Source organism: Colletes latitarsis, chromosome 10 (assembly GCF_051014445.1).
Source record: "Colletes latitarsis isolate SP2378_abdomen chromosome 10, iyColLati1, whole genome shotgun sequence".
Classification (NCBI taxonomy): Eukaryota; Metazoa; Arthropoda; class Insecta; order Hymenoptera; family Colletidae; genus Colletes; species Colletes latitarsis.
In genome coordinates, this window is record NC_135143.1 from 14,935,721 (window position 1) to 15,224,078 (window position 288,358).

At 44.7% G+C, this 288,358-nt stretch overlaps 6 protein-coding genes, 1 long non-coding RNA gene and 3 other non-coding genes across 13 annotated transcripts; 4 read left to right on the top strand and 6 right to left on the bottom strand.

Moving 5' to 3' along the window:
• Window positions 1-15,842: 15,842 nt before the first annotated feature.
• Window positions 15,843-17,376, bottom strand: LOC143346449 (uncharacterized). Its single transcript, XR_013080424.1, has 3 exons — window positions 17,186-17,376; window positions 16,765-16,860; window positions 15,843-16,684 (listed from the first exon to the last, which is right to left on the bottom strand). It is a non-coding gene; the product is annotated as an uncharacterized LOC143346449 (long non-coding RNA).
• A 1,096-nt stretch (window positions 17,377-18,472) lies between these two features.
• On the top strand, window positions 18,473-195,384 carry Heca (hdc homolog, cell cycle regulator). Of its 2 annotated transcripts, XM_076775786.1 has the most exons (6): window positions 18,473-20,198; window positions 46,203-46,299; window positions 145,116-145,238; window positions 187,165-187,353; window positions 187,666-187,851; window positions 188,376-195,384. In XM_076775786.1, the coding sequence occupies exons 1-6, from the start codon at window positions 19,438-19,440 to the stop codon at window positions 188,547-188,549; spliced, it is 1,530 nt and encodes a 509-aa protein (XP_076631901.1). In that variant the 5' UTR covers window positions 18,473-19,437; the 3' UTR covers window positions 188,550-195,384. The 2 variants fall into 2 exon arrangements, with proteins under 2 accessions (XP_076631901.1, XP_076631902.1); XM_076775787.1 differs by lacking the exon at window positions 145,116-145,238 and having other exon boundaries at window positions 18,477-20,198.
• Window positions 89,424-90,951, bottom strand: LOC143346375 (chymotrypsin inhibitor-like). Of its 2 annotated transcripts, none has more exons than XM_076774422.1 (4): window positions 90,935-90,951; window positions 90,055-90,198; window positions 89,855-89,958; window positions 89,424-89,729 (listed from the first exon to the last, which is right to left on the bottom strand). In XM_076774422.1, exons 2-4 carry the CDS (start codon window positions 90,107-90,109, stop codon window positions 89,637-89,639), a joined length of 252 nt encoding a protein of 83 aa, XP_076630537.1. In that variant the 5' UTR covers window positions 90,110-90,198; window positions 90,935-90,951; the 3' UTR covers window positions 89,424-89,636. The 2 variants fall into 2 exon arrangements, with proteins under 2 accessions (XP_076630537.1, XP_076630536.1); XM_076774421.1 differs by lacking the exon at window positions 90,935-90,951 and adding an exon at window positions 90,294-90,717.
• On the bottom strand, window positions 91,288-92,129 carry LOC143346359 (chymotrypsin inhibitor-like). Its single transcript, XM_076774394.1, has 3 exons — window positions 91,953-92,129; window positions 91,768-91,874; window positions 91,288-91,504 (listed from the first exon to the last, which is right to left on the bottom strand). Exons 1-3 carry the CDS (start codon window positions 92,002-92,004, stop codon window positions 91,403-91,405), a joined length of 261 nt encoding a protein of 86 aa, XP_076630509.1. The 5' UTR covers window positions 92,005-92,129; the 3' UTR covers window positions 91,288-91,402.
• Window positions 92,319-93,597, top strand: LOC143346358 (chymotrypsin inhibitor-like). The gene is made up of 3 exons (XM_076774393.1): window positions 92,319-92,927; window positions 93,142-93,254; window positions 93,464-93,597. Exons 1-3 carry the CDS (start codon window positions 92,720-92,722, stop codon window positions 93,551-93,553), a joined length of 411 nt encoding a protein of 136 aa, XP_076630508.1. The 5' UTR covers window positions 92,319-92,719; the 3' UTR covers window positions 93,554-93,597.
• LOC143346453 (chymotrypsin inhibitor-like) lies at window positions 93,909-94,767 on the bottom strand. The gene is made up of 3 exons (XM_076774552.1): window positions 94,637-94,767; window positions 94,140-94,249; window positions 93,909-94,077 (listed from the first exon to the last, which is right to left on the bottom strand). Exons 1-3 carry the CDS (start codon window positions 94,686-94,688, stop codon window positions 93,988-93,990), a joined length of 252 nt encoding a protein of 83 aa, XP_076630667.1. The 5' UTR covers window positions 94,689-94,767; the 3' UTR covers window positions 93,909-93,987.
• A 57,625-nt stretch (window positions 195,385-253,009) lies between the features above and the next one.
• LOC143347285 (5S ribosomal RNA) lies at window positions 253,010-253,129 on the bottom strand. Its single transcript, XR_013080578.1, has one exon. It is a non-coding gene; the product is annotated as a 5S ribosomal RNA (ribosomal RNA).
• Window positions 253,130-253,415: 286 nt separating this feature from the next.
• On the top strand, window positions 253,416-253,535 carry LOC143347284 (5S ribosomal RNA). Its single transcript, XR_013080577.1, has one exon. It is a non-coding gene; the product is annotated as a 5S ribosomal RNA (ribosomal RNA).
• A 4,826-nt stretch (window positions 253,536-258,361) lies between these two features.
• Window positions 258,362-261,598, top strand: LOC143346464 (trypsin-2). Of its 2 annotated transcripts, none has more exons than XM_076774581.1 (8): window positions 258,362-258,524; window positions 259,165-259,277; window positions 259,440-259,534; window positions 259,809-259,968; window positions 260,038-260,148; window positions 260,405-260,554; window positions 260,979-261,181; window positions 261,248-261,598. In XM_076774581.1, the coding sequence occupies exons 1-8, from the start codon at window positions 258,467-258,469 to the stop codon at window positions 261,285-261,287; spliced, it is 930 nt and encodes a 309-aa protein (XP_076630696.1). In that variant the 5' UTR covers window positions 258,362-258,466; the 3' UTR covers window positions 261,288-261,598. The 2 variants fall into 2 exon arrangements, with proteins under 2 accessions (XP_076630696.1, XP_076630694.1); XM_076774579.1 differs by having other exon boundaries at window positions 260,979-261,174.
• Window positions 261,599-285,780: 24,182 nt separating this feature from the next.
• Window positions 285,781-285,900, bottom strand: LOC143347279 (5S ribosomal RNA). Its single transcript, XR_013080572.1, has one exon. It is a non-coding gene; the product is annotated as a 5S ribosomal RNA (ribosomal RNA).
• Window positions 285,901-288,358: the final 2,458 nt, after the last annotated feature.

The window sequence follows — 288,358 nt, forward strand, 5'->3', positions numbered from 1 at the left end:
CAGATTAAGCAAACTCGTTGCGATGTCATAAAGTACGCACAAGTCCGTCGCCTCGGTACAAGTGTACTCAGACATTTTGCCACTTTATCACTGACAAGTAAAAGTTACACCCCAACGATAATGAACGGCAGAATGTCTGCTTCTCGCTCGGTAGACCGTGGAAAAGTACAGCACTGTATGTTGTAGCATTGTTTGCCTCTCAGGTTGTCGCACTTTTCTCAAACTGTTCGCATCGGAGTTACACCAGACGTTATCTACATCCTACGATCAACGATGACTCAGTATTTTCAAGACGAAAACAATTACAATTTTCATTACTTCCGAATCTGTTAAACATCACTACTAATCATACGTCTAAATTATTGAAGGAACTGTATAAATAGAATTGCACGTGATAGAGATATAATTAAAGGTTGAAGAATAGAAAATTGTGGACAATATGGAACGGAGTCTTTAGTGGCTTTCAGCTCGGAGAACAAAGCTGATCCACTCCGCGTTCCTATAACATTGTTCCCCCTTAGGTGCTCGAGATTTCCCCCTCGAAGCATAGGTATGCAATCGAGGGGTATCGAAAGAGAAATACGCAACGGCGCCCCGCTGTTCCGCGACTATCGACGCCCCTGCAAAAGCAAACGCGCGTGCTTCTATGCTAACATGTGTCACGCACACGTAAATCCGTAGTAGGCGGCATAGGTTCGCAGTAACCTAACCTAAGAAAAGAGAGAGCATAGCAGAAGAAGACGGAGGATTTGTCGGAGGGCAACGACCCATCGGCCTAGTTTTAAAATCCAAAACAAACCTGGTGGCCGACACGTCAATGGTTCAGCGAGCTCAGTTTCCGCGCGAACCGCACGGCGCATGCGTCACGGCGAACGACGACAAAGTTCCCCTGCGGAGGTCCCCGGAACGGGGCTCCCCCCCAGCCCCCGTACGTGGCACGATTTTTACGAGCTCGTAAAACCTCGCGTTTTCTTTATCCGCGCGAGACCGAGGCCTCGCTGAAACGTTACGCGGCGCGATTGAAAAATCGCCGCGCGATTTAACGAGCGCAGCTGGAACAGCACACGCACGCGTACCGTGCTTCTTTTTCGCCGGGTAGCCCCGCGATTCCCTTGTCGTTGCCTTGTGTGTTCGGGAAAATTTATAACGGGTCTTTACGACGCGTAAAAAAATCTTGGGTCGAGTCTTCTCGTCGAATTTTTCTACGCTCGAACGTTCGCGGATTTGACGAGTACAAGACGCGGTCGGATAACGCGTACAAGTGGAGGAGTCTGAGGGAAAAGGGGAAGAAAATTGTTTCGTTTTCGGGATAATCAAGTTTGAAAATTCACGCTTGGAAAGGAAGAAGAGCGTAACGGGAGACCAACGAGGAGAACGGATCTCCTCGTTATGGTAATCGAAAAAGTTTCAGTGGTAAAATAAAAACTATGTTCGAGCAACCTGCCAGTAATCAAATTAAACTTTTCGTATAAACACTCGTGAGAATATAATATTGTTGGCCCGAGGAGGATGAATGAACACACAAGATCGAAACCGTGATTGCTTATCCCCGTTTTGAGGGATCCATATTTGATCGAACTGATAATTTCCTCGATCTCGAATAAAATTTTAAAGATCAGTGTAATTTTTAAGGAAGTTTCCCGAATTTTCCTGCACACTTCGGGGACAGTTAGAGCTGCGAGGACACTCTCGCGACTACGCCCGGAACGTCCCTCGATCATGCGCTTTTATAGCGGTATTTATGGTTGAATATGATGCCCGAAACCGGGTAGTTAGCTTATCTATATTTCTCCTTTTGTTTTCAATTCTGCCCGTGATTCCCGCAGCGGCCGTAATAACTCCGGATATCGTCGAAGCAGCCGGTAGCCATAAACTGAGAATAGCGCCATAACTTCGTAAGTTATGACGTCACTGTTTTCATCCGACGTGCGAAGAAGCAAAACGTAAAGCAAGGCGACGGGGGCCGTTCGCGCGTCGCGGAATATTAAGAGGCGAGTAAAGAAGTCGTATCGAACTACTTTGGGGCGTGTTGTGCCGTTGCACGAGAGATAGACCACGTTTTCGCGACACCTCCCACACACGCCAACAGAGGGATACGATCAACCTCTATCTGTCTCGCAAGTACTCGACCGTCCACCTATTCCTATATAATATACAGAGTGTTCGGTCACCCCTGGGAAAAATTTTAATGGGGGATTCTAGAGGCCAAAATAAGACGAAAATCAAGAATACCAATTTGTTGATGAAGGCTTCGTTAAACAGTTATTAACGTTTAAAGTTTCGACCGTACTGAATTTTTTTCTCGAAAATGCGCAAGATTTCGAGGGTATGTCTATTCACCAAAAATGATTGTAATTGACCCCCGCAACCGAAAATAATTTTTTCAGAACGATTCGAAATTTTTTTTTTTCGTCGAAAAATTTAGGCACCTACCCCCTTGTCGATTTTTCTTAAAAATTCCTTTTTCATTTTTAGTAATTTTGTTTGATGCCCTACAGAAAAGTTGTCGAATAGTTTTTTGTAGGTACCGATGAGCTCTACATCAGAAAAAAGTTTCATTGAAATATATTCACAATTGTAGGAGTTATGGCTGTTTAAAAATTAGACCATTTTTATGGGGTTTTTCTCATTTTGCGGGGTCAAGGACCAACTTTTCGAATATTTTTGCAATTTGTACATATTCTCCACCAAAATACGCGTAGTTTGCTTTTTTAAACATTAAAATCGTCCAATCCGTTCAGAAGTTATGACGTTTTAAAGATATGCATGAAATTTCAAGGAAGCATTTCTGGCCTCACATTAGATTTTTGGTAAACAATTTTTTTCTCGAAAATGCATAGAATTTCGGGGGCATGTATAATGACCAAAAATGATTGTAATTGACACCTGTAACTAAATATAATTTTTTTAGTATGATTTGAAATTTTTTAATTTCGTCTAAAAATTTAAATACCTACTCGAATTTTTTTCTCGAAAGTGGGTAGAATTTCAGGGGTATGTGTATTCACCAAAAATGATTGTAATTGACCCCCGCAACCGAAAATAATTTTTTCAGAACGATTTGAAATTTTGTTTTTTCGTCGAAAAATTTCAACATCTACCCGATTTTTTTTCTCGAAAGTGGGTAGGATTTCGGGGGCATGTCTATTCACCAAAAATGATTGTAATTGACCCCCGCAACCGAAAATAATTTTTCCAGAACGATTTGATATTTTTGAATTTAATTGTTAATAACTTTTTAACGAAGCCTCCATCAACAAATTGGTATTCTTGATTTTCGTCTTATTTTGGCCTCTAGAATCCCCTATTAAAATTTTTCCCAGGGATGGCCGAACACCCTGTATAGTGTTTACGTGAAAGAAGACTCGAAAGGGGATTCCTCCAGTTGCAGGGGATATAGATGCTCAACTTACGAATCACTGAGGTTCATTTTACGAATCGTTATTATGTTAGCCGGAGATGAGCATCATGCATAACATATTGGACTATATATCCCAAAATATAGCCGGTTTCGTCGAAAGCCATATTGCCCGATTCCCACGACGCCACAGAACGTATTCATATTCTTCGAATAATGGCACGAAACTCCATCGAGCAACCTGGAATTGTCTCCGGGTACCTAAGAATTTCCTTTTCACTAATTCATAGACGGAAGAAAGCCATAGCGTGACGTCCTCGAATTTCAGCCAGGCCTGAATATAAGGTTTCGTTCAATCGATGCCTTCCAAATGGGGAATTATGCTTTTCTATACCGTCATTGCCTATCCCTTCGAGTATTAGGGTTATTGCTTCAACAGTTCTGTGCCTAGTTTCGCTCAAACTCTCTACCAAATTCTACCCAATTATCCGTACTGCGGTTTACGGGAACCACGGTGGGATCGACCGTTTCCCAGATGTAATATGTTATCACGGACACTCTAAATATGTATTGCAGCACACTGGGTGGACGATGTGTCCGGTGCGCATGTATGCAATAAATTATTCCTCGAAGATAGAGAAACCGTCATCGATGGAAAATGTGTTCATTCCACGTCAATCACCATCGTCGAGATTTATTATTTCGGTAAAAGTCGATTACACGTGACAGGGGGAAAAAATTTTATGTATCTTAAAGTGTTAAAGAATATATATGAAGAGCGACGAAAAGTTTTGTGAGGGGTTTACGTAATAAAAAATTTGCCAAAGATCGGTCTTATTTTATTTACGCGTGGCTCCCGCTCTTTTAAGACCGTCGTACAGGAAGCTGATGGAAAGTGTTAGAGGCGCATGAATATTTTCCAGGCGATAACGTTTCCCTCCCCGTCGGACGAAAAGAATCGATTCTACGGCGGGCAGCATCGATTAGTTTCAGCCCGTCCCCGGATCTCGTTCGCTGGCGTAATGCTCATTATTGGCCGAAAGCTCGGTTACATACTTCGCCGCCGCGACTGGCCATTAACGTAACGACCGTTATGTACGCGTACGCGCCGACATACGGGCCTACCTGTCTGCCTCACCTTTCAATCTGGTCGATACGAGTGTCTGCTGTTCGCGAACTCTCGCTCTATAGGCTCGGAAGCTCGTTTGCGAGCGGAATTTCTTCCCTCGCGAGACGTTAACTTCGAAATGAGCACGGGTCTGCCTTTTCACGTTGCAATATCCCAAGTTTCTCCGGGCAACGCATGACCCGGGGAGTACAATCGCGATAAGTTGCTAAACTCCGCCCCGAAAATATCTAGCAACGATTTGTCGGGGAAGCTTTCGAATTAACGTGCAAACGAGACGCGATACGATATAACCGAAAAATACTATTTAAGTCACGATCGAGTGGCGCTATCCAAAATCGAAATATAGTAATCATTCTGGATCCTCCTAGTTGGGAGGGACAGAAGTGTTCAACTTACGAATCATACAATTTTTCGAAACCAGGAAAGAAAAAATTCCAAAAGAAACAATGGTTAGCGAGAAGTGATATAAAATGTGGTATTTCTGTAAGATGGTGGCAATGCTAGTTTTTAAGCGGTTGGACGACGTAGCCAACGGTGCTGCGAAAGAGTTAAGTCCTAATTAACGCGAGACAGCGAAGACCCAGGCGAAGAGAAACCGCGTCGCCAAAACGGGAATCGCCGTAATCGCTTTCTCTCCCACGTATCGCGCGAGCTTTCGCGATTAGATATCGGGAATCGCTCGACGACCGTTTCTAGCTACTAGCGCCGATTAGATAGGACCATAATTGCGGAACAATGACCGACCGTCGGCCGTTAGCACCGGAACATTGTATTGCTGCGTGAGCTCGTTCGAGAATCGATACGTCGAGTAACCCAGACCGCCTACGCATCGATAATTTCGATACCGAGGGAATCGCAATTATCCGTACGCGTATACCTGTCCACTCGCTGGTAAACGCTTCAATTTACAACGTTTGCTTCAACATCGTTCCGACTTTTTCAACCCCTCTTTTGAATAGTTTCCAACGCTTTACAGCTATTCACGCATCTTTATTATCGTAAGCGATTGTTTAGAGTCTGGCGAAATTTTCTGTTTGAGCCGCGAGATAAATGTCCCCGATTTCTACTCGTTCCTAGAAGTTAACATACCCCAGATGCAATAATTTTGTATACACAAGATGGGTCGATGCTTGGCACACGGAACAATCATGTTATACATAACGATAGTTTCACAAATGTGAATCCCCAAATCTCTTGAATCAATACAAGCAACGTTTGTGCTTAGGAATATAGATAAATGTTAGATCCTTTCATTCAAGAAGCATAGTATGGGACAATACTTTTCACCGTATCTACTATAGGAGAAGTCGATAGTCCGATGGATCACTAATGGTATCTTCTAGTTTGCACGGGAAATGGCTAACGCGAACGATGCCTATCACTCACAAGTGACGCGTGGGTTACGTAACGGCTGGAAACCGTTCGAGAAAACGTTTCGAGTAATGTTGATTTGCTGTAAGAGCGTTCCTAGAACATCGACCTAGTCATCGGGGACAGGTAGTGCAAAGAGTTATAAAGAATGCGCCTGAGCGATGCTCGCGACGAGAAGTCCGTCTATTCGCTCATAAAATGCGTTTTCACGAGAGGAATGCCGGTAGACATTAGCTTACGTGATTCGAAATCCTCGCCTGAGGTAACCTTTCCTGAAATCTCCGATCATTATATCTCAATTCATCTGGTTCCATTTATCTTCGTTCAATTCGCTTCGTTGTGCCTACAAAATTGATAATAACCATCCGTGTGTTTATCCGTTATTCCGTGATAGAAACAGCACGGTAAGGATTACGTTTCTGTTTTATAACTTTCGAAACTAATAAATAAATTCAACCGTTAGATCGTATCTACGTAGTACGTTGATTTCATTAGTTATCTATCGTTCAAATAAAATTTTTCCCGACTCCGTGACTAATATAAGTCAAACCTCCATTCCATTTGGAAATAGAATTCAATAATTGCAATTTTCGAGCAAAGGTACGATGTTCCATCGTAATTGAGGCCTTCCCTCGAACTCGTGTCCCTCGATACTACCGTTGTCGAAGAATCGTAAACGAATCGCGAGCATCGTTCGCCTCCTCGAACGGCTCTATCAATAATAAACGTTGTAAACCGTCGGTGGCCCCGGCTGTGACCTCACGGTGAGATCTTAGAAAGCACTTTGATGGGCGGTGTTATCGGTGATCGGCCGACACTTGGCTCTCTCGTGCCACGGAGCTCGTGCACGGGCTTAGTCGGTTATCGGTCGAATTGTGTATACGGTCGTATCATAAATCATTGTCCTGGCAGATAAGATCCCAGATCACGTTTTCGGATTTTGCGAAGATCGGAGTCAGCTGGTCGCTCGTTCGGCCGGATCGATGGCTTCGAGCCACGCTATCGGCCGTAATTGCAACCCTTCGATTAAGTTTTATCAAAACGACGCCGCGACGCGTCGTACTGCCACGCGAGGCGGCGTTACCTTTATGCGTTCAAGGGCGAAATTAGAGCGCACAATCTTGGACCGATCGTGTAATCACGAACTAGATCTGGCAAATTGCAGAACGCTGGAAACTAATTTTTTACGAGTCGACGATCTCTTGCTTCCAACGCGTAAAATGATTAGATACAAGGAGTTTCGTTAAAGCGTATCCAAAGAGGGCGATATGCGATAAATTGACAAGATCTAATAAAATACGAGGGATAACGCGGTCTCCGTTATTAACACGCGGAGAAGTTTAGTCGAGAGAAAGTCAATAGTATACACTTAGCGCGAAGAAGAAGACGCGACCGCGCGTTATGGCATCGAATATTTTAATTACCCTCGCGCACGGTGTCTGGATACGAGAGTAATTAAATTTACGCCGCGCCAAGGTGCACGGACGTTAGCATAAATCCGTTCGCTCGGTAATTAAGGCGACCGTTTTCTTCGGACCGACAAAACAAATGTGTGCGCCGTGAATCACCGTTGCGCAATTAGCGCGTACGCGTTGCAGTCACAGTTGCCCGCGCACGTGCACGGGGACAGATTCGATAAACGACGAAATGATGCGCGATTCCGCTCCGGAAGTCTGGCGCGGGCAAACGACATCCTCGAACGAAACAGGAGGACGCTGGCTCTACGCGGGAATTCCTACATACATCATTTATTTATATTATTTCGACTATTACCTACTTCTAGTATTGGAACGTAATATATTTTAATCGAAACACGAGATACCTACTTCTTTTTATAAGTTAGACAGTGAGGAATTGGCAAGGATGGAGCAATTATCTTTAAACAGATACGATAGGGACCGTACAGAGAGATCCGCGAGCGAAGACTTATCAGTAAATCGTGCGCGTAACCTACTTTGCAGTATCGATTTTCTCGAAAGCGATTTCTCGCACAAAAGAATGTTATTCCACGTTTTTCCCATTTACTTTTTACACGTATGCTTGGTTCTCGGTTGTGCTCGTTGCGAGACACTCTGTGTAAACTATGATTCGGAATTAGGTGGCGCCCGAAATACAGCGGCGTAAAGTTATCTTGAGACTGTCGCTGTAGATCGGTTGAAAATCGTGTGCCTCTGATGCTACCAACTCGCAGGGACTGACGTCATTAAGTCAATCAAAGCAACCGGGAGTATATTTATTTTGAGAGTACAGATCGTACCGAACTGCAACCGGGTTCTGGGAACACGACGTACTTAATCTGTTTCATAGATTTCGAACTACGAATCGATCGCACCGAAGACGCGCGAACAGCTTCTATACTAGAGCAACGTGGGTCCGTTACCTTTGCAAGGCAACTGCCATTTTTAAGAATAACCCACAGGCGACTGAAACACTGATCGTTTCATCCCTCGAAAGAGGATATCAAATCTGATATTAATAAGACGCCTTTTCAAGAAGTCTTGATTGGCGTTAAACGTGAGGATTTTTCTCGAAGCGACTAGTGCTTTAGTCGTCATTCAGGTGGCGCACGTAGCCTGTTCCCAAAAATGGCGGCTTTCGTATCCTCGCAGAGTCTTCTTTAGACTGTTATACAATTAATCCAATCAAAAATGATGTTTGTAAAGGGATAAATCTAAAAAGAATTGTTAGAAGTCGAATACTAGTTTTTGATCTGGACGTACCCCTATACTTCCAAGTTCCGTATCGAATCTAGTATACCAATAGTTATCGGATGGGTTAGTAAACCACTGTCGAAAAAGTTTGAAGAGCAGTGGCAGAGGAGAGCACGCGAACCGGTCAAAGTGAATCGTCCCGTTCGAATTGGATTCATTCGAAGAGATTTAATCCTTGAAAGGCGAGTACGTGGTCAGATATCCCGAGCTCGTCGACTGAATAGCGGGGACACGTGAGCTCGCAGATGGGCACAAAAGGATCCAGATTGGACCTGAGACCAGTTTCCGAATAACGTGCGTGTTACGCGAGGGTTACAGAAGCAACGACCGTGGCTTTGTCGAGCGGTCGCGCACGGATCTCCGCTTGCTTATTTCGAAGCGGCGCGTAACCCAGTTTCGATCTTGACGAATGTTCCGCAACCATCGAACCGCACGCGGCTTTGTTGGAAACTCACGTCTGTGTATTTCCACAACCCGTTCGAGGTAAACTTTCCGATCTAGCTGTTAAATTTGTGCTTCCGAATCGTCGACGCCAGACGCCGATGAATTTGCACTCGTCGATTAAAAATGAACGACCGCGAAGCCAACAATTTCTGATTTCTATTAAGATTACGCGTACGATGATCTCCCGTGGTTTATATTTAGAGAATGATGGTGCCGCGCAAAAGGTATCTCGAAGATAACGAGGACATCGGATGCTCTAGACGATAAGTAATCCTTTCGTTGGCATGGTCATCGGATCCTTATCGAACGCGACTTTAACGCCGCCCGGGCCCATCCGGCGCGCCGTTGCGATTCTCTTTTATCCGCGATGGTTTTCGTTTATCGAGGAGGAATCGTTGTTATTGGAAGCATCGTCGGTATCGTTTACAGTAACGTTCCCACGTACATAAGTACGCGGAGAGATAAACGGTAACCGATGGGACGCGCAGTCTCTCCGACGGCGGTAACGAGCATACAAACGGGATGCTTGTTTCGAAAGTCGATGGACGTTACCCGAAAGATAAGGCACGAAGAGATTGCGAATAATACAACGATCTAGGCGCAAATGCTCTCATAGATATACAACGTCGGACCAACTATCGAGCTGCCGTGTTATCGTTCCGCTGATAGCTGGCGCTAGACGCGAGTTACATAACGCTTAGGGTCAACGTATCCACTGGCTTTATGCAATTGCATGTCGGTACGCTATGAATAGCTTTGCCTAGCGACGGAAATAAGCCGAGTCTACCGTGAACAAATTGCAACGCCTCCGAAACCATCGCGATTCGTCTCGTTTTCTACGCCCACACCGCGTCGCGTTTAAGATCGATGGCACGGCAATGCTCCGCGGGTTGTTACTCGATCGGGGATGACTTGTAACAGTTAGAGGAACAAGTACGAGAAATTTGATCGCTCTTATCTCCCCTCGCGAGGAGAGGCTCGCTTGGCTATGTTTACATCGACGAACAGATCACGAAACAATAAGAACAAGCGAGCTGAAAACGTTAAGATACAGTTAGCCTTTGATCGTCGGGCGTGTTTCATGCATAATAACTATCTAACGACTATCGCGACCAATTGCAATGTATTTTCGGTTCGGAGAAACTAGTTTCTACCGTGATTCTGTACGTAACTAATAACAAAAAATATGCAATAAGTATTTTGCGACTCGTAGACTTAAATTTGTTACTTTCAGCCTCGGTCCTCTCCCGCCTCGAATCGCCTTCCGAACAATCGCTAAGTAATCTTTTCTAAAACGCGTTCCAGAATAATTATTCGTTGCGTTAATCTGCATTTGCTGGTATTTCGTCGGTCGTTAACGAGAACGGCTCGTACACCGAAGGCCGTTAATTAAAGTTCTTTCCGCTACACGCTCGACAGATACGTCAATTTCCGTTCATTGCACCGAACTTGTTTAAGGTTTCACGATTAGCGGAACTCGAGTTTGCGAAACGTTCGTGTTCCTCGTTAAGATCGAAAGTTTAATCCTTCTACCCTGGACGACGTATATTTACGTAGCCTGACAGTAACCCCTAGTCTATATTGCGCTTTTAAAGCATTTATGGCCGACACTTGGTGTTGTGTGAATCTTTATAGACGCGGCTTAATTAGAAGCGGATTTGGTACGAAACTAATGAAGCTCCAGCTCGGACCTCCGCGTAAAAGGAACTCCTTTTTAGGTCATTATTAAAGAAATAGGTTGGATCATATAAGCAACTCCCTAGCTTTATTTTTCAAAATGAAATTAATAAAAAATTAAAAACCATACGCGTTCCTGTACAGAAAAATATTTGGCGTTTACAAGTATGGAGTGCAATAATTTCAAAGTGGTATTAAAATACCAAATATACTGGACGTTTCTTTTCCTCGCGCGTGGTCTCACTTTTCCGTTAACGAGTGCAGCAACCAAGGGCGGCAAGACAAGTTCCATGCACCTTCGTTATCGTTCTTTGCTCGAACGCGTCGCGAAAACTGAGAGCCAAAGAAACCGTCGCCGGACGACGAGATTGAATAATACCACCGTTTGCCAAACAATTGTGAACGTCGTTTAACAAAAGTCGAACGCGTCGTTAAAGGGGCGTGTACCTGTGCAAAGTCGTTGCACGGCCAAACAATTATTCGTTAAACGTGCTTGGGTGGTCAACGAGATTGCCAGTCCTCCGGTCTGAAAGGCTGCCGCGCGGATCTCCGCGAAAATTGCGTCCTTGAAGACGAAACGAAACGTTCCCGGGTAATCTCCCGCGGTAAACTCGAAGAACATCCGTACGTGACTTCCGCCCGGGAAACTAAATAATTGCTTATACACGGGGCAACGGGAATTACAGAGACGAAATTAATTACCGCGTTACCCTTGATATCTGGTGGCTCGAGTCTGTCTCTATTCTCTGCGCGCTCATTCGCGTAGGGCGTGGTTCAACACGAGTGGAAGATAAACGACGTGCAATTATATTTTCAAACTTTCCAGAAACTATCGTGTAAATCTCCGTGGGGGGCAAGTAAATGTCGGAGTAAGTTAACTGCTTAGTACGACGGGGATACTGAAATCAGAGCGGGCACTGTGTCTTTAGAGGCTGCATAATTCAAACAATTATCAAATTAATATAACACTATTTTTATAACAGAATGTAACACCCTTGAATAGACAGAGAAATTTTAACCTTCTCGAATCTACAAATCTGAAGCAATATAGATATTCTGGAAAAATATAAATCATCTCGTACGAAAGATAAGAATACATCTTTAAACAAGTTCGGGGATAATGGAGTAAAAACAGACCGATTCCTCGCGGAGGTTGGTTGTGTAAGAATCGCAAGCCAGGGCGATTTCACGGATCCTAAAGGGGCGCATTCGGTTCGATCGGACGGTGACGCGAGGGTGTGTAACAAGTCCGAGAAACGTGGGGGAAACGTCAGTAAGGGTGCGCGGTCGATCCGAACCTGCTCGTCCACACGATCGACGCCCTGTAATTTTCGATCCTGACGAAATAGCGACGCAGCGGAAACGACGCGTACCAACAACGCTCTCGTCGCTCCTACGAACAACGACTGCGCGTTGGTGGTAGATTTTACGTGGCTAGAAACTTTATGAGCGCATAGAATCCTCGGTTGCGGAGGGAGAGAACGAGAGTGCAGCGGGCATGCGCATCCTGAAACCGAAAGTGCACGCCCATCCGGGCACCGCCGCCCCTGAACCTAGACCTACACCCCCGCTTTCCAGCACCTCACGGTCAACCCGGTGCCCCCAACCTTCAAAACCCCCGGCCGCCGAACCAACACCCTCCACCCGCTCCACCCTACCACCGTCGACGCCGCTCGCGCACCAAAATGCACCCCGGGACTTTGAATCTCTGCTCGCGCCACCCTTTCGAACGCGTCGACCTTCCACCAGAGAATCAATTCGAATCTTGGATTACATTCTATTCTCCTTTTCGGCTACGGGGAAAACAGACGAGGGTGTAGAGTGACTTTAAACTGTGTACTTACGAGGGAACCATCGCCAATCATCGGACCACACCTTACACGATACCCACCCCTTTTGTTTGTGCCTATACTGGACGCGTAACAATTTCTGAGACATTATACGCAGGTTGTAATAAACAGAAGAATTAGATTACTGAACTATACGGCTAATACTTTGAGCGCTTAGAGTTAATGAAAGGCAGGTACTGCACTATTCCGTTCCCCGTTTCTACCTTCATTTTAAAACCAATAAGGACGAACATCTTTCAGAGAAGAAGGAGGAAGCGACCATAATTTATTTAATTTTTATATGACTTCTTTGTTGCACAACCAGACTGCACTCTGCGTATAAAGTAAATACGAGAAACTAAAGTGTACAAAGCGACGAGGTGCAGCCGAGATGCTGTTTCTAGGCCTAACCTCAACTTGTAACATAGAAATGCGACAGAGAAAGGCAAATAATGGCTTCATTGTCAGCGAAATGATTGATGACGGTTGTACCACATTGCTTTAAGTTGGTCGTGTGACCGAGAAAAGCTGAGGCCAGAAGCGATACCGTGAGAGAGATAGTAAAATGTGGCGTCGTTTATCAGCGGATAAGCGATCGACCAAAATATTTAGCGTGGAGTTTAGTATTCCAGATTGTAATCTATGGGAAATAAAAGAAATAATGTGTAATGTATTGATGGTAACGTAGACATGGTAGTTACCGGCAATAGCATAGGATAAGGTGTCGAGACGGTTGACGGAATGTATGTATATATATATATATATATATTTTACATCGATGCGATCGCGATGTGTCAAGCTTGACTGCCTACTTGTAATTGTTTAGTCATTCGTGTTACCTTTTCCGAAGACATTGCATAATGGATGTTTTAAGAATGCAGGTTTTTACAAGGTGACTTTGTCACGGATCTTTGAATTCCTCGAGAGCAACATGTTATTCAAAAGACGTGAAATACAGCGAGATAATGCCGTTCGATAAAACTCGTCGAATACAACATCTATCACACCAATTTATTCGTATTGTACTGAATAGCAAAAAATTGTACTGTTTCTGGAGATCCATAAACTAGTAGGGAAAATATTTCATACTTCAGAAACATTGCAACATTTGTTTGCAACTGTGAACAAACTATATAACTCAAGTACAGGGTGTGGTTTCTCCTCCGAAGTAAAAAACTCCACCGAAATACAACACAGATCTAAGGTTGCATAAAACGAACATTTGTGCAAGGTTTCCCATATCAGTCACGGAAGAAAAGGTCTCTAAAAGATTATTAATTCGCGTTGCTCGTTGCCCCGACGATGAAGGGTCGGCAGATATAATATGTTACGTGTTCCGGTCTATTTTTCGAACGGAAGAAATTTTTCTTCCGTCCAATTGTCTCTACCGTGACGGGATCGCCGTTTTGCCTGCTACAGCACCCTCGAATTTTTTAATCGCGCGTCCCAGCACGTTTCTTAACGCGCGAACCAAACTGGATGGGCCGTGTCCCTTTCAGTGACATCTGGTTCTCCCCCGTGTGCACGGAACCCCAAGCCCGGCCGAGCCATATACCAGCTAAAGCTTCATTCACGGTCACCGTTCTAGAAACCCGAAACGATCAAAACAACTTTTTCATGCGGGGCCCTCTCGAGGACGCCGGATTATCCTTTTTCGAATGCCTCGATGTCCTGTTACCCCGGGGTGACGATTCTTCCCCCTCGGTTTCGCGCAAGCCTTGGCAAAATGCAGCCACCGACTGACCTGGATTCCCCGTTGCGCCCGTAGCTCTTAGCGCCGATACAATATTTACACGATTCCATAGAAACAGACCGGGGAATCATTGTTACCGTGAATCGAATTCGTCACCGATCGTCGACGAACGCTCGAGTACGCGCCGCGAGTCTACCGTACGATCTCCCGACCTTTTATTTATCACCGTGTCCGGATGTTCGTCACGTGAGAATCGTAAAATGGCGACTCAGGTTTTCTTCGCGACGTCGTGGAATGTTTAAACAAAAACGAAAGAGAGAAGCGCCGAGAATCTTACCGTGACTTGAGCTACCACGTTCGTACTTAGAGAACATACAAAACGTACTTTCACGCTTTAACGACTGTACAATCTTTTCCTAATTAAAGCATGTAATGGATTCTATGGCGAACCTATAGAAATAATAATGTTCAGTAGTTTACTGTTAGACATATTGATAGTATAACTACTTTTAAAAATGCTGCTACTGCGATATACATCTGTACTCTTGCCCTACTATACTCCATCTCCAACTCAATCTTTATAGTACCTAACTTTAATTTTAGTTACACTATACACAGTCGAATCCCTTTACACTACAAATAGTATCGTCGTTGCTTTCACTATCTGTTCTTTTCTCTTTTATTTATACTCTATTGTGATTACGCATGACTATTGTATTATGACCTTTTATACGTCGCATGTATCTATTATATGTATACAAGTGGATACGGTCTCAGCAGTTTTAAACATTTTATTATTGTCATGATTATTATTGCAGCATAAATACGCAACTGGGCAAAAATATGAGATACGTTTTTCTGATTTGGAACGACAGAATATTTCACGGACAGTTTTTGTCCCATCGAGGGAGAGAGAGGAGCTTGGTATAAAACAACCCGTATCGCATAAACGGTGGCGTAAAGTTGGAATTAAGGATGGCTTGGCGTTATTTTGATCAACATGGGTTATTTATAGCTTGCAACGTTAGAGAATTGGGAGTCTCACGTTTCGCAACAGCTTTACGATCGCCGATAAAATTATGCAACGTAATCTAATACGTATCTCGTTTCGTCGGTGTCCCAGGAGCCGGCTTCGCCGCGTGGTTTTCGCTCGCACGAGCACACGCGAGCCGACAGCAGGGCAAAATCGACTCTTTGTTATGCGTTCCCGATAGCGGTGGCTCCGCTGTGTTCGTCGAAGCCCGTGGGAATCCTTCGAAAATTGCGCCAAATTAATCCTAGAATGATTTCATCGACGTCGATCGTGATCGAGAGCACGACGCCGTGGCACGTTCATTAATATTTAATACAGCAATACTGGGAACCTTTACTCGCGCGTGGATCTTTTGCAAGCACATCTGCGTGGGCGTCGACAATCGCAAACTACATTGTAAACACGTGCGTCGAGCGATAAAAATTCACGGACGTTTTTCTTCCCAAGACCAGCACGCTTTATGCAGGACAAAGCAACGATAAGAGAATGAACGGAAATTTCGGTGACCGCAAAATAACCAGTGTGATGATTTTAAGTATTCGAATTTTGCAATCCATAAGATAAATCATGAGTACTAAACTCAATGGCATTGGATATTAGTCGAAACAAATCATTTATTATTAAAATCGTACTATTAAACTCAGTAATATACGAATTAGGAGATCAAAATAGTCTTTGATACGACCTGCATCACTTTCATAATCATTGGCACGAATGACTTACTACGAGTGTATCATGAACGAAATTTGGCTAGTATAGCCTTGAATGCTGCTTCTCACAAGTACAAAAACATCATGAAATCATCGACCACAACTTCCGTACCTAATTGCTCTTAATTCTCAACTGCAAGCGTTCAAGAGAGACCGTATGTATTTCGTGTAGTTTGTTTTCGTGCCGGTGATTTTTTTTTTTTTATTTCGCATACCACCAGACGAAATCACTGCCATTAATGACCTTCGCCAAAGATAAGCCGGACCGTTCGATAAGAGACAACGCAACGGTTACCCGTTAATATATATCTGCACGTTGTTTGTGCAATTCGCTTGTCAAGAATTTCGATAAACCGGCCTACGTGGGGGGGGGGGGGCAGCAAAACGAGAGCATAGAGTCGATACGCATACGCACACCACTGATTTATTTATTAATAAACGCGTCCGCGATATTTTCAAATTGCGTGATGCGAGGTAAACATAATCCTGTTTTCGCGCGTGTCGAGGAGTTCGTGCCACGAGCTCGTTCGTTACGAGACCCGAGGCGATTTCTGTACGATACGCGGAAAAATCGCGCGAGCTTCTGAAAATATTTACGAGAAAAATAATACACTTACGTATTCGCGTCACTGGAGCTCGTCGTGGTTCAAAATAGCGCCTTCGATTCCAAATACATCTCGACAAGTGGCTCGACGTTTCTTAAGCGCTCGGGATGACCGAGGAACGAAGCTGGAAATAAAAACAAAAATAAAACGTTGCAAAATCTTGTGACCGCAACCTTGGTTAAATTTAAAGATCGCCGATCTAACCTCTATACGACTATCAGCAACGATGCTCGGTTTACCATGAATCTTTCGCATCGACTCGATACACTTGCATTCCATTCTTCGTATTTTTCATCGAATCTGGGAAATACATAACCTCTCAATAATTTCGTTGCGACAATCGCAGCGATTAAACATACGGAACGTGTTTTTAATTTCGTCTTCATTGACATTAAATGGAGACAATGTTTACTCGACGTAATCGACGCGTCCCTGAAAGTTGTCTCGAGCAAGGAATTAAGGCGTGAACGCGGTGAAAAAATTTGCACGATGAAAATACACTGTACGGTGTCGAGCTTGCGACGCAAAAAGAACGCAACCGTCCACTCTAGCATTTCAACGTAATATACCCAAGGGCCAAAGGCGTAAATATTTACACCTCGCGAGACACGTAGCTGTTTCGTACCAACGTTCCCTTGAAGCAAAAGCACACACACGACCGAAGTTACCATCGAGAAAGAGAGACTGTTGCGAATACGATACACACTGGCACTGAGGCAGGTTATTTACTGACCACCAGACCGCGCGATACATACGACACTTCAAAGCTGACTGATGTTCAATTTTTCGAATGAGGTGTTTCGTGCTTTTACTCGAGAAACGATGAAAAATAAGACTCGACGTTCCCAGTAGTGCAAACATACGTTGCAAAATAGTATGTTGGTATGCATGAAACGCCTTCTTGAAGTCTAAATATCGCGGTATGAAGACATAACCTCAATAATGCGTCATTGTCGCGTGTTACAAAACGCATTAAAGGAAGTTTCTTACCTATCAATTGCAATCTTCGAAGATTTCATCCAGGCTTTAGACCTAGGAACAACTGAACGAAATTGAACTCGAATCGGGTACAATTCCTAATTAGAAATACATACGTGGCTTTAGGCATGTACACCGTATCTGCTCTCGGGAGACAAACGATCAAAACAAACGACAAAAACTTCGTGAGAAAGTTCAAAACTTGCGATATCTTTCTCGCCTCGACGTTCGAAAGTTTTTCATACAAGACGACAAAACCAAACGACAGTCGTGTATACCAGTAGTTCTTAACCTCACTTTTTCGACGGAAACATTTTCAGAACGGCGTTTTAAAACATTATTCAAATTAGTGCCCTGCTAAATTTCTACTAAATAATGTCTAATAGATCGGGTCACAGGTTACAAATCACTCGTGTATACGTTCGAAGATATGAAATATTGATTCACAAAAGAACTGTAAATTCAACCGAGTTAATTCGTTTCTAGTGTTTTCTATCGACTAAGTAGTCGGCCCGCTTACCTTCGTCGCAATATCTAACATCGTCGGAGCAAAATTTTCAATTCGGCATACATTATCTCGTTACGATGACTACGTCAGTAGAGAGATGATTTGAACCGTCGTGGTTGTGGCTATAGTACCTCGTACGTGCGTATACGTGCTCGAACACGCGTCTCGAGAATTATTTGCAAGCCTCCTCGCCGGCTTCGAAAAGTAAAACGCGCGCTCGTGTATGCAGCGCCGGCGGCAGCGAGAGGAAGAAGAACGGTCGCGTTATTGGAAACGGGATAGAAACATAGAGAGGTAGCGTGCGCCCGTCGGAGGGACGACAACGGCGCGCATCGATTGGCGCGCTAGCCGTGACCCCCACCACGGTGCTTTCGCTTTCACCCAATGGGGCCTCACTTTCGCGCTCGCCCGCGCGCCGAGCCACGGCAACCGGCACGCTGTCGTCGCCGGCGCTCAGTGACTGGTGCACCCTACGTGCGAGCAAGTGTTTTTCGTCGTGGACTCTGTGCACAAGAGGTAAAAGAAAAGGGGGAAGGAAACCGAACCGGAGCCTCGGTGTGTTGTTTGTTGCGCGCGTATCGCTTGAATTATCGTCTTTCTGTCTCGTTGAGCTGTGCACGAGCGAACCGAGAACGACTTTCGACGATCAGGAAATTGCGTTCTACGGTGCGCGCGCTTCGCGCCCGGTGACCCTGACATTCGTGAGAAGCAACCCGACGACGACACACGTTCGTCGACAGATTCGTTCTTCTGTCTCGACGTTGCCCGGCACCGTACGAGTATTCGTAATTGAAAACCGTTTCTGTGCATCGATACTTCGCCGGAACCACTCGTGGCACGACGCATTGGAGCCACGCTGACCTTGACTTTGCTGCACGAAACATCAACACCACGTTAACAGATTTTTCTCGAAACGGTTTTTCGATGCGCGTGGATCCTAAGGTTGTGTCGTGCGCGGAGTGACCTTGCTTTATGTACGATTTTCATTGGAACGGGACAGAAGCTAAAACGTTGGATTTGGACATCTCGTCGCTGGACCTTTGCTGTACCGCGCTTTTTTCTCGAAATACCCGATACAGCCGCGGCGTGTCACTATATTCGCGCGATTGTTTGCAAACGGAATCGGTCAGTGAATGGGTGTGCATGAGACGGGACAAGCGAGACGCGGGAATTGCGTGAAGATGAAGAAATAGAGTGTCTCACGGAACCGTTGTGCAACGAAGAATTTATTTCTATCGGTCGATCGGCCAGACTGCGTTACTTACATCCCGGTTTCCCAGCCTGCCTTAGTCTGTCGTTTGAGGATTTCTCGCGAACGCGTCGGAAGAAGAGAAATCAGAGAAAAAGAGGATCAAGCGTGAGGCGTCGTTCCACATTAAATCAGTCGTGTAATGGCACCACGGCGCCACGGGAACGGCCACGGTGGTGCATTGATGGAAAACGGAGGAGCCGGCGCCGGCATCAACGACATGATGGACAACAACCTGCTGATACAGACCCAAGCGACGTCGACCCGTTGCTGCACGCCTACCGGCGAGTGTCTTAGAGGCGACGCGTTGATTCGTCTGAACGCGTTGCACGATACGGTCAAGGTAACCTGCAACAACGACAATTGTCCGGTCGGACAGTTCATGCATCGCGAGTGCTTCGACGCCTGGGAGCAAACGGTACTCACGTATCTGAAGAGCTGCGGACGCGCCCGTAGCTGGTCCGAGCGACAGCGCCATCAGAACCTCTGGACGAAAAAGGGTTATGATCTGGCCTTCAAAGCGTGCGGTTGTCGCTGCGGACGCGGTCACCTGAAGAAAGATCTCGACTGGATGCCGTCTGGAACCGGTGGGAATACTTCCGGCAACCGACAGGACGAGAACGAAGCTAAGAAAAAGAAACGACGCAATCGTCAAAACAGCAGACCTTCGCTGGCCGTGTCGGCCGGGCCACCGAATCACGGTAATCACGTTTCGACCAACGGTCGCGGCACCACCGAGTTGCAATTGATCGAATCCGGTCGCGGAAGGGCTGGTTCGCTATCCTCCAGCACCGGGTCCAGCTCGCCACCGGCTACCAGCGAGCCCAGCGTCAGCCCGCTTCATCAGCCCCAGGCCATCATGAAGAAGAAGAGCAAGGTCGATTTCTTCAGCGATCGAGCACGGTGAGTTTTGTTATTCTTTGTTTTTTTCGCGTTTTAACACCGGATCGTTACCTTCTTCTGTACAGTCTGGTCATACCGAATATCGTTAACCATTCATTTTTCAAAATATTTTTGTATATACGTATAAAATAGATATAATTCATAGGTTATGTTTTATATTTATTACTTCATTAAACAACGCAAAGAAAGATACATGCATGGATGAATCATAAGAAACTGTTGGGTGATTTTCTTATAAATTAACCCTTCACGACGTTACGTGTATGTGTAATTAATCTGAATCTCTGAATCTCGATCTTGAATTCTTAATTGTAACGCAATGTAATTCCCTGGCACACCTGAGTGCTTGCCAGAACGGGTGCAAGCCACTACTATCTTCTCGAAGAACGATCAACACCTGCATCAGGTCAACGCGATTACCACCTTTACCCGTATTACAAATTAATTATCCAACTTTCGTTCTTTTTGCTAACGATTTTTAAACATTAAATCTTGGTAACGATCGTGACTGTTAAAGCGAAATTTTGGTAACAGATGTAACAAATTTTTACTTTATATTGGGATTAAATTTCGATTCAACGTTGCTTCACCTTTAAAGGTACGTTTCTTTAAAACTCTTACAACGAATAAAACTTAATATTTGTCAACATTTAATTAACAGTATTGTCATCAGAAGTGTTTAAAAAATTTATTCCACCTTTTCAATTTGGTTTCCTAGAAAGAATGAATCATTTACTATCTATATGTACTATCTTTAATGAACTATTTTGTATACTATTCAAGTAAACTGTGAATTTGCTCTTCTACCATATTATTTATTAACATCATAATTACACTTCTGTTCATCGAAAAAGTACAAAAACTCCCCCTAAGAACTAGCGGCGCGATTCAGGATCATGGTATATAATTTTCCAATACGTTAAACGCTATAAGAAATGGTTATTAATTCCACGGGACGATAGGTGTCGGGAGAAACGTTGGACGTTTCGCGAGGCGGCCGCCCCCGCAATTACGCGTATTACGTGCGAGCGAGACTTTCTGGATTCGTGGTATCGGATCGGGAAGGATAAGGGGAAAAAACGGCTGGCTCGTTACAAACAATAATTGGCCTGACGGTCACGATACCGATGGCTCTCTCCCTGTGAGGTCTACGTGTAAGAATACAATTATCGCGATCCTTTATCAAATTGGTCACGTTTCTCTCCCACGCGAACTCCTCTGGCCTCGGTCGTCGCTTTCAATAACGTCGATAAGAGGCAGCGTTTCTTTCGAATCGCACTTACCCCGAAGATAAAGTTACCAGCCCCTCCAGGATATTAGTATCTCGCTGCACGGCGCGGCGTTCTCGTCTTAAATTCCGTTCTCAGGACAGAATCTGCCGTGTCGGACACACGGAGGTTGCGATCTCTTCATTTATCACGAAAGATGACGACGAGCCGTAGCGAATTCGTTTCTATACTGGATTCTGCGAACAGAAAACTTTTCCGGAAGAAAAATAACAAGGAAAGGCGGTCGATAAGAACTATAACCGAATATAAATATTATTCTATTCTTATCTACTTAATTTTAGAGTCCTTCGTGCGAATTTTCATTTCTGTACCGGTGTTACGTCACACAGGAAGAGAAATAAAGTACATCGGTAGAGGCGTGCGAGGATATGAGAGATCGGGGGGATGGTCGAGGATTTTCGATATAGAGCTTTTGTCACACCCTCGAAAGTATTGCGTTAAAGTTTAGCGCGGGGGGTGTGTTTGGCCAGGCGCTCAGAGGGTGTCGAGGGAATCAACGCGCATATTCTGCATGGAAAGCTCACGCTTCCGTTCCTTGCTTTATAGCGCGATTTCGAAGCTCGTATAAAAAGCGGCCGGGGGAGGGGACAGAGTGGAGGAATATTTTCATTTCTTCGACGGCAGAGTTGTTTCGCGTTTCGCGGCGTTCGCGTATAGGTCGCTATAAATAATCGCGCGAAAAGAGAGAGGGGGTTCGCGAAATACTTTCGCCCGGATGGTGACCAAGCGATGGAAAAAGGCGAACTTCCATGCCCGAACGGAAGAAATTCTGCGCGGTATCTTTCCAAAAATAGAATTAACCCTGAAAACACCGGGCTTCGAAATCGTTGCGTCAAAGACCTAAGGTCGTCGGAGGGAAAAAAGGTAATACGCGTTGCGTGGATCGGCGGCGAACGTTTTTTGGCGCACGGGCGATCAAACGCGTCGTGATCTGCTTGAGAAAACACGCGACAGTCGGCTACGCAGAAGTTTACGGATGAATTGAACTCGGAAACTTGACACTGTGGCTCTCGATTCTTTCAAACGCCGCGCGCGCCCGGAACTCGAGATCTAAATCGCAGATACAGCCGGTGCCACACGGCTTCCAGGCTCTTTTTTCCAGGACACCCTGATGCTCTCGGGTTTAAAGGGAAGAGAAAAAAACCGAAACTTTCGAGCTGGCGCGGCTTTGTGGCGCCCGTTATCCGAGAGTAGCTTCTCCGAGGAAAGTATTACGGTGCCCCACAAAATATTACGCGCTCGGTCGCTCTTCCTGGTTATTTTTAGCTCTTCGTGGCCCGACCATCGCGCGTCGTACAGATCAATAAATCGATCACTCCTTAGAAAATGGAACATTTCTAGACCACGATCGAATTTTATTTTTTTTCGGATCGAAATACGAACGGCTATCGGTTTGATAAAAAATTATTCGAGAAATATATATCATTCGTCTAGCGTGGTGCACGCGCGAAAAGCTATTTCGAAGCTTGAGTATCGATCGAACGAAATTGAGCGGCGACCCAATATATTGTTTCGGAGGCGTAATGGTGGAATAAAGGGGTCGAGGAGGACGAGGAAAAGTCAATTGTCCCGGTCACATATCGCGGTAAAGGAACTCTCTAGACGCGCATTCCGCAGGACATGAATGAACACGGGGGGTCCGTTTTCTTGGACGGGCGTAGGTCGTGTCGTAGTATAGGGGACGGGTGTGTACGACGTATAAGTTGTCTCCAGAGCTTCGGGTAGAGAGCAAGGAGAAGACGAAGGGCGACGAACACAACGATTACGACGCCGCCCCGACCATAGTACGCACACTCCGTATAATCCTATATTTAGATCCAGTCTTGAAACCTGTCCTATTTCTGTTTACTTTCCACCGGTTCCATGGGCAGCCACTGCCCCGAAATCTTACTCCGCCAAACGCGTGCTGTACGCGTAGACCAACTTACGCGATCTTTTATTTTTGGCCACGATCTTGTTGCTGGAGAATTCCTATCTCGGCGCCTCTCTTTCTTTCTTTAACCTCCGCGGTTACGAAACGCGACCTTAATAGTTCTTTGCATTACTTATTCCGTGATGTCATCGTTACGGACCGCTTATGCGAGTTCTGTGCAGCGATGGGTCCTCTCGAACGCGAATCTCGACCGTTTTTGAGTGCCGAACTCGTTCACCGATCCTCGACGGACGTTATTTTCAGTGCTCGGCGAAGCGTGGGAGGCGCTCGCGTTAACACATTTTGATATAAAAATAAAAATAATGTTACAAATCGTCTTCTTGTACGCTTTCGGAGAAGCTACGAGAAGTAGTTGCCAACCGAGCCTGCTTGAGAGCTACAAAGAGAAATATATGAGTGGGTAGCGTGTTTCATTATGGTTCTTATATGGGTCGTGGACGGTGAACGGGTATGTCGGATCATCGACGACGTTAGATAAGATAACGCGGTGCTCTTTATAAATTAATTGGTAGCAGATCTTACGATTACCCATCGTTATGCATACTCTCGGCGAAGTTTCTGCGCCGGTTACGCGCGTTATCGATTTATCTTCCCACCTCGGCGTTCTCTCGGCAGTCTCACAAGAATGTAAATTATTTGTTTTCATTCGTCGGCGCACGATATCGTTCCGCTCGGTGTCCGAGTTGATGGAAAACGGAAAATTCGTTCTTCGACGGTTTCCCCCCTCGCCACCGTGTTATATCGCGATTGATGAGAGAAAACTGCACAGCAGAAATGGCTCGTTTTCGTACGCACGTGAGTTTTCTGTATATTTTTGAACGTTGCATCCTCTCGGTCCTGTTTAGGGACGCGTGGTTCACGTGCACCGAAATGCACAGCGGACGAGTTTTAGGCGATCCTCTCCCTCCCGTGGCGGAGACAAGCGGTTTCGAGAGTGTGTGGGTTTGCGTTCGTCGGTCAGATAAAGCGGTTGATGACGATAGTGTGTGCGCGGAGGAAGAGAGGCGAAGAAAGAAGGAGAAGAAAGAGAGAGGGTGCTCGTAGCCTTGACCGTGGCCAGCACTTCAGGGCCAACGGGCGAGGAGAGGAGCTTGACGCTCTAGCAGCCTCCAAGGCCAACTGCATGGAATCACGCCACCGCGATGCATTTAAACGGCCCGAACGCCGGGAATGTTGCTAAAAAGCCCACCGCGGTCTTTCGTTCTTACCGAAAAGAACGACCACGGCCACCTTATTCGAGCCTCGAAAGTATCTGTCTATCCGTGGTCGTCAAACTCGTCCCCGGGACTCGTAGTCTCGTTAGTATTTACAGTTTGCAAGAAACTGAGTCTCTATCGAACGAACTGACCAAACAACAATTGTCCAAGTCGGTGGTTCTCTTTCACAGAATTATTTCTCTAACCTTGCATAGATAGAGTTTGCTAAATTTTTTGTTTCAAAGTTAACGATTTCGTCGAAATAGCAATTATTCATCGACGATTTTCTGGAATACCGCGGAGGGTACATACGTACGCGCGCCTTTCCTGGTCCAAGGGTTAGAGATGGACGGATATCGTCGTTCCAGAGGTTCCGGCGAGAGGTTTTCGCAATTTATTTTCGTCGAAAGGTTCCTTCCTCAAACTCCAGGAGTGCTCTGTGCGAGATCTCTGCGAGTTACGATCGCTCTTCTCGCTATATTTCGCGGACTAACAACGCACCGACGGGAAGGGCGAACCAGAGCACACGAGCTCGTAAAATTTCCACGAGCGTTTCCATTGTCCCGGGTGGTCTCCACCCATCGCGTCGTGACGCATTCCCTGGCGGCCCTTTTGCGGCGTTCAATTAAAAGGAGGAGGTTTCGAACGATGCATTATCCCTCTAATCTTACGGTCGATCGACGATAATAAAAAGATCGTCCCGCGGAAAGAATTACTTTCGACGTCGAACAATATCGGATTAGAAATTTCGAATAGGTTGTCGCGTCGCAGGAGAAAAAACTCGAACGGGAAATGGGGCGTGTCGCGCGCTCGACTAGCCCTTCCTTCGTCAATATTTCAACCCGGTATTTTTCTAGGGAGACGATTCGAATTTATGCCGTTCGCGATTCTCTCTTTCGTCCCTCCTTCTCCCACCCGGATCACCCTCACGTTACGAGACACGCATAGAGACATTTTGGCGCCGCAACGCGACCTATAAATCCCACTTTCGCCGAAGTGCGACGAGCCAAGGGTTCCTTGCCCGTTACTCGCGTTTTAACCAAAAATAAATTACGCTCGAAGCAGCGGAGTGTGCCGCTCGTATCGAATTATATTCGCGGGGGTGGTTATCCTTATTTCTTGGCGTTTTAGGGGCTCGTTACGAATCTCTCGGTATATACTACATGTAGTGGATGGAAACGGTACCGAATCGATATCAACCCTTAACACATCGTGTAGTATCTTCGCTTGATAGTTCAATCTTGGTGATATTTGGAGATAACCTTCTATAGAATATTCGGTTCCAAAGGATCTAGTATTATACTAATAAACGCTTTGATATCGAATTACGCTAGTATCGTTAACTCCTTAACGTGCGATTTAATTACGAGCAATTTTTCAAACGTGTACTATTTAATTTCATTTAAATTTGAAATTTAGTTTACGAATAGCTTTTTAATATAAGAGACTTCACGACAAGTGTACTCTTGATATTGTAAAGAACTCATAACGAGTTAGACACGTTATTGTACGGCAAGGGGGTTAATACGTATGGTACATCTTCGTCGTCGCTAATTACAGACTATTCGTCGGGGCAAAGCTATAGGATGGCGCACAAATGTTTGAACTATTGCTTCGGGGGGATCCCAAGGAAAGGTTCAAAGGGTCTGGTACGAGCCAGGTCGTCGGGGAAGCGTGTAATGGTAAATAAGGGACGCGACTCGAGTTAATAGGAATCAATCTTCGGTTCTGAAATCGTGCTTCCGGCGCAAGTGCTGGTGGTAATTAAAAACCGACGAAAGACAAGGGACGCCAACGACGTCGCCGAAGACGCAGTAGAATTTCAGAGATGCTGGAGATACGAAGATTTAGATGTGTCCCGATTGGTCCTGGAACCTCCCCTCGAGGGATATATTGGGGAACCGGGGAGACTATGGCACTCGACGGAAGAATTATTGAATTTCCGGCGAGACGGTGAAATTCCGCGCGCGCTTTCGAGTTTAATTCGGAGTTCGAGTTCCTAGGAACGATATCGTCCACAGGGTGAAACGGTTTCGGTGGAAAATATCTCGAATTCTTTCGAATATTTCGTTGGTCTCGAGCGAGCGGGGGCGGAAAAACACGCTCAGGTTCGAATAACTTCGAGATTTGCTTTTTTCGCTTCGTCGAGATCTCGCGCGACTCCGCGTTGCACCTGCGAAACGAATTCCGCTCCGACGATCTAAAGTTGCAGAGTTCCTCGAGATCGACGCGTGTCTAAGCTTACCCGACGATAACGATAAGGCCTTGCCTATGTATATCTCGTCCTGGAGATCAAATTCGCGGCTGAGTCAGGTAAATCGAAATCGCGGGAGAGAAAGGGTTACGTTTCCACTGGAAACTGATACGTTTGTGCAGAGTAGGCTCTGGAAATTGAGCAGAATCGCCGTACCGTATTAAAATAAATCGGGAAACGACCATTGCACGATGATTATTTTTCGATGATAAATGATAGTTCATCGCGCGACGATTAAGCGAGAAATTACACGATCGCGGCAGTAATTCGGTCTTGGTTTCCCAAAATTACAGCGTTCGCGCGGATGAACGTTAGCACGCTCTCGTAATCGGTTCGGGGTCGGTTTCGTTTTCGCCAGACGGTATTATTCTTGAATACCAGCGCATTGCACTCGATGCAAACGCGTAACGAGGCAAATTGTAGCCGGCGTCTGGTTAAATTACACTCGCGCGATCGCGTTTAATCGCACGATAATTGGTAACGGAGAGCGAAGCTACGAATTACCGTCTCTCGGTTTCCCCTCTCGTTCACGTTCTGAAACTGAAAATCCATGTGGGTGAGCGCGAAGATAGCCGCGCGTATCTTTCGAGGCTCGAGAAAAACAAACGGAAACTGGGGCACAAACAACGCGAAGAATTATTTCCGATACGCGTGACAACAAAACAAAAAGAAGGAAAAGAATCTATTTTTGGTTATCGACTCGATTAACCTCGACTACGCTGGCACCGGTTGCAAGTCGCATACTTTCGAAATAAATAACTCGCAACCGTTGGATATACATATGACCCTCCGCGATTGCGAATGCATAATAATCGAGTCGAAATGTCAGGGATAGTGGGCGTGCTCGTTCCAGTACCGGAAACAACAACAACGCTCCAGCCGTGCGAGACTCCGGGCCAGACGGGACCAGTTTTCCACGCGCGAAATTTACGATTGCGATCAACGTTGAAGAAACCGGTCGATAAATATTCAAAAAGAGACGCCTCGCTAGCCGAACGTATCGATGTGTCTCGATCTTGACGAAATGCGTTAGGCGATCGCGTATTCGATACGCGATGGCTTTGGCAATTCCGTCTGCATCGCGCAACGTCTACAACCACAGGAACACGTTCGGATTAATATACAATGTAACCTCTAAAGTGTTAAAAACCTGCTAACTACATAGTGTCGTCATGTTCTATTCTACAACGACGGCTGAGCAATAAAGATACGCACTCTCGTGTGTCCTTTACGATTGAAAAAACTATCAAGTAGAGGAGACTGGGGCAAAACCGGGACGCTAAGGATAAAGATACATAACTTTTGTATTATTAGTGTAAAAATAAAATTGCGATCAAGACGCATTAGAATATAATTTTTGTTAAATGATAGTACACATTTAAGTTTTTTAATAGAAAGACAAATATTGAAAAATAACAGTTTAAGATATGATTCGTTTTTAAGGTTTTACCCCATGCCATACAAATCATATCATAAATTGTTATTTTTAAATGAAGGTTGGATTCAGTGTACAGCTTGTTCTAAATGGGCTCACGAAGGCTGCACTGGTTGTATAGCGCTTGACTTGAAAAATTAAATCTTTAATGTCAAAACAATTCTTCATTTGGAATATACGCTTACCATATTTGTTACGTTCAAGATAAATAAAATTCGTCCAATTTTTGTTACACGATCCAGCTCGTTTAACGTGCACTTTTTGGTATTCTACTAGGTGTATTTATTTTTCTTTTATCCCTGTGCTATATTGCTACACTGGTGGTGCAGCAAGGAACAGAATAAATAAAAGTCAGGTCCGTATGGGACGCAGAGATCTCTGCGGTAGGTGTGGAGAAGCGATTATTCATCGGGGATCCGGGGTCGCGTGCGCCTGCAGCCTGTCGAAAGCGGCGGCGGTCTCGTCTGCGGTGGAGAACAGTTGTTAGGAAAAATCGCGAAGTAATGGTGGAAATACAGCGGCAGAAAGGGGATCCAGGAGAGGAAGGTGGAGTTCGGGGATTGACCCTGAACCTCCAACCCTTGGAGCGGCCAGGCCGTCCCAAGGATACCTTAAAGACGACGGGGCGAGATATCCCAGCCTTCGATGCCGAGAACTAGAGCCGAGAACCCATAAATACACCAATATGACAAGATTCAGAAACCGTACAAGACAAATTTATTCGTGAAATATTTTATTCTATAATTGGAATTTTAATTTTCGAAATTCGAAGCATTCTAAAAGAGGGTTGCACCGGTTCCACTTATCAAAAAGAATGTCTCGCGTTTCTGTATTTTTTTCGTCGCGTGGGTGTAATTTCGACACGCTCGCCTAGTTAGTTAGTCGAGGCTTACGATTTTCCTTGAACGCCCCACACAGTGGAAAGTTTGCAAAGGGATTAAAGTTTCTTATATCTGGCTGCTCCGCAGGCTCCGGGCGAACTTGAAACTTCTTCCCCCGTCCTCGCGTCGCGGTATTTCGATTAATAATAACAGGACGATTTCATTATTAGCGCATTTTTAACGAAGCAATTCGGCCGAGGCGTCTTTTTTTTGTCGACGAGAGAAGCGCGCGTAGCCTGTTTTGGCGATAACAGGCTTACACGAAACGCTGCATGATTTATTAGTGGCTTACGCGAAACGGTTGCATGATTTATCAGTATTGGGGCGTGGCGCGCTGAACCGCTTAAAAATAAGTCGATCAACGTTCGGATATTGACTCTGGTAAAATTAGCCGCGAGGGAAACGCGATTGCGATTCACGACATTTTGCGAACCATCCGGCGCGTGGTAGCCAAAGGAATATCGTTTGGGTTTCAAGAAAAAGGAAACGTTCCTGATTCGCCCACCTAAATTAATTTGGTTCTGTGTGCTTAGGATCTTCGACTCGTTAAGATATGAATTTTTTCTGTAATGAGACTCCAGATTTTTCACGTATAATGTCTTCAATTTGGATCGAGAGACCAGCTCCCCAATGCGTAACGCGACCCCACGCGATGGATCCATCCCCAAACTTCGTTGTTTGTTTAGCTCCGGGTAGATGATTCGTTTCCACTGATCAGCTTGAATACCAAAATCTTCCGTCTAACTCGAACCAATTCATTTTGGTCTCATCGGATCAAGTAATTCGTTCCCAGTCGTCTTATAGTCTATTCTTTGTACGTATTTACGAATCGTTTTCTTAAGATAATATTTTCGTTCGAAGGGGTCTCTCGTTTCCGTTCCTTCCCCCATCGTTAGCCGTTATTTAAACCCCATTCGTTTGCAGAGAACGACGTCTTAAAAATTCTCAAGTATTCTGACTTGTATAATTCGTGTAATTGCACGTTATGAAATATGCAAGTATATACGATGCATGTACGCTGGTGGTTTTAAAGTTTCTGGTAGGGGAATCGACAGCCTTCGCACCGTTGACCCAACTCTCTCGCGTAACTCGTATGGATGCGCTCACGCATGCAGCCGGCACGGCGACGAATTCGTAACGAGGTGTTTGTCAAATTTATGCAAATGTGGTATCGTATAAGGTCGGCACGAAACAACACGCCTGCTCGAATGTTATTAACATTCATGAACACTGACGCGGCTCTCTTTCTTCAGCCGTGTCGCGTCCTCGTAAACGTTCTTGTACGATTTTTCGTGGGAATTTAAATAAAGGCGAGCAGAAGTTGTTGTTGCTCTGTGTTAATGTAGACTCCGCGCAATAAATAAAGTTTTGCATATTCAGACACATTAACGGACTCTTTCGCAAATTTCCGACCTTCAATTCGGGTTCTGACCAAGTTTCGAACATACAGTTTTTATATTTTTTTGTCTGAAAATTTATTAAATTTAGATTTTTCGTGCATTAATATATTTAACCCTCGAATTAAATTTCATTGTTTTATGTTTCAATGTAAGGTTGAAGAGTAATTTGTAGAATTTGGCACGAGAGATTATTTTCGAACTGCGTCGCCACTTAGTTGACGAGGGAAAGATTATTTAACACCGTTTCGAGGAGAAAAATTATGGCGGATTGCGTTCACCGGGAGCCATAAATACGGCCGCGGCTCCAGCCTGCTCGACGATACGTAATGAATGCTTTATTTTGCAAAAATGTTTATCTCGTTCGCACGAAATGTCCGAGAACCGGTCCGACCGGTTCCCTGGACGACCGCTTTCGGGAATCGGAAACAAACGTCGACCGATATAGGTGTAGAAGTTTCAGTGATATAAGTTTGCGAGGGAAGAGACGAGAGAGGCGAGGAGTTTCTTGGCTAATATGGTGATCACGCTGCTCGAAAAGAAATATAAATAACCCATACTCGAGGGGGGCTTTCACCTTTGGAGCCCGAATCGTTCGTGGTTCTCTGATTTATTTCTCGTAGAAAACTTCAACGTTGGTCCTCGTAAAAATCAAGGTAAAACTTACAGGATAACTAGTCGTTAGGCGATGAATGTGTGCTGAAAGCAAAGAAATTAACTCGATACGCAAAATTTTAATCTCCGTGCTTTTCAGTATCTAAAGTCCTCGATCCGTTCTCCAACGATAAGACGATGTATCGGCTGACTAATCGCGTCATGTGATTGCACACCGCTCCCCTTAATTATGTAACCTTGCGCGTGTGCGTTCGTGGCCCAACTTTGGTCTCTGTTTGATCTGAAACGCGCGAGGGGGAAAAAATAAATCGCGTATCGCGCGTTATCTGCCGCGAGAGAACGTTGTAAACATTGTTTGTCACGTGTAGAAAGTTTGATCGTCGACGACGACGTGTAGAGACATTGATCCACGTGGCACCGAAACCACCCTTTATCAATACCGGATCTTAAATGAGGGTTCAGCTCGATGGAAGCCGCATGATTAATTATGAACGATCGCGAAGCGCGAACAAAGACATCGGGGAGCACCTAATTAGCAGGAATAGATCATCGTAGCTCGAGGTTTTCGCGATTCGACGGAATCTCGTCGCTCGAAATTCCACCGTTTTCCGGGCGTATTCGCTGAGGGAAATCCTGCCATTGTATTAGCTCGCAGAGTCGCGAGACTCTAAGAGGAATATTCCAACAGTGTCATGCGAACAATGTCGAGCGTATAAATGAATAATGCAGCCGTCTAGCCCGGTTAACAGAGCTCCCCTTGGCCGTGACAGTGAGTCAGGCTTCATTTGGAAACCGCATGAAAGATTTCGCGAGAAATTCGCGAGAGCCGCGTCATGTTCGTTGAATTGGACGCGCACGCATCAACCTTTTGTTGCTCGTCGCGAACACTCCGACCGTCTCTCTGAAAATTATAATAATAATACGCGTCGTTGACGCGTCAAATTTCCGTACGTCGAAAAAAATGGAATCGAGCGTTAAAGAAACGCGTGAAATAAAAGATGAGGAATACGGTATTATTACTTATAGTATTTCAACTATTTCCGAACAGAGAAAGCAAGGAGTGTACATTCCAGGAAAATAGGAAATAATAAATGACGCCGAATATGAGAGAAATAAAAGCAGACAGCATTGAAGCTCGGAGAGACAAAAGTTGGAAAAAGGAGAAGAGAATGAACAAAATGTCTCTTCGAAAGAGAAGGTGTTTTCACTTTGAGAAATAAAGAATTTCATCACGAATCGACGGGTTCTCCCGTAGGAACTGCGTTTCAGGAGTATTCTCGATATATTGCCTTTCTCTCTTCGCCGGAGTCTCGTTCCTTCCGTTCGTGTAGTATTCTTTTCCCGACGAGTCACGAATTTCTTCTTTCAGACGCTCGGTGCATGAGATTGGAAGGGACCGTAAAGTAGAAAGAAGCTCAGCAGTCGAATCTGCTTCTCCCGCAGGAACAAAGAGACTGCTCCGTCGGTGCTATATTCGCGGACCTGGACGATGTGCACTCTCCGGATCCTTATTTACGCGATCCTGTTATCTTTGGGTTCTTTCTTGCCGCGTTTTTCTCCGGGCCCTTCGGCCGTGGCGCGAAAAGAAAACCGAAGGACGCAACTCGGAGAATTTTACCCCTTCTCCCGTGAGTAGTAGGTACGTTCTTTTCTTACTGCGAACGGTACCGTCGTACATCGCGTGCAGTCGAGTGTAAATTATCGCGGACCCGAGGGTGGTTTATTGCTAATTGGTTTGTTAACGTCGTGTTTACCTCTACCGAGACAACGCGTCAGTCTTTATTTCTTTCTTCGTCGTCCGTTGTTGCGTGTATAGTGAATGGAATGCCTCTTTAATTCCAGACGAAAACCAATGACCGGTGAAAATGGTTGATTTAGTGACAACCAGATCTCGTTTCATCTGGATATTTTTCTTGCCTCGTGATTCGGGTACCATCGTTACTTTCGATCTCTCGCGACTCCTTCGACCCCTTAGAACACACCCTTAAACTTCCGTTTTCTGACACGCGTATTTTTTGTCCAGCGTGAGACAAATTTGATAGATTTACGCGAAAGGAGGGGTAAAAACACCTACTTAGGGGTACAAGAGCTATCCTCTTACCGCGTGGTTAAGATCGTATAAATATGCATCGAGTAATTATTTACGTCCATTTTTGGAGATTCGCCGTGCACGGTTAATATTTAATATTTGGACTTTGGAAGACCAAGGACGAGGAGGAGCGTTCGATAGAGGATTTTAAAATATTTTATGCGCCAGGCAAGAGGTCGGTCCGATATATCCATAACTCGTGGCGATATTCGTGGGAACGAATCGCTCGATACGAGTGGCGCGTTTTTTACCGGCACATATCAGCGTGTACGGTGTACCTCGGCTTTAGTATGCAAAATTCGTTTCACGTTGCGTAACTCGATTATGTGACGGGGAGAGTTCGCGAAAGAGGCTATTACGAAACGGATCAGCCGTAGTCGACTCTGTGGCGCCGTGGATTTCGAATCGACCGCCGATCCTCCAGGTTCGTACGCTCCGACTGCCGGAGAGGAGGCAGAGAAGGAATTTTTTAATTAGAGGCGATGGACAAAGGTTACCTGCACCGTTGCGCGGCAGAGAGTCCACAATAACGGCGTCCTTCTGACAGCCTACAGTCGATACTGCCCGATACTACACTCCACGACACTCGACGTCGTCTTGCATCGAACTTCCGTTATCCTAATTAATAGGGAAATACCTATCGGTTCGAATAACGCTTTAGCCGCTCTGGCATTGATACAACCAATACAACGATCCTTCTTTCTTTCAACTCTTCGTGAACGGCGATTTTGGTGCATAAATTATATTTATTCGAGCAGTTTTTATTTATCGTAAAATATTTCAGTTTCAATTTCTATTCATCATTTGAGGTTAATAAGTTTAAATTCCGTTTCGATACTACATTACGCACGTACACGCGTTCACCGAGGTCGAAAATATTTGTGGTGCTTGATAATTTATCTATGAAATAATAACCATTTATCAGCGAATGACATAAGTTTGAGGAAGACGCAATATGTTTGTAAATTTTGCGGAACGATAAGATTGTAATCGCGCACATCTCGTTTCTTCGTTGCGCAATTAGTCGGTGGCTTAAGTTCAACGCGATAAAGAATTCCGGGCCACACGTAGCCCGGTAAACACCGTGTGTAATTATTTCGATTCCATTCCAGCTTATTGGGCGGGATTCGTCCTCGTATCCTGGCGGAGAGTATCATCACGGTCCCTCCGCCGCAGCTTCCCAGTCTTCCTTTCGGCCGAACGCGTTTTAGAAACCAGTTTCACAGCCTCGATGTAACACCCTCTCCTCCCTCTCGACGGACAACGCTCGGAAACCGCGCGTGCAGAAACTGCTTTTCGGGCCAGGTTCCCCGGAGCGTTTCTCCTAGAGGTGTCGATAACGTTTTAGATAAATATCGATAACCTCTTGTCGGCTGATCGAAGCGTTTTATCGCGAACGTGTAACATTTTCGACCGTGCCACTCGAGTCATCCTCGATACCTTCGATAAGATCCGAAGTGGAATTACATAATGTTCTCTTTAAAATACGAGCGACTATCTTTAATTAGCTCGCGAGGAATGTTATTTTTATTATCACATTATCAGCGTAGACGCTTGTGTAATTAATCGAGAATAAGTTTCTTTTTGTAAATAAGGCCGTACTACCCCATCGTGAGGACAGTTTCTCTTCGTTACGTCGTAATGATTTCTTTCCCTTTGCTCTGTTTCTATTTACTCTGCATTTATATCGAACGATAACACAGTATTCATAAGGATATAAATATTTTGAGAACGGATCTAAGGGAGTCTGTCGAAGGGTGGGTCGAGCAAGCAACAAGGGTCCGTCCGTCGGATAATTATTTGTAAACTCGCCATTATGTTTCCCCGGAAATTTCTCGTGTTTTCTCATCGAGCTCTTCCCTCCTCCGGGATATTTGTCCGTGGCTGGTATCGAAAAAACGCGGCACCGTCTCCGGAGGGAAATACAAACGTTGCGTTGTGATTATCGGGGTAGATTCTCTTGCCCGTGCTCTGGCGTTTACTTTGCACCCTCGATTCGACCGGTTCCGTGGCATCGGTGACGAGTCATTCGAGTTGCACAAAGCCGTGCGCGACGATTCACCAAAGGATTTCACCCTGGCGTTGTGTCCCCCGTCAGTGATGGTTTCGAGGGGCGATTCCTGAATTTGACACACGTAAAAATTGCATGCTTTTAAGGCGACCCATGGACTTCCGACGTCGGCGACAGTGTCAAAGCCAGGCTTTGACAAAGGGGCGTGGGCAGGACTTAACGAAATACTCGTGAAAAGATCGGTCTGTTTACAGACACGCGTTACACCAGCTGGCTGACATCCTTGATGACACGAACGACACCCTTCGACTCCGGCCACTCTTCCCTTTTTTTGAGTACCCCCCCCCCCCCCCCCCCCCCCCCCCCGAAATATACACATATTCTGGGGAGTACATATTATCGAAAGCGCTATTGAAATTAAATATTAGCGAACCACGTGGGATACAATGTTTGGGGAACTACTTTGAACCTTTTTTAAATATTTGGGATATTTCTGATGCGATAGATACTCTGAAAAAATAAAATTATCTTTGGTTCGATATCGGTTACGCAATAAATCTCCGAATCTGTTCGTCCCCCTTCTCGCCACACATTCGATACCTCGATACGATAATTCGACGGCGAGAAGGATCTGCGACGGGGCTTGTGTGTACACAAAACGAACGTGTTGCGCAGCTTAGGAGGAATCTTTCGGGGAGGGAACACAGGATTATGCTCGGAAGTTTTGCGGATCGCGGCGGGGCAGCTGCCCTTCCGTAGAGCAAACTCCAAGTTCGACGTCTGTCAAAAGTTTCCCTAGCTTCTTAGCATCCTTTGCACCTGATCGCTTCCGAGTAACTTGCCCCCGTGTAATCCTTCCGATTCATGGAACGGCAGGTTTTCATTCGGGGCGAAAACTGTCTTCTAGTGTGTTTTTCCCATTTCCATACTTTCGCAGGATTACTTTACTCGACGCTTCTCCCCCTTTCTGTTTTCATCTTTCTCTTTATAGATTTATTTTATCATCGTTACTTTCTTCATTTTTTGTCACCACTATTTTACTCGTATTTTAATTTATGTTTCAGTGGAGTTTCTATTTAATCATATAGTACTCTGTACTCTAACTTACGGGTATTTTTTATCGTTGAAAGTAGTACAAAATATTTTTAATTTACATTTATTTTAATATTTTAATATTTGAAAGATTATAGCCTTGAAAGTAAAACATATATTCTCATAACATCTATCCTTTCAGCTTGAAGTAAATGAAAATTTTAATCATTTCGTCAGGGAGCACTGTCCAAGAGGACGTAATTAATGATCTATCTTTGATCTCCAATCTTCTTTTACGATTAATAAACACATCGTATAATTTCTCGGCACGTTTGCTTAACGGTTAAAAGTTCCAAGCTCAATTTGTTCTGTATACTCTTTGAAACGCTTTCCGCTAAGTAGCCGGAGCCACAATACACACGAGTCGTGCAATTTAATCTGATTACATCTTCTATGGTTGACAGTAGGAGAAAATGATAGATGAAGGTGACATTACTTTGTCTACAAATACAATTGCATAATTTGGTACCGACTCCGAGTATAGTATACTTGAACGTTTCAATTCTGTATTTTTGCACCAGTTCGAAGCATTATTTTCTTGACTGTGCCTGATTGAAAAATCGTCGAAGCACCTCGTTGAAGTATTACTTCTTTGAAGGTCTTGCGATTCGACCGCGTTCTGTGTCGCTTTTTACTACGCGCTATCAATCGTGAAAGAAGAGACGTAACGATCCAGTTGCGTGACTCACACGGTATCAAAGGATCCGAATTAATTCGAATCAAGCGCTTGAAACTGACGAGCAACAACCGTGAAGTGTCCAACTCCGACTTCGATGAAGCTTCGCAGGTCTGTGGAGCAGCCAAAAATAAGGGACACGAGTTTCTTGTTAGCCGCGGTTACCGAAGTTTTCGAGGGGTTGCAACTACCCTTGGAAGTTTCACCAGTCCGACTGTATCTGGAAAACTATCCGATGGGGAAAAAAGTTTGGAAAGTTTCCGCGGAGAACGTTCGAATCGCTTTTTTATTAGACGAATTACGGGTGTAGAGTCGATTTACCTAATCCGACGACCGTGTACTACGATAAAATAACACGAGGTTAATATTATTTGCGATAAATCTTTGCAGGAGAGTCGTTTTCGCGTCTTCCCGTTGCTTTATGAAATCGTAGCACCTCCGCGTCGTTTTCGCTTAATTAGCGGGTTGGGATCCGAAGCTGGAGGAAATTAGCATACAATTAAAGCGGGATCGCGTATAAGGACCTGTCGTTGGTGTGACTCCAGAGGATTTCGGATTCACGAGTCGATGCACGTACCATGGGTGACCAGTGTGTCGTCTCTCGTGTCTCGTCATTCGCGAAAGTTGCTTTTTTCTGCTTCCTCGAGCCTCTTCGCCATTCCGCATACTTACACCGCCTATTAATAGGAAACCTCAAACCGACCGGAAGAACCGGTCGCCCCCCCCCTCGATGTCTTACGATCTTTGTTTACAACATTCCATGAATCGAAGATTCCTTTCCTCGGGGATATTCGAAAGCGGTTTTCAAACGCGCGCGCTCGGGACGGTAAAACGCATCGTTTTCTGCCAGCCTCGCATAATTGCAGAGTGTGTGTTTCCAAGCAAAATTCTGATCTTTCGCCTCTCTCGATCCGTTTTATCGTATCGTCGGACGAACAAGTTCTGGAACACAGTCGTGGAACGTGTTAGGTTCCGTGAACGATCAATGTTGCGAACGAGACACACGGAATACGCAGGTGTGTATAGCAATCTTCGCGCGCAACCTTGCAAACTCTGAATATAAAATTCTGATAACATCTTCGTGGACGGAAACGACCGAGTCGAGAATACGTAAGTCGGGCTGTGTTTTGTTTCGCGGTACGAAATCGCATTCTCCTGCGGGATACGGGTTACGGGTTGCGAAACATAGTTCGTGAAAATGTTCGCGACACCTCCGAACGAACCGGACGCTGCCATTGTGCCCGAGTTGGTTCGAGAGCCAGCTTTCCATTATCGTCGCTCGACTCATTAGCGCACACCTGCGAGAGCTGCTTTAGGAGAATTCGAGCCCACGGTGCGCACGCAAGCACTTATGTCTTCTCTTCCCACACGACTCGCACCTGTGTGCGCTCCGGACTCTCGTGGAAATTGCAGCCAGGCAGCTGGTCCCTGGCACAGAAGCTTCCTCTTTGGTAGAATCCTCACGTCCTTCGTAAGTAATTCGTGAAGCGAATCATCCAGCAGCCTCATCCTGAATGTTCGAGGACATCCGGACACCGAGCCAATCTTGAGATAATAACAATAGTTTTGTCTCTGAGTAATATGTGGTTGGATTAAAAGAATTTTAAAGCTTTCTAAGATTGAATAATTGTAAGTTTGAGCGGTAACGTTTGAATTTGGGCCCAACGCGTGAAACTTGCATCGTCCATTAATAGAAATAAACGTGTTCGAGTCGTCCATATTTTTATATATCACAAATTCTCTCCTCCTGTAAGAACATCGATCGAACGCACCGGATATCCGATCTGTAACGAAATTATTCCCACGACCGGGGATTATCCGGGACGCGGCAATAATTGGTCGCGTTATCTGCGGCGTGCAGCTCGTTTTTAATGCAACACGACCATTATCTCGCGACGCGCCAGCGTGATTTTTCTCTGTTTTGTGCATCGCGTTGCGTCACAGATACGCACCGACACGCCCAACGGGAACGAGCGTTTGTTTTTTTCGCGCTCTGGATATATAGGTGGCCGGGAGTGCAAATAGCGGGGGCCGTCATTGGGAACAGAAACGGAAGGGTATCTGAGTCACAGGAGAGGCTTATCGCCTAACTGCGCAAAAATGCCTCGGGCGAAAAACATCGTCGTTAATACGTCGATTGCAGCCGCGTGACGCGCAACTCTCTCCTCGCTCGGCGATGCAGATGGATCGGGACTTTATTCAATTTTTAATTCCTCTCTGGGAAACGTCTTGTTCTATGATCGATCCTTTCATTTTTATCCAACAAACGACGCGTGAACATCTTTCACTTCGTCATTTGAAATTTTTATTTAGCTTCTTGCTTTCTTAACTTCTCGCTTAAAGCTTGTTATTAATACAAAGCGCAGACATACACGACCACAAAGGGTGAAGGGTTAATTTATTTGGACTATAGGAAACGAATTTCTATTAAAACTCCTTTTCCGCGTCGACTCGATTGTGTTTTCTTTATCTCTTTCTCTTTCTTCAAATCTAGTCTGCCGCGATCAGAGGCGCCGAAGAAACGCGTGCCTGCGTAAACAAGCGGTTTATCGACTATAAATACACAACTCGAGTGTGTACACAGGTGTCACGCGTTGCTACTCAGGAGTTGTCCGGTCGCGTGTTCTCTCGGAGACGCTCTGCGTCGATCCCCGTCTTCGTAACCCGTATGTTTTTCATCTTCGCGTGATAATATACCTGAAACTTTTACCTTGTAATTATTCGGAAAAATAATGTTTACGATTCAAATTAAAAGTATCGTTTACAATGCCCAAGGTACACCTACTACCTAATTGTGAATTCAAAAAAAGAAACTTGTCTTCGATTCTCTGTTGTCTTCAGCTTTTGTTCGTCGCGTGGTGATCGTAAGTCCACGCCAACGAATTTGTTAAATTTCGACAACCATTACCGAATAACACCGAGAGAGTCCCGCGGACCGCTCAAAGCCGGGAGCGATAGACAAATGGGACTGATTATAATTCCAAGGATGGGCCCGCCTGGCCTTGAAAAACTTAACAAGCTGCAGCCCGGATGTGTGTAACGCACGCGTCCTTGCGGCGACGCACCGGGTTCGCAAATCACTTTGCGAGACGCGTGCACGGCCTTCGTTCGAATACGTTTCGTTTCCTTGGAACTGATTCTCTCGCGGATTGCATAAAATGCGTTTGTTGTTCGGATTTGTTGCACGATCGCTGCAACGCCTACGCCCAATTCGGTCAGCGGATCTTGTAACACTCTTCGTTGGCTCTTTACTCTTAAGTTCCAAATGTTTCCTTCTACTTGTCAGAGTTGATTTTTCCCTTTTGAAGATTGGCCCAAGACCCATCTGGTCACGTGAAGAACCGAATACTTTGTGACCAAAAATACACTTCTGTTGTTTGGACATTAATAAATTAAGGTCACTCTTCTAAATGTTGAATTTCCTAACCGTCTCATGATACAAAAATCATCTCCAGTGACGACAGTGTATGTCTAAAGTTCCTTTCCTGTTGTGGCCATGGGTTCTACGAACTCCTCACGTGTTTATTATACAAGGATAAGAGTTCGTCCTCATTCTCGCTTTTCTTCAGCGGGTGAACCGCACAGTTTAGAAACCGATTTCAGACCGAACGGATCTCTAAGATATATCTTCGCGTTACGAATAAACCTTAAATATTCTACAGTAAAATATTGTTTAATTCAATCATACAATCCATAGCCCTATAATTCCAGTACTAAACAAATAAAGTTAGCAGTATCGATTGTTCGTCGAATGAATGTCGTAAATAAATTAACGTACGGTTTCGTCGTCTTTGTAACCACATTGCAAGTACGATAAACACTTAACTGTTGATCGTGGCACGCACCGTCGGGACTTAAAATCACGGTACAAGGAGTTAATTACGAGAGTCTTTGCGGTCGCAGTAGCCGACGAAACACGAATAGCGGGAGGGGTAGCGAGTCCATTGCATGTATCCGTGGCTCGGATTGATGCACGAAGCGAGGCAGTAGTGTATTTCAAGGGATGAATGGCGGCGTTTCGCGGAACCGGAATCCGATTAACCGGCCGCAAGTCCACAGGCGGTAAATTACAAAAGAGTCGGTGCTCGATAGAGACAGATAAGGCATGAACTCTGACGATGCACGCAATGTCACGCAACGCGATACGGTACGAAGAGGGTGTTTGGCGCGTCCCGTAGCGTACAGGTCGGTCGTCGTCATTCATGTCGGCGAGGAACAAATCTACGATTACGAAAGACTTCCTAGAAATATAAACCGAGTACAAGCGGCGGACTGATACGCGGCAGGCGTATCGCGGCGGTGTCGGGTTGCAAGAACTGATTCGCTTGCGAATATCCGCGTAATATACGGCTCCGATTTCGAGATCATTGTAGAAGCATCGGGGGAGGGTTGTGCGCACAATTTTTCCAACAAAGTACACAATGGTCGTCGTTGTCCTCGCGAAGAGATTTCGTCGCGATGTTTGCTGCCCGGCTGGAATTATCGCGATATCTTTCGACAGACTGTTCGTTGATCTTCGATCGGTTCTTCGAGTACGACGCAGAGCCCGTTTCTATACAAATTTTCTACGGAACGATAAACTTCGAAAGAGACTCGTTAAATAATTATATCGTAACTCGTTAAAGTTAAAACCAGATATAAAGAACATCACAGTTTCTGTTTCGGAGGGAGCCTTGGTACTTCCGGTTACCATCGCGACCACCCAAAATCTGAGATTCGCCGATATCGTCGTCCAGAACGGGTAAACCGGAGATTGATCGTTCGGCGAAAATTATAATTTGGGAATTAATATTCATATCTGCTACCATCGGGTCCATCGGGATGGAAAAAACTCTGTTCGTATACATTGTGAATTACGTCATGGAAAAGTTCAAAACCGCTGCTTCGTTTGCAAAGGTTTCTGCGTGTATTTTCAGTACGATCGAGTTTGCTAATTGTCCGATTATAATTTCAAATTGACACAATCAATTCCACGGTGTAACGATACGATTAAATTGACTATAAATAGGTGTTGCTCGACCACGGGTGATTTCCTGTTCGACAAAAACTATTTTAAGAAACCGTCGATGAAACGAGTCACACGGTTTGTATTAGCCCGCGGCTACGGGAACAATGAGTATGTTCATTAGTAACTGGGAGTCTTAATAATTAAAAAAATTATTGGACGTATCTATCTCAAACTTTGTGTTTATATTTATGTTTCATCCAGCTGTAACAATTTTTCTAGTGTAAATAATTGAGGCGTACAAAGCTCTACTTATCATCGCGTACGAAACGATAAACTCTTAAACAAAAGAATAACAGTTTTTCAGATTTCACTGCAATCTTTTCAATGTTATGCTTTTTCCACGTATTTTGTAAACAGTTCTGTTGATTGCTAAATAAGTTAGGATTCGTACAACGAGGAAATTGATTTATGGCAGTGTATACACAGCTTGCCTCGCAACGCGATAATAAATTCATGCCTGCGTTACATCCACTCTTACATTCCGAAGAACATTTTGAAGCCACCAATTGAAGTTGAATTATAGTCTGTACGATATTCTTGGAATCCCGAATCTGTAGTTAGTTGAAAATTCAAATTTTTCGAGTGTCCAAAGTTAGTGAAAATCCTGTAACGATAGGACTGTTGAACGCTGATAAGGAGTGTCGGTTTCCTTTTCGGGTCGTTCGGAAGTGACGCGCAGCTTGCTCTCGCGTCAAGGTTAGATAATAATTTCGTTTCTGATTGAAACGCTTGTGTAGCTGCCATCCCAATCGCGTTTCCACGATAATGTGCACGGCTGGGTGGCCTGTAAACCGGTTCATGCGGAATATAAATTGAATCGCAAAACGGTCCTTTTTTCACCGTCGTCGTCGTATATCGTATCGAGCTTAATGGCCAGCGATCGGTTGTTTAGGATCTCAACCGCGGGTTCCTTTTTTTAACGATTTTACTCGACGAAGTCTTGGGAATTAAAAGAGAAAGTTAACAGATTGGGACCCCGTCCGTCGACGATAATGCTCTCACGATCATCGAAATGGCAAGCTATGCAAATTCAGTGTCTCTCGATAAGCGGTGAAGTCGAAAAGATGAATAATTCGGTGTTTAAAAATAAATCGAAAACACACAATATAATGTTTTCATTAAGTTAAAATTAAATGTGTTCTAGAGCCACTTCTTTTTTCGATATCGCAAATTTAGTTAAACGATTTCTTTCCAGGTTTAGTAAAATTGTCGTTTCTTCTGGAAAGTGTACTCGAGTTATGTCACTTTCTGTAGCTCGTGTACTATACAGGGTGTTCAGCTACCCTTAGGAAAAATTTTAATGGGAGATTCCAGAGGTCAAAATAAGACGAAGATCAAGAATATCAGTTTCTCGATTGAGGCTACGTTAAAAAGTTATTAAAAAATTAAATTAAAAAATTTCAAATCATTCACGGAAAAATTATTTTCGGTTGCGAGAGTCAATTACAATCATTTTTGATGAATAGACATATCCCCGAAATCCTACGTACTTTCGAGAAAAAAAATTCTTTACCGAAAATATACTGTGTGGCCGGAGAGGTTTCTATAATTTTTTAACGAAGCCTCAATCAACAGATTAGTATCCTTGATTTTCGTTTTATTTCGGCCTCCAGTATCTCCCATTAAAATTATTCCCAGGGGTGGTCGAACAACCCTGTATATATACGATGCAGCCGGAGGCCGGAGATAGCGTTGGTTCGTCGTGCTCGAGGGACCCCGATTATTGCACGTTCGCGATTGTTGCTAATTTGGCGCGTTTCGCGGAAAACGGACACGCGACGCCGTGATTCCCGACGACCGGCGAAATAATGACTCTATTGATTCCCTGTTTCGCGTCGGGGCTTGCGTAACCAGCATTAGTCATCGTGAGAGTCGGAACGCGACTGAGAGGCGACGTGTAAATGCCGGTGATTGAAAATAACTACGCGCGCGAGCGCGGCCCGGTCGTTGTAAATTAATTACGGAGACCGCGTCCGTATTTGTACTCTCTGCCTTTCGCAATCGAACGTAAACATCGAGTTTTCGAGCGCAATTATGCGACTCGGTTACACCAGATATGTAAATTGCCCGCAACCTTTTTCGGTGACATCGAATTCGATCTCGTTTCGAGTTACCTCGTTTTCTAGTTAATAGCTCTGAATTGCTCGATTTCGTGTGCGATTCGTTCGCGACGATCGCTGAAAATGACTGTGGTTTTGGAATCGACAATTTTGTGCAATTTTAGAGCTTTTTTAGCGCTTTGTATAATCGCTTGTTAGGATTACTGCCAAGTTTGAATCGTATTAAAAGAAGAAATAATACGATGAGCCAGGGAGCCTTTGATACGAAGATAGTGCTTATTGGTTTAAAAAAAATGAACTCAAACAATTTGAATTGACTACCACAAGTGCGAATTTAAGTCGAACGTCACGCGCAATCGTGTCGCTATGTAAGCGCACGACGGCCAGAGGAGAGCATATTCGTCGATATAATCAGTATTCCAAAACGAGCATTTCTCGTTTCCATCTCGCTGGAATTCGGTCAATGCACCAAGAACGCCGCGGATCGCGTTGCATAATGCAAATGCGCGCGATCGTTTTTCTCAGGCGATGGCGCGTATCAGTGTGTATGCGGCGTACGCGACGATGGCGCGCAATATTTTCGTGACCCCGGTTGACATTGCCAAAGACTACCGATTCGAGCGACAATAGAGCACGGTCCCGCACGAGTAAAGGTCAAGGTTAAGGTCGACCGTTCCCTCCCACCATTTCGTCCAACCATTCGTTCGCCAGGCTTGTGTCTTCCTGACGCTCTGACGCAACTTCCTTCCAACGATTCGACCTCTGTGGTCATCGTCACAAGTCACGATCCATTCTCGCGTTCGCTGGAACCGAAAATGCGCACCCGTGTTTTTCCACTGCAACCAGCCGACGCGGATAAGTCGAGATGGCAACGTTTTTCCTTTTTATTCTATTTCTTTTCATTTAATCCTTCGACAACTGTGCTTCGGCAACCCTTTTTATCATCTCGGTTTATAATTTTTATACAAATAAAACCATACTTGGATTTTAATAACTCTGCCTCTGAAATATTAAATCATGAAAATAATTATAATTGCATTTTCAACAATTCCATTAACGCAACGATAATATATGGGTCCGTACACCCAACTTTGAATTCTCTATTTGCTAAATAAAATTTAAATTATAAAATGAAATTATATTTCACTCGATTGGAGAGCTCTCGAATCAATAACTGCTCTCGCCGGAAGAAAGTTTCCCATGGTAAATTGCCATACGGAGCTTTCAATATTCCAATTAAACGTTGGCCTTCGAGCATACAATGTTAAACGGACCGATTTCCATTCCAAAGTGACCGAACTTCGTTCCGCCTCGAATTTCGGACCACTGAAGGTGTATCTGTTATCGAGTTGAACGTCGGTGCCAGACTCTACAGTAGAATCGGACGTCAGGCTCGGCCGTGTGTGAAACTCCGATAGAAACGTATTCGTGGCAGACGTTACAGAAATTATCGGACGGGAACGATTTCGAGCTTGCAAATTCCCCTGTCTCTCTGGATATATTCTGCTCTCCACGGTCAACCGTGTTTCGACGAAACTTCTGGCTCCCGGGAACTTCCTATGGCTCGTCGATCCCGGAGGGTAGCACGTTCTTCCAGGTATAAATTCTCCGTCCATTCGGGAGGGTTTATATTTCACGACACACGGGGACCTTCTTTTTCACAAGCGACGGAGCCAGGAGTTACGAGAACACGCGTGCATACTCGGTTTCGTCGGCTCGTAGGGATAAACGCGAGTCCTATAACAACGACCCTCGACTTACACGATGTACACGGAGGGTGATCAAGCGAGGGAGAACCTCGGGAATTATTATGTATCGCAAGACACATGCCTGGGAACCCCGATTTTTCCCGCAACGAGATTTTAAAGCCGTCATTTGAAAAGGCCATTACAAAAAGTCGATCGAATTTTTTTATAATGTTTCGTTCTTTTAATTATCGTATATTTGGGATTAACTGTTTTATAATCAAAGTCTAACGTGGGAGGATAAATATTTAAAGTACCGTCGCCTTCGGGAAATGCCAGTTGTGAATTTTAACCGACAATTTAAGTTGTTAATTTGTTCGCAGGCAAAGCTGCGGCGCAAACGGGATCTTCTCGCGTCGTCTGGACTTCAGCGCCTTCAACAGTCTGCCTCGCACTAAGCTGAACTCCTATCACATTAAGGTGAGTGATTAACCGGATACGTGCTTGATCCACGCCAACGTCGTCGTGCTCGCTATTCCGCGTTTGAGAAAAGTTAGACGAGGGAAACGCGTGTGCGCACGCAGATCGGCGAAAGTTTGAAACAGTAACCCCCGCTATAGAGCGCCAGGAAAGCGAAGCAGCGAACTATACGCGAGATTCCTTAAAGCGGAAGGCACGCGATAGAGCAAGGTCAAGGCGTAGAGCAAGATCCTCCCGCTTTAAACCTTCCTCGAGGAAATCGTGACGACGGTTTTTCTCCTTTTCGACGCCCAAAGGAAAACAATATTCTGATTATCGTTGATAGTAATTTGGAGTAACTATTTCAAAATATTATTTCTTTTTTTTATTTCTTAACTCTGGTACTAGAGATTAAAACGATAGATTCTTGAAGAAATTCTCTCACAGAAACCACGGTAAATATGCAAAAATTCAGTCGAGTCTTTCACAATTTTTATTAGAAATTACGAATGGGTCTTTTTCACCATGATGCAAATTCCTATTGTTCTATTCGAGGATGGTTTCGATAAATAAATACCGTCCGTGAAGATACTGCCGCTAAGATGTTTATCGGTGATTTTAAGGCAATAGTTTTCTGTCGAACGTACGTTGTGCCCACCGATAATAAAATGGCCCCGTGTAAAAGGATCCATTGGTCTATCTGTTCCGATCTTCGCGGTTCCTGGGATCGTAACGTTCTTAGTGATAATAAAACCCCGTAGGCTGTGTAAATGGGTTTCGCGTCTCACTGCGGCCATGATTTGTTTACTGCCGTCCGAGGTACGGTCTCGCACCCTTAAACCATCGTCCTTGATCCAGATACGGGCCCCCATGTGCGTCACGTATCTACGCCACGACCTTGTCGAAATAATGTCTCACGCAAGTGGGTGGTCCGTTTTTTTTCTTTGTTTCTTTTAGTACGTGTATAGGTCTCTCGGACTCCCACCGCGTGAATCCTTTCCCGACTGCGTCGTAACACTGTCGTCCTACCCCAAATACACGAGAGGGTGGAAATCAATACCCGGCCTCCGTCGTTGCTTGTGTGCATTCACACCCTTTCAGGGAATGTGCTCGCTCATGCGACGCAATACGGGCCTGTTATTAAACCGCGATTCTCTACCGACTCTATTCTACCTAGCAATAATATTTTCAAAGGAATCGCAGGCTCGTTTGATTCGAACTGCATCGGGACGCCTGCAAACGCTCGCGATACGAAGCTACGAAACTTCCTGTCGAATTGTTTGTTCGTCGATTCAAATATTCGTCGGTAAACAATAATAACGAGATAGCGATCGAAAGATAAATTTACACTATACATATTGGTAATAGGATCAAACCCGTCTTGAAAAATATTGATAACGGGTGTGGGACTTGGGAGTCACGTTGTTTTTTTTTAGTTAATATTCTCAACTGGACCAAAACAATGATAAACAAAGATATACGATGAAAATAGATGTTTTCGAACGATATCGAGCGGTGATTTAATTTGGCTAGTTTCCCGCGAAAGCGCACACAATGCGTTTGATCGCGGGAAATCGTGTGACGGATTATAAATTGATTCGACGACGCGGTTACGCGAACGGTGTCAATTTGTCCAATAACGCGTGCAATTATATTTCGCGCCGCAAGGTCACGTGGGCGGTGGACCGGTGAAATTAATATCCCGACGCCCGAGTGAAAATTAATTTAGTAACCGTAGAACCGCGGTAACGCGTGACTCGCGAGAATGGCTTCCGCGCGTACGCGATAACACAAATTAACGAGACGAAAGACGAATATTAATATAACAAGCTACCGATTACGTTTGAAATAGACTTCGTAACCTGTAGCATGCAAGATCTGCTTCAAAGATTGATTGATTAAAAAAAAAAAACCTTTATATACGTATGGCCCTGTTTGACTTTGTTTTCGCAATTTAATTTCTCTCTGTTGTTTGAAAAAGACCAAGAGTCGTATTTCGCCGCTTCAGGATAGGTTACATGTGTTCTCAAAAGAGTGCGGTTGGTAACCCTAATTTCGAGAGCCCGTGCGAGCGGAGGAAGAAAAGGATGACTAGCAAAATAGAGGCCCGCGTGGTTCCCCTCCGGAGCTCGGTAAGTGGCGGTGCTTCGAAACGAGCAACCATAACGTAGTCACCCCATTATACTTCGGTTACCAGTACCTGCCGGGTCCTTTTTGGGAGGGGAACAGCGGGGGAGGGGGATGGTGCCGAAAAAAACACCGCCAGCGAAGGGGTTAATTTGCGCCTGGCACGGTCCCGAACGGTTCCGTGTCGAAAACGAGAGGCTGCGTGGAATATCGCCGCGGTGCTCGTGACTGCGTTGCGTATTTTTTTAAATAGGGTGAGCAAAGAGAGGGATGAGGAAAGGGTGGTCTTTTTATGTCCGACTCTTTCGCGCTACCTTTCATCGCAGCGGGTGCGAGCTCGAGGAAGGTAGCCCATAAAAAGCCTCTTACTCTGTCTCAGTCGTCTCTCTCTCCTTTCCATCGTCCACGGCGAAGCTCACGTTATTTATTCCACTTGCAAACGCAGAAAAAGGCCACGCTTTATTAGAAGCAACAATGGACACGGAGCAGCGGCCACGACCCCGCAGGTTTACAGCCGTGCGGGATAAGCCCGCTGCGCGCGTTTGAATTCCTTTCATTCTTGGCCGCGAGACGAATCGCGCGCGACGGATTTTCCCAGCGCGTGAAAAGACGGTTCGCGTTTTACGACTCACCATCCGGGACCTCGAGATAAATAAAAAGCGAATTTTCCACGCGACTTTTTGCCTCGTAGTCTCTCGTCGTCGTCGCCTGATCGCGCGATAAGCTCATAAGCGGCCCATATGCGCTGCTAGGTTTACCCGCGAATTTGATCGACATGGTCTTCTCACGTATGTTAAAAAGCGACCAACTTTTATTCGAGGAGCGTTAAAAATCAGTATATTTAATTCTAATAAGATAAAATAATCCCTGTTAGCGAGGGTGAGCCTAATGCAAGTATCCCTACCGCAGATCGATGCAACTAGCGAGGCAGCGCCGTGTTTCGATGAGTCGTTTTATGGTTCTTCCATATCGTCGATCCCCGTCGGTTTTTGATTTAAATAATACCTGGGATTGGTCTAATAGAAACTCGAGGTAGTGGGAGACGATCAATACCTTTAGTCAGTATCCACGGCTGTTTGCGTGCATATACGCGGGAGAAACCGCACTCGACCCTCGAAATTCTGCTTGGGAACTCTGCCATGGCAACGTGTCGAGTAACAACCCTCTTACGGCTAAATGCGAGCGAGACGATTAGCTGTTTCGCGAATTTTCGGTCAATTCGATCCTTTGGAATATTCGAAGAGAGTTTTGAAACTGTCTGAAGCGTCTTTGGAAGCTTTCGGTTCGACGAGCCGAAACGTCTGAGTAGTGAAAGACCCGGGCTTCCAGTTCGACGAAGTCCCTTTCACACGCCGTGGATACAAAGTTCGCGTTATAGATAAGGATAAACAGCTATTCCGAGTGCTGATCGATCTCTGTCGATGCAAATATTCTGCGGGTACGACTTTCTATCTCGTTTAGTTTTTTCACGAACTTCTATTGAGTATCGATAGAGTCGTAATAATTTCTATACTTACACACTACGTATTTATTTATTTTTCGAAAGAAAAACAAATACAATTAAGGTAACACTAGCTTTGGAGAATTTATCGATTCGACAGATTTCAGATTTCACAAAAATCATAAATATTGTTAAGTTCAGTTACATTTCTGTTGTAGCAAGTTTCCCTTTAAAAATTAATTTTGTTTTCCCGCGCAGCGAAAATGCGTTTTGACAGCGAACGTGTGTACGGACTGTGTGGTCATCGTTGATCGACGTTCAAAGATCACCAAACCTGCAGGACTTTTTTGTGCATTCAAACTCTCGTTAAAAGTCCACCCAGCCTCAAGGTTCCCCTGCACACTGGCCCCCGGAAGGTCTTCCAGTTTCGAATAATCTCCACGGTCGTGACGTTCGATTCGAACCCCTTCGGCTCTATCATCCAACCCTCTCTCGCGTCGAGGGGCGGCCAAGCCCTTTCTGCACGCTACGAATCGTAGAATGCAAGGTTGCCTTTTGCGCGTCGAATGCTGATATGCAGCGGCTCTCTCTCCTCCCCGCGCTTACGTCGCTTTTAAAACCGGGGATTGCTGGCGTGAATTGGAAATCATGGCCGGGGCTCTCTGTTCCGTTTTCGAGTCGAGGGAGAACTCGCCCGCTTTCGCGTCGCTGAAATCGCCCCACAACCCTCTTTCTCTCTTTCTTTTCCATTCGTTGAAGCATGATCGCGGGTTATTATTGCTCTCCGTTCTGTAATTCTTGTTTATGCGAGATGTGCCTCGAACACGCTGCAACCGTGAACCCCGAAACACGTTTCGGGTATCTATTAATCCCTTAGGCGGTCTTCCGTGTTTTATTATACACTAACTTCGAAACAAAAATATTTTGTCCAGAAATGAAACACAAACATATTGATACGAATTCCATTATAGTTTTGTCCATAAATGCATTCGTTCCTAAATAAATAAGGATAGAGATGTTTAATTTACGAATCACGTTCATTTTAAGAATCATTACTGTAGTATTTTTCTCCAAATTCCAAGCCCCATCGTTAGTAAGAGATTCGTCGGATTCATTTCATCCCCATCCGAGTAGATTAAATCCTCGATCTCCCTTCTGCATCGTTCCGCGCCGACTGATTTATATTCGCGTTACGTGGGTGGTATACCGACACCTATGATGATTACGAGTGCAATTCCAAGACACTGGGGCAAAAGGGAGGGCGGCAGTCCTTTAAAAAAGGAGATATTGCGATTCCAACGGATTGCAATGTTCCGTGCGCGACACCGGTGATCTCTAAACGGTGTAGTTAAGACCGGACAATAAATCGGGACGAAAGGAGCGATGGAAATGGGAAAGTGGCGTGCCAGGGTGCAGTTACTCCTCGTGTTCGTTTCGGGGTGTGGCCCCGAGAGTCTGGTTCGTGTGTTTGGTCGAGGCTATCTGTCGTTCGATCCCTATCCTGCAAGTGCGTCGAACTCGTTAAACCTCGTCCGTGAGCTGAATTTGGACACTTTCGCTATCGCATGATTTTTTAAATTCTGTTCCAGGCAGTTAAAGTTATACTACACTGATGTACAAATATCTTTTATTCGAAGATAGACCATATTTTAAAACAATTTGGTCAGCTTTTCGTGCCAAACGCTCCACCGGGTGCGTCGGTCTTCTTTGATCGCGTCGCAGCCGCGGTTGGTTTGTAACTCGAGATACAAAGTAGTGTCGCGCCTTTGCGACGCCGAATGATTCCTCGAATATTCGTTCCTAGTGTTACTAAAGTCCATCGCGGTAGATCCTTTATAAACTTCAGTTCGAAGTATATACGCAGTTTTTTTGAACCGTTGTAGTCGACGCGTTCTCCGAAGTCCTTTCGCCGCTACAAATGACGATCTTTTGCAACTTTAAAATTAAAACAAAGTCTGGAAATAGAATTGACCCAACAAAAATATTTTGCGCGACGACGTTAGGCGTGGCCGGAGAGTTAGCGAAGAATCGTCGGGGGACGAGGCCGAGGAAATGTGGTTAAAAGGTAGCGAAGCTTGGCTACCTTTTGACGACGGCGCAGGAAAATATTTTGTTCCTGGCCACGAAAGCAGAAGCCTCCTCGACTTGCGAGAGTACCGTGTGCCGTCGGTAGAGTTCTGAATGGCACTCGTGGCCGAGGGAGCGGAGATTAATTAAAAGAACGACGTCGAAAACCTTTTGCACGCGGTTCAACCGTTTCTGCATCGCGGGTACCACACTTACCCCCTTTGGCCCGACTCCTTTTCCCATCCTGTCCGTCTTCTCTTCCTCCTTCGCCGTCTCGTTTCGTCGATTCGATGGACGTTGATTCCCAATGAACTGACGCTGATATACGGCATCGGGCTCAACCACTCGGAGCTAATAGGAAACGCCAGACAGAATTTATTGTGCATCGTGTACCGCTAGATATCGATGTCACCGGCCTTCTTCTTGTCTCCTCATCGTCGGAGAAACACCGGTGTACAAGAGTATAAGGAGAAATATCGAGAGTTTTACTTTTTCCCGCGACCAGGGAAATCGATTCCGACGATAGCCACTGGCCAGTTTGTTCAACAGTATCGTTAGTCAGTATAATTGATCCGTGTCTTCAAGAAAAATTTTGAAAGTCCGCGTTAACACAAAATAATGTAATTTTAGCAAATTAAATCTAGTTTTACGCAGTACTGCAGTCGAAGGAAAAATTGGATTTGCAAAATTGGTAACTGTCGTGCGTTTGGGGCTGGTCTCGGGATTAGGCGATATTGGCTGGTGGTGTATCGGTGCAGAACGACCCCTAAAGCCAGCGAATTTCTCGACGGGCGTAGCAAGAACCGTGTTATTCCTAAGATAGTTTCCAAGTAATATAATCCCGACGCGTTGCGCCCCTCGCCGGCGGCGGCGTTGATTAAATTCAGAGCTAGCGGGAAACGATGGACGCGGAAGTTCGGTCGGTCGAGTTTCTCGCCAGTTTCGGGGGCTGGCTTTCCTAATTTCGTTACGTCGTAATCGAGAACCACGCCGCGTAACCGTGTTTCGATCGGCCCCGGCCTCCTCTTCCTTTCAGTTTCCGGTCCAAGTTTGATTGAATTCCGGATATCTCGCTGCGAAGAGATCCGCGGGAGATTATACGCAAATACAAATTCATCGACGCGCCTCACAGTCGTCGAAAGACTGTTGATTACGCGATCCCTTGTCTCTCGAGACCACGTTCTGGTTCTTGGAACCAAAAGGATGCAAACCAAGAAATTTATAGCAAGGTTGAGGATGAACGATGTCATTAAAAAATCTCGCGAGCTATAGATAATGAAAACTGTACGATTATCATTCTTTACGTAATCCTACTTCCAGGGTAGATTTCTTTAGAGGTTACTTAAAATTTCACTGCTTCTATGGAGATCTTTGATAATGTAAGGTTTATTATACAGGGTGTTCGACCAACCCTGGGAAAAATTTTAATGGGGGATTCTAGAGGCCAAAGAAGACGAAAATCAAGAATACCAATTTGTTGATGAAGGCTTCGTTAAACAGTTATTAACGTTTAAAGTTCCGACCATAATGAAATTTTTTCTCGAAAATGCGCAAGATTTCGGGCATATGTCTATTCACCAAAAATGATTGTAATTGACCCCCGCAATCGAAAATAATTTTTTCAGAACGATTTGAAATTTTTTTTTTTCGTCGAAAAATTTAGGCACCTACCCCCTGTCGATTTTTCTTAAAAATTCCTTTTTCATTTGTAGTAATTTTGTTTGACGCCCTACAGAAAAGTTTTCTAATACTTTTTTGTAGATACCCATGAGCTCTACTTCCGAAAAAAGTTTCATTGAAATATATTCACAATTGTAGGAGTTATGGCTGTTTGAAAATTGGACCATTTTTATGAGGTTTTTCTCATTTTGCGGGATCAAGGACCAACTTTTCGAATATTTTTGCAATTTGTACATATTCTCCACCAAAATACGCATAGTTCGCTTTTTTAAACATCAAAATCGTCCAATCCGTTCTGAAGTTATGATGTTTTAAAGATTCACATGAAAATTCGGGCAGACATTTCTGGCCAGAAATTATATTTTCGGTAAGGAATTTTTTTCTCGAAATTGAGTAGGATTTCGGGGGTATATCTATTCACCAAAAATGATTGTAATTGACCCCCGCAACCGAAAATAATTTTTCCAGAACGATTTGAAATTTTTTAATTTGATTGTTAATAACCATTTAACGAAGCCTCAGTCAAGAAATTGGTATTCTTGATTTTCGTCTTATTTTGGCCTCTAGAATTCTCTATTAAAATTTTTCCCAGGAGTGGCCGAACACCCTGTATAATGTTTATATTATCTCCTTCAGTTTTGTAATTGGACATTAGTTACTATATTTAAAAATATCAGTAATACGTGTACCAAAGCCGAGAGTTTAAAATTAACGTAGCGCTTGGAACTATTTCGAATTATTACGTAACGTTCGACGAAGAGACATTGGTCGTAAGTGATTTCAGATACCGAAGGCGTCGCCGAGACCGTATAATTATAGTCGAGGGTCATTGCGCCGACTCCTGGAATGAAAATTTCTCGCCGCGGCGCTCGCTGGATTTTATCGATATAAATCACGCCCACGTTCCGGAGGGATGCTAATTTACGGGTAGCAATTATTAAGAGATTTCGCGTGGGCTTTTGAACGCACGTGCGTTGTTCCGAGTTGCATATTCGAGCCGCTGGCAGGCTAGAGCCGCGAGAAAACGAGTCGCTCGTTCGAGGGTGCGTTCTTTTTCTCCCTTTCCCTCTTCGTCGCTCTCTCTGCGTCCCTGCTTTTATTCTTTTTTCCCTTTTTGTTCCCCGATGGGTACATTTTGTGTGTTAACCCTCGTTCCAGGCCCGACTCGCGACGCGCACAATGGAGCTTTGCATTAAAGGTCATTAGCTTAAACGTTCGACTTCCTGTTACGCAACCAGGCGCAATTCACCGGCCCGTTGCTCGCGAGCGAGCGCATTTCAGACAGAAATAATTGTGTCGATTTTTACGTTCGGCTACCCCTTTTCCCTCTTGCCCGTTTTTCTCCGTTTCTTTTGGTGCCCCGTTCGTTCGAGGAAATCTCGGTGAAACGTTCATACGAAACACAGAGTCAACCCTTTCTGCCACCACGACGTTTACAGTATTTCTTTCTACACGTGCTTATCGTTTAAATCGTGACAAATTTATCTTTCCTGGAGGAACAAATTTTTTATCGTCTCGCAGGTTGTGGATGTAGAATTACAAATAATTTTTCGGTCGTTCAATCGAATTTATTTAGAATTAAAAAGAAGTACAATAGCCTCGACTATTATAAAAAATAATAATATTAATTGCAATAGGATCTTTGAAGCGGGAGTATCTTGTGTGGCTCGACTGGACCGTCCTTGAAATTTATCCCTGAATTCGGGATAAGTCTCGTGCCTCCCTCGAGATCCAGACCTGCCTCAATCGGATCGATGCAAGATAGCCCCACGCTTTTCTCGCCCCCACGTGACGCACAACTATTTTTGGCCCTGAACTTGACGTACGTAAACGGTCGCTCTGGCTCTTTTCGTGGTCGTGAGAGAGAAAGAGGGACAACTTAAAGCGTTCGGCCTAAACTTTCGCGATAAATTCCCGGTTCTAACTTCGTCCATGGTCAGAAAAGCGTGTTAGTATTCGATTGGGAACAATAACATTCGATTATACTACTTTGCCCTATAGCAAAATTCGCAATCAGGCGAATTCAAGTTTAAAATTATTGATTTAAAACGATGTAACTTGGATAGAACCAAACTGTTCAAACATTTGATCAGGATTATTTTTGGTTTGAATTTTAAGTACTTCGACCACACTGCAAACAACATTTAACGTATGTAATATTTATTATACGTAACGAAAGTGTAAGAGGAGCATATATTTTGATATAAAATTATTTTTAATTAATACTTTATATCCGAATAAGCCTAGTACTTGCAATGGAATATGTTGTACGGTAGCAGCAGTCGAGATTAACGACGTTCGAGTTGATTTATATTCGCAATGGGATTAGTTACTAATCCGACGCGGTTTCTAATACACCGAAACGAATTGAACACGATCGATTCTCTCGATCGTTTCTCGATGTATTCGTAGCGTCTTCGTTTCCGAGACATCGTTCATGCCGAGTGACACTGATTACTAATAACCGACGGGAAACAGCGCGAATGACAGACGCCGCGACTTTCTCCTCATTTTCGTCGTCGTGAAACGGCAAGTAACGAAGTAACCTTTCAACTTCGTACGGGAATTACAAGACGATAATACGGAACGATTTTATCCTTTCTTCGCGTGGTCATCATTTCGAGAACCGACAGCTCTCGTGCCTCAATGGATATTCCATTTCATCGTCATTTTTCATCGAGGAGAGCTTCGAAGGCTCGAACCGGACGGAGTTCAAGTGGAACAGGAGATTTCATCAATTCCCCAATACAGTTTTCCTTTATACTTGGATCAAAAAAAACAACATTACAAAATTACTACACATCGTCTGATATCTTCTTTACTCTGCAAAAAAATTTGTATTTATTTTATTTGGCTAATTGGCAATAATTGCAGCTTTGGAATCCCTCCAATCGCGGTCGTTAATCCACCGAAACGGGGAGATTAATGTTTCGGGGACGTTCTCGGTCGCATTTCTTGCGGTCTCAGACTTGGGCGCGTGTTCCGGGGTCCGTCGTTTCCGGAATTTCATTTCCACGCGCATTTTGACAAATCGCCGCGTCGACTCGGAAGGCGAGCCCCACGGGGTAAGAAAACAATAATCTGTTTGGGGGGACGGGAAGAGAGAAGCATCGAATAGCGAGTCTCGCGATAATCGCCGAGACAAATGTCGTTCTTCCTGTGACCATCGTGGCCCAACTCGTCCGCCACGAGCAAAAAGAAACCGCGAGACCGACGAAAAGGGGAACGTCCACCGACTCTGGATGAAAGTAATGACCCCGTTTCCGCTTGGCGTCTGTCTATTTGCGAATCAATACGTATTCACAGATCTTACAATCTACACGATTCAGCTTTTAACGATCCATCAAGCTACCTTTTATACGAAGAGAAATTACATAGTAAAAATTTTTATATCAAATATAGAATAAAAGATATTTATTTCTTCAGAGGAACAAGGTAGCGAATTTATAATAATAAATATTCATTCCAGTAAGTAAAAGTATGTAACGAAATAGAAGAAACAATTATTCGCAGAGTGTTTCGGAAAGTAAACAGTCGAGGAACTAAATTAATATTTTTGTTTCGCGTGTGACCCGGCGTTTTAGCAGCGAGCAGGGTCGATAGCTCGGTAAATGAACTGTTCGTGTTCCGAGTGCGAATTGCAAATATTGAATCCATGCCAGCAGTCGGTTTCGAAACATTGCGTTTAAGCAATTCGAACGTATAAACATCAAGTCAAAATAGTAATTTTCTCGCTGGCCGTCTGCAAACGAATCGATTTAACCTACCCTAATTCTGCATGAATGTGACTTCGGGTCGCGTATCAAGCTCCACCAGCTCCCAAACTCTGCAAGTAAATTAGTAAATTTACTAATAACGGTTCACGTATTATTAAAAGTCAGTATCTGCTACTGCATCCTAAATAAATTTATACAGTCATCGTGCAAATTTGTATAATTATTTCTCAACTCGGAGCAAATAGAATTTTCTTTATTAATACTGAAATGTGTGAAACAATGATGTTACAAATGTATCTCGTGGTCTGTGGCAAAGATCGCTTTTGCTTGTACGGTGCTATAAACTAATATTCACAGGCAGACAAATACCTGGCGAAACATTTTTTTTCAATTATTCACCGACTCGACGATCCTCTAGCAGACGACTGCAGATTATTCTCATGAAATGTAGTTTGCCATTCGATACCCTGTCCAATCGCGTAATCTCCGATTACACATCGGATATTGAAATTCATGGAACATTACCAGCATGATCTCCTGAGCGGATTATCCGTTTCCCGGAAAGAAAGGAAAGCACGCAATTTTCCGGGTAGTTATTCTCGCTAGATCGACATTTCCCTCTTTTGGTCTCGCGCGTGATTCTTCTAAATTCTCCAAGAACCCAAAATCTATTTTACTTTCGTAAATTTCTCTCGGTTTAATTCGAAGTAACCGCAGTCTTTTCTAGTAAATTGCAGGGGCGACTTTTCGCGGCGTTCAATCGCTCGTGGAAAGCAGAAGTCTGCGAATTTTTGTACTTGTAAATGTAATTTCGTCTAACACCAGGGCGGTCGGTTCTCTTCCTTCTGATTGCGATTAATTCGCGTGGACCGTCGTCGAGCAGAAATAAACGCGGCCGAGAGTGGTCGTTTCGAGTCGACGCTGACCATAAAAGTTTCCGCGCTAGTGGCCAGGAAAAATGTTAATTTCTGTCTTTACGCGCTGCTGCTGGAACTTGGATTTGCGGTTTAATTAAAATTTCTGAACGTCAGTCGCCCAGGCTTTCGCGCTGAATAATATTCGAAACGTGTACGGTCGTGTTCGTTCGAGGAGTCGATCGGAAAGAACGGATCGACCTTGAAGGGTGTGGCAGCCATTGCTCTTCTATTTTATTTCCGAAAGCACACGAAATATAATTTCTTTTTATTATCGTTTATTAAACTCAGAGTTTTCCAGAAACGATTTTGTTTCCAAAAAATTGGGGTAATCAATTGTATCGGCTGAAAGAATACTCGATGCATCGAACGCGATCGCTTTTGATTATGCGAATGCACGATGGAGCGGTCGACGTGTTGGGCAAATATCGCCCCCGGTATCTTTGAAATCTGAAAAAAAAATAAAATAAAAACGGGCCGTGCGAACGCGAACTCGGACTCGCGCGCGAAGCGTTACAAAATCACCGTTCCAATGGTTACCTGGAGGATATTTGATCGCTCTCGAACGTCGTGCGATCACCGATCGAGCCTGAAACTCTGCTGGCTGAGATCGAACACATCGACTGACGTGTACCGCTTTCAATTACAACTTTTCAATTTTCTCGCCGCGTCTCGGGCTTCTCTTGCCGCGGTTTCTTGCGTCATTCGCCGGGGAGAAAGCGTGTGCGTGGATATACTGGCTGTTTCATAACGCGCGCGATATTTGAACGGGTGGACGATCAATGACAAAACGATCGTGAGCGTCCTTTATCGAATCTGGTGTTTCGTGACTCCTCTAAGAATAAGAAAATTGTACCTTATCCGAACCTTCGGAGATTAAGAGAGGCCTAGAACTGCTTCGAGTTGACTCGAGTTTATTTTTTGAGTTATCGGGGCTTCACGGAGGGAAAAGAATAAAGCTTCGACTTACGGAGGTCGAGTTATGGAGGTCCAACTGTAATTCGAGCGAGCCGTAGGGAGATAACTGCTATCAAATATCAGCTACCCCCATGTATCACTGTATTACCAAATCAACTAATTATACGGGCATAATAATTTCTTTCAATCGTATTGTTGGTTTCGGAATATAAACAAGGTAAAATTACAGGTTTCCATGAACTGTTTACCACCGTTTTGACCACCGAAATGGATACCACGTGTTACAAAACACTTCGTGCGTGTATCTGGTTTGCACATAGCCGGTGTCTCGATTGCATTATGTCAGCTTTCCGGGGCGAACGTTATCCTGATCCGGTCGACGGCATCCCAGGGATCGACGACCAGAGACTCCTCTGTCCCTCGATTCTTGGCGACGCATAAATTCTCCATTTTTTTCGCCCACATCGCACCCCGTTTTTTCTCTGGTTCTCGATCCTCCGGGTCGCCGCGCCGGCGAGAAAATGGAAATAAAATCCCGTTATGGAAATGGCGGCGGGGGACATTGGCTTCCTCGATGCCCGTCACGATATACGCTTTCGCCGAATACGATTGCTCCTCCATGACCGGCGCGATTGTTTTTCCGGCGAATCCGTAGCTTTTTAGGGAAACGATTCGATTACGCCACCGACGTTTACTGTTCTCCGTGACCTCGATTCCGGTGCCATTTCTCCCCTCTATTAAGTATGCGTGCCATTTTACTTAAGAAATTTGGCACCCTTTCTTGGAAAATTTATTTTTAATTCTTGTTCTGGATACGTAAAAGTATGCTGATATTGATTGTATTAACCCCTTATCAGTTCTTCAATTTTGACAAAATCGGTTCAAAAATTGTTATTTCAACGTAAGGAGTTACAGAAATTTATTATTCTTAGATATATACGTGGTTGTCGAAATATTACAATGCGAGTAAGAAAAAAAGTGTAATACTTAACGGTTAACTGACCAATAATAGATTTAATAAAAATAACCTCGTAGACAAACGACGAGATGGAAAAAGAGTGGCAGAGTGAAATATCAATAATTCCCAAACGGGGTAATTGCTTAATTGATCGTCGAAGGATTTTTTGCGAAAAAATTCCGTGGTTTAATTACATTTTCCTCGACGACAGATGATCGTTTGTTGAAAAATGAAGGTACGGGAAGATCCGGGTAATTGGTCGAGTAGAGCCTTCGTGTCTGCGTGCATCGTTTCAGGTTTCCACCCCGTGTTGGTATTCCGCGTAATTATCGAGGAACGGAACGGAGAAACGTATTATCGCGAGACACGCGCTTCCCAGTCGGTCGTATTACTTTCCCTTTCTTCACTCTCTCTCTATACCTTTCCCTTTGTCCCAGTGTCTTTGTCCGAACCGACGTCTGTACCCGTCGGCTTTTTCCTTACCGTTGTCGTCTGTTCTCCCCCAGGAAAACCTGCAGAGGGACTCTGATAGAGAAATAGTTGGAATACGAGACGTTACGCGCGGTGATTTGCTTCTTCCCGGCGATGCATCGATTTGTCTACCGTTTTTCCCTCCATTCCTCGCCCCACGATCGTCGCCTGCCCGTCCACGGGGAACCATAGAATATTTCCTCGCAGACGCCTCCTCGATGCTTTCGCCGGGGAAAAGCTTATCCCAGAGTACGACGTTCTACCTGTATTGACGATAAATTAAATCGAAAATGGAATCATAGTGTCCCCTTTTCGTGCAATCAAATTGGGGTTACCAAATTTCACGCGCAGAGGTAACTGCTCGAAATACAGAGTTTTCACAGAGTCATTTTAAAAACGTTTTCAATTAACGATTAATATTTTATTTCACGCTTTAGACTTGTTCTCGGTTGAAAACTCCCCCTTTGCCGTCTACCGTGAAACACAGAGCCTCTGGAGAGTCGCTTTACAAATGTTTCGAACTCCTTTCTTGGGAGTTTCATTAACGGCTGGCTATGAATTATTAACTGTAAACGTAATCGCCTACGGCAGCAGAAATAGATTGATTGTTTGATAGCGGCAAGATAGGGTTCCCATTGGGGGATCCGGTGAACCGAAACGCCCCACGGCCGAGCGGTTCGGGGGGAGGACGGTGGCTCGCGAAAAGTTGGTAGATTTATTATGCCATTATTTCGGCCGATAGGCGGGTGGTAAGGAACGTTTATGGGTACGAACGGCGAAATTTGCCTGCGGGAGGTCAATATAAACGTCCCCCGGTCGACGGCACGGGAGAAGAGAACCCAGTTTTCACTCCCCTTTCCCGCGCACGCACTGTCTGCGAGAGAAAAGCGTGTTCCGATAAACGTTCCCACGACGCCGCCAGACCAGACGCGTCTCTGAACTCTCCTACGAGCGTACGCGCCGGAACGACGACCTTTCGATCCTTTTTCTCCGGTTAAAGGTTGATTCGCACCACGGTAAAACTCCGTTTACGAGGCTGTTGCCAGATTCCCCTTTTGTTTTGCCATCAAATTACAAAAATCGACACCTTCTCTATTTCGTTGGGCTCTGACGGCTCGTTCGATCCGTTATTGGCTCTTTTCTGACATTCTTACACGCTGATATTAACCCCTTGCCGTACAATGACGAATCTGACTCGTTAGAAGTTCTTGATGTCAAATTTCACGATCACGAGGCTACTCGTCATCAAGTCTTATATATTACAATTTTACATATTTTTACATTAACGAGGTATTCGTTATACAAATCTATTCTTGTTCGTGGTCATTCTTTCTACGAACAAAATTAAATAGTACGCCAAGGGGTTAATTTTGCTAGGTGCACGAATCGTAGAGATCTTATTCAACTCTCACCGTCAAATTTATTTTTATCGAATCCGAGTGGAAATAATTGGAGAAGCATTACAAACTTAATATTTCTTGAAATCGATTAAAAAATTTGTGTACTTTAAAGAGCTAGTCGAGATTGAGAGAGTCGCGACGTGGATCAAATGTTAAATCGACCGATCGGCCAGCGTCGGAGAAACGGTCATGAATCGACTTCTTTTTTCCGAAGATCGATCTCTCTTCTGGTTTCTTGGATTTGACATTCAAGCGTTACACACACGCGTGTAGAAACTGCGATGGAAATTGCGTCCGAGGAAAAGGGCAGATCTTTTGTTCGATAGCGCCTCGCTGGAAGAATGGAGAGAGGACCATGTTCCTAGTAATTGTGAAACTTCTTTTCCCTCGATTTAACGACTATATCGCGGTTCACCGTTTTCGAATCGTGTCCTTTTGACATATTTTACCTTCTTTGTCTATAAATTATAGCAGTATTTCTCAAATTGTAACCAGATAGATTCTGTAAAAAAATTGATACAAGCAAATACCGATTAGCGACAAAAGGTTCCTCACCTTCGGAACAGGGCGGTCGAAAAGTTTCTTTCGGCGGTTCGAAGTTTTGTTTAAGTTTACGATTAGTGTGTCCGTGGGTGTAAGTATCTTGGGAACTATGACACGTTGTTCGTTCCCGTATTAACACTTTGACTGTCACCCATATTTGGACGACGCGTTAGTTTGTATAGGGGCTCCATTATTCGTTCGTGGCCGACTGCTGTATTTACTCGATTAGGTCTTCCGGACGATTCTTTGGTTTTATTCCCAAGCAAATTTATTTTTATAATTACGTACACATACTTAAAATTACTCCACGTTCCGTCGACGGTTTCGAGATACTTGATATTTGGTTTTGGTGCCAAGAATACACGTTGTCTAGTTTAATATTTAATTATATAGAACCCTCGGATATCTGGACGAATAAATCTTTTCCCCAGAACTAAATAAATTAATTTCACAGTTTTACGGAGCATCGATGGGTTTCGTATCAAGGGTTTCGAATTCCCCGCGAAGTTTCGAGATCGTAACCTCGTCTGGACGCATCAAGGCAGAATTCAGCCCGCGAATTTTCATTATTTTCCGCGCGAGGGGCCGTTTGCGGACGGCGATGGCGAGCTTGGAAGTTTTGCCTGTATAGTGCGCATTGTCCGGGACCAGGGAATGGCATCCTATTAAAGTCCCCTACCAAGACGAAGGTGGCCCATTCCCTCCTCCCTCGATCCAAGTGCCAGAGATAGCCGAGGAGCCTGGACCCAAGCGTCTCTCAGGTACACTCGTTCCTCGTCGCGGCTTCGCTCCTACTTCACCAAGCCCGATGTTCGTTCCTTCCTCGCTGGAACTCAGTTTAAATTACCGACATTCACGAAATTAGATTCTAACCGAGTTACAGGCGGACAATTGCTTTCACGCGAACTCCTGAACAGCAGGAAACCGATTAATCGCGATTATCGAGACGTATCACGGAGTTTACCTAGGATAAACTTCGTTAAGCTTCGGTCGGTTCTATTACAATAAATTCTGAAACTGTAACGAGTTAAAATGGTATTGTTCAATTTCAATCTGTCTTTCGCACCCTTTCGGAACAAGCCGATTCTCGAGATCGTAAATTGAAAGGGTAACTGGGTCTTCTGGAATCCATCATCGTCGACGCGATTGTGAAACCTCGACGGATCCCAGGATTTTGTCCATCCACGAGACTAATCCCGCTCGGTCGAGCCAAGCAAACGATGCAATTTGAAGTTGAGCCCGAAAACGAGGCGGAATTATGAAGGAAAGCACGGACTGATAATCGCCCGCGGCGGCGAATGTCAAGGGCAAAGGGTGGCGTGCCGTCAGCAGGGGGTTGGAAACGCGCGTTTGACGATGGCTTGGGTGGGCGGCGATGTCGGTGGTCGATATTGGAAGCGGAGCCAGGATCAGCCAAATTTACGGTTTCCAGGCTGGAGCGGTTGGTACAGCGAATCGTTGCTGTTTACCCGGGAAACTTTTCACCGGAAAAGCTCTTGCGTCGGTAGAACCAGCGACGAGATTCGCGACTAAAGAAACTTCCACCGTGGTCCCTTTAAGGGAGGAGTTGCCACGAAACAGAAAGAAACGCGTCGAGACCGCAACGCGAACGATAAATCGTCTTTATTCGAACTTCCTCGAGTGTGAGTTTTCAAAGAATACAACTCCTTTGTTATTCTTCTCTTCGTTAAGTTTCCTCCGGCGTGGGAGTTTTTCGTTTGCAGGGGCGAGAGACGTCAGGGTGAAAAGTCGCGCCTAAATCTCTCGGTAAGTCTCTCGCCTCGTTTATCAACGAGATATCGCCCGGGACAAAGAAAGGGACGCTCCGGAGCACGCGACACGAGCTAAACCCAAGATGTCGTCGTAGTTTTTCGTCGCTAAGACAGCGTCCAGGATCGTCCGACCCGTCGTAAAGATCCCTGGAACGGCTGTACCGAGTAACCCTTTTGGTTATCCGGTGCGGTCCGCGGACAGGGGAGATCCTCCGGGCGTTATCCTTCGTTCCTCGATGGACCCAGACATCCGATGGGATCACACCGTTGCGAACCGGCAGAGCCCCGGTGACATTAACGCGGCCCCTGGCACTTTAAGTCTTGAATATCAACGACATTAGCCGCAACCCCTGGCAACTTGATGGCCAAGAACGGCATCTGAATGCCTAAACCCGTGGGTATTCCGCCTAGGGGATGATGAGTTGGATAGGATCTCTGCTGCGCAGTTGCTACCCTCGAAGATAGTTCGAATCGAACTGACCGCGACAATCGATCGGTTGCACACGAAATCCATCCATTTGGGCATCCGTGAGTGGTTGGAACTTTATTCTTCTCAAAATACTCGTTAACTTTTATTTGAAACATTTTTTTGTCGGGTTAGTGTAAATGCCTTAAAAATCGGTGCGACTGTACGAAGCGTTAAAGAAAATGACAAAATAAACGTAGAAGACTGCATAAGTAATAATAGCTGTTATGTTCATCGGATAGGGGATGAAATGTCCTTTAAAATGAGCGTTCGTACAAGCCGATAGCGTAATTAGTTCCGGAGATATAGCGATTTTAGTTTCAAGTCGATGCGGTGACTAGTTCCGGAGATATAAGGGTTCGAAGCGTTTGTTTACGTTTCGTCGTTTACGTCACGCGACCATTGACGGACGTGCTCGTAGTAAATAGTAAATTCTTGGAAATACTACGTTGTTGCTTACTCACGACTTTGGGATAGGTCAGCACGATGCACGCGCAAGAAAGAGGTCCGACGCGTTAGACGGAAACAGAGATAGCAGAATTCGGAAAAATACACTTCTCAATACACAACGATATCTCGAAAACGGAAAGTCGGATTGACAAAAACCAAAAGCCATTTCAAAGAGGAAGGTTTGCCGCTGCTAATAGTGGCTTAATTATGAATAAAAAGCGAGTAGGTTCGGAACTGCACCCATTTGAAATTTTAATAATTTCAATACGAGTTAATAGGCTTTTCTAACACGGAAAGAGACATGCTGGAGTTACAAAAAAATTACGCCTTTCTTTAAACGATGATATCTTCGAAACGGAAAGTCGTATCGACATAAACAAAAACCAATTCAGAGAGGAAGCTTTGCCGCTTCCAACAGTGGCTCAATTATGGATAAAGAGCGGGTAATTTCGAAACTGTACGCGTGCAAAGTTTTACTATTTTTAATACGCGTTGTTAGACTCTGCGACTGGAGAAAGCTTTTTTGCGCGTTATTACGCTGCGAAACGAAAATGTTCTTCTTCGGAAGTAACTGTTTTTAATCTACGGAACTCTGCGTTTCCGAATAGGGACACTCGTGGTGGCAACCCCTCGCAGGTTGCAAACTCGGCGACAGATTAGCGAGCCCTGACGAGGAACGCCATTGGCAGAAGTCGTTACGATTCTCCGCGGTACCGTTCAAGTTCCTCTTGCTCGGGATCAAGAGGTTGGCCTCTTGATGCCCGCGAGAAGGGGGATCCCGTTGGAGAACTTTTAGAGTTTCACGTGAAAGGAGGTGGTTGGTTCTTCGTTGCCGCGTTACTCAACGATGTAGTTCGGAGAAGCCAACCAAACCAACGACCAACGAAGTCGTTCGCGAGGGAAGCTAAAGCCGAGGGAATAGCCTCGTCAGATGCTTTAAACTTGCAGAGATGCTCCACGCCTATCGATTTTCGTTTCGTTTTACTTTTCGATTCGTATCCGATCTCATCGTTTGAGTTTACTGGTTAATTCGAACTCGAAGGTCTTAACTTCTTGCTTTCTCATTATCGAGTGTGGAACATCTTATTACTAGTTCAATGTGACTAACATTCATAGTATTTGTAATATTTTTTTTTTTTTTTTGGAAGTATTCATTTTTCAAAGTTTCTTGTAACGGTTCTGTTGGCTTTCAGCCAATTGGCAGAGTCTGGACGTTCTTTCCGACGCGCGAGAAACGCATCGCATGTCAATGGCGCACAGTTCCAAATTAAATCGTAAGACAACGAATTAACCGGCTTCGATTGTCATGGTGGTCGCTGAATGACCACTTCTCGAAACAACGTTTCTTTAAACGACTCTCATCGAATGAATTCCCGATACTTCTGTAAACACTTAAGTAACGCTTTGTTGGGAATGCTTGCAAAATAACAAGTACATCGTTGAATTATTGATTACGGTAAATCGTTTTGTCGTGTCGGTATCTCGGCATCGGACGGTGACGCAATGAAAATGTACCAGATGTTCGCGAATGCCGAAGAAAGAAATCGATAACCATCTATGGACGATCGCGAAATCTGTCGTGGCAATTCCATCCCTTCCCGATTTCGATTCGACGCGTGCCAGACCATCCGCGGAACTCTCTCTCTCCACCCCCGTTTCTGCAACCTGGCATCCTTGGTAGATTCGTTCGGTCTCTCCTGCGGGATCCAATCTCAATTTCCCTGGAGTACTCGGCCTGTGGAATACCCTGCTTTTCCTCCCGACCTTCTCTTTCCCTTTCCCTTTCCATTTCCATTTCTCGATGTCCGTCTTTTATCGCCTGTCCGTTCGAATTCGACGGCTTGGACGGCCTGTCATGGTCGTTTCTCGAGCTTCGTCAACCGCAATCGTGCTCCAACCTACGCTCAATGTCAAGTAACGAAACAAGTAGTTGGTACAGTAATGATTCGCGTCCGAGATTCGTTTCTTGATCACTTCGATAATAACGACAGAAATTAGCCGTGAAGGTATGAATCGACGATAGACCGGAAACGTACGGTGCGTCGTACGACTTCTGGCAGACGCGTCACGCGATCACGCGAGATCGCGACGAATCGATCGTTCCGTTGAAACGGGTGGGCGTGCAACGACGCGGCGTCGCGATGATTCGAGCGTCGAACGTCGTCGTCGTGAGTCATTACCGTTGTAGAAACAATCATCCCTCGGCAGTCGGGAGTTTCCCGCGGCCCTAAAAAGATCAGGACCTAGGATCACCCCTCGAGAACGGGACGAGACGCGGCAAAGGAGGTCACCCTCGTTGTGCTAAGATTCGGGGCCGCGGGGGTGTGGGCCTCCCTCGATCGAAGGGTCTCGTCTCGTCTCGGGGTACGATCGCGGCTCGTCTGGAAAATCTGGCAACGCGCTGACACATCCACGAGGTGTTCCCGAGGTGACGTTACACAAATTAGCGACCTTTATACCGCCCTCTCCGCTTTAAGTCTACGGAGTGGCGAGGGTGGCCGCGGGAATCAATGGCGCAGCTGACGAGCGTTTAGCTGCGCATGTGCGCAGACAATTCTATCGACCGTCGCTGCAGCACAGACACGGCCTACCCCTTCCAACCCCTCCGGGCCAGGCTGATCCCTAGCAGAACTCGGCGGCCGGGGGTGGCTTGTTTCTGGGAAGATACGACCGAGTCGCGCGCGTGTGCGCCACGTCGAAGGTAGGGGAAGGAAAGGGGTGAGGTTTGGAGCATCGGCTGCGATGGCGCTGCAACGCTCCGCGGCCTTGACTCCGCTGACGTCGCCAACTTTCCCCGATGATCCAGCGCAGACACCCCGGCGACGCCACCGGATCTCCACCCCCTCTGCGTTTCTCCGTTTTTCGCATCCCTGCACCACCCAAGCCGCCGAGATATGTGTCTCTCCGTGCTTCTGCCACCCCCCCTCGTGTCCCTTCTCTCTTGAATTCTTTTCTCGTTGGCGGAGGACGCGCCACAGCACCCTCCTGCCATGGGATCGCCTGGTCCTCATAACCCATTTCGGACTGGAAAGAGCTACGGGGAATCGCAGTGGAAGTCGGTCGATCGGAGGAGGGTTCTGGCCCACCCCCCTTCGACCCATCGACTGCGCGATCCTCGTACCACGGCCACGGGAAAGTAATTTCGAAGAACGATTACCCTCGATTTCTGCGCCATTTACTCTGGAACATGGTCGTCTTTAACGACGATCGTCGACCGAAAGCGACGCACGGGGTCGACCCACGCATCGGCTACGAGCAAAACGCATCGATTACCATATTCGTTCGAATTGAGTCATCGATCAGGCCACTGAGACGCCACTGCGCTACTATCGAACAAATTATCGGCTCCCAGTCCTTTACGGCTCCGAAACATTACGTGGCAAAGTTTCCCTCCTCCTTTATTCTCTATCGACGGTCGATGAAATTACAAAATTTTTGTACCTTCTGCAAAATTGCTATGGTGGTCATCTTTGCACGAGAACAATCGTGGATGTTCTGAAAACGTACAAGTATGAATTTGAAAATACCCTCCTTTGACAAAAATTTCCAAGGGACCATTGAAAAATTGCTCTCCAGAATACCCCTAATTTCAGGTAGTCAGACCGCTTGATTTTTTGGTCTCTGTCACAGCTTTACGCACCCCGTTGAGCCTATTCTGGCTTGCGTTGCATTATGCATGCATACCCCCTCGGGGTATTACTATTACATCGGTACTTAGAGCCTACTAGACCTCTCGTCCTCCCCCCAGTGTGGGAGTTTATCAATTGCCGTCTGCGCACACGTAATGAATCGATTCGTTCTACGTCGTGACGCTCGCGATCCTGCAGGTCCAGCTGCGCGGGAGGGTGGCGACCCGTAACCTTCGAGATTACATCGAAGTATCTGCGTAGAAAGACGTAGAAACTCCGTTTGAAGTCACCTTCTGTGGCCAGGGATAGAAACACACCCGGAGAAAGTTTTAAAGCTTGCCTCGATACGGCCGACTTTAAGACCTTTCTTTCCCCGCGCGTTTCAGCACGTTCTTCCGACGTTCTCCACCCACGCGACGACCGTAATCGAGGGGTGTGGCGCGAGAATAGCGAGCAAAGGTGTATTTTGCGCCGGATCGTTTGGTTTTTCTGCCCCGTATCTTAAGTAATGACTCCCGGTGAAGAAGCGCCCGTCGCGTTTTACAGCCTGTGTCGGAAGCAACAGGACACGGCGACTCGATTTTCCTCGCCTCTTTACCGGTTAACACGTCGACTACCGCGTCACCCATATCTAGACTCTCCAGTGAGGAACTGAACAAATTAATTCCCAAGCTTAGATATTAAGAAAAATACATTTGAACATGACTCGGAGAATTACGATCGCATAGAAACATTACAGCAAGCGTTGGTTTTAATAGTTCTCAATTTGCTTGGTAGTCAACGTGTTAAGTATATTCCTCGATTGTTTCGGTGGTGGCTACCTTATGGGACTCTGGAACTCTTGTTCGCGTTGAGGACTCGTCGAGACAAATTCCAGGACGACGATAACGAAGGATATCGATCGACCTAACACCGTGTTCACCGGGCTTCTAATTTCCAAAGGGGACTAGGTCTATCGAGAAACGGTGCAATTCGGAATTTTTCAGCTCTTTACTAGAATTTCTTACTAACAAAAATTCAAATCTTCGACTCTGAAAGCCTCGAAAGCTCATCCTCGAGGTACCTCGAAGCAAAGGAAGCCTAGAAGTCGAAGGTTTCCAGGGGGTGAAAAGTGACAGGATCCTGGTAGGACGAAGGACGCGAGCCTCGGGGGGAAGGGGTGGTCCTTGGCGTGGAAAAAGATGCGGCGCGAAAAGTTGCCGGGAGGTTTTACCCTCGTGATGGTCGAACCCCGTAAACGCGGGGAGTCGTCAGACAGACAGTGTCGCGGGCCTGGAGCTCATACATCAACTTAATACGCGGTTGACGTCCCGCAACACTCCCTTGGCGCGCGTCGACGACAAACCGAAAGACGGAGAGAGACGGAGAGCTCGTCGCGCACAATGGCTTCCGGTTCTCCGGAGAGAAAGCAGAGATCCAGGAGACGTTAGAGGGTAACGGCTGCTGGTGTACAGACGGCCCTATCCTTTTGTGACCGCGTGCACGCGCGTTTCTGCTGCAACAGAAAGCCAGCCTGGCGGTAATCGAGGGAACGGGAGGGTAGGAGGGAACATTGTACCCTAATCACGCTATTGTCTGGCCGGTGATAGTTGACAGTCCGCGTCGAGGATGACGGAAACGGCGAAAAGCATCGTTAACCGGCGACGATGCGAGAGGACGCGTCGAGGGTTGCCTGATTTTCGGATGGACGCGACCGTTTACCTACAAAAGGGCTAAAATTGCCTTGGAGGGTTGCGTCTCTGATTACGAGCCTCGTCGCGTGGAAATACGACCCTGACGCCTGCGACGGAACTCGAGAATACGGTCCCCGAGTGATTCTGCGTGAAGAAGTGGAATAAAATCGTGTAAGTAGAATAAGTATAGTAGTAGACGGACGCGCCAGGGAAATCGTATTCGATCCGACAGATTGTCTAGTTCGATTATCTTGGAAACGAAGCATTATACGATGAGATTTTATTTTGTTCGACCTAATTTTTTTAGTGAAGATGCACGAGTATTGTATTTTATAATAATCTGTAAAATATTTACACAAGGTGAACGTACGCTTACTTTTTGTATAGTATTCTAAATAAAGGAATAAGAGCAGTTGTGTCGATGAAATTGTGCGAGGGGAAAGTGAAAAATATAATAATTACACATCCAAATTTAAATATGGCTTGGCGACGCGCAGAAACTGCGAGAATCGTCATTTGCAGAAGATTCTCCCTCCGTTCGACGTTCAAGTGCCATCGGCTAATCAGCTCCCCAAACAGAGACCGAAGCTAATCTTCCCCGTCTCATCAGGGTCGGGCCACGCGAGAGAAACACGGAGAAGGCGGAGGAGCGAACATCCCCTTGATGCACGACGTTGTTTGATGGAAGTGGCTGGCCGGAGTTGGACGTAAATCGCGCGAAAGGCAACCTTACTATTTTTGTAAACCGTCTTACGTAATGTCGGGGCCTGCAAACTCGAGCTCGACGACATTTCATTCTAGTTAGCGGTTTTAACAAAGAAAACAGAATCTGCAGACACTTTGATAAGCATCTTCCCGATGATTCTTAAAATGAACATTGCATCGTTGGCAAGTTCATCTTTCGTACAGCGGAGGCGAAATTCGACATCAACAGAATGTTAAATAATTTCTCGTTTCACTGGCTCTGAAGATCCCAGTTGGGGAATGTTCAACTTACGAATCACGCGTGTTCATTTTAAGAATCATTACTCTATAATCGACCCGATTCCATAAATATTATAACTTTAACTCTGAAATACACAATCTTTTGTTCGAATCAAATGTTTTTCTGCATCTTCTTTGAAGATCCGAGAAGAAAAGAAAGCTGCGCGAACAGGAGGAATCCCGTCGATCCCGAGATGTACGATGCAACATAACTCGTGTCTTCTCAAGAGAGAAAATATTACTTTGGGCCAAGTGAGATCGTTGGCTTTTCTTGGAGCGAAGAGAAGGCTTGGCGGCTGCGTTAGGGTTTCGGGTCGGGGTTGCGCAACGCGAACGTCCGCTGCCAAGTTGGCACGGGCTACGAAAAATAAGACCGGGAAGAGAGAGTCGGAGAAAGCGGGAGAGCCAGCGAGAAGAGGCTAGCTGCGTTTTTGCGCGAAATCTCATCCTCCGGTTAGATTTCGGCTTCGAACTTGCGAGACGTCGCTCTCTTCTAGTCTCGACGCTTCGATCCGACGCCGTCGCGGGGGTATATCGGGCACTGTTAATTTTGCCCCCTGAGAAATTGTGAATTATGTAACCACTGTTTCCATTTCTTCCTCATATACGGGCGACTTCACAAAGGTGTTAGAAAAATTCATTTTCAAAATTGGATGTTAAAGAGAATAAATCCAGGGCTCAATTTTAACGAGGCTGCAAAAATAAGTTCCACGACGATAGTTTCCAATTGTCTAAAGACAATGGGGTCTGGCTTGGGAAGTTAACTTGTTAAACGTTCTGGAAACGGAGGCCACGATTCGACCCATGATATAATACGTCTTTTTCATGAGATGAAACGAGATAAAATTGTCCATGGGATGCCTCGATTGTTGAAACCCGAGGTAACCGTGCAGAGAGCAGCGTCTGGGAGCGGAGGTGGAGGACGCGTGCCGCGACAACCCCCGGACGTCTCGACCCCTTCCTTCGGGATGCCTTTGCTCGCGATCTATCATCGGGATCGCGGACTCCTCCGGTCTGACTTCATCCAATCTCGTCGGTTATATGGTGCGCTATCGCGAGTTGGTGGCATACTGTAATGAAGATTTATAGCTGGCTTACCGAAGGGGTGGGATCATCGGGATGGCTTATATTGCCGTCCTCGGAAAGTTTTCAAGGTTTAAGCACCCGCGTCTCTCCCACCCCCTTTTGCTCGACAGTCAATGTCCTCGGGGGACCGTGATCCTCGGTAGGGGGTGCAGGACAACACCGGTATATTAAACTTTTTATAGAGAGACAGGGGAGGGAGAGGAGCGGGTAAGAGGATTCTGTCATATTAAAATGCTCTCTCGGTCGCAGCAAAAGCTCCATCGCTCTCGACTCTCGAGAGGATACGGCTTTTGCTATCCTCTCACCTGCTCTGCTCTTTTCTCTCCCTTGATCCTCGATAACCTCCCAAGTTCTCCCAGAGTCCGCGTGAGTTTCGGCGACTTCGGCTATTATTGCCACGGGAAGAATGCAAGCTTCTGCCAGTAAATAAGATAGTTTATTGCCTCTGCGGCGCGGAACAGCTTTGAACTCCCCCTGGCCGTGCATATACATATACGTGATGATCGAAGCAAAAGTGGAGAACTGGTCGCCCGTGCTTGTATATGTATATGCAGTACGTGTCGCTCTGCGTTCCGGCAAGTAGGAAAAATCGCTTTTACCGGGACGACGGGGGCTTTGCGGATTTTTACTGCTCGTCTCGACGGTTATCGAGCCTCGAACGATCTTTTATCGACGACGCGACGCCGGCCCGTGTTACCGCTAAGCGATTTTCATCGGCAGGAAACGGGTTTCGAATAATTCTACGGATTAGAAACGTCGGAATTTCTTCAGAGGAAACTAATATCTGGAACCTGATGTTATACAAAATTGAAATGGCCAATTAAATGTTTCCTCTGGAAGTACATGTTTGCAAACCTCTCGTTTAGGAGATATTATCTTGTAAAGTTTCAAGATTTAGAAACGTAAAATTAATTTTTCTCGATTAACTTATGTAATGATTCATAAAGTGAACGAGACAGAGTGTTTGTATATCCAAGACTCGTTTTATTCGAAACTTTTTGAATCTTTGGAGGTTTCGATAGCATTCAAGCAAAGCTCGCGGGGGAACAACACACACAGATATCGCGACCTGAAGTTTTATCGTCGTCGTATCCTAACCCGCGCGACGAAACGCGAGTAGCGCGCGGCAATCGTGTTTTCGCTCGTATGATCAGATCTAATTCGCTATTGAATTTCACGTTCGCGACTCTGTATCTTGAGCCGCCTCTCCGCTCTCTTTTCTCGCGCACGACCGACATAAATTTTCATTATCGGTTCACTTTGTATCCGGCCCAGACGCGCTTATTGTCTGCCAACTTCAATATTCCGAGCGCGACGATGCGGTTCTCCCTTTTCCGATTTCCTCCGCGCCGATTCTTCGTCTTCCCAACATTTCACTCGATTCTATAGTTTATTACTCGCTAAGACGGCAAAAACCCATTATTACACACAAATTTTTGATAATCTTAAAATATAGAGGCAAAAGATGAAAAGTATTTACACGTTAGTATTTTAATCGAAGCAACAGAGTCTGAGATAGGAATTTTGCATCGCAAACCGCGATACAAATTATCATATAAATTACGTATTCGTTCGGTTCCATAAAAAGTCTGTGTAAATAATGGAAGTATCGCTCAAGGTTCTCCCAGAAATGGACCCAGAACCGTGGACATTTAACACCATCGATCAATTTTATGTATATTACTGTATACTGTTATTATGCAATCGCAAATTAGTCTATAGATAATAACAAAATACCGAAGAGTAAAAAATCTGATAACGTCGAAAGATCACGAGGGACCTCGTGTTTTCTGCACGATTGGCTGAAAACCGATCACGAGATGTCTCGTGCTCGTCGTGTTAATTGCAAACAATATTGATTACCCGGTGACAAGTGAGAGATAAATATTTTCAGTTTGCACGCCCGACGAGCCCACGCGGAGAATTTTGTTCCATCGACCGTAAAAACCAATCCGTTAACGAATAATAATTGTTGCGTTACGAGGCAACGAAAATTAAATCTTATGTCACTCGATAGGAGGATTTCTTGTTTTCTCGCAACAAGTTTAATAAACTGTATTCTTAAAAAATTAGAGAGGGCTACGATAGCGATTCAACTCGAACGTCGATCCAGTCACCAAGGATTTCCGGGGGCGAAGAGGCGGATAAAAAAGATCAGGAACGATGGGGGATTAGCGGGATAACAAGAGGCGTTGGTTGGAATCAAGTCGAAGACGTGTAACGAAAAGGAATTCGAATGGTCCAAGATGCTGGGTCCATAATTGAGCGTAACGCGCGATCGAGAGAACGGCATCGTTCGATGAAACTACCGCAGAATTATCCGGGAACCGATCGTTGCCGCGATTGCGCCAACCCGGGGATCGAGCATTTGATTAAAATTCACCGAGCCGCGTAATCTATAACGGACGACTATAGGAGATATCCCATCTTGGCGCCGCGCCGTGTACCGGCGGGAAGAAATCCGGCTTTAAAAGTGGTACCGCGCGTCTGCAAATAAAACACGATTGTCTGGAGCGAAATCCTCCCCGTGAGCGAGCTAGATCGCGAACGATATCGGGAAAGATCTTCTGCTACGTGCAACAGACGTCTCTGCGGCGTGGCTGGTGGTCGATCGCGATAATAATCGCCGGCTTTGTCCCGGGCATTTCTCGATATCTACGCCCAGATAATCCCCAAGGGCGCGAGATACTATGCGCGACGCGTAAACCATGCTTTTCAACCCTTTTGCATTCCAGAAAAATTTAGTGGACTTTTATTTCAGTCGAGTCAGAAGCACTGATTTTTGGTCGAAGTTTCATTTTGGTATCGAATTTCTTTTAAAAAAATAAAAATTATTGCACGCTTCCAGCACTGGACTATAGTTATATTTATACCGAACAAAATGGTTTCTGTGTTCCAATTGTTTTAGAATACACTGTGTGCTTCTTAAGTATAGGTCGAAAGTGTCATAGTTCCTTTTTTTTTTTAATATCAAAGGACGCGTGAAAAATTGACGTCTAGACCGGAATAACCCCTTAAGTCGATTTTAATCGAGTCCGGTAAGTCGAGAGGAGGAGCGTAGTGGGTGGCACGTAGTCGAGCAAGGTTGCGATCACCTAACGGGTAAAAGAGACGAGGGAGAGAGTGTATATACGTACGGTCTGCTTTGCATGCAAACTGCGGCCCGGAGACGCTGCTTCCCCGGGAGCCTTAAGGCGTTAAGTAATTGCGACGAGTAATCCCGGATATGGGTTATCGTTATCAGGGAAATCGACGGTGTGTAACCCGACTTTGATCCTTCCCCGCGGTAATCGTTGATATTTCCTTGGAGGGAGCGGATCTTCTCGACGGACGCGTTAGCTCTGATTTATCGTGCTGGTAGTCGACGAAGGGGTGTTTTCAACGGTCGCCATGATCGTCGATCTTCGGTCACTCGATCGCGTGAAATTTATTAAGGTTCGTGAAGATATTCCATTCGCTTTTGGGGGTTGAAAAAGTCTCGACGCTGGCGTTAATATTCGGACTTCTATTTTTCTTATTTACGTTCGGTATCGTGCAACAACCCCAGTGTTTCATGGTTATTAAAAATGGCGAAAGTCGTTCGGGAAGAAAAAGTTGCCGCGTGAAAAGGGAAACTCGCAGAGTTAGAGGGTGGTTGGGAAAAAGCGAAATGACCGGAGGAATGCGTCAAGGGGGACGGGTGGGTGGATGCTGTATGGGTTTAGTTGAGAAACGGTTCTCGAGCCGCTGGTTAATTCCAAAGCGGTCCCTGTTGCGTCATCAGCCATCCGGTTGGCCCCTCGCGGGACTGGCTGCCCGTAATCGCGGCGTTTTGTCACTTTTACGTTGAGAAAAGGGACACTCGAGGGTCGAGGTAGACGGGAAACGACCGCGCCGGCCCGGCTTCTGTCGTGCGTAATGATGGGGGCTCGAAATCCTTGGAATCACTTTATTTACTTATTTACGGGATATGTGTACCTTACGATACGCGCTGGACGGGCTGAAATTATCTCGTTGATTTAGACGAATGGTATCTCCGGGGATGTTTTATACATTTTGAATACTTATTAAACGTCGGTCCGCCCTTTTCAATCTTCCTATTATGCGTCTTTCAATTCTTAAATTAAGACAATAAGAATTCTCTGACTCGTTATAAATTCCTCGTACAAAATTTCGATGGTGGAAATTTCCAACTTTGTGGATAAACAGTTCATTTTGTTATTCGTTGATCCTTTCACTCTCAGTGTGTTATTTGAATGCAAGTTTAGCCCGTCTCTGGAATCTGCTCGACGCGTGAACGACGAAGAGTGTCGCGCGAAGGGTTGCTAAAGGGGAACCGCCAAAGGCAGCCCCGTGTTTCTCGTTTCTGCGATCCCGCGTGACAAAAGAACGCGCGCAGCAAAGGGAAACGTGTGTGCATCGCGATTGAACCGCGCCACGATCACCGCGGAAACGTCGCGTCGACGAAACGGGGCCCAAGCTTTGGGAAATATTTGCCAGTTCCGCGGCACGAGAACAAAGCCCGAAGACGTACAAAGAGCCGTGTCGAACGCCTCAGGGGTACCACGCGAAAGTTGTCGAGGAACGTGCTAATGGCGGTTATGTAAACACCACCACAATCGGGAGGAATTCCCTTTTATACAGGAATATCGGTGACGCTGTTACGGCCCGCGTCGAATTCGTTGCGAAAGTAAATATTCATGGTTCCGGTTAAAAGAAAACGAATAACTGGTAACCTTGATACGAGTTTTCCTGTACTAAATTTATTTTTATAATTCCCTTTCACGCTTTAGAGAGAGAAACTGGCAGTTGAAAAGTGTTGTCTAGTTCGAAATCGATGAGACTCTCGAAGATCGACTGTATTTTCGCCAATACAGGGGCCAAAGTCTGTGATCATAATGGAATAGCCTAGAGCGTCAGGACTCTCTCGCGCGTCATATATCACACAACTGTCCCGGACAATACGTCCGAAATTCACCGAGACACCCCAGGGACCAATTCCCGTAAATAAGAAACAGGGTGTACGCCGTATAACGCTTACGCGTCTAGTAAAAAAACTTTCAACCCTTTACGCTTGTCGTCCCTTGACAACATATTTTTGCCCCGGTGTATAGCGAAACGGAGGACTATCCGAGGATTAAGAGACTACAGCCTCCTGTTTCGTGACTGATATTTCCCCAAATTAACAATCCTATATCTCGCACGAAGAGCTCTCAAAAAAAGTTTCGTTCGAATCGTACGAGAATGACATGAGTTACAGAAGGGATCACAAACTCACAAAGCGTTGATTCTGTCGTCGATGAAGACCGATAAAAGCGAATTCGAGCGAAATTAGTTAGATTAGAGTGGCCACGTAACGAGTTAGCGCCGATCGGGACGATGATACGAAGAATTCCTTGGCAGCGAGCTCGACGGCATGATTCACGTCACGTTCGACTGACCTGCGACAATATTTCCGCATCGAGCACGCGATTCGAGAATACGCTCGGTCGTCCACAGGTGCGTGAGAACGTGTCATGTACCGGCGATCCGTAATATCCCGCTTCCTCGAATCCCGGTCGACGAAACCACCGAGTAGCAAACGTGTACGCCTAAAAATTAATAAGGATCGCGATTTCCTGCACGAGTTGCGGCTCCACGCAGAGACTACTTTCTACGCAGCCCGTGGCGGTACGATTCGTGGGAGAACTATAGGGTAACGCTCCTCGTGGAAAAGTTGCGATAATGCGGTGTATTCTCTGCAAGAAATTAGTCTCGAAGTTAGGCGAGGTTAGGCGCGCGCTTAATTAACCACCGGACTATTTCCATCATTGCAAACTATTCAACTTATTGCTAGGAAAGGTGCACCAAGCATTTTAAATGTTACCTTTTACCTTAATTTGGTCATCTTCTTCTGGCTACAAACCCCTCGAATTGTTCGCGAAAACGAAACTTTGTTTTTAGACAGCTGGGAACTAACATACACACAAGTTCACGTAGAACGTACATTTACAGTCTTCAATATTTAATCTTTGAGAATCAATTTGTTTTGTGTTAAGACACCAAGCCATTATATACTACAAGGAGCGTATACATACGAATGGATCGAGCACTTGCGAGAAAGGTGCAGGTTGAGCTTGTCCCTCTATCGGCGGGAAGTGTCGCTGCAGCTCCATTCGCGACGTTCCGTGGAACGCTGGGAGACTTTATTGGGTTCCCTCTCGAGTCGTTTCGAATTTTAAGGTGACCATTAAGACCTTCGGGGGCGACATTTGCATACCGCTGTAGGTTCCTGACGTCACACGCTCATTTTCTCGGAGACACGAGGCTCCCGTTAATGCGTCGCGTGATAAATTTCGCAGGATAAAGAGAGGGGCGACGGAGAGCCGCTGTCTTGGCGTAAATACCGCTGGCCCATTAAAACTTTTCGCGTACTTAGCTAGAATTTATTTCGGCACGACCGCGCGTGTCCGGCTGCGGGAGACACCGCCCGTAGCCGTTTTATGGCGCCAGTTCTCGTTTGGTCCACACATACTTGCATACTTACCCTCGAGACTCTAAACCCGGGGATCCTTGGGTCGCTTGCTGCCTATCGAGGGACCAGGAGTGCCATTTGCGCGTACTTTTTCAATTATCCATTTCCTTTGTCGCACTGGTCCGCGAGCTCTCGAAAGAAAAGAAGAATATTTAACGAAGCTACTTCCACACTTCGAAATACTGAATTGGACCATTTTGGCGGGATTAAGGAACAACTTTTCCAACATTCTTAGGATTTTTACATATTCTACGCCAAAATACGCGTTGTTTGCACTTTGAAACATTAAAATCCTCCAATCTGTTCAGGAGTTATGATTTTTTAAACATACGCATGAAATTTCAGGGGAATCAGACAGTGTCAGTCAGACATTGTATTTTCGGTAAAGAATTTTTTTCTCGAAAGTGCGTAAGATTTCGGGTAGATGTTTATTCACCAAAAATGATTGTTATTGATCCCTGCAACCGAAAATATTTTTTCCAGAACGATTTGAAATTTTTCAATTTCGCCGAAAAATGTGTCGACTTACTGAATTTTTTTCTCGAAAGAACGTAGGATTTCGGGGGTATGTGTAATGACCAAAAATGATTGTAATTGACTCCACTAACTAAAAGTAATTTTTTTACAACGATTTGAAATATATTTTTTTTTCGTCAAGAAATTTCTGCACCTACCTTCTGTCGATTTTCCTGGATCTTTATACGCGTGTTTGTATCGCTTTTATAGAGCACAACAAAATAGGAAAATAAATGTAATCGACTCGTGCATACAATTTGAATAAATTGCTGGCGTATGCCAAACAGTTTGTGCGTCTATTTTTGTGGAAAAGAAGCATTCTATTGGCGTTAGGCGAGTAAATTAGCGAAGAGGTCAGCGACGGCTGACTATATGGAGCATCGCGGACGTTCAACGCGGTTCTCGAATTAGATTTCCTCTTTCGGTGGTGGGCCAAAAGGATGGTCGTGGGCGGTGATACGCGCGTCACTCGTCTCGTGGAACTTGGAAATCGCGCGTTCTCGGACAATCGCGTTCGCGAGCCGCTTTGCCCAGATGTACTTGCAACGATGAGATAACGGCCGTGCTAAACATAACGTCGTTATGGCATGCCCGCGGCATTCCGTTACGCTGGCTGCCACGATCGATCCGGATACGGGAGGAATTAGAAAATTTTCCCTCCGTGGAAATGTGTCTCCGACGCGTCGCGTCAGTTCGCGGCCATTCGTGCAGCAGGTTGCTCACGCAATGTCCCCGTTCGATACGAAACTATTCGATCGTCTCCAATCGTGTCTGCACGTGAAAATCATTAAACAAAAGATATTTAACTCGTGCACGATACGGTTCGTAATTTATTTACGTCAAACTCGTCGAACGAAATAACTGTACAAAATTTAAGTGTTACTCGAACAATAAAATCTCGCGATTAAAATCTGGTAATCCCGAATAAAAATACTACGAGTACGTGGTTTTTAAACGCTGACCGCACGATGTGCACGGTACGAAAGTTGCGTAAATAGCTAACGGGTTGCACAATCATTTTTCTCTTATCTCGATACTATTTCCAGACGCTGAACCATCGGGAACAACAAGCAAACATCGTCGCTATTTCGATACGAGAGAACGTGTTCGTTATGCAATCGTGGCGCGGTATCGAAGGGTGAACGCTGAAGAAAATTTTCTTTCCCTATTAGAATCCTTTCGAAATTTCTTTTCCGCGAGCATTGCGTTTTCGTTTGGAAATTATCTGCGATCGTTGGAGGCGGATAGATGGTGCGTTTCGGTCACGGGACATTGTATAATTGCGAGATCCGTTCGGTGTTGCACGGAGAAACCCAGCTGCGTTATCGCGTCGCAGAGATACACGGTATCTGACGGGCAGCGTGTTTTTCACGCGCCATGGCCAATAATCCTCGGTGTGTATTTGCACTTGAAATCGTCCGCGCGAACGATCGCGATAAAAAGCGATTATCGTGACAGAGGTTGCGTGCACCTACGACACTATTATGCCGGTGGGCTCTCACGGCCACGGAAACTACATATGTATGCGTTCGTATGCGTTTGTCGAAGGAGGGAACCTTGAGAATTGCGTCGCTCGTTGAAGTCTACGTGACGGTAGATTTTCTTCTCATCCTGTTGACGTTAATCGCCGAGCCGTGCTCGACAACTCCGCGGAACGTCCCTGAATGGAATTCAAATTTTACCAGAATTTTTCGAAATAAATTATCGCGACGATCCTTCGGTTCATCGCGTTTGACGTAAATCGCTGACCGTACTCGAGAACTCGACGGGAACGTCCCTGAATGGAATTTACAATTTTGAAAAAAATTATCGCGTCATTGGGCAGCGTCGGAAAGACGTTTGTTAAAACGCAAATTTAGAATCCTCGTGTTGCGTCTTCGCGAATGAATTTTCAGTGCAAATTCGATCAGATTTCCGTCTCACCGCGCTTCCACGCTTATCTATGCGCATACCGAATCCTTGTGGTGTGGTCTTCTGATCTCATCTTCCCACGGGGTATATGCTTCTGCTAATTGTTACGGTTCGTTTTGAGCCTCTTCTTCCATCGAACAACCAATTAGTGCTGTTTATTAGCTTCATTGTTCGGTACGAGCCAAGGTCCTCTTGATAAAAACTGTGGAGGATGCAAATAGATTTATTGGGGGGGGGGGGGGAATATTAGCCAAATCGAAAGTAATTTTATTGATTTTGCAATTCGAGGCTCCGTTTTCGAGATACAATTAGTTTTTACTTATGAGAATGTTATGGATACCAGGTTCTTGTGCCGCATGTACGGTCGACGCTATTTATACGCCCCAGCTAGATTTCATTTAGAACGAGGAATTTGCCTGATAATTTCGGGACACCATACATACGAGTCGCGATAAACGATAATTCGGGTTACCGATGTATCGTCGAATAACTGTCTAATTCTCTCTCGCTGCAAATAGTATTCAGTCTCGTAAAATTTAATATTAATTCAGTTGGTAAGTTTTTGTGTATTTTTGTATTCGAAGGACATGCATACCAAGTAGGAGTTTATCGATGTTGTAATACCGTAGCAATTAAGAGAACTGCCTTCACCAGGGACTAATGATGGTCGCATGCTACAGTGAATCGTCGATAAGTGTCGCGAGTCGGTCTGAATTGCAATAGATTGAATTGTTCGTAAGTGTCGTGCAGTCTACACCAGGCCCCGACACTTACAGATGATTCACTGTAGTATGCGAGCGTCGTTAGACCCTGGCGGAGGCAATTCTAATTGCTATAGTATTGCAACATCGATAAAAACTTATGAGCTGAATTAATATTAAGTTTTACTATCCTGTGAATTGTCTCATTTTAATCATTTATATCTCAAAAAGTGTCCAGTATCTACGCTTAATATTCTACGTGCACCAAAAGGGATCACTCTATTATCGTTCTGTAAAAGTACATTAAAATCAAAGTCCAGTCAATTCGTGTCCCTCCCATGTCAAGTTACAATGACTCGTAAGATTGTCAAAATTTTCGATTTGACAAATGCTCGAAAAAATCATTCTAAGATTGTGTAGAAAGACTGGTAAAAGGAGGTTAAGAACCACTGGTCTGTAGCCTCTATTAACCCACTCCTCGATGAAGAAGGAAAAAAGCGAATAATTTCGAAGCGGAAAAAGAAATTCCGTAATCCCCATTGTTTTCCGCGTTGGGAAACAATGGGTCGGGCATTAGTAGTGTCGGTGGTTGATCGTAACGGGTTGAAAAGTGTGCCTTTATAAAGAGGCAAGCCGGCAGGTATGTCAGGTTTGCGTTGGCTCGTCGTGCAGCTGATACGCGACTCGTTCGCAAAGAGGACTGTGAACGACGCCGGTGGACACGGGGGCAGAGACGCGTCGGGAGGCACAGTGCACACTTGCATCGAGTGCATAAAATAATCAGTCAACGACCTAGCGCGTTAAGCGGTAAGCGCGCGCTAGCCTAAGCGTGCATAGCTACTTTTGCGTCAGGGTCGACCGGCAACGTGCCGCAGCGTTGGGCTAGGTTAGTAATATCGCCACTCCGCCGGAGCTATTTACTAGCTCTATTCTTACGCGGCAGCCAACCAGCGCGCGCGGACTCGCAGACACGCGCCAGTCGTCCTCGTTCGTGTCGCTCACTGAAAGACCAGACCGACCAACCTGATAAAACCGATACCGCCAAGCGTCAACTCGCGTCGTTATCGACGCAGATTTCCAATTCGTCGATTGATCTTTCTCTACTCCCCCCTCTCTGGCCCCTTGTTATCATTTATCGGGTGATTGCCTCGAACGTCCGTTTCTATTATCGTCCCCGACCTCGCGGAAACGCTTGCATTCCGTAACGCTCTCCGGGGACTCCAATGTCTATCGATGCGATAGTAGTACCTCGCTCGATGACGGAATTTTAGCACTGGGTTGGAGGAACGTTCCAGTAACGCGCTCAGAGGCTCCACGGTTTGGCGATGCAACATTAATACTGTTTATCTAAATTTACTTTGAAAATTCACGAGTTCGTAAGAGGCAAAACTGAACCTACGTATGGACAATTTTAACTCGAATAACGGTTTATTCAATATTGACGTAAGGAAGAAAAATAGAGTAGGTACAGGAATATGCATATATCCTGAGTGCATAAATTCCGTGTTTATATTAGCTGGTCTACGACTCTCTTGTTTTCCTTAATGGAAGCTAACCAAATCAATCTCGCGTCGACTTCTCGATTAGTCGGTTGTATGAATTATTGGAAGAAGTTTCGTTGCATGTACGTTTTACGTGATGTATGCATAACGGTTCAGCGTTCCATTTTAGCAGAGTAGCCAGACAGTTCTAGTACGAACGATTTTCTAACAGATGGATAAGTTTCGAAAGCCTTCATAGCCCCGACCAGCTCGTTTTAATTTTTTATTTTTGGCTTACGAACATGCCTTCGTTCGTATTCGGCGAGGAGTCCCAAGCTCTGATTTCAAATACTTCCTGCGAAGGTAAGCCATTGCTGGCTTCAATCGGTGAGTGTTAAGTGCTCTTAGTATTTTTTGCGTTCCCTGTTCACCGTTTAAGTAGATTCCACATTGTGGGAAACATTGGGAGAGAAAGAGAAATTAGTCCCGAATTAAAAATAATTAAATGCTAATGGAGGAATACGTTTAGTAGCCATTTGTCAAAATATGGTTTGACGTCTGCATTCGTTGTTGTATAAGGTCATTTCGAGCACATAACTTTCCGGGAGAGCTCGTTGAATGGGAGACGCGTTTGCATGGACTTTCTTTATTGTTTTTACGTGCTCGATTCGCGATTTAAACGTCGGACGAGGGACACTGCTGCGTCCTGTACGTCGACAGGCGCGCGTAGTCGGTTTAAAGTTCACGGTACGCCGTAACCCAGAATAGAAACGATCTGTAAAAACCGCTCGTATCTGTGTCATTACAATGCGCGCTCTGGCAAGGAACGCCGTTCGTGTACCGTTCTCGGTAAACATGTTTTGTTTGCGCGCGCCAACGACGGCGAACCTTCGTGTCAGCCAGTCCGGGACTTGTTTTTGCGCTAGGTTAGTTAAGTGTAATTCCGTCTGGCGAGGTTTCATTATATTCCACTGGTTTGCCGGCTCTCTCGCTGCCCACGCGTATATCGGTTCGATTCAGCCCACCGTCGCGTTATCTCCGTTACGTCACGTTCCTACGAACTTGCTCGTGCGCGTGCGCGCTCGCGATAAAGTCGCTACGTGCGAACGCTCTTTGCTACGTGATGGACCGTGGCTCCTTTTCCATTCCGGTTGAGCCATGCCTCGTGGATCACGAACTCACCCGAGGGACCTATTGCGTCGTAACATGCAATAACAACGCCTTATCTTCCTCGTCATCGAGGAATAATAATGAACCTCGAAAATAATCGATCCGCAACGCGCGAATTACGTTACGTCGCCGCGACATACAATCTGTTATCGAGACGCGCTCCTTCGCTTACGGTTCGTTCGTTTCCATCGAAACGAGCATTTAAAAAAGTCGAGATATTTATCTTGGCGAGATAGGCGCTCGGACAACGTGACGCGTTATCGCAAGTGTTATATTTAATTGTCGTTGCGTAAGAGCGATACTTTAAAATATATTATTGGATATGTAAATACGAGGAGATCGACAGATGTCGGTCGTTTACCGAACAACTAATGATATTGTGCGAGCGGTGTTTGCGATAGCAGAGAGAACAGACGCCGCGTTATCGTCACAATAAATTCATATTCTCGTTAATGCATTCGCTGTCAGCCTCGGAGCATAATTTAACGAAAGGATCGACTGCGTTCGGTCGCACTATCCCGGTGTGTACTCAATGCCTGGTAATCTAATCTTAATCTCTTGTAATGCAAACTATGGAGCCCGATGTCTCGCGTTGAAAAGCATCCACTACAAAGGCGACCGGAACGCGTAACGATAACGCGTTCGTTCTTTATTGGGGACCGTGTATACTCAGGCCAGCAAGCGTGAAAATAACTCGACGGCGTATAACATCGTTTTCCATAAGCCTCGTTTATTATTTTCATTCGATGTTCTTGATACGTTCGTTCCTAAACGAATAATAAATTAACAAACACTCTTAGCCTTCGTTATTACTATTCAATATTCTTTTACGTATAAATTTGCTTTGAAGAGTTGCTTAAAAATGAGTAACGCGTGTTTTAAATAAATAGTATTTATTATATTCGCAATTATCATCGGTCTTGCGGAAATGCGGGCTAATATCGTTCTCGTGACACGGTAAATACGAGCGTTACCCGTATTCCGAGTCCTCTGTGGATTTTGTCACCCATATCCGGATGACGCGTGTTAGTCGACGCGTTAACCTTCCACGCTCCGATCATTTGTTTCTAACAACGCGGAATAACAATGTCGAAGTACTGTTCCGACGGTGCTTTCCCTCATTAAAATTTATAAATACTTAGGCTCGTGCGATTTATTTGGCAAATATCGAATGTATACTTTCGTTCCCATACGAGAAAGTACGAAAATTCAAAAGCGAATGCGTGGAAAGGTTAAAGATACTGTGGCGCTGAGCGCGCGAGCCGACAGAAGCTCGTTAAAATCGGGGGCGGGGACGGGGTCAATCGTTTGCCTTGTTAACCAAATTGGATAACGAGTCATTCGCGTCGAATAATTGGTCGGTTCGTGCGGCGAGTCGCGTAGCTCCGACGCGCGTAAGACAAATCAATTCGTCGACGCGAACGTGGACCTTGCCTGCATAGCGACCCGCGTCCAAGAATCGAGCCACACGCAAAATTAAAATTCTAATCGAAACGAACACTTGAACACTTTAAAAATATTCATCGGAGAAAACTCTAATCTCTATTCCAATTTTATTGGGTTCAAAAAATCGGATCATACATGTTTAAAATAGGATTATTTTCCGTGTTTCAAGAGTTTCCAGAGCAACGTTGAAACCTTCGAATCCCATAGTGTGACGTGGTCGCGACGCGTGTATGTTTGCCCCGTCTTGTCGTCGGTTGTTTGATGGCGCGTGTGGTGCACAGCTCGGGAAACGTCCACGCGACCGAGTAAACACGTTCGTTCCGCGGCGATGCGTATCGACGCGCCTAGCCGCCTTAATCGAGTTTTTCTTGGGCTAGGTTAGGCGCTATCGTCTGGCATCGCACGATGTTTACCACTTCGTCTCTCTATTCTTGCACGCTCGCCGCTATCCGACGCGCCTTACGTGCTTCTACGCTCGTGCACGGCTACAAACACGCGGCGAGCTCGTGGGAGGCGATAACAGTACAAGTTCTCTCTGTGGTCGATAGGCAATTCGTTGTATTTTGGGAACAGTGGGTTCTTTCAACTCCGGAGGGAAACTCCCTTCTGATTTCGGGCCACGACGACGCGTGTTTAACTTTAAGCTTAGTCGATAAGAAGAAGCTATCGCGGAGGATCCGCTTGAAACAACATCACCGACAAGTTGATCTTCTCGAGAAGATTCTTCTTTTTTTTTTTAATGTTAACTCTTCTCTCCTATCTGGTCGATCTGTTTGGTCGCTGCATTATTACGTTTAGCGTTGGGTCTTCACGATTGCCTTGCAATGATATAAGTATTTACAGTAAATCACACGTAGAATTGAACACCTGTACACTGTCATGTTGCAAAAATTCGACGAAGAGGAGTCCAAGGACACCGTCCAGCGAGATTCCTCGGTACGATTTATATTTCGTTCGTCTAATCAGCGCGGTAATTCCTTTCCCGCGGAAGGTCAACTCGCGAGGATCCGTGGATGATCGCGGTTAGCAGCGAGATGTTATTCGCGGGATAATTAGATGGGATGCGTCGATAAGTAATCTCGTTCTGTGAGTCCGTAATAACTCCTGTCGTTGAAAAAACAGCTCTCGGAACGGCTGTTTCTTAATGAGACAGCAACGGTGCGACGGTGTCACGTGTTCCTGGTGCCCGTTGGTCCTGTAATGAACACGTACTCACGCGCCGGGTCGGATACATGCACACGCTTTTCTCTGGCGAACGCGCGTGCCGGAACCCAAGGCGCGAGAGAGAAAACGAACGGGAGAAACGGCGTTGCTAGTGCAGTAAACTCGTACCGTCGGATAAATATACGGTATTATGTAAGTTGTTTTGCGAGCCAGAGAACGCAGAGAGAGGAGAGCGACATCGACGTGAGAGAAGAAGCCGGTCTCTCTTCGGATCTAGCCGGTTTCTCGTCCACGCAAGCCTTACGTAACGATCGACGACCAGACTCGATGACGCGTCTGAATTTTTTTACTCGCCCGAGACCGCAACAGGACATTCGAAAACAACGCGCACTGGTAGCCTAATGCGTCGCGGTTTCGTGGAACCTCACGGTTCTACTCCTGTTTCGTCGTAGAACAGAGCTGCACACAGCCAGGTTCTCCGTGGCCGCGTAGTGTAATTTCGATGAACACACCACTGGTCCCGTTGTGTGTCGATAAAAACAAACAAAATATGTTAGTTCCACTATCACTTTGGACGAAAGTGGGGAGAACCTCCACGATGAGTTATTCTACGAAGGAAATAGAATAAACGTGATAGCCAAGCTACTAGGTCATAATGATTTACTGATTTCAAGAGATCCCCCTAGTCTACGCCTATGATTTCGGGGATTTTAGTTTATCGTCAGAGTATAGCTTGTACGTAGGAAAGGACAGTGGTCAATTATTACAGTAACGACTCACTGGCTCCATGGGGGATCTCCTCAATTGGAAAGGATAGAAATGTTCACTTTAAGAATTATTCCAGTTCTCAGAGGATGGAAACGAAACTGCATAATATCACAGGGAAACCGATAATCTGTTTTAGTTTAAACTCTCGGCAATAATGGAAAGCGGAAAGTATTCGAAAAATGACACTCCGATCCCCGTGAACAATGAGGATTAATTTTGAATCGATCCCGAGCGCGTAGGGTGTTTCCTTCTACAGCAGAAACTGTCACATCGCGACGCGTGACGTCTCTTTTTTCAGTACGATCCAGCTGGCTGCTAATCGTTGTTTCGTACAATTTCTCTTCCTTTGATCGGTCGGGTGAAAATGGGAACAGAACGAGCGTCCTGTCCCGGTTGGGGCCTGCCATTTCGTCTCATTGTCACGGGATAAAAGGCCAGGGAGGCGTGCCACGCGTCCTTTCCACCGATCGTCGTCGCGTTTCGAGGTTTCGTCGAGATATCCAGATCGACGGTAACGATTTTGATCGGCTTCGACAGCTGCTAATACGACGATCGATTCGATACGATCTTTCTATCTTCCGCTCGAGAAATTGGGGAAAGTTTTATTCTCGAACGAGCGATTAATCGAAACCTTGTTGCGATTTGCCACGTTTACTCTCGAAACACAGATACTGCCTATCTTTTATTTGCTACTTAAAAGTTTTGTCTCGATCAATGTTACATTAAGAAACTCAAACTCGAGCGAGAGGAAAACATTCAACTTGCTGTTAAATTATTTATCCGAAACTAAAACCTCGTTCGAATAACCGCGACTGGAACTTTCCATGCGATTTGTCACTGGTGCAGAACACGTCGATGGTGCAAGCGAATACGTCAGCACACTGATTTCGTCTCTGTGGGATCGAGGACTGCGGCTGGGCTATCTCATAAATATGATAGGAACCGGGCTTTTCCGAGGATACTCGACCGGACGGAGGTACGCGTGTTCCTTTTTTCGTTATTCCGTGAGGGACACGCGAAGGATTTCTCGTGGAGGGACCTAGGCTTGTATTCTTGCTGACCCTTGAAATCTCTACTCGGCTGAGCAAATTGTTTCTTCGATTGCGGGACGAGGATTGCTTCGATGTTTTTTTTTTTTCATGACGACGGAACGAACTCGTTTCACTTTTCCAACGACTAGAGATCGACAACAACTTCGTGCATTTATATATTTTCAGTAACTTTATTAAAACGCAAGAAAAACAAAGAAACAAACAGCTAAGAGTTCGAAAGAATTACCAAGACTTCCGTTGATATTGCATAACGAAAATTGTCAAAATAATTTCACTAAGTTTTAAATTTATTCCTACTACCATTAGCGCGAATCCTACATTGAATCCAAAACTTTTATTAAATCCACTGGTTTCCCAAAGTTTAGCAATCTTGCACTAGGACACACAAGTTGGTATTTTCGTTTCTAACATAATTATCGTTGCACGCGCAACCGGACGTGGCTTCGCTGCATGGCTAAAACAGAGATTCGTTCGCATCGTTAAAATCGTAAACTTCGACCGTTCGAGGCTTCAAGAAAATGAATTTTCTTTACTCCATTATCGGTAGTCGAAAACCCAATGCAAGTTTTTAACACTTACGTGGTCGCAAAGACGAAATCTCGGGTCGCTGCAAGTTCGTTGACATAATATTCCGCATAATGTCCAGGTCTGATTGTTTGGGCAATTATTTTCCAGTGCAGCATCTGTGCAAGGAAAAGCGTCGTTAATCGCACAAACTCGTAGATTCGAGAAGGAGAATCTTTTTAAAATTTTTCTAAAATATATTAATTAAAACTCACCGATAAGTATGGCAGCAGATAGAAGTACCATAATGGCGATGATGTATCGAGACATGATCGGTTCCTTGTTGATGCTTTCGTTCCACTCGTTTCGAACGCTCGTGCCTTTCTGACGATGAAACGTTCACCAGTCACGCTTTTTATCTACAAAGTTGGCAAATAAATTCGTGGAAGTTGTTTGTTCAGTATTTTTGCAAATTGAACGTTTTAATATTAATTTCGTCGAGCCATCAATGTACAGCTGTCATGTTTATGTACAAATAACGAAACAGCTACGTGTTTCGGGTGCCTCGTGTCGTTCCTCGAGGTCGTAAAGGACGATAATCATTTTTATCGTGTCAAGTTGAACATTCCCACCGAGCTTGTCAAAAAGATACGATCTCGTTAACCATTTTTTTATAACTAAAACACTTTGGAAATAATAATTAATCTTATGTCTATCGCGCAGTGACAAACTCGAATAATTTAATCGTCGTGTGTTCACCAGAAGTTGCCAATTACATGGATGTAATATTAGTCGAGATTGTTCAGTGTTACAATCTTGATTCATTATGTAAGTTAACTGTGTGAATAATAACCCAGAATAGAACTAGTATCGTAGACAATAAAACGATGAAAAGAACTGCGTAGAGTAAAATGCAGAGAACCTGAATAAGGTAAAGTTTAGATGCAGGAATTAAGACCAGTTAGATTTGCAAAAATGACATTAGCTACAAGTTACAGATTCGATACCTCAAAGTTCAAAGTCCACCCAATATCTTATAAATATTTGAAATTTCCATGAATAATAAATGGTTGGGATTTAGCCAAATCTATTATTAGAAGACAATTCCCACATGTCTAATGTCTGCGCCAACAAATAGTTGGAACGAAAACTTACCAGCATGGGATACCACAGCCAGAAGCAGAACGGCAACGATATATCGAGACATTTCTTGGCTTTCGACGTCCCATTCGAGTACTGTTTCCTTTTTGACATGGAAGTATTCTGCAGTTCCGCCTTTAACCTATCCGATGTAGCAGTAAATTAATCGGAGTTGTTTGGACGATGAGCATGCAAATAATTTATGGCAAATTACATTTATGTGCACACATAAATAACGGAACAGCTTCTGTGTCGTTCTTGGAAGGCATATAAACGTCGATAATTATTTCCTTCGTGCAATGTTGAACATTTTCACAGGTACAATTTTGTAAGCCACTTTCTATAACTGAAATTTTACAAGGGTGTCGCATAAATAATTCCATATATAAGCTTGCAAACGATATTTATTATAATAAGAAGTATTAGTACAGTATCAAATTTAAGTCAGAACCGTTGCGTAGGGGGCTTATTAAATTTTTGACATCAGCAATCTTCGGGAGGGATGCAAGGGGATGAAGAGGAGCTCTCGTCTTCCCTGACGTATCCCTCTTGACAACGGCAGGCGGCTGTGTACACGGTACATTCCTAAAACAAATTCATGGTTATTGTAAAATAACTCAAGCTTTTCGTTACTGTTGAGTTATTTCTCAGTCGATTTATTCCCATGTTCGTGAATCAGTGAGGTGATACACAGTGCACAGGTCCATGAGAGTTCATTATTTTTTAATTTGTTCAATCACGTCGTTCAGTAAAAGTTAAGCAGCAGTATAGTATCAGTTAAGATTGAAAGTCGAATCCATTGTCGTTCCATTGAAAGGGTTTTAATTACGCGAACTTTTGATACTTACGATTCGTGGGCAATGCATAGGGTTTGGATTGGCGCAACTCGGTTCGCAAAGTCTTCCACAACGCTGCCAAAGCTCGTTCACAGGGCACAGAGGATCCATTTTGGCAGCTATGTGATAAAAGAAAATGGCGTTGTGTGAATGTTCAGCCTTTCATTCGAGCCTTAATAATAGTTTCGACAACTTACTAGGAAGGGTCACTGCAACGAGGAGCATAATGGCGATGATGTATCGAGACATGCCGATTCTTTGATGTTGTTCCTTTCGTACAGCTCGTGTTCACTTTCGTTTCTGAGGTGGAATCGTTCAGCGTCCCGTTTTTAATCTGCCAAGGCAGCAATAAACCAGTCAGAATTGTTTGCCTAATACTTTCGTAATTAATTTATGATAAACTGTTGAACGTTTAATGTAAATTTGTTTACGTCAAACAATGCATCGTTTTCCTCGTCTCACGAGAAAAATAAATCTTACCAAATTAAGTTAATGGCGTTTGAAAATCGTAATTCGTAATCTTTCTAATCTCGGCAAGCTTTATCTTATTTTTTCCACGTGCCGGGAGATCGTTTCTGTGGAACAGGCCTAATGCAAATGTTTAACCTTTCACGTAAGAATTAATTATCGCTATCCACGTTCTCGGTGAACGACAAAGAGGTGTCCGGTAATCAAAAGGAAAAGAATACGACTCGTTATGCGTGTACACAAAATAGAAAAATTATCAGCGCTACACACGGAGGATTTCGATTGGCAGGAATCGTACGAGTGATTAACTGTTTACCAATCGCGAAAGCGCAATCATCGTTCGTGCCTTACGTGCCTCTTTGACTCACTTGTGTATATTGATACTTTCGCGTTGCACAACTTTTGACACAAGATAAAATTGGAACGTTTAATAATTTCTCGTGTATTATTTGCAAAAGTTTTACGAAAACAACTCGGTTTATTGTTTCCTTGATTGATGTTATCTCGCGGAGAAAAGACGAACAACGTTACGTACTCATTTTTGTTGAAAACACGAGGTATAAAAAGTGACAGCCGAACGTGTTTTCACGCCAGACAGGAAAGTGTATTCGAATCGAGCGGAACGAATAAAATGCCATCGAGGAACCAGAGAATGGTTCGATCCGTTGTCGCCATTTTGGTGCTGGCTGTTGCGGCCCTTGCAGGTGAGTTTCTGGCTTCGTCGAAGGCACTCTTAACACTGGAACAGCTGAGGCTGAATGTTCATGAATTTGAAAAAATTATTGTAGATTCTTTTCATATCGCTACTCCGTATATTATTGAAGATGACCCAAAAGTTTCGATGTAACTCTAGTTAACACTTTTGCTTTGTCGAATCTAAATTTCGGGACACAATTAAAGCCACTCTTTTTCGTACAGTTGCCCAATCGAAAGATAATTGTCCCGAGAACGAAGAATGGGCGCTTTGCGGAACACTTTGCGAACCAACTTGTAGCAACCCTGATCCGATTGTTCTACTTTGTCCAGGAATCGTAGGTGTTACTTGCACAAATTAATTAATTCTTTCGCTACTACCTTTATACTCCGTGTTTTGCAATAACGTGATTTGGAACATTTTTTAATCATGGAAATGGTGAAATATTATTGCTTCAGGAGCTTTTCAGCTTGCAGTAGCGGAAGGGTTAAGCTTCTTCGATATCAAAAGTGACGATTTCACGATAACCAGTCGAATCTGTTTTAGCAATGCTCCACGTATACAGCCAGTTGCCGATGTAAAGAGGGTTTTTTCAGAAAGAAGGACTCCACCTGTGTTCTAATTACAGATTGCTGACTTCTTGGAAATTAGTAAGCTTTCACACGTACTTTTTAATCGAATGTAGTGTACTGTACTAGCAGTAGTAGTAATAATATAGTTTGCAAGTCGATCTGATTCCTATCGACTCTTTATAATGATATTTATTTGTTTAAGTTCTTGTTTGCAACTATAATCCTACTAGAGTGTGATTTCGAGTCAGGTGTGAAGTACTAATGATATTTTGTACATTATATATCAAGTACAGAACATAGGCCTAGGAAATAAAAATTATTTCGGTTTAAAAAATAGTTTCCTCGATCATCTTCTTTACATTTGTTTTAAATGAAATTATTTGATTCTCTTAATTCGATAAAGAAGAAGAAAAGACAAGTGTTTGCAAACAATATTTATTATTAGGATATTACAAGCAGTCCCAAATTAAGGGGAATAATTGATGAGTTTCTGGAGTTTTAACATTGCTTCTCCAGGACACATTCGCCTTCATCGTTTCTAACGTAACCTTTCTCGCATCGGCAGGAGGACGTTTCACTGGTGCATTGCTAGAACAAAGTAAAATTCGTGAATTTCGTCCTAGAAGTAGACTTAAGTTTCTAACACTTACAAGATTTGGGCAGAATTCAGGGTTTGGATTTGGATTATCGCAAGTTGGTTCGCACATTCTTCCGCACATGTCCCATTTCTCATTCGACAGACATTTTTTCTCTTCAGCGGCTGTGCAGAAAAAAAAAAGAAAATTACGTTAGGTCGACAGATTCGATACGACAGAAACCAAATTGGAGTTTCATCTATTTTTTAGTTGGTTAGCAAAGATGGAAAAATTTTATTCACGGAATAAATAATGCAAATTTTAGATTCATTCGTTGATTATATAGTTTATCAGGTTAGTTATTTAGTCTGTTAGGTAATAGATTAGAATTCACCAAAAGAGCCTACCAAAAAAATCTACCAAAAAATTCAATATCTGAATCAGCAATTACTTATAACTCAACCCGATATTTTACACGCGAGTTAAATTTATCGAATCAATTTGTTACTTAATCTATTGCTACAAAAATACTTGCACCTAATATTTAGTCATCCGTGCTAACAGAAACTTACCAGCAAGGGCTACCACAGCGAGGAGCAGAATGGCGACGAAGTATCGAGACATTTTGCGTGGTTTTTCGATGTTCTCGTTTCGAGTGCACTAATTTTTTTGAAACGGTAGCGTTCGACACTTGTGCTTTTATACTATCAAGGTAGCAGTAAATCAGCCGGAGTTACTTGCGTAATGCCTGCATAAATAATTTATGGTAATATCGTTGAATTTTGTTGCGTTTTGTTCGTTGAAAATATTTTACAACTTCTAAGATAACGTCGATAGAAAATATACTATGCTAAGTATAAGATCGGAATTACATACGTAAAGTTTTCGAAATTAATTTACGAAAAATTATTGAATATTCTGACGATAAATTTCGTTGTTAAAGCAATTATCAGTTAACGAACGTCAGCTTGCACGCGCGTTTAGAAGGTGTCAACATTTTTCCCGTTTGGTTTTAGTGCCTCGTATCGTTTTCCGAAGTCATAAAAAATGATAATTATTTCAGTGTAAGATAACACATTTATGCTATCTTCCTTTAGTGGTTCTAATAAACTTGACAGGTGACAATCGATGCTTCCGGGTAGGGTGTACGTCCAATAAAAACACACTCGTTTCATTTGCAATGCAAAGGTAGTTTTATCATCGAGCCAATTCCAACGGTAGTTTCAAATTCCTCAATTTCTAATTAACATCGGAACAGTTGTCGTTAAGTGGTCCCCAAGGAAGCGAGTTTTCAAATTTTAGAAAAGTACGCTCAGTTATCTCAAACTAACGAGGTTCGTCCTCGTTTATGCAACCAGTTGTCGACTCCACGAGACGTTTGGAGCCATTACAAAGGCGTCGAACGCGTTGTATCTTTCCTTTCGCGAAGGAACCCGGGGATTTTTCGCTTCGACGCGCGTTACTTTGTTTTTCCAAGCCCAGCTGGTTCGTCAGTCCTCTTTCTGACGATCGGTACAATGGAGCACGTGCTGTTGCGAACAAAGCTATCCGCCTGAAACGGCCTTAAACCCACGGTACAACACTTTGTATACGTGTTCCCATGTAACCGCGCTTTCAAAAGCCCTTCTGCGGGGCATATCAATGCCTTTCGAGAACGGGATTTGTCGTTGAAACGGTGTCTTCGGGCATAGAACGCGCTTGTTCTGTTCCATAGAGGTGATAAATCGTGGGTTCGAACGTTGCGAATTGAGTTTGACTTCTGCATCTGGGCCGTTACGCTTCGAATCGATCACTTTTGCACTCTGGGTGTCAGGCGTTTTGACGGAATCGACGCCCCAACGCTTTCGATTATTACCACTTTTAGAAATTTAAGCTTAGTTGTTGGGGAAAAGTTTAGATTGCAACAAACAAGGCTGAAAATTTCTGCAACAAACGAGGTACGATTCGAGCTAATTCAACTCGAACGATTTAGTTTCTGAGATTTTAGTTTAGTTTGGGGGCTTTTCTGCATGAGGACGTATCGTCGATTCGGCCAGAGAGGCTCGTAAACATGGATTCGCTCTCGAAACTCATGCGATCTCGTGAAATAATAATCGGTCCTCAGGTAACGTCTGCGTTCCGGGTAATCTCCTTAACGAAGAATCGGTCGTCCCTTCTGTCGAGGAGGGAGAGATGCTCTTCTCGGTGGATCCAATAAGCGGCTATCGGATACGCTTGTCTATTCTCCGGAGAGATGAAATTCGTGACCGAAGCACCGGTTCGCGAGACAGAACGCCACGATAGAAAGAGACGGGGGGCAGAAAATAAGAGGGAACACCGGGGGAAAACAATCCCATTCTCCCGTAAGAGGTCCCGGATCGAGGACGAAACGAGTGGCAGGTGCGTCTGTTTCTAGGATGGAGCCTGTTTGGGGACCCTTAATACGGTATTTCATCGGTCATAATGCCGCCCTCCCCCCTTGCCCAACCATCGTCCCCTTCGTCCTGCAGAAACGAAACTGGCGCGCGATATCGATGGCTGTGTATCTATCTTAACGTCCTCTCTTCTTCCTTTCTGCGTCATTGTTACGCGGAAAAGCCAGGACACGTGGGGAAACTTTTATTTATTCGCACGTACACGAATGCAAAAAGCAACTCTCTCGAAGTTGGGTAGTTCACGATAAGCATTGAACTTGTTTTTAAAGTAAAGAAAAAGTTTGAAAAGTCTTGGAAGCTAGACTCTGTAATCTGTTAGCTAGACTATTTAATCTGTTACGAGGGAACTGAATCTTGATAAATATAATAAATAGCAGGAAAATTTTTGAGTTTTGACGACCGTCCCCTGGATCCCTATTGATTTTTTGAGGAAACTGGGAAACTTGGTCTTTTCGTGTCACAGCTTTATATCCTCGCGACGGGGTCCTTTGTTTCGGTTCCGTCGTTTCTCCGGGCCCCGGAATCCCGCGGGACAATGCGTTGCTGTTTCAGTAAAACGCGACTGATTATTCCAGATACGCGTACTCGAGGCCGAATAATGCGCGGGCGAACAAAGAGACGTGCCACCGATGCCGCCGGAATAGCTGGCTCATTATTAACGCTCGGCCAAGTATTGTCCTCGCCCGGTCCCTTTGACGCGTCTCGGCTTTGTCGCTTTTCGCGCGTACACGCCCGGGAAAACTGCTTTTCCCGTCGTGATAACGGCCGGCCAGCATTTTCCGATTACTCCTATTCGGTAATTGTAATCTTTTCCCTCGAATATTTCAGTATTCAGGATTACATACTTCTATTCTTTTTGTACGCGTTCACATTTTCAGAAATGTTTTTCTATCTTCACTTTTATATCATGAACATTTTTACAACTGTAATGCAAGAATTCTTCTATCCAGATAAAAAGTTCGATCAATATAGAATATTTAATGTCTTGTTTATTGAATAAAAGTTACACTTTGAATCGTGAAAAAGTTAAAGTAGTCTCCGAAGGTTAAACGAAGGAAAAGTTCGTTTGTAACAAAGTTACAGAAGTTTTGGACCATTTCCATGAGATTGGTCGTTTCATAAGCAACAAGCTAATACTGGGAACGGTCGTCTTCGGTACGGGTAAATCGCAAACAGAGTATTAGCGGCACTATCGATGAAAGGACTCTCGAGGGTCACCTTCGTCGTGGAAAAGTATACAAATTTCCTGGAAAGGGATATTTTCGATTCCAACTGTTGGCAGAGACCCTCGAGTTTTCGGAGTTTCTGCCTCCGTTGCTTCGAAGGTGCTTCGGATCGAGTTTTCTTCAAAGGGACTGGGAAAACTACTGTACTATTCGGACCTCTGCGAAATTGGAAAAACATGGAAAGGACCAAGGATCCGGTAATGTCCTTCGCGACGCGAAACCGAGTCGGAGCAACAATGCAATAACTTAGTTCTACTTCGTTGGAAACACTCAAAAGGAACCTAACCTTATTGGTCAACGCGTTTACAAAAAATATTCCAAATATAAAGATACTTTTAAATATTTTATCGATATACGAACACTAAAATAATTTCAATTCAAAAAATTATTCTGTGAGTGCCTAAAAAAAATACCCAATAAAATATAGCTTCGCAGACTATCGCAGGGTTTATCAGGTTTTGAAATTTCGTAGATAAAACTGTCGAAAAATTTGATACGCGTCCCTTCTGTTTTTCCCCGTTTCCTCCACAAAAGGAATAGCAATCGAATGGATCGACAGTCCCTGTAAAATTGTTTTCGACTCTCGAAACTGTACTCTTCGTTCGATTTCGTTTCGCTTTAAGCGCGACCGAACAAGACAAATTGATCGAAGGACCGTCGAAAAATTTCAGGTCGTGGAGTCTGTCGGACGAATTTAAAAATAAAAGGGAAAAACGTCCATAAAGGAGGGGGGGATGAGAAGAAGAATTCCCCGTCGTCGGTGGCGTTCGAAAACGCGCGCGAATTTAATGTACCGTGACAGAAATATGGCGGCAAGTGTGTGTGGCGGGCCACCGTGAACGAAAGTTCTTTCCAAGCGTGCTCCGCAGGCCCTTTTTGCTTCCCCCGACCCATTAACCGTAACTCGCAAAAGGGAACCCCGAATTCCCCCGCAAAAAAGCACGATTTAAATAACAATTTCATATCGATGGCGGGGGCTGACAGTTTCTGCTCTCGGGCAATGGTGAATTATCGTCGAACTCCGTGAAACCGGTCGCGCAAAAAACAGTCGAGGCGTTTCTTAATTTCTTGCGCGAAGACGTACGATCCTCGTCGATACTTTCGACGAACGGACGAACGATTACGGGGGAGGGGGGAGGGCAGTCCCCCTCGGAACCGCGAAATTACATTCTGTCTGGTCCACGACCGAGGATTATTTCGACGAGAGGTCGTCGAACGTCGATTTTCTCATAACGACCGCGACGGGAAACGCTGAGGAAGCATCCTCGAGAAAATCTACATTCTGCTGGCTGCATCCGAATCTCTTTCTTCCCGTCGAGCTGCGCGGACGAGGGTGAAAACGTCCCCCGGAGGCCTTGCTCCGATCAGAGACACCGAAATCGCGGGGAAAAAGTGCGAAGCGTCCTGGGTTCCAGATTTATCGCGTTTCCGAACGGCCATCGTTCGTTAAATAATCTATTTTACTTAAATTTCTGTATATTTTATCGAATCGAATTCCATTTCAAACAGGACGGAAAGTCGTTTTGGTTAAACTTTGAACAGCAATTAATTTTGCGCAGGGGTCAGACGTTTAGTCAATCGTGTCTGCGGAGCAGGCTGACTCGAGGGATAGTTTGTCCAGGTAAATTCTCTAACAAAGGGGGGGATTTGCATCCCTCGTTGAACGGTTGACTCTGGGATTCGCAGAGGCTTCTTTTAAAACTCAAGAAACGTCCTGCAGGAGGTCGAACGGACGTAAATTGGAAGTTCCCAGAACCAAGGTCGGTAGAGGAAACTGGAAGCGGGATTTTCATTGGCGGCGTGTGAACCCGAGCAGCGTGCTCTCCGCGTGCTCGTTTTTGCGCGTCGAAAAGGAAACTGAGAAGAGGAGGAAAGTCGCAGGGAAAAAGAACCGAAGGGAGAGGGCCCCTTAATGCCTCGCGGCAAAATTCGCAAAACGCTTCCAGCGGCAGCTGCTCCTGGCGTCCCCCTACTTCTCTCTCTTTCTCTTTCTTGCTTTCTCTTCGCGCTGTGCTACCCCATTTCCACGCCTCGAAAATCCGCACCCCGCACTTCCGTCGTCTTGCTAGCTTCCACGCCTTCGGGATTATTCGCTCACAAAGGAGACAAAGAGTCGAAAAATAAATATGCCCGCCCGACCGGAAACGAACCACCGGCCAGCTCGAGGTCTGGGAGCTCGCTTCCGAGTCCACCGGACCGTCTATCGATCTTCGTTGATCGTGCTTTTTGACGTAATTAATCAGGTTTCTAATTTTAAATATTTTCTTACAAGGCTCACGAACTCAATCGGTTATTTAGATCCTTGAAATTTCCTGGGTCGATGGAAACTGGTAGTATCTGCTTCTATGGTTTCGGGGATTTTAGTTTATTGTCAGAGTATAGTTTATATGCAAAAAAGTACAGTGGTCACCGATTACAGTAACGATTTACTTGCTCCAAAGGGGATCCCCCAAGTTGGAATAGAAATGTTCATTTTAAGAATCATCACTGTATTTGTGAACGGAGCTAACTTTCCAGACACGACTCCGTAAAAGGAGAAAACAGAAAAGTAACGAGGAGTAAGAAAATGCAATTAAGGAATTCCCGGTTCTCATAATCGGATCCCGATTTAATAATAAGTAACGTGTCCCGGAGATTCTTCTGTGTTTTTATCTGACAGAAAGGTTAATAACCGTGTTCTTCTGGCGGCTCGGTCGTAAACGCGTGCTATAGGGGGCCCCGTGAGAATCGTGCGTTCAGGTCAGAGACGCGTTCATAATCGGTTTCGTAATCGTCCCTCGGAAACGGGGGCGGAGTTTTCGAAACGGCCGATGATCACGAACGGTGTCAGTTTTTAAAGGCAGACGCATCCGTGCGTGGCCATCGCGGCGATTTCCGAACACGAGGGTCGACGTGTTTCAAGCTGTGGCACAAACCGTCTAATCAACCGTTACGCAATCTGTTGACCGACGATCATCCACGACCTATGATTAACACTTTCGTACCAAGAACTGTTTACGTACAAATTAAAACGCTGAATATATCTCCAGCATCGCTTTCAAAACATATATTTATAGAGATTTTCGATTATTCGAATCGGGGGCCTCAGCAGTGCTTCTCAAACTCCATCTTCTAGAAAATTATTTGGAATCGTTTTCTCCCTATCGTTCGAACGTGTCATAAATTTAGTTCCCTTTTTTATTAAGCGTTTGAAACCATACGTACAAGTCTATGTTTTGTAATGGTGATAAAAAACAGTAATTTATATTCTTTGCTACGAAATGTGAATTAAATCTTCAAAAATCAATGTCTCATTCGCGTTTAAGATTTTCAGCAATTTTAATACGAGCTAAAGAAGAAGCCAAGAGGTAATTAACCTCGACTCTGTTGAGAATAACGATGAAATCCCTTTTTAGACTTTTACGAGAACACCAGCCGGATGCACTATCTTTGGAAAGAGTGTATAAAATAAGTCTATATAGGCTGTTATTAAATTTAACCCTGAGAGCTTTACGAGGCTAGAAGTGAAAGTGAAGTGAAACTGAGCTAAAACTAGACGCAAGATAAGATAGGCTAAATTAAACTTAACTGAGTTAAAAAAGGTAACAAAAGTATACCTGGTCGAGAGGAAGGAAGTGGATAGAAACGAGGGAGGATATCGGAGATTAGAGTTTGTTCGAGTAAACGTTGGAAATAAATTGCTGTAAGTTGGTTTTATCGAGCGTTCGTTGCGCGAATAAAATTTTCGGGGTTCTAACGTATTCGTTCCGAGTGGTTCGTATTATATCGACCAACCAAAGGGTTAATCGGGTTGATTCGTCTTCGGAGAAAAGGGAATCCCGCCACGGTTCGGACAGGTGTATCTCGTAAAAGAGATCGAAAGGGATCGTCCGGAGCTCTGACCCCTCCGCAACCTTCACCCGTGCACAATAGAGGTCAGACAGAAAAGGGTCCCGTCGCCGCGCGATCAGCCTTTATCGTCGAGCTGTCGAACACCCTTCACGGTTCCGGGGGCAACTCGAGCGGGATTAATTCCTTTGTGCTCCGTGTTTTTAAATCCAGAATTCGAAACGTTGTGTTCCCGGCTTGTCGTTTGGTTTCGTCGGTTCCGATCGTTCGCGTCGATCTTTTGTTGTTGTTTTTTTTTTTTTAACGGAATCGACGCTTTGCAAAATAAATAGCCAGCGATCGAAATTGAGGGAAAATAATAGCTGAACGTTAAGCTGTGGGCTCGACGTTCCTCAAAATAATTTTAAAAATACACTTTTCGATGTTCCGTCGCTTGCTTGGAATTAATTTTGTTTTTTTCTGTTACATTCTAGAAATATTAAACGTTGTAGATAAAATTGAATTCCGCTCGAAGTTGTTGTCGTTCGCGATTCGAAACTTTCATCGGTCCCCGTTTTTCATGCTGTCGTTTTATGTAAACATGTGCCATAATTGCGTCTTTTTCTCGGTGATAACGCTATCGAAATATTGGCGAATGGAAAGTGTTGATTGCGGGGGGAGATTATTAATGCGCAGACTGTGCAGATAAATAGCTCCCGATCAATTAACATTCACGATGAAAATAAACCTGTCCGCACCGGTGCATTGTATTTTTAATTTCGATATTGACCCGTGCAACATGCTTTCTACGGGCACGCGTTATAGCGTGTCGTTCGAATTCCTTTTTTCTTGAGTGCCCGAGGTCGCAGATAACACTGCATGATTTATGCAAGGTTACGAAGGTGAAATATCTCCGTTCCGGTAATTAAAGTGGAAATATATTTGTATTTAATTAGCAGCAAAATCTAATTTCTAAGGTTGCACGATAATGTCGACAAAGTGTGTATTGTGATAAAAGTATATCAGGCTTAACCTCAAAATTATTTCGAATTAATTTCTTACAAGAATAAGTGCCACTCGAAACAGATCTGTGTTTAAGAATTTTCTGCTTGATATTTTAAGAAAAAAATATGTGTGCTAGTAAGGAACATTAATGTATTTCGAATGACTAAAAAGTTTTTGCGAAACGTTCGAACGCAAAAATAGAGGACGGTCGATTAAAATAAATTTATTGCGAGTCGAAAACGTTTGAAAATTGCTCCGACTATTCTCGACGGTGCCCCAAGACCCGAGAAGAACCAGCGAACCATCGATGACGACGCGACCATAAATCAATTTTATGGTGACGGACCGGGATCAGTGATCGAGGAATACCCGGAGATCCCAGACAAAATAAACGGTCGATCGCACGCCATCTTTGATGAACGAGCAGACTGAAATATCCGGAAGCGTCTTCGGACGTTGGTCAGAGGGCAAAGTCCTCATCCAAATAAAAATTTTACATAACTAATAAAAGGTGATCCCGTTACTTGCGTGTAAATAAATTCGTTCCACAATTCTTGGTATAGTAATGATTCTTAAAATGAACCTGACGTGATTCGTAAATCGAAGAAACTTTGCTTTTCGCCTCCGCTGTATGAAATATGAACATGCCAATCCCAGATCGACATTCATTTTAAGAATCATTAATCTACATTTCCAATTTATTTTGTTCTCGATCGTCGTGACTGCCTTTAGAGAAGCAAAGAGCTTTCGAAAGTGGAAAATTGGGGGAAACTCGAGCGTTTGTAAATCGGTAACGCGAAACCAAGGAAAAATGTAGGAACCTTTGGACGTTTTGGCACGCGTTTTCGTTCTTTTCGTCGCACAGGTCGCGATATTCTATTCGCCGCGGGAATTATTAGAGTCGTGTTGTCGAGGTCGTTAAACTGCTCTCTCGAAATACGCTTGAGAAGGCTATGTAAATTTCAAGTTGGTCGGTTTCGTGCGACCCGCGCGCGTTTCGTTTCCCTGCGGTTCGCCGTGGCCGTGATTGACGCGTTTACTTTGCGTGGACGAAACGATTTTCCCGATGTCTCTTATTTACAGAAGCGGAATCATGGTACCGTGTAATTTCTTCTGCGATGGAATCCGCCGACTCTCGTGGCGCGAAAGCTCTCCGAGGAAACTGGCGAATTCTTATTTTCACAATCGAGAATTCCCGTTAATTCCGCATTCGTTTGCACGCTTACACGACCGACTACACGGTATTAGCAGAAATTAATTTACGGGTAGAGGCGTGTAAAAGTTGAAATCGGCAGACGACACCAGTTTATGAATTCAACGCGGTACGCGATCGCGTGTGTGTCTAGTGACTCATGAATGGTAAATTAATGAATACGCATTGTGCCATAAAGATAACGCTCGAATGGAGAATGAAGACCCTGCGAAAAAAGTTAATTTATCACTGGGTAGTGTTAACGTTCTTTCACGTACGATTTATACTTTCAAATTTACCATCAGTTTTTCGACGCCTCTCTATGCATAACTTAACCCGTAGAAATTAATGAACTCTTGACGTCTGGGGTAGATCGTATTCAATCGTTTAATAATATTGTAACGAATCGATGCAATTTAATTATTTCGTTCGAAACACTGTATTAAGCATCACATTACTACTTGAAATTCTATTTCAAATAATTTTTTTCCATCTGTAGTTTTATACAATAAAAATCGTTAATTTAATGGATTTATTTTTGAAAAATGTACGATTATCGAGTAACCGAAATTGTAAGTTATTAAACCCCGACAATTACCGTGTAATGGTATTGTTTAATTGAAATACAAGGCGTTCGGCCACCCCTGGGAAAAATTTTAATAGAGGATTCTAGAGGCCAAAATAAGACGAAAATCAAGAATACCAATTTGTTGATGGAGGCTTCGTTAAAAAGTTATTAACAATTAAATTCAAAAATTTCAAATCGTTCTGGAAAAATTATTTTCGGTTGTGGGAGCCAATTACAATCATTTTTGGTGAATACACATACTTCCAAAATTCTACCCACTTTCAAGAAAAAAATTCGAGTAAGTGCTGAAAGTTTTGGGTGAAAAAAAAGACTTTCGAATCGTCTTGGAAAAATTATTTTTAGTTGCAGGGGTCAATTGCAAGCATTTTTGGTCAACAGACATACCCCCGAAATTCTACTCAGTTTCGAGAAAAAAAATCCTTACCAAAAATATAATTTCTGGCAAGAAATGTCTGCTCGAATTTACATGCGAATCTTTAAAACGTCATAACTTCTGAACGGATTGGACGATTTTGATGTTTAAAAAAGCAAACTACGCGTATTTTGGTGGAGAATATGTACAAATTGCAAAAATATTCGAAAAGTTGGTCCTTGACCCCGCAAAATGAGAAAAACCCCATAAAAATGGTCCAATTTTCAAACAGCCATAACTCCTACAATTGTGAATATATTTCAATGAAACTTTTTTCGGAAGTAGAGCTCATGGGTATCTACAAAACAGTATTAGAAAACTTTTCTGTAGGGCGTCAAACAAAATTACTACAAATGAAAAAGGAATTTTTAAGAAAAATCGACAGGGGGTAGGTGCCTAAATTTTTCGACGAAAAAAAAAAATTTCAAATCGTTCTGAAAAAATTATTTTCGATTGCGGGGGTCAATTACAATCATTTTTGGTGAATAGACATACCCCCGAAATCTTGCGCATTTTCGAGAAAAAAATTCAATACCGTCGAAACTTTAAACGTTAATAACTGTTTAGCGAAGCCTTCATCAACAAATTTGTATTCTTGATTTTCGTCTTATTTTGGCCTCTAGAATCCCCTATTAAAATTTTTCCCAGGGGTGGCCGAACACCCTGTATAATAACTCGCCAGCGAGTATATACAATATACGCGGTAATCGTAATCGTTAATCACGAATCGTATAACGGTTCGTTCGACGCTGTTACGGACCCGTATCGCGAAAACGATCGGGTAGTTTACGAGTCTCGTTCACATTGTAGTTCCATTAGCGGTACATAACTTAACTATTATACCCGTCGGTAGATACGTTTTTCAAGTCGGTAGAGGGTTTGTAGGTCAGAAACGCGAGCGTGCCGACGCCGGGAGACGCAAAAAGCGCCGCGAGCACGCGCGCCGGTTAGGAATTCGCAGCAATTTATGGGACACGTAGCTCGTTTGCAAGTAGCTCGAAGAGAGACACGCTCGAACGAGGCGAGAGCTGCCGTTTCGTTTGACAAATGGATCGAAATTGCCAATTACCTTCTTCGCGCGGGACAGACGCTGATAAAGGCGACGCGTTCCCTGAAATCAAGCGTGAACAACGAACGAAACGCGACCCGTTAATCTACGGGAACGCGCCTTTTTTACCCCGCGAGTCGTTCGCGTGTCTCGAGAGACTCGATTCTCGACGCGTTGCGAGATATTGTTCACGCGCCATCGACGCCACCCGTGCTACGAACGCCTTAAGATCCATTTTCGTCCCAGAAACCGCCACAATTGTCATTTACACCGAAACATAAGGGAAACGTTGTAATTGAAATAAAATTAAGCGTTTTGCTGAAATTAATTTATTCTGCATTTATCTTTTATTACTGGATGCAATGGGAACTGGATTGCAACTAGTAGAGTTATTAATTCCAATCGCAGAATTAAATATTTCGTGACAGAGAATTCAAAATCGAATTGTTCGATCGAATAAACGCAATATTTTGGTCATTCTTTTTAAATTTAGTCGAACGTTTGTATAATTTTGAGAGTATTGAGCTTTTTGAGGCGCAGTAATTCCATGTATGTGAACGCCATTTTTGCGTGGTGAGAATCGGGCTTTAGCGTGAGGCGCTCTCTCGGCGATATCACGGTCCGATCGAGCGTGAAAAGTAAATCAACGCTCTTCTGTACTTGGCCGTTGTACCCATTATTATTACCATTAGTTATATGCCTCGTATCCGTGTTCTGGTTTGCAACTTTTTCCTCCGGTCTCCTTCACGCACGATATACTCGATGCATTAGCCGCGACACGCTGCGATAGTTTCCTCGACGTTACGTCGCCGGAATTTAGCGTTTCCCATGTTATTACGAGCATCGATGCCACCGGTAGATAACATTCTTTACGTTTCTCTTTCGGCGGAGACCGAGTTCGAGAATTGGGTGAAACTTCTCTGCGAATAATTTGATCCTCCATCGATCGTACACAGGACGTTCCCTATTACTAGCCAGCGATTTTTTCGAAAACTATCCTAATTAGAAAAAAATTAAAGTGAACAAAGTTGTACGGTTCCTTATAACTAATAGAACAGTCTACATCAATTTTGCATATTTAGATTATCTATCTTTCGGGGAACAAAAGCTACCTTCAATTTCTAAAATCTGATCAACTTTTGGTTAACTAACTTTCTCTTTTCTCTGTTGCAGGTAAATTTTCTACTGGTCGAGACCCCGTAGATAATAGATTCGCAGGAATGCAAAAATCGGTACGTAATCAATTCGCAGAAACAACGCTCGGAAAGTTTCGTTGGAATTCTGGTCCCGTGTGTTTTTCGGGAACACCATTCCCGTCCGCCTTAACGCCCCGTGGGGAAGGAACCGTGATTTATACGAGCTTGATCGACCGTCCTAAGCCTCTCTCGTTAGAATCGATTGCGCGCGAGGGTGGACACCCGGCGTCGAGTCGATCTCTGGTCACGTCCCCGTGGAATTAGGTCGTCTCGACGGTTCGATCAGATTCCTGGAAACAATTCGGTCGACGCGTCGGTGTCGAACTTATCGCCAACTTGCGCGAACAAATTCGACGCGGTAAAGAACTCTCTGGAGAATCCACTCTCGAGCGTTGTTTTCGCCTCTCGGATGCCTCACAGAATTTTTTATCGGTCCCAAAAAACCGACGAAACTCTGGTGTCTCTTTGTCCCTACCCCTCCGCATAGGGGAATGTTTTTTCTCTAGGGTTTCTATAAATAACACTAGTAATATTAATTCTACGTGAACTTCAGCAATTCGTAGAATTCGATCGGAACCCTCGTACTAAAATGAGGATTAATCAAATTCAGATTCGAGCGAAACTTCAGAGTGATCTTGCAAAATTGTCGACCTATCCAAAAATGAACCGTACAAAGACCCTCGTGATTTTGAAAAATATTTGCGACTCGAAATCTTGTAAATTCCGATGGTTGTTGCGGACGGGTAAAAATGTCGGGCCCTCGACGGGAGGGAGTTCGAAGAAACAATCCCCGGTGGTCGTTAAAAGTTCCGCGGCGCGGAAATCGGCTCGTTAGAGGCGGAGGCTCGTAGAGGAATTCAGCGGAGGAGAGGAATAATGATAATACACAAAGCGTGTTCGACGACGCGACGTGCGCCGTCTTCCTAACGACGTCTCCGGCCGACGCACGGACGCGAATCAACAATTTATTATCCCCTCGTATGAGGATCGATACACACCGGACCCCGTAGACATATTCCCACGTTGATACTGAAATCTATCCGTCGGCGTTGTTGCGTTCTCCGTTCCTCGTCTGTGCGTCGCGAGGCTTGATTGCCAGTCGGCCGTAAAGAACGTTCGATGCATACGCCCGGCCGGCGTGCAGCGATTTGCAGGAGACAGCGGCAACGACCGACTTCAAGGTAGCAAAGCCAGTCAGTAGATGGCTTATGTAAGCCGTTTGGAGGTCTGCTTTACGCTCGGCAACGACAAGGAGACAGCTATGGCAGGCCTTTCAGCACGCAGTAGGGTGTCACCTTCGTTGACGTCTACCCTCAAGTTTACTTCGAAAACGGATGGGAACCATGCACCAGGCAAAACTCCCTCTTCCAACGCCGGTACTATCCACCATAACAGCAACCCATGCGTATTCAGGGGCTTCTTCTATGGGAAAACTTACTTTTTTCAACCCTTCAAAGGGGTATAAACCACTATTTTTTCGATTGATTTTGTGATTTTTTTTTTAACGGTAGAGGTAGGTTATTTTGCATCGAGATTTTCCAGGCATACTTGTTTACCTTATCTACAGTATTTTTTTCATATAAAAATATTAAAAATTGTGGGGGTTAGCTTCTTTTCTGATGGTTTCTCTGCTAATCTAACACAGAGAGGAAAAAATATCTTCTTTGAAAATTCTTTTTAAATTCTGAATTTAGATTTTTCTTACGTTCAGAATATTAAAAAAAATAGTAAAGTTCAATATTTTTGAGGATCTGCAAAATTTTCTCCAAATAAAAAGTCGGTCAACTAGATCTTGAGATATGGTGGAAGCCAGTTTAAAAGATTACGAGAATAACGCATTTAGAACAATACTCTTGCATTTTTTTTTTGCAAATTCGTTGAATCGTTTCGTTCCCCTAAAGTACCACTTTCGAGCCGGGGCTTCGATACGCGAGTAGGAGTTGCACACTGGACTTTTGCTTTCGAATTCAGCTCGTCACGGAAGTTGCCACAGCATGAACGAGACATTCCGGTTTTATTAGAATGTTCAGATGGATATCGAGCATGTAGAATTAGTAAACTTGTTTCCTAGCACAGCGAATTGGATACATTGTACGATTCCATTGATCGATAATCTCCTATCTGCAAATATTCCTTCCGTGCTCCAAATTGCAACGAACGCAATTTCTATTCTTCCACGTTGTTTATCGTCGTTGGACGTGCCAAAGTACTCGATCGTTTCGATAAAACGAAATCCAGCGGATTCCAGTCAGGTGACCCGACTTGTGCTAAATTCCCAGTAATCTTCGATATTAGTCATAATCTCGTGTTATCGTTCAAGCTTGAACCAACATACTTTCAAACCGATTCGATACGTTCAGAAGATCCACTTGCGATATCCAACGCCCGTAAACACGAAAGTAGATTTTTCGTCAAAAAAATCGATCATAGGATCTATCTTAAACACCTATTACCACTTTTGACGAGTACCATAAACCCCTAAAGTCTTCGATCTTCTTTTGTTAATACCTCATAAACGCATAATCACTCTCGACAGCAGCTTAAAAGAAAATTGCAATTGTCTCGAGATTGATACTTGCTTGGATTTAGACTAGAAATTTGATATATTTTTGCATGAAAAAATTCTATGTATACTTTGTTAAATATTTACGTTTGTACTAGAGTATCCTGTCGAAGTGAACGATATATTTTTGGTCGAAAAAATCTTCTGGCGTTAACGAGATATTGAGGAACTAATTCCGCGTGGTGAAATCCACTTAAACAACGCGGAAAGTGGAGAGAGAGATTCGAGTGTGTGAAATACGTAGCCCGAGTTGTTCGCGGAGGGTAGCGGGTAAATTATTGGCAGCTTAACGGCACTTCTAATTGAGCGATTTGATCGAGCAACCCCTCGATTCCTCGTTCAACCGAAGGTCTTCGTTCGCCTCTGGTCGGCGTCGTTAGGCGCCTTCGTCGCAAACTTTCGATCGAGTGTCGTCGAACTTCCCCAAGCGGGAGCCCGAGGAACATTTAAATGCAAATACACTTTTTACTTATATTTATATGCAAATACATGGGCTGTTCCCGCGGCGGGATGGCGGGAGAACCGCTACGCCGCGGGAATGAAAACGACGTATTTTAGAGGCGAGAAAAGGGAGCGCGCACGTGATACATCGCAATTACCGTGTCGCGTGTGCTTCGACAGTTTCGATTCGGCGAATTTGCAAACCCTGTCTATACGAGACCGCTAGAAGCAAACTTCGAACGATTCTCGTCGATATATATTCGTATTCTCCGAAACGAAACGTCTCAATTATATTTGGATACGCTTGTCTCCCTCTAAGAAAAATTAAAAAACCCGACGTCACTGGCTCCAAGAGGGAACTGTTCAATTTACGAATCATCACTGTAATCGTCTTCTTCGCCAAAAGCAGATAAATACGATTTTTCAAACGTTTTCGGGGAATTCGCGTAGATTCGAGCTATTACGGAAAGGAGGAATTTGTCTTGCACGATTCCCCGGAAAGGAGAGATAGGAAATCGGGGCAGTGATTTCTAAGATCGTCGCGAAACCCGTGGTGACATTTTAAATGTAGACGCACTCATTTAAATACCCCGAGCATTCGCGATTTAATCGTCCTCGTTTCTTCGGGGCCCTTCGCGTGTCGCCCCATCCCTTCGTTTTTTCTTTTGCTCTACTCTCTCTGCCATTATCCCGACAAGGGTTCTTCTTTCACCAAAGCAGAGAGAGAGCAGGGCCGATCTGTAATCCGAAAGTTGTCAGCCGCACATCGCGCTGCCCTAATGGAATTTGAATGTCGTTAGCCGAAGTAACCGGGCGTGAGGAGAAGGGACCTTATCCCTATTACCGCGTCGTCCTCGTCGTCGCGTCGGGGACACGGCCGCCGCAGGTATCGCCCTTGAGGACCGAGCTATCATCGACTCTGCAAGTTTATTGGAGCGCGAAAATGTGTCGGGTTCGTCGATCGTTTTCTTTCCTCGTTCGTTCAACGTTTGATCACCCGTCGCCCATTTTCTCCCGCGGTTCTCTCGTTTATCGAGGGATCCTCGAGGATCTTGCCAAACGATCGAGTCCCGAGAAAAATCTATTTTGGCTACTCCGGTTCCCAAGTTTACGAGATCTTTGGCTATCTCGTCCCTTTCAGCGAGCTCCTAGGTGCTCGTCAAATGTTTTGACCGCTTAAGGCCATCGGGAGCTAGCTATTCGTCACGCTATCAACTCCCACGATTTAACTGAAAGTTTATAATTCCTCCTGCACCGACTTTATCGCCGCGAAATGTGCTCTGGAAGAAGGCAGCAGAGATTCAAGGTTCGATTCGAAGCTTACGAGACACGTTGGAGGCAGGATCTTCCGACGACAAGGACTTCGAAAAGCTCTGCAGTAGACTTCCACGGTCTACCGCCGCGTCAGCAGGTTTTTCCTTCTTTCCCGTGAATTTTCTCGCAGTCAGCAGTCGCTGGTCGACGAAACGGCTCGCCCTAACATCAGAGACGACTGTCCTGTTCGCATGTGTCACGTTATTTCTGTTGGAAAAATAGCGTAATGGCGCTGAGCGATGGAAAACGGACAAAGAAGAAACATTCGTACACACACATGAGAGTATACCCGGGAAGGAAGTGAATCTGTTCGAAAAAATGAATCGAAAACGTAGAATAATATTTTTCCGCTCGATGCTTCATTTTTGAGATTATCGAGTTTGAAAACGTGTGGGACAGACGAGTGACTCGAGCGTGTCTGTCTAGTACTGGCCATTTCTACTTACTCTGGCGTCCTAGACACGCTCTATCGTACGCGGAGCCGATCGATTTTCAAAGTCGATTTCCTCTCAAATAAAGTCTCGTCCGAACAAATTTTATTCTACATTTTCGACTCAGTTTTTTAAGTAAAATCATTATCAGTTGTACAACGGTTATTAGGATGCAAGTTGGGTCCTCTTCGGATACATAATCTAAAAGATCAGACTAGACAAGAATTTTAATTTCCAAGAAACGATGAAAGCGATGCAAGGGACAATATTGCTGGTAGAAAAAAATTTGATAACCAATTTTGCACGCTTGAAAACTGACCCTGTATGTCACTTAAGGTTTAAGATGATTCAAAATAAGAGCGTGGACGTGATCGATTCTGTCTCATTGCTAATTCAGCTGTCACAGGCTACGGAACTCGGAGACAATGCTACATCCGTTCGATGAGTTTGATTTTTATCTGGTCGCCAATGTGCCAACGATTTCTTGGAAGACGAATTTCTATCGAGAAACAGAGAAGTGGCGAGAGAGGATGCACGCTAAACTTGGAACTCCCGGGATTATGTGGCTCGTTTATGCACCGACACGCACAATGCGTCTCCATTGCGCCTCTTGTCCTTGGAGCCGTCTCGAGTCAACAATGATCCGCCTGTGGCTGGGCTCCATCCATCTAAAATGAAAAATCACCGAGATTAGTGTGCGACGAGTTATTTATAACGAAGCCTCGTCGTACGAGGGGAAAAGCTTCGACGCGTTCTTTCATGGTCGCAGACCCCAGAAGGGTTAATTGCAGAACACCGACGACTGATCGATACGATCGATGGACGCCCACTTATCCGAACAAAAACCGATGAAACTGCTCCCTTGGACGATCCGTGCACCCAGGAAAACCTATTATTTCATCCAAAGTAGAAATGAGCAGGTAAAAAGCAGTCACGAGCATCTAATCCAGGATTCGTTCCAAAACTTGTAATAACCTCTATACGATCATCGAACGTTCACGTTTCGCTGTCTTTTGATTACCCTTCCAATGGACGAGGCACGAAACCTGACAAAATTACCCATCGTGTGTACCGGAATCTGGGATTCATCTTCGTTCATCGCGAACGTCGATCGACGACGATGATTCTCCCCGGGTCTGTGCATTTGTCATGCAGCTGCCATCGCTCTCGGTAGGCGTTCGCTTTCATCGATTATGCATTCGAATTTATATTTATGAAGCATGTAGTAGCTGCTCGTATCGGCGTTCTAATAATGGATGCTGCTATAAACCTCTGGCCAGGGTCGCTCGATGCGACTTCGCCTACTCGTCTCAACCCGAAGATTTTCCGTTTTACGCAGTCGCCTGTTTCCCGTGGATATTCCGACGAGCCTCGTCGTCCTTCGAGCGCGTCTTTGCACGCACGTTTCATCTTATAACGTCCCTTTAACCGATCGAGTAAACCTTCTATAGTAATGATTCGTAAATTAAACATTTGCCTCCTTGGAACCAGTGAAGACATTTAAAACTCTATTGCGAAGAGAAGAAAAAAGACGTGGTTCAAAACTCTATTGGTGTTGAATTTCACCTTCGAAGCGACATTCATTTTACGAATCATTGCTGTATTAGAACGAGTCGATGTCCTATCGCGAAGAGAAAAGAAGAGACTCGGTTCGGAGCAAGTTGGAACTATTTTCCCCGGTTCCATGGCGAAGAAATTGGCCCCCGGGTGTCCCGTTAATCCTTATTCGGTGCGATCGCACGAAGGGTGTCCAGTTTCTGGTCGCGTTCCCCGTTGAGTCGTTTCTTTGGACGCCGCGAGGGAGTGGCAGGAGACGACGCGTTCCCTTCGTCGCCGAATAAATTTCCTGGCGAAACCGAAAGCGTGCGTGAGAAAGCGAGCCGCGCAAGAAATTGCCCCCCGGCCGGGAAGGGCGGAGGACTCCAGACGGGTTTTTCACGCGTTCCGCAACAACCGTAGTTTTTTTAAGAGCCCGAGCGCTTTCTGCGCGACGGGAGAAAAATCGCGGACTATGGCTCGCGGAGGAAGCGACTAGGATTATGATTCGGTTGAATTCTTACGGAGATCGGGCATAAAATGTGGGCCACGACGAATCGAGTCAAATGGAGCCTGGAATAAACATTTCGGATTAATTCCGTAAAGAATCTATCAATAAATGTCTTAAACTAATATTCAGGCATTCGAAAATTGAATCGTGAATAAAATTTGCCAAATTCTGTCAACCACGAATATTTTCGTGACATAAATTTATCTAAAGATTCGAATGTTGAATAATCTAGATTACAGAGACTTCTTGCGAGCGAAGTTTTAAGCGAACCATCAATCCCTTAAGTCAGAAATTCCGATCGAGATTTTTAACAAGATGGAAGCCAATCGTATTGAAATCTCGAGCCTGTACATCAAGCTCGAGCAGGCTCCTTACCGCATTCCCTCGATATCTGAAAGTATTCAGCTTAATTACGAGGTGTTGGAAAATCGAGTTCCGATACAGAACGCTCGCGTCTCTCGAATACCACGGTCTGTGAAAAATCTCGTCGAAGAATCTCTGTGTTCCTTGTTTAACCATTCAGGGTGCGCGTCTGGAACCTACTCGACGCGTTTTTCCACGTTCCACCAGTTTCTGATGCGTTCCCTGGAAAGAAAGCCGCGTGCTTCGGTCGAACGATCCGCGCTCAGTATCGCGAAAAATTTCCTCGGATTCCTCCGTATCTTGGCGGTCGCGCTAAAATCAATAGCGAGTGTCGTTGAATAGAAGCGGAAATAAAACGAAAAGTAGAATGTAATAGAAGCTAGAAATAAAATGAAGAACGAAGAAACGATGCAGATGAGTTAGGGGTAGCCTGGACCTCCTCGGTGTCCTTTTGCAGCGTCTCTCGGTGCTGGGGACCAGTCGATTACTCGAGAGCCAGTTCGAAGTCGTTCGTTCGAGAGCTGTCTCCGTTGTATATTTCATGAACGGCGAGTTTCCATCTGCGTCGTTGCACCAGCAGGACGAGTTGACACGATGCCGTGCCACGCACACGATCTCATCGGTGAACCATTTTATTATACTCGACGTTCGCGTTTGCGAAACGTTGAATTTCTTCCTTGGTGCATGTGGACGTTTCTCGGAATTTAAATGGAAAGATTGTGGTGATTACGGGCGTGTATCTGTCAATGCTCGCGGAAGCTGAGGAACATGTCCGCTCGCCTCTGTAGACGTTTCCACACACCGTCTCTGTGAAAATAGAGACACGCTCTAATCTGATCTGTTCGAGTCTTCGAAGGTGTAGATTACAACTGCAGGCTGGTTGCATTCTAATGCAATCATGGCAGAATGTTTGGTATCGGAACGTCGATCAATCGAAACGAATCTCGGATACGTGCAGAAGTTTCGATGGGGTTTGCATTAAATCACGTTATACAAAATAATTCATTTTTCTTCTCATTCACACGGGGATTCAACCCGGAGATAAGCGTCGATTTTCCAGCAAACCCGAATAACTGAAATGTTGGACCTCCGGTTGTTTTCACTTATCCGGGAAACAGCGTAAAAAGTTATTCCCCGTCGCTGAAAAGAGGTCGATATCCAACGATACGAAGTTAGATCGATTTGAATCGACGTTTCGAGTAAAAGTCGGGTCTCGAGCGGCAGTTTTACTTTTTCGCGAACCCGTTCTCTATTCTCCCCCTGCGGTTGACTGTCGGGAATTTTGTTTACCTGTCTCCTCTGCACACACCCCCCTCTCGTTTCGACCCACACGCGATCCCCACGCTTCAAGGTTTCGCGCGCGGATCGCTTCGCAGACAGCGCGAACGCTCGCGCAGATGCGAGCAGCGTCGTGTTTCTGTGTGTGAGTGCGTGTCCCCTTTCCCCCTTGGCATCTCCCTCCCTCCTCGATTGCACACTGCACCATTGCACCGCGAGGCCAATGGCCTCTCCGTTCGGTATCGTCGACTCGCTCGCTAGCGGCGACAGCTTCGAGAGCCGAGCTGAGCCGAAAAGCATGCTGCTCGCGCGCTTTTTTACGCGTCTTTCTCTCTTTCTCTCTTACTCCGTACCCGGGTTTTCTCCTGTCCGCTCCTTCTGGTCGTTTGGCGCGCGTGTGAGACCACGCATGCAACGTGTGCAGCCCTCCCCTCTGATCGTGACTCCGTCGCGAAAGGAGGACAGGTCACCGTGTCGCGGGCACTGATCTTTCCATCGAGCACTTTTATAGATCGTGGAAAACCGACGAACCCGGACCGTTGTGTGTGGTTTAAACCTTTGCCAACCGTGTGTATCTGCACGTATACCAGAACAGGGTTGCTCAATCTTTAACTTCGAACGGTTTTAACGTGTCCCTAAGAGCGATATTTAAAAAAAAAATACATCTGTTCCAAAAATTTCTATTCGCATTAATTGAAAGCTTTATGTACGCGACATTTTTCTGGCCTTCAATTCAAAAGTTTTATAAACACTGCAGATTAAAAAGCCCTCTGGATAAAAATAAAGTATCGCAGGAAACATTTTTCTTATTCCACGATGCAATATGTTCTTTCTTTCGAAGAACTCGCGGATCCCCCAGGGGGTCGATGTGGTTTTACCGTTTCGGAGGAACATCAGGAAATTCTTCTGGAAACCCGTCGCCCATAAATCAACAAAAATTGAGTTCCTTAATATGGCGTACGTAGTCGTTACATGGGAATAAAATTTATATTTCACGAGTGCTATTTGCTAAATATTAAGGGGGTACGATGATAGAGTAGACTTTGTACTCGATGCATAACGAACAAAAAATTATCTTCTATGTTATTTTTAGAATTTTTCCCCCATATCCGTAATTAACCCCGACACTGCAATTTTGAAGGAAAATAAAAATTAATGCCTCGAACGGAATAGAAATCTCGACCGTTGGAGGCTCGCGACCTGATATAGCTCTTGGAAGTAGCATAAGTAAGGAAGTAGGGTGTCGTCCCGTGGGCGATTAATTAATTTCTATCTGCGGCGATCTCCGTGCATCCGGATCGCGGGATTCGCGTTTCCCCCGCGCTCGCTATCAGTCTCCATAAATAAAGCGACAGCAGAAATAAACGCATATCGTGTCCCCGGTGGCTTGGTGTGCTCGCAAACCAGCTCGCACGTATTCGAAGCACACTCGCGCGCGGTATCGGGCATCTACTATCTGTTCTTCGGTGCTCTGTTCTAGCTCTCCCTCGATGGAGAGAGCCAGCAAACTAGCCCGGAGGAGGTCGACGTCAATGGAGATCGCTGTTTCGACCGGTCTTTACGGAATCCTTTTATCACCGTCGCGGAGGTCGGGGTGAAAGAAACTACTGTGTGCGCGCGTGACATCAATGGACGCGTTTCAACCTCCGTCATTATCGTCAATGGTAACGTCGATCAGCTTCCTCCCTTTTCCTCGTCTTTCCCCTCCCGTGCAATCTTTGTTACGAAGGACTCGATAAATCACGAACAAAATGGACGATACAATTTCAAAACAATTTCAAACTAATTTCTTTTTTATGAAAATTTTACGCCTACTTTGGTCCACGTTCACTCGACAATACATACGATATTGATTTCCACGGCTGGTTGGCACTGAAAAATTTCAAATTTAAACGGTAAAGGTAATCCTCTTATAACGCGGTAGATAGGTTCCTAGAAAATGCCGTGTGTCGTTTAAAACCGTGTTATATGAGACCCATGGCCAGTACAAAAAGAGGAGTTACGTTCCGAAATCTTGTTAAAAATAAATATTTTTTAAAATTCTCGTAAGCAACTTAATTTTCATTATAAATGTATGTATAACACAAAACAAAAAAATATTATCTTAATTTAACGCAACCTTAGTTTAATGAAGCTGCTCAGTATAATCAATCGAAAACGCCTTCAATTTCAGAAATAAGTGTATTAAAGTTCTTGCATCTTCTGTCCTCTTGAAAAAAATCTGTAATCTTGTAGAAGTGCAGTGTTGTACAAAGGTTTTCGCAATTTTTTTATCGTGTCAGGGCGAAATCGTATCGCGTCCTGACCATCGGTTCGGCAAAATTTGAGATCCGTTTTATTTTGTTTTAACTATCCAGAGCCCAGGCTGTTTAATGGCGATCCGGTGACGCGCGTCGCGCGTATTTCCGAGCGACCCAGTTGCATACCGAATGCAGTTATCGTGTGGGCCGCGTGTAGGTACCGTTGTCGATGCGACTGCGATTTGCAAAGTCGACCAAGCTTTCTCCGTTTCTTCTGTTCGGTTGGTTCGCATTTCCGTCGGGTGGAACGCAGACCGGGGAAAGACCGGTCCTCCCATGCAATTTTCGATCGTACGCCGCTCCTCTTATCCGAGCTTTTAATACACTTATCGTGTCTCTGCGGATAAATGCGTGGTCAGCTTCGAAATTATGGTATTTTTCTCGTCCTGGTAACGAGAGGCGATCGTTAATAACGGTGCCCGCGACAGAAGCGTGTACGTCTATACAGACTCGTTCAAAAGTATTAGACACCATATATCCGTAACCACTCCTTGGTTTCTTAGTTTTCTTCCAAGTATGACAAGGACCATTGTCTCGAAAAATAATAGCCCTATTCCTGCACGGAGACAAGTTACGGTATTGTTGGCCTCGGAACTTCCTGCAGTATGTTTGTCCGCGTTTCCGTATTCATCGAATCATGCCACTTTCGTTATGTTTCACCGTAGGTGTAATTCAGTTAGAAAGATCTCCATCCTACGTATGTATCGTACGTTGTAAATGCCTACGGGGAGAAAGTATTTCGTCGGCGTCGGAATACGATTAAAAATATTTTAATGGTCGAGAGAATTCATTGCTCTACAATCTACTTTTGAACGCCGCTGTATCACACGCGACTGGTCTCATCGTTGGTTCCGAGCACGATTATTTTTATTTTTATGCGGGACACGAGACCGGTTTTCTAAGTTGATAGCAACGAGAAAGCGGCAAAAAGCGTCGATCGATGGTGGATCCCTGGTTATCGATGGCGTCCGATGCTCTCCGGGCTTTCGACGAGAACTTGGCGACGCGTTAACGTTCGAGGCAAAAACTTACCTCGAAACGGTTCATTTTTTCACCCGTCTGCTTTCAAAGAAATTCCCTCGTCAAAACCGCCAATATCGTAAACTCTGGACAAGTTTTTTTATCTATCTTATAAGTGGACGTAATAGTAACATAAATAGGCGCGTAGGCGTCTATCCTTAACCCTTTCAGACAATAAAAATCTACTCTTCAACTTCTCCTGTATTTCACATCGTTATATTTTGCTTCGAAAGGCACGATGTGAAATTTTCTACAAGGTTAATACTCGATGCAAATGCTATACGGAGTATTATAATGGGACTTTTTTCGCCGGTATAAGGGTTGAAAAGGGTTGCCACCCCGCGAAAGAATCCCGTCCGGTAAACCGAGAACGATTAGCCCTTGGAGGGAAACTCTCCTGTACCGCGCGAACTTTTCCCATCGAGACTCAGTCTCCGGGAGCAATCGAGCAGCGGAATGCAATCACTCTCAGCAATTATTTTTTCAAATACCTTCGACGACCGGGTGGTGGGAGGCTTCCAATAATCCCGTCGCGACAAAATGGCGGCCCGGGGGAAGGAAGGGAATCGGAATTCGTTCGGCGGTCTCGTGCACGTGACCGACTAAAATATTCGCGCGGCATTCGAGAGAACCCTGGCCCCCGGGAACTTTTAATTACGGGGCGATTCCGTTGCAAGGAGCCCCGGAAACGCGAGGCGGCGGCCGGGGGCTGAGAGCGGCTGTCGACGGAGAACGAGGACCGGGGAAAAATACACGGGATCGTAAAGCATTCGCGCAATAAAGCTGCCTGCAACAACGGGCAGGCTACATATTTTAAGAAATTAATTTGTCGAAGGACAAATTGCCTCGTTCGTCGCGATACCCGAGAACAAGGCGGTGGGGCGGACCAGGAGGGAGAGTTTAACCTTGCCACTCGATCTCCCTTTTCTTCGCGTTCTTTATTTTTCAGCGTTACTGGCCGACCGACTACGAAAGGGTAGAGATCCGCGAGTCCTCTCAGATCCCGGAGGGGCAGAGACCACCGCGGAAACTCCGTTTCGGCTAATTTACGCGCTCGTAAATCTCGCGGCGCCTCGGCCCCGCGTTTGTTGTTGCCGCGACGCCAAGAGCCCCCCTTTCTCCCGGAAAAATAATAACGAACCGCGATTTGCAAAAAGAGAAAGAGTTGATCGATGGCGGAGGGGACGAACTTCTCGTGCCCTGGGACACGGGGCTAGGCGCTCGAGAAGGAACGCTCGTTTCCGGTGGAGATGCTCAGGCTCCTGGAGCTAAATAAATATTGGATCGAACTATTTTTAACTTGGCGTGTAGGGTAATTAAAATTCTTGAGAAAATACACTGGTCGTAAGTGTCGAGACACTTGGCCAAGGCGTTGTCGATCTGTCGTAGAGAGGTAGAACGATCTTCCTGGGGGCCATTTTAACCTTTTGCACTCGAAGACTTTTTTCAAACACACTTTCTTACGAAATAGATAGTAGATATCCAAGTAAACATACCTTTTTTTTTACATGCTTTGCTTACGTATTTTGTTTTATATAATCATTTTAAAACAATAATATCGTTGTATTCCCTTAGAGGGTACAGACGAGTGCAGAGGGTTAAATGTTAAACTATTATTCGAATTCAAACGACCCCCAAAAGTTTGAAATATTTTTTGTGCAACTAAAGCTACGATAAATTTGAGGATTGAAGCCTCCCTTTTGCAACTGTAGTAATGATTCTTAAAATGGACGTGAGTCGTTGGTTGAACATTTGTATTTTTCTCAATTGGGGGGATCTCTCTTGAAGCCCAATATTTTAAAGAACTTTTGCACAAAAGACAATCCTTTTTGACGATTCTTGGAGATATTTTCCTACGATTTAAAATTGCAACTGTCGGATTTATTAACAAGTAGATCGAGGGGCGGCTCCTCCTCCTATGTATCGAATAATACCGAGCCGCGCGTTTTCGAAGAAAGCTACGCGGTAATAACTTCCCTCCATCGACGAGGGTTTGCACCCTCTCCGTAAGGGGCGCCGGAATAACGGGCGTTTCTTTTCCTCCCGGAGTCTACGGGTTCTTCCTCGCGCGTCCGTCGCAATTAAAATGTAAATTCCTCGCATTCGCGCGAACCCGACGATCCGAATAAAACAGCGTCGCGCGGGGTGGAGGTCGGGAAGTGGAGCAAATATTTGTTCCCGAAACCGTTGAAAGGATACCGGTGTAGGCGGAATAATTATTTGCATAATGCCATCGATACAGCAATATCCAGGGATACGAGACGCGTAATTTCTACCGAGTACGAATTTTTTGGTCGCCACGGAGAAGTTAATCTCGATAGTATACGGAACAAAGAGGGGACGAGGGCTCCGAGGCGGAAGAAAAGGGAGGGTTTCTCGCGAATATTTAACCATCTCGCGATTGATTTATCGTCCTCCTCGCAATTCGGCTCGAACGGCTCTTTTCCCCCTCTGCGATTATACAAATAAGAAAAACAGAATTCGTTCAGAAGGTAAAAAAAAAATATATAGGATCCATGAAAATTTGCAAGCGTCGTAACCCGAAACGGGCGACACTTACGGACGATTGCACGCTTTTCGATCGTATTTTCTTTCGTGGCGAAGTATAACTCGGAAAGCGTATTGCCATAATGTTTATATCTCTTGCTCGTGTTTCCACGGGCGGAGCTAGAAGACACGGCTACCCCGCGCGGAGTCGTCCCCCCCGTCAAGCTGCTTCCGCCACGTCGAAAGAAACGGAGGAACGCGTTATTTATGCCTTTCTGCCTTTATGGATATGGAAGACAGGGCTTCCGAAGTCTTTCCCTTCAACCCCTGGTTTTTGCCTTTCTTCGCAGTGTCTCTTTAGCGGGTCCCTCGTCGCCCTTCCCAAGAATTCGTAGCACATCGAGGGACACACCGCGTTTTCGCCGGGCGATGTCTAATCGGCGACTCCTACTCTTTTCGCTCGGCTGGTTTTCTTCAGGACTCACGGAGCCGTGGATACGTTGTAGCTATCGTTCCGCGGAGACATCCTTGCGGAAATACCGGATAAAAGTAGCGAGATATACTCCTCCCCTCGCCTTGAAATATATTCCCGTGTTCGCGGGAGACACGGAGGGCCTCTCTTCTCCCTGGGATTCTGTTTCGCCGGTCGGAGAAGCTCGTTCCGGAGGAAGCGGGAGATAATGTTTCATTATTCTGACTATCTACCAACTGACGCGGAGGGCCTGTCCTCCGGGCAGCTGAACATTCCGCGCCTCCGCGATCTTTCGAGGTGTAAATATTGCGGTTTCCAGAACTATCTATACGTCGATCGTTAAATAGAAATCAAAATGTCACTTGCCGTACGAAACGTTTCACAACGAACGGGCTAACATTTAACCACTCGAACGTCGCGAATAAATTGCTATACGTTGTTACGATCGAGGAGTCTTTGTTCTCGGTCCATAGTTTTCAGTATATTTCTGTTCGCAAATTACGCTTTATTCCATCGAGGGGACGTCTTAAATCTAGCAAAAAATTGAAACGTCTCTTATAAGAAGATACAAAGAGATTATTGCTTCAGGGTGATCATACGGGACAGAATCATGCAAGCACGAAATTCAAAAAAAGTATACATGTTTCTTCGGAGTTTTTTCGTATGTGATACAAGTCCGTACGAAGTATCAATACCAATATACATCGTTCATCTTTCGTACAGCGAAAATTTAACACCAGCAGATACTCATACACGGCGATAAAAATGTCCACCTTACGAATCACGTGCATGTCAACCCTTTGACTGCTAAAAGCAGGCACTGAATCAGTTGACTGTGTGCGTATGACGCCCATGAGCGTTCAACGTGTGTGTTGCTCGAGGCGTGAAAAAGTTTTCCGCGCGCAACTTGTACTTGCTTTAAAATTGACCGTAGTTACAGGATTAAGAATCATTACTTTAGTCGTATTGAACGATCCCACGCGACGTTCGTGTCGCAGTATCGAGAATAACGAATTCTAAACAAAAAGTGTGTCGATCTCGGGGCGGTAAGTATTGGCCCGCACGACGTCGGTGTGTAATGCGTTCCCATAAATCTGCTCCGAGCCACAGATGCTGCGTTCGCTCGCGAAGGACCGTGTGGCGTAAAGGGAGAACGAGAGAGGAGATAAAGTGGCCCGTGACGAGCGTGATCGGCGATCTCCCGCGCTTGTAAACACACCAGCGTGCGTAAGACCACGATCGTGTGGTCGGGGCCTCGATGTGGCACAAGGATGCAGCTCGTCTGGGTCATTACTGTATCACGCTCCTTTGGCCGTGGGGTTCTCTAGCGTGTGCGTGCACGCGCTGGATCGCTCTTTGGCCCGACTCTGCGATGCATAATAATCGCGACAGTTGCTGTTCAACGGTGTCGACGCGGACCGGACCGCTGCACGCTCGGTGTAATTTCTCTCTCGAAAGTACGTCGAGCCTGTCTCGACCTTAAATCGAGATTTATGCGTGCCCAAGAGCGCTGCGAGATCGCCTCTCGAACCGATCCACCACCGTGATTTTCATTCGTCTTTCATCGTTGTTACGTCTTATTAGCAGTTTTCATTTAGTGAGAATATTTTAAAAAAAAGCACAAATAATTGTCGCAATAGTAAATGTCAACAAATAGCGTACAATAACTATTTTGCTAACTCTCATGCTAGGGTGAATGTCTCGATATCTAAAGCAGAGCTCACTTTTTCCGTACAACAGCAACAGTCGCCAGAAACTTGTGTTCATCGAAATCCAAATATAATTCCGGACCTCTCAGGTAATACAGAAGTTAGCATTGTCTTAGGAAGACTTCTTCCAAAGAAGTCTGGCATTTCGATCTAAACTGTGCCACGAGCTTGAACAAGGTTAAAGAACCGTCGACTTAGAGAATAATAAAACCAATCGACGCCTCCTGAGTCACAGAATTACCTGTATTCCCAACTTGGAAAGTCGATTCGACGTTCACGAGCCAGAAAAGGTGCTCAATCTTTACGCGTCCCGAAGCGGATTGTCCGTTTTTGGCGGCCGACACGCGCGTTACCGAAACATTGAAAAGTTTTCGCGTCTCCAAGAGACACGGAGATCATTCGAGGCGAGGTTTTAGAATCGTCGAGTCTCCGATCAAAATCCATAAAACGGAGCGCCACCTCCTCCGAATCGTCTTCCATCGTCCTCTCACACGGAGGACTCCGGGAGAACCCCTTTACTCCGCTATAAAAACATTATCATTCCCTTCGCGATGGCGCCTCCTCATCCTTTGCACGTACGATCGAACAATTTCCCGAAGATAAACGATTTCCACGAAGACGAAGACGCCCACGCGGTACGCTAAGAAGGGCCCAGCACGTTCGAACGAGTTCGATCGTCGAAGCAACGCGATAACAGGCTTCACAAACCCGCTCAACGGAGGAGTTACGCAACGAGTTTCATTGTACCCGCGAAACGAGACGAGACAATACAACCTTGTCGCGGCTTCGAAGGTGTAACGCGTGCGTCATTGGATGGAAAACACGAACAAACGACGTGCTAACTCTTTGTCCAGCGTGCACTTCTTTTTATTCGACGTCCCTCGGAGGATCTACAATCGGCGATGGCGACCGAGAATTATTTACGAGACGTTGACAGATTTATCACGGTACTCTCATTCTTAAGCACCGAACAATTAACTTTTTTTCGGTGCAACTTGTGTAACAAAAATAAATATTTAACGATTCTCTGTATTAATTCGCGCACTATAAAATTAATTTCCCGTTTCAAATTTGAAAGAAACCCTGTGTTTTTATCCCAGCCACAAAGAAGGTCCTCGATCGTAGAATATTTGCAGAATATTTGCAGAAAGCAAATTTGCCTCTTGCGTCACGCTTTTGTGAGAAGAATTGCGTTGCAATTATTCGTTCGTTTGACGTCAAATTTTTACGTAACCCGCACAACAGAGAATAAGATAGGCCGAGGGAGAGTCGGTCTCTAGGTGAAATACGATTCTTTTCCTCGACGATATCTCGTTTACTGTTACAGGTATTGTCCCACTGAGTTCTTTACCTCGACCAAAGACGGATCTGTTTTTCTGTCCGTGCAGCTCGGTCATCGAGCGAGATCGTTCGTTGGGAATCGTTGACGAAGGAAGCTATAGATCGCTATAAATCGCGTTCCCAGGCTCCCTGACCGCCCTAATGAACACGATTTTCTCGTTAATTAACCTTTTCGGTGTTTAATACTTGTTATTGTTTACGACTAAGCGAGATTCTGGATATTTTTACACAACCCGAAGGGAGATGTTTACTTCGAAATTAAACGTTTTAAGCTCTCCAATATTCTCTAGTTAAATTTAACGGTGTATTTGTTATTTTGCCACATTCATTTATTCGAAACGCTTGAACTCTTAATATGGATAGGATGGGTGATAAACCACCCCTAAATTTTACCGTATTTAATTCTAATAATTCTATTTCCAGTATTACAACTTAAACAATAATATCATAATTATAGTATGTGGGTGAAAATTAGCCTATAGTACCGTTAGTGTAACGGTATCGTATGAGTTAAGGGTTGTTAAAATTTGAAGCGCGGGTCACCTATGTCCACCGTGGCAGTCGTTAATAAAATTAGGGATTAAGAGCAAATAAGTGAGTGATTACATGGATTATAAATTCAGAAATAAGGAGGTGCCGCTCTCTTCGTTAAAGTTTAAGAGCTTATTAAAAGTTGTAGACAGGTGTAATGAAAGTATTTCCGACAAGGTTTTCGACCCTTCAGGCCTCCCTTCGTACACAAAATTTACTTCAACTCAGCCTCTCGAAAATACATTACGCAACGTCGATTTATTATTAAATGCAAAATAATGCGGTAAAATCTCAACTTTTTTAAATATACGATGTAGCATGAAAGTACTCGACAACTTTATAATACCAATTTGGTACAATTTTTCGTGTCTTATTTTTCTACGGTTGTACATCGCCTGAAAAAGGCCCTTTCGATAAATGTAATAAATACTTTCGCGTGTACGTATTACGTCCGCCCACACGACAGTCTGAAAAAAAGAAACGTTGACCTTGTACAATGAATTATTTCCAGGATTTCTCCCATTATCGTGTAGCCTATAATCAGGGCAAGTAATTATCACGCGTCGTCCCTTTTGGGATCTTTTTCTGGAGGTTTTCTTTCCGCGCCGTTGATTCGCGCGAGGCGACCAAGCTTCGAAAATAACTCCCTTTCTTTCGGGAAAAGATGCTGTTGAATTATTGATCGAACACAGGACCGGCTTGTTTCGATCGCGATCGACTCCGGAGAATTGATCGCCGCGTCGTGCGCCGATCGTGTCCGTTAATGTGTTCCTCGTGTGTCCCTTTTATGGCTCGGGGAATGCTTCTCCTCGTTTTCACCGGTTACACGCGCTGGAACGTACTTTTTGCTCGAAATTTCAAGCAAAAATACGCCTGCTACTTTTCTCGTTGCAAACGATCTTCCTTCCAGCCCCGAAGACTTTTTTTTCAAAGATATCCGACATTTCGCAAACTCGTGGAAGCTTCCTTCGTCTTCTTGTGGTAAACAAATTGAGCGGAAGCATACATAAATGCATAGAAAGTAAACGAGTATAGAAAAGAGTAATCTATGCAAATACCCCACAGAGGATAAAAGAAAAAGGAAAAAATAATAATTACAAGAGAAACATAAGCGAACACATTTGCAAAACGTTTCGTAATTCGGTTCGACCGAGAGGTGGAAGAAAAAAAATGACTGCCTTGCAAGATAAAACACGTTTGTTGTTGATTTGCTGACTCGGAGCATCCCGAATCGTCGTAACGACGCGGAACCGCCCCGACGAGCGTTAACGATCGTCCCCGGTGGTCGAGAGCGGCTCGAACGTAGAAAACTTAGAGCGTTAACGCCGGAAAAATATGGAGCAACTCGCGTTTCAGGCTTTGCTCTCGCAGACCGTCGCGTTTCTCCCCGGTCCCCGTGCCCACGGCATCGCACGAAACGATGAGGAGCAATAAATCTTGCAATAATCGCGGCCGTTCCGCTCGCCTCGTGTTCCCTCCGCGCCTCTCCTCGACCTCGACGCTCTTCGTCCGCCCGCCAACTAGCCTGGCTCTCTCGTTGCAGCAATGAACCGAGTCAACTGCTCGATACACCCCCGCAATTGCGCTCGACGCGAGCGTTAATTCGTCGCGACGACCTTTCGGAGCACGGCGAAAAAAATACCCGGACGCTCGGACAATCCCAGTCGAACTCCGTAACATTTGCGCTCTTTCGCAACGGTTTCATAAATATCCATGCCTGTACTCTCGTCTGTGGAGACAGCAAACAATATCGAACACCGACGAAACGATCGATATTGCTTTATCGTCTTTTTGGACCAAAGTACGAGAATAATCCAGGTGCACTCCGGTCTAGAGATATATTATCAAAGATTCTACACTTTAAATACTAGATTTACGAAACTTCTTAGCAATTAATATAACTGGTTAACAATACACAATGGTTACAATAAAAATATGTGCATTGATGTAGCTGAAATAGAATTTCCACGCATTTCTGCAAACATCCACTGTCGGAGGAGACGAAAGAAAAATAAATTGCCAAGGCGAGGCGGTTGTGCAAGCCTGTCGAAGAGAGTCCTAGTCATGCTGGGATATTCTTGACCCTGCCACCTTCCGTGGCGAACGGTACGACGTTCGCCTGGTCCCTGGCTCGTGTAGTGCACTTCGCAGAAAGAAATTAATACACGACGAACGACAATGGACAATCTCTCATTGGTGGAACGAGCGAGAGGGGGGAGGGGGGTCGCGTACCCGTCATTGGAATTCAATAAAACGCGAAGCGTAACACTCGAGCCTCCAAGGCGTTTTAATTTATGCCTTCGAGAAGCTACCATTCAACCGGCGTAAAATCGCGATTCGTGGCGTTCGATAGCCACGAACAATCGACGGACGGGCGCGACGGGCATTTGCACGCGGCGATGTTTGCGCAGCTAGGCCAACATGCCGCGAACGTAGCTTTTGCAACGGCCCTCCGGGGCTGTCAGACGTGGAACCAACCACGGACGAAGATAACCGGCCAGACGGGGGGCGCAAGGGGCAAAACAGACGCAGAAGTGTGCTCGACGCGACGCGTGAAGTGCATATTCTGTCGTCCCGTCCGTCTGTCCGTTCGTCCGTCTCCTCTCGACTCTCGAAGCACGCATCGATCGTTAAACTCGATTCTCACCTGGCCCCGCTCGCGGTGGCTTCTCGTCGAGAAGGGCCCCGTCACGCGCGCGGTTCGTGGTTTCTTCAAAGGAGCGGACACGCTGGGGATGGATAATTAATGTATCTTTAACGATCGACGACAACGATCCCGTCCATTTACGCGCGGAACGTCGCGCAATCTTTACGACGAAATCGCGAGTTGAGGAGACGGGGCGAAATTCCTGCGTTCGAGCCGACTTTCTATCTTGTCCAAGCGAATAAAATCAATTTTATTCCTACGGGCTCCCGGAAATTTCAACGCGTTCGAGGCGATCGTAAACTCAACAATGTAAAGGAACTCGTGATTTATTTAGCTGCTCCGGAAGAAATTCCAGGTTTTAATTTTTGTTTTGGATCCTTAACTTTTTATCGCTCGTTACGGATACGATAACGCGACGTACGTTCGGATTTATTGATCATTGTTTCGTTTATATATCCAAATTGTATTTAAAACAGAGATATTATTTTAGTAATTCGTATACGGTTATGTGGCGACACTTCCCGCGGTCTCGAGGACCTTTCCCGACGACACTTTTTCGAGGAAATCCTGGGGTTCTTTTTCGGGGCGTCCTCGGACGAATCGAACGAGGAGGTTCGCGTTTAATCGCGAAATCCAATTTTTGCCGCTCGCGAAGCATTATCGTCGGAGCATCTCGTCCCCGGAGCGTGTAGGAGCCGGTTAATCTCGCGGTTAATTCCATTCGCGGAGGAGTCCCACGGTCGAGAGGCTCCTTTCTCGCGAAGCGTCCAAAATTCGCGCGGTCCTCTGGCTCGTGTCGTTGATCACGGCCATTCAGCGCGAAGGAGAGGAGAGAGAAAGAGAGAAAGAAAGAAAGAGGTTCTCGACCCACGTTGTCGTCGTCGGGAGTCGAACGGAGGCGACTGAGCCAAGCAGTATCCCCTCGTTGGCCGTTATTGCCTAGCGAATTTAGCACCGTGCCTTGGTACCAATGGCTATTTTTGCTCGCTTGGCACTTAGTCAGATCCGCTTCCACCCTTCGCCCTCCCGACCTTTCCCTCGTCTCCACCCTGATCTCGTTTCGTTTCGTGCGTACGATCCTCTTTGGATTCGTCGTCGCGCGAGGAAACGCTCGGATTCCGGCGGGAAAGCGTCGCGGCGCCTCCAGTGAATCTGAGCAAGGTCCACGGTGTGTGGTTCATCGATCCTCGGAACGCTGCACGGACAAGGAAAATTCTCTGGAAATGATCGTGACAGGTGTCCGACACACTACGCGACATCTTGTCACTTGGGGAATAAAGATGGCGGAAGTCTTTGTGCCCGTAAATAAGTTCGTACGGAATAACGCTATCTTCTTCGTTACGAGGAAACGTAGACGTTTGAAAAATATTGATTTTGAAAGTTTAAGGAACGATTTATATATGGTGGACGGATCGTTTCGAACGAGTGTTCACATTTTCTGTAAAAAAAACTCGTGAAAATATTGCACATATTGGGCCCATCAAGGTGGGCGTAACTCCTTATTAATCGTCAGTTTTAACACGAATGCTTATTTCGAAATAAAATAAAAATGATTTATTATTTTTAACTCGAGAAAGAAGTGAACGTTCGAAAGCCATCGATCAACTATTCCGTCGAGTGCGAGAACGGCTTAAACGTTGGTTGCTAGAACCAGAGTATAGGCGCGAAGAAGATAGAGTTCCCTTGCTCGAACGCGTCTCCAGGTCATTGCCGTTAGTTTTACGAGCGCCGTCGGTTTGTGAGCTTTATTGCCCCCTTATCGTCCGATTGACGTGACGACAAAATGTTTATTGTTCGACCGTTTCGCAAGGCGTCAGGGGGTTATCGCGCGGAGTGTCAAAGCGGTTGGCGATAGGTCGCACACCCTAGCTGAAAAAAAACCTCCACCCATTGTTATTCTCACCCGAGGTACAAATTACACAGTTCTCGTTCGATCGAGCCGCCAACGAGAGAAACGACCCTCTTCCCCGTCCAATTTTCTTCCGTTTTTTTTTCTTCTTTTTTCATCGATCCGTGAGTCAGCCACGAAGATAACAGGCCCAAGGAGGGGGGGACAACAATTTCTTTCATCGCGCAACCACGCCCAGGATTAACTTTCTGTCTACGGTCGGACTGACCACTGGAACCTAAACGATTCCAAGTTCTTCTCGCTGCGAGACTCCGTCGAAAGCGTCGAAAGACGCGCGATTTTTCCTTTTTTCCCGACTCTTTTAGCAGCTGATTCTCGACTTTCCTTCCACGTTTTCTCCAGAGAAGAATGCCCGAGCTTTTCGTCGTTCTTGCTTCTCGTAGAAAGCACACGCCACGGTCCGTTTTCCTCTAATTTCTAACAAAGCGGCACGCTTTCCTCGAGTTCTCCGGCTCTCGAGGTTCCCCGGGATTTAGCGGCATCATCCGTCCAATTAACGTGGCCTAGGGCCGCCATCGTCCACCGGCCCTCTACGGCGGGGGCGGCAGGGAATACAAGGGTAATTCAATCCGGTAAGGACCACGGGGGACTTTTCGAATCCTCTTCCTTTTTTCTTCCCATTTTCGCCCGGGCTTTACGCGGCCCTCGTCGCCAGATATCCGCCTAATCGCGCTAAAATCCCACGTTACGTTGAGAACGGTGTCCTACGTGGTCACCTGATTCGCCTCGAAAAGGTTCCCCCGGATTTATTTCCCCACGAACTTGCTACTCGAATTCTATTATTAATCATATATTTCCACGCGAATATGATCACTTTCGATGTTCGAAAATTAATACAGAATGAAAGGAGGAGGGGATTAAAACGAACTTCAGACGTGGGCATCGTCCACGCAGAAAATTAATGACTGCAAAACGGAAACGAGCGATTCGGTGTGCCTTCTGGCGTCGCGCGCACGCGCGAGCGTAAATATTTCGCGAGAAAGAGCCGCAAGACAAATACGAGAATAGAATGGTGGATGATGGCGAGTGGTTTGAGCCTCTACCCAGCGGCTTAGCGGATTTAATTAACAATCGCCATTTTTTACGCGTCTGGATCCTCTTTCGCCTCGTCTCGTCTCTCTTCCCTTCGTTTCGGTATAGACCGCGGCTTCTTTCTCCTTTTTTTCACCGTTTCGTTCCTTTTTCCTCACCATTCCAGCTACGAGCCCTCCGCGGAGGACGGATTTTATCGGAGTAATAAAACAACGCGTTGAACGCGCGACATTTCAACATGCTGGACATTTTTCATCCCTTCTCGGGGGCCCGACGTCTTCGCGGTTTAAGCGGACGTTCGAAATTTTTCACGTTTAACCTTCCAGCGACCGTGTGCGACGCTATCTGCGTCCGTAACGTCCAGCATCCGTCTCTCTTTGCGTTTATTAAAAACTTATTGGCGTCGGACTGTCCCCGAGAATGATTTAGCAAATCTTCCCTCCTTATCCTTTCGACTCCATTCGTACGGCGGGGAAAAATTCTGGAAAGCTCGTCAAAATTCAAATTTCTCATAATTCATAATAAAAAGAATTTTTCAGAGAACTAACAGCGTTATGGTAAACTTTTCTGTTCAACGGGAGTCGTCAAATATATTTTTAATAACACCTAAAACGTGAAATTAACTGTTCCACACAGTTCCAGGGGCACCAAGTTCGGTCTCGCGTCTAAATTCAAACTTTTACGAATCCGTTGTCCCAATCAGCTGAAACGCGTGCGTCGTGGCCCGGGATTTTCATCGAAATAAAATTTTCGCTTTGGAGAGGAAAACTGTTCCAGAGTATCTCCTGAAGAGATGTGCTCCAATTTTGCCAGCGGTTTATTTTAACGTCCGAAGTGGATCTCATTAAAACGATTGAACTTCAAAGAGTCGATCCTTGACACGAGTGGAAGCCCTTCGGGAACGGAACGGCAGGGAGAGGGGGGCGCTTGCTCGAAATCCGCTTTAATTAAGACACCCAAAAGCTTTTTGAAACCAACGGCGCGCCGTTCGAGAGCGTTTTCGCGGCCAGTGATTTTTTCTTTTCTATCTCGTATCGCTACAAATTTAACGAATCGCTCGCGCGAGACCGGTTTTAGGAATTCCCGCCCTCCTTCGACACGGTTGAAAACCCGGGGAGGGAACACGTTGCTTTCTAAATACGATTATGGTTATTTCTGGCCCTTGAGATATACTACTCTTTGATCTCGCGGTGAAATTTCCAAGGTTTCTTTTGTCTTCGCCGAAGTGCGTTAGAGAAACGCGAACGAAGAGCTTTCCCTTGGCGTGAGCTCGACGAAGATTGGCGAAAGTAATTCTTTGTGAAACGAGGTACGCTAACTTCGCCACGAGTCGTGATCGTAATTTGTTTAACGCGTTCGTCTGTCAGTTTACTCGAAATATTCGATAGTTGACTGGAATGCTATGTATTTTATATTTACAGGGATGATTCTTAAGATGAGCGTCGCTCCAGGGTTGGGCACGTTCATCTTTTGTGTAGCGGTAGTGAAATTTGACACTAGGAGATCCCCTTAGTTAGATAGAAACGTTTAACTTACGAATCACGTGTTCATTTTATGAGTCATTACTGTTACTGTATCTTTTTTCATGCTTCTACTTTGCGTATCAAAATGGAATAAATTCTTTGATTGTACCTGACGAAATTGTACCCTTACTCGAACGAAGGGCACAAAAGAAGTTTCGACCGAAAGTTGGAAACGAATATCCCCGGGTTCGAACGTAGCCCCGGAACATCTTCGCCATTGAGATCGGCTGCTTTGTCCGCGGCGTTTCCTGAAGGGGCCGCAGGAAACTCCCGGTGCCTCCAGACCCGTCATTAACGGAACGAAAGGAAAGGGGGCCCCACGAAATGCAACGCGTTTTGGGAGTCACGGGGTCTGCGTCCGAAACCGCATCGTGTTCTGTCGCACGAAACGCCCCGACGCCGCAGAATTCTCCTCGCTGTGGTTCCCCGTGCAGCGAAGATTTCGCCCGTAAGCTCGACAGGAAACACACGTCCGGCCGCATTTTTCCACTTCCGAGTGCATTGACCCCTCCCATCCTACTCTTTTCACTTCTGAAGTTTTACGATAATCGTAACGCCGTTCGGTTCGTTCGCCGAAGTTGAGAAGTCCCGCGATTCATCGCGAAGTTTTCAGCATCTTTAGGATTTCGTGTGGTCCTCTAGGGCGAATTTTACTCTAAGGGTTGATTTCTCGCTGGTCGATCTCATTCTAGCCACAGGTATTCCTTGCAATTTTATTCGGAGAACAAGAAAGTTAGGATAAAGAGTTTCTTTTCACGTTAAAATTCTTTATTTTTGTTTCGATAGAAGACAAAACATTGCTCGATTTTTACAATATAAAATAAATTACATGGTACAGTGTTGGGATTGCATATTTTTCATCGATCTTCGCTACAGACCAAACAGATTATAAATATCTTGGAAGAAACTTCGTGTATTTATGTAACGTTGTTTTCAACTGCAACTTTAATCTTGTTCGGTAGACAGTCAAGCATGAAATTATGAAGCATTCGTAAGAAGAATGGAAGACATAAAATGACAAGGTTAATCCTTTTGGCCAGCGATAACGGAACTTCCACGTCACCGTATGTCCGTATTTCCGGTCATACGGATGTCCCGTTATTGCTGGGCAAAAGAAATAAATTTAACTTCACCAATACGTACTGCACACGTGTTCAACATATGGGTTCCGTTCATCTTTATTCCTGTTATGAATGTTTTATCGCTCACGCAAGGTGTATCCTCGCTGTGGACTGATTGAACTTTGAAAATAGTTCGAAGATACAATTCTAAAAGGTGCATTTTCACCATTATTCGCTTCTACGTACAAGCTATACTCTGACAATCAACTAAAATCTCTAAAACCATAGGCGTAGACTTGTAGGTATCCCCCTCGAAGCCAGTCTCAATCGTCATTGCATTATTGCAATCGTCGACCACTGTCCTCTCCTCCGTACAAACTATACTCCGACAATAAACTAAAATCCCCTAACCATAGGCGTAGCCTGGAGGAATCTCTCTCGAAGTCCAGCGAATCATTACTGCAATCATCGACCACTTTCTATGTACAAACTCTGAAAATAAATTAAAATCCCCGAAACCATAGGCGTCAGACGCTTTCTATCGTCGAAGTTCCAAGGAACCGAATAACGATCGTGGTTTCCTCACGGACAGGTCGAGATCGACAGAGCGTTCATCGCGTTATCGCGGTCCGGACGTGTCGGGAGGAAGTTTCGCCGCGACGCTCGGCGTCGACGTACGCGAGAGAACGTTTACAATGCGGCTGGTAGGAGTTCGGTCGCGCCGAAGGGAACGAGGACCGGCGTCGGCGTCGGCGTCTGGAGATACTGTCACGTTCAGGCTGGCGAATGGCGGTGGCCGTCGCGGTTCTCGTTTCGATTCGACGCGGTTCCGTTTCGCGTCCTGGCCACGCTCCGGCCGGAATTGTTTCCGCGCGAAACACCGGGGGGACACCGCCGCGTACCGCCGCCAGGAAATTGAATATCAGCCGGCGACGGCTTTGTTTCGATAAAAACGTAACGAGACGTCGACGCTGTCACGGCCGCGACGGATAAACGCGTCCGTCAATCTTCTGCGTCCCCTCCTCACGTTCCCTTTCCGGGCGACGCGCTGATTCGTCGCCTCTTCACGGCTTGTGGCTCTCTTTCGGCTCGACTTTTTCCAAACGACTGATTGTCTCTGTTCGGTAGACAGGAAGGAATCTGATTGGGGAATTTCACCAATTGGTCAGTGCGACTCGTTCGCTGACTTTTCCGCTGCCATTGTGTTGCTCGACGATCGCGAGAACGGAAATACGTTTTGCTTTCATTTTCGTGGAAGGTGTTCGGATAAACTGGAGTCCAGCAGAAACTAAATTAGGCATCTGATAAAACCTCCGTTTCAAGATACGTCAAAGTGAAAAGTCGAAATACAGTATCGGTTCTCTTCTCGATTACATGTGGAGAGACTTTGTTCTCGGCGGATTGAAATGAGTTTTTAATTACACGACTGTCGGGCACCACTCGAGTCGTAGAAACTTCGCAATAGTATGGGGAGGGGGTGGCTCCGTCTTAAGTATCCCTAATGCAGATTGATGCAATATGCGAGGTGGTACTGTAATGTTGGAGCAGTCTTCCTTTCTGTCATTACGCGACATAGTAAATCAGAGTCCTGGGTGCTCCTCCTCTGTACTTGCTATTGTACTTTGATCCTCTTTCGTGGAGCCTTTTCCTCTTCGGGTATAAAGGATCGTACAAAGTTGCGGTTGTTGAACACGGTACCGGAGGATGTTGGCTCGCAAATTGGAAGATCCTCGAGGTGGTCAGGGAGTAAAAAATTGTTGCACGCCTTCTGTGGTCGAAGTGGAAGGGCGGCCTTAACGACTGGCGGAAAAAAGGGAGTAGAAAAAGCGAGGCAAGGCTGCTGGTGCTTTTCATCGTGGCACCACCCACCCGGACTCACGGACTCTCTCGATGTTCCGGACTCGCGCACGCATCATTGTGCGTTGCATTAATGCGTCGGCTCGGAACAGCTCATTGTGCATTATACGCGACATTGTGTCCTCGTTAACAATGGCGGGGTGTGGCGCGAGGCTGGCTGGCCTGGCTGAGCTCTCGATTTGGCGGGTAATTTTTGTTGAACTTCAGGCAGACGCGACCGACCGCCTCCTTTCTCGTTTCACCGTGCCACTTTGAATTTAACAACGCGACCGCGTTGCGGTTAGCAATTTCCTGCTTAACCCTCCGTGTGTGTAACCGGCTGACAACGAAGCTTCATACACAGGGTGGACCGGTTAAATGGGAACAAATGTCTCCGTTGCTTCTGGGCACACGATACCTCCGCTCTTGACGAGCCTCCAACGTCGCGACACGCACGAATTCTTCCTTTCGAGATTTCAGGATTTCAAGATAATTAGCACACGCGAAAATACTGAATCGAAAGCGTGTAAAATAAAATCATTCCCCACTTAGTTTCGTTCTTGAGACTTGTAATTTTACTTTACAGACAGTGAATCCAAACATGTAAAATGTAACTCCGATTCTGCAAGATTGCAGAGACTCTAAGAATTACGGTATTAGATCACCGTCTTTAAATATACAAAATTTTCTGTCAAGTTAGATCTCTACAAAGTTCACGATACATTATGTAGACTCAGTGCAATGTTCTTAGTTTAAATGGGAAAATATATGCGTGCCTAGAACATTGTTAGACCAAGTAAAACTTTAGCGATAAGGGGTTAAATGGTCCACCGAGTACATCGCGACGCCATTTCGCCCAGCGTTAATGTGCTACCATTAATGCGAAGCGGTCTGTGTTTCGTCTCTGGTCTGATAACATTTTTGCACCGGTTTGTCTGTACCGGGTGGGGATGCGAATCTGGAATAATTAACGAACAACAATTGTCAATTTTTTAAAAATTTAATTTCGACTTCTGGGATTCATTTTGTGAGCGTGACCGTGTGGCATTGTCATCAATCCCTATTCAAAGCATTATTAATATCCTTCGACAACGCGCAGCCGCCTCTGTAGCTCGGAATCATAATTAAAAAGTCCCGTGGGATTGAAAAATGGAATCCCGAAAATTATAATATATATTTCAGTGGAAATTACAGGCAGTTTGTTGGAAAAATAAACGAATACTTTCAGAATTTAAAGCAATTTAGTACTCCGGACATTCTCATTTGCATCGTGCTTTTTTTATCGAACGTCGAACCCTCTGCATTTCAGAAAACCGTTTAGACAAAGAACTTGTTTGCCTTTAGTGTGAGATTTTACGGTCCTGCGGAGCCTAATTTGCCACTAACTCTGACATTGGCCGCGCGTACTCGACTTTTATTCGGTCGTTCCGGGGGCTGAAACCATCCCCCATCGTCCCGCGATATATTTATATTCGCGACGGTGCGTCTGTTTTCTTGGCGCGAAATTTAAAATGCAGATAGAAGTCCCTCGTTTAAGGAGCGCCACCACCTTCTCTCCCAACATCCCACCAATTAATTTCATTACCCCTAAACCGGGCTTGCTTCACCCTTTTCCCTCCTCGTCCCGTTCCCCTCCCGGTAGGGGTTGGACGCACAAATACGGGGAAGGTTTGGATTCACAGCGAAACGCAGACAAGTCAATTTCGCGAGCTCTCGGCGACCCTCTCGGCGCTAGCGAAACTGAGCCACCCTCGAAATGGATTTTCATATTCGCTGGTACGCCGGTACCGATGTTTCGTAATTATTCCGGGTGTAAGTGCAAAAATTAATAAAAACATTCAACCCTTTTGAATTTAACGAGATATTTGCAATCGCTGGAGTGTAGGTGGTCGAAGGGGTCTCATTGTCGAGTCTTCTTTATTCGTTGTATTATTCATAATTGTGTAGGCTACTTTAGGTTTACTCGAGGGAGAGTTGTATGGAAATAAACACACGAGAGAACCCCGTGAGACCCTGAATTAACCGCATCCCCCTCGTTCCTGGACATCGAAATCACAGTAAGGAAAATATTGCTTTTACAAAATTTCCTTGATCGCTCCAACGATTCTTTAGTCTGTTTCGATTCGTTTGAGAACGGTTCGATCGACGCCAAGCGATGGAAAAATTTACCAATCCGTCGCCAATGGCCACGCGCGTCGAATTCGTAATCACCCGGGCGCGTCTTTGGCCATCGAGTTTCCGGTTTCTCGAAAAGAGCCGCGACGCAAGACGTTCCCCTCCCGTTTAACGAACAAAAGTTTCGTTGCTCGGCTATTCATACCATCCACCGACTGAATGGCCCTTCCCGGCGCGCCCTGCCACCCTTTCACCCTCTCGGTAGCGGTGGTTGGCTCGCATAAATTAAGCAAACTACGTGTTTAAATGCAAAGCGAGGCTCGCGAATAAAAAGGAAAAAAGAAACCTGGGTGGGGAGGGGCGACAAAGGTGAACAGCGCACGCCTCGTCCAGCGATTGTTTGTTCTAAATATGCGTGTCTCAAGAGTCGTGCGAGGGTGGAAATCAAGCCTCGCGATCCTCGCGCGAAATTGAGTCACGTATTCGGCCAGCCAATTCCCCGACCCGGGGCTTCTGATTCTCCAGTTTCTCTTGAAAATCGATATAGCGCGTGATCGTCGTACAACTAGATTGTCGAGAGTGCTTTGGATACGTTATTCGATGGCGACAGAGGTAGTCTCAAGTGCAAAGGGATACAGTACTTTGGGTAATTGTTTGGCCACAAGGCCAGGTATGTTTAACAGGCCGTGTCGTAAACCAGTCCTCATCGACAGTTACTGTTTACCTCAGAAATGTATCCTTCTCTTTTCCTTGATTATCTTGTTCCGTCCTTTGATAACCGAGACGTAGGAAAGAACCTTTCGTCAGTTACTGCTCGACTTCTGTTAGCGTTACATCTCACGAATATTCACGTCGTGGATCACCATGGGGTTCGAACCGACAATATTGTACTACTCGTTCCGAACAACGCTCGACAGTAATAGTAAGAACAATCTTTCTATATTTCATTATATTGTGTTAAGTATTTTGCACCCCCCCAGAGAGAAGTAACACTACTCGAGAGAATGTTAGATTTACAGGATTGTATATTTCATTATATTTCCGATGTTCCAACGCGCATTTTTGCAATGTTTTGCACCCCTAAGAGAGAAGTAACACTGCTTGAACGAAAGAAAATTAGATCGTAAAATTTCGCGTCAATTTATAACTACCTATCGAGGGAGGTTTCCACCATGTTCGTGACGTTTCCTGTTGACAGTACGCATGATATATCCAAACGATTACGAGCACACGCAGTTCGTGTTCCTATTTTCCCAAAGGGTGGGGAGATGATTTGTCGATACATCGGCAGGATTCGCTAAACAGTTCTGGCTCGTAAACTATTCCCCATCGAAGAGTAACGTTCAGCAGCTACGAGAATCTTTCACCCTCGGAACAAGCCCGAAATAGTCCTCGCCTACGCGTTACATCGAGGGGGAGGGATCCGGTACCAGGAAGACACCCTCTCCGATCCTGGAATTTCTAGAAATTTTGCCAGTAACCTCTATCTCTTTCTCTCTCTCGACTGTTCCACCCACGACATTTCCAGCAGGAAGGCAAACCGCGGCGAGGGTTTATGCCCGGGACCCCGAATGGATGTTGGCTCCGTGCAAGGGTTGAAAGATGGGGCAGGGGTTTGGGGAGCGTGTCTCATTGGGCCCGGGGTACGTTTGGCATTGTCTCGAGCGGGTTTTACGAGGTGACGGAAACTGACGACTGAGAACGAAGGGGGAGAGTCGGGGCAATGGGAAAGGGGGGTTGGAAAGGGGGCTGCAGAGGGCTGGCTCCCCAGTAGAAGGAAGTTTACACCTAGCTGCTAATTTTATGAGGTTAGTTAACTCCTATAAGAAGCTTACGGGACGGGCTTCTACACGGACTTGGTAATTTCATAATTTAAACGAGTTCTCTCCCGACGTTATTCGACTGTGGAAGCACCGACGACGAGAAAGCTTCCCTTTCTTCTTTGTCTCTTTTTCCTCGGTCCGCTACTCGAGTCTTGAGCGTCCCGGTTTTCCCTCTGTTCCGTCACTCTTTCGACGGTTAAAACCCTTCAAACGTATACGGGATCTCTTTTGTCTCCGTTATGGAGTGTTCACGATCGTTTACGTAAATGCCTCGACGATAATAATGTATTTTTGTTCGGTTCCGATGACGTCTCGCGCGGGAACATGACACGCCCAGTTCTTCGTTTTGCAACACGGCTGAGTACCCATTCACCGTTTCGGTAATTGAATTTCTGGTAATAACCGGTCGGAATCGACGTCAGAACGGAAGAGAAGCCCCCTCTCTTTCAGAGTCTTTCTTCGCCTCGTTCCGAAGTGAAACTTTCAGTTAATGGGGTTCATTAATTTTCATGCCCTCGCGGAGGCTATCTTTTGCGCAGAATAACGGAATCCGCGACATTTCGGTATTTATAGCAGCTCTTTGCGGAACATTTTTTTTCGCGTCCTTTGTATGCGTTTACGATCGCAGAATGCCAACGCTGGTACGCGATTTCGGTCGTTAACGGGTTGAAACGAGAATTTGCGAACGTTTCATTGCCCGTGAAATGCATTTTTGCGTATCGGCTCTCGTTGCTCGCGTTCGGATACTCGATTAATATTTTTAACATTTTCGCGAAATTATTTTCGTACGCCCCTTTCAAGGGGACCAGGTTTTTAATAGAGCTCGCAAAATTTACGAATACAACAACGAAAAGTAAGATTCTTCGGATTGCAGACTTCCGCGAGGTTTCAGCGATTCGGTAGATTCGATGCAGCGGGGAGAGTTCGTCTTTTCGAAGTCGCCGAAGTTTCTCCTTCAGCCGTCCTCGCCGCTCATTAGACGTAACTGAGTTAATTTACGTGACGTGTACGTCTCGGCTGCGAATTTCCATGCAAATTCATTGGGCGGGCGTTTGGCAGTGAAATTTCAGCGGACTACCTTCTCGAGCGAATGAAACTACTTTATAGACTCCGCGTATGTTCGTCACTTTTCGCTGTTGGGATATCAACCCCTTCTCGTACGATTTAATTACAAGTAATTTCACGAATGCTATTCGAATTTACAAAGTTTCGTATTTTATAACAATTCTATATCGTTAAAATCTCTCATCGAATCGCTCACGCTTTCGTTTTTCCAGAAGCGAAGGTGCCTGGCGATTCTGTCTCGAAATCTCGTTTCCAATTACGTTTCCAATCGATCCACGGCGAAATTTATTACCGGTTCGACTGCTTTCCCGGGTTTTCCAAAAGGAAAAAGCCCAGTCCCTGTGGAAAGAGCTCGGAGGAAAAGTTGGAAAGCTGCAAAGTACGGGTAATCGTCGAGATTCGTTTGTACCTCGTCGGGTCGTGCTTTCGGCGTCGTCGTTTCTCTGGTCGACGATACTTCGGGCATTATGGTCGTTCGATTCAACGAGCACGGGCGGGGGAAGCCGAGTAATTTGCAAGATGGTTTACAACTCTTAATCCTAGTTCTTTCACGGGGCTGTTAGAGGCTAACGAGGCATTGTCGGGGCGCCCTTCCTTCGGACGAAACCGGGGTCCGCGAAACTTTCGGGGACGTTAGGGACACGAACGAACGATAAACCCTGCGAATTATGTCGCGATTATGCAAAACCGACGAAACCGTTCCTAGGAACTCCTTCGATTTCGTTTCAAATTCACTTCGATTCGAAAAATCGTGAACGCCTCGAGGAAGCGGAGAAATTTATTCTATTCTGGTTGCTCCGAATCCTCGCAGAAAATAGTAGTTTTAAAACACGAGACGAAGTTTCGTAATACTTGTAATCGAAGATTTCTAAAATATTCGAGTCCCCTGAGCTATAGGTTGCTTAAACTTGCAGGTGATATAGATTTATATTTTTGGAGTGTCAGCAATTATTTATAAATAAAGAATTTCGAGGGCAGTATTTTACTAATCACGAGAAGGAACATCTATGTTTTTAGTAAATAAATTTGAAAGTAATGGAATAGTTCAGGTGACAATTGGGCCTGTTAGTCTAAGAGTCTCCAAAGGATCTCCTTCGATCGCACTTCATAATCGGCTCACGATCTTCTTCTCCCCCTTCTGGCGGTGGCAAGGTTCCTTAGTGTCCATAAACAGTTGTTATTTACGGGAACGTCAGTTTCGCGGGACTCGAAGTAGGCCCATTCGCATGTAAATCGCTTCTTCCTTCGCTCCCGTGGCTCTTGGGCCACTCTCGCATAGCGGAGATATGCAAATATCGCTAATTACTGGTACCGGCGGGATTACACGGTTTCTCTGTACCCTACTCGTCCCTCGGTCTTCCCCTCGACTTCCGCGCCAAAATCCTCGCGTTCGTCCGGCAGTCGCAGCTTTTGACTTCGTTGGCTTCTTCGTCCATGCTCCTGCTAGGACTAGAAAACCTAGTCTCTATTCTCTGAGCGAAATACGCCAGCGGAAACTAGCAACGAGCTATCCAGGGAATTCAGAAGTTATTTCATTCGTTGCCCCGAGGCCCTGAAAACGAACTTCGTGGATATACGTTTCGAGTATTAACGCTCTCTAATGCGCTATATTATACGTTTCGTTGCTTAAGTGCTCTGTAAGTACGTAGTTTTCTCTTCCTATCTCGGATTATGGCACTTAGCGTATCCTGTTCCCTATCTTTGTACCGTATCTCGATTACCGTGATTCTTCCGCAACCAACGCGTATCGGTTCCTCATTTTTTCGCCCATTTAGCGGATCTCGTTATCTTCGACGACGATCTCTACCGTTGAAAGTTTCCCACATATTCGAGAAAAGCAAATTGGTAGTCGAGATTTTCAAGTAGCACGCTCGACGCACCGTAGACCACGAGATCTGGGCCCTTTAAACAGGGATTAGGACTTCGGAGTACGCATCAAAACTCGAAACAAGGATCACCCCGGTAATCCTGATCGTCAAAGACGCCGGGGCATCGAGGGCATCCTGAATACACGAGGCCACACGTTCGTCGCGTACCTTTCACGCCAACTTCAGAGATGAAAATTAGCAACACGACGTTAGTGCCGGCAGGAATGGCGGCAAATGCAGAGGCACTAAGCTCCACCGGTGTCTGACGCGGAGAGTTTTCCCCCTTGGAGGTCGAAGGTGCCGACTGATAAGAGGGCGGAATTAAGCTTGGTCGTCTAACTGCCAGGCTAAAAGCACGACGCCTCTGCCAACGCTCGATGGAGCTCGGGCCCCGGTCTGATTCGCGCGGCGGGACAAGAGCAAGACGAGGTGGTTAACGGTCGTAGAGGAAAATTAGGGTGCAGGGCTAGGATTAGCGATAGGAGACAAAGCTCCCGTTCGACCGGGGAACATTCGGGGAATGGAGTCTATTCGTTTTGGGCGGGGGCGGCAATGAATCCGACGTGTAGACCACGCGCGTGGATCACTCGTTCGGTGATAAAGGACGAAGGATTTGCCGGGATCGTGCTCCGTTTCCCCCCGGAGCTTTATGGGACTTTGTTGTCGCGTATCCTGTTACATTTAGAGACTTGGGTTGTATATGGTCCCGATGCCGTGAACCAGTTGATTGGAATCGTCCACGATGGTTCTCGGGGGCTCTCAGGTGCTTAGGGAAAGGGACTCGTTCGATAGAGATTTGTGAGTCGTACAGGTTATATTCATTTGCTCACACTTGACTATCAACGTGATAGCGTTGTTGGTATTATATGACTTCGGACACTGACCATTGGAAACTTAACTCAACTTGGAACCTACAGAAAAGATTTTGTAGTTACAGTAAAATTTCAATTATTCGGCATACTCGGGACTGGGGCAATGCTGGAAAATCAAATATGCCGGATAATTGGATTATATCTACATATGAAGTCATGAAAATGAGGAATTGGACTATTTTTATGGGGTTAAGGAACAATTTTTTGAACATTCTTAGAATCTCTACATATTCTACACCAAAATACGCATCGTTTGCCTTTTGGAACATTAAAATCCTTTAATTCGTTCAGGAGTTATGATTTGTTAAACATACGCATGGCATTTCAGGGGAATCAGACAGTGTCAGTCAGACATTGCATTTTCGGTAAAGAATTTTTTTCTCGAAAGTGCGTAGGATTTCGGGGTTATGCCTATTCACAAAATAATTTTTTTAGAACGATTTGAAATTTCTCGATTTTGTCGAAAAATTTCTGTATTAGGATTCCACCGAAGGGATGGGGGTGTCCGCGACGATTCAATTTTCGGAAAACTATATCGTCCCCGCGACGTGGTCGGACTCGACAAAGTCGCGGACGCTCGGGCAGATTCGCAGACGTCCTGGACTTCGCGCGTGGACTCTTAATTCCTGGACGATAGTATCGGTAGTGGGGTCCGTATAGGGCCGGGGGCGTGTATCCAGCCATTGTTTCAGTGGTCCTGGGACGAGATTCGTGATAAACGACACTGGGAACGACGAACGTATGCTGCCGCCGTTGCTGCTAGCTCCCTCCTCGGTCGCCCTTTTTCTTCCCTCGCGCACGATCCGCCGAAGGAACAGAGCTATCCTATCTGCTAACAGGATCTGCTGGACACGTACATCCGTGGCGCGTTGCTGCTTGGAGCATAGATGGCACGTCGGTTATTACGAGGCAATAATGAAAGGTTCGCCCCGACGCCCTGGAGGTTATTCTTAGACAGTGTATCTTGCGTTGCATTAGGTTAGGAAGGCCTCTTTGCCATGTGGTCGTTGCTTTCAAGCTTTCTAGGTGTCCCATCCATCCGGAGGATCCTCTGACGTAGCAACTTCTTCTCTCTCCTTTGGATTATAGACTCTTAAAGCAAGATGCGAATGGAAGGAAATTTTGGGGGTGACAACCAGCTTTCATTCGAATTTGGAGGTAGTAGTTGCTTCTCAGGAACCGCATCAGTGTAATTGATCTAATGTTAAGTCACCTATTTTCCACGATTACGATTAAATAGAAGAGTCACTATATTTAAATAAGAATTCTGCCTCTTCTGTTCTGTTGTCGCCAGGCATCGAAATACGTCAGCGTTTGCTTCGTTCCTTTCAGAGTCCATTTTAAGATTCCCCACGATCCGTCTCGAAGATATTCGCCTCGTTAGCGTCGAGATATAAACTGTTTCCATAATTTCTTTTATTAGAAGTCCCCGGAGGCAGCGAGGCCGGACAGATCGTTGGAATCGTGATCGACGGATTCGCTACCGAGAGAGTTTCACAATAAACGGTCCAATAATTCCACACCGAGTAATAAACGTGCCGGTATCACGAGAGAGGACAAAGGGGGTGGTCCATCTGATAAGGCACACATGACACTCGGAGGATGTATCGGATAGGAGTGGCAGGAGGTACGACGGTTATTACTGGACCATAATGAGAAGGTGGCGGGGGTGGGTCGGCATCGAGGCCATTTTTAGATAAGACCGGACCTTGCGATCTGGAGTGGAATTACGAGAGTGAGAGGGACCATTTTCATTACGTACTTTAGCCCCCTCGGAACGGCCAAACAACCAGGCCGAAAGAAAAGAAGCTTCGGACTTTCGACCACCCGCACAAACCTTGGAAGACATTTTCCCTCGAACGACCCCAAACGTCTCTGCACTTATCCTGTCGTTTCGATTCCAGCGGAGAGGAGTCGATAGGTCCACGAAACAAACCAGACCACTCGTATTCATAATTTTAATCATTCTTTGTTTAACGATTTCCCTTTGCACGTGTTTAAAAAAGAAGACAACTTAAAGACGCGTATCAAATTGTGTTCGCGGAAACTGATTTTCTACATTCGAACGATCCTGTTACGAGCATCGTTGACCTTCGTGTTCCTTTCTGTTCCAGGTAAATTACGTTCTCTCATCGCGCCAGCCGGGACTAATTAAGAGAAGAGAGCCCATCTCGCGGTATCGAGGCCAGATAGAGAGAGAGAGAGAGCAAACAAGCAAACACACACGGTCCACTTGGGTAAGAACAAGAGTCGTCGGTGTACTTTTTCCATCGACGAGCCGGTGTGTACGGTTCTTGCCTTTACTCTCTCGCAAATCCGGCCATACATGGTCCACACGCCAGACGCGGCGCAAACGGGTAAAGAATATATCCCTTCCCCCTGCCCCCCTCCCTCTGTTGCTCGGTTTCCCTCTGACGAGCTTTTCGTATCGGCGTGTCCGTCTCGTTGTCTCCGATTTATCGACCGGAAGTGGCCCGTCGACCAACTCGTCTTCCCCCTCCGGGCCGCGTCGGTTCGCGCGAGAAACAAAAACGGACACGCCGGGCCTTTATGGATTAGCTATAATCGTAATTTCGCCGCCCCCGTCGGGGATTTATACCCCGGCAGTAAAGTCAGAAAATACGACCGTGTCGTTTCCAGACGACGACGCACGCGCGAATGCACAATTTGATGCGCTCGTGTACGCCTTGTCCCGGGAGGCAAGCGCTCCGTCGTGTTCTTTCTCGCGTTATACCGTCCGGTATCTTGTTCCTCGACAACGACGCGAAACCTATATACTCCTTTAACCGGAGAGGGACAAATTTTTTATTCGCTTAGAAATGTCTAGGAACGAGTCGAAGGAACTTCTTGTCCATGACAAAAATTCCAATTTCAATTTTAATGCGAATTTCACTGAAGATCGAGTCGAAAATTTAACTGGCGAGTTTGTGCAAACTTGTAGGAATAAGTTGGGATGCGTTTGTCGTTGTTTGATGTCTAAATCTTGATGGTGTTTGTTTCAAGAGATTTTCATTCGTGAAACGCTTCCTTTCGCGTTTTGCCTTCTACTCGTTGTTCCGAAGATAAAAGTTTCGCGTATTCTTGTCGCTACCTCCCGCGGTATCGCGTCGGGGAGGATCGTCGCGATGTTGGCGGCTTTTATTGGCGCTGTTGGTTCACGAGTATCGGCGTTGCGACGAGAGTAAATCATCCACGGACACGGTACGTGGTCCCCTTTGTGCGTGGCGCGGGTTCCAGAGAGAGCAGCTTTTGTGGCTGTTTATCCGATTAGCCTGGGATGCGCCTAGTAGATTGGATACAGAGCTCCGGGTACTTTGTAGGAAACAGCGTTTTTTTAGATGCCTCTTTCCTTTTTAATGGACTTTTTAGCTGTTCCAGCATCGGGGCACGATACGATCTTTTCTCCGAGGAACTGCTAACGTTGCAAGATTATCTGTTTCGTATCGAATCTTTTTCTCGCCTTAAACAATTTTATTCTTGCTATTTCAAATGGCTCACTATACTATTACTTTATATTGTGTTTAATATTGAGATAGATTTTAGATTCCAACGCGTACAGTTGTCCGAAATCAAAGTTTTGGTGGAAAATGAACGACCTAAAATTGTCGTGTTTTCTGCAGAGAGTATCTCAGAATATCGTTTGTCTCGAGAGGTCGCGACGGGATTAAAGAAGGTTGAAAATAGTTTCGGTGGCGGGTAAAAATCGATAGCCGATATTTCGGGTGTATTGTCACGGATTCTGCGACGCGTCCGCCGCGAAATCACCGTCAAAGACCGGTTATTGGTTGTGCAATATGTACGTCAGAGAGGTGGAGGAAGAAGAGAAAAAGAACGGAGGTTCGATAAACGTGGCCCAGCCACGTCCCAGGGGGTGGTTGTCGTCCTTGTACCATATTACGGGCTCTCCAAACGTTCGCGTGGGCTACGGCTGTAATTTGCCGTTTCGCGTCTTTCCATCGCGGCACGTTTACGTCTTCGCAAATAAGGACGATATAATGCGGGATTTCAAAACGTAATTCGTCGAGGAACGCGGGGGTTGGCTGTAATTTTCTTCTCTCGCGTTCGATTATTGATGACGGCGCGGCACCGCCGGGCAATTTGCGTTTATCTCAAATTGAAAACTCCCAGCGTTTTCCTTCTTAAGCTCATTTTTCGATACATAATTTAAACAAATACATTTCTCATCAATTCATTGCTGTTTTACTGTCTCTACTTTGAGGGTGGATGTCATATATATTTCGCCGCTCTGTCATGGTCCCAAATTTAATCAAAATTAACGATCGACACTTCTGATACGTTCCGTTCGAAATTATGAGTTTTATCCATCATCGAACCGAGAAAGCCGATAAGAACGTAAAACGATGGAAGATAGATGCACGAATGGTGCTTTGCAGGAATTAAGCTGAACTTAAAGGCGACATCGATAAAAAGAAAATTGCTCGACGACCAGGGGCGTAGGGGGGAGTCCCCAGAGGCGTCCCCGGAGGTGGGTGTTGCAAAACGATCTTCTTAATCGAGCGGTGATTTACGAGCCGCGTCTCGAGATACGCCGCGAAGATTACGCGGAGAGTTTGCGCAGCTGCGGCCCAACTTCGGCCTAGGATTTATGCAATTACCGTTGCGTCACAGTCAGCCGAACCTGGCCTACGGTTGCACGCACCTGTAATCGGTCCCCGGTCGACCAGCAGGGGCACAGGAGACAGGAGATCTCTTAGTTCCGCGGAGATATTTTGTTAACGCGAATTTGCCGAGAAATCCTCGGTTGAATCGATTAATCTCTTGTTTCTAACTTTATAGTTCGCGTCAACGCGGCTCTCGATTCCACTGGACGTCCGACGCTTCGCATATCGCGTTTCTAGTTAACGTGGGCGTCATCTACGTGACTAATCAGTCCGCGACCCTCGTGTCTCGGGTCGTTAACCTCCCTCTGAATATCCGTCTCCGGCATTTTCCATATTTTTCCGCGTCTAATTTCACCCCCTGTCTTCGGGATCTGCCATCAAGAATCGCCATTTTTTTCATTCTAGTAGGTACGATCCACTTTCTAACATTTAAAAATAACTTACGTTCGATAAGAGGTCTTCATTTCAATTTATTCAGATACGATAATTCCTAAAATTCGTCATTTATCATGGCTTCGGTTCTTACCTGTAATGGCGGATAATTAAGGGGGGTGCTTTCATAAATAAAGGGTACCTCCTTAGCGATATTTGTATTAAAAGTACCGACAATTTTCATTTTGTGATTAAAAATTTCTCCAACCAGTTTTCGAGACAATTCCAATGGCGTCTAAATATCTTCGAAATTAGCTTGCTCCGTTGCCCCTGACACCGATCGACACAGGGGTTCCCCGGTGTCACCAACGAATCCTGGACCCCCGAAACACGTGTTCCCCCGATCGGCAAATTACGCTTGGAGGCTGTCGTCCTCGAAGTTGGTTTGCTGGGGGGGGGGGGGGGGATCGGTAACCGGGAGTGTAATTCGAGATACGCGTCGAGAACACCCGAACACCGAACGATCTCTCCGGGTCTGGGCTCGCGAGGTTTTCTCCGGACTCTGTCGAGGTCTCGCCCTCGTTTCGCTTACACGGGAGGAACACGGCCCCCGAGGTCTGTGACCTTAAAAGTTACTTCGGTGCGCGCAGCCGGTCCGGTCGCCGGAGAGAGAAAGAGAAGTAGGAGGAGGGACACGTCGGTCAGGTGAGGAGGAAGCAATACGCGAGACGGGGGAGTATGAACGGTCGAGAGGGAAGGAGGCGGGGGAGGGACGGGGACAAGCTCGTTTATTTTATCGTACGCGGCTGGCAGACGCACACGAGCACCCGCGAGTACCGAGTACAACCACACCTAGTCGAGAGACCCGCCGCCGTATAGATACGAGTCCGATCTGTCAGGTAGTCCGTGATACATGGGCATGTGCACATAATAATATCGTGTGACAGGCCGCAAGATAGCTGGCGTGGGTCGACAGACAGGGAGTGCCACTTCAAACCGCGTCTCGTCTCCTCGTTCCTCTCGTCGGGTCTGGAGACTTCTCCTGCCCCCTCTGTTGCCTCTTCTTCCTCTCCGCCTTCTTCTTTCTTCTGGATCGTTGATAATTGTTAGATAACCGCGAGACACTGACCGTTTTTCTTCCATCGGGACGTATTACCGGAGATCCCGTAGGTGTGGGAGACGCTACACGGAGGTTGTGTTCTAGATTCTTGGCGGATGAGAGATTCGAGGGAGTGGCGTGTTCCGGGTGCCTAAGATCCGAGGGACGGAAACGCCCGAAGGGACCGGGAATTCCGTGACGAGATGTATGCGTGGTCCAGCAAAATGGAGTAGCCCAGGGGTTCGGAAGTTCGAAGCATTAGAGATTGGGCAAATCTGGGTATCTGGGGAAATGGCGAATCGAGGGAATTAGAGATCTTGGAACCTGGAGAGCACGGAGAGAAAGCAGGACACACCGCAGCCTTTGATCAATCTTCGATGTCTCGACAATGTTTCATTAGGCAATCGTAGCTTCTGGAACACTGTGGTGACATCGAAGACGTGATCAAAGGTTTTCACCGAAGTTGATTGTTTCTAGAGAGTCTCCAGTGGGATAGTCGTGTTGTAGAACCTGCTGAAGAGATTCCCAAATGCCTGCACCGGTGCAGTTAGGCGATAGAGATCCTAGACAACGGAGGCTCCAGGATTCTAAAGCCATTAAACTTGATTGGTTCTTAATTGGTTTTTTTAATTGGAGAAATAGAACTATTTTTATTAATGAGGAATTCAGAAGCTGTTCCAATGATTTTTAAAATGAACACCACTCGAGGATAGGTCTGATTAATTCTGAAAATTATCGAATAAAGATATTTCCTACCACTTACATGCTAAGAACCTTATTATCGGATCTAGTAGGTTGCCGTTAAAGTCGATATAAAATTTGCAGTATTTTCAAGGATACTTTCGGGAAGTCCAATAAGAAAGTAGCGATCGATGTTTGCAACGTTGCTAATTGGAAATCCCCCTCACGGTGTTCGTGTCGTTCGAAATGTTCGAAATACCCACAGCTAATAAACGTCGAGCGACTAATTCTCGAAGTTAACGACGATTGTTCGTTACAAGTTTACGACGTCCAGTATCTACGCGCGGAAACTCGCGTACGGGCGGACGCGGCTCGTCGATATATATCCTGCGTCGTAAAACGGCTTTCAGAAATATAACCGAGCAAGCCGCAACAAGGGTGCTCGATATATTACCAATTAAGCCCGTTAATGCGGATAGTTTGGTACTTTGCTTCTTATTAAACATACTGTTCTGAACGAAAGGCGAACCAATACACCCAACATTCGAACGTCTAAAGAATCAGAGAAACGTTTATTGGATTTATTCCATAAATATCTTTGTTTCTTTATCGTTTATTAAATATAGGTAGCCTATAACCAGACTTCATTTATATTTCCATTTAATCTGCCGGATCAAACCCCCTCGAATTGTTCACGAAAACGAAACTTTATTTTTACAGCCTCGTTAAAATTTAAGAACCCTATCTAGATTTATCTTCTTCGACGTCTGATCTTGAGAAATTTTTCATGACAAGATTCATGTCACCCATAGTTAACGTGGGAGTCAGTCTATTAAATTCTGATTCGAGGAGTAAAATATAAACAGGGTGAATATGTAGAAAGTGGAATTTGGAGCGGAAAACCTGTAAATATAACAATGTTTTGCACAGTGGTGAGCAAAGTCCCCCGCCCTCCACGAGAAAAAAAATGTTTGCTCTGGAATTTATTTATTTTTACGTTCACCCGTGCACCTGCGCGACGAAAAAGACAATCGTGGGCGAGAATCGGGCTCTCTCGGTCCAGGGCCCCGGATATTTATTATACCCCGCGCGAAGTTCCTTCGTCACGCAATCGCGAACCGGCGGTATCTAACTCTCTCGAAGTACGGTTAAGCTCCTGGCATAATTTACGGGCAACGAGCCTCCTCCAATACGGCAGTCAGATAAATCTAAAAGCCAGCCGCGTTCCCCGGACACGGGCTTCGACCGCTCTAACCGTCGAGAGATCGCAGATCCACGCAAACCGACTGCCAGCAAATTAGTCAATATTCTATTTGCCAGTAGTTACGACCACTCGTTGGTCAGACCATTCCCTCCGTATCGTTAAACGATTTTCTTTCGAGCCACCAGCCCCCGCGAACACGGTCACGCGTGCCTCGCGTTGCACAAATTGTTTTATTGCGCCCGTGCATGGTACAGCGTGTCGGATCGATGTTAATGTTGCACGAAAACGCGTGTAATCCGATGCATTTGCATGCAGGAATGTTGTCGGGCTCCCTGTACTTTGTATCGCGTGGTTCTTTCGCTGCGAGTTTGCACGCTTCAAATTGATAAAATTCTCGAACGTCGACGGGGGTGTCCTGGAGCATGGTCACCTTATTTGCAATTGTCTTTAAAGTTATAAAAGTTCGATGTATCGCAGCAAGATCGAAAGATTAGACTCGAGTCAAGATTCAAAAACTTCTTATATTCTCTAAACGAAGAGATTCGAAATTCCCAGCAACTGACGAAGTTGGTAGAAGGATTCGACGTATTTAAGGTAGTTCGTGAGATGTCTAATTAACCGAGAATTCGCGAGAGGACTTTGCGCCAAGACGGTAGATACGTCGATCGACAAATCAAAGTTACGAAGTTACAAGCTCGCCCACGTGCGTATCTCTCCGGTACGTCGTTTGATCGAGCATCGGTCCCATTAGCCGCTCACGATCCCTCGATCCTCGTAGCATTTGAATCTCCGCGCAGATAAAGCGGTTCACTTGCCAGGAAAATTATTAATCGGCGGGACGGTTCTCCTAATTAGTTGGGAAAACGCTGTTGCGAGCGAGTCCCTCTCTCTCTCGACGAGGGGGGATTTTTCGCGATCCGGAGGCCGGGTAACGAGAGATCGCCTGGCTAGGAACTGGATCGCGATCTGGTTCCATCGTGCGTCCCGTCTAGGAGGCGGAGGAGGGAAAAGGAGAACGAAGAAGACTAGTCTTTCCTCTCGTCTCCGACGCGATTCGCCATTCCGATTTCCGATGCCACCTTTTCGCTGGTTCTTCTGGTTTTCTAGCTCGGCCTCCCGGGGGCTACGGCTAAAAAACCAACCTGCCGTGTTTCCTTTTATTCGTGGAACACCGAGAAGAGAATCTCACGCGTCGCGATCAGGAAGCGGGGCCACCGAGCGGGTTCGTTGCCGCTTATGGGGCATTCCCGTTAAAAACATACACGAAATCGTTCTATTTTTCATCGAATCCTCCAAAATATGGGCTGTGAATTTTCTACGAACGCGTGAAAAAATAATTCAAAGTACAAACGGTTGGGAAAATCGGTTGTAATCTGTGAACTGTTCGAGGGGTTTCTCTGTGACACCTTGAAAAAATCGGTTTCTATTTCTTTTTATTTTTAGGAAGTGCACTGTTAAGTGCACTGTCAAGTATTGCTAGAGTTTTTATGTGTTTGTTAGGAAATAACAGTAAAAAACAATTACTTAAACCTCTATAAAAAAATACAAAAAGAATAATACAAAAGAAAATTCGTGAAATTTCCACAAGATAGACAAGTTTTAAAATTGAAATAGTAGAAAGCACTATTCGAGACTTGAACAAGCAACGAAGTTATGAAACAGTTTGCGATGTCAAAGTATAAGAAAAATAATATTTATAGTCATTGCTTCGCAAATGCTTTAAATTTTGAAGGAAAATCCCCCCCCCCCCCCCCCCCCCCCCCCCCGTCGTTTTAACGTTTTTCCAATCTTTCGTGTTCGTCTTTTAGTTCCGTTTCAGTGTTCGGACATACACCTGCACGAAAATTGAATTTCAAATTGGTCTCGCGGCGAAATTCAGTCGGTCTGTTTCTCCAAGTTGCGCGCAACGGCCGTTTCACTCGGGGCTATAAATGTTTTCCAGCGTTAGGGGACGGTCGTGAAATGATTTATTTATCGTTTATTTACGGGGCGATCTTTCGACGCGCAGATATATAGCGTGCAATTGGACGATTCGAAATAGTATTTCAAACTCGAGGGAGAGGACCACAGCTTCGAGGCGAATTATATTAATTTTGTGGCCGACGAATGGAGTCTACGAATAAATAACGGGATGGTCAGTGTTCGAGAGGTGTATTGACGCTTGACCAGTCTCGTGGCAAAATTCCCATTTATTCGTTACACGAGTCGGGCTTAACGTTTTATTTACCGAGTAACGGATAAACTTTATCTAGAGTTTAATCGAATTAAGAATGTTCGGCCGTTTCTGGTGGGAATCTGGCACGAATCGAGCTCACGAGGATCGAGTAGCGTTTTTTCGAGAGTTCCACATCGAGTGAACGCTTAGTACAGAGAATTTCTCGCGGTTTCGCGCTCGCTCCAGTCTCTGGATTGTCGATTGGCATTGATTTCAAGATTGTTTGCACGGATTGCTGGTCGTTTAATTGAACCACCTACGGGAGACACGGCTGGACTCGGCTCGGCTCGGCGATGAGTACCGGTTCTGCGGCCACGTAGGCCCGTTTTAATTTATTATCCGGCCCCGATCTCTCGGCTAATGGAATGCTCTCCCTCTGTGGCTCGCGGAAAAGCGTGGCGGCATTCTGTCCGCCTCCGTACGGGCTTACAACGATGACTGGTTTACGAGACTCGCCGACTGCCAGTCGATTTTATTTCGCTCGCGACGCGCTCCATCCAGGCGATAGAAAGCTTCGACGATGCACTGGGTGGCGCAGAATCGTTGCTTCGTTCTTAAACTGCGAGAAAATCAAGGTGGGTCACGCGTTACGAATCTACCGCCTACGCCAGTTTCTTTATTAAGCAATTTAACACCGGAAATTGTTTAATAAAGAAACTAGCGAAGGCGCTAGATTCGTATATATTTTTTTAACACTATCAGAGCATATATATACACAGGGTGTTCTGCCACCCCTGGGAAAAATTTTAATGGGGAATTCTAGAGGCCAAAATAAGACGAAAATCAAGAATGTCAATTTCTTGACTGAGACCTCGTTAAAAAGTTAATAACAATTACATATAAAAATTTCAAATCGTTCTGGAAAAATTATTTTCGATTGCGGAGGTCAATTACAATCATTTTTGGTGAATAGACATACCCCAGAAATCCTATCCACTTTCGAGAAAAAAAATCGGGTAGGTGTTTAAATTTTTCGACGAAAAAAAAATTTTCTAAATTGTTCTAAAAAAATTATTTTCGGTTGCGAGGGTCAATTACACTCATTTTTGGTCATTACACATACTCCCGAAATCCGACTCAGTTTCGAGAAAAAAATTCCTAACCGAAAATATAATTTCTGGCCAGAAATGTCTGCCCGAATTTTCATGCATATCTTTAAAACGTCATAACTTCTGAACGGATTGGTCGATTTTAATGTTTAAAAAAGCAAACTACGCGTATTTTGGCGGAGAATATGTACAAATCGCAAAAATATTCGAAAAGTTGGTCCTTGACCCCGCAAAATGAGAAAAACCCCATAAAAATGGTCCAATTTTCAAACAGCCGTAACTCCTACAATTGTGAATATATTTCAATGAAACTTTTTTCTGAAGTAGAGCTCTTGGGTACCTACAAAAAAGTATTAGAAAACTTTTCTGTAGGGTGTAAAACAAAATTACTACAAATGAAAAAGGATTTTTTAAGAAAAATCGACAGGGAGTAGGTGTCTAAATTTTTCGACGAAAAAAAAAATTTTTAATTAATTCTGAAAAAATTATTGTCGGTTGCGGGGGTCAATTACAATCACTTTTGATGAATAGACATACCCCCGAAATCCTATCCATTTTCGAGAAAAAAATGTAGTACGGTCGGAACTTTAAACGTTAATAACTGTTTAACGAAGCCTTCATCAACAAATTCGTATTCTTGATTTTCGTCTTATTTTGGTCCCTAGAATCTCCCATTAAAATTTTTCCCTGGAGTGGTCGAACACCCTGTATATATATATGCTCTGATAGTGTTAAAAGAAAATATAACTCTGTGATATTTTGTAGATCTCAAATTCTTTCAAAATTGTAGTGTTTATTGTGAAACATAACACTGAAAGTGAATTGAAAATTTATCAAAGTAACACAAAGAGTCGTGGTTAAGATTTCGGTACACCCTGTAAGTCGTCCATCATTACACATTCGACGCACGGGAGGACGATAAGTACGTTCCCCTCCGATTAGGTATGAAAAAATTACCTTTTTCCCAGCGGAGTCAGAACTAGCGTCGAACCAGCATCGCGTACGGGTGCTTCTGGTTCTGACGGTTAAAAACTAGTCCCCGATCGGAGCCGATCTCTTTTCTCGCGGGTTCGATCGTGCTTCCGCGTAGAAACGAAGTCGCGCGCGAGAAATGTCACGCGTCGCCTTTTCCACGGCTGATTGGCCGTTTTGTCGGTCAAGTCCCGCGAAGATTGCAACTTTTGCCTCCACCGGTAGAGATCGAGCAACTGCAAACCATTATTAAACTCATTTTATTTACACTCGTCACACTAGAATCACAGTTGGTTCCGGAAGTGGTTCATTTTCCACTACGTCCTCTTTTTACACAATTTTTTTTTTTTTTTTTTTTTTTTTTTTGACTTATTGCACTACGACAATGTCTTAAGAACGCTAGTTTGTAGAAAATGTCATGAAAGCTATATGAGTATCGTTCTTCGTAAATGTCAATACTTTTAATATATTCTACCTCGTGTTGTATTTATGTAACGTTGTTCCCAATGATAACTAGCAGCGCAATCGATGTTATTAAACCGGCATTATTTCGAATCGTAAAGCAGTTTTGCACGTCCAGGCACCGACGGCTCGCTTTTCGTCGACGAGTTAATGCCGAGCGTCTGATCTTTGCTCGCGCTTTCCACTTACCGCGTTGAAAAGTTCATCGCCGCGTTCTGCCAATTTACGAGCCGCTAACGAACCCAAAGAAAGTCGACCGAGTCATATATGTATTTTCTGCCGTGCTGCACCGACGAAATTGAAACGTTCGAGCTTCGATCGCCTCGAATCTTCGGGGCAACGTTTCCCCGCTCGATTTCGCATGACCTTTACCGCGGGAAAAAAGAAAAAATCCGTTCCAGGGCAAGGGAAACGTAAGGAGAATATGGCATCGAGTCATATTTGCTCGGTCCAAAGCTAACTAAAACGTTCGACCTTTAAGAACTCGCGTGGGTAAGCGTCGAAAGGATCGTACGGAGCCTTTAACCTTCATCGAATTTATTTAAACGATAAATAATGGCTAGTACTAGGCACGATCGAACGCTCGTGGAATAGTTTTCATAAAGTTTCAGTGGTGATTTCTTAGAAGGCGATTAACACTAGATTTACCCGTCGATTTTACGTTAGATTCTATTATTAAAAATATATGCAATTAATGTTACGGTTATTTTCGACGACGAACATAGACTCGCGTCGTTTTCTTATTTAATGGTAGGCCAAGGACCGTTTGCAGATTGCCGAATCGAGGGTTCGAGACACAACGAAAGTTCGTAGGAAGCGTCGCGGTAGAAACAGCGACATTTCGAAGGGCGCGATACATAAGGGGTCCCGGACAATCGTTAAAGGCTCTTGCGTTCGGTCGCCGCAAAGTTTACGACGTCGCCGCGTCATAACTCACCCGTGGCCAATTATTGCCCGAAACAATAGCTTTTTCTCTGGTTCGGCTATTACTATACACCCGACAGACATCCGGAGACTTCTTGGTCGTCGTTCCGGTTTCGTTGGGTCGCGCGGACGTCGACGTTCGCGCGCGACTCCCTCTTTTGCATCGTAAACGCGCTTAGAAGAATAATTGACAACCGGTAGCCGTCGCGAATTTCCTTTGCGTGTTTGAAAAGGAAAAGTCCCCCGTAACACGTCGCGTGACCGATGACTCAGCGATTTTCACCTCCCGTGCAACACGGAAACGCGCGTCGTCGCTCGCTGCCCCTCACAGTCCACGAACTCTGTCGACCTTTGAAGATCCCGATCAACGAGGGGATTTTTAAATCGTCGATCATTCGAAATTTCAAATTGCTTGGAATTTGAATTTCAGAATATTTGTACGAATATTTAAATTTGAGGATATCCTGGTCCTTGAAATTTGAAATTTGAATTCCGGAGTATTTAAATATGTGAAAATTTGAAGTTCTATTTTTTGAACCTAGAGAAGTACATATATGAATTTTATTCTCATCTGAGAAATTTGTGCTTCTGAAAATTTGAAATTGTATTTCTTTCACCTAGTGCAGTTTACATCTGAATTTTATTTCCATCTGAGAAATTTGAATTTTTTAATATTCGTGTATAGGAATATTTAAGTTCCATTTTTCGAACATAGAGCAGTTCTCGTAACAGCGAGGTCGAGTGGCGTTAAATTAGCCGTTACGAGAGAGGGTATAGAAGGACCGGAAATTGTTTTGCTTCCACGAAATTTTGAACGGACGGAGATTTCTGAGCCAAAAATGGGGGCGTGGTGTCGTCTCAGTCCGCGTTGGGTCCTTTCTCCGCGTCGTCGTCGGTTTAAAAATAACCGAACCGTCTACCCTGCGCGTCGTTGTCGACACCTTTGTGTCCGTCGTTGATGGAAGTTTGCAGCCGACGAGGTCTTCGGTGAACCCGTACTCGGACCGATACGCCTCCGATAAAAGCAGACCTGTGCCGGTCGAAAAATGAACGGGATACCCGGTAACGCCGTTTGACGAAATACGAAGATAGAATCTACCTTTGAACGTCTATTTCCGTCGAATCAAAGTGCTACGCGTCTCAGAGGAGACACGGTCGACAGCGATTTTCATTGTACACTTCCCGTTCCATAAAGGCGCTTCGACGACCGAATGGATGAGTGAAAACCACCGTCTCTTTTCGGACCAACAGAGTTGCTCTGCTGGTTCTGCTGGTCGAGGGAAAGCTAGGTCAGTTTAAATGCAGTTAATAATCGATCAACTATGCTGTTTTCTACATTCTACTCTCGGTATCTCTCTTCTAAAACACGCCAGGAACGAATCAAGAGGGTTAATTGCATATATATTTATCGAAACTAGACACGTTGCATAAATCAAATTTAACGTAAATTGGTATAAAATAATATTTATTCTGCGACTCTGAGTAAATCTAGTATTAATATGTCGGAAATAAATGGATAGTAATCGTTTGAATATATTAATTACGGAAGTTGCGTTTGGACATAGTCAAACTTTGTTAAATCATTATTTGAAAAAACTGAAATTTATATAGAATATAGAAAAGTGGAGGGATCGCCTTGGATTTCAACTGGAAGCTGTTCTCGCGAACGAATTGATCCTTCTGCGTAGTTTCCAGCCGAACAATTAAAACTCTCCGTTTGTGGGAAGTTTTAATTAATATCGAAGTTTCCGGACCGAATTAGAGAAGCCGGGAGGCGAGTCCTGATGCGGGGCGTCGTCGTCGTCGCTCGTCACACTCCCGCAAAATCGACGTTCAACTAATCGTCAGATTTTTCTTTTGTGCAGCCCAGACATTACTGTTTCGAAAGGTTTCGAAAGGGTCAAGAGACATCTGCTGTTTTTAAAAATCGAAATTCTAGGGTTTGTGCAATCTAGGTGTCAATATTCTGAAAGGAATTCTATATGGAGCTGGGATTGATTAGTATGATCTTGCAGACTTTAAATGCGTTTCTCTCGAATCGTTTCTTTCTTAACTGGCGTAGATAAAATCTCAAAAACTATACGTTCGATTACTTTGAAATTTTTACACGTTGTTCTACATACTAATAGTTCTCGCCCGTATCAAAATCGAATTGTTATAATGAGTTTATCATATTTTTTTCATTAAAAAGTTGCGAAAACGACGAAATTTTGTAATTTTTACTTTAAGTTTTCACCATTTTGACAATTTGCAACATAAATTAATTATTTTGGTACGGGCGATAACTGTAAACCTACCGAATAAAAATCTTTTTGATTTTTTTGATTTAGACAATTCTGAGAGCTGCAATCACCTATGCCAGTGTTTAAACACATGTTTACTGCAGACGTGATAACAACATTAAAAGTTAATAAAAATTAATACAAAAATTGTCTTGTATTCCCAAAGGATAGCTGAGTAAACTGCAAATGTGAAATATAACGTCAGATGTAACATTTCCTTTAAAAAAAATGAAGAAAAATGGTTCAATTTTCTATCATTCACATGTGATTCCCCCCTTAAATCGATTATTTATTTCTGGTACCACCTTGTGCTTCGTGTTTCCTGGCTGTACGATAGTTTTCTTTTTTTCTTCAGGCGAGTTCGGACCTCTTTGGTAGCCCGCAGCGTTTCGATTCGTGCATTCTTCGTTCGACTGCCGTTTCGATAGTAATTGCAGGCCTCGCGATCAATGGCGATACCCGTGATTTCCATAATGCGTAAATACACATTAGCTCTGTCATTGAATGCACTTGCACCAATGTAAGCTGCAATCTCGACAATATGAGGGCTCCTAAAGTCTCCTCTTTCACGGCAATTTTCCAGATCTTCACGTTCAGCCTTTCATTGTTATTTTCTGTACGTGAATGCTCCGAGGCACAGTATTTATTAACCAATCCTCCGCGAGTCACTGTCCCTGTAGATAGGTTTAATTGGCTTCTGAACGACTTTGGGTACCTTGGGTTTATCATAGTAATTCCTTCAATTTATCCAAGGCCATAGCTCTGAATTTTTATCGATGAAAATTGGGGACAAAGATGAACAGTCAACCTCGAAGCTATGTTCATTTTAAGAATCATTCTTGTGCAATGATGCAATTAAAATTAAATATTTCTATTTATGGCAATAATGCATATTGATATGATTACGTTTGCTCGAAGATAAATGGTAAGTCGGGGGATTAAGAAGCTGCGCCCTGACAGGACGGTGCAAATGACGATTTACCGCTTGTCGTAGTTCTCCGCGACGATCGCGACGATCGCTTCTCCCAGTAAATATCGGAAATATTTCGAACAAACACCGATAACGATAAAAACGGTCGCGAGACAGTCCGTTGGTCGTATTTATACGTTGTATATCGTCCAGGGGACACGGTGCACGATACCGTACCCGTGGATTTAGGGGCGTTATAAACAATCCTCGACCGCGCAGCCGGAGCGTCGTAAAGCGCGGACAATCTCGAGGCGCGGCTTAAATCCGTGAAACGGCCTTTCTGTGCCGCGTAAATCACCGTCTCGTCGTAATACCTGTTATTTAAGTAGCCCTTGTTTATCGTAATTGAGCGTGTTCCACGCGTTCTCCGCGCGAGATAACCGTTTCAGACGGCCAACGAAATTTCGTTCTTCTCGCGAGCTCACTTTCCTCGACTTTCTATTGTGTTACGAAAGTATTTAAACGTATGTACGTTCCGTAAAGTTTTAAACACCGTTTCGAGATTCTCGGAAACCCAAATCCAAATTATCAAGCTAGTTTCTTTTCGACCAAGACATATCCAGAAGTTTACAAGCGTAAATGAGCAAACATTTTTCGTTCCATAGATTACGAAGAATAGAGAGTACGATAGTAGTTCGTAAAATGAAGATCGTTACGGGGTTTGAACGTTCATTTTTTATACAGTGGAGACGAAAGTCGAAGAGTGAACTTCACTGGCTCCGAAAGGGATGTTCAACTTACTATTTGAGAGTTATTTTTATTGTGGAGAAGAGTTACAATTGTGTTAGCGGCGTTTGAAATTCAGTGTCTCGGAAATGGACGGGTTTTGCATGCGATACCGCAGAGATCGAGCTGTATGTAACGCATCCGTGAGAAGTCGTCTTTATCGGCTCGGCTAGGAGTCGTCGCGCGTCTAACCGCAGCCCGCGTGAACAAGACCGCCGCGATTCTGTCTATCTTTAGAACGCCGCGGTGTAAAAATATTCTCAAGGATTCACCGAAGGCTCCCCCGGGGAGAAAACGCGACCGAGACAAGGTTGTACCGTGTACGACTTCCACCCCATGGCTCGTTCTAAATAGCGTTCCCGAGCGCAGACGCCGCATGCTGAGGGCTCGATTTGACCCCCTCGCCCCCTTTGGGTCGTCCACCAACTTCCTGCGGTGTCTTAACAATGCTAAATATTCATTTAATTACAGAGTGCACCGGGAATTCGCGACCATCGAAGTTTCGTCGTCGATCTTAAGAATTTGTAAATTCTGCGTTTATCTAAACGTAGTCTCGAGTCTGTGTTTTTTGAATTTGATCGAGATATTAGCGATTCCGTAGAGTACCGTCAGCAACCCGAAGGACGAATAAGCGTAACGTCGAGATGTAGCAATCTGAAGGACAAGTAGACGATTGCTCTTATCTCTCCGGCGCCCTCGACTTCGTATCATAGTGAGAAATGGCGACAGCCAGTGAGATACAGTTCACATTTGCATTTCATGAATAAGAACCCTCAGTTTTCCGCCCGGCATTCTAGACTGCCTTAATACGAACATCTTTCCATTTGCAGAAGGCTTCAGCAATCATGATGTGCTTTAACACCTAAAAGATTCCAATCTTGATTTCGCACTCTCTGCCTACATAGGAATTATTCGTCGCGAATCAACCGTGAACGATTTAATTCATCTTCGACCATTCGCGAAATTTTGATCAGAATCTACCGTGGGCCAATTAATATTTTAATTATCTGTTCTTCTTGCCCTAATAACTTTTATGGAATCCATCTTCCATCGTTTGTGTAATCCTATTTCTTTTCTTTTATAAAAGTGCCATGTTTCCAAAATATTAAGTTTGAATTGAATTACGGGAAGCTCGCTCGAGATTTTTTGGTAGAAATCGAGGCAGCGAATCGATCGTTACAAGGATTCTCGGAGGCAGTGGGAGGGGGGGGGGGGGGGGTCGAGGGTACCAAAAACGGCGGTGTTTTCCTCTCGGGGGCCGGTTCGACGCCTCTTTACGGACGCACGCGCCGAAGAACGCGAGCCGTCGCGCATAAATATCGTCGTAGGAACACGGGAGGCAGGGCATTACCATAATGGCTGCTCGCATCCCTTCCCTGCGCCGGCTTAAGGATAATAGATCCTGCGGCGCGTCCTGGTCGATCCGCGTACGCGTCATGGTTCGCGAGAGCTCGGCGAACGGAACGGGAATCCGTAATTCCGCGTGGATATATAGACGACATCGATACACGGTCTTCCTTTGCGGCGAAATTACGCGTTCCAGATGACGTATCGCTGGATTTACAAGCCTCGAAAATCCTACCCTCGTCGAGGAGGGGGGTATTAATTCTAGTGATTTTCGTTCCGACTTGGCCGAGGACTCGATGAATTACATCGTTTTCAATTTCGTCGAATTGCCGCGTAAATCATTCCGGGGGAACGCATACTTATCGAGTGGAGACGACGATAAACACGCTTCGTGGGAACTCTTCTCGCGATCGATGATCGATTTTGCAACGATGCGTCGGGTCTGACCTCCGACCAGGGCGAGTAACATTCCTATCTGCGTATAAATTTAAAGTACCGGGTAAAAACAATTTTAAGACCCTTTTTGACACGATCAAATTGTGGTAAACGAAATCTTATCAACGATTGCGAAGACTGTTTGGACATTTCAATGATTGCCTAGCGTGCAGTATCAAGTCATGTAAGAAAGTAAAATTGTTAAACATACACACTTGGATGAAGATAAATGTTCTTTGGAATAATTAAAAGCTCTTTGTGATCTGGTTATCTCGTTAACTCGTGGCTACAAAATTCCCATTTGCAAGTTCTGAATTGTATCCTTGCCATGTTCTGTTTGACAAAGTTTGATGATTCTTCGTTTAAACTAAATCAACCCCTCGTCTTACGCCTCTATCGTGGAACGCGTGTACGGTGGAACGTTTCGATTCGACTTATCAACGATTTACTCGACTCAATTTCTCTGCAAAACACGACGAAGCCCCAAACCCCTTCCCGTTTTTCCCCCCGATTCTCGGGAGACGAGAGTAGAAAATTCGAGCTTTCTCAGTCGTTTCTCGTCGACTGGTTCGACGACGGAAAGAACGAGGGTCTCATAGGTGTAACCAGCTGCTAAAAACAGGAACAAGACGTGGACGATGGGGGTAGACGCGTGGTTGGCGTGGAAAGGGGGATGATAAAGAAGGTACAAACGACGACGGGGAGCGCCGTTCCACAGGAAAACGTACGACATTGGCTTTTATGCGCGCAATAATGCGAGAGCACCGGCTGTCACGGTCGTGGGATGCGTTGCAGGAAACGCACGCCATCTTCTCGTCCCTTGGAAGCTCGTTATTTTTCTCAATTTCGAGGAACGAGGGAGAGAGAGGTCGTCGAAAGATCTTGCATCTCGTGCTCGTTCGGCGCACTTTATCGTCGCGGACCGACGCGACGTCGCTTTTATTTTCGCCCGGCGAAAGAATATGGGGGATGGAATTACATCGCACTCGCGACAGCGCATTATAGTCGGCCGTTCGTTTCGCGCGAGCGTAATTCGCGCGAGCAGCTGCGTTTCCCCCCTCAACAGAATCGGTTCGTAAAGATTGCAATAACGATTCTTAAAACGGACATCGCCTGTAAAGGTTGCTAAACTGTGATCGATGATGTTGAAGATCGGATTAATCTTCCAAAAGAAGTTAATTTCAACGCGGTTGTCAAATTCTGGTTGGCGTTTCGTTGCGACCGATCTCCCCGCGGATGAATTTCGACTTCGATACGCCTCGGAGACATCGACGTGCCAATTTTCAGCGGGCAAACCTTCTTCAAACTCGGCGACACTTTTATGGAAAAGTCGGGAGAAGTTGTCGGGTCTCGTGGCCGCGCACAGATCGGCCGTGAATAATGTACGACGACACCGCCACGAGAAGCTGCTTCGTGTCTTATTTGCCGGATGACGCGGGGAAGACAACAGACAGCAAAGTCGGAGCGTATAAAAAGCCACCCAGCTTCCTTTTCCTCCTTTACGTTCCGGAGTACCTTACGTTTAATCCGGTTGAGTGCGACAAATCTTTCGGCCCTTTCCCCTCCCATCCCGGTTAAGTCTTCCGTCGGTTTCCTCCCTGCAGACCTCTTCATCCGCTCTGTTTCTCGTTTCCTTCTCCAGGCACTCTTCGTTCACGGAATTATTATTAACGATCCGCCGACGAAGGTCAATTTGCATTTGTGTTGATAATATTTTTTGGAAAGTATAATTTTAACTATTCGAATTCTCGTTTTGGGAATCGAGGTATTATTTGCAAGATACGCCAAATTGAGGGATCGAAGAGCAGCAGTGAAAGCTCGATTAACTTCCCCATGAACTTCCTAATTATTAATTGGGGGAAAGAATAGGGTGACCAAATGGGATACGGAGTCAGCGGAGCGATATTTGAGCTTCTCTGTTCAGTTTAGATCGCTATACGTCTCTGTTTATGGAATTGTTATTAACGATCCGTCGACGAAGGTCGAGTTGCATCTGTGTTGATAATATTGCTTGGAAAATATAATTTCAACTCTCCGAATTCTTGTTTTGGGAATCAAAGTATTTTTATGCAAGATATGTAAAATTAGGGGATCGAGGAGCAACGAAAGCTCGATTAACCTCCCAATGAAATTCCTAATTACTAATTGGAAGAAAATAGGGGAGCAAGGTTCGGGAATAGGGTGATCAAATAGGATACGGAGTCAGCGGAGCGATAATTCCAGCTTCTCTGTCCATTTTGGATCGGTCTACGTCTCCTTTTGGCGCGCGTTTGTTCCTTAATCTCTCGTTCAGGCGGGTACGCCTGGTCCTGCGTGGAGCTCGACGGGACCTCTCTCCGTCGTCCTTGCCTGTCCGAATGAATATTTAATTCCTACTTATCCGACGCGCGGAGGACGGGCATAAGCGCGAATAAATAAGCCGGGGGAACAGCGCGAGGAAGATGTATCTTAATGGTAATCCGCAGACCGCATCTGCGTCTCCCGCCTGCTTCTCCTCTCCATCGACCTCGCGTGCGCGAATTGAAAACGGTTGCTATCGCGATGTACAGGGTGAATCATAACACGCGGTACCCCAACGATCGATTTCAGACTCTGAAAACCCCGCGAGATCAGCTCGTACACATCCGTACTCTATTTTACTTTCTTTCATTATTTACGAGGCAAGGCACACCGGAACGCTTCAACCTCGATTTTAATGTGCTTTCGTAGAATGACAGATCTCTTGGTGTACGTAAAATATTAAATGTACTCGACACTCTTTAAAATATAAATATTCAAAGTGAAGACAATTATAAGTAAGTCTATATAACCTCATCAACTGTTCATAGAATAGTAAAATTTAATATTAATTCAGTTCGTAAGTTTTCGTGAGTATTCGTTGAATATTAAATACTGTCAAGAACTCGATCAATGGACACATTTGTCGTTTTGCTCAAGGAACCTCCCGGCCATCTTTAATCGCGTATCTATTTCCATCGAAGTGGATTCGTTTAAAATACATTCTGTACGTTTTCTGTCTCGATGGCGTTGGTGTCGAGAGAGAATATTTCGCAAGAGGCCAACCGTGTTCATAAAGCGCTATATCCATCGGTCGATCGCGAACCTTTGGACGAATCCTCGAAGAACACGGAATTTTCTGGCGGAACTTTCTCTCTCTCTCGACAATGGCATCCCTGAAGCTTCATCGTTCTCCGAGATTTTTCACAATTACGGAAGACAGAAAATGCACGGTATCCTTGCTCGGTGGCGATTCGAGGAATTCAGATTCGCCCGCGAGTCGAAAATACTTCTTCCTTTGACAGCTTATCGAGCCACGGGATCTTAAACATTCCGCGGTTCTATGTTTCGATACTCGCAGAATTCATTCGTTCTTGCATATTTCAGTCTGCCACTCCGCGCGATGCGGTAAATCGCGCAACATATTGAACCCCGTAACACGCCTACGTGCTACGGAAACTTAAAATAAACCGCCTCTTTCTGGAAACTATTCGACGATTCCGATAGGTAGTTTGATCCCGGTACGCGCTTTTGCCCTGGAATTATAACTGTCTGGAATTTCGATTACTGATTTTCGGGCCGAGTTCGCGGATACGTTTGCCATGCGTAACGGGTTGTAAGAAATATCAAATGCCACGGTGGGCGACGTAAAGTATATTAGGAATGTTCATTGTTCGGTCGCGTAACACAATAATAGATAACGAATTTAAAACTCGTTGCAATTTATTCTGACGTTCATTCGATCGAATGGTTAAATTCTTACTCGATCGTATCGTTTCATTTCATTCATCGCTTTAAATTGTTAGCAGAATAATGATTCTATACGGTTTTGCGCGTCTGAAATATTTTATTATGACTCCGCTGAATTATTAGCTTTCTATTATGGACATATTATCGGGTCTCGAAGGTATTTCTTGTACGAGGCAACCACAAATCTAACGCAATAATATTTTTTCAATATTACCGTGAACCTAACCTCGGACTATTCAATGAAATTACATTTATTTTTGTATTATTATTATTTATTAACTGGGAGAAATTCTTTGGTACAGAAGATGTAATATCTAAGGAACAACAAAATATAGATTTTACGCAGGAGATATTATCGTTCACAAAATTTAGCAAAAAAAATAATCGAGTTCGCATGAGAATTCTATTTATACAATTTTGAAATAGGTACATACAAAGTTTGATTGGTTTACTTACGAACATAATATCGGTGATTTCTCTTCTATCATGCAATATTTAAACGTTAGAATTATTAAATAAATCATAATTATGCGAATCGAGAGGTATTATGAAACAACCACTGTGTCTAGCAGCGAGGCGAAGAAATTTGTGCTGCGCTCTTCCGATATTATTGTATACAGGGTGTTCGGCCATCCCTGGGAAAAATTTTAATAGAGGATTCTAGAGGCCAAAATAAGACGAAAATCAAGAATACCAATTTGTTGATGTAGGCTTCGTTAAAAAGTTCTTAACAATTAAATTTAAAAATTTCAAATCGTTCTGAAAAAATTATTTTCGGTCGTGGGGGTCAATTACAATCATTTTTGGTGAATACACATACTTCCGAAATCCTACCCACTTTCGAGAAAAAAATTCGAGTAACTGCTGAAAATTTCGGGTGAAAAAAAGACTTTCGAATCATCTTGGAAAAATTATATTTAGTTGCAGAGGTCAATTGCAAGTATTTTTGGTGAATAGACATACCCCCGAAATCCTACTCAGTTTCGAGAAAAAAATTCCTTACCAAAAATATAATTTCTGGCAAGAAATGTCTGCCCGAATTTTCATGCGAATCTTTAAAACGTCATAACTTCTGAACGGATCGGACGATTTTGATGTTTAAAAAAGCAAACTACGCGTATTTTGCTGGAGAATATGTACAAATTGCAAAAATATTCGAAAAGTTGGTCCTTGACCCCGCAAAATGAGAAAAACCCCATAAAAATGGTCCAATTTTCAAACAGCCATAACTCCTACAATTTTGAATATATTTCAATGAAACTTTTTTCTGAAGTAGAGCTCATGCGTACCTACAAAAAAGTATTAGAAAACTTTTCTGTAGGGCGTCAAATAAAATTACTAAAAATGAAAAAGTAATTTTTAAGAAAAATCGACAGGGGGTGCCTAAATTTTTCGACGAAAAAAAAAATTTTTAATTAATTCTAAAAAAATTATTTTCGGTCGCGGGGGTCAATTACAATCATTTTTGGTGAATAGATATATCCCCAAAATCTTCCGCATTTTCGAGAAAAAAATTCAGTACGGTCGGAACTTTAAACGTTAATAACTGTTTAACGAAGCCTTCATCAACAAATTCGTATTCTTGATTTTCGTCTTATTTTGGCCTCTAAAATCCCCCATTAAAATTTTTCCCAGGGATGGCCGAACACCCTGTATATGTTTTACAGTAAGTAGACCAAATGGTGGACAACTTCAATGGTATATTTTCCACTGGTTACAAGAAATTAGAATCCAGATATTTGTTGCGTCGCGCAAGGACGTATTCGGGACTATTTTTCTTCCGATTCCCGAGGGCAGCCTCTCCCGGAGATTATTCCTTTGGTTATCAGAACGGCGATAAGTCTCTGAGCGTCGATCCTCCACCCGCGCCGCGACGGTTACAAATATAGCGCGAGTAGTAGCGATGCGTGTACGCAAAACCGAGCGAAAGATATCTCCATCGGGCTCGCGGTGAGGCTAATGCACTCTAATCTAGCCTGCCTCTATAGATAGAGGCTCCTCAATGCCATTCACTGCACGTACGTATGCACGGGCTGCACACAGAGCAGCGGTGTTGCACCCGCCGTCGTGCAATGCACCGCCGTGAACCGCAGACCTTCGCTGCGCCAGACGGTATCGGAATTATTTGCACGGCTCGGGACGGCTGACTGGCCTCTCCTGCACCAGAGGCTTTTACTTCGCAAAAATTACGTTTCCTGTTTCATCTTACCGCGATTCGCGGGCCACCAGATCGTCCACGCGACCCCACGAACCCTCGAAATTCGTCGAAAATCATGTTTCGTTACCACTCCTCACAGACTTCGGCGAAACGGAATTTTTTGTTGTCGACTAACTGATAAAAGTGTCGAATCCATTCCTAAATTAGCTTCCATGCGAGGCTCTGGCTCCTCTGAATTTTATTAGTTTAAACATTTTGCCGATAGATCGAAAATTTATATTCTTTAATAAAGCTTTAACGATCGAGAGGGTCTTCTAGTAGTCCCCAAAAAACTGAATGTATCGTTTCGACTCGAATTGCGTAACGAGAAGGAAATAAATTTAAATTAATACCGGTAGTTGTAACGGCGATTGGCCATGGACGAAGCAATCGAGGCGACAGAGTATTTTATCGTCGATGAATCGAGCAACTCCTAGCTCCGTGGGTACTAAATCTACGGAGTGTCAGGTAGATGGAATTCATCGTCGTTTAAATGTCAGCGTCGCGTGAATTCTATTGTGAACGTTCCCCTTCTGAATCTTGAATTGTGCTTTTCCACGGCTCGTTCGAATGTCGCGGGCCATGCGCGCGTCAATCGCAATTATCGACCTCTGTAGTTCAAGCATCGCGATTCTTGGATTCAATTCGAGACGCCTCATGAAACTTCGAGATCTCTTGCGCAATACACTCTTCGCGGCGCGAAAATGGCACCTTCCTCGCGAATCCCTTCTTTCGACGGCGGGAATTATTAAAAAATTCTTTCGAAGGCGACAGTTGTTCCAAAACAGTAAAAAAATAAGTTTGTACTTATCTAAAATCGTTAACGAACGAAGTGACGAGTTTTATCGCAATGAAAAGTATTTAAATTACTCGAAATAATTAAAAAAGTTCTATATAAAATTCATAGTATTTGATATTACACAATTTAATAATATAAACTTGAATCTGTTTTAACCCTTTCCACTCGTATGTCTCCATATAGTCATCATCCTACATTTTATTATTATACATATATTTACATTAGTATTTCATTTTGGGGACCCTTGTTACAATGTTTTCTTTTAATTTCTGCTTAAGTGCGTGTGTGTATATATAAAGTAAAATAAATAAGTAAAAGATGAAGTGGATTGGTAGCCTTCTCAAGTTTAAATACGAGTGCAAAGGGTTAATTCATAGGTTGCATATGACCTCCTTAAAAATTTTTATTTCTAGTTTTTTCATCTCGCGAGTGATAGATAGTCTCGCTATTGGAAGGTTAATGGGTCAATATTAAATTTCTCCGCTTTGCCTGGTAGATTTTTCCTAGCCAAAGAGAAACTCTGGTGACACGGACGACGGTAGGCGCCGTTCCCGACGCAACGTAAATAGCTCGACGCGTCGTCGTGAGCGACGATTTCGCGCCTCATCCACCCACGATCGTCTCATAGACGAGCTTTGTCTCTCGTAGCGTCGGTTCTCGGCGGATAATCGCGATAACGCGCGCAAACAGACCCGTTCACGCAACGAACTACGCGATATAATCGCCGATTTGTTCGCCTGGTGCGGAACGAGGACGTCGTCTGTGGAAAAGACCCATTCGTTTCGCCGAGCAAACTGGAGAAGGGATTCTGATCGTCGGGATACCATGAATCGGTTTAAAACTAACGATGGGAAGCGAAATTCAATTTGTACGACGCACCTACGCCGATCTGGTTAAACGGTTAAAGATATTAACGATATTTAGAAACGAAACTGGTATGGTCATGACAAACCCCTATTGATTCCTACATCTCTATGAATACTTGATTCTCAGATAGAATTTTTATCATACAGTTTTGCAATTCATTATTGTATCAAATATTCGAATTTTTCAGATGGCGATAGAATTATGGAGCATGAGAAAAGGGCCATCGTTGGGGCTGCACGAGGGTCTCCCTTTCTACGATCCTGAAAGATAATTTCTATAGAGGGTCCACCCCTTTCGTCGACCCCCAGTCATCCAGGGGAATGTAGGGTAACGAGATTCGCGTTCAGGTGGCCCGGGACACAATAATTTCCACGAGCGATCGGTTCCTGATTGCTGGCTGCGCGCGGCGACGCCCTTCGAAGAAAGACCCTTCGACGATTTCGCTCGCTGGCGAGGAGATCGCAATCGACGGGTGCTTGGCTTTTCATCGGCTCGTTTTCTACGATGAAAACGTCTTTCTCCGGCCGAGAAATCGAATGCCTGACACGTTTTCACGTCCCATCGGTCCGCGTAAAACACTGCGTCAGAAGGTGGCGATGGTTATCTCGTTATTCTCGCGCCTTCGACGTCGTTTTATTTATTTTTGTTCGTTCGTAGACTAGAAAATATGTAGAAGAAATCAAGTTCGAAAATATTCCTAATGTGGAATGACGTTACTCGAACATTTGCAAGTATCAATCCTCGTTAATTGTTTAACCACTTCAAAAATCGTATCGTCAAGGTCCATTTATTTTGAGGATTTTAAAGAGGCGTTACTGTAATCATTCTTAAAATGAACGTCGCTTCTGGGTTGGCACGTTCATCTTTCGTACAGTGGAACAGAAATTCGACACCAGTAGAGTATTAAGTGTCGTCTTTCACGCTTCACTGGCTTCAAGGAGGATCTTCCAGTTAACTCCTTAACATTTATGCCCAAATCTGACTGCTTTGAAAAACGATATTTGTTCAATCTAACAGTTTCAGGGGCGACAATAATCCTTCGAATTATACGTTAGATACAACATTATAATTAACAAAAGAGAAAACTGATCATTCCTGGTTAACCCGAAAAATATGAGCGTTAAGGGGTTAAGAGAGCTAGAAATGTTCAACTTACGAATCATTACTATAGTTCAGATGTAAAATCAAAAGTTATCGGTGACCACCAGCGTTAAGTAGTCGAAAGGTTAATCGTACCAATTTCTCGTGGCCAGCCATGCCCTGCCAACTCTTTTTCTGGGTTCTTCGAGGGCGCGTCTCGTCGACGGTGAATCATAATTAATAAAATATCGAGTCGAAGTGCAGGAAAAGCTTCTTAGCCGCGAGTGGCTCTCTTAAATTTGCTGGAAAAAGGCAGAGGCCGGGGTCTCGTACAAATCCGGGGCCGTTTTCGCGTGATTACCGGATTTTCACGGTGGCTTCGAGCGAGCAAAGCCACCCTTTTAAGAGGCGACCGTCCGCGGGTTAATTCCGGGGGGCGAGGCTTCAAGTAGATGAACCCCGAGAAGTTGGTTTGCACGATTTTAATGCAGTTTCTAAGGGGATTACGGGGCGTCTCGTCGTCGCCGAGAACAGAGAGAGAGCCAGGACATTTTTTCCCTGTCGCGAACCGTAAATGGGGACTGTCGCGACTATCCGTAACCATTATCCGATCGTTTACGTAACTTCCGGGGTGGTACACGCAACCCCCTTCCCCCGCGATTACTGGACGCGGGATTGCAGGTTAATTATGCAGACGCGCGTGAACCAGACACGCGTGTTCCGCGTGCTTCGGGACACGTGCGTGGCCTAATCGTCTAGCATTACACGACAATAATTTTCTATGCCTGGCCGTAATCCGCGCGAGCGCTACGAGAACGCTTCGGGAAACTTAACACCGCCCCGGGGCTTTTTGTTCTATTAGATCTCACGCAAAATTGTCGGAATTCGGGTATCACGGAAGACTTCTAAAATTATCTCCCCCAGCCTCCCGTGTTTCGCGTAGAATTTAATATTTTACGCGCGTCGACGTTTCGAATTTATCCCGCGCGACCTGGATGGTTTAACGATCTCCGTACACGATCCGCGAATTAAATTAATTTACCTTCACAAACACGCAACGCTCGCGCGATTGGACTCCACATTGATCTTGCAATCAGGAGACAAAGAGTTTCTCTTTATTAATAACCAAAGTATTCGTAAGAAGGTAAGCGCAAGGAATTTTATATATTTTTATCGTTCCTATTGAAATATTTCCGGACAGTTCCGGAACGAAAGGGACCGATTTCCATAAAGTTCAGTGAATAAATAAATGAATGAATAAATCGAGTGGCTGACTTGGCCGGACGTAGACTGTTCAATTTTATGAGTTATCGTTTGCCTGTAAATTCTTCGATCCTTTTTCTGGATTATGCATAGTGTGCAAGCCTTCGTATTTCATCGTTTCGAAGCGACCGAAACGATCCCCGACAGAGCCGGGGCGTCTTGACGTTTATTTATTTATTCGAACGCCGGGGCTCGTTGGCGATTTTTTGACAGACAGCGCGCAACAGCCACCCCTGGCACGCAGCGGATTTGTTCGTCTTCCCCGATCCCGCAGGAAATAAATGGCGGGAGAGCAATAACTGGTTTACGCCGTAGAACCGGTACGCCGACAATTCGTCGGCGTGCATTATTAATAATCTTGAATTTGGATTTATCGCTGCCCGCTGCGGGGCCGGGTGTGAACGAGGGTTTCACCCTGAAGTACGAGGGACCATCTTTCTTCTTTTTGTTTCCGCGATTATTCTTCGTTCGCGATTCTACCGCTAGATTGCTTCACCGACCTCCGATAATGAATCCGCGATAATTATTTCCAGTTAATCGCGGGATTCATAGAGGATCAACCACTCGATCATCGAGGCCACAAAACGAAACTGAAGTCATGTTTAAATGTATTTTATCGGAATATTCTAATCAAAAATTATATTTTCCGTCGATTCACATTCTTTGTTCTGAAGTTAGCTTCGGTGTTAACGCTATAATTGCGACGTCACCCATATATGGATGATAGAATTTACCAATTACCATTATGATACTAGAAAAATGAATTCTCAAGATAAGACATTGAGGGTAATAAGTTTGAATGGAGTTTGTGAATTTTAACAAGGTTACGAAAATAAGTACTGAAACAAGTTTTAGGTTGTGTAGGTTGCGCAGAATATTATACGGTTTCGATTTGGTAGTGAACGTGTTAAGGGTTACAGTATTACATTTCTATCCCCCTTGGATTCAGTGAAATTTATGCTTCGAATTTCGCCTCCACTGTACGAAAAATAAACATGTAAACTCTGGAGCGAAGTTCATATTAGGGGCCGTTACTATAATAGATTAGTTCAGAGATCGTTTCCAGGAAATTCTCGGTAAACCATCAGTTTGGATGGTAATTTCCCCGAGTCGAACGCGGTGAGAGTTTTTCACAAGAAATATAGCGGCGTTCGACTGGAATCGAAAAAGCTTTTTGCATTCGCACGGCGTTGTCGGCCGTTAATCACGCCGGGCCGCTAACAGTTCGATGAAAATCTTATCTTAAACGGGTAATTAGGCGGCACGGTGGGGTCTCGAGGCGTGGGGCACGAGGGTTTAAGCTGCGTTTCCACGCCTCCTTACATTATCGAGAGGCACGCGAACTCTCCGCGGCCGGGCGTTATTTATAATTTTCCTCGGCGTGGATCGCGTGGCGCATGAAACGTCGTCGCAATTAGCGTCTCGCGTTGATCAAACCTGCCGAAGGGTAATTTGCTTCGTCGAGCGCGTCTGCCTTCTAATTTTCCGTTTAATCGAGGGGTCGGTTTGTTTGTTCGTTTGTTCGGCAATTAAGCGGACGAACTCGCGGATCCAAACGAAACGGGAATCAGGAACGGAGCTCGTCTTCCTTCCAAGGGATGCAAACGATAGTTTATTTTACCCAAAGTACATACTTGCTAGAAAAAATAAATCGCTGTTCGTATAAATTCTGAATAAATATATAAATATCGAAGGATCATAAAATTAATAAAATAGGAGATATTAGGAGTGCAGTAATTTTCGTATTTTACGTTTCACGACTATTAACGTGCCCCGAGTCTCCGTATCTCGTTAGAATCGCCGTAATGTTCGGATCATATTTTTCGAACGAGTCCTTGTTCGTCGTCCCGACGATCTCGAGCGACAGTAGGAGAAATTACCAGCGACGAAGCAATTCCTCCTCGGATTTCTAGCGGGGCCGTTAGAAGTAAATGGGCCGACGGTCGACGCGTGCATGTCGGAAATGATTAAGTTCGTATTCGAGCTGCGCGGCCCGGCAATTAGGTGGATTACTTCCCGAGTCCGAAGGTACGCAACGCGTCCAGGTCCGTACAATTTCCTGGAGTGCTCTTGCTCTTGGTCGGTCTGGCCCGTCTTCGTCGCGAGAGACGTCTACCGGTCTAACTGTCTACCGTTTTACCTTCTCGAGGACTGTTCCAAGCATCGAAATCTCAAACGAGGACCACCAGAATGACGGCACGCTCTTTCTGCTACGAACGTGATTGTATGCTCTGTCGACGAGCTCTACGCCTTCTTTGGCGAGATTCAAAAGGACTAAAATTAAGTATTTTCCGCGAAAAGTTCAGAGTGCAATTTATATTTTTGATATGCAGGAATTTCCATCGATTTTTGATCAATTTTCTGGGATGAATTCTAAACACATCCATCCCTTAATTTACGTGGCAAATTATAACATTATTTACGGTAGCCAGAAAATATATTTTCCTAGATGTTTCAAGAGTAATAAGTGTATACGCACATAAGTGAACCAATGCCACCGAATAAAATTTTCAAGTTTTATTTCCAATATTTTTTCTTTTCGTGCGTACAGACGCGATTCTCATTCGCCTAAAATGAGTGACGGGGTGTATTTCTCGAAAGATTCTCCCCAGTGCTGGGTGCCTTTGGCGTTACCTACGTGCTCTTTCCGATCCCGGTTAATAAAATACACCACGGGGTTGCGACAAGAGGCACCTCCTCGAAGATGTTCGATCAATTCCATCAAGCGAACGTGACTGGGCCACGAATACAGCTCTCTCGAAAGATTTCTTCCTCCGTGGTCTAGCACGTTCGAGATCCAGATTTGCCACAGTCTCGGCTCCGATCGAGAAACTTCCCATCGGGCGCGTCGTCGTGGACAAGGGTGGAATATCTTCCGACGACGGAAGCGGGAGAATCCCCGTCGCGCTAGGAGCCGTGCACATAACTCCGTCGACGACGTGGCGCGATAAATTCCACGTGGAGGCCCTAGTTTTCGCGAGCAACCCTTCGAGAGCTCGGCGGATGATCCTCGTGTGTGTTCTGGGGGGCGGCTCGCGACCCCCTCGACCTGGCATTCCGTATATCCGACCTTTCGTAGACGCTCCCTGGGTTTGTACCCTGCCAAGAGACCGTCCTTAACCTCTTCGGCGACGCGTGGCTGATTTATAAGGACGAGAAAGCCGAACCCCAGGCTCTTCCTCTCGTGTACGTACTCAGCGGGGAGGACTCTGATGCTCCCATCTAACGGGTGCTCGGAAACTATGCTCGTGGATCTCGTAATCCGTTCCCGGGGAGAATAAAGAAATAATAATTACAAGATACGATTCTGTATTCGTGTCGATATCGAAGTTAGTTCCAGAGAGAATGCTGGCTAGTAATTACGTAAACGTCCGGTATACGAATTTAAATTCATTTTCTTATATATAGGAATTGCTGAAACTTCTTTCGGTGGGTAGCATTAAAGTAAATTTCAAAATAAACATAGAAGACAGCAAAAATTATTACAGTAGTTATAGTCATTGGATAGAGAATGAAATACCCTTTAAAATGAGCGTTTGTGAGACTCGATAGCTTTATTAGTTCCGGAGATACAGCGATTTTAGTTTCAAGTCGATGCGGTGGCTAGTTCCGGAGATATTAAAGTCCGAAGCTTTGTTTACATTTCATTGCGGTCGCGCGAGTTCATTGATCTCGCGCGCGCAGAAGTGCGTAGTAAATTCTTGGAAATACTACGGGACTAGGTCACGATGTTGGGGTAGATCAGCACGATGCACGCGCGATCGAGAGGTCCGAGGCGTTAGACGGAGACAGAGATAGTAGAATTCGGAAAAAATATACTTCACTATACACGACGATATCTTGAAAACGGAAAGTCGGATCGACAAAAACAAAAAGCCATTTTAAAGAGGAAGGTTTGCCGCTTCCAATAGTGGCAAAATTTTCCAAAAAGCACCAGTAGTTTAGAAACTGCACGCATTTAAAGTTTTAGAATTTTTAATGCGCATTGCGAGACTGTTCTACGGCGGTCATCGCGGGAGCGAGAAGGAGGTCCGAGCGTAAGACGGTGACAGAGATAGCGAAAAGTGAAAAATTACATTTTCTTTACACGACGATATCTCGAAAACGGAAAGTCGGATTGACAAAAACCAAAAGCCATTTTAAAGAGGAAGCTTTGCCGATTCCAACGGTGACTTAATTATGGATAAAGAGCGAGTAGTTTCGGAACTACACGCATTTAAAGTTTTAGTATTTTTAATGCGCGTTGCGAGACTGTTCTACGGCGGGCATCAACGGGAACGAGAAGGAGGTTCGAGCGTAAGACGGTGAGAGAGATAGCGAAAAGTGAAAAATTACATTTCCTTTACACGACGATATCTCGAAAACGGAAAGTCGGATCGACAAAAACAAAAAGCCATTTTGAAGAGGAAGGTTTGCCGCTTGCAATGGTGGCTTAATAATGGATAAAGAGCGAGTAGTTTCGGAACTTCACGTGTCTAAAGTTTTACTGTTTTTAATACGAGATATTTGATCGTTGTAAGGCAGCGTGACAGATAGTGGAGTTTGAAAAAATTATGTTTTTCTTTTCACGAGGATATCTTCAGATCGGAAAGTCGGATCGACATAAAACAACAGCCATTTTAAAGAGGCAGCTTTGCCGCTTCCAATGGTGGCTTCATTATGGATAAAGAGCGAGTAGTTTTGGAACTACACGCGTGTAAAGTTTTACTATTTTTAATATGCGTTATTACACTCAACGACAGACTTCGTCTCGGCTTCGAAATCAATTCCTATAGCTGCACAGTGAATAGTCCTGTAGCTTATATAAGTATTACAAAAGAATATACATATTTAAGACATAACTGATACTGATACTCGACTCAATAAGTACACGAGTAAAATATTAATAATAATTCTTCATGTGACATGTCGATTTCTCTTTGTATACATATAAGAACAAAAATTTGAAGATGTTGCGTGAAAGAATGTTGGCGTAACGCAAGAGTGGGCCAATCGTTGGCAGAGCACCGTGTATAGTCGCGTTCCTGGTACTTCCAGGGCGCTGTTCTTCCCAACGTTGGTCTGCTGGTACAGTGATCCAGAACGGGGCGCAGCGGTGGGACGAACAAGTGATATATAGTCGCGTCTGGTGCCACTCCCGTTGCAATTTCCTTTAGTGGCGGGGACAGAGATTTTTTATGGATAGTCGTTGGATAGGGTGAGTCGCCTCGGGGGCGAAAGTCTGTCGTATGAATTTACGCTGATCGGTGTTTCAGCGAAGTTCTAAGAGAGGGTTGGAGGGACTTTCTGCTGCCCCTCGCCGCGTAAGGATAGAGAGACAAGGTTTTTAATTTCTCCGGCGTGTCGACGACACGAGACCGTGTACATATCAATCAACCGGCTGTCGAGCGATCGGATGAAACGTTCGCGCGCTCCTCGAAGTGGCCGTGGCTCGTTTTTGTCGCGATTAATCGCGTCGCGTCGTTACCCCCTGCGTCTCGCGACAAATGATTTTCATAGTTTGATGGATCGATCGACGATAACGCCCGGGCTGAGCATCTGTGCGACGAACGAACGCCAAGCATTAATCTCTGTGCTCGGTTTGTCCTCGTAATCGTAAAACAGAGAGGACTGTGATGTTCCATCGACGGACAAGGTTCAATTAAAACTTGTCTCGTAAATTAACGGGAGGTTCGTGCAATTTCGATACGATTTTTTGTGCTACTATTAAAAGACAGGTATTAAACTGAATCACTTTTCCGACTGTAATTCATACAATATTTCAGGAGAATAAAATCTTCGACGAGTTTCGACCGAGATGCAAAATACAGAGTTCTTTTTCCGTGCGTTTGCCGGGGAGAAACCCTTGCTGGCTCAAATTACGGATTAATTTCGACTGTCCAATTAATACGCAGGGGAGAGAGTGGTTCAAAAGCGGGGCCCTCTCTTTTGTCGTCAAACGGAATCGACCCCACCGCCGGATTAACGCGGACCAGTGAGCCGGCAATCGAGATAATAAAATCGAAAAAGCCTTCCTTACCTCTAATTTTGATCAACCGGCGGTTGTCTGGCCGGTCAACCAGGAAATGTTCCGAGCAAAAAGGATGCAAATAAAAATTTGATAAATTGCTGGTGTAATGCTTAATGAGGGTCTGCGCGAAATTCCCTCGTTTGTGCAATTTTTTCGTACAGCTGAGCATGAAATAGCCTCCCCCTTTTTCGCGTTAACACGCTAAACACGGTAATTATTATTCTGTCTGGTCGCGATGGCTCTTGTTTCGTCGGTATGAATCAAATTTGTCGATCAACCTCCGAATTTCTCCGACTGGCAAATATTCGTTTCGCTAATTATTTATCTCGTTAATTACTTGCCCGATTCGAGTGACCTGAAATTGGGTTGATAAGGGTCATCGGAACGTCCCAAAGCAGAAAATAATTATCGTTTCGAAATCATTCTCGTTAGAAGCGCGCACGATTCATGAAACAAGCCGTGACAGAAGTTTGAAAAATTCTATCGAGGCTTTATCGATACGTTTCGAGAGTCCGTCGTAATAAAGGCGGCCTTTCCGAACTGTCGTCCTTCTCTTTTTGGTTCTTCATACTCGACGTCGTATCCAAGGGACTGTTTCAATGACGTCAGTCACTCCCAACTATCTCCCGCGGATCGCGAAGGGTTTCTGACGAGGCTGTTGCCAGGCTTCCCTCCTTCTCTCGCTCTGTGATCGCGCGACGATACGCGGGGCCACCCTCCAGCGTGCATGAAAAATGCATTTCTTTATCTGCCGTTCACGTGCCGCATCGCTGAAAGCATTCGTAATTAATTCCATGGCGGGTTGTAGGTGTGCTCGTGGCTCGTACAGTCCTGTGTACGGTGCGTGAAATCCTGAAATGAAATTCATATCAACGATTTATGGATGATTCATGGTCCAACCAAGGGGGCAGCAGGTGTGCCCGCGGGAGGAGCCCTATAATTTATTATTCGTTAAATGCCGCGTAAGAGCGAAGTTTCATCGCGTGTTTAATAACGGTATTCTCTTTCAATCTGAGCCTCTCGTCTGAGAAATGGACTCGTCTCGCAATCTGTGCCCACTCGTCTTATTATAAATGTTCCTCCACTTTTGCTTCTCTTTTCTACGATTCGAGGGGTGCAAAATACGAGCCGTAGGTTTTGGGACAGTAACTATCTGCCGCCTTTCGCGTTTTATCGAGGTCCTTACGCGACGTTTTAACGAGGCGTGTACCGCACGATCGAAGGAAATTCGGGTTCTCCCCTCGCGATACATAATTAACGCGCAAGGGGTGAATTCGTCAGAAGGGTGCGCAGGAACACGACGATAAAGGCCGCCTCCGACGAGAGATGGGCTGCTCGAAAAATGAAACGAGCGAAAAGGAGGCACCCTTGAGCGTTCGCGTGAGCACACACGGCTCGCCTCGTTTTATCAGCCGCGCGCGTCGGTCGCGAAGCCAGAGTTTGCGATCCCGAATTCCATTTTCCCTTTTCCCGATCGCAATTACGCGTAATCGTCTTTCCGTGCCCCTCCCCGGAAATCGCGAGAGAGTAAGCCGCTTACCAGAGAGCTACGGGATTACCAGGAAAAATCTTGTAAAGCGCCCCGGAAGACGCGTCGGCCTCTCGGACGATGTTCCTCTCAATGCGACTCCACCGACGCTATCCCCGGGCTTCTTTCTGCTTCCTCTTTGTCCAGCTCGCCTCTTTGCTTTTACCGTGGCGCGGAAAACCGGAATGCATTTGACGCGCGGGATAAACTTCTTTGCGGATCCCTCCCACGCGATCTCTTCGAGACTAAATTTTCATTTTCTCCCTGGATCCGCGCTGCTTCGCCTTTTAGCGTTTGCTCGGACTTCCAGCCATTTATTATTAAGTTTTTTAATTCACCGAGTGCACGGAGCAACGAATTATACATTTAAAAGCAGGTAATAATTACTTAAAAGTTCGGGGACAAGGGATTTCTCGTCCGAGCGTGAGAATAAATCGCTCGTTAATTCTTTGGAGGAATATAATACCTGACGTTAGAACATTGGGAATTCGTGGAGACTTTGAAGGGGTGGATCAAACGAGTATCGCAGGGGGACGCGTATTCGAGGTAGGTTCGCGTCTTGTATCTCCCATCGGCGACGTCGTCTGGCGTCTATCGGACGCTACATCGTCGGAATTGAATTTTATCGAACAAAGGAAGAGGCCCCCCAGCAGCCTCCCTTTCTCCGAGTTTAAAATTCCTCCATCCGCGTTATCGCGCGAGGAAAATAGTTTTCCCGGGCACCCTCTGGTGGCGCGATAAAGCTCTCTCGCGTCTCCTCGTATCAGTTGTCACTAATATTAGGGACCGCAATTTCACTCGCAGAAGTCCCGTCGGGTGTTGTTCGTCCGATATCTGTCCCCTTCTGTTTCCCCTTGACAGCAGCCGCCCCCGCCCCCTCTGTTTCCCGTGGCTCGAGCAACCAGAAAGGGAGAACGCGCGCGCGGGGGGATAGGAAAAGAGGAGTTCTGGAAGCGCCATCGATTATTTTCACGCGAGGAAGAGCACCGTAAAGAGGGTTTCTTTGTTCGATTCGCCTTTCGCTGAACGACAGTGGGTCACCCGCATCAGGAAGAAAGGACCTCGCTCTCCGGGATTCCCTCGAGGGAGAGTGCTAGGGTCGGGGGATGAAAGTTTCCAAGGACTGTCTTATTGTCTGCGTCAGGCTCGGAGGGAGCAAATATCGGGGCTCCTGGATAATACGGTATTAATTAATACCGCGACAATGGGATACGAATAAATTTCCTTCCTGGAATGCCATTTGATCGAGGACTCGTGTCACCCTGGCATTCGCAATATACAGCGAGGAGATACTCGAGGCAGGGGTGGCATACGGTATCGAGATGTTCCTCGACAAAGGTGCAACAAAATTCCTGACACGGTTACTCGAGATTCCGAGGATACAGTAATTTATATGTCCGTTTATTCTTTCAGCAATATTTGTGGTTAATTTCGTATGTCATAATTATTTAAATTAGCGTTCACGACGGCGGATAGATTTGCGATTATTAACCCTTAAGTGGATCATTGGGGATCATTGATTGTTTAATATGTGTCGATGTAGTCACTTGAAAATTTATGTAATCCTCCATTAGAACACTATTTATGGAATGCTTTAAAGGAAAGTTGATCTCCAATTACCAATTTGGTAACAATGCATCACTTGTCATCGTTGTGACAGAATTTTGTCGGGATTAGGGTTTCTTACGCTTTTTTTTTTTTTTTTTGCTGACGACATTATACATACAATAATTGTATTAATCGTATCCTTGTCCAAGTTAACCAGTTTAGCCAAAAAGCATGTCACTGGTGTTATACGTACTGCATCTCATAAAACATACGCAATTAATGAGACTTTTACACGTATTATGCAACTGTATTATATCAAAGAGTGTATAAACCCGTAAATAAATAAAAAAAGATCAAAATTAAGTAAAATAATTCAGTTGAAATTGATAGTCCACTTAAGGGTTAAATAAGACCATTTTCTCTATAATTGTACGAACTAAGTAAATAGTGGCTTGTATAGGGGTCGATACCATCGTCGTCTCAAGCTCCGTAATTGCAAATGGAGGCTTAGAAATCGTACCTCGAAGCGACGTTTAAAAATTATTTCGAGCGGAATTACGAAACGGCGCGCTTAAAAGTTTTATCCCGGCAGCGAGTGGGTTCGTAAACGATTGCGTCGTTACAAGCCGAAACGAGCGGATCGAGGCTCCGAACCCGAGCGTTCCCGTCAATAATCCCGCGATCTCCACTCGATCGTGAACGAACGCGTTAAGCCCTCGGAACGAGGGACGTCTTTAGTCCTGGGAGATCCTCCCGGGAGCCGGGCATCGATTATTTTCACGCGCGAAGGAGCACGACAAGGGAGAAGAAAGAGCTTTTCTTTGCTCTCGTCGGAACGACAGTGGGTCATCTCGCGCCGAGAGTGATACAACCGAGGATTCTCCCCTGCCCCGTTGGTTCCGGGGGTAGAAGAAAACGAGAAAGTTAGCGTTCGACTGGATCGACCGAAAGAAAGGGAGTGCGGGACAGAAGTTGCTCGGATATCTCACCGGCTCCCGGGGCATGTTTCTGTTCCTTTTTCCGGTCGACGGGACGCGCGCCAACGATCCTCCGTGCTCGTCCATTGTCCCTGGTGCTCGTAAATCCGACGACGAGCGCTCGAGGAGTCGAGCTTGCGTTAAATATTCGCGACAAACGAGAAAAGATATATCCCACCCACTCGTCCCTGTATTTACGAGGACGCGTGACGTGTATTAATACTGCTTTCATACGGTTAAACATCCTGTAAGAATTGTAGACAGATAGATAACAAGAAGAAATTGGAGTAAATTCTCTAGAAAAGGTTACTTTTCGACCGAAGGAATGATTTGTCCCCTTTGGACGAGCTGTCAAGCTCAGAGGTTGATGGTGTCAAAATTCTTTTTGATGTCGACTACAGACGCTAGAGACATAATCGAGCACGTCTACCGGGCCGTCTATCGATCACTTTGACGTCGATGTTAGGCGATAATCAAAAGTGTAATCCATTAAGCGTTCGATGATTCTCTACTCCGTGAGGTAACAGATTAGTTTCCCGGCGATTGCGACGTCAGGATTAGGGATGAACCTACCGTTATGACATTAGGATTAGGGGCAAAGTATCTTCCTGGACCTACCTGTGGTCTGACATAGACCTGTCAAACTCGAGTCGCGCTAGAACATTATTATTAGTTTGCTTGGAACGATAATATTTGAAACTCCGTTTTATGGAACCCTGTTTTGATCCTGTTGTTGTAGAAACCGATTGTGATTTTTGTATAGCAATAGTTTGACGTGCTAGGTCTAGCAGAAGACGAGATTTCCGGGCTTAGAGCCCTCCCCCGTTTGGTAAACTTGTAAATATCAAAGTCCTTTTCCTCCTGGAAGACTATTGCTGTGTAGCAGCTTGCTATCGTAGAAAGAAATAAAAGGAAACAAAAATAACAGACATTCGATGGTCAGTTCTGGAGTGTATATACAGGGTGTTCAGCCACCCCTGGGAAAAATTTTAATGGGTGATTCTAGAGGCCAAAATAACACGAAAATCAAGAATACTAATTTATTGATGAAGACTTTGTTAAACAGTTATTAACGTTTAAAGCTCCGACCGTACTGAATTTTTTACTCGAAAATGCACAAGATTTCGAGGGTATGTCTATTGACCAAAAATGATTGTAATTGACTCCCGCAACCGAAAATAATTTTTTTTAAACGATTCGAAATTTTTTTTTCGCCGAAAAATTTGGCCACCTACCCCCCGTCGATTTTTCTTAAAAATTCCTTTTTCATTTTTAGTAATTTTGTTTGACGCCCTACAGAAAAGTTGTCTAATACTTTTTTGTAGGTACTCATGAGCTCTACTTCAGAAAAAAGTTTCATTGAAATATATTCACAATTGTAGGAGTTATGGCTGTTTGAAAATTGGACCATTTTTATGGGGTTTTTCTCATTTTGCGGGGTCAAGGACCAACTTTTCGAACATTTTTGCGATTTGTACATATTCTCCATCAAAATACGCGTAGTTTGCTTTTTTAAACATTAAAATCGTCCAATCCGTTCAGAAGTTATGGTGTTTTAAAGTTACGCATGAAATTTCAGTGAAACATATCGACGCTATGGTCAGACATGAAATTTTCGGTAATGAATTTTTTTCTCGAAACTGAGTAGGATTTCGGGGGTATGTCTATTGACCAAAAATGCTTGCAATTGACCCCTGCAACTAAAAATAATTTTTTCAAGACGATTCGAAAGTCTTTTTTTTTCACCCAAAACTTTCAGCACTTACTCGAATTTTTTTCTCGAAAGTGGGTAGGATTTCGGAAGTATGTGTTTTCACCAAAAATAATTGTAATTGACCCTTACAACCGAAAATAATTTTTCCAGAACGATTTGAAACTTTTGAATTTAATTGTTAATAACTTTTTAACGAAGCCTTTGTCAACAAATTGGTATTCTTGATTTTCGTCTTATTTTGGCCTCTAGAATCCTCTATTAAAATTTTTCCCAGGGGTGGCCGAACACTCTGTATACAAATAGGTCGAGTACTTGCGAGAGAGATACAGATTGAGCGTAGCCCTCTGTCGACGAGCACAGGAGGCACACCAGAGTTGTATTGTTTTCTCATTGAAGATTCTGATTCGTTCGTCCAGCAATCGAATAGGAAACGAAAAGATTAAGACAGTCGACATTTTTCCCCGTGGCCTTTGACTGTTATGATCCACGGTATCATTGCGGGGACAAAAACGGAAGCAAACGGAAGCCGATCGTAACAAATTTTACGCGCGTCTATATAACTGAGCTTTATCGTTCCGGGACCTATGGACGCGCGACTGCGCCGTTAAGGTCTAAATAAGATCGTCCTTGCAGGAGAGTCTTGACAAATCCCCGGGTGGTACGTTTTACTTTCCACCCGGGATTCTCTCTTTCTCGATTATATACGGTTCCCACCCGCGCTACGTTTCTTCTCTTTTCCCGAATTGCTCCCGAGTGCGTAAAAAAACCCCAGTCGGCATTTTCAATAACGTTCCTCTCCATTTCCGCCCGAATTGCTACAGTTCGATCCTAACGCTTCGATCGTTCGTCGAAATTCACTCCGCGAGTCGAGTACCATTTTTCCCTTTCAGCCCTCTATTCCTCGAAGACCTTAGACTTCCTTAGAAAGTTTCGAAAATCCGCTTGGAAGGTTCGTGGGAAAAATTTTAATCCAACTAGTTGACTATTATATTTTTTACGAGGAAGAATTGACTCTAACGAACTCGTCAAACGATTCCATTGGGTTAGGTGAATTTTCCCTGGTCGTCCAATCTGTTCGCGATCGACGAAGTCGACGGCACGAGGGTCACAGACAGACGAATCCACGTCTTTGTTTTCTCAGGGGTAGCCATCGTTCAGACCCCGTTGACGCGACAGAGGAATCGCGAGGATCGTGATTAAACGTCGCATCCACTTCCATCGCAGTGGTCGTTTCCCTTGGTACGCGCAATTTCGGACTTCGTTCCCTGTCTCCGTCGCTTTTTCAACTCCCCCCGGGCGAGGTCGAATCGCAGGGCGAAGAAGAGGTTCGATTAAAAGCCCCCGAGTCCCAGGGACATTAATTACGTATCTGAGGAAATTGTCTCTATGGTCTGGCGCGCGAGCGTTTCCGGTCCAAGCTCGGTCTTTCCGCAATAATCGTGGGCTCGCGTATTGCACGGTTCGAAAGCCCCTCGGAGGACCGCTCAACGTGCTTTGGGAAAACATCCAACGATAATTAGAATCTAAGTAGGCTAACATCGCTGCCCGTATTTTATCGTTGAGATTATCGTGAAGATACAAATAATATACAAATTTTTATTTTTCAAATTTCGAGAATGGAAGCTATTTATTTTAGTTATAGAACAAGTAAGCAAAATTTTATCCTTTTCGAGCAAGGACAGTTGGAGTCGCATATACAGGGATTTTCAATTCGATGTTAACAATAATAGCGAAGGAATCACGTCCGCGCCATAAACCCCCAGTCGTTTTGCCAATCCTTAACACTTGACGAGACCGGTGAGGGAGAGGCGTGGGCGGTGAAAAAGAATCGCGGACCAGCAAAGCACAATGGCCGTGCTGCTCGGGCCTCTAATCGAACTCGTAAAAAGTTGAAGTGCTTCTCCCAGGGTTCGACCCACGCGCGATCGGTTTCCAGTTGCAGTTCGGAACGGCTGGAAAAGTTGCCAGACCAATCCAATTTATTTATTCGAGCCGGTGGAACGCGAGTCTCTCCTTTGCCCATGGTCGAACGAATGGATGGGTGTGTGGTCCCGTTCCTTCAACGTCCACGAACTCAACAAGAATCTCTCTTCTCTTCAGCTTCGTCCGTTGGCCCGTCGTGTCCCTCCTCGAATAGATATTTCACGTTTTTCGAGAGCTCTGAGGGTCTAATGGCAAATTCAACGAAATGAAAATTGGAAAATTTCAGAATTTCAGAGCCCAATGAACATTTGTAAATGTTCTCGTTAAAAAGGTCTGAGCCATAGAAGAACATGTAGTGGGTGTTGTCTTCTTCAGACGCCACTGTTCTCCTTTCTGTCTCGCCGTTTCTTCCGCTCTCATGATCGATGATCAGTCTCGAAGTGGAAGAAAGTGGAGGGGATGTTTACTGTGGTTATAAACGGCCTCGTCTGGAGTGTATCCCTCCACGTCGCCGGCAGAAAATCCTTCCACCTTTTACCTCGACCTTAACCTCAGTCTGCTACAACCCCTTCCACGCCTTCCTCGCTTCGTTATTTAGCTACCGGTGCTACACCTTTACCTTCCCACCTCCCGCGTTTCCTGCCTTTTTCCCATCGTTGCTTCCTTCGTCATTAAAGACGTGACATTTCGGGCTGCCCCCCCCCCCCCCCCCCCCCCCGTGCTTCCTCTTCCGATCGAAAGTCCTCTTTACCGCATTTCATGATTCGCTCTGATCTTCGAGGCTCGATCCCTATCCACTGGACCGAGCTTTATTTCAAAGCTCTTCACACTTTCCACTCTGTACGAGTTTCTTCGTTCTGCGACTCACGGTTTCGAACTTCCATCGAATCTCGGATCTGGAGCTTAGACGTCCTCCTTGGTCGAAGTTGAACGATACTTCGAAGCAGTTTCAGGCAAACTAGTATTCTATTTCAAGTGTGACGATTCGATGACTCCGGGGGGGTTGTATTTTATACTTCAAATTATGTTTCGTAATTTTCTGCGTGACAGGACTTTACACTCAGAAGCTAATAAAAATATTTTTAAGGCGAGACGTTAAAAGAAATTCTTTTAAACACACGAGACTCATGCTTCGTTTCCTTTGTTGCAGATGGAAGACGAGGGTAATCACGGCAACGACGACACCAGATGCTTCATCCTGTCGACGCTGGCCGCGCTGCAATGGTCCAGGGTGACCTGCGTCCTTTGCCGCGCGCCCATGCTCGTTTTCGACAGGTATCCCTTGGTCGATGGTACCTTCTTCCTGTCCCCGAGGCAGCATTCACCCGCCTGCGCGGAGGTAAGTCCAAAAATTCATACATTAACATCTCCAAGCTACTAGCTAGTAGCAACTATTATTTGTTGAGGATCTAAAAATCTGAACCTCAAGATACAGTCGGGACTAAAAGATCGTGTTATCAGTTGCTTTGATATTTTTTTTATTCGTAATATTACAAAGTTTGTGCCTCGATTTCGTACTCTTAAAATCGCAACACGGTATTCGAGTGAATTTCAATACGTAGAGTCGAAGGTTTTAAAACTTATCTTCGTCGATCTGTACGCGAAAGCGAAAGAGGACCATAAAACCAAGATTTCCTGTTCTTTGTTTCAGGTGAAGGTCGAAGGTCGCACGCAATTTCTGTCTGCGGTGTGCATGAGTTGCCTGGAGGGCAGCGGCGGACAGCCCGTGCGTTGTCGTTGCTGTACTCAGCCGTGGGACGGTTCCAGCTTAGTCCTTGGAACGATGTACAGCTACGATATCTTCGCTGCTATGCCCTGTTGCACCGAACGGCTGAAGGTGAGTCTCGAATTTCGTGGCTCTTCATCTTACGAACTCGTAAAGTTGAGCGTTCTACAGTTGTACGCGACTACGACTAAATCAGCAGTCGTTAAACCATTTCTCTACCTAGCGAGCATCTAATTCCAACGATAGATCGTGTTAGATCCTCTACAAGTACCGGTATTTAGATCTCCCACGCGTAGGTCTATTCGAGCTCGATACATTAGAGTAGATGAGTACCGGTATTTATAAAGTCACCGCCCAAATTTCGACGTCTGAAATTTTACAACTTCAAAATACAAAGTTTCCATGTTAGAAGTACCAATGTAAATATCTAAATTTCTTTTATGCCTTTTCTTGTTTTTCCAATCGAAAACAATAAACATCTGCGTATTCGCAGATATGGAAATACGTGAACGTCAGTATCGTTTCGTTGAATAATTCTGAACGTGTAGCCACGGCGAAAGAGCGTGCAAACTCAACGGAACGGAAACAACCATCGACGGATTAACGTTTGAAAACGTAATTCCTGTTTGTTGCAGTGCAACAGCTGCCAGAAGCCCCTGATCTATCCTCATCAACGGCTGAACTTCTACTCGGACTACAGTCGCGTTTTCGCCTGTCCGCATTGCAGATCCGTAGACGCCCACTTCGTGAAGCCGCTCTCGGTCTGCTTCACCCGCGAGCAGTTCCAGCTTTACAGCCAGTGGCCGTAACCATTAGGGAACTTAGCTAACCGGCGTCTAAACACCGCGACTGACCTGGATCCCCTCTTCTTCGATCCACTGATCTCCCTGCTCCGGGCGACTTTGCTATAGAAATCCTCCAACTACTCGTCGGACCGTTTTTTAATTCTCTCTTCGGCTCCATCAGGAACAGGAATCATCGTCATCGAGGAAAACACGAAGAAACTGAAGCTTTTGAAAGATATATCCTGGTCCTCGACGCTTTCTCTTTCCACTCTTTTCGCCTCGAAGAGAATTTTCGTTTTTCCTCCGTCGCGGAGACAGAATACCTCTTCTTTATTTATTTTTTTCTTTCACTGATATCGAACGCCTTCCGTTCGATGATAAATTTCGAAACAGAGTACAAATTTTAGAGTACCTTAAATTCTTTTGTTGGGATTGAACGTTGTCTCTGGTTCTCCGGTTTTCTGTCGAGGAGAAATCTGTTATCGATGCCGCGTCAGCATCGATTAAACCATATCAGGCCCCGGTTGGAGTCGAGTGGAAAGCGGAAGCGTCACGTTCCTGGCGAGCTCCCGTAGCAGCGATAAGGTTTAAGATTTTTCTTTTCCAACGTTGATGGTAGGGTTTATCTACGTTAATTGAAAGCGAGGGACGACGAAGAGATCCGCTCGGGCGACGACCACGGACGCGCCCCGACGATGTATCGACGGGCTGCGCTCGATTCGCAGGAGCTTCTTCAGGGCTCCTGGCGTGAATTCGGGCCAAGGATATTATCGTCAGTATTATTGGTAAGGAGCAGGGATGGGCAAAATTTCATTCGATCAACGAACAATGAATAGAAACCACGCGCTTCGGTTGCACGATTCGGATTAACTTTCATCGAAAGAGTTCTTTTTATCGTTTTTGTTCGTACGAGAATTTTGCCTGTCCCTGGCAACAAAATCCCAGGATACCCCTGTCCGTTGTGAAGTCCAGTTTTAAGTTAGCGAAATCTTATTTAGGAATTCTTGGTTTAGTGATTGTGCGCGCGAGTTCCGTGTTTGTTTTTCTCGTAGGGAGATGTTTAGGACGTAATAGGGTATAGGCGTTTGTAAATTAATTGGAAAATTAGTCGGTATTTTTTCGAACGGGTGTGGTGGTAGTCTTTATGTCGTCGTTGTTAGCTTAAGGAACTATGGGAAATTAGGTTTAAAAAAAAGAAAAAAAAACACGAACGCGTCGCGCCGTCGATATGTCCCTGGCTTCGCGTCGGGAAGTTGCCCGCTGAAGTTCGAGACGAAATGCTAACCAGTGAAACGCAATGATCGTCCTTCGTTCATCCCCATAATCGAATTGCGTTGACCGGGGGGAAAAAATGGATCGCAAAAGGAAAAAAAAACGAGCACGCAAAATATTATAAGAACGACATTAGACGCAGAAAAAAAAGGATCAGGCTTCCCTTTATTATCTTAGGTTATATATGTATAAAAAGTAAAAGCAAAACAAAAAAAAAAAAAAAAAAAAAATTGAAACGAAAGGCCACTTTGAACGAAAAGGGGGAAGAGATATGAACTATCGTTTGTTACTTAGATAATCGAGAACGTTGTTTTTTTTACATTTTATTAGTTTATACGTTTACGGCGGCCATGTTGATTTTGTTTAAGGATCTACGACTCATTCGATGGGTTTCACGTTGATCGGCCGGGCGCCCAGCGATTTTCCGCCTTCGAGATCATCCCTGAAAATCAAACCATGTTATTCTTTATTTTTCACAGCGCGCTCTGATCGTTCGAATATTCCTATTTCGAAGATGGCAATTTTAATTTCCGTTTCGAGGTTTCCAAAATCGCGTGAAAGTTTTTTTCGTTTTGGTCCTGGGCTCAGGAATAATACCAATTTTTGTTCACTCCCTCCGTGTCTTAGATTTCCCTTTGTTTTGCTTCCGATTGTCCTCGAAGGGCTGAAAGCCTTGGGCGTCCGAAGTAGCCAGTGTAAATACGTAATTAAGTGGGAGTGAGAACCAAATGTTTGGTGACAAAGATCGTGCGAGTGATCGTACGCGAGAAAAGAAAAGAAATCTTCGTTTTTTCTGGCGATGCTGGTCGTTGCTGTCCATCAATAGCGGCCGTCCCACAAACAGACCGCCCACCGTTTCCCAAGGTAGTATAGTCGATCGTGTACCTTCTTTACGTTACTTCGATTTAAAAGTATACTTAATCCATTATACATCGGGAAGTGTATTTAGAAGATTATATAAGTCCCGTAGAGTTTTAGCGAGGATCCGCGAACCCGCGCCTAGGCTCCTTCGATTCGTCGAGCAAAAGGTTGTCCGGAACTTCTTTTTAACGTCCTTTCAAATTCCTGGGAAGTTCGAAACTCGAGGTACAAAGTTTGGTGAAATTAAATCGAAAGCGTTGAAATTACCAAGTCATTTTAGAAATCTTGAAACAAGCTTTACTTAAGACGCTTTTGGCCGTGATTTTGATCGTATTTGGTAAAAAGATTTCTATAAATTGATAATATTACGGAAACGGTAACTAGGTGGAACGAATAAACGTGCATTCAACGTGTGAGCTTTTCTTTTCCATACCAGTGTATATTATTATTTAAAATTGCACGTTTTCTCGTTTCTCTTACGATCGTTCCGTGATTTCCTTATTTTCTTTTAGATATCTTTGTTACCGAAGAGGACCGGAAATTGCAGCCAAAAGTATATTAGGGTCGGTTGCCCCAACACGAGCTACTTTTTATTTCCTTTATTGCACACAGTTGCATTATATTTTCTTTCTAAACGCTTTATCGTACGCATGAGAGAGGACTCTAATCCAGTTCGTGGATCGTTATCACCGTATTAGAGCAATCGCCTCTACGAATGCACGTGTAAAGCTTGGAAAAATTGGACGTTTGGAAGGAGCCAGCGCGCTATTCGCCAAAAACCGAGCACTATGATTTAATCTACGAGTGGATAGATCGAGACGGAAGGTGCGGAGCGCGATGGGGGCGAAAATGATGGAAAGAGTGCGAGTGCGTGAGCCACGAGGGATTAAAAAGGGAAAAAGTGAGAGAAGAAAGAGAAAATAAACGAACGCAAAGGGTAGCCAAAAACAAAAAAAAAATAAAAAAAAAATAAAAAAAATAAAAAAAAGATAATCGGAGCTGATACAGAGGCGCGGACAAGAAAATCGTTTCGCGCGTTTTTCTCAGAGTGCCAAATATACGGGAGAGACCGGTGACCGATAATTTCGGTCGTTTCGAAGACTCGGGCTCGGTTCTACCGAGCATATTTCGCGAGTAGACGAATAAAGAGAGAGAAGTAGATCGTGCTCGGTTTCGCTAGGAATCTTCAGCTTGGGCGAGTATCGTTTTTCGCGGTCCAGCGAGTCGAGATGTTCGGTTGCAGTTCCCCCCGTCCCTCCCCTGGACCTTGGTAAAATTGCTCGCGGATTTTTTTACGCGAAACCTCACGATAGACGCGAGAAAAAGGAATTGCGGAGAAACGCACCTTTTTGGGGTACTCCCTACCGTTTTCAATTTTTCACAGGCCGCGCGGTCCTCGCGTTCGTCGATACGCAAAGAGACAAGCGGCGAGGCGCCGCGCGAGGGCGAGAGACATTTTTCGAACGGCTTTCGTCATCGTGCTCCCTTTTTCAGTTCCTATCGCAGGGCTCGATGACGCAGGAACCGAGGGGGAAGGGAATGATCGTGTCCGGAGCCAAGACAGAGAAAGAGAGTTCCTTTCGCGAGAGAATCGATCGCGCGACCGGGACATTGGTGCCTCGATCGTCGGATACACGAGCCCCCCTCTCCTCCTCCTCCTCCTTCTCCTCCCCCAATTGTAATTTCCGCGAAATCGGCTGGGAACGACGATCGGATCGCCGAACGGGGCCGCGCGTTTCGAGGCACCTGTGGGTTCGATTTGTATAAAATGAAAAATTAGTCAGTTTCGACGTATATCGAGGGAATCGTGAATCTCGATCCCCGACTCGCTCTGTAGTTGCTAAGGCTAACGATTTAAACGATAGGCTAACCTTTTTTTATTCCGAATAAAGAAGTCGCTGTAACGATTTTCTACCGTTCCGCCGGATCGTCGTCGAACGATCGGGAGCCGGGTCGCCCGGTGGGAGATCGAGAGATCGAGAAGACGATATGCGTCCCAGTTGAAGAATCTACCTCGATCCACGCATCCCTGGGAGCAATCGGCGAGAATAGAGATCCTCCTGGATCCTCGACCCGGTCCCCGTCCGCGACCTCGACTCCGGCGAATCGTTTTCTATGTCAGTGTGTTTTTTATAAACGAGGGAAACCGGAGGCACCCGTGCGGACGCTGCGGAGAATCATCCCCAGCAGCTGTGGAGGCGATCAAAATTTCCGGGACAAATCGGTGGCCGCGTCCCACGGGTCCCGCCGGAATCCGAATTTATCGACCGTCGTAAATATCGTGTCCGTGAACCTTCTAATGATAATTAATGAGATAGCACATCTATGGCACGTTGAGAGGGGGTGGGATATAAGGGTTGTACGCTGCGAAGGGTGGGCGTACAGAAGCGGTTATGACGTAGAGATACGAAGCAAAAATGGAAGAATAGTAGTGAAAGAGAGAGAGGGGGGTCTTGAAGACGGAATCGGAGAGAGAGGTTATGAGTGGTTGAACTATGAATAGAGTTTAGCATATAGTCATTATGGGAAGAGAGAATATGGCGAAGGTTTGAAATCATCGATAAAATAAGTAAGTTTATGGAACGACGGTTTTCGGACGTTAGTTAAGGAACACTTCCCTCATTTCGACCGTCGGTCCCAGCTTTTGGCCGACGCCCAAAGAGATATCCTTGAATTTCGTTGAATGTTTTTAGAGACTCGGCTCTAACTCGGTTATATTGTGCTCGTCGCTCGTCGGCGCGAGTCCTCTCCGTCTGGAAGAATTTTCCAGAGGGGAGATCGCGTCATCGAGTGATACGAGAGTCGTTCTAGTGATAGAAAGGGAGGTGAGAAGTGAAAAAAAAAAAAAAAAAAATTTTATCCTGCAATTTATATATCGGTTGTTCTTCGAGGAGTTCTTTTCACGCGGTTTAAATAATCTAAGGAGACAAAATATATATATAAATATTATATATATGAAAGCAAATATGAAATATTATTATAGAAGTCTATGATTAAGGATATCGGTTTTCTTTTTGTGTCTTAGTATGTAAGGTTCTCTTTACAGCTGTGCTAGACAACTATAGGTGTATACATAAACGATATTATTACGGTAAAGAATTACTGAGAAAAACTTCGCGCATGTTGATGTGTAGAAATTACGTGCGCCCGGCGTGCACCGGGATTCCGTAAATGGGTAATCCTTAGGAATAAAAGAACACGTCTCCGTATCCGTTTTTAGCGATCGTAATGTACGGGACGTGCGTGTAACGAGAAAGCTCTGGATCCCTGGATCCGTCGAACGATCGAGTGGCGACGAATACTCGCGCGCGCACGGTGCTCCCTTTGTTACGCTTTTAGAGACAGAACAGTTTTCTTCCCGCGCGCAAGATCGCATAGACAATAAAAAATTATCACATATACGTCCGGCCAGAAGAGTTGCAAATGAACTTTGAAATCGAAGAATAAATCGAAGAACTCCAAAAACCCTAAACGAATCGGAGACACACTCGGAAATTTGGAGGTTCTTTTACAAGACTCGTGGAAGAATGAGAAATCGAAAGGAGCACCGTGCGTTCTTTGAAAGAGAAAAATCGCCACGCGATCCTTCGTTGCACACGTGCACGCATGATTCGCGCGCGAAATATATATATACACACACACGTAGGACACGTATGGCAGGGACAGCAGGCACACACACAGGATATGATGTTCTTTCGGTAGACGCGATTTATGAATCGCCGAACCGCGTGGACCGTGATCAGCAGCGCGTTCGAGTTTTTTTTTTCTTATCAGCGCCTCCTCGTTAACCGAGCACCACGTCTGTTCGCTCGTTAGTCCACTTTTATTTCATTCTGCTTCCGGACGCCGTCGAGACTCCACGAATCCGACGATTCTGCTCTTTAAACGCGAAATAACCATTTACCCATACGCTACAAGTTTTATCGAGAACGTAGGAATACTCGACATTTTGTTTTTCCATTTGGAAAATTCTAAAAATTTTTTCCTCTGGCAGAACTACGTAAAATATATCTCGTTGATATTGAATTTCTTCAATTTTACCAGATCTAGTATCTCTTCTGGCGATCCATTATTTGTAGTGTCTTCCGAGAAGTTTGATCCTTTAATTGAAATCTTAGTATTTTTGCCATCTCCGATTGGAACGAACAATTAAATCTGGAACTTCTAAAGAGGATCTCGCGATCAAGGAAATCGACGGCGCGGAAGGGAAGCGCGCGAAATGGTGATAACTTTTTGTGATCAATACGAAGCAAACGACGCCCCGGGAGCGTCGATCCGCGATCGAACGACGTACACGATCATCGAATAAGCCACAAATCAGGGAAAAAGAGCCATAGACGTCTCTTCAGTTTCTTTTTCGATGTTTGATCGTCCCTAGGATCGCGGTTCCCCCCCCACCTTAGATTCAGTTTATACATAATCGTATATTTAATCGCCTGCTCCGAACAGTTATCTTTCGTCAGCGTTACCGGGTAGTCTTCAACCATGTTCTCCTTTCTGTACGATTTTCGTTAGTCGCCGAGTACGTTTCCTCGGCGAGCATAGTTATATAGGTATACTTACGGTGTACTCACGGTTCGATCGCTAGCTCCTAATCGATCCCTCTTTGTTGTTGCTTACGGACCTGGGCACTTTAGAAATACCATTTGAAACCATCTTGTTATTCTATTCTTCTAAATACAATTGTCTTTTACAAAATAGCTAATATACTAATTCAGTACTTCAATCTCTTTGCACCAGTTAAACTTATAATAATAATTTGAAAGATTTTTCCCTACACCAAATATACTCCGGTTCGTACTATTGCTTCGTGCTTATAATTTTAAATAAATTTATTTCGAATATTTTTTTTCTTTGTTTAAAGAAAATGTATTCAGTGTTCGGTTTGCACATCGATCCGCTGGATTTCTTTCTTTCCCTCGCGTGGAAGCATCGTTCGCGTGACTTTTAAACGTCTGCGATCGTCGGTTTCCGGGCGCCCCTCGAACCGGAAGTTCCCAATTCTCTCGATGCTTCCCAAGGGCGAGAAACACAGACGCCCTCGCCGTCTCAGAGATCGATATTGCACGTCCAATTGATCGATCGATCGCCCTCACGCGTTTATATTAGCACTGACGCGCCACTTTGGTTGCCCCCCAGTCGAAGGTATCGCGTGCCCCGTGCACGTTTCGCATCGACGTTTTGCACTTCCTTTTTTTCCACGAAGTTTGCGAGTTGTTGGTGTCACGCGCGTAGATCGATGGACGCGTTTGTGCGAATGAATGAATCTTTTTTTTTTTTTTTTTTTTTTTTTTTGTTCCGATCCAGCGATCCTCCCGTTCGATGGGTCGATCGTCGTGTTTCAGCTTGATCGGAGTTGCTTTCAGGGCCGCGGACGCGTCGTCGTCCTCCAACAGGAGCGAACGACAACGATTGAACGAATATTCGAATGGGAAGAGAGTGTGAGAGAAGAGAGGGTTTGAAAGTTGATCGAGAAAGAAATTAATTTAACCGATTAGCGGCCACTGTCCGTCGACGAACGCGACTTTATCGAAAGACGTACAAAGTGAGAGAGTGAAGAGAGAAATCGAGAGATGCGCATACTATTTAACACGAATGGAAAAAAAGTCATCGCGAACGCGGAACCGGAAGGGTTGTTGGGCCCGGAGAGGGGGGAAAAGTTCGAAAGGATCGAGGATGACTAGAGAGCGAAAGAAATGGGGAATCCTTTCGGTTCGCGCGTCCGTCGAGTCCCGATTAAGTTTCACAGATTATAAATCTCACTCCCTCCCCTCGCAAAAAAAAAGAAAAAAAAGAAGAAAAACTTCGCTGATTCAAAAGGCCACTGTTTTTCCACGCCCGACGAAGCACTAGGGGAAAATCGATATTCCATTGCGAATCCTGTAAGTGAACGTGTAATTAATGTACATTGCCCAATGGTGTTGTTGATACTGAACGTGTTACGAACGACGAAGAAATTTTATCAAGAGTGCGCTACTGGAGAGCGATTTTGTTTATTTCTCGGGCGGACGGCGTTTTTTTACGTTCCCCTGCCGTTGCGTGCTCGCCTTGCCTCTCGATAATTGAATTATACCCGCGATCTATGGATGTGTAAGGGAGAGACGGAAGAGAAAGAAATTTTATTATTAGAGAAGACTCGAGAAACGAAGAGGAAACGGAAAAGATATTTTACTTTTTACGAAGAAAATCAACAACCGTGTATATTCAAGCCCCCGGTTTCAGAGAGCTTTTCGGCGTGTTTAGAGAAAGATTTTATCGAAGTTGATCGAGAGGCAAGAGCGACGATCGCCGAACCACGCAAATAGTACACACACCGGCTGTCTTTCACACTCTACGATTTCTGGAGCCGGGCTCCCAGCGAATCGGCCCTGCGAGTTTTTACGGGAAAAGCCTCTGCGCGTTGGGGAAATATCGGTGCCAAATCGCGTCGTAGGATTCTCTACTCGAGTCGCCACGGATCGTGTCGACGATTTTCGGAGATCACCGCAAGCGGGGGACGCTTTGACGCTTCGCGGATCTGAAAGCGCGGCTGGAAATTGCTGGAAAATTGTTGGAGAACCGTGTCTCGCGAAAACAGTCCTTTCAATCGTTGTTCGATATCATGTTGCAAACTCTCACCGGCCTGAAAATTATCAATCGAGGGAATTATATGGAGACCTTGGACGCCCAACGATCGTTCCACGCAATAATTTAAACATTGTCTTTGTCTCTGATAAAAAATAACAATTTTTCGTACAGTAATTCTTGACGATTGTCTGGTGGTACGATCGCGCGAACGATAATTCTGAAGAGCACGGAAATGTATTGTTCGTCTCTCGAAAGAATGACTCCGAGGGGACGTCCCTCGTTAGAGACATTCTTTCGAGAGACGAACAGAACAACCTGTTGCACGGTGCACTAGAGTTTGGGAAGGCAGTAGGTCGCTGTCACGGCGACGATCGTTGGTCGTCCACGGTTTCTATTTTGGCAAACGCAAATTTTCGAAAATGTTGTTTTCGTCCGCGTGGCGTCAATTCTGGAGCGCGTTCGCGAATCCTGGGAGCACGGTCCGTAATCGAGTCGATTGGGGATACGTTGGCTAAGGTACAAATGTACATAGGAACATAATGTTGTTATTTAACCTATAACACCTGGTCCCGTTTGCTCTCTCGCGTGTTTCGAGCATATCCGAACCAGCCATCACAGAACAAAAGCATCTCGAGGAGAAAGGAAAGAGAGGAAAAAAAAATAAGTATCACTCGACGAAGTATCTTGGAAATTTCGAGGGACGCGAGTCAAAGATCCTCGAAGGACAAGAGGGAGAGTAGAGTAAAAGGGGGAAAAGGGTGGTTTGCAAGGATAGAAGAGAATGGCGGATAAGCAAATCGATATCGCTGACCGGAGGATCGATAAGAGTTAATCGACTCAGCCGCGGAGACAATTGGTTCACGGCTCTTCGGATTCATTTTCGGTTTCCGTTCCTCGTAGGATTCGTTTCTCCACCGCCCAACCCTCACCTCCCCATGGTTTATTTCCGCCCTTTCCAATGATGGCCTGGTTTTTACGAGCCGTGATCCAGTCGATCGATGCTCTGAGAAGAGAGTGAATGAGTCTCGTTATGGGAATGAAAGCAGTGAGGAATTCTATACGGGAGAGAAACAGAGAAAGTGAGTGCACACAATACACACACGCGCGCACCCACCCACACACACACACACACACACGTAGATTGTATTACTCGTCGCGCACGATGGTTCGATTTTTCGCTTCGTTAGTTTTTCTGTTGGCGTTCTCTTCGTCTAGATTCTCAGGAACAGCGACGGGGCATTCAGTTTTCTCTCTCGCGAGCTTCGTTCGACTTCGAATCCGGAGAATAGAACTTTTTAAGAATGGGTTGGAATCGCAACTTCCATCGTTGCTCGAGATATTCGGATTCGGGACGATACGCGCAGCGTTGGACAAATTTGTATTCATTTATTAACAGTTTCGAGCGACTAACCACTCGATAGTTTAAACGAAGATTCCAGACAACGAATCACCATATATTTTTTCTTTTTGGAGTCGATATTCGAGAATTCCATGCATCGAGGCGATCAGTTAAGTTCATCGACGATTTAAATGTTTAAAATCGATCAACGAATCGACCGAAATCGGTAGATTGATGTCCAACGCTGACGTACGCAACGTCCGATCGACGCACGTTGTTTTGGGTGTGCCCCGTCAGCAACGAAGCGAGGGAGAAAAAAATATAGACGGAAGGAGGATAAAACGATGGCGCGCGCAGCGATCGTAATTAAGCTTTCACGGGACGCGTATTAATCGTTAGTTCGTAGGCTCCCCCTGCCCCCTCCCCCGCGAAATAGCGAAGCCCGTTTGCAGCCAATTTCCTCGAGGGGTTAACCGATGTGTCTGAATGGCGTGTGGATGTGCTACGATACCTAACTACTCCCCACCCTCTTCGTACATTTAATCGCGTTTACCGTGTACTTGTGTATATATACATATACATGCACGCAATATATACGTATACATACAATTTATTATATTATATAGTCGTGTAATCGGTGTGTATCACTATTGTTCCCTCGCTTGGGGGGTAGCGAGTTCCTGTCGCTCGACAGAACTCTTCCACGATTTGTCAACACGGACGATCCGAAAGGCTCGTCGGAAGTTTTCCCGGTGGCGTCGATGGTCGCAGAACCCGAAGAACGTCGTGTTTCCCTCGGTGAAATTTTCCTTAATCTTAGCTGTAGCGATCGCAATAAACGTCGGGGAGTAAAGGGTTCGCGAACGTTCTTCAAGGAATCTACTGTGCATTCGCGAGAAGTTGACAAGCGGGACAACGCAGGGGACAGAGAGAAATGCTTGCTCCGCCCATCCCCCACTCTCGCCAAACTCTAAGCTGGAGTGGGGAACCAATCAGGCCCACATTGCTTCCGTTAGACAACTTCTCGCGAATGCACAGTAGGAATCCGAGAGTGCACGACCGTTTCCTACGTCCACAGAGTCGTGTGCCCTGTTTCGACCACGTTCGACCGGTCGTAACTTTAGGGAAAATAACTCCCAACGAAGAGAACGAATGAAAGGGAAGTTGAGCCGGTCGACAGAGTCGAAACGCGACGCGAGATTCCCGGTGGAAATCGGCATCCACGAGCAGAGAACGCGAAAGCGAGCGTTCCGTAATTTGTTTGAAACGAATACACACATACGGTTCTCTCCAACGTATACGAGAACCGACACCACTGTAATTGCGACATCGGACGGAAGCTGCGTGATCCTGATTCACGAGAAAATTCTTCCGAGTAAACTTGCGCGGATCCGAGGCGAGCTCGTTTCGCAGAACGCTCCGGCGGAAGAACCGGCGACCGGACGAACAAAAAAAATTAGGGAGAGAGAAAAGTCTTTCGCGTAATCGAAAACGATAAGCAATTTCATTTTTTATATCGGCGAGAAAACGAAACGTAATAATTGTCGTGTCATCGCGTGGTCGTGTTAGGGTAGTAGTTTTTTTATACGAGAGAAAGAGGATCGAATCGAGGGGGGCGGTTAATAAAATTTTCAACGTAGATCTCGTACGGTTTAATTAGGGCGTAACATTCGGGGCATTTTTATTCGGCTGTGTTTTATTAAGACGAGAAAACGTGAAAAGCGAAATTGGGCAAAAAAAAAAAAAAAATAAAAAGATAAAAGAATTGTACGCGAAGAGAATAGTTGGCGTTGTAGGATTTAATTCGGTAAGACTTCAAATTTAGATCACTAATTTTTGTACCCTATTTTTTTAAGCGATCGCCGAGGCGATCACGAAACGAGATCGGGCAAAAAGGGTCGAACGTCTTCGAAACGCGCCTAGGATTTATCGAATTCTCGCGTGGTAAGTTTAGTTTAAGCGTAAATTTGCGTAAATTTGCAAAAATAAAAGGGAAAGAGATTCGAGGAATTTTGTTTGAAGGAACGCGAAGGAAAGTATATTCAGACCGGTCGAAAGGAGAGACAACGCCACTGAGAGCGAAAAGACGACGGGTAGCTCTTCCTCGAGATCTTTCGAGGAAGCTTCCGATCGAGACAACGGGGCAGCCCTTTCGATAAGATCGAACTTTGAAATTGAACTACCGGGAGAAATCGTCGAAGGAAAGTTTCGCGCAATTTTCACCGGAAAGTTTGGGGCTGCAGAGGAAGGAGAGAAAGAGAATCGGAATCGATCGTAACGAAAGAACGAATAAAATGATAAAATGATTCGTGGAGAACGAGTAAAAGAGGTACCATTCGCGAAGCCCGCGGTTTTTACTAGGTGTAGTATTTTCTAACGCGTGTGTTTAGCTTGTACTAATTAATTCGTTAAATTAAATCGATCGTAAGGTGCGCGAAAGCCGAAACGGGAGAGTGACCGATCGGACGGCAGGCATACGGAAGCGACGATGAGAAATACTCCGAGGCGCGGGAAAAATAAATAAAAAAAAAAGTAAATAAAATAAAAAAGTTTAAAACGAAGTAATAAGGAAACATAGTAAAACACAAGCGTTTTTCTTGTGCATTGCGAAAGCAACAAATAATCAATGCTGGTAGTGCGGACCAAACGGGACAACTTGACAGAGTGTTTTTCGAGGGATGAGAGAGAGGAAGGGAGGGAAGAACGATATTGATGCATTGGAACACCGTGACGCGGAGGACTCTCGCGAGAGAAGACTTTATCGAGGTGTTGGGAAGCGAGAAGAGAATGTCGCGCAAAGTTTTGCCGCTCCATCGGAAATCAACGTCTAAACTCGTTCGTAGTGATTAAAATACTTTCTTTTCGCGCGGGAACGTCCGTCGAACGATCATCCAACGTTTTCCTATTTTTCTCTTTCAAGCTTAATCGTAGATTATGGAAGATAAAAATTTAACTATCTTTTGTTATCCTTTTTAAGTTCAAATAATATTTTATTATTCCTTTGTTCGTGAAGGGAATCCGAAAGAAAGAATAAAATTTTGTTATATTAAGTTTCTGAGAAAGTCGAGTTTGAAATTATATGATTTGACTGGGATGGTCCATTATTTACTATTTCTACTTCCGTCGATGTCCAAATTGAACTCCATCGAATATGATTAAGCTGGAGCGTCTGTCCATTACTCACTGTCTCTACTTCTGGTTACATTCAACTGACTCCATTGCTCGATACATTTTACACACTCGATTTTTCTTTTAAAAAGGGAAGCTTTCTATGAGAAAATGTTATTCTTTCTCACGAACTATTTTGCCCACTACGTTTGTAAATTACTTGAAATTGTTTTAAAGGATTTTTTACTTGGAGAAATTAGATCGAACAACGCGAGATCGTTCGTGGAAATGGACGGCCCCCGCAATCCATGAATTGACTACGTGGTATTCGAAAGCGATACACCATTAAAGTTTTAAGGCTTAACGGAATCTTTCTATCGGATTCGATGCGTTTATCTGTCAGGGTAAGCTATAGCTGTCTCGTTGACGGAACGCCGCGTTTTCCGTGCGTTGCGCGCGATAGTTGTTTAGTGTTTTTTCGGGGCGCCTCGCGCATCCCCAAGATTTTTACATCGTTGATCCATATTGAAAATGGGCGAAATTTTATTCGAACAACGACATGTTTATTCGTCGAAATTTTTATTTAGAATTTTGCCCATCTCCGATTCATATCGAAACCAATTAGAATTCTGTCATTGAATCTGTTCCGATGTTCGTCGTTATAATTAACCCCCTAACTGCGGAAGAAAACTCATAGAAAGACCCAATTTACAAGCATTTCTCACTTTCTATCTATTAAGTACATCATTGCACATTTTAAATTATTAGATTTTAAGTTTACAAAGTGATCATGTTTCGTTTTTTGATATTAAAAGAATAATTGTATGGTGCGTTACAAAAATTCATAAATATCTGCAATTAAAATTTAATTTCGAATCGGATTGTGCATTTTGTGTATGCCCGGTTGAAGGGTTAATTGTTATTCGGCGAACATCCGATTTCCTTCGGTTAATCTACAGTTGCCTCGAAAAATTTGTTTCTTATGTAGAATTCGATTTTTGTCCACGTGAATTTTCGGTCCGACGTGCTCCCTGGATTCCATTGATTTTACTTTACAATATTTCGTGGGACGTAAATTTTTCGAGGGCGGTAAGAAGAACGAAGCAGGATGGAAAAACGAACGAAATTGCGATAGCCTTTCCATGTCTTACAGATCCTGCGCCGCGACTGTGTTTCGCCCTTCCTGCCATTTTACGAAGCCTCTTAAAGACTGAATTAATCTGAAACCACTTTTGATACCATATTATTTACGCTAGAAAAATTTTTTACAAATAAAAGAATAGAACGTACACCGAAGTACAGACTGTAAATTTCATTTATCATAATACTACGAATACTCGAATTTCTTCGAACATACAATTATGGAATCTCGGTGAACAAAGATATAGCCTGATGAAAATTATAAATTCACGATCAAAACGTTAAAAAAAACTCTAGGAAGGCGCGAACCGGTCGACGGTCCAGGTGATATCCCAGCCGAGAGAACAAGTACGAAAAAAGAAAAAAAAATATAAAAACGCAAGAGAAACGGGGTAAAAGAAGTCGAGGTAGCGCGAGGTCGGAGGCTTTACGAAGGAACTATGACAGGAAACAGTCGTGACACGACGGTTTCGATCGATGTCATTAGTAACGCGCGTTCTTTAATAATAGTACGTATGTACCCGCAACACGTAATCGCATTGCACGTTAACTGTAATCACGATTTTGCTGTTTCGATCGTAGGCTCGCGATCCACCCCCTAGATCCAACCGTCAGTGTATATCCTCCGGGGGGGGAGGAAGTCTTATTTAGAAACGACGGAACACTTATCCGGTCGTCGCGACGACTACGTAGGTTATCCTATGCATGGTTTAAATATATGATCGAAGCTGTCTCCCATTTTCACGTAGCTTGTAGTCGAAACTTCGGGCGCGTTCACGTCGATATTCGAGCGAGAGGGAAGCGAAATTCTCGGTTGGAAATTTCGATCGAGACCTGAACGCGCCACGTCGGTATTTAGTGATCTCGAATGAATGGCGAGCGACTGCGAAGAATGAGAGGATCTCTACCCATCACCATTTGAAAATATCAACCCGCCGGGATGAGAAGCACCGCGTTTACCAAATCGTATACTGGGAAAACCTTTGTCCGAATTCTCGTTGGCTGAACCACTAGCTTTTTCCTCGGAGCCGGGCAAAATTCGGTCAAAACAAATGCAAAACTCGATCCACCGTCGAAATCTTCGTCCATCGTGGGATTTCGCGTTCTATCTAAATAAATTTTGCCCGTCTCCGACTTTCTTTTCCGTTCCCATCGCGTTGTACACAATTTTCGTCTAGAAAGAGAGATATTAAAGAGAGAAACAAAAATGGAAACGCACCGTGTGTCGCGCGTCTCTGACCACGAGAAAGAGAATTACTCGCGAAAGAAAACAGCGACTCTCGCGAGATCGTTGCATCGCAAACACGCGAGGAACGGGCGAACAAAAGGAACAGCAAAGCAGCAAAAGGGGGGAGGGGTTTCCTTTGTTTCGGGATCGCGAATCGTCGATCCTTCGTCGACACTATTTAATTTAATTGGCAGACGTCTCGAGTGCTCTGCAAATGGAGAGAAAAAAAATCATCTCGGACGAAAGAACAGAGAGAGGAGTAGCCATTTCCCTTTTTCTACGGGAGAGACCGCGAAAAGGAGGCAAAGATTGCATCTGAGAACGACCAGACAATGAACGGGGGGGGGGGAAAAAAGGAGACTCCCGGAACCAGGATTGCGAGCTTTAATTGAACGGCTGCGCCCTCTCGAAGGTCTCGTTTTCGTGGCTGATCGCGGAAACACGGCGCGTTTCACTCGGTCGAGCCGACCGTCGATTTCCGCCGCGCGACTGGTCGCCATTTTCTTTGTCCCGTAACAGCATTTCGTTCTTAAACTCCAGTTACAATTTTTATTCGTTCTTACCCCATCCCCCGTGGGGGCCATTTTGTATTTTCTTCAATTTTTCTTTCAATTTTTATTCATAATAAATACATGAAAACGTGTCTGTTTCTCGTTATTGCGTATTTCGATCGAGTTCAAATTTTTATTTGTAATCGTGGATCCATGGAACAATCGATCTCTAAAAATGGAGAACGCCAGAACTCGGCAGCGGGAATCATAACGTCCGCGGTCCGCTCGACTCGCCTACCCCACAAGAGTACAAATCTTTTCTAACGAATAATCCTATTCGAGCGACGAATAGAGTATATTGACACGAGAAAGGAGGAACAAGACGACGTTTGACAGAAGAGAGGAGAGACAGTGAGCGATTGATTTCGTAGGATCTGAGAGAATGAAACGTGTGACTGGCTCCAAGCGAATGATAAAAGAGAGAAGAGCGATGAGCGTGTGCGTGGCTCGTGGAATAATGCGCGTGAGAGAGAAAGGTATAATAATGAGGAGGAAGAGTAACGTTTAACCGATGTTTTTCCCTGGTGTAGGAATTATTGCGATCTAACGATATGAGAATTAACAAATGATCTATTATAAATATATATGGTACGTACTGCATACATACCTAGAGTTAGGCTCACTCGACGTTACGTATTAAAACGAGGTACGAATACGTATTTATGAATATATACAAATACATATATTATGTATTTATTATACATATTATATATTATATATACCTTTACAAGCATATACATATACCTGTACGATCGAGATCGCCATTGGGCACTTTAGACATGGCTTCGCCCGATTTATCTATCTCAATCCCGAATTCTCTCAGGTAACGCGTCCGAGAAGACCCACGTTGCGTTCGTCGTGGAAATTCAAAGGTGTCGAACTTCTGGAAATCAAAAATATTACGCAGATTAAATTATAGAAAGCGTTTGAGAAGATTAAGAAAAATTCAAAATTGGTGATCCGATGTATCAGTATTTTATTGGAATATTTTTACGTGGTGTTGATAACAAAAGTATTTATTCGCTTCAATTGGAACATATTTGTACAAAACCGCCTTAGAAATCTGCCCAGTCATCGAATAAAAAGACCACCAAGTCCATACTGTCCTAGAAAGAGAACACAAAATTTCAGGTACTTCCTAGGCAGAGCTCTTTCCATCCGTTCGAATTAAAAAGTGTTTGAATCCCTGTGAAAAACCATATTCAAACCTAATTCGAACGAAAGCTTTCGGAGTCGAGTCTCCAGAGCGAACGCAGCCGGTCCAATCGATGTTCTAAATAAACTGCAAACACTTCCTCGTCCCTTTCGACGAAATGAAAGGGATGGTCACATTCAGTGTGTCACATTCGGCGAGGAGTACCTAAAAATCCTGTCGGAGTCAGACTCAACGCTTCACCGACCGGCAGCGTCGAAAATGCGCTTTTTCTTATACCTATAAAAATATTAAACCTTGTGAAAGTGTTTACTTATTCGCTTTCTGTTACTGTAGTGTAAATCCAACATTTTTCATTCTCACAACCAATTGACTATCCGGTCGATAAAGTGTTGAGGAACGTCCAATCGGAAGCAACCCACGAACGTCGGGAGGGGAATTGTTCCGCTCACGGAAAATTGTATACAGAGTAAAGAGGAAAGCTTGGACGAATCCAATATTCCGTAGTTAGAAACTCGGTGTATTTATTGCATGCACCCCCAGTCTCGTATGCTAAACGACTACCAATTTTAATCTTATCTACGGAGAAACACACTATCTATTTCTAGATGTAGCCCCTTTTGTCCTCTTAATCTTGTATTCTATATGGCTATACGTAGAGTCGATCGACAGGGTTGTCACTTTCGCGAAGATCGAAGATTGAGACTAGGGGAAGAGGATCGGAATAGTGACAAGCCCATCGATCGCGAAAGGTGTACCGCGACGAAACGAGAAACATAGAAGATTCGATCGAAACTTCACACACATACGTATACACGCAAACATTCGCCAACCGATCGACAATTTCTAGTTTCCTCCTTGAAAACCCGTCTTTTTAAAATGATCTTGTGCGACTTGCTCGGTCGTACTTCCGCCAATGTTAGCAATTAGCGAACAAATTAAAATAAACACCAACGCTTGGGGACTTCCCCTTGCCCTTCGATCGGCTTTCATCGATCCTCGACGGGAATCTCGACCCGATCAGGCTCCCACGTTAAAAGAATCAAAATTATTTCGAGATATTAACGTTCGTTGCGGCCCAGCGAGGAGATCGACGCAAAACGCGTGTATTCTCGCTGGATCAAACGCCCACGAAATCGCGATTTTCGGCCAGAATCGAGAACAGATACCGCGAAACGGAAGCTTCGATCGCGGAAATCGATCCACGGACAGAAGATCGAGGGCACGATCGTGGGGATAGTTTCAAGGGGGGTTCCCTTACCATGAACTGCCGAATAAGACTCGAGAAACATAATTATTCAAGCCTTCGACAATTTCTGAGGCGTTTTTAGCCGCGTATTTGTATCTCCGTGAATTTCGATGCATTTACAGGTGACTTCAGACTGATCTTTCGTAAACGATCTCCAAATAATTCTAGGAAACCCAGTGCCGCGAAGGGGTGGACTCAGTCGCTCGGAACAAGGACCGCGCGATCGATGTAGATCTTTCGAGCGCGTAGAAATCACGAGACATTTTTCGGAAGATTTTTATCCGTGGGCGATGATCGTGCTCGACCAACGACGATTCGACGTAAATAAAAGGAAATTTGGCGACGGACATCGTCGGCTCGATCGATCTCCATATCCGATCGTTCAAGAATTGCTTGAACGTTCGAATATCCGTATGTTTTACTCGAGCGTCGGGTGGACGATCGATGCCGCGTACAAAGAGATTGCGTATACACTTATATATGGTATATATTTTTGATAGAAATCTATTCAAAAGTGGTCTACAAAAAAAAAAAAAACAATGGTCGAAGGGAGAGAGTTTCGGACGATAGAAGTAGCATTATTGTCTATCGTCGTCGGGCGGGCATCGGAATTTTCTGTATTAGCCGTCGAAATTTTTGGAATTCTTTTGAAATATCCGACACGCGGAGACCTTGTCCAGTGACCACCCCTCCAAGGTGCATCCAGTTCGATATATTCTCTAAAAAAAAGTCGACTGAGCTTTCGATAAGGGAATTCAGGTATTTTCTAATAACCGTTTTTTCGAGGGAAAAGGATCAGTGCACACAGGGGAAGCTTCAGGCTCGAAATCTCGGGAAGTTAACGTGTTGACTTTGGTTTTTGATCGTTCAGGTTACATCCGTTAACAGGAATTCTACTTCGAACCACTTCTGCGTACACGCGTTGATATCAATTTCGTCAGAATCCGTGTCCTATTTCAGAGTGAGGCAAATTTTATTTCCCCGAGGTTTGGGGATGGAAAGTTCAGATTCGAAGAAATCTAAAATTTGTATGTCCGTTGCTCGGGGATGGAGTTTGTTCGACACCGCCCCCGTATATCGTCTTAAATGATAAACGAGAATCAAAGTTCCGACGAACGGCGATTGATATCGTCGGAAAGAAAGCCACTTACACAGGTTTCCTTGTCAACATGTTAATGGAACGACCATCACCGATACTCGAGAACGCCTAAAGCGTTCGCCGCTAAGATTCTCACCAGTTACTGTCCCACTTCCGGGTAAAAAGCGTACGCTCGACAACCTCGTCAGGTATCCAGGGCTGGGGCAGAATTTTCAAATATCGAAAACACTAACGATATGTTCTATCGAACGATCGTTGCTTCGTGAAATTTATTTTACGGTCGACATTTTCGTCCATCCTAGTCGATCGAACGCCAGATTTGAGCGAAATTTTCAACTCGAATACGACGAACGAAACACCCTGCAGTCGACGTATTCGTCACGATTATTTCGTTCGGGAAGGCAAAGTATGACAAATAAGATTTATCTTTAATCAGAAATTTTTATTCGGAGAGTTTTGCCCCGTTCCTGTGAGACAGGTAGCTGAACACCGATGTCAGAACCGCGGTGAACCAATACGAACGAAACGAGAAGCAAACTAACAGGAGCACAGTATAATATATTAGAAAGAAGAAATATTATCGCGTACACGCAAATGAAACGTACATTGTACCCGGCGACGACCGTGTCGGGGACACCCGGAGCGCGTGGGTGTCACGGTCGTCTTTTGAGCCGAGACACACCCTATTAATTATCATTCTATCGTTAGAGTATAAGAGTTGATATTTAAGAATTCGTATTTGTAATAATTGTATGCGAACTATATTTGTTTGGTTGGCTTGAGGGCGAGAGTCTAACTCGGGTGTTATTAGATACTACGCTGTACCTTTAGCTGGCGGGCTATCAGCACATCCGGTGACGACGCGAGACGCTCGTTAGAATTTCTTTTTACGAGCGGCGACGGTGGGCGTCCAGTCTCGCGACGATTCAGACCGTCCTTTTCCCTTTTAACTCGAGGAATCGCTCTAACGAACGAATCTCACACAACGAAGCTTTGCGTTTAAGTTCTTTTGGGTATCGTGCCTTTAGGTGGAGAGAGAATTTCGATAGACATTGTTTCGTTTCTGAATTTTTAGTTTTCCACCGTAGCCACAGTAATTTCATTTAAGAGGGAAGATCGAGATTAATATTTTCTTTCTATTTGTTCGTCACGCTGAGATTCGTTTCGAAGAGCAGTATCTAAAATAAACATTGCGAACCTTTTGTGGAAAAAGTCAAAACAAATCGAGTCTAGACGATCGGGATCGTGGCGAGATCCGGATCACCGGAACACAGGTTGTAAAATCGTCAGTCCGGAGAGCTCGTGCGTCATAGAGATTGGCGAACATTATGTGTAACAAGCGTGAGATATGCACAGTAGTCTCTCGCTTCATGACTGAATTATTTCCCCGCTTCTTCTAACGTGGAATATTTATATACAATACTATGAGCTCTAATGCTATTTTTAATAATTTATACAATGAAAAATCTACAAAATTTGATATGGTCTCAGTAAATATCTTGCCTAGAAATAAAAATCATTTCGGGGACACGCTATACAACTCATTCAACCGGACTATATTTTCGTCTTGAAGCGAGGCACTACTGCATCGACGGTATCGAATCGTTGCTCGAGAGCGTACAAAGGGAATCGAACGTACTTCCGAGACGGGGGAGAAGATCGTCGATCGGGAAGAAATTGCTTCGTCGGGACGCGTTTTCGACGCTGGGCGTCGAGTCGCGTGAAGCATCGAGAGGGTGAGCTAAATAAAAATTTTTTTAAGTCGCGGAGAAATCGAACGAAAGGTCGATATCGAGAGTACGTTTCCTCCCCCCCAAAAAATCAGATCTTTAAGCGTCAATCGGTGATCGACGGTGAAAAGGGAAGATGGTGGAAAACAGGGAAATAGGAAGAGCGAGAACCGGTGTGCCCGCCAGCGACTTCGAGGGGAAGATAGACGCACGAAAGAGCGGAAAGTAACGAAGGATGATTTACGGTTAAAAAAAAAAGAATATATTATCGATAAGCTGTGTCGATCGAGAGCTAGTGCTTAAACACGTGTTGGGGTCGTTTCTTCGAGAGAGCCGGGGGTGGTGGCCCTTCAACGAAATCTCTCTGAAACCGAACGGGAATCGCATATTGAAGGAACCGGTAAATTAAGCTCGAACGAAAAGGTGAACGCGAGAAAAAGCGTGCTAGAAGCGATGTATCAGGGGCGTACAAAATAAAGTAAGAAAATAAAGCACGAAGGCCTATCGGTTGCGATGTGTGTGTTGTGTGCGTGGCGAGAAACGATATATAGAGGTCTCGAAGAAACGACTCGTCTTTAGTCTTTTAATATTTTACTCGAAGACGTTGCCGACGGTGTTCGACCGGCCGTTGACCCAAAATTTTCAGGGACAGACAGAGAGAGAGACGAGAGGAAGAGAGAGAGGGTCAAGGTTACCGGCAGAGGGCTGGCAAAGCTTCCATCGACTCCCGTCGTCATCGTCGCACTAAATACGAGTTCGCGTTAATTAATCGATGCTCTTATGCAGAGCGGAGGACACGGTCAATATGGTCCTGGCAGTTTTTTCGGGCTTACGCGTCGCTTTCATCCCCCGCCCTCGCCCCCCTGTCCAACGAATGGAATTGGTGTTTTTTTTACCTTTTACCCCCCAAACACACGCACACGCACACCCACCCACCCACACACACACATACACACGTACCACGTACCACGTATCCAGTTTTATTTTCGTTTGAATCGTTACTAAAAAGCCGTCTGGAGCGTCGAGTGGGCGCCTAACGGGGGTGAGTGGGGGTCGCTGAAAGAGATGTCGACGACGAAGTACACTGTACACTTATTAAACATTAAAACGCATTACGGATTACTACGCGCCTAGGTTTAGTGAACAAAATAAGGAGAAGAGAGCGTGGGCGAGCGAGAGTATAGCAAAACGTGTATGGAAGCGAAATGAGATATGAACGAATGATGAGCGAGACAAAAAAAAAAGAGTAAATAATAAAAAGGAAACATTTTTCGTGAAAACGGCAGTTTGTATAAAAGGGGGAAAAAGAATAAGGAAAAAGGAGAACTAACCTTGGTGGTAAGACGCGACGATATTCAATAATTAATGTATTATTGGGTGAGAACGGACAAAAGATAAAAAAAGAAAGAGGAATTATAATTAGCGTGTGAGGATCGAGCTTTATACCGCTTTTATATGTTTAGTAATGGAATACCTTTACATTAAAGATTAAATGAACAAAAAAAAAATAATTATAATAATAATGATAATGGTAATAATGAATACAACAAAAAAAAACCTACGCAAACCTACTATGTAATTGACTATTCTCTATATGCGAAATACATAAACATAATATATATATAAATAGATATATATTATTATTATTATAATGATTATATATTATTATGATTATTACGCTATGAGAATACGAGTATGGATGATTTTAAGGAAAGTATACATATTATATTAATAAACATTTTTTAATGCCATTATCCTAAAGATAATGGTGAAATGAAGTGAAATGATACAAAAAAAAATGAAGAAAAAGCAATTGAAAAATCCTGTGTATTTTTTATTTCAACGTCGAGCCCATCGTGCACAATTTTCCTTCCGGAATCAGGGAACTTTGATCCTCCCATCCCCTCCCTCCTAGCGTCGTTGCAATATGATTCTTATATTTACTCTTTCATCGAAGCGGTTTCTCTCGATAAAACTATAGTCGTTCGGACAGGGTGAGACTTCCATCGGGCCACAAGCTTAATTTTAGCTAGAACGGTGACGAAGAGGCGCCGGGAGAGGAGAACGACGCCCGTCACGTCGAAGTTAAAAACCGCAGACCCCGGGTGTCTATAATTGGCTGCCAGTTAATTACACGCCACGTCGCGCGTCGTATAAACGAAAATCCATCCGTCACTCGTCCTGGCAGCCATGGGGTTGATAATAATTAAACGGTTCGGAGTGACGTCGAAGAGTAGAGGGAGTGTTCCGCCGGTGGATTGCAGATGGAGAGACGAACAGGAAGATTGAACGGAATCGGAGACCAGAGATATTGGATCAAGAGATTCCACGTTCGTTACGATCTCTCGAAATCACCGATCTAGCTGGAAAAATTCATATTGTACGTACGTACGTTTCGCTTAAAATTCGAGTCCTTTCGTGTCGAATTAACTCCTTGGTGACAGCTTGGGCAGGTGAACACGGTCAGGGTATCAGACACGATGGATTTTCTTTACAATTTTAGGGCTCAAAGTTCTAAATGGTTTACCGAAGGTTACGTAACAAGTTTTTTTTTGAGAAAGACAAGTAGCTTTTTACAACTCGTTCCGTAGAAAATAAATCATCCTGCGTAACCGATACTCGTGTCCTTGAGCGGTTAACCCTTGGACGAACGCTGCTCAAACTTTTCCCACTCGCAACCCCTATTCATGGAGAAAAGTTATTAACGACTCGTCAGTTTTATACAATGTAGGGATAATATTAACTCTAACATCACTCTTGTCTGGCAATATGATGTAATTATATTAATATACATGTTTTTTACATAGACTCTAGATCTGTACATTTGCTATTTTTAACAAAAGAATAATCCGCCGTCCAGGTAACAAAGCCATCGATATTAAGACTCAGCGCCTGACTTTTTTCATTGGGATTCGTTACAGACTCCCGTTGCGTATATCACGTAGACAAAAATGACGTCTAGGGGTTGAAATATACGGCCAGACAATTTAGGTATCCCGTGTCAACAAAGAGTTAACTCTGTCAACACAGGAAGAATAAACCGTGATTACAAGGGTATATTCTATCCTTTAAATAGCTTCATTGCAGACCTAACCCTCGAATTCCGCGTGGGGAGCGTCCTTGTAGGGGATGCACTTTTTTGCGTTACTCGTGGTTGGTCGATTCGCAACACCTGCTCAATTATACGGCACGTCGCGCGTCGTAATCCGAGATCCATTCGTCGATCGTTGATGTGGAACCGTTTCCTTTCCTCCTCGCCCCTGGGAATTTCGCAACTCGTTCCACCCCTTGACGGCGCATCCAAGCTCTCTCGTCGAGGGACGCAAACTTTGGATTCTTCTGCCGACGAATTCTTTCCTCGGAAGGACTCTCGAGAAGCGTCGAGAAATTGAATTTATTCGAAATTGCCGCGTCGAATGTGTACGATTCGTCGAGTAGTCCTTGAAGTGTCGCGTAAAATTTCTGGAGGGAGTTATAGTCCATTCAAAATCTGCTGGATGCTCAATTTCATTAACCGGGGTTATTATACTACTTCCATCTTTTATTCGCTCAGTCCAGAGACTTACAAACTTTTTTAAATCACCTCCAATCCCTATTAATGGGGCCAGAGATCGTTGTTAAGGGGTGGAAGTGGAAAATTTAGCAATCTTCGTGAATTTTTTCAAAGCAGATACTACGTTTGCAGTTTATGTAACCACATTTTTACAGAGGAACGCCCTCTTAAGGAATATTTAAAAATAATTAGTGCAAAACAGCTTTGCACAATACTCGGGCACACGAGTCCTACGCAAGGTAGGCGATTCCGGTATCGAAACCGAGAAGTCTCACGGTGGACGAAGAGGGGTGGGAGCCTTGTATTTCACCGAAACGACCGTTCGCTAATTGCCCGGTCGGCTTCCGAGCTTTAGCGCGTGACGCCCGATAAATTTTTTGATCCATCGGCCATTAAACCGGCTACCATTACGGCCCTTCGTGAATGGGTGTCCCCCGATCGATCGATCGTCGGTGCACCGGGACGATCGAGCCCGTTTTCTTTGTCCGACCGGCGATCCCTCCAGGCTTCCACGAAAGCAATTAATTTTAGGGCATTCCGCGCACGGCAAGAAAGAGAAACCTTGTGTTTTCCGCCTCCGCGACGATCAAGATTACTATTGTCAAGGGAGGTGGGCAAAATAGAGGCGAGGCTCGCTTCTGGACGCGAGCCTAGCCACGTGGCTCGCGTGGTCCCGGTTGCCTCGCGAGTTAAATTTCAAACGCGACGGGGGTGGGGCGCGTGTATGCGCTCGCTCGTAAACCGCGTTCTCGTAAACTGCGCGTCGTAAACATCCAGCTTCCTCGTCGCGAGAGAGCAGCTCGTACTCGCGGAGAGAAGTTTGAACGGGGCTTCGTCGTCGGACGAAACTGAATTACAAAGGCTCGTTGTTCCCCGCAACGTTAACCCAAGCACGCTTCGTTTTACTTTCCTGTTATTAAATACAACGGAGAGATAGGGAAACGTCCCCCGGTGTCCAAATTAAAATTTATGTCGAATTATACTTCGAAAGAGCGGGCGAGCTTTTAGTGATGCGTATGTTTTTAGACTATCCGTGTCTTATAAGGTAAGATACACACCTTGAAAGTTGGAACAAAATGTTAAAAAGATCATGCATCGAATTGTAAGGGAATCCTTGTAAGGAGACTTTAATCTTCGACTTCGTGATGGGTTTAATGGGTCATTGGTTAATGGACAATGGCTGGATTATAGTCATAGATGGTCAATAATGAGACTTTCTATTGTTGGAGTTATGGACATCAGAAAATTGGACCATCTTTATGGAGTCTTTCTCACTTTACGCGGTTAAGGAACAACGTTTTCAATATTTTTAGAATGTCTACATACTCTACACTAAAATACGCGTTGTTTGCATTTTGAAACATCAAAATCCTTCAATCCGTTCAGGAGTTATGATTTTTTAAACATACGCATGAAATTTCAAGAGAATCAGACATATTATCAGACATTGTATTTTCGGTATAGAATTTCTTTTCTAGAAAGTGCGTAGGATTTCGAGGGTATATGTATTCACTAAAAATGATTGTAATTGACCACCGCAAATGAAAATATTTTTTCCAGAACGATTTGAAATCCGTTTTTCTATGGATATCGAGTGATCAAGGGCAGTCGCCTCGATCCTAAGATCATTTACACGATTCATCATCGCATTGCGATAATAATTACTTGGCGTAACTAAACGAGGAGATGGAAGGAATTTTGATTCCTTCTATCTCCTAAGTTTAGTAATCTAAAAATATGAAAGGGAGATCGATGGAACTTGAATTCCATCTTCTTTCGGGTCTCCAGTCGCAGCAACCTCCACGTGGTGGGACCTGGTAATCGGTGTTACCCACGACGAAAAAAGTTCTTCGTGGGTAACACCGAGCTAATGGCTGCGAATTTAGAATAGTTTCTTTAAATGTCGGATAAAATTGTCAATAATATGTCGTCAAGAGTGGAGAAGTGTATGATTGTGCTACTCTCGATTCTTGACAGTCAGCGATTTCACAAAAATTTTGTAATCGAGCGTTTACTGGTCTGATACGGTAATTCCCGCTTCTATTTTATCGTCTATAGTTTCTCGATCACCGGTTCGTATCGTCGCCGGAAAGAGGCTTTTATAGAGAAGATTTCGTAGGAGCGTCGCGAATTCCAGCGGCGAAGTTGCCGTTAACTAAATCAGTGGCAGCGTTGGATCGGCCATTGGAGGTTCGCGCGGCTCGATTAGAGGTTAATGGACAAATTTAATTTCTCGGCCCATTGCTTGCGAGTCGCGGCCGTTATCGGCGCGCACCGACGTCTGCTCGGCGAGACGAAACACGCCGTGCTAAAGAGAAAAGGACACAACACAGGAGAAAGAGGGACGAAGGGCGCAGGCAGGTACGCAGATAAAAGTATCCAGAGTCGGTGAGGGGCAGGGGATTATAAATTGGCTACTTTGTGTCGCGGTTATTGAGGGAGGTGGGGAGGGGGTCCAAATTGCGAACGGCCATCCATCCATTTCCTGGACCTCACCTCGTCTCGTCTCCTCTCTGCTCTTGCATGGTCTCGTCTTCCCAGCGTCGGATCATTCCCTGCTTTTTGTCCTTCCTTCTCCGTGTTTCTCTCGCCGTTGTTAACGGGCCGGAAATTCTGTTGGGAACCGTGATTTTTGGTCCGTGGGATATAGGCACGCCCGGCATCGAGGAATCTCGATGGATGGTGGGTCGAAAATTGTGCTGTCTTCTGCTGGATTTACCGGGGGAAACCATGCGATGGGTTACGCACCGATTGTTACGAAACTTTGTAGCTCCGGGTGCGGGAGATTGAAAGATCGAGGCTGGATAGAACCTCCGGTTGCGTTAGTTTTATTTTAAACACCCATTTTCGAGCCTCGACGCTAGTTCATTACGGTCCAGGGACGTAAAAATATATATTTTTCAGGCTGAGGAAATAATCACAGACGAATCGTCAGATATTTGAAGTAAGGATGAGTGTAATACTAATTATAGTAAACACTGTAATTATTGGGAATAAATATAAGAACGTTTAAGCAAAAATTACTGGGATCATGGACGTTGCAATTTATTCTCCCATCGGTATATTGCTGATTTTTGGAATACTCTTCCATGTTTGTGGAAAAAGAATATTCAAAATTGGAATAATTCTCCCGCGAATATAGTCACAGATATTTTAGAATTTTCTTACAACGTTTGCGAAATGTAACCAGGGATTTTTGCGTTAATATTTAATTTAATATTTAATATTTAGTTGTTTCCCGATCGTTAGGGGGTTAATAAAAATCGATGCGGACTTTCCTTCGTCGAGCATCGGGGATTTAATGAGTCGAAATCCGCCGTTGTTCCACGTTGGAAAGTTTTTTTAATGGTAACCAAGGATACTGGGGGTCGTTACTAGGGCACTGACGGTTATTGGATTCTGTTGACTACCCTCGTTACCAGTGCTGTGCCATAGTCAGCGGTAAATGTGTTAGAAATGCGCGCGAATGGCGGTCTGAGAACTATCGGTCGCAGGTGGCAAACGATTTCGCCCGGTTTCCAAGGGTTCTTGAATATTTATGGCGGTCCAAGGTCAGAGTCTACTTGGACCAAAGCCGCGGTAACACTACCCTAAATTCACCGAACCTCGATAGGGTGTGGTGTCTTAACTGTATTTGGGTTACTATAGCGCTTGACTCGCGTCGATGGTTCACCAACATTCTACGTCCACTTCTAACATTTTTCTTGTGTAATTAACACAACTATTATTAGAGGTATTTATCTAGTAATACAAGGTAGATTGTGTAAAATTATAACAGAAAATGGATGTGACGTATATTATACGAATAGTAACTGAAAATATTCTCAATCTAGTCAAAATTATGTTGCTTGAAAAATTAATACGAATCTTTTGGTGCATATATCGTGTTACAAATTATATTTCGTGTACATTTAGTATTCGATACAAGCAACAGACTAATTGTGCAAATATTTTGTTCCCAAGTTGCAATCTTTCAAACTACCATTAGAACATAAATCAAACAATCGTGGTCAGCTATCAGATGAAGCTACGAACAGTTTATGGTGGTCACGATATTTTCTTCAATCGTCAACCCTAACAGAGACATTAAAGCGTTCTGCGTCTCGTGATTTATCCGACGTTCGATCTTGAAGTTTGGTTATTTTGGAAGCACTTTATACAGAACAGAGTATACAGAGTGTTCGGCCACCCGTGGGAAAAATTTTAATGGGGGATTCTAGAGGCCAAAATAAGACGAAAATCAAGAATACCAATTTATTGATGAAGGCTTTGTTAAACAGTTATTAACGTTTAAAGTTCCGACGGTACTGAATTTTTTTCTCGAAAATGCGCAAGATTTTGGGGGTATATCTATTCACCAAAAATGATTGTAATTGACCCCCGCAACCGAAAATAATTTTTTCAGAACGATTTGAAATTTTTTTTTTTCGACGAAAAATTTAGGCACCTACCTGTCGATTTTTCTTAAAAATACCTTTTTCATTTTTAGTAATTTTGTTTGACGCCCTACAGAAATGTTGTCTAATACTTTTTTGTAGGCACCCATGAGCTCTACTTCAGAAAAAAGTTTCATTGAAATATATTCACAATTGTAGGAGTTATGGCTGTTTGAAAATTGGACCATTTTTATGGGGTTTTTCTCATTTTGCGCGGTCAAGGACCAACTTTTCGAGTATTTTTGCGATTTGTACATATGCCCCACCAAAATACGCGTAGTTTGTTTTTTTAAACATCAAAATCGTCCGATCCGTTCAGAAGTTATGACGTTTTAAAGATTCGCATGAAAATTCGGGCAGACATTTCTGGCCAGAAATTATATTTTCGGTGAGGAATTTTTTTCTCGAAACTGAGCAGGATTTCGGGGGTATGTGTATTGACCAAAAATGCTTGCAATTGACCCCTGCAACTAAAAATAATTTTTCCAAGACGATTCGAAAGTCTTTTTTTTCACCCAAAACTTTTAGCAGTTACTCGAATTTTTTTCTCGAAAGTGGGTAGGATTTCGGGGGTATGTCTATTCACCAAAAATGATTGTAATTGACCCCCGCGACCGAAAATAATTTTTCCAGAACGATTTGAAATTTTTGTATTTAATTTTTCAAAATTTTTCCCAGGGGTGGCCGAACACCCTGTATACGTCGCCATTGAAAATCGCCGACTTCTTGAATTCGGATACTTCGCGCCTCCGCATTTTCGAGCGGCGGTGCGTGTCTATGCCAGAAGATGATCGACGGGTGGCGAAAGAGACAAGGGCGGAAGAGAGGCATATTCCCGGGAGGGAGGATTCACCCCAGGGTCCATTGACAAATTTGCCAGCGGGTAAAAAGGCTGCTTGGTATGCATCCCTCGCTCGGTCCATCGGCCATGCAAGACTGGGTTGATCTCGGAACGCGTGCGCGTGACGCGTGTCGTGCGTCGGTTCTCCGCTCCGTCGCGACGCCATGAAATATTCCTCGCGAACGGGCTGTTCCCCTTACTCGTCGTCAAGACGTCGACGACTTCCTTCTCAACACGTTGCAGTGACAAGTAAAATGTTAATTCCTAACCGAGAAATTAATTCTCAAGATTAGAAAGAAAATATAGTTCCAGGACAAAGCGTGGGTATGCTAGTTTCCAGTTGTCTCAAAAAGCAAAATTTCGTCACTTTTCAAACGCTGCAACTTTCATTACACGAACAAACTCTATTTTTCTCGTTTGGGGGTTGCATCCACCCTCCATTGACTCGACTCAATTTTTAAATTATTTTTAACAGATGTCTCTCGTCTTATTTTAAAACACTGGATCGTTCGAGATTTGGATTAGTTTTGAAAATGATTTGTTGCTGCAAAGATCGAGTAAGGACATTGGTAGTGGAATATTTAACGTGCTCCCTTGATAGGAACGGGTCAACAACGCATCAAAAATTAATGCAGGACGTCGGAGTAGTAGTAAAACAGCCCTAAAGGGAAGAAGTCAGGTTGGTGGTGGTGATACCAGTGACCGTCGGTGTCCTTAAGTCACCGTGGCCCCGAAACTCGTTGCCCCAGCTGCTGTCTGGCCTGTTTTCGTCCGACCCTTGTCCCAGGGATCGCTAATTGGTCATCCAGTCCGGGACAGCTCGTCTTCGGGGTAGAATTTCACCCGGACCCGTTTTCCCTCGTCGGCTTTGCGCTCTTTCCGAATTCGTTTCACCTTCTAACGAAGGCGTCGGGGAACACCCTCTTATTATTCGAATTCCTTCGCTCCCTTCGTCGTCCCCACGGCCCAGTTTGATCGATCTCGGGCTCGTTACCGTTTTCGTAATTAGGCCTTGGAAACTAATTTCCACGAAGGACCGTTCGTGCCCGGAATGATCGTTTGGAAATACCAGACTGGTTTGCGTCGCGTTTACGAAAACTGTTTCGATTTAATTTAATCCAGTCTAATTCGTTCATCTTCATATCGTTCGTAACGTTGAGAATGTCACGGTATCAAACAAAAATTTATTTGAAATTATTGTCTCCGTCGAAGTCGCGTTTGAAAACTTTTTAACGTCGACGAATACAATTTATTTGTTCGAATGTTTTTTTTGTCGATCGTTGAATTTAATTTTCTGCCTTCAATTTACGATGCTGTATGTTTTTATTAATGTGCCGTCGTTTCCCGCGCCGAAGTTTTGCTTTTATATCATTAGTTCGAGGGGGCACTTCATTCTACGGTGTTGGGATCGCAATTAATTTCAACCCTTAGGAAAGGATGTTCTAATACGGGAAGGTACAGTTCAAAAGGATAATAGAACCTTCTGATAATAGAGTATTCGAACTGGAGTGCGTTCGGATAACAACGGTTCGAGTATTAGAAGCTCTTCTGTATTAATATAACGTAGTCATGCTCGTTATTTCAACGTTTGACGCTATCTGTTCACGCGGAAAGACATTTCCAAAGTCACGTTACGAATCAGGCTTGTTTAGGATTTGCAATCGTTTTAATCACATCTCGCTAATCGTTATATAATAACCTATTGAGAATATCTTGAAATTGCACGCGATGCACCCCCTACGTTGGTGTTAAAATCGGCAGGTTCCTAGATAATTTAAAATTCACGGAAGTCATCTCGTTTATTATGGAATATTACGATCATAAATTAACGTCTGGGAGCTGGATTTTCTTTCGACAGACGGTTCCACGGCAAGCAAACCGTGAAGTTTCCACGGTCGTTTCGAAAATTTGAATACGTATTTCTCTTCGACGGTAGTCGTCGAAAGTTACGAGTTGTCGGGAAATCTATACCGCCATATCCTGACTGAATCTTCTTTCACGGACAAAGCGGCGAACGGCAAATAGAATTTCCTGCGACGACGATCTCTCGGAGCTTAATTCCACTCGCGCTTTCCCCTTCGTTTCCACTCTCGCTCGATCGGTTCGCCCTCTCGTTAGCCGTGTATCGAGTTTGCGCTCGACATTTTCCATCCCGAGTACTCGAAACGCCGTGTGGGGTGGTCGATGGAACGACGGGGGATGGTTCGAGTGGTTCGGCTCGGAACAGGCGCGAGCTCCCACTCGAAAGTCGGACAATGGCGGCTTCGATTTTGCCAGACTCTCGAGCCTACTCCCTCCCCCTCCCGTCGCGGCGTTCCTTTCAGTGCCGATCTCCTTGGTTGCTTTCCCTCAAAATAGAAACTTCCAAGAAACGATTCTCGAACTGCCAGGACTCTGTTCGATCGAATCACTGTGTCGCTCGAAATAACGAAATCTGTACTTCGATATACATGCTTCATTTTAAGATCGTAACTAGTGTCTTGAATTTTTTTTATATAACACGAAAGAGGTGTTATTGCTTTTGAAATATTTTATTGGAAGTCTAATTTCGGTGAGGATAGGTGGGGAGGGGGAGAGAGGGGTCGAAGAACTAGCTCGAGTTTGAACTGGCTGTCGACAGAGTGCAAAGTTTCGACAACGAAAGGGAGAGTCTCCCGTCGAAAGTGGCTTTAGACTGCCTGTGTACGTTAGAGAGAAGAGATCGAAATTAGATTTGGTACGGGGGCGGTGTGCGTCTCCTGTTCAGCCCCGGAGACGCGGGGGAACATCTTCAAAGCGGTTCGAATTTCATCGTTTCACGAGCTCGGCTCTCACCTTGAATAACCTTCGCTAGAGGGAGACGCCATTGTGTAACTGGTAATTCTAGTTTGTCCAAGCAATCCATTTCACCTTCTATCCACCCCCTCGGATTCAATTCATTGATGTATCCTCGGCCACTCTTACACCCAATCGATCCTGCCAACGGAACTGCCATGTACTTTCTTTCGTACCAGTCCGCATTTAATTAATCCTTTCCTTCCAGACATTTTGTGAAATCTTGTGCACATTCAATGTGCAAAATCAGTGCCACATTTTTGTATTGGTAATGTCCTACCAACGTTCATCTTGTCTGACATAAGTTTGCACTCTTATATTAATACTATTTGGCCTTAATTATAGAGTTATTTTCCTATTTTTGTGATATTCACAACGTATATAACTTACGAGTTTCACGCACGAAAATTGCAATTGATAAAATATGTGAGTCATTGTTTCTCAAAACTCTAGAAGTTCCTGCCTTAGACACTGGGACAAATGGTCAGTCGAGGAGTGTATATGCATATAAGAACAAGTATTTGGTCGAGCACTAGCGAGAAAGGTGCAGGTTGAGCGTGTCCCTCTGCTGGCGAGCGCGAGAGGCGTAAGAGTTTCGAGCCTACGTCGCTCTGTAGCCGCTGAAAATGGCATTGAGCGACACGGCTCGTAAATCTGGAGAAAAAGGGAATCGCGACCCCACGATTCCAAGCACCGGTTTCCCCGGGAAACCTCGAATCAAAACCCCCTATTGCAATCCGCAAATACTCGTCGAAAAAGCGGAATTAAGTCCTGCTTGTCCGATAAAGGGGAATTAAGTTCGCGACTCGCGGAGCTCCCCGGGCGAAGGGGGAGTTCTACGGGATCTAATCTCGGGTGCACGAAATTGATTAAAAAGAAAAGAAACCACGCGTTTCCTCCGGGGGCGTCTTTTTCGCGAGGGGAACCGAAACGTCAACGCTGGGAATTTGGACAGACGGTTCCTGTTCGCATCAAAGACGCTCCCAGCGCCCTTCTTTCGATTTCAATGTCCGCCTATTTGATCTTTCTTACCGGAGTGCTGCTTTTACGATCGGACAGCACCTACCGAAGCACGTAAAATGCGCCTCAGAATCCCTTTACAGCACCTCTTCTCGAACTTGGACTCGATAAAGGAAAGTTTTCTACTGCCCCCTGGTGTAGAATTACATTATCGTTTGATATATTTTAAACCCGTTAAAAAGTGAGGAAATACCAGAGGAGTTCCCGGTAAGACGAAAAGAAAATTTTCGAAATCAAATTCCTTCTGGAAAAAGTACGTTCGTATGGTGGTTCGCAGTCGAGCCATAAGTATTTACACATTTTCCCGCGAAAGGGGAGGAAGCCGCGTATCGTAAAAATCCGCACTCGAACGGCCGCGAAGGAAAGACCGTGGAGAGAATAAAACGTTGGGAAATTTATAAGGGTGGACCATTCTCGCGGAACAAACGACGCCTTCGGGAACGCGGGCCAAACCGGGGAATTTGTTAAGTCTCCTTCAAACTGTATTACCCGGGAGCGGGTAGGCAGGCAAAATATGTCGTGGTTATGTTTCTTAATATTTCAACGATTTTCTTTTCTTTTCCCTAAACTCCCTCCGAAAGGGGAGACATCGAAATTCTTATTTCGAGAGTAGTTTGACGTTTTTCAGAACCTGTAATTTATTAAGTAATAATATCGCGTACAGTTTTTAGTTTATTATTCGAGCATTCGTGTTACCGTGTTCCTCCGCGAGAAGGACCCCGAAATTTCTCGACGACGTTTTCGAGGCTGCGAATATATCCACCCCGTGCTTTAAAATCGTCTCTGGCGGAACGAATCGCATCGCAGCTGTCGGAAGGCAATTCCTCCGCGCAGGAAAGTTCGCCATGACGCGGCAGTTTACGACCGACTGCGAGAAGAGAGGCGTTCCGCCGTTTAACGATCGAAAACAATCAAGCGGCCACACGAGCAGAATGATATCGCGTGTAAGGGAGTCGACATAAAAATTTGTGGCCCGTCCCTGGGCTGGGTGGGGAGGAAGGGGCATCGATGCCTGCAAGAAGGTTCCAAACGCTTCGAACGTACGACCAAAGTTTCCAATTCGAGTAACGCCCCGGAATTATGGGCCCTTGGAAACTCGAACAATCTTGGACCATCTCGGTTCTCCAACGACCGATAAAGAACGGAGGACTTTCAGAACGTGCACCCGCAATGTCTGTTCTTGGATATTTACGCGGTTGCACTGCTGGCCCAGATATTTATCCAACCCTAGATTCACGGATCAATTTCACACTCCATAAATCGAATTTCTTACGAATTGAAGCACATATAGTTTCTAAATGTAGAAACAGAGAATTTGTTAATTTAATAAAATTGGAATCGAAGGAGACGCAGTCGATAAAATTCTGTAAACAGAGATGGCCGAACGAAGCAAAGGGGCTCCCTTATTGCGTTCACGGTCCGCGAATTCTCGATCGACGTAGCTTCTGTCCATTGGAAGGAACGCGGAAGTCTCGATTCGTTTTGCTCGTGGACGCCGAGTCGCGCGGAGGCCGCGATAATCTGCATCGTTTTTGCTCGCGTTGCAAAATCAACGGCTCTCGGTTTTCTAGGAACTCGAGCGTACTACGGTTCATTCATAAACGTCGACTGGGGACTGAATGGAGCATTCGGATAATGGAACCTGAACCGAGTAGAGATCGCGTGGAAACTGGAGTCTAGGATAGAGGATTCTAGGTTCCCATCGCTCTCGAAATAGTTCGAGTTTTATCGCGTTCCATAAAACGCAAACTACCCTTTTTCTTAGGGGGAGGCGGGGAAAAAAGGAATGACGTATGAGGTGCTGGGGCCGCGATTCTTCCCTCGGAATGGACTCCTTAAAATCCACGCTGGCCCCCATTGATATTCGGGGCTATTCTTTGTTCCCTTGGCCGGGATTACCGGAATCTCCCCGCACCTTTATCGCGCATAATGTCAGCAGAGGTCGCGCGGACAAAGAGGCCAGTCCCCCACTTGGAAGAATATACAGCCAATCGAGGGCCATTGCTTAAGGAGGCCTACACATTTACGAAGAAATCAATTTTCTTTTGCCTTTGTTTCCAATAAGAATCTCGCTTCCCAATTTCACCTAATCAATATATGCGCAAAAATGTCTTTGATACTTATAGTGTTAACGACAAAAATTCAAATCAACTAATTTGGTATGACTAAACATATGAATAGAAATTGTACTGTGCGTCCGCGAGATGTTGACATTCATTTCACTAGCTAACTTTCCGCGAACGCACAATAGGTGTCTCAAGCAACGTCGAAGAGTTCGCTTAAAAATTTATATCTCTGAAACTGGTAAATTATTCCACCCAATATTTTCCACACAGTACACAGGGTCTGTAATCAACCATCCTGCAAAAGTAGATCAAAATTGAAGGGTGAGTTTCTTAGAGTTTGTTAGTTAACGATTAGAAGAGTCTCTTCGCGTTTGGTCAGCAGCGGGACGGAGGGCTCCTCAAAGGGAACGCGACGTTCGTGTCGAGTTAGGGACGAATGCTTCTTACTATGCAATATGAGGATCCCGGGGTTGCAGGATGAATAATGTAGAGTAAAATATGTAACGCCGCCCGAGGGCGAGTGGACGAATAATATTGGATCGAAATACGAACGGTGACTGAGTGATCGAGAGTTCGAACGTTGCTCGAATACATTTTTATTCGGATCGTTATTCGAATAGAATTATGCTTTTTATCGGTGGGAAGGGACTGTGTCTCGAAACGTTAAGCGATTTATTTTTAACGAAATCGTATATCGTTCAAATCGATATTTAATGCGTTGATTTCAGTTTCGTAGGGCTGCATGTTTATTATCTCGTTTCGCGGGATTCAAAGGGTTTTTTACGGCCGCCGCGCGATCGTTTCTCGTTTTATAAAAGTTGCACGAGATAAAGTGCACGTGGGGTGGAATTTCAAATTCTTCGATTATGCACCCGACGTCGTCGTAAGGGCGTCGTTACAGCCCTCTGAGAGCGACCGCATCCGGGGTGGCTTTCCGGAGCGAATCGCTCGAGGCAAAAATCCATTTCGGGGCCTGTGATCGGTTATTATTCAGGGGATACTGGCTTCGTACGCCTGATTAATGGCCGGCTCGTATTTTCACGCCAATTTAGGGCCAATGACTTCGAGCCTTTAATCGCCGCGCGTAATTTCCTGCCTCGATGATTCCAATGTTCCTGGCTCTCGAAATTACCGAAACATTGTTGCATCTTTTAAATTTATTTTTCAAGTCCTTTCGAGTATTATATTATTCAATTGACAGTTCCAACTTTTATATCATGGCGTTTGATCGATGTTCGCTTACGATAGCTAGTTCTCTGAAATCTAAAAGTTTTCGTAGTATCCTCTAGTGAAGCCACTATCGTATTGTCTGCTTTTCGACGTTGAAAGAAACAATGTATTTGATTTTTTAAATGTGTTCTTTAGTCACGCAAATATTGTATCGTGAAATATCTTAAAAAATACTAGATTTCACACAGAATAGAAAATAATTTTCACCGGCGTACGAGGGCTACGAGAAAAGCTGGGGTAAACGCTGCCCTAGGCGAGTGGAGCTGCTCCAGGGCCCTAAATCGCTTATTATTCTCGCGATGCTCGTTCCCCGTTGATTAATAGGGTTGGTCAACGGATCTCTGAAAATAGTCGATCCGAATTCGAGCGCAGGGATGAACGCCAGAGTGGAGGTCCCGTAGACCTGTCGCGGAGACACCCCCTCTGTCACGAAGACATTGAATTAATCGTCATTAGGCGTCCCGCGTCGCGTCGGAGCCAACTGCGATGTCAGCCGTGGAACAGGGTTGCTGTCACCCTCTCATCATTAATAACGTTTCTCCCCCGCCCTCGTAGCTCATTGCTGCGAGCGCGCCTCCGCTTCGTCGACTTTTGAAGACTCTTAATCCAGCGTCGTTTGACTTTCATTTACTCTTTCTTCGGCGTACTGAGCGGGGAAACTGTCGTCTTCGAGGGTCGAACCCGGGATCGTGATTGGGTGCGATTGAATGGAACGTGAAAATGGAAGTTGGCCTCCGGAGACTGCGTTAAAAATTTAAGCACCGACTGATAGGGTGACTAGGCTCGTCGATGCTCTTCCTCCTTCGCTGTTCGCCTTTATTTTCGACCGATTGGCCCGTTACTTTTCGAGTCGACTGTCCTCCGTGAGTGGTTTTAGATCGTTTTGGGTTGGTTTGTAAACGTTCCATAGGAAAGAAACATTCTCAACTCGAGAGATAAGGGTAGGTTTCAAACGGTACGAAATTTAAAATATTTATTTTCGACGCCTTGACGTTACTATATTAGACTAAGATAATTTTTCCGAGGGGTTTCTACGTCTTGAACGTAGTCTCGTCGTCCCAAATTAAAAAATACTAGAGTCTTTTGCATAAAAATGTTGGTTCATCAGGGGGAGCCTTTCGGATGATAATTGAGAACTATCAGGCTGATGGAGACCCGTTAGAGGAACGCGGAAGCGACGTTATCTGCATAATTCCGGCGATTATTAATATCGCGTAATTATTATTACAATCGTTGGCTTTTCTCCGCGCCAGTTCCTGAGGGAGAGAGACCGGGCTCTCTCAGGGATCCGAGTATTTAATGAAGCAACCCTTACATGGGTCGTTCCCAGGGGTAGGAAGGTCTTGCCGTTTCTGTCGTTATTACGAAGCAGACTGGCATCGCTGTTTATATAATTATGTTTCGTTCTCCAGAGATACGGGCCTCGGTGATGTTACGTAAACGGAACGGTGCACGACGCCAGGGATGATTTCGTTTCCTTCGTGCGTCAGTACGAGTTGTCATCTCGGAGCGAGAATATCTCCATTCATGATCGTAAACAAGAACAAAGCAGACGATGGTTCCGTTCGTGAATTAGTTCGTCGGTGATCGGTAAGCCGTTCCTCTGACCGTTTCTAAATTATCTTATCGATCCATTGCGTCAACGAAATTTCGTTTTTAGAACTTTAATGACGTCCATTTTTATATAATAAATATTGTACGGTATACTCATGTAAAATCAAACGATTCGAAGTTAAATTCATGTTCGTCGAACGAACGAAATTGTTTTAACGAAAGGACATCTTCTCTAAAATTCATTACTTCGAAACTAGGAATTTTCTACAATCCAATTACAATTTTAATTACAGGAAAGAGACTCAGTATCGCAAGCAACCCCTGTTTGAGGAGTATATAAAAACGCAAAGCAAAAATCTGATTTAATATAATCACTTTTTGGTTAGAAGAAAATCTATTTATGTATATTTGAAATATAGATGTCGTATCGAAGGGTCGAAAGCGTTCAATAAATCGGTTAAGAAAATAAAAAGAAAATAGTGCTTAAATTATATTTCGACAAAGTTTCCAAGTTTTTTTTAATTTTAGAACGTCCCCTGTGAGTATGTTGGTGTTATCCGGCTCGATAGGAGCTTCTCACGAAAGTAGAGTAACCGTGATCCATTACCCTCGTTTCCGTGCAATCTAATATCCCTTTACGCGTCCGTAGGAAAAACGAAAGGGAACGAAATCGTAGTATCGCCATTAGAGACGGGAGTAATAAAGTTTGAGAGTACAAAGAACTTGGCGTATCCCTTGTTCGACCTGGCAGCCGGCTGTTTGCTTATCTCGGCGTATATCTCCCTTAACGACACGGAGTCTGGTGAAACTGTGATACAGGCGCAATATTAATAGGATATACCGTCCCCCGTTTCCCTCCCATCGCGCGCGGAGATCCAGCCCCAAAGACAAATCCCGAGCTAATGTTGTTAGCTGGTCCTCCGGGAACGGTGGCGTGCTTTCGGACAAACAGACAATGCGTCGAGTGGATTCGCAAAGCCATGGATGAACGGTCTAATATCTGGAAGATCGGACGTTAGACCCACCAAAGGGCTCTGGCTATTTACGGACGACTCCAGCTCGCCTGGACGGTCAATTAATTTCCGACCAACGTCCATCGATCTCACGAAATTAACACTCTGAATATATCGCAATATTTATTTTATTTTCGAGTCTATTAAAAATACCCGAGCAATTCTCTCGAGAGTATAAAGGTGATTTCAGCCCTCGCGATCGTTCGATCGTCGATGGTAGAGTTCCGATAGCGATTTCTATCGTAAAAATCTGCAGCAGAGTTCGCGTTATTGGCGATCGCAACTGGCCCAACTCGAAGACCACTGAATCTCACTTACGTTGAACTCTCGTTGGCTGCAATTGGAATTTATCGCCACGCGAACACCGAATTGGTTTAACAGTTGTTTCTACTCGTCGAAGATAAACGTTCTTGATTTCGTAGTTGGCTAAAGAGGAAAGCAACGAAACAAAAATTGTAAAATTCTAGATTAAGAAGATCCAGCTATCGAAGCTCTTGCACGGTGTTAATTAAGTTCCTCGAGTTGAAGCCAATCGTTTGGAAGCCACCAGCACCGAAATAGAAAGGAGAACGGGGGAGGGGGCCGATTAATTAGAATCAAACGGCGTCGTTAGCGGGAAGATACGCGATGGCAATTAATTCGCGACTGGCTCGAACGCTATCTAGACGAGCGACACGTATGCGTGGCTGTTATCGCGGTCGTCTCCGCGGAGAGACGAGTCAGAGGTCGGGCAATCGTCGCGTCAACTAATGTTACGGCCTATCTAGTAAGAGCCCGGTTAACGGTCGTCTCAGGAGTCGCTAATATGTCGTAAGTAGCACCGTCTGAGGGGAGCACGGCTCCCATAATCGTCGCTGCAGTTGTTCTTCGAGGAAACATCGTTTCCGTTCTCCTGCCACCCGAAATCTCGAATAGGAAAATCCTCTTTCAAAAATTCAAAGCCCTGAAAAGTCGAGACACCGAACAATCTCTTCGACAATCTCCTAGAAACTAACAGGAGATTTTTTTTAATACAATTTTCTCAAAAATTAATTCCGAAGTTGTACCTCGCGTTCGATAAAATATATTTGAGAAGTTCCAACGTTGTTGCATTTTTAATTTAAATTACATTTAAATATAGGAAAAGAGATCACGATGTCGTTGTACTGTTGTAATATTTACTTTATTCGATACGACAGATGGAAGATCTACGATCGAGAGTTCTTTTCGAAGCAGCGCGCCAGACATTGAGGGAATCTATTCGACCGAGTTCCTCCGCGAGCAGCAACTTTAAGCCTGTAAACAGCATTAGTTGGAGGCTCTGTTGTCTCGCGATGCGCGGGCTTCGGCCAAAACGTGTTTGTCTCGGTCGTAGACGGTAATCGAGTTTCCAGGGCCCCCTCTTGTTGTAGATTTTTCTACGAATAGATCTTCCTTTCGCGGCGAGGATCCAAGCAAAACATCGGGTATAAATGTTTTCTTTGCCAGACATATTTATCTGCGACGGGAGGAATGCGACGTGACTTTCTATCTTGCGCCGTTCTCGCGAGGAATCCTCGTTCCTTTTCGAGGAATATAAAACGTTTTTCAGGAGGATCGTCCTTGCCAGGATATCTTGACGCATGGCCCACGATCCGGGGCAAAGACGACTGGCTGCTCGAGGACAACCACAGCTGCCCCGCCACGCACCCCTTTCCTACTCCCGCTTAGACACACGATGTCTGACACAGAAACACAATACTCGGATTTTTAACGCGTTCTTTGCGTCTTTCTTCTCGTTTCTCACTGTCACGATTCATGGAATTCCAAGTTTCTGTGTCAAGAACGTTAAAAAACAACTTGTGCAATTGATTAAAAAAGAAATTGTTAAAAAATAAGACGTAGAAATATTGCAATTTTTTTCAAGATTTAAAAGCAGGTTTACATATTTGTCCAAGTATAGTCCCAGAAAATGACACAGAACGAAGAACAAGGGTACATTATTTTGAGCGTTGAAGTGTATTTTAGTCGCTTTTGGAAGCGCGCAGCGTCGATGGCATCGATCAAACATTCTCGCCGCGAATAATCACGGCGTCGGCGGATGCATCGATGCGGGCCATCCCTTCTTTTTGCTTGTAGACGTCGAATATACAAAACGTGGAACCCGGCCGTTGCGAAAGCAGCTCACGTTGTTCCCCCCTTTCGAACCACCCCAGTATCGGCCGCGATATTTCACCGTTATGTTTAATAATTCGCAGACAGTCCGACGGAGACTGGCTTCGAGCCTCCCCTTGCCTTCCGTCCACCTTCGACCGATCGCCGACGCTTTTTCGCAGCCTTATTTCTGTGCCCCATGGATGCCGTAGTTCCCATAACTTCCCGCGGACGCGTTGCGTGAGCTACTCGAAGTATGAAATGAACTACGTGCCCCCGTTACGAGATCGCCCAACGAAACAAACGGCGCTGCTTCTTTTGACGTTCGGGGGAAACTTGTTTCAACTCTTTCCCGTATGCTTTAGCATCCACTCATGACGTTTAAACATCCTTGGCAGAGATTCTAAATCAAACTACATTGAAATTAATCAATCTTAACCCCTTGACGTACGATTTAATTCCAAATAATTTTTTAATTTGATTTAAATTTGTTCGTACGAGGAATGATCATGAAAAAGAATAGATTTGTTTCATGAATACCTCGTGAACGTAAAATTGCGTTGATTTCAATTTATAAGATTCGATGACGAGCGACGAGATTGTGAAATTTGATACGGAAAACGTTTTCGTTTATTTTTCCATATCGTGAATATACTGATAAATATCGTACAATAATCTTTAATATTGCAGTAAGCTGATTCGATACGTAAATAGTTCAGTGCTTTCGTTCCGACTGGGACAGTTTCCCCGAAGAAATCACCGTGCGTCACTGTCGATGCACGAAGCGTGCCACGGCGGACGATCGTGTGTCCGATTTGACGCACGGGACAGGGAAAGGGTTAAAGACGCATCCGTTGTCCTTACCTCGCTTGTTCTTGGTCTTTCTTCAGCATAGTACCTCTTGTCGATTGTTATTTCTTCGCCTGTCTTATTCCACTTAAGTTCTCACACGGTCTTATCACTGTCTAGGGGTAAATAAATATAAGCTCGCCCTTCCCGCTACTATAAATATTGTCTCACACAGAATGCTCCAAAATGGTGCAGCCGGGCAACGAAAAATAATTCCAAGGAGCTAAAAAAATCAATTTTTAGGTCTAATTATTAAAGAAAATAAATCTAGATAGGACTCTCAAATTTTAAGGAGGCTGTGAAAAATTTTCAATCTTTCAAATACAAAGTTCCGTGGCAATCGACGAGTGTAAGTACTCTACTGACCTCCGAATAATTTTCGAATAAACTCGAAACAACTTGAACGTAACTTCTCGAACGTCCCCGAGCGTTCGAAGAATTCTCCCCGTGGAATCACAATATAATTATCGTCGACAGGGGTTGTTAAATCATCGGGTCGTGTTTGGGTTAATATTCATAGAAGTCGGGAGCCGGATTTCGTGGTGGAAGTTCGGCTCGTAAAACTACTGTTAACGGGAATTCGAAATAGCAGTGGGAAACTTGTATTCCCAGTGGCCGACCCCCCCGGGTTCCCCAACCCCTTACGGGTTCCGGGTAATACGAGTGGCGCAGGGGTGGCGGGATATCTTGCCGCGGCGACGGATAAACCTGGAGCAGAAATTGGGTACGAGGAAGTTGGATACACGCTGGAATGCTGAGCATGTAGACGACAGCGTACGCTTTGTGCGTCGTCGTCGGTGGTGTGTTTCGTTTTTATGCCCTCGAATATAGTCTGGGAAATGTCGCTGGGGGTAAACGTGATGCGGTTTTTGCGGCCTGACCCTGCTGCGCACCGGAGTACCTGTTTCGTTTTCAGGTGACTCGACCTCCTAGGAAATTGCTACGCTCGTTTCCAACCGGGCACAAGGTGCAATATAGTACGAGCCTCAACGTTCGTAAGCTGCCCATTTTGTTCCTTCGCCTTGGAAAATACAGCTTTAATCAAATTTAATCAAATTCCATCCCGTTTTCCTATTTTTTAATCAATTGGAACAGGTAGTATTCTGATTGGGAAATTATATATTTGATGGGGTTGCTGTTGTAGGAAAACGTGGACGAGATAGAAATAGGGTGGTCGTACTTGTGAGAGAGAAAGATCGAATGTAGCCCTCTGCTGTTGAGTACGGAAAGTGTTGTCACATGTAATTTACGAAGAATCGTTCTTACGTACTATCAGAGATTTAAATACTATTTGCTGTCTCCCACTGACTCTGAAGTTAGACCCAAATTTCGAAATTTGAAACTAATCACTGAATATGTCAAACCTAACATAATAAATAAATTATTCATTTTACATTGCACACTGAATAAATAATTAAACTCGATCGCCATGCTAAAAGTCTTAATAAATGAATAACAAACAAGGTTAAAGGTTCTTCCCACGCTTCTGGATCCGCCCCTGAGCAAACCAAACCTCGAGATTACGATTCATTCGGTGTAGGCTACCTCTCACCGTTATCTTCCTTATCGTTATCATTAGTTTCTATTGCTCGTCGAGCAAGCAAGACCCCTTGTTCCTCGAGCCGCGTCGAACAAACAACGGGACGTCGCTCTCGGATCGCTTCCAATCGCCGAAACGAGGCTCTCGCGTTGGCCAGGGTAATTTGTCGCGGACAATGGTCAAGGGTTGCGAGGTTCCGGGCACCGTTTGGCGAAGATTCGCGAAATTACGTCATCCGTATTCATCGGACGAACCCGCGATCCGTAACTGTGCCGCCACGTTGGGGGCGACGTGCACGTCCGGTACGAAATTATGCTCGCGAGCTGGCTAGATCGCTGGACAGATCGGTCTTTAGATCGCTCGTGGCAGACAACGGTCTTCCCCAACCCCCTGGTTAATGGGAATTCGCTGGCAATTTCGCGTAGGTACGGAGTTGTCCTTCTGGAACGTGATGCGAATACACGACGAATTTATTTTTCCACGCTTGGGGAACGAGGGTGTAAAATTGCTTGCCTTGTAAAATAGATTTCTCCAAGACATTTTCTGGGTAGAGGGTCTAAATTTGCGTCACCATCCATCGTATTTAAAAACGTTTATTTTTAAAATTAGCTCTCGAAGAGGAATTCATTTATAGTTCTGATAAATTGTATTGGTCTTATCGGTAATCTATTCTCCAACAAAATTTTGCCCCCGTTCCTGTTTTCGCGGAGCCTCCGCAATTCCTTATCGTCCCCCAACCACGACGAGTCCCATAACTCGTGCATTCAAGGTTTAATTCGCAGGATATTTTCCTCGGATCGGATGCACGCACGTCCGCCCACGATTTATAGGGCCTGTATCATATCCCCCTCCTTCTTAATACTCGTTCGTTGGTATTGATATAAATTTAGGCGGCCTTCTAGCGAGAGGCTGTTGCGTGTCCCGCAATCAGCTTGATGCGCGATTGTCTTGGAATGATCTCATTTATCTTCCAGTATTCCAGCAGTCGGCCTCTCAGCGTTGCGAAATTAATCAGACGGCTCCAGACGCGCCTTTGTTGGCCGGGTCTCGCGTCAAGACCTCCCCCCTCCCCTCCCACCCCACCCTCGCCAGCCATAGATTAACAAATATGGATCGCGTCTGGAGCTATCTTCCACATGTGCCGCTCGATCTTGACGCGCGTCGACGTCCTCTCCCTTGACGTGTATCTCGCGAACAACTTGATTAAAGTCTCTAACAAATTGCCGTCGCTCTTGTCCCTCCCCCTGTATCTCACGAGACTCTGGAAAACGAAAACGAAAACAAATTTGACGAATTCTCGTTCTCCGGGGCGCCTCGAACCGGCTGTCGGGGATCGTCCGCGACGTGACAGGTGACGTTCCTCGAATCAATAGTCGCGGTTAACCCTTTAAACGGCTCGTTAGCTGGAAACTGATCGATCAGGTTACGCGGAATGCGTTCCGCGATACGTGTGCACTGAGTGATGGTTGCAGATCGGTACGACGTCGGCTAGTATGCTTCGAGAAAGTGACAAATATCAGCAATTTGATTTTTAATCGACTCAAAGAGGTATTATGAACTTAATATTTCAGTGATGCGATCTCCAATCGCTGTTCGGTCACAAATCTTAGTCTAGAAGACTCTTTAATGGTTTAAAACTCGCGCCATTTTCGAAAATGTTAACTTACTTAATCCCTTGCCGTAGAATAACGTTTCAGACTTGTTACAACTTTTGATGTCAAGTTTCATAATCATGAGGCTACCGATCAAGTCTTACATATTAAAATGAATTTATAGATGAAGACAAATCTATTCTTCTTCGTGGCTATTTCTTGTACGAACAAATTTAAACAGAATTAAATAGTATACGTTTGAAAAATTCCATTAAATCGTACGTTAAGGGGTTAATGAAATATAATCGAAAAAGGTTAGAAAATTATGAAGTTACAGAGTTACTGACACTTGTACACGTTTTTATTTATCGATAAAGGAGTATTACAATCATAACATAAAGCTATGGAGTACAACTATGGGTCTGCAGAGGCGAGGAAAAATTCTTGCATCAACGCACACGGAGTAATCGTAATCATCTGATTAATCTGCAAGAAGCATAGATCGTTAAAAGGGATGTTTCATGCATCGTAACTCAATGCGACCCTATGCAGAGTCTTACCTGTACAGCGTGGGTGGAATTTTTCCAATAGCGATATATCCATCGTGAGTGCTTAACAGGTTAAGGAATTCGAAGGCATTGGCAATAACGAGTTTCAGTTGCTGTCGCAATCCGGTCGGAATCCCCGAAATCCACCTATCGAGGTCGGTCCCCTCCGTCTTGAGGATTAATCGATTTGTCTGGGGAAAAAGAGGATACAATAAAGGAAAGTCGATCGGGGGTACCTTCCAATTAAATGTTTCCGCGTCGTCTTCGTTCCCGTTTTCAAGATCGAAAGATCCTCGACCCTCCAGCTTCGATTAACCATCCGGAGTCTGTCGAAGTATCCTGACGTCGTATTCGCTATCAAAGTTTTCGGTAACGAGCTGGGCATGGCTGGTAATATTCCCACGACGAGCCACCGGGCCGCGTTAAGGGTTGCAAAACGAGACGAGAACGGAGGAGGTAGAGGACGAACCCGTGGAACGTTTCCTTTTCGCGTCGAACTCGCCCCGGGTACTTTGCGTGCCAAGTTCCGGGAACAGATTGGGGGTAATGGGGCTATTTTCTCCCGGACACTTTTCCTCGACGCGAAGTGCTCCGGCTGTCTGGCCGGATTATAGCGGGGAAATATTCGTCGCGATAAACGAGGGATTATCGTTATTCGACACTGTGTACAATGGGGGTTCGAGCTCGTAAAGCGAAAGGAACGTTTGACGTAAGATGTTGATGGAACGCGTACCCTCCGTGTATGTCGCTGGACGAGTCAGCGTGGGGCGCTTGGGTCGCTCTAAAATCAAGCACGCGACTGCAATTTGGGTTTCTAGGCGAATTAAATACATTTGAGACGATTAAATTATCCCCGTAATAAATACGATTGAGCACTTGCGGGAAAAGTGAAAGTTGAGCGTAGCCCTCTCCTGGCGGGCGCGGGAAGCGTCGTCGTACACCATTCTCTTGAACCGTCGTATTTATTAGAAAAATCAAGATAAAAGAAAATGTAGAGGCTTGCACGAGTATCTAAAATATGTATCTTCACGTTCCAATTTATCTTTTTCGAATGCTCGATTGTACGGTGTACGAGACGACGCATAAATCAGAATTGAAGACTCGAATTCGGATGGAAGGTTGCAGCGTGGAGGTGTACCTTGGGCAGAATTTCGGTTTTCGAGCGGATGCAGCTTAGCGGCTGTTTAAGGGAATCGCGCAAAGCCCCGAGAACGAGCCAGGCTGTGCAGCTCCCAGATAGATATCGATCTGGGATTGCTCTTAGTTATCGAGGGAGTCCTCGATCGAGCTTGCATCGCGCGAACCCGCCCTTTGTACTGCACGATAATAACGTGGTTTTCGGGCGATGCCTGCAAGCCGGGAGACTAAGCGAATTAGACGAGCTGTTCGTCGTTTAACGCTACGCAGCCAACGCTGGCCACATGTATGTACACACCCTGGAAATCTATTTGAGGATCCACCGTGCGATCAATACGTCCCTGACGAGCCGCTGGATCCCCCTGTTTGACTTTCGAGCTTGTCTCGAACGGCCATTGCAATCCTGGACACCGACGTCCTAGGATATTGCAAAGCAGTGGCTCGCAAACGTTACCTTCGAAAAACAGACTCTATGTATTATTATCGAGTGATATTTATTTTTCTCGTTTTGCTTGGTCGAAGGTAAAAATTTCACGAAGCAAAGTTCTGTAATGGGTCAATAAACATTTTGTAATTAAAGCTTAGCAGACGCGCCTTTTACAACAACGAAGCCACGGATTCAATTAACCGCGTAATACGACCGCGCGGTGTTTGATTTCATTCTTCCGTCGAAGCTCGTAATATTTCAGCCTCGTTCGAGTACCAAAAAATGCAAGAATCTAATGAGAAGGGATCTCCTGCTCAAGTTCGATCAAAAATATCGCCCAGTAAATGCAAATTTCCCGCGTTTATCGCTTCACCCCTTTTCCGAGGGACGGAGGGAAGCCCAACGGGGGCGGGTCAGACGAACAAAAAGAAGAGATACACGGTCTCATGGACCGTCGTTCGTAGCAACGCGTATTTTTTTCTCATTATTTCCGCGGCGTACACTTATTCGACGGTCGTCGCGTTTTCGTTTCGACGATTGTGCGTCCCGTCGACAATGGGTCGGGGTACTCGCGGCGAAGTTTCGATCCTGTCGCTGTCAGTTCTTTCTTTTTTTTGTCGGCCAAAGGGAGGGGGCAGCAACGGCAGCGCGCTCTCTGCCATTGGCAGCGGAAACTTTTTCCAGCGCCCCGGTGTTCGTCGGTCGGTGAAACTTTCGCATTGTCTCGAGCACTCCCTTGTTTTGCAAAAGCTCGGCCACGAGCTGCCGGTTATCGTTCCTGCGCCTCGAATTACCAGAAGCCAGTCGGAGGAAATACATTTTTTCCCTACCCGGTAGACGACCGGTCCGGTTCATTGTTTCCGCACGCTGGAGCCGCGACGCGATCCTCAATTTACCGGCGAATTAATCCCTCCGTCGTCGGGGGAGTTCGAAAAGGAGCCTCGAGTGCCGACAGTGGGATGCCATAATTGCGTTTCTAAGAACTGGAGTATATCGTCGGCTTAACAGTTTTGCAAGCGATCGTCGACTTTGAGAATCCACTAGAGCCGCGATGCTGATAATGGCGACTCGAACGCACCGGGGGTGGCTTCTGTTCAAACGATTCTGTCAGAAAAAGTGGACCAAGAATATGGAATTGCATTTAATATGACTTTATATAATTAGCAAAATGTTTATATATCATCTGCAGGGGCAAAGAAATTCTAAAACCAATGTCAACGTTCCTCAAGATAGTTAATTTCCATAAATAGATCATTCTATACGTAGATGGATAGACTATTTTTCCGATCAAGGTTCAACGTACGTCACAGAATAGTAACGAAAGTTCGTAATCTTCGGTGACAGGGCTTTTGGCGCAAGGTAAATTTTTGTCTCCATCCGAGAGTCGAATTTACACGCTCCACTTCCTGTCGGTTCCCTTCATTTCGCTGGAACAACGGGGGCACGAGCCGTCCGTCGTGGTCGAGTTAACCGCCGCGTTGACAAAAGGCGTCGAACATCGAGGAACACGCCATCGAACAACTTCCTAACAACGAACGAAAACGTAAACCTATTTGGAAGGACTTTGGGCACGCGGTTGTTGGCAAACATCAGGCATCGTTCCAAACCAGCAGGCTCGAAATTTCGTACGAGAGGAACGGGGATTCTAGCCCCCCGGTCCATGTCCCACGGCAATAGTTCTAACCTGGTCTAACCCTTCGTGCCTGAGGACCCTTTTGGCGCGAGCGTCGGATTAGATTTAGCCATCGCCGGATGGAGGCACCGTTCGCTTCATAATGACTGAAGTAGGGGGGAGGGGGATCCATTGTCCATCCGTGCAGGGCCGAGGGTTGCGCGGCTAACTTTGCCCCGGAGGTATTGGCAGCCACGAAGGGATGCTACGCCGCGTGTCCTCCGCCATCCTGGACGAGTTACAAAGTCATTGTTTGCGATGTCCGCCGACGATCCCGGGAGGCACGAATACGTTATTTTCGTCGGAGCTTTCTCGCGACGGATAAAATCGATAGCCATGCCGCTTCCGAGGAAACCAATCCGATTTCCTGCTTCCTCTTTTCCCGGCCTGAATGCGAAATTTTCAGCTACCTCGATACAGGCTTCAAATGCTTCGTGGAGAGCTTCCCTAGGCCTCACTTTTTCGACTTCTCACGTTCAATTAATTCTGTACATCATATTTAATTTTACTTGTACTAGGGCACCGTTGTGGGCCACTTTAGAGTCTTTAAATAAATTTATATACCCGTATTTTATGTGTTATTAATTCTGCAATAGAGGGTTGGATGTTTCATCTTCTATGGAGAGTCTATTATGCCTGATTTTTTCGACGACATCCCCGAGAGTTTAATTAATTTTAGACCGATTATATTTAACGTTAATAATACCAGGCTGTCATTTTGAGTAACTTTAGAATCTTTAAATAATTTTATATACCAACACTTTATGTATTATTAATCCCCTAATAGAAGGTCGAAGAATTTTCATCGTCTAAGAAGAGTCTCTCGTATAAGTGAAAGAAACCAAGTACTTGAGTCGTTTAATATCGGTATTTAATTTAGTGCTTTCAAGGTTTTTCCCGGCGAACTATTTGCGGGAGTCGATTGAATGTCTTCGGAAACAATTACCGCCCTTCGGGCTTGAGTCATCGTTTCGCGAACGTAACCCAGGGAGATCAGAAACATAATACGAAACGAAATTAGTTACCGCAAGTACCAGGCGCGCATCTTCTGCGTCGAAGCCGCTCAATATAAACCAATAAAAGCGTGTAACGTAATCCTGATTGGTGGAGTGCCTGTAACATGGAGTAACACTATACTTCGAACTTTCTTGCGACCTGCTGCGCAATGTTTTTCCTGCGGCATAGCTACGGCCGTGGAAAAACACTCCGCGATATCGTCGAGCCAGGGCCGTAGGTAGAGCTCCATAAAAGAAAAATTATACACATTTATTTGTCCGATCAGCAGTCATCAATTTTAATAATCCTCGAAAACCAAACTGTTTCACATTAAATATTTCTTTTCGTCTCCATCCTTTCGTTCCAGAACATCGAGGGTGGTTTTTATCTCCTTGATATTTTTCAACGATTCATCATGGGCGTTCAAGTCATAAAAATCGAAGATCGTTAATTGGACGACGGTCCCCCGAGAGCCAGGATAAGCGCAAAGTCATCGAACGCTGCGTTTTCCCAGCAGCCAGACGCGAAAATTCGCTCGTAAGATCGTCTCGGGCAAGGCTCTCAAAATACAGTACTCGATCACCGTTCTGGATCCCGTTCCTGTCGAACCGGAGAACACCGTTCCCTCGGGGTCGTCCGTACCAATTAACACCGACCGCACTCACGAGCACGCCGAACGGGCAACGCGCGCTGCCAATAAACCCATCCTGGCATAAAGTACGAACCAATGTCATTAATCTCAATAGCGAGGTAGCGGTTGGTAATTAATGCTGCCCACCAAGGCCGAGGGCGGTACACTCGCGATCGAAAGCAACGCTGGATGCAGGAGGAGGAACACCAAGCCTCTTATTTGCATTTACCCACCTCCAAGAGGAACCTTTCTCCGAACAAGTTGTTGCAAAAATCAACCGAGAGATCAAACGAAGTTAACATTGTCTTGTTCTGGACTTCTGGATACATTTCTTTGCAACTTGGAGTAATAGTGTTTGAAGGTTTGCAATCCGTGATCTTATGGGGGTATTAGCTTTAGAGCCTGGGTATTTCGTAGTGCTACGACCCTGACCTGATTCTGTTTGGTTAGTTGTGTTAACTTGCGGTTACAAAAATGACTCGAAGGAGAACTTAGGCCAACTAGAGACTCCTGGATCCATCCTTTACGATCGGGACGAGAGGATAGTTGTCTACTTACACCCTAATAGCGATGTACCAAGGCTTAATGTGGGCGATCTTTGGGAGGTTTATGGAGATCCTAGCAATAGATTACAATACAAGTGCCCATATACTTATCGTTAAAAGTTTGTTTCCTCTTATTTAATTATGTCCGATGCTAGAACGAAGATTTTAACGAAGACTGATTTTTTTGCGTTTGAAATTCTAAGAGCTGGGCACGGTGATCGGCATAACACGGGAAAAACGAGTCCCCTGGAGATGGAATAGGACCGGTAAATCAGAAAACTTTCTCCGGAAGACAGAGAGAGGATAGAAACACCCTGAGCGAAATTATATTTACTGCCGGGGCTTTAGCTCGAAGGATATATTATTTTGAGGGAGACACTTGCTGGGCTTCCAATCCCGCCACGGAATCCGTATCCGTGTGGAGCCGACGATGGAAATTCACGAGTAATTCGATAGCAATTTCATCTGGGTCGTTCCCAAGAACTTGCTCTGATCTGTTCGGTTACGATCGATCGTTTATTGCCCGTGGTTGATTCTCTTCTTTCGGACATTGAAACACGCCGAAATTCTGAGCCATTCACTGTGGAACACAATCTAGGAGATTATGGGAATTTCTACTTTTACTGATCTCCATCTGGGAATTCCGAGATACTCAATATTTGGAAACTTTAGAATTCTATTTTGTCCACTATTTTTTGGAATTCCTACATTTTCTTATCTAAAATCTGGGGATTTCTAAATTCTCACGTGTGAGAGTCCTGAGGGCCAGTTAGTGGACTCATCAGTAAGATAACCTTAACAGGCTCTGTCTTAGACATCATTCGAAAAGTGTGTGTATACAAATAGGCGATCGATCGAGCACTTGCGAGAGAGTTAAGAGCGTAGTCCTCTGCTGACAACTACGAGAAGTGTCGTCACAGTATCTATCTAGAAATTCTGAGATATTGATATTTGGGAACTTTAGAATTCTATTTTTGTTACTCTAGGAACCACAAAACTGCTTTAAATTTGTAAAACTGTCGCGTGAAGGAGTAGCTAGAGTTTGTATTTGGGAAGCGTAGAGATTCAGAGGCGTAGGATTAGCGAATTTAAAGCTCGCGCGGAATCCGGAGCGATCGGATTTTAATGGGACTAAGACAACCGGTAAAAGTGGTCGTCGGGAACGTTAAAATTGATTTAGAGTTCGGGTGCACCCGAATAGCGCCGGGAGGGCCGATAAATCAGGACAAAAAGCAATTTAAACGGGTACCGGTCCGATCATCGTAACCCCGGCGTAATACCGGCGGCCGGATTCCCGTTGGCATAAGTTTTCATTTGCGCGGCTCCGCTAACGAAGCCTTCGACGATAAATTCGCTGGAGCTTTTCCAACAGTAATCCCATTGCCGGCTAAGCTCGGCGAGAACTCAACGAGAACCGGCTCTCCACGCGAATTAAGACGAATTTCCCGCAGCGGTCGCCCACGCGCCGCCAACCTGTCCGCACCTGTTCCTTACGGCGAAAACGATTTGCCCCCATAAATTCCTCGTGGAAAATAGGCCGATACTTGGCGCGGAATTGCCGGAGATTTGTCTCCTGGCCGGTCGCTTAAGCGAATTGAAACGAATGGCCTCCCCCACCAATCAGCTAATTTATATCCGATTCGATGCAATTGATCCGGAATTAAGTGGGTCTTCTACGTCAGAACGGTAAGAGGAGACGTTCTCCTTTGAACACCGTCCACGATTGTTTACGAATCTTGCACGTTTAATTAGTCCATTGATCTCTGCGTAGACAAGATACCCGTCATGTTTTATTTATATTATTTTTAAATTAATTTCAAGACTGTGTAATATGGTTGTTTCGTGAAACATCGCGTATGAAAAGTTTATTAACGTTGACACCAAATTTATTTTTTCTGATTTCGAATCGAAAGTTAACTCCTAGGCTCCTAGGATATCCTCAGTTCAACTTACGTTTCGAATCACGTTCGTTTTAAGAATCAATACCGTGACATCGTTCGAAATTATTTTTAAGGGTGCCCAAAAAAAAAATTTACGCAACGTCTAGTCCAGGTTTAATCGTTAGTCCCGATAATTGCGCGACTTTGGACGCTCGCGGGCGGTTCGTTCCTTTTAACGAAATTACCGTCGCGATCGCGATCGATTACGCGAGCACTCTTGCAACGTCCCCGCCGCTAAACGGAGCCGGGACCGATTGCATTATAGAACGCGCGAGCGTGCAGAATTTCGGGCGCGCGTTGTCGTTCGAGGGAAAGGGATCACCGTGGATGCGGTTTGGACGTTAATGGCATGTGCTGCGCTCGGTTTGTAAGCGCGAGTGGCCAGCGTTGCGGGTGCACCTGCAGTCCGTTGCAATTCCTCGCCGCGACTCAACATTGTATGCAACCGCATGGCTCGCCTGGCCCGTCCCCTCTGTGAACGTCTCGCGCCGGATGCAGCTGGACGACAATGTTGAAAAAGAAACGATCGGCCCCCGTATGCAGTTTGGGGTGTCTTTAATTAAAAGGAACCCTTCGAGCATGTGCGTCCTTGGGCCCCGTCGAAACTACCGTTGATCTAGTTCACGTTCGATTCATCAATCTTCGCCGCGTTACATGCAGCTGGTACACCTCGAGCGTTCTGTAACGGTTCCAGGATGACGCGCCTATGCCGGAAGCTGTATTCTTCTACCCTTTGTCTGTCACGATCTTTCTACATGCTTAATTATTTATTTATCTGATGTATTAACACGTGTTTTCTAGTAGATAAACCCTTGAGTGGACTTTCGATCTCAACTGAATTATTTTATTTAATGTTGATTTTTACCAAAATTTCCTTTAAAGCATTTAAACCTTTACATGTATTGTACAATATTAGTTTAAACGGTTAACGTTATCGTTGGTTGGTTTATTCGGTTTCATACCAGACACCGTTGTATTTCTGTGCAGGTTTCAAAGTTTAGCCATTGCTGGAGAAGCGTTTCAATTTTGGCACCCTGATGTGGCAATATGGGTTCTTACTGTTAAGTGATAAGTGTTAACATGTATAGATATACAAGATTTGTTTAAGAAGTTAATATTAATATTAAATTGGATAATAATAATACTGTGAGTAGTTCTATCGGTTAGTAGCACCTCTAGTAAAAGTGTCAGCAGCAGTAATTGCAGTAGCAACTGTGACAGTAGTCTAATTATTGTAGTAGCTGTAGTAGAAACGACTACAATTAATGTGAATAGCAACACTGGAAATATCAGTATCAGGAACCATAGTGGCAGTACCAGTTGCACCAGCAATAGCAATAGGAGTAAGATTTGTATAAAAATTACAGTAATAAGAGCGTTTAAGAAAAGTTTGATCGATCGAATTATTCCAGGAAGAAACTCTTGGAACGATCGAGCAGAAGTACTTCCTGCCAAAGTTCCGCGGCTTGTAACGCCAAGCAACGTCGGTAAGAGCATTTCTAAGGCGAAGCATCGAGTTTAAAAAGTACCAGGATTTCCGTACAGTCGAGTTATCTAATAAAAAGGCATTTATCAAACTCTGTCGTCTTCCTAGGAAACCGGTCGAGCACTCTTCGACGCGGAACAATTAGGCGGTTGGGGTTTTTCAGGGAATAACCGGTCTCTCTGCGTTAAATTACGATAATACCACCTTCGGTGTCTCGCTGTTACGTGCCACCGGATGAGATTCCGTGCGTCCGTCACAGTCTGATTCCTCTGGAAACTCATGGAAAAGAAAGGGGGAGGGAGCAGGGAAAAAACGACCAGAGATGCCAGACGAAGTGCGCTATTCACACTATGCCAGATCACTTGTACGTGAGCTCGTAGAGTTTCAAAGAGTCGACAAAGGCAAACTGACACATGTCCTCTTTTTCGTCCAAAGTAATTTCGAACCATCTCCTGGGAGTCGAGAGAGAAAGACTCACTATTCACACTATGAAACTAACAATTTTTCGATCGATTATATTTGGCACCTCATCTACCGCTGTACGGAACGAACTACTTCTCGACAAACTTGGGCATTCTGGCCGTCAATAGCGTAGTATAGTCCATCATAAAGTTCCCCGGAGAGATTTCAAGTCTCCCGCCGCTTCTTAATTCGCGGCTACTAAAATAGAGTGGGGGGAGCTGCTTAAAATTCTTTTTTAAATTTTTCTGAAAAATTTCGCCGGAATTTGTGCCACCTCCTGCAGTGACGTCAATTCTAAGAATTTCTGCGAATTCCGTTTGGCATCTCTGAAAACGACGCGAAATGGACAAGCAGACGGAATCGCGCCAAGAGACGGCAGGAAGTACGTACGACGTCACTGCGCGCGTAATTGTGCCATCGAAAAAACAGAAATTTACTTTCCGTGCAACGAATCGTGAAACGTTCAAAGAATTCTATAAGTTTTCCAAATAATTCTATAAAGCTAGGTAAAATACAGGGTGTCCCGTAGCATGTGGAACCCACGGGGAATCGTATTCTGTAAAGTTTCGTTGCGAGCCCAGGCTCGAAGCTGGCCGATTTTAAGTATTGTTCTTCGTCGATTCGGCCCACTGTTGCAGGTTCGTTCACCCCTGGGACTTTCTCCTTTTTGTTGCGGCCCGGTCGTTTCGATAAAAATCTACGTGCAATTTTCGGCCGCGGACGCAGCTGCGACCGGTGTGCGCGCGGCAACACTTTCGCCGCGTCTTCGCGCGTTTCGTCACGCCGCCATTAATTTTTTCCGCGGTCGATTCACGTGGACTGGTTACGTCATGGATCGTCACACCGTCGGAATTGATTTACTAATGCGTCGGGGCATGAACTGCAACGTCAGCGGTGCCTGGGCCCCGGGGGGCCCCCATCAGCCTGACGCTGGTGGACATTAGCTCTCGAGAAACGCGCTTTCGACTTCAACGCGGAATTCCTGCTATCGATAATATTATTAATTTCGTTTTTAATCCTTCGAGTTTAACTTTCAATCTCGTTTAGTGATATTTGTAGGTTTGTGAATCGGTACATGGTACTTGAATAACATGATAGTAAAAATATATTAACACAGTACGATCGTCTAGGATTCTCGTCGATGCAGACTTTTATTTTTGATGACATATCAGGTTCAAGGTAAAATGTGTTTTAATATACTATTTCTGACCCGGATAGAACACGCAGGATTGGCAGTTGAATCGTTAAAAAGACTCCGTTGTGTGACAAGTACTAAGATAATCGTTGTACTTATTGAGAAACAGTTATCTCGATTATATACGACGAGGAAGATTTCCTAGGACAGGTGAAGTTAATGCTGAAATACCCTATCTCGAGGCTCGCTTGTAGGAACAAAAGGAGATAAGATGATAGAGACGAAGAGAGGAACGGGAGAAAAGAGAATACGAAGAGACGCAGGGAACAAGACGAAACGAAAAAAAGATGAAGAGAGGAGAAGAGTCGACGAGAAACCAACAGACCACACGTCAACTACAAAGTAGCGGAAGGTAGAAGAGGCAACAAAAGCAACGCGAATTAAGTAAATCATGCATCGAGTTTCAAAGGATAAGTGGTATACGATGATACACGTTCTTAGAAGGTAGCAGGCTCCATCTTCTTGCAGCTGGGCACGGAGACTTTGACGGATCCTCAAGGCAAACGTGACCGTAGAAAAGTAAATGAATCGTGGAAAATTGTTCTGGAGAAATAATACAGCTGTTCGAAAAAAAGGAGTGCATTTGGACTTTTGGAAGCTTCCTAGTAGTAAAATAAAAATTACACAAAATAATTCTTTATTTTCATCGACCTTTTGAACGATTCTTGGAGATGTCAAAGACTAATGTGGTTGTTATATATCGTCGAATATTGAATCGCCAGCAAAGAATGGCATTAACAAAGTGTCCGGGTGCGGAGAGCCAAAAAGTGTCGAGGATTGGAGAAGAATGGCCGGTAGATTTGAGAACTCCATTTCAAGCACAGTTTGCGCCGCGACAAAAGATTTTCTCCTCGAGCGTGACCTCGAAATCGCTCCGTTATGGGAGTTCACCGAGTTTCCCGCTCCGCGGAAACGGCCCCCGGAGCTCGACCGGGGCGCCCAAAAACTTCCTGCACCGCCTAATGGCAGCAGTCGGCTAAAATCTCGCCGTTTCCGACTCAGCTTCCCGTGTTCGTCGCGAAGAACGCGCGGAGGGCGTGTCCTCCATCGCGTACCCCTTGGGGTTGCTTGCAGCGGACAATCCCTTACCACTTCACGATCGAACATCCTCCCGAAAGCTGAAACATTCGACGATGGAATGGAAGAACTTTATTATAAAATATAAAAATACAGTAAATATTGTACGACAGTTCGGTGGACTCCACGATCTGGGAATTTGCTCCGCCATCTTTGAACCTCGAGCTCTCAAATTACTCAGCGAAACTCGATGCCACCAACGACTGCATTTTTCTTTGCAATCATCGATTCTACCAACGACAGCTACGATTACTCCTATTCGCATTCGAAATAATCGAAGATCGTTCGTAACAATGGTCGACCACGCCCTGGAGGTTATAAATAATGCAAACAGAAGTGGTCCAGAGTACGAAGTACCATGATCTCGAAACTATATAGCCGTGAGTTACTGGCAGCGTCCATCGCGTATAATTTGTCGAAAGAAACGAAATAAGAAACCGTATCGTATCGCGTCTACCAGGCTCCGATCGAACGATCCAAGAATCCGTGTCGTTGGTACGCAACATAGTGTCCGATGGTATGCGATTCTCCTAACCCTGACGAATCCGGATACCTTTGATCGATCAGACTGCTCTAACAGATTGAGTTATCCAACCTGTCGACAGCTTCTCCTTCTACCCCCTTCGAGGCGTGCATCGTCGTACATTTATCACGCGACTCTTCGCTATCGATCACCATCTTACCCGCAATTATTCAGATTTAGTGCGTCGCTTCGCCATTATAACTCTCGTCTAATCGATATCTATCCATCGATAAAAAGACGTCGTGTTTCGTTCCTGTTACGCAGGCGTATCATTTTCCTGTACGGATCGATTAGAGGAGCATCGAGTCGTCGATCCTCGATCCTGGGTCTTTCTATCGTTTGTAAAAGCACGAGTTCCGCGGATGGTATTTACCGATGGAGTCCGTTACATCTTCGAAAGATTAGAATGTAGTCTAGACAACTCGCGTCTCGATTGCAATCCAGTTCTGAAATTAGAACAGTACGCTCCAAGTATAGAAGAATTCACGCTAATCGCTACCGTCCACCGTTCTTATTAGTCACGCGAGTAGGTGATCCAACGAACTATATATTTAGTTATTTATTAAATATGAAGGTCAGTAACTTACGAACACGATCTGCGTAATCTGCGAAAATATTGTAGATGGCCTGTACAAATTTTTTATAATATTTATCAAGAAAAATAACGTAAATGGTACCAAATTATATACTGTAAAAATAACAATTCCCAATAACCCTGTAAAAAATTATAGATAGGCCTAGCGTTGAGGTTCTCGCAGAATCCGTACGAGTTTAAAAAAGAAAATTTCGAGTTTTCGGTTGGCCGGAACGATAACGATCGCGAGATCTATGGCGAAATAAAGCGTGCACGGGATCAGACAGGAATCGTTCCGTGGCCGTTGATCGAAACCCATTGTTCGCGTCACGTTCGCGGCGCGGCCGATGCGCATTAAAGAAGATTACCCAGCCCGATCGTTCTTGGACGAGCGTGGTTCGACCAGGTCGAGGGAAAAAATTGCTCGCTTACGATCGCGAGGCACGTTACGCGTCTCGAGGAGCCCGTAATAAAAACGGGCCGTTACTCGCTGGCGAGGGAGGATCGTCGTAAAAATTGCCGTGACCGATCAGCAGCTACCTCCGGCTCCGTTGCGCGGTTTTCCCGTTTTCAATGAAAACCACTTTGTCAGGTTGCAAATCGACTCCTATCTACGTTATTCGATAACACGTTGGAACTCTACAAAAGCAACACTGATAAAGGCTCACTTTCTCAGTTATTTATTTATTCGTTACTTTGAGAAATTACATATTGATTTTACGTAAAAATAAGTCTGAAGAAGGCTTTGTTTTCGAGAAAATCGATTTTGAGAATTCGTAAGATTACGCATGCGACGGAGTGGAACTTGGATACGAGTGTAAGTAGAAACAGCGAGTAATGGACGGACAGACCAGACAAATCATAGAATCAACGTTTGGATCTCATTGTCAGTATTGTGTAAATAGAATGATTAGTCATATAAATTTTGTACACGCTAAAACTGATTTAATTGAACAATCATTAGAAAGTCTAAAATTATCCTTCCAACGTATTGTAAATTAATTTATATTGTTAAAATTTTATAAGCGATAATGTTTGACTATCTAAAATCCACATTTATAGTTCCTTACATCTTTTGTACTAAAGGGTTTATTTCCGTTAATAAATGAATAATAATAATAATAATAATAATAATTTTAAATTCAGTCATTTTGGAAACGAAGCATCGGACAAATAAATTCTCTTCTACGTTTCCTATTTATTAACCCGTCGTAAATATAATTTTCTTAACAATTTGTGTTAATTTGTGTCTCGATGCTACGCACCCTAAGTGTGTACGTACTCCAATATTCCTGTTAATACGACGAGTTTCGATAGAATTTGTCTATCGATCGAAAGTTAGCGAAGAGCGTCGTAGCGTTCGAAAGATCCTTGGCTCTCGGAGCAACCCCTACGCAAAAACCGTCCATCTTTCGCGAACGCTCGCGCCACGAATTCCCGCGAAACTGCCAATAACTTACAATCACTCGGCGTTTCGTCGCCGCTGTGCAAACTATGCGGGTATTCCTGCAGCCCCCATAATTCACAATCAGCCTCCATTAGCCTCTCGCGGCTGCATGGGAAACTCTTGTTTACGAGCGTCGAACGTGTCCGCGTATGTGACACGGAACGAGACTCTGTGGCAGACACAGCTCGAAAAACAAAGCAACGCGAACTAACTTCTGGATGCAGACTGCACGTCGTTCTATTGTCCGCGGAATGTCGTCGTTGTCCGAGGAATGTATCCGACCGTCGACGAACTGATTCGTCTCTCGAGAAGACTATGGTCGTCGCCTGCGTACACGGAGTCCAGAAAATTTCCTTTTTTATTCGTAAATTCATTCTGAAATCCCTTGTCAGATTCTTTAACAAGGAATCTTCAGACTATAAAAGTCGTGGGCAAGAATCTATCACTTTTATTTGTTATTTAGAAATAAAATTTACAATCCTAATATTTCTTTTTCTTGGTATCGTTAACCTTTAAGAATCAAAGATGTAAGGTGAATTGATCCATCGCTACCCCTGACTTCGCACGAATGATGTATCCTGTATACTAAATAAATAATGTCGAAGCTAAGTTGCGTATTCTTTGGGCGGTTGTTGTTGAGCCAAAGGGGTTGTTTCGACGTTAGGTGGATGGATAAATAAATAATGGAGGAGAAAAGGCGCAGGATCGACTGGTTTCGCGATGGCTGCTCGCGGCGACTGTACCAGGAGCCGACAAAAAGGTCGCGGTCGTGCCCGAAGGTGGTTGTTTTGTCTGTGGGAGGTTGGTTGACTGCGCCGTCTGGTTCTGGCGTTGGTGGTGGTATCCATGTGCACGATGGAACGCTCGCAGCCGAGGCAGCTTGGGATCGAGGTCACGGGCTCTCGGTTACGTAACACGAACAGCAGGAGCAAGCTCGACTGGCACAGCGAGCCGATTCGATGACGCACCGGCAGGATTGGATCCTGCGGTTTCTGCGCTGGTTGGGCTCTTCTTGTTCTTGGAATATTCGGTCCGTGGCGCCTGCTTAATGGACTCTGAATTCTCACGGACCCGCGATTACGTTTCTTCGGCACCGTCGATCCCCCGACTCCGCGAAATTTACCGAGAACCAAACACCAGCGAACTATATTCCTCTAAAAAGTAGCTTCTGAAATTGAGCTTCCATCGAAGCGACTGAAATCGATTCGTTTGCTCGAGAACTCCGTGAAATTTAACGAGAATCGAGCATCAGGGATCCTGTAAAAAGTCAAATCTATCGATTGAATTTAAGGAATTGTTTCTCGAAACTCCAGAAAGTGTGATGGAGCAAAGTTTTAAAGGATCGAGTTACTCCTGACGAGATTATTTAATCTAGGGCTTATCTGTTTTAATTAGATTAATAACAATTTGTCAACGTCTCCGGCGAAGATTCGAATCAAGGCCTCTTGGCTTGAGTTTCTTTTTCTAAGCCAAATTGCTCGAAGCGGTTTTAATAGATTTCTATCTCGAATAGGACGTAACTGGTCTATCAGGTTTTTCAATTTAACATCAAAATGCGGCTGCTTTCAGTCAGCGACGCGGTTAATGCGTAACGACATCTTCGGCCTGTTATTTCGAATCGAAAAAGAAGCGTAATCCTTCCTATAACAAGAAGCCAATACTGTTTGCGCTGCGTAGCCTCGTATAAACTAGTTTTTACTCTATAATCGAACGGGAACGCGGTTGTTTAAACGGCTTACGAGTTGATTTAACGCAGCGTTTACGAGCCATAATTCCTATTTGTAATTGAAATTACCGATGTGATTCCCGGGTATCGATTTGACTCGTTGAAAACGATCAAATAACTGTGATTAATACTTGAAAGACAAGATGTAATCCTAACGTAATTTGCATATAGCAATTTTCGTTTTTCCTGCGGGTTGCGTGGTTTCAGATAACTAACTATTGACTGTGAAATCAATGACCACTCGAGAGGACGCGTAGACGCGATAAAAATAAAATGCTGCTGAATCGCGTGATTAATAACGCATACGAGAGGGTTTAATTTTGTATCGTTCGAACGTGAGTCTTCTTATTGAAGGTTAGGGAGGAGGCTTCCCAACCTGCTGGACCCGTTCATCAGAAAATCATTAATCAAACGCGCGACCGCTGCAAAAATCATGTTAGTCGACACTCCACGAGAGTAATTTCAACTTAATTCCGCAGTTTTCGTCGAGAAATAGGCGATGTTAAAGTATTTTAGCCTGATGTCGAGAATTATGTGGATACTCGATCCCTGTAACGATTGATCACTTTTATATTTGGTATTAAGTGTCTTCAATCTTGTAAAATACTCTTGTTCAATATAGTATTATATAAGTTTTGGTTTTGACGTAAAGTTGGGACCAAACAAAGATGTTTAAAATACAACAACTTCGATGAGGATGACAATTTTCGCGTTGGTGGTTCTGGCAGAAGGGGGGCGACGTACGCTGGTTCCGATCCGGTAGAAATTTCAATCGTACTTCGCGGGATTAGCCAGGGATCGTCGAAGACGAAGAAGCAGTACGGTTTCTCGTAGCCAAAGACGAGAAAGAATCGCGTGTTAACGACAGCCGTCGTCGGGAGAGTGGAAAAAGGCGCAACCCAATTTTCGTCTCGGAGGAAAGTTGTTCGATTGCCACACGCTGGCGCCCGTCACGCGCACTTCCATCCAAGGAAAAAGGCTGTCGTCGGTCCGACAGCTCGTCCCGTATAGTTGGAAATGACAAATCCCATAAAAAATTTAGCTTTCCGTGCGTCAAACGCCGACGAGATCTCGTACGACTCTGTCCTGTCTCCGTTCACATATATAGTCTTATCTATAGATAGTCTTGGAAAAAATTAGCAGACGATGGACCAAGTTGAGACGTTTCTATTTTTGTAGGGAGCTCGCAGTAGAGAAGATCTTGAGTTCCCGAAAGAGACGTCGAAACGGAAATTGATGTGTTCGTTAATTAGCCCCGTTCTTACGTCACTCGATCGCATGAAACGGAAAAAAGAAACACGCTCGTTATTCTGGTGCTCGAAGTAAAACGAGCTGCGAGTGGTTGTGTTTGCACGGGGAACGGAAAAGGTTCCGTTCTGGCTGCTTCCATCCGTCGTCCACTTGGCAAAGCGTAACGACCAACCGAGCAAACCCAGCCAGCGAGCCAGACGATGGACTGGGAACCGCCTGGTAGACCTTGAACGTCCCTTTAACTGGTTGCGCTACAGTCAAGGTTACCTTCTTCCTCTTTCCACGGGCGTTGTGTTGCGCCCGCGGGAGAAGGGGCCGGATAAATAGGGTCGTGAGTTCGCCACTTTGTCAAGGTCGTAGTCTAGCCAGAGGAATATATTCCATCGACCGGTAAAAATGCTCCTGGGTCTTTTAACGAGATATTTCTCTAGCGAACGCGCACGTGCGAACTAATTGAGACGCCACGGATGCACGAACGACGCGCCAGACGTCGAGTGATTGATTTTTCCTAGACGATCCGGGTACGGACCGATTGAGAATTCCTCCGGGCGGACTTGCGTTTACAAGGTGCAACGGAAAGTTCATCGTAGGAATGTGTTTCCTGATGGATAGTAAACGAGCATCGACGGTATTTAATATTATGTATATCTGAGGATTTAAAATAAAAATTTAGAGGCAGAAGCCTTCGGGATATTAAACAGAAAGGACCAGTGTCAACCCTTATAAATACAGAACGGAAGAAAAGTATCTAATATTCTATTAGATATAATATTTCATGTCTATACAGTAATCTAAAGTTTATCCTGTTGTTACTTCGACGTGGAGTAACTTTTGACGCGAAAAGCGTTATTTTAAAAATATGGTGTGAGACTTAAATATTTCAATTCTTGTTTTTAAATAGATGGATGCAAAAAACAGAACAAAAGAAAGAGCCAATACTACGCACTGTTCCCAGGCGGTCACCCATCCAAGTACTAAATGCGCCCAACGCCGCTTAACTTCGGTGATCGGACGAGAACCGGTGTTTTCCAACGTGGTATGAGCGTTGTTGTAAAATTTGATTCACATGTAGTGTGATAAAGAATAATACTTATCAATATCGACAAAAATATATTCGATAAAAAAAAAGAATTAGCCTAGACTTCAAAATTTTAATTCCTATTTTTAAATCAATGATAACTAATGTTGTACGGAACTTATCTTCAAACATACGAAATTAGATGCAACTACTCTATGCATTATGTATTTGTTTCTCATCAAAGGATGATCACCCGTAAATAAATAAATAAATAGTGAGTCTTGTATTATATCACTGAATATATGAATTAAATTCTACAACAACGCTCATACCACGCTGGAAAACACCGGTTCTCGTTCGATCACCGAAGTTAAGCGGCGTTGGGCGCATTTAGTACTTGGATGGGTGACCGCCTGGGAACAGTGCGTAGTGTTGGCTCTTTTTTTTGTTCTGTTTTTTGCATCCATCTATTTAAAAACAAGAACTGAAGTATTTAAGTCTCACACCATATTTTTAGAACTTATTGTCTATTTTTTAAAATGTATTCTTCTATGGTTGTTATATTCGTCAAACAACTGTAATGGTAACAATCTTCAGTCTCGTGCTCGCAAGTGTTCCGCGAAGACAAGACCTTCAATAGATTTAGGCATCATAATCAGACAGCATAAGACTTATTTGTAGCACCACGTTACTTCTAATCTAGTTCTTTCTTTCCACCTAACATATTCCTGCTAATATTAGCAAGTGATAATATCTTTCCTCGTCACTTGACATAACAAATTAGTAAAATGAAATCAAATTTGACAAAATAGTATTTACGAAATCTTCCAGAGTGCTGGTGGAAACTAGTAGAACAAAATGGAGCGTGCATCAACGATTCCGCACCGTTTATAAAATTACGTATACCTAAGATCGAGTAAAAAAAATGAACTCATAGAATAAGTTTGCACTTCAGAGTTCAGAACGTTGAACCAACGAGGAGGTATTCCCAGTCGATTGTCGAAACTTAAAGTTCCATCGACGTTCCACGAGTTGTCCCCGTTCGCCTTTCAAGTACCTTGCCCGTCCTCGTCTTTCCTTGAATCCTTGGGCAGCGTCTCTTTCCTTCTATCCCCGCCATTCCAGCGGATCGAAGACGTGCTACCTCCACTTGACTCCTTCCAGCCGGATCGTGGAATCATTCTCGATGGAGCCGAGGATAATGTTTATGGGATGTAATGATAAGGAATGCTGCCTCCGGGCGAACGACTCTGACCGCCTCCTCGGTTCTGCGACTCTTGGCTGTTATTTAGTTACGGATGCTAAAGGACGTTCCCGCGTGACGACGTATGCTTGACGAGGTACGCAGTCATCGATTCTGCCGAGAGGAGACGCCGTGGAAACCGTTCGCGGCTAAATTACTACGTAATCTGATTTGTCCGGTTTTTTTCACCGACGGAGAACATCATGTAACGACGACGCGATGATTGTTTTAATAACGGCCGAGCGATAGAGTTAATGGCGATGATGAAGCAGCTGGATGTCTAGTAGAATGCAAAGTTTCTATTTTAATAAAATTAAGCACGTTTCGATTTGGGTAGTTTCTGACCCGTAGAAAATCTCGTACTACGGAATAAATTCGATTATATTTTTTACTGAAGATTAATCAAGTCTACTTGAGTAACTTATTATTTTAAGTATGATTTTTCTATTTTAATCGCCGAGACCATAGAAACGCTGTTCACGTTCGAAGCATTTGTGACCATCGACTGGAGAATAGAAATCTGTGACAATTAACATTACCAAAATCCATCTTTTTTTCTCGTAATCGATTATCGAGCTGTCAAGCACGCTGCTATGGGATAAACTACGAATTAGTATGCAGATATCTCCTGTTCTGGCGATTGGACCCGACCTAGTAGGATTCCAGAGCGACGACGGTCACCGACGCGTTCGTCAAAGACACGAAATGACGGGGTGCGCTAATATCCAATATGCAAAGTGGTCGACCAGCGTGCGTTTCAGGTACCATCGACGTAACTCACCGGAATATCGTTGCTCCTGACGGGGTTTTCAAGGGCTGGGCGGCACGGCCGTGCGCGAGAGGCGCGCAGGGCGCAGAGGAGGAGAGTGTACAGAGCTGATAGGGGCCACCATTACCCATCCCCGTGTTCTGGCAAACCTGCGTACAAGTCCGTACAACCCCTGTGTACAATCTCCGCGTGGCCAACAGACCGGTCGAGAACCCCCCAGGCGTTCGTTGTCTAGCGCTGAAGTCGCGTTCGATTGGTCCAACCTTCGAACGGTCCATTCTTGATGCTAATTAACCGAGGGTGGAACAGAGTCCGAACGATAATTGTGATTCGGATCCTGCGACTATTCCGTAAAACGAATACCTTCGAATTCCTCGCTTTAAAAAGGCGGGGCCAGCATCCATGAACGTGTATTGTTCGAAGAAAGAAAATATAGACTTTCCCATGTGATGCAAAATGACATGAATGATATAACATTCACATTTACAAACCACATTATCATGCATTCAATTCTATACAGCCTTTATTTTTTGAAATTATTATGCACTTTAACCCATAAGTGGATTATTGGAATCTGCAAGTTTAAAATAATAATTGTTTAATATATATCAATGTAATTATTTGAAAATTGATCCTCCATTAGTTCATTGTTTTTAAAATGCTTTAAAGGAAAGTTGATTTCCATTTACCAATTTGATAAGAATCAACATCAAGTAAAATTGTTCAATTGAGACTATGAGTCCAGAAGGTTAATGTAATGACTAAAGAACAAATCACCTGCCCATGTTCGTAGCTAAAAATTATTATTTTGCGTAGATAATAGACTCCATGATTTTACTTGGATGAAACGAGAAATAGAATGGTAGGGGTGGCCGATCGATGTGGATCCGAGTGCAATTTCGTCGCGGGAGGCGTTCTGCGTAGAACTTTGCACTCTCGATGGCCGTTTCGAACCCGAAGGTCGAGACCTGTCGACGATTCTACAGGGGGCCACGAAATGTTTGGGAACACGCTGAAGAGAATTTACTTACCGAGATTGGTGTTTGCGACCCAGACGTCGTCGGGGCTCGAGGAAATATTGTACCGGGGGTTGTTTACGCTTCGTACGGTTTTGTTTATCGATTCGCGGCCACCTGACGGCGTTTGGAGAACTCGAGGTTCTTGAGATAGATGGCGAAAGCTTGCGGAGGAGGGTGATACGTTCCTTTTATCTCCTGATACTAAATAATGCCACTTTTGCTGCGCGACGAGACCTCGATACCGGCTCCAGGCGGTTGCAGAAGTCCTGATCAAGTCCGATAATAGGAAATGTCACGCGATACGTATCCGAGATTTTTTGCCTCTCCAGAGAAAAGGGATAGGGTTGAAAGGATGGTTGGAAACAGATCTGCTCGTAAACAAGCTTGGAAACGTGATTACTCGGTGATTACGCCAGGTGCGTGTCTTATAAATAATAAGTAATCACTGGCTGTGCTCGACTGACTGAGTTTGCCTCCGTGTCACCGGGTTTCTCATTAATTCATTTATCGTCGATAACTGCCTACTCGTTGGTATAACATAAATAGCCAACCTGTCAAAAAATAGCGAGTTAAGACAATATGACGATCGTTAAATTTTAAAAATATATTTAAGAACCTTTGATCGAATTTGAGGCGAAAATTGTCTTACAATTAAAAAATGGGATTTTTTGAAATCCGTTGAGGCGTTGTCCCCGTTTAACGCGATCCACCGGTAGAGCAGAACTGAACGCAGCGAAGATTGATCGTTTCCGGTTCATGATGGCGTTAATTTGTGCCTGGTCGAATAAATGCACGCCTTTCGCGCCCGGTATCGGCCTTCGAAGATACTTTTTAACCTCTCTAGCTACGCACGTGCATCGTTAAGCCACGTGTTCCTTTCACGATCCGCTGCGATTCCGCCAGCGCGATCTTGATCGATCGCGAAACTTCTCGTTCAGAGACCGCGACGTGAAACGGGAGTTATTAATCGCCTCGATTAATATGGGAACACGTTCTGGCATTTCGAATCGCGCCGAGGGTAGAAGTTAACGAGACGTTAACGATGTATATATGATTCTGATTGCTGACCGATTATTTCATGACTCGTTAAAGGGCAGCCGTAATTGTTACTTTTAAAAAATTCGCGATACTCGGACCGTAACACGCCTATTCATCGATATTTTAATCTCTCGGATATGGTTAATGCAGTAGCAGCTTTCAAATCGCTTAAACATTTGATAATGTTAGTGGTATTGGGTGCAAAATGAATCGTACGTAAGAATAATGACAGTTCAGAAACAAAGAATCACAAAGAAACGACTATGTGAGTACCATTAGATTAAGTCAAAATTAAAACTGTTATTGTACTAGCAGAAGAAAAGTGTATAATAATGCTAGTTATTCATTAGTGATCTATTGGATGAATTACGTTATCTTGTACTATCTCGACGCAAAAATAAAGACGTTCGTTGTTCTCTGACAGATTTTAAATTTCCCGCGTAATTTTATAGCTATCGATACTTTGTAGCTTCGTTCCCGCGCGGATAGAAAACCTTGGTAACTTGTAGAATACGAGAAAATGCAGAGACAATAATCGCGAGTAAACTTGCACGATCATTTCGCGATTACACTGTTGATCGAAGATTAAGTTATAAAGGTTTCGCCGACGATCTACCAACGACGATCCAATCCCTCGCTGGGTGTGCCAAAAACTCGCGTTACCGGCCTACAAACCGTTTGACCGAGTTACCGTCGAACTGTGTCTGTTTCCCAACAGCTTGATAAAAAATCAAAACACCAGCCGCCAATCTATATCGAACAAATCTTTTCTCGATTGTCTATCGATTACGACTACCGTTGATTACTCGTTATCTACGAGTTTCCAGGATTCGCTCTAACAAAACGTTACAATTACTACCGGAGAATTCTTTTCCCAGATTGTCGGGGAAGATAATCTCTAATCGAATCGATTCGAATTCCAATGCTGTTTCCAAAGAACATCGAAGTCGATTTATTTCCTATTTCATTACACGCGAAGAAATAAACGAAGTGTAGATCCATTTTCAGGATGATGAGCGTCCGCTTTGGAACTTGGACTCGCGAACGATGCCGCGAACGACTCGTCAGAGCATTTTTCGGCTAGGAACCTGTCAGCGTTACAATTAACTCTAGGTAGTAAGCGATAGGCGATATCGCGGCGAGATAAATGTTCTTTGTGTCTGATAACGAGCTTCTTCGTCCATTGTGGCCGCGAACGCGGTCAGTTGGAGTCTAAACGTCGGTAGGGGGATACAGATATTAGCTGAAGGACAGAGAACAACATCGACAAGAAACAAGAGAAGGAATCAGTGAAAGGAAGATGCTGCTGCTTCCTTTCGCGATCGTCCTTGCAGTTCAATTATGGAGCTGCGGTCTCGGTGAGTCGAGCTCTGGAAAAATTGGTGAAAATAGTCCGCGACCACGCTTCGTACGTTTCCGTGGACTTGAGATTCGCGAAATCGTGCGAAAATTATCAACAACCCATTTTGTTGCGAAGGCATCCCCGATCGAATGGCGAAAATAGTTGATTATCGTGTCAAAAATATATTCCTGAAACGAAATTTTGAAATTTGAACCATCGTGGAAAGATACCGATTATCTCTAAAAATGATCAAGATATTAATTCGAAGTTTTAACAGCTAACGAAGAGTTTTTACGAGTCTGGAATTACAATCGTTTGAAAATACGAGATTAAACGTAAGCTTGTTGTCGTATAGATTACCAAAATAGCTTCGATAGGATTGCTTGATTATGTATTTGTACGCTTCGGCCTGGAGATTTGATTTTCTTTAGAATTTGCTTCTATAAAAGTCGAAATCTTATATTTTACATGACGCCATTTTAAAAACTACGCATTCAGAATGTTCAATTTAGTGTTGGATCTCACTGTGGTTTTATTAATTTGTGCAATAATCTTGTTGCGAAAACTAAATACTGAGTAACACAAATGATTATTTACTTTACGAAATATAAATACATATAATGGGAATTTAAAATACGGCATCTACAATATTTCAGTGTACACGAGTACCGAACAAAGCCCTTCTATGCAAGTGGATTGGGAATATTATAGTTTGACAGGACGTATAGTTAATGGGACCAAGGCTGTTTTGAGGCAGTTCCCTTATCAGGTACATTTTTATACTATATCCTACTTTATTTAGGATATATAATAAGAATAAAATTTTAATCGTAAAAATTCTCGTAACAAATGGACACTGCAGAAATCAATCGTATTAAAAGAAAAGGAAAATTCGCGCATTAAACGAACGATTTGTTCTAAATATTTTTAGGTGTCTCTGAGACGAAGTTACAATTCCAGACACTTCTGCGGAGGCTCGTTGATCGACGAGTACTATGTTCTCACGGCGGCACACTGTATGTACATGTAAGTTTGCAAGACTTCAAATTTGTTGCTCCAAATCTCGCGACAGCAAATTTTCCAAGACTAATTTAAACAGTAGGAATCTAGCTTTGTTCTAAGATCTTCGTGAACAGTGTTCTTTTATCGAGTAGAGGTTCAAGGAATCCTGGATTATGGGGTGCTCGAAAGAGCGCGATAAAGGCGATGTAGATTACCAAAAAACATTGCTATCTACGAGCACGATCTAAAATTCACTATCGACCGATTAACCGTATTTGATCGAACGATTGTGATGCAGGAATGGCGGCCGTATACTGCCTTGGACCATCACGGTGGTTGCTGGAGAATTGCAACTCAGCAAGGAAACGGCCACTGGTCAGAGTAGAGGCGTCGACGAGATTTTCGTCCACTCCGAATTTGACGAAACAACTTTGCAAAACGACATAGCTCTCCTCGTTGTACGGTCCTTTTTATTTACGAGTACGCTCTAACCGGAAACGTCAGTTGCTAATCGCGATATTTTGCAGCTCAAAGTACCGTTCAAGCTCACGCAGGAAGTTATGCCCGTGCAACTTGCCACGAACGAAGTTGAACCCGGCACGATTTGCCAAGTGTCCGGATGGGGCTACCCAGCATTCGTGAGTGTTTAATATTAGATAGAAAAATGTGGATTTATTAAAAATTCTTAATAAAATATCGAGGGACAGTATTGCATTCGTGAATCAGAAATATTATTCGCTAAGAATTTATTTTGAATTTGATCACTGTAACGATATTATTACACAGAAATATTTTTCGTTGCGAGTAAGAATAATGGCATAAATCTATATGCGAATATGTAGTGACCTTGTATATGTATTTAAATCGAAAGCAAATTCAAATTTCTCCTTGCAGGACATACCGATAGTGACCAACGATCTCATGTACGTGGATCTACCGATCATAAGCAGGAACAAGTGCAAAGAGCTTTTGGTGAACGTGACAAACATGCCGCCAGGGATGTTCTGCGCCGGATACATAGAGGGACTGAGAGACGCGTGTCTGGTAACGATTTAAAGATGGTTTCGTATCGAGTAGCCTAGTGGTGCCCTTTGATTCGAACACCAGGACTCGGAAATTTACGTCCTGGAAAATATTTCATTTCATTTGGCCCAGAAACGGACAAGGTTGCGCACCACTGGGCTGTGGATGGACGATGAACGTGTAAACGACAGAGCGAAAGAGGAAACTTGAAATAAAGCAGAGCGAAGTGCTATTCAACGTGCAGAAAGAAAATTTTTCGAGAACGATGACTGGTCGAAAGATTAATCGTTCTCCAAGTTTTTTCTAGCTTCTTGAATAGAGAAACAAATCGGGCGCGATTCACGGTCGATAGAGCGCCTTCGAGCGATCGATCGAGTTTGACCCTTCGAGTCGCGAGGTTTCCCGTGCAACGAATACTTTTTAAAGTCAAAACAATTTTGCGCAGGGTGATTCTGGTGGTGGTATGATTTGCAACGGCGTCCTGTCTGGTGTGGTTTCCGGTGGCGAAGAGTGCGCGTTACCGGGCTTCCCCGGCGTCTACTCGGACGTGTTCTTCTACGAGAGTTGGATACTCGAAAAGATGAACGTGGTGACGAACCGGATGACCTCGAAGGACGTCGAAACCACAAATGATCCTTCGGGTAAAACGTACTGGCCAGTGTTGTACTACTTCTCGTATCTTACTGTCTAATTTTAATATAATTAACCTTTCAGAATTACCGGTGACCCCGAAGGTGGTCGAAACCAAAAATGATTCTTCGGGTGCTCAAAACCTACTAGCCAGTGCTCTACTACTTCTCGTATCTTATAGTCTAATTTCAATATAATTAATCTTTCACAATTACCGGTAATACGATAAAGTTTACATTAAACAACAGTTTACTCTTACTCGTTCCAGAAAACAATTCATAGTAAAAATAGAACGAACGTAAATATTACTGGAAAAACAAATATCTTGTTCCGCGTGTAGGTGATCGAGCATTACAAAAGGAAAAAAATATTTAAAAATTTGTATTCCAAATGTAAATGTAATATAAAAAATAAATAAGTATAAAAATGTCAATACTGGGGCTTAAACACTGTAATAAAATTTTCTTTAAAAGAACAAAATTTAGCAAACCTTGGAACTTTCGAGTCGTTTTAGGAAAAGTTTCGAAACTTTTCCTGTTTGGCCGTGGTGGAGAAACGAAGGTCTCGTAAATCGCGATGTTTTCGTATCTTCTGGTGCTCCGGCTTCGAACCGAGCGCGGTCTGGTTCGATTATTTGGCTAGACGCGCGGCGGCGTATGACTTTTCGGCGGTTAGTTCGCTGGCAAAAGCCAGAAATGGGAACGGATAACGAGAAAACGCTTTGATCTCGGAACGAAAAGCCTCCGCTGCTGGCAGCGTAAAAAGCTCGTAGCTATAATCCTTAATACGGGGGTCGGGAACGCGATACCTCAAGAAACGTATTAGCAGTATTGCCGGTGGCAACGCCAAACACCGAAAACGTCGAAGGATATTTCGCGGCGTCTGACGATTCCGGACCGTTTCTACTGGATTTCACGGTCTTCAAAGGAAAGCCTGGCCGCTCGAGATATTACAAGAAAATATTTGTTCGCGGAGGTGGGGCGAACAGGGGGGTCGACGAGCGTGCAAACCGAGCCAATTACTAAATCGTTGCGTGGCCAATAAGAAGGAATCGTAGAAGCAAGTCTTCGATCCGTTCGATTTTTCTATATACTCGTACCGTTCGACACGAATCGTTAACAAACGATATTTACGAGTTCCCTAACTTTGAATATGAAATCCGAAACCCGTTAAATTGACTTTTTCGCTTGTTTTGTCGAGGACCACGCCGCCGGAGGGTAAATCCGAAGCGTACGTCGCGACGTTATCAACAATTTTCCACCCCGCGAGCCCCGATTCTTCTCACCCTCGTCGGTCCAAACTCTCGAAAGGCTCCCCCCCCCCCCTACGACCTCGAATCTCCCCAAGACGACAAAACTGCCCGGTGAATAGATTTCCGGGAACCACCCCGAGTTTAGTAATTAAAGAAAAGTTCGATCGCGAAGGGCGGCCATCGATCCTTCTCGAACGTCACGTGGCCACGAGAGAAAGAAGGTAAACTTTTAATTTATTTAAAACTCCTGCTGGCGCGGGGAAAAGATTGCCCTCGCCGCGTCTATCCTCTAATGAATTCTTATTCGATCCCCGAGAATTAAAACGGCCGCGAATGGACCGTGGCGCGAGGGTGGCCTTCGTACCTCGCGGGGGATGAAAATCCGTGGGGCGGAAAGGATCGCGAAAAACTTTCCCGCGAGCTTAAAGAAAGGAGAAACGAGAGTAACCGCCACCGTGTATCAGAAGTTACGTTTATCAGGTGAAACGCGCGGTTCACGAGACTCCGGGCTTCTCGTGCAGCTTCTTTCGCCACCCTTACGGTCTCCTTTCGCCCTTCTTTACGGCTATCCCCGCCGATCGATCCGCGATACCCCTTAAAGTCCGTGGAAAACGACCGCCTCTTGGGTTTCAGCGCGGATTAACTTTCGGAAACGGAAGCCTTCCGGGTGGAATCGCGGTCACGCGAGAAGGGTCGAAACGACGGAGTCCTGGGATCCACGGTTTTTTATTACCGCCTAATCGATTAATACCGTAAGCTGACCCTGTTTGAGAAGGATCTGGGTCACCTAGAAGTTTTCGCAACTGTCTGGCGAAAAATATTCAATTTCGAAGTCACGCCTGAAATGGTAGCCACCATTTGATAATAGTAATACAGTAAAACTTTTGGTTGTCTACAATTTCACCCAATGGAATATTCACTTGCGTACACGATTCATATTTTAAAATATAAGAAATTGTTTCGTAGATGCCAGTTCGTGCATCTAAATAGTTTAATGATCAAAGGTTTCTTTCGTTTATAAATCTATGGAAATATAAGTGGTTTGCATTCAAAATCGATCTATCGAGTATTTGCTCGACTAATATCGTGGAAACGCTCGGGAATTACGGTTTCCCTCGCTCCTAGGAAAACCGACCACTCGATCGCGCTATGGAAATTTCGGCGCATGCAATTATTTCGATCGATCGCCGAGAAGGCAATCTCTCTTGCTGCTCGTTCCGCGGTGCTTCTCCTTGGGGAAAGATCAAAGGAGGCTGTTTTCTCTCTAATTACGGAAAATTTCGTCGTCAGAGGCATTTAGCCAGACGAGACGTTTCCTTTGCAACAAACGAGAGACCTCCGAGGACGAGCTTCCGACGTTGAGAGACTTAAACGAGAACTCGTGTTTGCTCGGACGAAGAATCGAGAACGACGTTCCAACGAATTTTAATCTTTACAGAACCAAGTATCGTTGTAAACGATACTCAATCCTGTTTGCGTTCAGCAAAAATTTAAAAAGGAAGCTCGTTTCGACGCGAAAGTAATAAAGAACGATGGTCGAGGAAACGGGGCACCGGAGATTTTAGAATTCAGCGAAGAGTTTCAAGAATTAAACGCGTAATTTATAACTTCGTTATCCCCGTCGTTGCCCTTGTATCAAGGTCTTAGAGTTCACGGACTCGGTATTAAGGATTCAATTACTTTCCCCGAAACGACGAGGTACCGAGGCGAAGCTTCTCGTTTTAAAACATCAGCCTTAATGCGGGGGAGTGAGTTACTTACGTGACGGTGATTCGAGGCCCCCGGAACGGCTCGATTAAGGTCAACAATTATCGGAACACGAAAAACGGAGAAAAAGATACCTAAGCACGGTCTCGTGATTGGCGATGGTTTTTATGGCGTATTTAAAGCGCTGCGCCGGCTCGTTCACGGCGCGTCGACTAGTCGAAGAACGGGGCTCGCTTAATGACCGAGTTACGTTTTAATGGCCCAGAGATTGCCGCCAGATACGCAACAAATGTTGCCCGACGATGTGACCGGAAATTCGAGCAGCACCGATCGAGGGAAAGTTCGAATCGTAACCATTTCGGAATTTCGTTACACTTTCGTGGAAACAGTTCTGTCAGACAGTGGAGTGCTGAGCTTTTAGTTCATTGAAATTTCAAACATAAATGAAACGATAGGAATTATAAAATTTCTTACGGTTTCTCTTCGACCGTAGACAAACGATTCTACCAAAAGACAATTTATTTTAATATAAATCGTTATTTTAATTCGGAAAACCCTACTGAAATAATTGTTTCGCACGTGGGCGGAGCAACAGCGGATACGATTTCTCTTCACCCTCGACTTTTGCTCCATTTCGAGAGATATTCCATACTAAGGTCGTCGCTCTAGAAATTCACGAGAGTAAATGTTCCGCAACAGTCTTAAGAAGACCACCCCTTCACCGATTCACGACGTCCCACAAAGCATCCCGACGCCGCGGCTCTCATAAATTCGCCACGTCGTATGAAAAAAAGATGCAAGAAGATTCCACCGTCGACCCCTCGATCCGTCGTTTCAAATTCACCCCGAAACAGAGACCCTGAAAAACCGGCGGATATTCGAGACGATCCAACAACCCCTCCTGTTTCCACCCCCGCTGCCGAGCAACGCGACAAAGCCTTCGAGGCTTGCACCTTATGGAAACCGTAGCTCGCGTTTCATTCCCAGAATCAAAACTGTTTTATTATTTTATTACAAATGAAATTCGATTTAAATAGTCTGCAAATAATAATTTTTTATTTTTAAAATCGTCTGAAATTACCTTTAAATGGTAGTATCGCTTCAAAGCGACGAGTCGTGGATTATTGTGACACACCCGTCTCCGGTTAATTGCCCCGCGAATAAAAGTTGCACGTTTCTGGAACGGATGCTCGTTTTCTCGCGAATCCTGGCTCGGTTTCAGAAACTCGCGAGCCACCCGACGTAGGCTGAGTTACGTTTACGATAATAAGAGGCTCGTTCCGCGTTGCCGCGCACGCAGTGGCCCCCTGGTTGGCTTAAAACGCTCCAAGGGGTTGTCCGGCCATAGCTTGCGATTCACCCCTTTATGGGATTAAGAGATGCCACCGATGCTTGCGTTTTACGAGGTCGTTCTCGGGACGAAGCTTGGAGGCGCGCCAGGGTAAGTAATTATCCGCGGGGGGCGAGATAAAGGGACCCTGGTCAAGCGAACTTCCGTTGAATTTGTAATTTTTGCTTACCGTCGGAGTTTTCGCGATCGTTTCCCGGATACGAGTCGTGGTTCACAGCGACGTGTTTGCGGGAATATTAAACGTTAACCTTAATCCCGAGGAGCATGGAACGTCCTTTCGATGTGAAATTAGCTTTCGTGAATTATCAGAAGATTATATCTTCGCAGAGGATACGAATGTCTTCCATTTCTCTAATTTCTTTCGATAGTACCGAATATTTGGAACGGAATCGAGACGGAAGGGATCTCGTAACGCGGAAACGGACGTTGCTAACCGAGGCACGAAAATTTCCTAGGTCTCGTTCGGGGATGGTTCTTTCGTGCCGAGGTTTTCACCGCGAGCGGTCAGCTCGCCGCGAGATGAAAGAGCCCGCGTTTAAACACGTTTCACTGTCAGCGTGCGCTTCCTCGTTTTTTCTTTCGGTCTTGCTCGCCAGCCGTCTAATTAATTAAATGTAAACCCCCTCGTACCCAGAGACTCGGTCGACGTCCCTTTCTCTCTCTATCTTTCCAGACCTGCTCGCCCTTCGGCAACGGTCCTTTTAGCTCCGTCTTCCTCCTGTCATCGCTGGGCTTCTACGGCTCGTCAAACCGCCCTCGTTCGAGACTCGAGACGCTTTGGAAATTCCCGGTTCGCTTATTTGCGTTTACCTTGGCGTCGCGTCCTGAGATGCCAGATTCAGCACCCGGTGTCCTACTCACACATACCAGATCACGCGTACGTAAGCTCGTAGAGTTTCGGAAAGTCGACAAAGGCAAACTGACACATGCCCTCTTTCTTGATTATTCCGAAGCTGCCTGAAGTAATTTCAGTTGTTAAGAGCGAGAAGGCAAATGTGAGCCTTTCTCTCTCGACTCCCACGAGGCGGTCCGAAATTACTTCGGGTAACTTCGGAGAATCGAGAAAGAGGGCATGCGTCATTTTGCCTTTGTCGGGTTTCCGAAACTCCACGAGCTCACGTACGCGTGATCTGACATAGTTTGAGAGAGCACCTTCGGTGCCTTTCTGGCATCTCTGGTCGCGTCTTCGTCGACACGGAACGCAGACGGTTAATTGGCCCGGGAGACTCCCAACCCCACGATCCGCCTCGTTGAACATCAATCTCGCGATTCGCCGCGCCAATTAATGAACCGGGCCCCGCGATCTTCCAAACTTTGCATTAGGTGGTCTCGACGAGCATTGCGCATTTTACCACCCTCTGACCCTTTCCTTCCATTAGAAAAAACTGAGCTTGATCATAATCAGGATGATTCTCCAGCGAATTTGAAACTAGCTAATGGATACAGGCCTTCCTAGTCGTGTAAAATGGACTCCTAGTCAGAGAAGATATAAGATGACAGTGTCGCTTAGAGTCACTCAATTTTTATGCCCCTCAGAGATCTTTTATAAATATCTTCTCTGCTATATTAGACTTTATTAACTAACCATTTTATAAACCGTACCGTTTGTGTCATCTGTACACTCTAATAAGGTTAACCGTACAATAAATTATTATTATAAAATACTGTTGTGGTGCTACTTTGCTACGGGTAGGAACTCGGGAAATCGTAGGACAGAAAAGGAAAGGAGGGGGCGCGTTTCGTCCGGACCTGCGGTGGACTCATCAGTAAGGCTTTCTAGCAGGCCCTGCCTTAGACGACTGGGATATTGGGAAGTTGGTCGAGGAATGTATATATATATAGCAACTCAGGGGTCTGTCGAGCGCTTGTGAGAGCGCAACCCCTCTGGTGGCGAGCATGAAAGGCGACACCACACTGTGATATATGGAGATCGAAATTTCTTAACCCCTTAACGTATGATTTAATTTCTAATAATTTTTCAAACGTATACTATTTAATTTCTCTTACATTTATTCGTATAAGGAATGGCCATGAAAAAGAATAGATTTGTTTTATGAATATCTCGTCAATATAAAAATGTGTCGATTTTAATATATATAGGACTTGACATCAAGAACTTATCACGAGTGAGACTCGTGATTGTATGTCAAAGGGTTAACAGGAAGATTTTCAATGAAATTGACAAGAGACGACCGAATTTCTAGTGTCCTCCAAAAATTTTAAGGACCACCGTCGCATTGAAATTATATTTCGGCATATATTTCGGGGTACTGTAATATTTTCGAGGGCGTAGCGATTTCCGATGACTGGAGGAAGTCAGGGCTCGTTATATCAGAGAACGTTTATTCTGCCAACGCTCGAGAGGGTTGCTCGTCTCTGAACCTCCGTGGAAGGGAGGCGATCGAAACTTCGATAAACTGAGAACCGCAGTATTTAGACAGCCGAGCCGGCGTGGCTCGTAATCGAACGATAAACGACGTCTGCGTTTTCCGTTTGTGGAGGAGACGCCTCGGGGAGCTAACGATAAATTGTCTGTTTTCTTCGCGTCGGATGCGGATTTTAATATTTCATGGACTGCGGAATAAAACACGGACCGACACGGACAGAGCTTCCTGTTTCCATTGTTATCGAACGTAATTGAAATCTTTCTAATCAAAAATTACGTACTAAGTCTACGTTAGTTTCGTTTCAAATTCCACCGTAAATGCGGTTCCACGAGTCTGTCGTAAAACCGAAGTTGCTCTCCGCCCCCTTCCGCGCTACTTTCGTCTTTCGTTCGCGGGAAATACGCCGTTCTCACCGTCGGCAGAATCACCGGAATAATCGTCGTAGTTGGCGGAGGGGACAGTTCCGAGGATCCGCACGGTTCTGGTGGAAACGACAGGACTTGTATCGCGCGAACACCGATATCCCGGCTCGTTTAATAGTTCTTCCGCGAGAAGTTTCCCGCGATTTCGCCGTTAATTTCGCGTCGGCGTTTATTGCGGCAGTTAATGCTCCTTAGGAAATAAGCATTAACCGCGATCTAAGCTCGCCGCTCCCGTCTCGTCGTTTCTGTTCCTGGAACAGCCAAGTCGTTAAGGAATTTGCCTTGTTTGCAGCCCTGAAAACCTCCCGCCGTTCGAAATTCTTTCCCCGGACGAACATTGGATTTATCGATTCCAAGCGTTGCATCGGCAAACTGAGAATTTTACATTTTCGTAGATTAAAAATCTCTTTAGACGTTTGTGAGATCCTAGATACAAGATGGGGGCTTGACAAAATTTATGCAACTCGTGTAGATAAAAATTTGAAGCTTATTGGCTTGATGGTTTCTGCAAAAGTAAATCCCCTGAAATCATCTGTTAGGCGTTCGAAATGGAAAGACCCTTTAAGAAACCGTTATTTTCCCCGTTTCTAGCCCTAATGGATCCGCCATAGCAAGGGTCAGTCACCGACTGGACCGAAACGTTTTGTCTTCCGTATTTTCTTTGTCCTCTCTGACCAGACGTCCGCCGTGCGATAACAATTTCGCGGTGAATCGGCCCCGCGGCGAGATAGGATCGAAGGTAAATCACTCGGAATTATTAGGGATTACTCGCGGACGAGTACGCATTGCCTTTCGCCCCCTAGGTGGAATTTCTGTCCGTTTCTGTCGCTGGATTCACTTATTTCGGACTGCAGCGCGGCGCCCCGATGCGGGCAATTAATTGGGCGACAGAGGAGGCACGGTCGCCGTTTGTCGCCAGATGTTTCTAGAGTGTTCGTTATGGTCGTGGGTTAGGTCTAATCATTTTTGATAAAAGATTGCTTCCATTTTGCGCTTCCCTGAACGTCCAAGCCTGTTAGTTCAACGATACTCGATAGTTATATCGCAGAGGTATACGAGTAGATCTTACACTTTATGGACTTCCGAGGACCAATTTAACTGTATTACAAACCTAAAAATACGGAGGTAATTTTTCGATCAAATTAACAAATTTCAAATGGTTCCAAAAAAATTATTTTTGGTTACAGGGGTCCATTATAATCATTTTTAGTGAACAGACATACCCTCGAAATCCTACGCACTTTCGAGAAAAAAAATTCCTTACCGAAAATATAATGTAATATAGTGTAATGGGACTACTTTACAAATTTTTAGAGAATTAATTTCTTAATCACCTCGTTAAGACAATCGTGCAGACGATTTATTAATCTGCAGCAGGTACAATAAACTTTTTAAAATAATTAACAGTGTCGATCGTAACTAATCCCGAAGAAAATTAACAGCGACAGTAGATTAGGTCGTCGCTGGTCAGACGGGTCCAAAAAGAGTGAAAGCTGCTCTTCTCTCGTTAAAGTACATTTTCGATCCTTCAATATTTTCTTCCGTCCGTACTCGGCTGCTCTCCGAAGACACGCTCGACAATTTCATCCCCTCACAACTTGAACTTCTGCGTTTCGACGGCGTTCGATTACTTTTCACTCCGATCCCCTATTCTCGGGGATCATTTGCGAACGAAAGCAAATCGGTACGAACGACAACCACGGGAAAAGACGACGAGATCGTCCCATCATTATTTTCCCGGTTTCTCGGCCTCCCTAATGGTCCCAACCGAGGGGGTGCGGGAACCTGCTGCGAAGGGAGGTCGCCACCCCTCGTCCGGCGAAAACGTTTAGTCTCACGTGTCGTTTTTCTGCAAATCTCACGACCCGGTCTCTATCAATCGACTCGTCGACCATTCGATTCCCTGGGCTCTCTCGACGCTAATTCGTACGTCCACGGGAACGTGACATATATTTTGTAATCAAACGAATCCGTACTACAAAATCATCGTCGACTTCCCTCTATTCTCAGCGAAACGCTAGAACGTTCACAATTCTTTTTTCGTGAACGTAGACATTTTTCTTCGTTCGTAAAAATAATTCTTGCCTCGAAATATTATGTTCAAAGGGTAGGCGAAGTTCTAGTTATTGTCTGAATTTCCACGGGGACCGGTGGTATCGAGACTGATCTCGTGACGTGGATATTCCGACCGCCCCCGCGTCCAAGCGTTGTCTCTCCCGTTGCGTGGGGATGCAATTACTTAAAGCAGAATGCGCTGCCCTTTCCCGTACCGATGAAAAACGCGCGTTCCCTGGCGGTTGCGTCGCTTAAATCTTATCCATTTGTCAGCTCGCCCTTGGCCGAACTCGGACTTTTTTTTTGCCTCCGTATCCCCGACAACGGGGAACGCGAAAGGTCGCCGAACCCTCGCAGCGTCGATGCTTTTCTCGAGATCGTCGGCGATGTTCGCCTAGAAATGAAACGGATAAATCACTCGGCGCGGATCCGCGACGCTTCCACTGGAAACGAAACGCCCGAGCGACGCTCGAGACTGGCATTTCAGATTTAATCGCGTGTCGTTTGTTTCCTGCAGACGCCAGGAAACTTTTTCTTATTTTAACACAGTCTAGAGATTATTCTCCACATTATACGATACAAATTTCCTATATCCATAGATCACATTCTTTGGGGAAGGAATATACGCACTTGCTGTAGTTTTCTGAAGGAGAGTAGTAACTTTTGTAAGAAAATTCCTGAGGTACGAATTTTGGGATAGATTAAATTTAAGGACGAAAGAATTATTTGTTGGGCAGTGAATGAAAAGCGACCATTTGTTATTTGGGAATGTAGAGAAAATAGGGTGTTCAATTTCCAAGTGTCGGCCATTTTGGTGCACACATAGTCGTGCTCTTCTTACGCCCTATACGAACGTTACTGAATTTATATAAAATTGAAGCTACGAAAAAGACTGTTCGTTCTACGGACGAAAAATCCCTAGACCGGCGCGTTAATATTCGAGTGCAATCCGTGATTCCGGAGGCGTTCTCCGGCCACTGTGGAGGAATTCTTTCACCGAATTTCTCGCCGGGAGCCGAGGACAACGTGATTTCCCTGCAAAGCTCTCCCCCTTCGCGCCCGGGCGCTGTAATTCTGCAAACGAGGCACGAAGGGCGAGCCACTCGACCGACCCTCTGTCCAGCCCCGTGCAAACTGCGCCCGCAGATCTGCCTTTCGTCGTAGTTAAGAGAAGAGGGGGCAAACCGACCAAGATGCCAAGGGGGGCCCTCCTCTTCTCATCGATCCGCGACGACCCTCGACGAAAGGGAGGCAAATTGGGTTACTCAGGCCGAAATATCATCGTCGCGGAGGCGTTTCGACCGATGAACACGTCCGTTCCACGGAACCCTGACGTTGTCGCGGGTCAAAGGTAACCCCTGCTCAATTATTGTAATATGTTCGCCCGGAGGCCAGATGGGATGCCGCTTGGAATCACTCTGACTCGATAGCCTTCGTCCACGGTCCTCTGTCTCCGATTTGATCCGCGCCTAATTTTATATCAAACTTCGGTGAAGGGGGGAGGATTGTTCAGCGTTACAAATAACAAACTCGATCCATAGGGCGAATCATAACTTTATCGTTCTCGTGTTCGTGATATCTTCGGTATTAGAAACCAACGAGAATGGTCTTCGTTTTGAATTTGGACTATTTCATTCCCCATTGTTACTCGTTCTTCGTGGAACTCTTCGATAGCGACTAAGTCTTTATTCGAAGGAACGTTTATTCGGGTCACTTTCCAAAGAAACTTTCCGTTAATCCTTCCTCCGCGACTCCGTACCCTTTTGAATCGAGTTCTCGATGACTTACATCCTTCCTTTCATCTTCCTGTCTTCCAAACGAACTTCCCTTTGTTGCTCGTTGTCCCGTGCTCCTTTTTTTTTCGTCCAGTCAAGTTCTCGATAGCCTATTTTCGCCCAGGAGAAAGAGATAGGCGAAGTTCTAAAGAGCTGTCGCTCAGGGAAACTTTCTCTTCGTTAGTCGTTTCTTCGATACTTGTTCCCTTTCTAGCGGAGTTTCAAACCTTCGGGATAATCTCTGACTTCGAACTTCGCGCGAAATAGGTTGAAGATCGCCCGTAGTTGGGACCTTCGAAGGCAATTGCCTCCAAGCGTTTGGTTCCTAATTAAAAAGTCTCGAAAATATATATTCGTCTTCTTCGAATTATTTTTATCGATAGTACCGGTGGAATTCGGAATGATCGACGGTCCGTGATTCGTGAAATTAATTTCGCCGAGCGGAAAGAACAATCGGACGCATCCGTTAATCGTGCGATTACCATTTATTTTGCGAAACGCGTTGTCGGAAGTTTTAACGGCGTCCCTTGCTTCCCGCGGCCCACGGAGGGGAAATTTTATCGAAACCCCGGGAATCGTTTGCCGATTTTAACGCTGATGCTCTCGCGGCGAGAGATGGAGGGGGCGTGATATGAGTTTACAGGCACGCATCGCGGGTATAATCGCGAAATTCGATTATCGGGCAGCGAGCAGAATCGCGGATCATCGAGCTTGACAATTAGCAACGCGGACGATCCGGAGCTTTTAAATTTCCGGACTTCGAAGCTCCAAGGGTCGGGAAAAATATTTGGAGTGCACAACGCCGGCCGAAATTACGCGCCGCCGTTCCAAAATTAATTTACGATGACCCTTGACGAGACAATTTCTACCCCCGTAAGCTTCGAGTGATCCCCGACTGATTCGCGACCGCGATTTCAACGTTTTATCTCCTTCTGATCGAAATTAATCGTCGATTTATATTTCACAAGTTTGGATACTGTTGTAGAAACAAGTGCTTTAAACATTGGGACATTCGATGGTTGATCGAGCACTTGTGAGAAAGGTACAGGATGAACGTAACCCTCTTCGAGTTCAGATTGCTGTACTATTCGAACTTAATGCAAATATATGACAATCATTATATATACGAAAACGAGGATCAATTTCTATCTACCAATATAGAAATTTCAATAAAAAGTGCATTATTCAGAAATTATCTTTAAAATCCTCAACTTTGATATGAAACCGAACGAATTCTTCACGAAATTGCAAACTGTTATCCATAACGAAGTTGGTTTTTGTTATTTGCTGCTCCAACAATGTTGAACTAGAATTGAGTATTATGTAATGAAAAGCAAAATGTTATTTTGGTCCAGAAAGGAGGGTATTTAAAGGACATTCGACGGACATAAATGGACATTGGCACCCTAAAATTGGCTGTGTAAATTGGGGTTTCTCCGTACTGTGAAACGAATGATAGAAAATCGCATTAATCCGCGTCTCGAAGGTGTGTAATTTTACGCGGACAAAAGGGAAACGACGGAGGTGTGAAACGGTTCGTGTTTCTTGTTGCACATTCCACGGTGCATGCACGTTAGCGGGAGAGCTAAAGCGCGTCATATTTCTCTTTAACGTTCCCAAAGCTCGTCTCGTAACGAGGAGATTTCGACGAGAAGGGCGGCTCGGCTCCCCGGCCAGTGCCAGTAACGAGAAACGGTTAAAAATACGATTCTTTGTCCGCGAGGAGGTTGAGCAGTTTTAGAAACCGCGTTTCGCAAAAAGTAAAAGCCACGGGGGATCGCGAAATTCCGCTCCTCCGAAATTGGAACAAACCAGCACGTGGAAAGAACGAGGCGCCTCTCGCGTATATTTAGTCCCCGAATTGGCTCGCGCTGGCAACCATTTTTCGGCCCAATTGGAATTTTCTCTGAACATCGTTGCAAACTAGAACTTGCCTAAGGGTCTCGTGTTTTCAATAATAATTGTTTCGAATTAAATTGAATTTTTTATGGATATATGATTTTTATATAATTCGTAAACAGTGCTTTAGTAAGCTTTAGGTGGTGTTGGAAAATGCCTAGAATTGTGATTAACGAGAAGCTTGATACCAAAACGTAGAATAAATCTACAGTTTACCGAATTCTCTTTGTGTCTAAAGTCTATAGAATAATAGGCCTGTTCTCCACACAAAAGTCGGCGAGGAACGTAACTTTGAATTCACGTCTTATGGTTTGAAAGCGATTGTTCGAGCAGACAGTCCAAGGAGCTTCGTTACCGAGACGATAATCGATTTAACTTGGCTGAAAATGGAAGAATACTTTGGAGTTTCGCGTGCAGCCCCCGGTCGAGGGGCGGCTTGTTTTTCGCGGTAATTGCTTTCATTGGGAAATTGCGCCATGCTCGGGGTACGCCTGAAAACGAGCAATCGGACAGACAGCGAGACTCAAAGCGCGGTTGCGAAAGGCAGCTTTCATTTCAGCTAGCGATGGGATCAAGTTCAACAAGTACTCGCAAATAATTGATCGACGAGTCACGTTAGACTCAAGCAACGGCCATAAGGGAAATTAATTTTTCAATTAACAGAACAGGTTCGTTTCGTATGCTTCGACCTCGAACGAAAATATTGGAATTTTTGCTCGACGGTGCATCGAAACGGAATGAATAAAAAATGATTTTCTTATATCAAACCTCGAGGACCAAGTACAAAATAATTTATTTTTCTAAGCTTCGATCGACGTTATGAAAAATACAAAATCATTTTAAAGGGAAATTTATTTCATCTGAAAAATTCCTTGATTGAAACTGCACATCGAGAAGTTGCAAATGCGTATCTTAACGAGGTTTGCGTAACAGTCGCGGTAGATTCGATTCCATCGCTAATTAAAATTATATCACAGCCTGTATGTGACACGCAATTTCACTCGGTGGCGTCTATGACACGCCTCGTCAAAGGACAATTAATATCCGGGTTTTCGACGCGGTTTTCATTAGCGACGTTGAATTTTGGAAATCGACGATGCAATCGGATTAGCGGTCGCCACATTTTGCGCATCAGTTTCGACCGGAAATTGTGTCGCGCCGTAGAATCTCTCGGTATAATTCTCGAATCCCGTGAAATCGATTCATCCACCAAGGAATACGATCGTGAAAAATTCGTGAACTTGACAAAGTAAAAGAATAATTACCGAAGTAGACGCTATCTTCAACTTGTTTTGGAAAACATCCCTTACGAAAAAATTACCAGTGTACGGGAGACTATATTTCAGTACGACGGCTCGACGGAGGCACAGGACAGCGTTTTTAAAACCACCCTCGTCCGCTGTCGTGTCCCAAAGAAACTTCAACGCGTATCGTTCATCTCGCACCCTTTCGTTACCCCTGGTCATCCCCCATAAATTCGAGAATTACACGCAGAGGCGTGTTGGTGCCTTCGCCCTCTCGCGAAAGGACCGCAAATATTTGTCGGCGATCTTTACAACTGTAATTCTAAAATACGGTCACCTGTCCTGACCAACGACTAGCGTCAGAACCCTCGAGAATCATGCCAGAAAGGACGCTTCTCCTTCCACCGATACAGATGATTATCTAAACGGTCGTAGAGGACCCCTGGATCGACCGTTCTAACGTTTAACGCCAATATGGTCCACTTCATTCCCTCTCCCTCGACTACGTATTTATTTTTAAATTAAATTCTTCGTCAATGCATACAAAGCACGTATTTAACCCCAAGAAATCTCTCAAACATTTACTATTTATAAATAAAATATAAATTGTCGACCATTGTCACCGTTATGTAGAATGCTATATCCAAAGTATTCAAGTAAAATTTTGTGTACGATATTAATAAAGAAAAGTGATCGATGTAAACGTCACAGTTTGGGACGAGTCGTCCGAATGCTAAACAATAAATGTCGACGTCCACTTGAAAAAATTCCCAGCAGTCGCCGGAAAAAAGTTTGTTGCGCACGAGAAGATCTCCTGAACCATTCAATTAACAAAATTGAAGTCGGTGACTTCATTGGTTTCCGAGAAAGCAGGTTGTAACACTTTATTTGGACCGCGTGATACGCATGTCTACGTTAATTGTGCTCGTCTGTACGTACGTCTTCGTTAATTGTACTCGTTGTTCTTCGCGCCAGACCCTATTTACAGCAGACATGGCGCCCTATCGTGATAATTGCTCGATTTATCGTTGCCGAAAATTACTGGCCGCGTCCCGATGATTATCATCTCGCTTCCTGTTTTGCGTTCCGTCGTGTATATAGACACGGTTCGACGATTAGTTTAACTGGCCCCCGAGCGAACCAATTTGGCTTTCTCTTCCCGAGACTCGCAATCGACGTGAAGATCGATGAAAATTCCGTCTCGGTTTTCGGCAAGAGTCGATTATTCCACCGAGATCGATGACCCCGACTCCGTAAACTCCTCACAGTTTAAAACAGGGTTTCTCAAATCGGGCTCCTCGAGCTATCGAAATAAAAATAATTTAAATTTTTATGCTCAAACACTATTGAAGATAGCTCCCTCAAAATTATTATTGTTTTATTAATTATCTGGTGCGAGCCCTTGGTACGAGTGGAATCTTAAGGCTAAATGTGAAAGACCTCACCTTACAAATAAATTTTTTAAATTAATTTAAATAAGTAAATAAAATAAATTTTGATAGATCCAGAGGCGTAGAGTTACACTGTGATGCTCGCGACAATTTATACGACAACTTTAGTTGATTCGGTTGAGAATTGATTCGAGATCATATAAGGAACAGAGTTTAACGACCTTATAAGGAAGCTTTGTCGCGCTGCGTGACAGGGGCTTCCGAAAGGCGAACTGGACAATATCCAGCGCGATGTATCCGTGTTGTTGCGACCCGTGGCTGTTATATTTACCAGGCTGCAACGGAGAGGAGGTAATTGCAGGAGCTCGGACAGCTAGGTCGGCCATCTGCCTCCGCTCCTCGTAATATGGTCATTTTTATTAAGTTTTTCCACGGGGAGTAACTCGTGTAGCAGCCACCGTAGGAAGGAACGTCTGCTCGCGAGGGACGAAAGCGATAAACCGGGGACAAAAACCGGGACAGAGACGAGGAACGAGAACTACCAAAGGCAGAAAGGGGAGGGCTGGACGAGCGGGAAGTTTCTCTATAACGAGGCCGCGCGGTGGTTACAGAGACTGGATGGGCTCTTCTTCTCTGCTGGAGTTCACTTCGTTCGCCGAGAGAGCGATTTAGGTTTGATTCATTCTTTTCTGGACAGGGAAGTCTGGTTTTTTTGACGTGCCGTGTCGAGCACACGGGCCGTCCTCGCTGTCTGTTACCACGGCGGTTTTCCCTTCTGTTGCGGGAACAACGAGCCGCTTCGTAATTAAACGGAACTTCTTGCTGTTACGTAGACAGTAGCATAGGGGATATAAGGAGTTTCGAAACTTGGACTTTCCACGACCCCGACCATCGCGCCCCAAATTTATTTCTAATAAATAAATTGACAATGATCATTCGTACATTGGAGAAAGCATGTACGTAGAAATTAGTCAAGAAAATCGACTCTCTTCTTCGGCTAAAATTGGCGACCATTGCATGTACGAATGAATTTATTCTTTGACCTCGGTGCTTTCGTTCGTCCAAAGGAAACTCCGCGTTTTTACTTCCAAGCAGGGCGAGAAGAGGAGTGCAGCGGGACGGGCGCGAAGCTGATACGCGTCGTAATAAGAGGCGACGTCGTGATATAAAGCAGCGAAATTAAACGGGAGAATTAGTTTTTATGAAAGCCCTCGAGGCTGAGGCGAGCGTTATTGCATGTTTATGACGCCGACCGGCGCATATCACGAGCCTTTGTTGTCCCTGGCTCAACCTACGCCAGCCATTCGCGAGATATTTGATTTCATTTCGCGCGACGCCGAGACATGCAAGCATTTCACAACGTACATCCTTATCTTCCTTTCCGTGTTTTTAAATATTTCACCCCCGAGTCTTTTCAATTCAGTTATTCTTCGCTTTCTAACGAAAGATTTGTGCAATTTTATCGAACGCGTAACAACTTAATTCGAGTCCATTCAGAGTTGCGATTCGAGATCGATGGATTATCCGGCGATTAATAACCCGCTGACGAGTTAAGTCTAATTAAACGATTAGCCGGGAAGAAAGAAAATTTTGATCGCTACTGGTCCGGTTCCTCGACGAGACGCGGATGCTGGACGTCGAGTTTCCCCGAATGCACCGGCGAACCGACAGCGGTATTAATTAAAGGGAAACTTTTTTAATTCGACCACTGCGCGTGTAAGAGGCCCTTCTGGAACGACGCTCTACCCGCCCGCCTCCCTCCATGAATAATAAATAAAGCGTCGACCGAACTTTATCATAAATGTTACACGCAGGCGCGCTGGAATATTTACTCGTTTCGCGTTCGCAGGGGACAAAAGGGAACCAGCGAAAGCGAGAGGTGGGTTAAGGGGAGAACGAGAGACAGTGGAACGACGGTGATTTATTTCGAAGAACTACGGGGGTTGTTTCGACCCCTCTCGAGGTGATCCTCGACGAGAAGTGCGAGTCAAGGAGTCGCATCTACAGGTGTGGCCATTAATTCAGCGAAATTGTGGAAACTCCAAGACAAATCATGCGGGGGCGTGACTGCCTCGCCCTTGCATTTGTCGGCTCCTTCTCGGCCGCGGCTCGATCGATTAGTCCCGGATCGATCTTGTCGACCGAAAGCGAGGAAACGCTCGTTTCTAGTTCTCTTCGATCTTCGATCGGTGCGCCATTCATCCGGGCATTGATTAACCCTTGGCTAACCCTTCGAATCCACGAACGTCGTCGACGTTTAACGCTAGATTTACGGAGATTAATTGCACATATTTTTATTAGGATATAGGTTGCATCAGTCAAATTTAACATAAACTGCTAAGAATCTTCACGTCCACGAATCAAATTTTGTCACTTAAAAGCTGTGTAGTATCTACTTATTCTTCCACCATCTTTAACTTTTTCAAAACTCACTCAATTCAAACGACAAGCTTTGTTTTATCGCTCGAAGCAGGGAAGATTGCATTACGAGATTTTGCAAAATAGAAAACAAGTCCCTGATACTCGAGTTTGTCGTCGTGTAAGAGTCCAAACCGGGTTGGGGGATGGAAAGTCGAATTCTTCGGATCTCCTCGGAAGACCTCCCCCGCTCGGCAGACTCCCAGCCACACCACTGAATTAATCAGGAGCGACAACGTCTCTCAAAAAGCTCGCCAGAGTCGCTCGGTAATGAAATTGTCCCGGTGCACAATGCCGCCAGCCAGCTCCCGAAGATCCCGCTCATTGTCTCAGCCCCGGATTCATTAGGCGATGCCCGCGCGAATGACGCGACGAAGTGCTCGCCGTTTCGCTCAAAGGCGCTTGAAACGCCGCCAGGAAACGTTAGTAGAAAACGATGATGCCGGGGAAATTTTGAACGTAGCTGGGAAGACTTTTTCCAGAACGTGAACCCGATTCCACATCCCATTAATTCCGTTTCTGTTTAGTCCATCTCAGCCATCGATTCTTCGTTGGCGTCTGCCAAAACTTTCGAGCGGAAATTTTCCCCCTGGCGCGGCCAGGCGAACCGTTAAAAATAAAACAGGAATTAGAGAGACGAACGGATAACGGATTTCGTTATCTCTTGGAGAGATCCCTGTTGCCCGTTAGCACGATAGCTTCCGCTCGCTACGGAGGGGGCGTCCCGGGAGCAATATTTAAAAAAGGACGGTTTGCATATTCATGACGCGGCGGCGTTACAATTAAAGACGCATCGAGCGAAGGCGAAAGCTTAATTATCCGCGAGCCAAGGGCTTGCCGAATCGGGTTCGGGGATGAGATTACACGCGGTAATCTCCGTCTTCGTTAAATGGGAAAAGTTGCCGTTCGTTAGCGAGCCCCGATCCTTCGAGTGCCATCGAATCAAGAAACTGCGTGGGGGCTGCGTATAACGGCGTTAACGATCGGATTCAAATGAAAGCCTACGCCGGTTGTATAACGAACTGATATATCGAAACAATACACCTAGCCACGGAGATTGACAGGGGTGTGCAAACCGACGGGAGACGCTGAAAATCCTGTTTAACGGATGTGTACGAAATTCGGACTTCGACGCTCCCTGGCGAATCCCTCGAAATTGGACCAAATTATTCTACCGTGCAGAAATAGTTGACTGTTGTAATCGTTGATCGATGTAACTCAACGACGACAGAGTTAATTATTTTATAATTCACGTGTTCACTTTTGATCATTGGATAGCCCTCCATGGAAAACCATATTTGACTAATAATAATCTGTAGAATAATGGAACAAAGTTTCTATTAGAGCTGTAGTAAGATATATGAGGGAAATAGTAATTATCAGATACAAAGTTGAATTTTAGAAAATATTACTTGCGTGATATTAAAAATTCAAAGCTCGAAAGAACGACTACGCATTTATACGCAAAGAAACAATATTTGTATGTCCATGGCTTCCATCCTATTTTGTCTATCTCTTTCCATCGTTCTTGAGTTTATTTTCCGTGGAAGTGAATACGCGTTCGCTATCGACACATATTTTCGAGCGCTACGAAGTAATCGAGCAAGGAAACGCATCGAATCGAAAGTTTCCAAAGCGACACCGTATCCTTAAATCCTTACAAAGTTCGAAGCATTAACAGCAGATTTGGCATCCTGATCGTCGCGAGTTTGGCTTTACGACCGAAAACGAATCATCTGCCAAACACGACGGAAGTCTGCCAGGGTTTTCGCGAACTGGTCGCGAGGCACGCCGCCACGAGCGTCGAATAGGAGGGCTCGTAAAACGAAATCAATTCCAACGGGAGGGAGGTCGACGTTAGAGCCCCGGATACGGGGGTAGTTACGAGCACGGGGAGCGTCATTTGCGAAACAAAAGCGAGCCGCTTATATAACAGCCGTTTACGAACCTCTTCGTCGTTTCGTTGTTTAATCTAGTCCGTGATTCTCGTTGCGTTTCCGGGGCCATTCGACCACCCAACGATAAAATGTAACTTTGTTGATACTAAGAACAAGTACAATTTATGGAATAGCCGAATCGATGAAACATTTAAATTGTAGAGAAGTCTTTTGCGCAAAATATTTTAATCGAAATAAAACGAAATTCGTCCCATAAAAACAGTCGAGAATAGAACGTTCCCCACGAGGTTAAAACGAGATTAACATTCATAAATCCCCGGGCCGCTAGCTTCTCGCAGTAAAAAAAATTGGAATTGAAACTTTTCAAAGCGCACAACGTTAATTCGTACTTTTTTTGTCGGCCGCGGCCGTAATCCATGGCTCCGGTGGAAAAAAATCCGTACCGTGTTCGTTCGTTGCTGTATCAAATTCAATTCCAGGCCATTTTAATTATCCCGGGCGACGTCGCGATTCGAAAGTGCTCCGTCGAATCCTCCTCGTTCGTCGAAATTTTTGCTCTTTACGCGCGGAAACGTGGAAACGATTATAATACGATAAAGGGAAATAACGAACTGCGCGGCCGTGGTACGCGAAATTCAATCCAGAGGTCCCAGTTTCGAAGGTCGGAAGTTGATTTTCCGAGTTAACTGTCGAGAGTGACGGACAGTCGGAAGTGGAGACTGTCAGACGGAAGAGGAGAACCCCCGGAGACCTCCGGTAAATTTGGACATGCTAAGAAGACGTTTGGACCCTCGCCAACAATGTCGATTTTCAACCAGAAGGGTGGGCACGAGCAATCACTCGTCCCGCGAATTTTATTTCGCAATTCCAACCGCGAGACAACGCTTTTTGATATCAAAATTATTTCTATTTCTACCCTGAATGCTTATTTAGTATACAGGGTGTTCGGCCGTCCCTGGGAAAAATTTTAATGGGAGATTCTGGAGGTCAAAACGAAAATCAAGAAGACTTTGTTAAAAATACCAGGTTCCAAAAATATATAGCAAGTTTAACACGTTCACTGCCAGATCAAAACCGTGTAATATTCTGCAAGACTAAAATTTTGATTCTAGACCGTTGTAAACTGCGTAACCTAAAATTTGTTTCGGTATTTATTTTTGTAAATTTGCTAAAATTCACAAATCCTATCCAAATTTATTTTCCTCGACATCTGAATTTGAGAATTCATTTTTCTAGATTCAGTCAGTATTAACGTACGAAGTTTTATCTCTCGTACGAGTAACTGTCAGTGTCAGTGCGTCTCTTACGATCGAGCGAAATTCGAACAGCCCCCGGGCGCGGACGCGTTCTACCTGGGAAATGAAAGGACACGCGGGACCAAATAGATTTCGGTTCAGGGGATCGAATTAATTCCGGAGAAAGGTTCGTTTGCGAAACGAACGGAATGACCTGGAATTAAAGGCGCCCCGCCCCAAACGGAAGCAATTTCGTTTTCCATCCCCGTTCTGGAAGAGAACCGGGGAACCGCTCTTTTCTTTCCCGGGGAGAACTCGTCGATTTGCTGCGTGAATTCAAATCGCTCGTCGTTGGCCGAATGACAGCGTAAACAAGACAGAAGCCTTCTAACGCGCACGTGACGGACATTCGAAAACAGTTGCGTAGGAACCTAGTTGCGGGGACCCTCGACCTTGGAGGGTCCCGAAGGTCTTCGTTTGATGTCGAACCGGGGGGTGCGTGAGATGATTCGCGACGCGGAACGTTTCGCTCGAAACCTCGCGTCCCCGACAAATGTTTGCCTTAAAATAAACAATATCCGGAGCCTCCTTATGCAAATTTCCGCCGGGGGATGGGCCCCGGAGACCACCGCGAACTGGAGCAATCGCATAAATTAATGACGGGAATCCTTCGTCGTTCGAAGCAATTTTTGTTTCTTTGCTCGTCTACATTCTCGAACCAAGTGATTATTTAAATCAGACCATGTATTTGTACAACCATAATGGTGAATCACTCTAAATGAACGGTTCCTTTTGTTTTCTGTACTCGATAGGCGTACATTTATCCATCGTGTTCTATCCATTTGTTACTTTAAATAACACAAACCCCTAAACAGCTCAATGTATGAAACAATGGATAAGAAACAAGTTTCTCTTCATTCAACGAAACGAATCACCATTATAGTATAAAAATACGAGTGGTACGTTGAACCAGAGAAGATATTGTATCGATTATATTATCGTGGCAGAAGGATTCAGATATAAATTTAAGGAATCATCGCGTTTCCTGTCGCGGAATTCTCGTTGCTGTCAAACGCATTTCGCCGCCCGCTGGCCCGCCCCTGCTTGAGTCCCGAATTTATCGGAAGAAACAGTCTCGCCAGAGACATCAGTCGCGCGGAAGAATTGAAATAGGATTTTCTGTTATCGGCATCTCTTTGAGCAGACGATACAAGCGATAAGAGGTGGTCGTCGGCGCAGCGTGGAAGCAAATTCACCGCGGAAAAAAGAAACTCGAAGGGTACGGGGTCTTCGTAACCGTGCGTGAGTTTCCTTTGCTCTTCGACCCTCGGCCCACACCCTCCAGCACTGGGTCAATACACCGTTTTATCCGGTTCGTTCCTTTCAGCCACTCGTCTGTTCGTCTTTGAAGCTGGGACGCGCCCCAAAACCACCCCCGCTGCACGCTTTTTTCATCCTCCCAGTCTCCCTGTTTATGCGGGCCACGGTACGCGCGTCGATTCAATTCCGTTTCGGGACGCGTCCTTAAGATCCGGTCGAAGGACCTTTTCTTTCCTCCGCCGCCCTTCCGACCGTCGGGGGGATGCACAAAGGGACACGGTAAGGTGAGGCGTTCGCTTTTATTCCACGTTTTTTAATATCTTTGCGGTTTTCTTGCGCGCAGGACCATTCGGAGCTGCAAGGATTTCGGGAAAGAAGATTGGGTCACATTGGTGCTTCAGGTGTGTCGAGATGTCTGGCATGTAGGACGCTTCGAAAGCTATAGTTTGGAATGCTATTATACAGTTTTGAAGATACAAGTATTCGAGGAGTTCCGAAAGAAGCAAGATATGATAAGAATGTTTCTTCACGAACGAAACGTAGAAATGGATAGATCACTTCCAATTATTCCTCTCGTATCAAATATATTTTATAAGACTGAGGATCTATATTCGGCGACCAACCATTAAGTATTTATTTCATCTTATAATTAAAATTTCTATTTTTATTTGAGGAGTGACGGATAAACGGATGTTTGTTTCTCATTCGTTCCAGAGACGAATTCCAGCGATTTCTGCTAAGGGAGAGAGGATCGCTGGAGAAGACGACGGTTATCAGGTCGCGGGTTATATATCACCGGATAATGGTAAATTTATACGAACATTTAATCGTCGCAGTCCACGTTAGCCGCGCTTCGGCGACTTATCGAAATCAGCACATTCCGGCCCCGTGATCAGAGCCCCTTTGTTCCTGGCTGTACAACTTCCCGCTGCTAGACCCTGCCTCCGGTTACGAGCAGAGAACATTCGGCGTCCCCCTTTCGCCTCTCCGGGTTAATTTATTGCCCCGTAAAAGAGCAGGAGATTGTCTTTGCTCTCGCGCCCTCCGTGGTTTGCTCACGACGTTTTTACGAGTCCTCCATTGTCTCGCTCGAAACGAACAAACGCTGCCAATTTTCGGCGGGCGCACCTGAACTTCGCCCGTCAGTAATCCGTCGTTCTATATGCGTTCCCTCGAACATCGTAATATAGTAATTTCGTGCAACGAAACCCGGGGACCAATGCCTCGCTCGAAAGTGCATTTAAATATTGATTTTCTTACAAATTTTTATTTCTCGTTGGAGTACCTTTTCCATCGACGTACGCCAGTTTTATAAAATTCACCACACAAATAAAATATCGGCTAATATTTCTAGATTCGACGGTTGAAAACTGTCCTCGAAGTATAGGAAGAATTAAAAGGGGAATTTAAATATTTAACTAAAGGGTCTTGTCATCTAGACTATGGGGACTATTCATCACAACAATTTTTTATAAAATAACTCTTAATTGAAACTGTTCCATTTCGAATGCAACATGTTTAGAATCTTACACCTTTGCTGTCTATATAGAGTCCTCTGCTTCGACACACCCTCGAATTTGTGCAACATAATACGCCTTGACTACGAATTTCGTGGCATCAGGTCCTGCAGAACGCCGAAACCCCATCTGTCTCACATTTTGCACTTCGCTATTCCAATCCCTTACCAACTCGTACCTACCCACACCCCTTCTACTTTTTTCCATCCCCGTTCCTTCTTTCGAAACGAAGTCGTCGCTCAGGAGGTACGTTTGTTTAGTGTACCGAGACAATATCGAAATCTTAAACTCGCCATCTGCGTCTTTATTCGCCATATAAACTAGGGGAGCAACTCGATCTCCTTCCTCCTCCCAAAATCCGACGGTCCCCTCCTCGGTGATTCATGAGTCTGCGGTGTTTTCACGGTGAAAATTAAAAAACAGAGAAGAATTCAATCTCACGGGATCGGTTAGATCGAACCTCGAACGTCGTTCGTTGCCAAAAACAAGAACCCTTCATCTTTGTTTCTACTATATCTCAAACTTTCTCTAAGTATAACAATTCTAAACAAATTTAGTACTCCTTGATTCATAGTTTCTCAACGTTTTCATAGTGAACAACGTTTTCATTGTGCCAGCGATTAAACTAGAGAATTGCAGTAGAAAAACTATACCTAAAATAAGAAAATTACTTAAGTAGACTCGATTAATCGTTGGTTCTCATTTTTAAATCGATGGACATAAAAAAAAAATAAAAAGAAAAAAGAAACCAACGCTACGCACTGTTCCCAAGCGGTCACCCATCCAAGTACTAAATGCGCCCAACGCCGCTTAACTTCGGTGATCGGACGAGAACCGGTGTTTCCCAGCGTGGTATGAGCGTTGTTATAAAATTTAATTTACATATAGTATGATAAAGAATAATACTTATCAATATCGATAAAAATATATTCGATAAAAAGAAAGAACGATCCCAGAGTAAATTGAATTATTGAGTAGAATATGGATCGTTTTGAATAATTTTGAAACAGAACTAACCGATTGAAAAAGTGATTACTATAGTAACAGTTACTCTCTTCGAACAGCTGCAAGATTAACAATTAAAAAAAAATATGTTCAAACTGTTTGGACTGCATTCGAGCATTAAATTCAAAATGTTTAGAAAAGTATTCGATTTTTTCGTGGGATATTATCCGTTTTATCCCGTTAGATAGGGTTCTGCGAACGATCCTGGATCGAGACAGGCTCATCGCGTGAGCCCAGAGACCCGAACCTGGGGTGCTGGTTTGAATTATGGCTTCGTAAATTCGAAGATATAACGCGTGGACCGCACACCTTCGTCGTGACCCGTCTTTGGCGGGCCATTTTCTCGAAATAACGCTATCCTTGACGTTGGGACGACCTCAAATTGTGATATAATAATCTACTGGGCAGCGTAATCCAGGGTCAGCCTTCTGTTTCCCTATGGCGTAATTTTGGCCAACGACGTCGATAGGACGTACAAAGCGAAGACTGATAATATTCGAGGAGTTCGATACCAATGTACTTGACCCGAAGTATCGCAATTTCAGATAAGAGAGTTCGATACAAAATGATAATTTACTATCTTTTGTCGATAGTATTTATACGGTATTAGACTCCATTACTAGTCAATCGTGTCGCTCCGGCAGATCGATACGCGATTAAGGAAAAAATCAAGGTCGGGTAGACGAAATGGCCCGGAACTGATAAAAGTTTGTCCATTCGGTGGATTAAGCTGCCGCTGCCCCTCTCTTTTTTACCAGTCGACCGAATTCTGTAACGGGACCGAGCTCTTTCACTAATTAACCCCAGGATGACTTCTGTCGAATTTATATTCGGGGGCCATTCGAGAATGCGAGCTTCAATTTTATCGTGGAAGAGAAATAATACTCCAAACGATATTATAGCAAACAAAAGTATGGAGAAAATAGCTGGTTGTAAATTAAGCAACAGCAGAATGAATAAATAATAGAGAAATAATCTAGAAACGAGTTAGATCAGTCGAGATATTCACTTTTTGAAATGTTGTCGCTTAAAAATATATTTTCCAATGCTCGATTTGTCTCGGATTGGAATAATCGAAAAATTGTGGAGGGATTTTAATTTACGGGGTACCTTTTCGACGATGAATTCCCGTGGTAAGTTTGAACGTTGAGCGTCGGAAGAGAGAGTAATGGATTTCTACGATGGCGGTGTGCTTCGGTTTGACCCCTGGACGTCTCTTTATGGGCCCTCAAATGAGACCATTAGGACGTTACGAATCGAAGCATGCTCTCCTCGACGATATTTATTGCCACTCTTTGACGATACAACACGCGTTGTATGGTGGAATACTGTAAGTGCTTTGGGTAATAGATTTGCAAGGGCACGATTGTTATTTAGGTATCGCGACAAAAGAACCCTTAGCCTACTTTACAATTTACCATACAACGCTGTGCGTATAAATAATAAGTAGAAACTTTGCAAACCGGAGTCGACGAATGAAACAAAAGTGGTTGTAATAAATACACGTTGATATTTCGTGGAAATAATCGGGAGAAAATACTTTGTAACATCACGTGCAGCTTACACATTCGTTCCTGGTTGCTTGACTCGTTGCCGTCGTAAATTTCACCTGCCGGTGGATGGTTATCATTAAATGTAGCGTGTAACGAGCACGATAATAACGTCAGCTTCGAACAAGTAGCGAATCGATAGATCGTTGATACGTCGGATATTTATCAGATCGGCTTACGATTGTTTTCCAAACTGGAAAGCCAAATATCCCGCGTTCGATAAAACATTTTTACTTTCAACGACGAGTCTGGACTCTCCAGTTATTACTGTTCTCGTAATTTATTATTAATACGTTGCAGACCCTATGGCCTCGATGATCTCACATTCAGAAACGTTTAAAGTTCGACAGGGCCACGACGATCATAAATTAGGAGACACAGCTCGACCGCCTTGACACACTCACTGCTTTTCGTCGGCCTCCCGCTATAAATTCACTTCTTACAGCCTCTCTGAAATATTAATCCCTGTCTTTTAACGCGTCCAACTTTTCCTGTGATCTCTAACGAGACCACCGCCTTTCTGCAATTTTTCTCGTTGATAGTTTATCGCGTTACAAATTGATTAACCTCGCTTCGTCGTAAAAGATTGGATATTAAATTTTCCAGTAAACAATAGGGTGGCTCTAGGGGATTAACGAACATTCCCATCGTCATTTTACATTTCCTGCTCCCTCGAAATCCGAGATTCCGACTTATCCGGTTAATAACGCTAAGAAACGGGTGACCACAAAATTCCCTTTTACGAGCAGAGACAATAATCCTCGAGGAT

What these genes read in the sequence shown, in the direction of transcription:
- Heca (XM_076775786.1), top strand. Translation starts at nt 19,438, where the DNA reads ATGGCACCACGGCGCCACGGGAACGGCCACGGTGGTGCATTGATGGAA. An exon ending in TTCTTCAGCGATCGAGCACG is followed by an intron (nt 20,199 to 46,202) that starts GTGAGTTTTGTT and finishes ATTTGTTCGCAG; the next exon opens with GCAAAGCTGCGGCGCAAACG. An exon ending in GTTGCACCGAACGGCTGAAG is followed by an intron (nt 187,852 to 188,375) that starts GTGAGTCTCGAA and finishes TGTTTGTTGCAG; the next exon opens with TGCAACAGCTGCCAGAAGCC.
- LOC143346375 (XM_076774422.1), bottom strand. Translation starts at nt 90,109, where the DNA reads ATGTCTCGATACATCATCGCCATTATGGTACTTCTATCTGCTGCCATA. An exon ending in ATCTGCTGCCATACTTATCG is followed by an intron (nt 89,959 to 90,054) that starts GTGAGTTTTAAT and finishes TTCCTTGCACAG; the next exon opens with ATGCTGCACTGGAAAATAAT. An exon ending in GATTTCGTCTTTGCGACCAC is followed by an intron (nt 89,730 to 89,854) that starts GTAAGTGTTAAA and finishes TCTCTGTTTTAG; the next exon opens with CCATGCAGCGAAGCCACGTC.
- LOC143346359 (XM_076774394.1), bottom strand. Translation starts at nt 92,004, where the DNA reads ATGTCTCGATACATCATCGCCATTATGCTCCTCGTTGCAGTGACCCTT. An exon ending in CGTTGCAGTGACCCTTCCTA is followed by an intron (nt 91,875 to 91,952) that starts GTAAGTTGTCGA and finishes TTTATCACATAG; the next exon opens with CTGCCAAAATGGATCCTCTG. An exon ending in CTATGCATTGCCCACGAATC is followed by an intron (nt 91,505 to 91,767) that starts GTAAGTATCAAA and finishes AATTTGTTTTAG; the next exon opens with GAATGTACCGTGTACACAGC.
- LOC143346358 (XM_076774393.1), top strand. Translation starts at nt 92,720, where the DNA reads ATGTTATCTCGCGGAGAAAAGACGAACAACGTTACGTACTCATTTTTG. An exon ending in GGCTGTTGCGGCCCTTGCAG is followed by an intron (nt 92,928 to 93,141) that starts GTGAGTTTCTGG and finishes TTTTTCGTACAG; the next exon opens with TTGCCCAATCGAAAGATAAT. An exon ending in TTCTACTTTGTCCAGGAATC is followed by an intron (nt 93,255 to 93,463) that starts GTAGGTGTTACT and finishes AATCTGTTTTAG; the next exon opens with CAATGCTCCACGTATACAGC.
- LOC143346453 (XM_076774552.1), bottom strand. Translation starts at nt 94,688, where the DNA reads ATGTCTCGATACTTCGTCGCCATTCTGCTCCTCGCTGTGGTAGCCCTT. An exon ending in CGCTGTGGTAGCCCTTGCTG is followed by an intron (nt 94,250 to 94,636) that starts GTAAGTTTCTGT and finishes TTTTCTGCACAG; the next exon opens with CCGCTGAAGAGAAAAAATGT. An exon ending in CTGAATTCTGCCCAAATCTT is followed by an intron (nt 94,078 to 94,139) that starts GTAAGTGTTAGA and finishes ACTTTGTTCTAG; the next exon opens with CAATGCACCAGTGAAACGTC.
- LOC143346464 (XM_076774579.1), top strand. Translation starts at nt 258,467, where the DNA reads ATGCTGCTGCTTCCTTTCGCGATCGTCCTTGCAGTTCAATTATGGAGC. An exon ending in GCGGCACACTGTATGTACAT is followed by an intron (nt 259,535 to 259,808) that starts GTAAGTTTGCAA and finishes ATTGTGATGCAG; the next exon opens with GAATGGCGGCCGTATACTGC. An exon ending in GATGGGGCTACCCAGCATTC is followed by an intron (nt 260,149 to 260,404) that starts GTGAGTGTTTAA and finishes TTCTCCTTGCAG; the next exon opens with GACATACCGATAGTGACCAA.